This window comes from Neopsephotus bourkii, unplaced genomic scaffold (assembly GCF_033783945.1).
Source record: "Neopsephotus bourkii isolate Nb327-2 ecotype Australia unplaced genomic scaffold, CSIRO-AGI_Nbou_v1 NB_1820, whole genome shotgun sequence".
Lineage (NCBI taxonomy): Eukaryota > Metazoa > Chordata > Aves > Psittaciformes > Psittacidae > Neopsephotus > Neopsephotus bourkii.
Genome location: NW_026902293.1, coordinates 1,604,367 through 1,856,473, shown reverse-complemented (window position 1 = coordinate 1,856,473; position 252,107 = coordinate 1,604,367). Strand labels below are relative to the sequence as shown.

Genomic DNA, 252,107 nt, shown 5'->3' with positions numbered 1-252,107 from the left:
ATGTGGGAGTAAGTAGCACAGAAAAAATAAAATTAAGTAAGATAATCTTCCAGAAAATATTTCCTGAAACTTCATGAGACAGTCTGACATCACTTTCTTTGTTTTGACTTCATGTGTATAAAGGTCCTTGTCACCAACAAAGTTAATGTATTTCTACAGTACAGATCAATGATGGTGTTGCCTTTTTGTATATTGTTCTTTAAGTTCAGAACTAGCCAAATGAATGATGGTCACAACACGAATTATAAAGATGCTCAGATGGCTGGAGCACCTCTCCTGTGAAGACAGGCTGAGAGAGTTGGGGTTGTTCAGCCTGGAGAAGAGGAGGTTCAGTTGAGACCTTCTAGTAGCCTCCCAGTGCCTAAACAGGGACTACAGGAAATCTGGAGAGGAACTTTTGACAAGGGCGTTTAGTGACAGGACAAGAGGGAATGGTTGTAAACTGAAAGAGGGTAGATTTAGATTAGATATAAGGAAGATATTCTTTCCTGTGAGGGTGGTGAAACACTGCAACAGGTTCCCCAAAGGAGTTGCGGATGCCCCATCCCTGGCAGTGTTCAAGGCCAGGCTGGACAGGGCTTTGAGCAACTTGGTGTAATGGAAGGTCTCCCTGCTTATGGCAGAGGGTTGGAACCAGATGATCCTTAAAATCCCTTCCAACCCAAACCATTCTATAGTTCTATGATACTTTCCTCATGATGGGTTATTTGCAGTATTTGTTGGGGGGTTTTTTGTTAGTAATTTTGGTTTCCACAGACAGCTGCTAATTTACCACTTAACCACTTTGAATTTTGTCACAGCATACGTTGAACACACAGCATGCGTTGCTTCCTGAAACATTTAAAAATTGTTATAATGATCTCTTCCTGTCAGAAAATTGGTCACAAAAAGATAATAAACTTTTGAACCATAGTTAGAATTTTTTTAAACCAAAAGTGTTTGCTCATACTTCTCGCTTTTATGTGTGTCTGTCTGAAACGTTAACAAGAAGGTAAGATGCCATTTGGAATTAACATCAGGCTGTCTGTGTAAAGCAGACCCAGTATCTTTTTCCCCACCATGGTGCTGTGTTGGCTGTTGTTAAGCAGTACTATTCTGCTAGGCCTTGTATTGCAGCCATAATGAGAAAAAGGCCACCACTCCCTGCTGTCCATAGTAGTTACTATAATGAGAGTACTTCATGATTCTTCAGATCACCTTTGGCTCCTGTTTGCTAGCTAAAACCACTGCATGCTCTGAAAATACTAGATGTCAAAGTTCTAATGAAATAGAGAGGGTAGTATTGTATTATTTAGAGAAGATCTAAAAGTTAAAATAAAAGGCAAGAAACTGAACCATTTTTACCGAATTCTTTTTTATGGGAGACAGAATGTGTCAAACATCAGGAAGGGCGTGAATTTACAATATTGTGTTATCTTTACAGGGAATTTGTGGCAGATGAACTGGGATGAGTCCCATTGAGATGTGGCTGATCTTCATATATTCCAGACTGGACTTTGCTTTTCCTTTCAATAGTGTTTTCTCATGGTCAGTCTATGCTATGCTCAGAGTAGCTCGTCTTCAGTCAGTTACTTTTTAAGTAAGTGGGAACAGAAATGGAGACCCCAGTGAATGTTTGTTATTTCTCCTTTTGAGCTATTTGAATCCTACCAAGGTACCCAGAAACATTTCTGAGCTCCTATTTCAGTTGCTGTGATGGAGCTCCCAGCTCTTCAGATACTTCTTTAATGATCAGATTTCTCCTTACCATATAAAAACAACTCTCCTGACAGATCCACCAGAGCTTTTGAAGTGTCCTGTCCATTCAGAAATTGATAAATGTTCTTTTGCCCATCATGCAGGAGATTGATTTTCTTAGCTAGTGGCCACAGCAGTTGCAGGCTTGCTCAGTTAATATTTTTACCATAGATTTCCACATTCCAGACAGACTTTTTTGGTATCTTGATCTTGCTTTGTGAGAACAAGCTTGAGGGAAAGGCTGACTGCAGCTTGGCTCAGTCCCTGAAGGCTGCAATGAAAATATAAACCGAGCCCCACCACTAAAGCAAGCAAGCACCCAAACCCCAAACTAGTTTTGGAATTCTAATGCTAGACAATCTTGAGTCACATTTCTAGAAACAAAGCTTCCTGGCTCCTTCTCCTTGCAAAACCTGGCACGAGTGCAGAATCACAGCAGCTCTGATGTTTGCAGGACCAGCGTTGCCAACAGAGTGGAGCAGTGGTGGGCGTGCTCGTTTCAGAGAAGCAGCCTCAGGAGAAGACCTCAGCATCACTTGGGGCCTGTCTGGAGCGAACTGTAAGCCATTAGACTAGTGGAAGATACCTAGTAGTAGGCAGTGCTGTATTAGGCTTGCTCATCAGGTAGCAGCACATCAAGGGTTGCTATTTCCCCTTGAAAGCAAGCTAGCAGTCATTCTTGCTACCTAATTCCTCTTTCTGTCAGAAGTCTTGGTCAATGTTCTTTCCTGCAAGACTCCCTGCTCTCCATGGGGATACCCAGGATCGTTCAGGACAAGGCATAATCACACTAAGGCTTTGTCTTTGCAGGGGAGTGAAGCAAGCTCGAGCACCTGTGGATGCAGTGCCAAGATTTGCCTTTCAGTAGCGGCAGTTCATGGAGCTGCACTGCAGTGGGGCTGCCTTTGCAGAACAGTCAGAGGAAGGGGCAGCAGCCAGGCTGGCCAGCCACCCTCCTTCCCGTGCTTTGAGTGCCCTGAAACACGTTGTTCAGCTCAGGGCTGGCTCAGGTGTGGCCAAACAGACACAAGAAGTTACAGCTGAGGAGCTAATGGGGTTAAGTTCTGGATTTTGTGCACATCCCACCACCACCTTTAAGCTCCCCACTGGGAGCAAACCTTGTAAGTCAAGACTGCTGTTCTAGCAGGTAAGAGAGCTTTATATAAAAAGCCTCTGGTATTTTTCTGTCATACGTACAGTATCCACATGTACCATTTCCTGGAGACAATAAGCTTTCTGCATAGCAGCTGTAATAAATTAACCAAGAGACACTCTTACACTATGCAATTTATTCTACCCCTCTGGTGCAACAACTGGGTTGTGCATAGATCTGAAGATGTGCTGAGCACACCACTTTGAATTTGCTTTAGTTACTCCATGCCCAGTGTTTCATTTGCAAAGCTCTCCTCATGAGCCAGTGGATGTACAGGTGAACAAGCATTTAAAATTGAAAGATGGCTTTTGCTGCTGCCCACAGCAAGGTGAGTCAGAACTTGGCATGTGGGCAGCTAAGTACCCACAAGTGCCCAAAACCACACTTCAGGGAACAATGGGAGTATAGAGCTGACCTAAAAAGGCAGCTGGAAAATCTTATCCCTTGTAATGCATTAATCCATCTTTAGTTTCTTAACTTTCAGCATCTTCTGACCATTAATGACTACAGGACCTGATGTAGTCTGACTTTATTATTTACACAGCAGCATAGGTACGTGTATATGCGTGTATGCCTGCTGCCCTGTTTCTTTGGTACAAACAGGAGCAGGGAACCTACTTTGGCTGCTGTTGCAAGGCAAATAGCAGACCATTATTATTCAGTCCACCTGAGCTTTGCAAATGTCAAGACAATATCATTCATGCTTGCTTTATCATTATTATGCTTATTCCTTTTTTATTAGCTGGTGAACCAAGTAGATGTGCAGATTTCTAACAGATCACCTCTTCAAACTGTGCAGCAAAACAAAGAGAGCAAATAATGATTTCTGGAGCCCAAGCTCCTAACTGTACTGCTGATTTCTGTAAGTGTAGGAACATTTCATCAAGGAGGAATTCTCCCACATCTGAAGATCTGGGACCCATTTCCCATGTCTAAAATGGGAGACAGCATCCGTGTCAGCAGCATGCTCGCAATGAGGTGAATAAAGCCAGAAATACTCAGGCTCCAGAGCAGCGTTGCCACCTCAACAAATACTTGCAGTGTGGATATTCCTGAGCTCCAGAGTAAAGCGCAGAGGACTAGCAGGTTTGACAGTGAGGGAAATGGTACACTCTTATGTGAAGGTGCAATTCCACCTGTAGAGGGGGAACTGCCTGAAGAAGACTGAAATTTTTCTATCAGGGCTGTCCTTCAGAAGGAACTTTATTTCTTTGCAAGCTGTCCTGTTTTGACAGTCCCTCCACTTTTCCTGGCAGCGCGCCAGGCAAATGGCTGCAGCAGACAGGCAGTGGAACGAGAACACGTGAGCCTGTAGTATTGGCCCTTTTGGGACAGAATAAGGACCTGCTTCCATCAGATTTAATCAGATTCAATACTCAAGCTGGGAACAGCTACTACTTTGCAACTGGGGACAGAAAAAGACATTTGGCTGAGCACAGGCTGGCTGTGCAGGAAGAAGGGGGTGGTGATTCAACCCAGTGTAAATGTGCCACTGCTGGGGTGGGGCAGAGTCAATTTTAAGAGGTGCAGCAAGTGTTGGCAGCTGTGTGAAATAAATGAACAGATCAAATGAAGAAAACATGACTATCGCTGGTTTACTCACATGCCCATGACCCAGTTTCCCCTTCCTGGCATCCCATGATGCCCTGTGCATGTGCAGGGTTTACCTTGTATTTCATCAGAACAGCCAAAGGTTTATTTCTCCCAAGAATCCACTTGTTTCACAACAGTGCATCTGGAATGGAAACGTCTGATCCTGCACAGGGTGCTGGGCTGTTGTCTTTTTTTCTCCCTTTATATTACATACATTTCCCCCCGTTGTTTACTGAGCAATGCTGCCCCATCATGAGCACTTTTCAATAAAACATCACTGATTTCAGCTGCTGCGAGCACAGAGATGGGTTGATATTTAGCGAGGCAGGTTGCTTCAAGTTAGAAAAGCTGTCAAAATGCAAGATAGCTCAGTGTGGCTCTAATAGTGCAGTTATTACTCTTTTTAAGCTAAAAGGCAAACTTTTTTTATATGCCTAATCCCTGAGGATATTTGCCCAGGCCAGCCTGAAAGCAGCCTTACCTGCCTACCTCTTGGGGTCAGGTCTGCTCACGTCACATTTAAAGATGCCATCATGCATAACCTGGAAAAACCCAAATACTGTATCACCTCACTGGCATCTGATGGTAAGTGAAGGAAGGATCTTACTGCAGGGAAGTTTACAGCATGAAAAGGGAGGGTTTGGTAACATTTGGCCTGCATTTTTTCATTACCCCCTTCCTCCCCCCCGAGGCGTATTGGCTGGAAGTTTGCAGCCAGTATTTCCGATGCCATGCACAATAAGGGCACATGGAATTTAAAAGATTGCTGCCTTGGCACGAGTGGAAAACCACATTGCTGAAGAGCATCTCTGAACACTCACACCAAATACTGCATCCACATCCTGACAGCTTGCAGGAAGAGCTCAGCTCCATGCTGTGTGGCATCCAAGGCAACAGCAGTGCAAGCTGGCAGGTAGGGATCAAGTTATTCATGCAGCCTGATGTGGCCTGAAAAAGCCAGTATGAAAAAGTCATCTTCACAGCTTCTGCTTAAAAAGCAGATGCATGGGATGTGGAAAGTGCCAGGACATGGAGCGTGGCCCTGCCATGGACCATCTCTGGCAAGGTGGCAGTGATGATGCCTGGCTTCCTTCCTACTATGTCTGATCAGCTGTACCTCCTTGCTGGCTCTTCCTGCTCCTGCTACATGGTCTGATTTGTACACTTACACCTTGACACCTAGGCAGAGTCTTTGTATATTCATCCCTGGCAGTTACAAGATAAATAACAGCTAGATCATGAGCCCAAAAGCTTCTCTGCTTTCTTCCCCACACACCATCTGCCTTCAGAAGAGGCAGAGCATCTCCCTTGAGATCTGGCTTCCTGGATGAATCTGAACGGCACCTCTTCAGTACTTCCTTTGAATCGAGGTAGTACATAATGCAGAGCAAATTACTGCTTCTGATAACTCAGGTTGCAGAGAAATGTCAGGTAAAGTCTTCAAGGCAAACTGCAATGAAAGTGAGACTTTTATGTTCTTCCAAGATTTTTTGTTTTTCTCTAAGGCTGCCCTGGTTTTAATTCCCCTTCCTTTAGGAAATATGAGAGCTATGATCTCAAAAGATGTTGCACATGTGCACACAAGAAAAAGTACTCCAAAAGATAAAAGTGCAACCAAACACTTCCCTTCCTATTTTAATACTGCTTCAGGCAGGAATGGAAAGAGAGTCTATTATTTCTATGCACAGTCAGAAGCATACTGTGGCATAGGCTGCTGGCAAAAATGAACTATCTATGCAAGAAAAGCTAATTAAAGAAAGGTTTTATGAGATTCATATTCAAAACTATGTTGAAAAAGTTTCATTTTAAATTGAGGTTTCTCATGTCCTACTTGCATGCACTGCCAGCGTAATGGCATACCTGATTGGAGATACAATGCAGTGACTTCTCAGGCACCACTCAGGGAGGGGATGTGCCGTACTGGACCAGATGATTAGCCCACATCTCCATCTAAACTGAGGCAAGCATGCACTGGTGAGGACTGCAAATTCCTGCCAGACAGCTTGCCGTTGTGCAACTCCGCAGGGTTGGTGGGACAAATCCAGACCATGCAGCAATGCGGCTGTCCCAGGCAGAAGACACAAGGACATTTTAAACAGGCAGAAGCTGCAAGTAAGATCATGTAGGTGGCTGGGTAATGGGATGAACAGGAGCAGAACTGGTCCTTTCTGTTCCCTGCTCCCCAGCCCACATTTTGAAGTCTCACCATGGTGAGGAAAAGCAAATGGTGTGTCAGAGGTCCAGCTGAGCGCTGAGAACAAATCTGGAGGGCCACACTCTTTGGATTCCCAGATTTCCATGAACATTTGCCATTAACTTGGCTGTATTCTGTAGATGTCTGATTCTAGCAGTCCATACATGGAAATCAAAGACAGAAGCCACAACAAAGCCTCGCAGACATGCTCTGCAGGTAAGGTAAGTTAATTCTATATGATAGACAGTACACCACTTTAAAGGAATCCTGTCCCACTCTGGTGTTGTAGAAGCCATTATCACTGAAATCTCATGTCTTACCAGCCCAGAGTAACAGTTTGGTATAAGCTAATGCTCCCAAATGTAAAAAACTGATAACTAATTAGATACAGGAGAGTTGAATAATTATATCTTTAATGATCAGGTAGATCAGATAAAAGATCAGAAGCCCATCTGAAGGCTAAACCTGACTCATTATTACTTTCAAGTCACACATAGTTCATGACACTTAAAAGTAAATATAATCATGAGGTTATTTATTTGTAATTGCCAATGATGTCCTGCCTGCTCTCGTCGGGGCAAAGAGGGAGGAGCTGTAACCCCTGTGTGAGCACTAGTGCTTCTTATAGGAGCCAAACCAGCCCATTTATGCCTTTATACCATAACATGGAACCAAGCTTCAACCTTGTTTTTCGTTTACACAGAATACATTGCACTGTGTCTGCTGCTCACACAGAATCATAGAATGGTTAGGGTTGGAAAGGACCTTAAGATCATCAAGTTCCAACCCCCCTGCCATGGGCAGGGACACCTTGCTCTAAACCATATCACCCAAGGCCTCGTCCAACCTGACCTTGAACACTGCCAGGGATGGAGCATTCACGACCTCCCTGGGCAACCCATTCCAGTGCCTCACCACCCTAACAGGAAAGAATTTCCTCCTTATATCCAATCTAAACTTCCCCTGTTTATGTTTTAGCCCATTACCCCTTGTCCTATCACTACATGGATATGATATTTGGAGATGCTCATTAAGGGGTATAATTAAGGCATGTTATATGCTTTAAGTAATAGCAGAACTTAAGTACATGGCAATTATTTGCATTCCTTGGCAATGGTGAGTGCTGCAGGACATTCTGGTCCAGCTAAGGCAGGGTCTCCTTGTTTTGAGGTTTTTTTTTTTGGTTTGGGGTTCTTTTTTAGGTTTTAAAATGGGGACTAGGTGGTGTCACACACAAAAGTCAAAGAAATTCTAGGTCAGCACAACAGATCCTGGGGTGAAACTGTAAGCAGAAGACAGCACAGGGTACCTAACAAAGCACTGCCAGAGAACATGAATTAACATGGGATAATTTTCCTGCTTTTATCAGGACATTGTTAGGAAGTTAGGTCTCTGACAAAGCCACACACCACAAAGCTCCTCTCCCACTGCTGCACCAATGTGGTTGGCTGAAAGCAAAATCGGCACAAAAAGGTGACAGCATTTGAAACGTAGACTAAAACAGAATGGATGGCAAGCACAGCCCAAAGCAAAAACAAATCCCCAAAGGAAAACATAAAAACAAATATCAAAGACAAATGGGAATTTAAAGCAAACGAACAAACAAACACAAACAGAAAATGCCTTAAAGGGAGAATCTTGGAATAGTTACAAAATAATCAGACAAGAGAAAGAAGGATCAGTAGGGACAAATATGCAATAAGGAAGGGCTAAGCTGCGTAATGCTGCTCGCTCAATCTGCAGGTGCCTTCGGATGTTCCCTCTTACTCCCATCTATCTACAAGTTGTGAAATAGCTGGTTTGCTGAGAGTGGATAAGCTGAGGCTGGTCATGGTGCCTCTGGTATCACACTAGCCCAGGGAAGAGAAATGACATTCGTTTTACTCTAATGGTGGATCCACTGGCATGTCAGAAGAGTGCATGAAGTGAACTGATGGAATAAAGTAGAGCCAATGCTAGTGAAGAAATAGAGAACTACTAAGAGTGACTGCTGCCAAAGCCCCACTAGTGACGTATGTTAAAAGTTATGTCAGGCCAGTGCCTAGATGAGCTGTGGAATTTAACGAACTGATCAGATTCCGAATCTGGACTGCTATAGTCTTCATAGACACAGGAAATTAATTCACTTAAAACTACGGGATAGTTTGAAGATTTATTACAGCAGCCCACAATATCAGTAATGATCCATTAGCTTGATTCTAATATTTATAACAGTAATGTACTTAAGGTTATCCTTCCCTGATTTGGGACACTGTCAGTGATCTTGCCTTCCATAAACTGGTTTACTTGGTTAATGATGCAGGTCCTATGGTCATACGTAGCAATCACACAGAAGTGGGAAGCACTACGTATTTCTTGGGGGTGATCATGGCAGTATAGTTAACAAGAGCTCAATTAAAAACAAATTACTTGATTACTAGAAGACACAGTAAATATGAGCATCCCTTTGTCCTCTTTTATTTATTTATTTTATTTGTGTGTGTAGTCTCCCATGAATAAGAAATATTTCCATCTTGGAAAAAGCTACTGCTTAAGAACAGATACAAATCTTATGATACGGATGGCCTGATGTAGCTGAGGTTAAACCATAACAGTTTGAAATAAGACAGCTACCAATGGTGTGGGCTGCTGTTCCCTCCATTATGCTTTGTTAAGCTACAATAACAAACTATACCCTTCATACCTCTAGACAAACAAAATACTGTGATAAACAGAACCTTGAGTAAACTGTCACACAGCATCCCTACTTGCAGTTAAATTCATATACCCAAGAGGTATACGTACGTATTCTTTCTTTGAGCTCATGCTTATTATTTAGTTGTTTGGTGGTTGTTTTCTCCTAATCTTCCTTTCTTGGTCACCTGCCAAAAAGTAGCATTGTAGAGGGAGTGGAAGCATGGCTATGGGATGCCTGCCAGATCATCTGTCCCAAACCGTTGTCCATACTGGGCCAACTTTTGTCTTGTGTTTGGTAATAATTTCAGGTGTGCAAAAGTTAGCATCCTTTTGCTGATCACTAGGGTTAAGTGTTTTAAAAAAGACTCTAGAGCCATGGTAAAATGACCACAGTGTACTTTATTTAATGATTTTGGTACCTTGTGTTGCAATAAAATAAAAAAAATCTACAAAATCCAAATATATAAAATTTTCAAGTTTTCCTTTTAAGTTTTACAAGAAAAATCAAGTTGTAACCAAGGAAATTTGTTAGTATGAAGCACTACTTTCAACTTCATTTCATCACAAATTGCAACTTACTTAACAGACCAAAAGAACTATGGTACTGCAGTACATCAAATACTTCACACACTGTGTTCTTTACTATAGCACATGTAACCTCTGCCACGGGGGACAGTGGTCTCTAGCCAATAAAGACACTCTTCACAATCTGAACTCTAAAGGAATGTTTGTATACATGGATTCAGAATATATATATTTACACGAAGATTTCTTTCTTTTTTTTTAATAACTATTTTGATTCTTCATTTCAAATAAAATACCAAATACATTTTTACAATGTTTACAAGTCAAAGCACAAGTTCTGCAATGATTATCATTCACCTCAAGTCACTGTGCTTGTACTGGGGGGATATCTACACTGTTCCATAAACACAAATACGATCCTTCGTCACTTCATTTCTGCAAAGGTGACTAAGGAGTATAAGCACAGTAACAATTATTTTAGCACAATCAGTGTATAATGCAACAGTTTTCAACAGAGAACTGAGAAACTATTGGTCCATTCTGTTCAATTTGCTGTTTATCTGCCAACTGTTACGTTACTCTCTGCCACATAAATTGTGTACAAGAAAAGAGTCAAATAACACAACTTGAATAGGAAAGAGCACACATTTTTTAAGGCAAATTAATAAGCAGCTTATGGTGTTTTTTGTTAAACTATACTCCAACAGAACCTAAAAATAAAATGTATGTTCTGCAGCTGTCAATAAGTATATGTTGTTAAATTGATCTCCTCTATAAATTGATCAACATGGCTTTGAACCTGGTTATTCAAAATGGAAAAAACTCCCCCCAAATCCCCGAATATAGAAAGTGCATGACTTCATACGCGCCAAAACAAAACAAAAGGCAGCTGAGGTAGTTAGATGTAAAATGCATTTATGAAAAATAATTGAACAAACTAAACCCAGGACAGATACAGTAAAAGATCAACACATTTGGAATTAGCTTTGTATCATGCAACAACTTAAAGCAGGAAAGTTTATGTTTTCTGAGAAGAAAATGGGTTTGGTAATAATAACATAGCAATGAACACAGAATATACTGTTGGAATTTGAATTTCAAGTATTTGAGTCTATTTGCATGTGCATTTTTTTCAGGCTTTTTTGATAGTGTTAGGAAGTAATTTACTTTTTATCAGGCATCATATAAGACCTGGTTGACCTGTGGGACTGCAGTTCCTCGAAGGCAGAAATACACTGTGAGTGCCTGAAGATGGGCTACCATCTTGGGTGGGCTTTCTACACACCCATCCTCCACAAGGTCACCTGAGAGTCACTGGGCTAGGGATACTGTGCCTATGCCTCCCACGGACTGATCCAATAGATGTCCTGGAAGCCTGCCTAGGATGTGTCTGGTTCCAATGTGGGATGTGCCTATGTGGTGGGTATCTCCATGTGATGTTCCTGAAGATCCGGTGTGTACCCACCTAGCCTAGGCAGTCTTCAAACTGACGGTCAGCCTCCACCTTGGACCACAGAATCACAGCTCCTCTCCAGCCTTCCTGCTCATGCTCAACTGCATTGCATTTCAGCCATCACTGTGACCTTTCCTCATCTGGAGAGAGGGGCAGTGTTCCCCCTCTTGGAGACAGGACAGTCTCCAGGAAAGTACTGGCTTGAGTCCACTAAGGATGAGCAAGGATTTGGGCTCACATCATGATCCCAGAGCTCCAGCGAACAAAGGGAGACCCAGCTTTTCCTGCCATTCCTGCCTAGGAAGAGGGGCAGGTAGTTTACTGAAATTCACAACTTGAGTGTGCAGATGCAAGAAAAGACTTCAGGCTCTGGGAATGAATTTCAACACAAAAAAACCCTAACCCCCCAAAAAACCCTATTTGTAGGAAAAAGACAAATTGGAAATGTGTTGCTGACTTCAGTATCAATAACCTAATACAGCCCATTACTGAACATGCAATGTGCTCGCTTTTCTGGGTCCTACAGTTTGATCCCACCGCTGATGGTTACAACATGCGTACGTGGAATTTGGTATCATGAGATCTGCACTAGGCGCCTGGCTTGAAGAAATCACAGCAGGGAGCATAACAACCTCAAATCGTTTTGGTGAGGTTTGTTTTTGACTGGCCTGTGAAAACATAGGGTTTGAACTTTGAAGTGTGTGCATATGGTTTACCTGTAACTTACGAAACAGAAAAATGTATTAGTACCTTCTTTATTTATTAAACAAGGAAATCCTGAAACTAATCTTTTTCTTTTTCTTGTTTTATCTTTCTAAGCTTCCTTTATTTTGATTATTTTCAAAAGTGACGTGGGATTTTGACCAACTTCATCTCTGGCAGCCCAAAATGAGGAGTCACTGACGATGTTCACAGTGAACTGAACTTATGTACTGCAGTGGCAGAGCTGCTGGTAATTGCAATTACACCTGCACATCCTGCACATTGCATCCTTAATTTTTCCTCCTCTTGCCACAGAACTAAGTAGAAAACTAGGAAACTGGAGAGTGAGATTTCTTGACGTGGTAGGGTATTGCAGCTTTCCTCAAAATATTTGTCATGAGTTCCTGCTCAGTTGCTGAGATTTTTCGACGGGGGGAAAGAAGTGGAGCTGTGAGAATCTCAGTTTCCCATAGAGGTCAAGGCTTTGTAGATTTATGTAAACCTAGTCAGAAAAAGATATTCTGATTTTCAAGGGGAAAGAATTATTTTTCAGGCCTTATTTCGTAAAACACAAAGACACCAAAAGGCACACTTGAAATGGATGTAAAAATATTTTTCTTCATGTGAAACAGCATTAAAGGCAATCCTTTGTTCTTCCCTATGCATATCAGTTTGCAAAACTACAAACTGCATCTTAGAGTACTGCATTGCACCAAGTCATAAACTTATGTTCTTAGCACTAACCTTTTACAGCCTAGGCATCCAGCTTGATATTCCAGTGTTTTGGTATTGTGGGTATTTGACATACACAGGCATCATCTTCACTGTGTTGTAACTTTTATTTGCTGCCTATCCCTTTCACAGAGACATGCTACAAATAACAACCCCCAACTCACAAACATCTGCCCCAAGAAGCAGCAGTTCCTTTTCCCATCCACAGTTCAGTTGTGTCAGTGGCAGCCATTAGAGAAACTGGAAGAAGAGAGGATCTACCTCCACCTGCCTTATCCTACACTCATGCCATCGAGGTGCCTCCATCCTCTTCCTGTGTGACCCAGCACTAAAGAAGTTTGTCAAGATCCAAATCCTATATCCATTTTCAGGGGGTTCTGTGGTGAAGCATGACAGGGTGGTATTGTGGAGGGCTGGGGTATCAGGCTGCTGGGAAAAGCAGAAGGACTCTTTCTTGAGCTTAGGATAAAATTTCCCCTCCCTAACTTGCCCAGTTTTTCCCCTCCTGACATGGAGCCCAGTGACTTAGGCCTTACAGAGAGATGTGGATTTTTTTTGCTTTTATAGCTTAAAGGATACTTTTAAAATATAAAATCATAAAATATAATTAATATATTAATAATCTGTCTGAAAATTTAAACAAGTATTTTAATTTATCCTGGAATCCAGGCAGGTATCTGGGCCTCATCCAGTGACTAACAGAACTGGAAGACCTAGAAATGCTTTAGTATTATTTCCAGTGGACTGTTTTTTAATACAAAGCCTACATTTCCACAGACATTTTCATTGACTTAGCCTAATCAGTATTTTCTGCACAATAACTGACAGTTTCACTTGATAGCAAAGTTCAAGTGAGCTGTAAAGTAGTTATTAAAGAGATTCCTTAAAAGTAAATTTTACTTAGAGAGGCATTGTGAAATTTAAAGCCAAAATGCCTACTTGGTTACTCCTGAGGCTTGTTGGACTCCATTAAACTAGAAAGAAAGTAATCCATTTTCTACGGTGGACCTTCAGGGAAGCCCTTTATGATTATAAACTGACTGTAACCCAAGCAAATCCCAGTATAATAAATGCTTCTGTCCAGAGTGCTGGTGTAAGTATAACTTAATGACATATTCACCAGGCAGAATTTCTCAGTCCTTTAAGAATGTCTTTTAGTTTGATTTTTTTGCTTTGTTGTAGATCATTCAAGAAGGTTTTGCAAGCACAACTGATACCAAGTCTGCCTTCTAGGATCCTTTGCCTCACATAAAATTGCTTTGAAGGCTCACCAGTTTTACTAATAGCCTATAAGCACTTATGTACACATTTCCCCAAAACAGATCAAATTCACCAGTCAATCTGAAAACGAACTTTGAGTTCTGTATCTTAAGAGATGAACGGTGGAAGAATGCACAAATTAGCTTTATCTGAGTATATACATATGTATGCTGTAGTAACTGGAAAATATGTTCTTTTTAATTGCTGCTGGGTTTATAAATAGTTTTTGTAGGAATCTATTTGGAGTGTCGAATGTTAATTAACTGACATTCTTCTTGCACATCACAAATTTCAAGAGAACAATTACTGTGGAAGAACAATTAAAGTTGGGTTTATTTTTTCTTTTTCTTTTTCTTTTCCTTTTTATTTTTTATTTTTTAATAAAAGAAGATTACAGAGACCTGCACAAAGTTTTAAACCACAGCTGCACTCTGGAAAATTACTATAAAATCAGCATGGTTAGGAACCGTGTTTATTGCTTCCCAGTGGGTACCATTTCCAATGCACTCAGCTTACAGTGAGAAGATGTATCTCCCATTTGTTAATGCCGTGGGTCAAATCCAGAAGTCCAACTGTGTTTTGCATGGCTCTGCAGCATGAGAAATAAGAATTGTTAAGTTATGCATTTCATTAAAGAGTCAGGTAAGCAAGCATGGGAGGAAGAACAGAGCCAGCTTCCACTGTTGAAGCATCCTTATACATGGGAATGGTACCTGCAGGAAAATACAGTGATGCTCATTTGTTAGAATAAACATTAGCTTGTTAATAATGGACAACTCAAAGAATAGACAGGCAAATATCTGTTGCCACAAGTAAAACAAATTATACAGGGGACAGTCTCTGGCCTTGAGAATCAATGGGAATTGATTTGAAGGAACTGCAATCCTGTTAAAGAACTGCAGTGGGATGATAGGTCTTTGCTTGTTAATCCAACATCACCCCCAGTTACTGCCTGTTCTGTGATTCAGAAATGATCTCAGAAACAAAATATATTTACTTCTAGGTTGTTCTGAGCATATACCAGGACTTGGGAATGACGAAGTAAGATCAGTTGAGCAGCAAGACATGACAGCTATCTTTAAAAATGTTTCTGCTTTGCACTTGATAAAATTCTTTCAGTATTTGCATCTTTAACTTGCATTTCCTTCTCTAACTATAGAGGTTATCTGAATAGCCAAGTGTTAGACAAAGGAATTTGTCAGTTTTGTACTACGACATGAGAAAAAAAGTCTGTTAAATAACCTGAGCATTGTCTTCTCTCACTGAGGTTTGCATCTGAGACTCAAGCACAGGAGGGAAATGAAAGTAAGGAAAAAGATCAGTAAATTTTGCAAACTTGTTTGAGAGAATCTTTGAAGAAAGCAGATGTGCTATGATATGCTACACTTACAGATCATGCCTTAAGATATGGATGCCTCTATAGCGATTTCATCTGAAATCAGGATACTGTTCCTGCTTCTAAACAAGCAAGAATAGATGCTAACTTCTAATACAGTTGGAATTCCTTCAGCAGTAATTTCCATGATGAGTTGAGTGACAAAATACCTGAGCACGAACAAATACATAACAAATAGCTTACCTACTCTAAAGATTCACAGCTGTTCCCTAATTATAATATTCTACCACATCATATACTGATCTTCATCTTTGCTAGTTTTTTTCCTGCTCTGCACCTTTACAAGTGCACAGCTCCCCGTGTATGCACTTCTCAGCTGTGCATGAACTAGTTGATGCGAGGACTATTCTCACTAAAGGAACATGCACCTGCAAATCCGCTATCTGCCTTTGGACGTACTGCACGAGACACTGAGAGCATGAGAAAAGGCACAAGCACTTGAACGACACCAAGCCTACAGTATTCCATATACAGAAAAGCCCATCTTCTGAGCCTATTTTAAAATGTGTTTTTTTCTCACTTTTTTTTTCTTTCTTTTGTGAAAGCCATCTGAGTTTCATCCTCTGTAATGAAAATAATAAAAGAAGTTCTTTGACCTATAATCTACTATAAAGAGCTGATTTTTACATTTAACAATCACTGGCGTAACAGCCATACAAAATCCTTGTCTCCCAGGCCTTAGTTTGAGACACTTTTATCTTATTGCTAATAAACAACTCCTGTCAATAGCAACGAAGTTATATCTAAAAAGTATCTTTCACATCTCCCTGTGTTTTCCAGTTTGCAACATATATAGAATTTTCTCAGTCAACATCTTTCCTTGAGGAGCGAGTAATTGCACCATAAATAGTATTTTGGCATTAAGGTTTGTTGGTATGTTGTGTTTTTTTTCTGCTGTTAAAAGACTCCTCTCCTCCCTTTATCCACTGAAAGAGCAGGGGCAGCCTTTCCACTGTATTTCACAAACATCTCTTAATCTTGGCTGGAGGAATCATCCCTTTGCTTTTGTGTCTTTTTGATCTCTGGCCTTTGTGCTAGAGTTCCCAGTGGAGAAGCCTCCGCAATAAAATGTGTACAAATTATTCATTGAGGTACATACACATGTACCCTCTGCAGACAGACCAGAGGGGGCTCTGACAGCACCCTGCTTCAAAACTCTGTACCAGGAGGGGGTACAACCAAGCTGTAAGCTCTTGCCAAGTCCTATGTTGCTGAAACTGTGTTCCTCCGAGTACCAGAGTTAGGTTAAATATTAAACCACTCACTCATTCCTACTGATCGTTATAAACTGTAAGTGTACTAACCTACATCCTTCCTGCTTATAAAAGGACTTAAATGCTTTGCTTTGGTACAGGCAACATTATGTGTTTTTCCTTCTGCTTAATGTGTCAAAGTAGCTATAATCCACCTGTGTGTCAAAACCAATGAATAAAAGATTTTCTCCAGTCTACCACCCAACACCATTAGTGCTATTGCTAAATGTGTTTTGTTACAGTCATTTCTCCAGGATACACTCTTCCACAACCAGCACAGTAATCTCAGAAATTAAATTGTACTGCTGCTGGGTAGAACAACTCTTTGTTGATATAGATGACCAGAAGGAAATGTGGCCAGTTCCCCACTGATGATAATGAGAGCTGTCTCAATCCCAACAATCCTCTTTTAAATACAACTCCTTGTACGTACAAAACAAATCAAATGCATGAATGATTCATAACATGAATGATGAAAGCTCAGCTAGGATGAATTTGCTAATGTTGCATTTCTTCTCAATCACTCTTTCCACTGTGGGCACCATGCTGAACACCGCTAACAACAGCTTTCTGTTTTTCCCCCCTAACTGATTAATGTTTGCTCATAGGAGCTTGATTAGTGTATTACAATTCACAAATTTACAAGATTAAAAATGTCTGTTGAATTAATTAGCTGCAAATCAACCTAAGCAAAGTTTGACAAGTTCCAAGCTGTTCCAATAAAATAAAAAAGGAGGAATCAATAGCAGCCACAAGTACATGACAATATGCTGGCACTTTGTGACTATAAATAGTGGCAGCTGCCCTCTCTGATGACAAAGGAAGATTTTTCATTGTCCATATAGTGCTGTTTAAAGGCTAAGTCCTGCCCAAATCGGTACCACAATCTCACCGATAGCTGAAGTGTTCTCAGTGAAACATCTCCTGTGGGCCAGCTCGATAACCCAGAGGGAACTGGAGCTGGAAACAAGATGCCCACTTTGTCTTCCCTTTCAGCAAGGGCAAATGCCTGCAGTGATGGAGCTGGGACTAATCATAGCACTTGTGGACACTGGCCAGCAGGAAGGTTATGTGTGTCCCAAAATGGAAATACAGGGAACAACATCAGGAGTCATTAGTGTAGTCATTAGTGACTACTTTTGAACTTTCCTTCTGCAGCTACTGACCCAGTCTCTGTGACAATTTTAGACCTATCTGTTCATAACTCTGACACTGTTGAAAAGTTACTGTAGTTTTTCAAACACTATCTTTACTGCTGAATGGTCACTCAGATCAGGAACTCAGATCAGGAACTCAGAACTTCAATGCAGCAAATGCCTTCACTGGTTAGTGATTTTTAACTCGGCTTCATGAAATGTAAAATCAATCCTTATCAAATGTTGTCTAAAAACGAGTGTGGGACACACAGATAATAACGCAGAACACATACTGAAAATAGAACAGTAATTAAAATTTCAGAAAGTTACTGTGTATGCATGGTGCATTTAAATTGACAGCGGTATTGTTTTCAAATACACGCATTAGAAATTTATCTTCAGTGCATTATCCATGAAATAGCAAATCTTTCCTTCTGAGAGCATGTATCAGGCAACTGCTTATGTGCGGGATAACAAACACTCTTCAGTGTTTTTCAGTTGAAATTCAAGTAAACCAACCTAATCATTGCAGGTTATTTCCTTCATAAAGTACTGACATTGGTAACTGATAGTGAAACAAATACAACCAACACTATATGAAACAAAGGTTTAATTGATCCTTTTGCCATTTGCCTTTTTTTTTTTTCTCTGATCAACTGTGATAAATCCTTATTTATTTTGTACAAATCTTCTCCCCCCTCTATTCTTTTACCAATGCTTAGGATGATGAAATATAGCATTAGACATATTTCCTCCACAACTTTTTATTCAAGTGCTGGCATAATACACAGCAAAGCTGTCTCCAGTAATGACTGGAATGTGTTTTGCAATATTATTCTTTCCTTTGGGCAGTCAGCTCTTGATTACCCTTCATGATGATGCTCCTGATACTTTTTTTCTAGGCTTAGAATGTAAATGAACTGTAAGATCAAATCTTAATAGAATCTCAGGGCTCACTGTCATATGTATATGCACACAGACACATGTATATGTATATATATAAAAATGCATTTGATACTGTAAATTTATTCCCAAGTATGGGATATGGTCCTGCCATTTTTATTATGAGAAAAAAACCCACTTTCACAAAGAGTATTTTTTGTAGCATGCTCCAAACTGTGGGCATTGAACTTGCTTCTTGCATTCACCATAACCTCGTCAATTTGTACACAACTGCATCTCAAATGTACCATCCAGAGAAACCATGTTTGCTCCACATGCTTCAGCCTTTTTGTAAGCCAGCATAGTCTTTTTGCTCTTTACTCAGCCCAAACTGATCTTTGTTTGTCATAAGAACTGGGGTTTTAAGGGAGGTGCATCAAAGGCTCAAGGAACAATGGATAAGCTACACAGTGTAGCTCTGGTGCACAAAGTCTGCCTGAGCTTCAGTGAGAATCCAGGTGAACGTGGCCAGAATAGCACACAGTGCATTAATAGACCTGATTCAAGGCAGTGTATAGAGATTCAGAATTTGTCACAGTGCTAACCATGTTCATATAGCTTTTGGTCAGGTTGGAAGGTGAGCAGAGTGATTTTCCATCTGCCCCAGGTGTTTACTGTAGACATTACTTGGGCTGGATGCAGGCAATGGCACTGGATGTGTGCAGCAACTTTGGTCCTCAATACTAAGGGGACCGAATGCATCAAATTACTAGAAGCATATTTACATTGCACAGAATAACCTTTAGATTTTCCATAAAGAGGAAGAACAGCCTCAGAATAAGAGGGAGGGAGTATGCCCTTCTCCTCAGTAGTGTGCAGCCCTATAACCTTCCCCTGAGAGACAGCAGCTAGAGAGATGAATTACTGCTAGCTGAAGAGAGAACTGAGCCTGGCTCTCCCCTTTGCTTATCACAAATTTACCGCTGGAAAAGCAGTCATGAGTATTTCTGTGTAAAGGTCTACCTCATAGCACCTGAGAGGACCAATTCGTTCAGCTGTGATGGGCAGAATAACTGCTCAGGGGATTCTGGCAGGCTTAGGTAGGACATAGGAGATAAGCTACTCTGTGCTGTGAAGATCGTGTTCAGGAGCCAATTTTTCAGCGCTTGAACACCTAGCACAAAATGTTCAGGAGCTCCTGGTTAGCACATTTTGGAGGATCACAGGACAAGCTGAGGCCCCTGGTGTACCTGCACTGACCTCCACATGTGAACTGCAGCATGTGAGGTATCTGGTCCCTGTGTGTCGTGGCTTTTGTCCAGCCCATGCACATGGTATTCCTATCGCTGGGGTTTTTTGATACATGAAGTGGGGAAAGGGAGTGCTGGACTATGAGCAGGCCTTCCCCTGAGTGGACTCGTAGGACCCACACAGAGCCTATGTCTTGCTTTAGCACTGTATTACCTCTCTGAAAGCTCTTCGAGACATTCAACCAGCAGCTTATTTACCTCGAGGAAATCGCTTATCTGTGAAATTATGTTTTGTGGTACCTTTTACACACAAGGTGGCTGAGTGAACACACCTCTTTCGCACTAAAATGCTTTTGTGAGGTTTAGTTCAGGGCAAGGAAAACCCCAAGCCCTATGCTTTTTGAAAGAATGTGGACTTTCCTACAGAAAACACATCTTGTGCAGAAAAGCTGCTAGAATGCCTAGGGCTACAGCATGGCCAGAAGGAAGATCCAGCATCATTTCTTCCAGAGATACCTGAAATAAGAGGTTGGAATCTACAGATATAAAAAATGCATGTATCCATAGCAGTCATATTTTCCTTTCTATGAATGTGGCATCTGGTTATATTGACAAATCTGATACATTTTGAAGTTTATCCCAACCTTTCCTAGAAATTAGATTTTTGCTTTAATTTTTTGTCTGTTTTTATTTTACAGTACCTTGAATGTAGAAGTTAAGATTTGATCTATTAGTTGGCCACTTATCTCACAACTTCTTGTAAATCTCTATTGATGTATACAGGATCAATAACTCTGTAGTAAGCTTCTCCTACCTCTCTAGCCCATGCAAATCACTCCATGAATGTGCTGAAGAGGACTTTTCTCCCTGCATCTTGTTTATCTCTCCTCTTTGCTTCAGGATTCAGAGTAGGCACATGGCTTACTAATGGGTATATAAGATCCTCTGCATAAGAATTAAATGCTAAGCATTCAGAAAAAAAACATAAGTACAGGAACCAAGCTTATGTGTTGAGAATGAGTTCCTTTTAATGAATGCACTGGTCAGCAACTGATTTTTTGTATCACTGGAAATGTCTGGTTTCAGAGACATTTTTCAAAATCTCCTTAAAAGGATCACAAAATGACAATTTGGTCAAAATGGGCGTGCATATTCTTAAATGTTTGAACTAAAAAGTAAACAAGAAGAAATGTTAGCACTAAGTTTAGAGGATGTATTTATGGTTGAGCCAAGCGATGATATTCAGGCTCTCTGGTATGAAGCACATCTCCTGCTGACTTTAGTTAGGAGCTAGGAAATGAAAACTTTCACTAGCATGGTCTGAACCCATGTGGTTATTCACTCAAGGCCAGGAGCCTGATTTTCTCATATTCATACCAGTGTAACTGTGAAGAAATCCCACCAAAGACCTGTAGTGAGGTCCCTATAGTAAAACAAATGGTCTCGGGGGACCCCTCACATGATAAAAAAAGCTTTGTGAATGATCTGTGGATCAGTGACACTATTTCCCTAATCTTGTGTGTGCAAGGCTTTATAAGGTCACGTCCATCTCTCCTGTAATGAAATCTGCTCATACCAGATCTAAGGAATCATCTCAGGAGCAGATCACTCAGTAATTTGCAGCCAAGTGAAAATGATGATGGAATTTGTTTAAAAAAAAAAAAGAAAAGAAGAAAAATAATCACTATGTGGACTGCAGAAATCTGTTGTGAGGTTTTTTAATTCAGAGACTTAAAAGAATCTGTTCTCATTTTGCATTTTATCTGTTTTATTAGAATAAAGAGGAATGGATTCAATGCCATAATGGAAAGACATAGTTCTATAGACAATCAAGGGATGATTTCATAATATGGTGCCTCTGGTATATAATTGGCTGTTTGCCACTTACTTACTCCATTTGGCTTTCTGCTCAGAGTATGGGCTTCATGAGAGCTAGTCTAATTGCTACAATTAATAAAATTAAATGGCTTATTGTGTATTTAGACAATTCTTCCCACATCCTGCATTGTTATGCTACAGAATCAGTAATTACAGTGTTGGGCTTGTAAATTCATGGACACGTGTTGTGATTATTCTTATCATGCACCTCTTGCAGGGACTCAACCTAAATAAGCTTGTTTAGATGGATGAACAAATGCAATTTACTCTGCTTCCCAGCATGCACAGGAGAAAGAGAGGCAGCAGTAGGACCCCAGCAACCTGCTGAAGTCTTTTCCTTGGCATTGGGCAGGCAGTGCAGGGGGTGCAGAGTAAATCATAGCACCTCAGCCACTCCTGACTGCATGACTTCAGGGGTAGAGCAGAGAAAGGGCAGTGGCTTTGGAAGCTGAACTGCTGGCAGAGCCAACTAAAACTCAGTACGCCACCACTTTTAAGGCTATTAAGGAGTTGTATGATCAAATCACAAACACTTCAAAATCATTTAATTTGAGTTCTGAAGAAAACTACAGGCTAGTTGTGAATATTTGATGGGCAATAGAAGGTAAATGAATATATTGTGTGATTGGCAGTCTCTTTCCAAATAAAGCAGCACTCATACTTTCAGTACCACTCATGAATGGCTCTTTTGGGGAGATGATGATACATTAGCTAGACTACCATATGCTTTAAATCAATTTGGGTTTAATAGTTATACACCACATCTTAATAATTGCAGTTCCAGTAAAATTTTAATTTACCCCCTTTGCTTAAAAGTTTACAAAATCAGGCAGCTGAGGCCTAGCATTTAATTTTGGAAGGAAAATCTTCTCCAATGTTATAGAAATTTATCAATAGAAAATTTGTTGATTTGCCAATGAAGATACTGTTTATATGCCATCAAGCCCATATAACTCAAGCACAGAAACATTGTTCTAGCACAAGAAGCATATTTAAATTGAGATAAACAAAAGTGGAAATGATTTTTCTCATTATTAAATATGCAGGAAAGAAAGTATTGCACATATTTTCAAAGAATTCATATACATTTTTAAAATTATCCTATTACAGAACAAATAACTTGTTTTAAAATAAAACAAAAGGTTTATCTTACATTTTCTTCTATGTTTTCTGAATGAACATGGATATTCATTACCTCTCCTTTATCTAATTAGAGTAGTGAATATTAGTTAAATTGTCTTTTCTGTAGCATACAAATCCAGAACTCTCAAAATTTTAGGCCCAAGTCTTTAACTAGATAAATTACCATTAAATCTGCTGGCAATTTTTTTTTGATTCATTAGAACAACGCTTTTAAAATTCTTACTTCTAACAAATAAATGTGATTGCTTTTCCTTACCAGAATATCCTTATGAACTCTTTTATTCTTGTGTATTGTGGAATGAAATTTAAAAGACCTGATTTTTTCATTTTTTTACAAGTGTTTTTTTTTTTTGCTATTGCTGTTTTTATTGAACTGTATTGATTTTAAAACTGTCTGTGGTAAAAAGAATAGTGCATATTAACTGTCCATAAGGCCATCATGGAATTTCAACGTGGACTATGTTGAATCGTGACAATATCTATAAAAAACTATTACAGCTTTTAATGTGACTATTCACAGCAATGCAAATTGAGAAACTGTCCATGCAGTCATCCAAGCGTTAGGATTTCAATGGCCAATGTTCTCAGTGCAAGTATCACTGACGTTATGAATGCAACAGAGCAAGATCTTGGAGAGCAAATTTTGACTCAGTGTAAAATGACTTCTGTTTTCCTCAAACAGCTGGATTGAATTCTGAAGACAAAGTGCGCATATGTAGTGCCACATACGGCACTGTGCACTCAGACCCTGCAGTAGTTTGCTTGACAGAAACACTTTTACAAACATTATTAAAAAGGAAATAAAAAAATAAAAGCTGCAACAAACATATCAAACCATTTCCAAAAGAAACCCTCGCATCTTGGATTACAAAATTTACCATGTGCCTTGTTTGTAAACGAAAAGAGCAATTTCCTTGTGTGAGCTAGCATTTGATTCTGGAGTGAAGGCTCTGCTGAATTTGGTGGGACAAAGGACTTGATCCCAAAATCTTTTTTTTTTAGCACTTCTTGCAGTGTTGTATTTTCTGACAAAATATGAGTGGTTTTCTCTGAATGATCAGCTCTATCTCCATGGAGGGAAGGGCAATCACGTTGTACAAAGCTTCAGGTCTGGACTATCAAAGAATTGCTTTATTTAAAAAATTATTATAGAGGCAGCTGGCCACTGCTTAATTTGAAAATACCTAAGAAACCCTTGAAGCACGGGTGTTTTCTGATCTGTGTAAAGTTCCCTCTGCCTTGCAGATTCCTGCACTTTCACAGATGTTTTGTTTTGAGGATCTTGCCCGAGCAAAGAACAACAGGTATTGAACATTTCACTAATTAAAAAAGTCAACATTAAAAATGGTTAGTTGAACACATACAAAGAAACATAGGCTGTGTAACCTCGGCCATTTTGTAGTACAAATATTAATTATAGGAAAGACTGAAATTTACCCAGCAGCATATACAGCAGTGACTATACTGGATCTATCTGACAGTGAAGATTACAATACCAATCATCAGGTCTTCTCCATCCTGACAATGCCATTTACAACAGTAACTCTTCAGTTCTGCTTCGCTCTTCTAAAACGGATGGAAATAGTTATAGCAAACTGTTTCTTATGGAATCACTTGGTGTCTTTACAAGCCACTTACAGTTGAAGCAGGATCCACGGTGTATAGAGTATTCTAAAAGTACCCATGTAGGCTTTCATATGGCATTACACTGCAAAACAAACCCATAATGTGTGAAAACCAGTTTTATATCAACCTGCAGAAGCCAGTTGATAAAATTCATGGACCAATTCTTAAAATCTAAGCTATAAAGAGAATGAAATGTATTAAAAGATTTGAGGTTTATAAAAAGTAACCTGTTGATATCATATTTTTACTTTACAAAAATACTGAAATAATTAATGAGTTTTTCACTCTGCACCAGCTTTAAAAAAAATACTATCAAATTTTGACTTGCACCTTTAATGCATTTGAAAGCACCATCGGGGATACTTTTAACATAAAGGAAGATACCACTGACTAGATTTAGGGAGGTATTTAAAACCCAAAAGCTTGCAGCAAAAGCACTCTATACAAGAGATTCAACCTAATTTTTAGACATCTGGACACAAGTCTTGAACAGGCAGAAGAGGTCTTCCACATAACTTGCTTAGATTATACTTCACTGAATATACTTACTAAGAGGTGGCTGAAAGCCTTTAAAAGACATCACTTTCACCTTGGGTGAGAAAATCAGAGCTGTCTCTACAAGTTGAGAACTTGACTGGTCTTTCCTGCTTCTTGTTCTGGTAGGGCTTGTGCCACTTGTTACCTGTCCCTCAGGCAATAGCAACTTTGCAGTTATACAATGTTTGGCACTAGAAGGGTATGGCATGTCACAGTCTCTTGTCACCCCTGCATACATTCACACACTGAATCATGCATTCTCAGTCCTGAAACAGAGAAGTTTCAGTGTGTTCATCTGTTTGTTGCTTCTTCTGATATATCTGAATGGGGTCCTCCAAAAAGTTTAGAATATGAAAACTATACTTCCCTGTTCTTTTACATATATATATATTACTTTTGTGTTTTTTTTTTTGCAAATTGAACACTGAATCATGATTATCATTTAATTTACGTCACTACGTGCTAGAGCTCATTATTTCTGCTGAAAACCAGAAGTGAGCTGCATAGGATTTCTGTTGGAAATAACATCAAGAACTTGAATTGTGTTTAAAAAGACTTTGAAATTCCACAGAAAACAAATAGTTCTGGTAGTATTAATGTTTATGACCTATTAATCAGAATTTAGTTTACTTTCCATTGACAGCCTTACAAATATGACAATGTATTTTTTAATTGAGAACTATTTGCATATCTATTCTAACCTGAATGGTTGATTTATGGGAGGGTTGAAGACTACTACGTTCCTGTTTTTTTCCCTAGAAAGCAGTTTTCATAACAGCAACACTGTGTGCTACACTTCTGTTATTTTTGAAAAAGGTTTTGTTTGTTTTTGCTGTTGATTATGCAAATGTCAATCATTCATTTCTAAAATAAAATGCACTACTGACTAAAGTTGAAAGCTCTGGTCAGAGCCTTCCTACCGGGCTGATTATAAGTACTGTGCAGTCAGAGTTTCACAGCAGCATGGAGTTGTGGGTGAGTTTCCCCAGCTGAAGTAACTGATCTGTATGTGTGGGTCAGGTTTGGGTTTTTTTGAGGCTTTCAGGTGATGCTGCTGTATCAATGTCCTGCAGACAGACTGCACACAGTGGATCAAATGATAATCATGATGATAGCCAGACTAAGAACACTACAGCTTGCTGCTCTACTTGTAGTACGCAGTTTAGTTATTCCTACGGCCCTACAGTCAACCCTTATTTTGGACTGTAACATCGTAGCTTCTTCAAGCTGTGTTTTTGTTTGCTTACAATGTGGTTTCATATTCCAAGCGCTCCTGGATAAGGGCATCATCTTTATATTGTAGCCGTGGAGGAGCAGGGGAACATTCAAATGCTAAGATTGCCTTCCTCAGGCTCCTGTCCAACACGTGTCTCTCCCACGCTGGGTACCTGTTCCTGAACAGATCGATTTTAATGACAGACTCCTCAATCCTTGGTGGCCGGGATGAAGGCGTGGAAGGTGCGGTAGGTCTCACCTGAAACACAGGCACACACCCATCCCTCTCTGCGAATTTCTGATCCCGCTCACTCGTGACACTCCGGTTGTTGGAGATGGACCGCAGAGTGTTTGTGGCCACTTCTGAGGGTAGGGTGAAGGCAGTGGCAGGGTCCTCACAAGCACAGCTTGGTGACTGCCCAAACCTTGGTCCATTGGGGTGAAAGAAGGCATAGTACATTAGCATAAAAACAATGCCTGTTAAAAAGCTGCTGAACACTACACACAGTGCTGGTATGGCAAATGCATCAGAGATTGGTGGGGCCTTGTACAGATACCAGAGAGCACTCAAGGCGGTGTTTTCTAAAAGGATCACAAAATAGTAAATGAAAAGCCTACAGCGTGTCCTTCCTTCCTTGACATTGAACCAGCTGAATATATAGATTATCCCAACAACCATGTCGAAAACTATCTCCTCCCATTTAGTGATGCAAAACTCTGTCTCGCAGTGGACGATCCAGAAGGTCATGATGCACCAGTGCAGCACAATGAAGATCCCAAAGTACAGCTGGAAAACCGAAGCAAACAGAGCAAAAGTAATGACCCTTGCTGCAATTGTGAAGAAATGCCAGCAAAACTGTATTATAACAGCCATATAACTGATGGGTTTCTTGTCATCACGGGAGTCACGGAGGGCCTTTTGGTAAGAAGCCAAAGCCCAAGCCAGGGATACAAGAGATGCTGCAGCAGTAAGACCTAGGAAGAAACAGGAGATGTAGTTAAGACATAATTAGTATATCAGCACTTGGTTGAAACCAGTGAGATCCTTGCTGCTTTAAATGTGTACTCTACTACAGACATCATACAACCTCTTCCTCCTCCTTTAGCTCAGCCAGCATGAACAAATGGACCTTTACTGCTGAGACTTCATTGCCCTGCAATGTTGGATGATCACAAACAAGAGTTTGTGGCTATTGAGCTACACTCTGAAATGCTTCCCTTGCAGTTTCATGTTTTAAACAAATTAATTCACAACTTTGAGCAAGTTGGAAAAGGTTTCTGCCAGCTGTGTGATTTAACAGGATCTACTGTGGTTATTGTCTTAAAGAAAGAATATGAATTTTCTGATTCATTTGGACAAGTCATTTAAAAAGCCTAATTAACTGTCTTACTCTTGCTGATAGAAAAAATATTGCCCATTTTGATATTTCCACCACATTTACACAGAATTTTAATAAGTTGAAAATGTCAAAACTTTGTTTCTAGAGTTGGAAACAAAATTAATTTTAGAAATGTTGGTATTTTTTACTGAGTTAAAATTCTGAGTACAGATGCTTCTGTTATGTTCGTATAACCATTCTATTTCCCATATATCATGAAATTGCCTAGTTATAAGGCCCTGAGCTATAGTATTTCTGGAAAACCTGACAAATACTTTTTACAAAAAGAATTCAATAAAAAATTATTTCTCATGAGATTTTCAAATGTTATTTTTGTGAAAATAATTCATATTCACTTGAAATCACAAAAAACACAAAACTTTTTTTAAATAAAACCCTTTACATGCTTATTTTGAATGTGTATTATTCTTTTTTCCTCAAGGGAGTTTGATTATTGCTGGTACATAAACTTAAGAAAAAAGTTGTTTTGCAACTGAATGTGATTTTTAAACTAACCTCTTACTTCCATCACTATCAGAAAGATACCTTCCGTTCCCATTTAAGAAGTGATACAGTTCAGCATTATTATTCATATGCTTAACACTTACACAGCATTCCGTTAGAAATGAATGATAATTTTTCTTTACTAGAAGATTAATTTTTCTTTACTTACAATTCATATGAAGCTGCTTTGGATAGAAATGGGAATACAACTGAAATGCAAAACCCCAGCCTTTCGAGTGTATTTATTACTTAAATACTTTTACAATAAATATGTTGTATGCAGAAGGAAAATATATCAAACATTTTATACTTAAAACTAGTTTATTACCAAAGCAAATCTTATATACAGTTAATGAATGAATTCAGAAGTCTCCCCATCCCAGACTAAGAAATTATTCACAGACCATGTAAAGATAACAATGCTCCAGCTTACTCTAAGTAGTTCCTTAACTTTTAAGTACTTATTAAAGTAAATCAAACTGAAATAAAGAATGCTTTTTATTTTCGTCTGATTCTGTCTGCTGTTAAAAGCTGTTTATTCATTTCAGCAACCTCTGGTTTTGATGCATAGACAGTATTTTTTCTCCCTGCTCAATAGTTTTCTTTAGAACTCAGTTATCAAGGGTAGATTACTTAAATATTATAAATAAATATTATAAATTGTTAATAGAGAGTGGTAAATTTAAGCCTAAATACATGTTGCTATTCACTTAACAAAAAAAAAAAAAAAAGAGAAGTTTATTTAAAACAGAAAAAAGTAGGTTATGGAAATAATACCTGATGTTGAAGGAAATAAAATAGGTTTAAGCAATCTGCCTGGCTTAACACGCTAAGATTTTGCTCAATAAGTAGGACAGAGGGATTCATTGCTTTCATGAGGGACTGTGTTCGCTAGTGTTTCTCCCTCAGTCAGTGCCAGGGTGCTAATTATGTTGTGAGCTCCCATAAATCCATGAATTGAAACCCACTTTATTTTAAAAATAAAAATAGTAATAAAAAATCAGCAGAAAAATAGTACAAACTTAAAATTCCAGGGAGATCTTTTAATAAAATGTCATAGTTTTTCTTCCTACACAGACTCCTGGATGCCAGATCACCAACATTACTTCTGGAATGCTCCTTTATGGAGAGAATAAACTATCAGCAATAAAGGCAGGAAGGAAACAAGGCATACATTGTTATTTTCATTTCTGACATGTATATTTGCTTTTCACATTTGGCTGCCTTTCAGTGACCATTATCTCTGGAGACAACACTAATGTCTGAAAATGGAAGTTCTCATTTTCCTGTAGGAATGTTTTAAGTATTGAACAAACACAGTTAATTTCCTTTATGAAATGAAAAGTTTGGAAAGGTACATGAATAGGATAAAGGATAAGAGAATCTTTTAATAAAAATGAGCCACTCTGAAGAACAGCTCAAAAATAGCATTATCTGCACAGGAAAGAATAACGTGAGAGAGAAATCCACATATTTTCTTTTCAAATCTAACAGTAATGACCTCATACACTTCCCCAGAGGTTTGTAGAGACACAATCGGTTTTGCATTAGGAGGTGTAAAATCATTCATTAATGCACACAGAAAGTTCCAAATAAAATGTTAAAATTCATAAGAATTTCCAGTCTTCTAATGGTAATTAATTCAGAGTCATTGTCTGGGACAGGAAAAAAGCAAGTACAACAGCAACATAATTCTGTTATTTAAATAGTCATTAATAGAGAAACATCCTTTGCTTTTACAGAACAACTCAGGGATATTGGCATACAAGAGAGAAAAGGAGACAAGAGAATGTATAAAAGGAGAGAACTGCCAGTTATTTTGTGTCTACTCTTGTGCTATTGGCAATGATGTTAGGGATATAGAATTAAGATAAGGCTAAACGCTTCATAGGCACCATCCATTTTTCTTTATTGATTAGACCCAGCACTAAAGAATTATTGAAAGTATAATTCCTAATGAGAACAATAATGTAAAGTTGATGCAATTGGCAGCTTGCTAATAAATGTCACTATATAAATGACTGGGAATGGTTAGAGATAAGGTGAATTATTGTAGCACTGAATGGATAATTCATTAATCAGAACACACTGATGCATTTACTCAGTATGTGCTCATATAAACCTCTTTATCCCTATTTAAGAAGAACTAAAATAAATTTCTATTACTATCAATCCAAATCTTTAAAGGCGGTAACACAGCACCAGGAAAGGAGGATGTCCTGTAGACCTAACGGAAAATAAATTACTTGTAACAAAGCAGAAGGTTTAATTTCATAAATTGGGAAGTCTTATTTACCATTCAGAAATGAACAGGGAAGATGGGACTGTGATCTGTTCACGAAGAACAAGAACCAGATTTCCTGCTTGTTCAGCTGCAGCCTCCACACTCTCTCCTGGTGCTGCAGCAGCTTTCTGGTCTGTATTTGAAAGTCTTGCATATCAGGGGCTTGTATTTAGGATCTTGATCTAGGAAATTAGGATTAACTAGCATTCTCAGCTAATACATACTCAAGAAACTGTATGTTCATCTGTTACAGACTGTTAAAAGTCCAGGAGAGCAGAAATTCTGTAAAATGGCCTTAGCAAACAGGAAAGCATGCTCCTGTTTCTTTCTTTTCTAAAGCTGAACCTTCCATTTATTTTTTTTTCTGCAGTGAAAATGATTTAGTCTCTGCAGCTCTGTCCTTAAGAGGAAAGAAATACAGGCTTTGCACAGGAAAATATCATTTCTTATATTGCAACAGACAAATAATGCTTTTGTTTGTTTCTAAAATGGACACCTGAAAAGCTCTTAAATAGGAATTAGTGGGGAGTATACCTACTCACTTCTAGCCTTTGTAGCATAGCTCACCGACAACAGTCTCAATAATGAGACTAGCTAATAATGCACTGTATCAGGACAACTTCCTCTCAGAAATGAATTAGAATATATTTTGAGAGAAAAAGACAATGATCAAAAAGATCTTTTTGCCCTTGATCAATTGCTGTTTTATTCTCTTAATGGTTTCAGTACTTAATTATATTATTTGTATAAAAGAGTGACAACTTTGTATCTACAGACAAGTTTCAGATGCCCTCAAGGAAGTGCACATCCTCTCTGAAAACAAAGAACAGAATAGCCTTGATTAAATTACAGTTTTAACTTCTTTCCTTGGAAACGATCCATTTATCTATATATAAAAGATGTTCTTGCATTTTATAGAGGTTCTCCCAATTTATTTAACTTTGAGGAAAGCAATTCAATGTGTAAGCAGCACATGTGATTTACTAGTTTGCATTTTTCTCCCACTTCCACAATATAATCTTTAGACTGAGATGTAACTAAAAAAAATATGGGTCTCATTGTCACACTAATTTTATCTTACTCCTGATTTGTACTTGAGAGACTAAAGACATATTCAGGTCCATAAACTACTTCTTTTCTAATCACATAGAGTAAGCACAATACATCTCAGATCAGCTGGGAATCCCAGATGCTTTTCTGAACCAAGGATCTCTAACATTTATAGTTACCTTCAAGGTCTTAATCCTGTAGGAAACAGTATATCATGACTGTGCCTCTCCAGCTTCAGAAAATGTCTTGCTCTATTTACACAGCTTTGCCATGCTGCTCTGCAAGTATAGCCACAAACCTGACATTCATATGGAGGCCTTCCATGCAACTTGACAACAGACTGTGAGTTTCTTGACTAATTTTTTGTTATCATATGCTAGTATGGCACTGTATGACACGGTATACATACTGTGCTTCAACACATGGTTTAGTACATAGGATGCTTTACGTGCTTCAGGAGCAGCTTTGATCATACCAGGGACTACGTTTCCAGGTTCTCAGTATGCATTTTGTGTGCATGGATGTCATTCTCTGACCAATATTGTGAGATGAAAGCTAAAGATGAAGCTTACTTTTTTATGTTTTCCTGTTATCTGAAGGGATAACAATATAAACTCTTGCCCTCACCTGGGTTATTTCTCCATAAACATGGTGCAAAGAGAATTCTATTACTTTCCCACATCAGCAAGCTTGTCTTTTATTAGCGGTCCTAAATCACAGTCAGAGATTTACTTTTTGAAATTGAAACAAGCTGCTTAAGGTCAGAAAGGGATTTTTCTTAGGTGCCACTAGATCATGCCTAGACAGAAATGACACCTTCCTGAAATATGCCACTTGTGTAGTTTTAGACTTGGGCTGGTTTAGGTTTAGACTCTTCACTGCCCACAAACTTGAGAGTGCCAGTGTCCAAGGATGAGTTTCTGGTAGTTCCTGTTTCCAGTGTTTGCCACAGGCTGCATTCACAACTAGGGATATTCAAGGCAAATATAGATGGTTTCATCAGCGCATCTACCAACATTTGGCTTAACTTTCTCTCACCGTGTACTGGGCTGGGGTAATACAGCCTAACAGATGACAGGAACTCTTCCTTGTTGAAAAGTAAGTCAGATTTATGCCTGATATTACTCCCCCTATGTGTTACATAATGCTTAGAGAACTTGTTAGCGTATATAGGAATAATTTCTCCCATGATTCCTTTTAGCTGCTTTCTATAGACAATTCTGGTGAGACGACTTCCAGCTGTTTCTTTCATTTGGCTCTATGTAACAGCTTAACATTGCCCTGGAAGTCTAGAAATATTATATGTATTGAATATTACTGTCAACTTTACTTATTTTACCTACTCCCAATTTTTTTTCCAGCAGAGGCTTGGATTCTGTGCAGAGGACCAAAGTCAACAGACAAAAGGATGGCTTATTACACATTATTATGCAGATTCTTAGGGTGTGTACCAGACACCTGCCTAATGGTTTACCTTGTGCTGCACTCAAGGTCATATTCACCTCAACAAACCTAACTGCTATATGCACTGCTGAGATGCTTCTGCTGAGCAGCAATCCTGTTCATAGCTTTAAACAGATCTACAGCTGAATGATGGTCATGATTTTATTTCGAGAACAGTTTACCTTTGCATCTCCCCTAAATCCAAACTGATTTTGTTGTTAGTATCTCAGGAGTTCTTTTGGAAAATATGAATAAAATCTATTAAAGTCAACTTAGCATGCAGGAACCGCAGGAACCACAAGAACCATGAAAGTTGTATCTCTGCTGTCTTTCAAGAGACCACAGACAGTAATTCAGGCCTCTCTTTCTTCACAGACAGCTCATGATGAAAGGGTTTTGGGGCACAATGATCAAAAGCTCTGCTACCTTCTCATCAATCTGTGAAAGTAATTGACTAAGATACTTGAACTGAAGTCCCACTGCCAAAATATACTACCTAGGGCCATTTACTAGTGGACTGAGCATCTTGGGTGATCTCTTCTCCCTCACAAGTATATTTTCCTAATATTTGTTAGTTTCTTGTGCTAACAAATATGTATTATAACTTCCAATTCAGGAGTCCTTATTAGCTACTAATCAAGTCCAGTCCTTCATAGGTAGTGACAACCACCAGGTACTCACATATATCATGCAGTTTGTACACTGCCAGGCTTGGCAAGACAGCATGAGATCATTTTGCCTGTTAGGAAGCTAAACATAGACTTCTGTACTTTCACAGCTAGACTTCTTGTCTGTTAGGTAATTTGGTATCTTTATATTCCAGTGAAGTACGTGCAGCATAAACATACCCACTGACTCCAGGCTCATTTCCATGATGTCTACATTTCTTCTTAGGCAAAAAGTGCTTTTGACATCTTGAGGTTGCTGCAAGTAGAATCAAGGGATTATGCAGAGACTGCAGCAAGCCCAAGCAGAACAAAAACCCTGGCATTAGCTCTTGAGGGAAAAACAACATTGTGATAACATAAGGCTAAGCTAACTATAGGGCGCCATTTACGGGTGAAGGCTCCACCTGCGCTGCGTGGATCAATGCACCAGACATACGGACACCTTCCATAAAGTCAACAGCAGAAGCAGCAGCACTTCTCCCTGATACCCAGCAGAAGAAAAAGATGTAGTTTACTAGACAATAAAAAATCCCATTAAAACCTAAATTTTGAGGAAATGTCTTTCTATTGATCCACATTTCTGTGATTTTACCTTTATTTTTCTGTTAAGCTTTTATATGCTTTCACTTATGCAACCTCTGGACAAACTTTCTCTTGGTATATTCCACTGATTCAGAGAAGCCAGCCACATAGATTTTTCATTTCATGGCTACTAACAAAATCAACTGGAATTCTTTTATTGGAAATACTTTGGAAAAATGTTCATCAAGCAAAAAAAAAAAAAAAACAAAACAAAACTAAAGATATAAACAGTAAATGTCATTTACATGATTTCAGTCTTTTATGGAACAAAATATATGCTTATTTTGGAATACACAAATACTTTTTTTTTAGGATATTGTCCTTAGTCCACAGCAGTGTATGAGCATGAATAGGTTAAAGATGAGTATTAGATCTGGGTTTTTGGCAAAGTCACTATGGTGACCTATCCCAAGGTGTGTAAGCTGTCATTTCCAGCTCACAGGGCAGTGATTACCAGACCCTAGTGTCTAGCTGCTGCAGGTGTGGACTGAACCCATACATCAACAGATGGCAAGAAGCAGAACTTCAGCACAACTCTCAAAGCAATGATACAACCACCAGAACTAAAACAGTACACGATTTGGAAATTAATCCATTGAAGTGAAAATATGGTGGTGCTAGAAGCTGTATTGGTTTCCTTATCAATTCTGCATGAAACTGGTTTCTGATGCACTGGGTGTTAGTGCCCAGGTGCTGGCTGGCCTCCACAAGGAGAGGCCAGGGACTGCCTTTTGCTGAACACACCTGATTCCAGCCAGCTCCAAACTGAACCACTGCAGGACACAGCTGAGCCCATCAGCTAAGATGGTGCTATCTCTGGTAGAACATATTTAAGAAAGGGCAAAATACCTAATAGCCAGAGGAAGGGAGAAAGAAGAAAAGGAGAGGACAGCAGCATAAGCATCAGGGTGAGAGCAGAAGGAGGGGGACGAGGTGCTCCAGATGCCTGTGGGAGAGGACACAGGTGGAGCAGGTATTTCCCTGCAGCCTGTAAAGGACCATTATGCAAAAGATATTTACCCTGCAGCCCATGGGTATTTCTTGAAGGAAACTGCAACCTGTGTACTGCCCACATTGGAACAGGTTTATCTTGAAAGAACACCCTGTACGAGTGACCCCATGCTAGAGCAGAGGGAAAGTGAGATGAGGAAGGAACAGGAGAAACTGCCATGAACTGACTGAAGAAGTGAGCTGGTGAAAGATGTATGTTTTAACTATTAACCAAGGTTTCTGATGTATTTCCACCAGCATCCCACAAGCAAAACAGCTTGAAATGACTATACTGGCTTCAATATGGTGGAACATATCAGACATAGTATCTGGCAGATCAAAACTATCTCTTCTAAGTATTTTTTCAAGGCATACCAAAGATTAGAAAATACACATAACGGTAGTATCAGACTAGCTCTAGACATGTCTGTTGATGATTTGGAAGAGGAAGGACTACATCATTATTTCAAATACACCAGAGATTTATTTTGTCTTAGATAATTGCACTAGTCCTGGCCAGCATTCAACATTGGCTAGAAGCCAAGATGTGTTTTAGCATGTGAAATATCCTAAATACCTTATATTATGTCTTATTACAAATGAATACCATGGGACCAGGCCACTGGCAACAAAACACTGACTCCATACAGAAAGATAGCATGACGTCATTGCTCCCCTTAAGTCTCCTTAAGCCATAAGTGTAGAATTGGCTTTTGGTGGTTCATAGGCTTGTATTGGCTTTATGAAAGCGGATAAATTTCAGCCTCATTAAACAACTGATATTTCTCCCACTTGCCCATTAAAGTCAATCTGAAGTTAGTATCTTGTTTGACACAATTTGTCTAAGAAATATTTTATATATATAGCATTTTTCTGTTTTAAGCATTTCAAGCTTCTCTAAGCTTTTCAGCTCTGAAAAGGTGCTGAGGATAATGCCTGATACGGTGCTCTGGGACAAAAGGCAATTAGTATCACTCTGAAAAGGAAATCGATTTAGCATTTGTGCAATCCCTTTTCACAGAGGGAAAACTGAAGCTGTCAGCTTTGTCTAGTACATGATGCTATTTAAGTTTCCTTCGTATCAAACTGAAATAGTGTAGTTCTCATTCTTTGTTATGTTTCTTTCATTTTTAAAAACTTCAAATAATTTTTCACAACGATTCATTAAATAGACTTCTTTTTCTGTTAGTAGAAAAGCAATTACTAACCTCTTCTTCTCCCTCCCAAAAGAAATTCCATATTTTCACATACTCTGCAGATAATGTAAATCAAAGTAAAGTCTGAAAAAAAAAAATCTGGGGAGGTTGGAGATTAATTCTTGTTCTAGCTCAAGCCCAGCTTTTTATCATTTCAGAGCTCATATTTGTATCTTTGTCTTCAGTATTAGTTGAAAAGGCATCAGTTATCAGTACAGAAATTCTACAGCTGTATCTCTACCTATCTCTGAAATAGCTAGAACATGTTCACATGATATACATAGGTAAATGCTATGTATCTGTGTACATCTTGTATGCACAGTATATTTGGATTTATATACTATACACAGAGGGATAAAGTGGAACAATTTGAAGACTCCAAGCAAAAATAATGACTCAACATTTCTTCTGTGAAACTTTTTCCGTATTTATCTCTGGTTTGTGCCAAAAAATGGCTCCTTGTTGCAAGATTAGATTAGTCTAATTTCAATTTCTGGTGTTTTTCTAGAAGATTGAAAAAGCTTTCCTGGCTCCCACCTTTAAAGAATTTTTATATGTACAAGTAACAAGACTGATTGAATAATTTCTTCAACTTTTTTCCAATATTCTGGCCTGATCAGTTCCTTAAAGACTTATATCCCAATGGTTGATCAATGGCCTCTGAGACAATTTTTTCTTCACTGTGAGGGTGGTGAGACATTGGAATAGGTTGCCAAGAGAAGCTGTGGCTGCCCCATCCCTGGCAGTGCTCAAGGCCAGGTTGGATGGGGATTTGAGTAACCTGGTCTAGTGGAAGGTGTCTCTGCCCATGGCAGGGGAGTTGTAAGGACCCCTTCTTTAAGGTCCCTTCCAAACCAAACCATTCTGTGATTCTATGTCCTACTCACCGTTATCTACTCTCACATCTCTGTGCAAAGTGTGGGAAAACTTAACCAGACACTGGAAACCTAGCCAGCAGTTATTAAGTATCATCATTCATAAGGCTATCAAACAAGATGAGAGCAAGGACAGGTATTGGGTAGGTGCTGGTAAGCATTTCCTCACTCATTCTTTCCCAATTTTCATATTCGTCTAGAAGACAGATTTTTCACTTAATGTGAGCTCCACTCACTCCTACTTCAAGATCTCATCTGATTTCAAGTCCCATGAACTTTAAATAAATAAATAAATAAATAAACACATTATTCATTATAGGGCATTCTAACTTGTAAGCTTGTCAACAAAAGGTAATGGCTCTGGGTAACATGTCTTGATGTTCAGTATAGAAAGGGTTGCAGAATTCTATACCTAGCTTCTAATTCTTTGTTACCCAAGTAAAGAGTTGACCTTTCTATTATTTTATACTGAATTAATGTCAGGATAATCTATGCTTATTTTTAGCTCTGTGCATTTCTGTCTTTTATCATTTTTTGATTACTTCTTTATGCATCTGCACGAGTCTGCTCTATGGTAATTTTTAAGAATGATTAGCTGAGTTTAGCAGAATTTGAAACAGAAATAGATGCCTCAAAGATATTAAGTTCTGTGAAGTTTAGGGAAAATGGCACTAGAGAAGAGCCCAAAGAAGTGCTCCCACTGAAAGAAAAGCAGACTTCAGGCATATTTTTATGCCTGAATTTTATGGTGAACAGTACAGTGTGGCAATCCAGAGGATGTTAGGAAGAACTGGAGATATTTTGAAGGTAATGGTTAAGGGCAAGGTAGGAGTAAGAGATACTGTGTGAGAAGGCTTTGATGACATTATTGTTTATTTCTGCAGTATACATATGCATGCACATATGTATAGGCATATGCATAGAAAGAAGCCAGTTGAAAACGAGGCTTCATTATTTTTTCTGCTTAAAGAACCTATGAAATTATATTAATAGGCACACTGATTTTCTGGAATTCACCTCCATCTCCAATATTTGGTTAAAAATGAATGTTCCAGCACCTATAGACATGTGCAACAAGGTCACCCGAGCTGGAGATGACATAGAGCTCAGACTGGAAACAGGACACAAAGAGGGTCCCTTAACTCAAACTCAAGACTCAAATTATGTTTTAGAGATTGCTGAGCATCTACCTCACAGATCAGATAAATGGGTATCAGTTTTATACCAGAGTGACTTTAAATCAGATTCTCTGCAGACACAAAGGGAGAAGTGGCAGTCAGCTGCATACCTAATATTTATTTATCGGTTGTTGATATGGTGTAACAGCACATTAGCAAGGCAGTTCTTCTGACACAGAAGATGATCAAGAAGTTATCAATTCCTATGGCTGGCACATTTTTACAAACAGAGTAACAGCAATAAAGCATTCAATATACAGTAGTAGCCTAACTAAATAATTTGATACAAAAATCCAATCTTTTCTCAACAACAGCACCAGTAGCAACAACTGATAAAAGCCCAGAAGAGTAGCTCTAAACCTATTGGTCAATACACTACACTAACAAAATGTCTCCACTCTGATCCACCTTAACCATCCTGATTGAAGAGGAAATAGAATAGAGCATGTGCCAGTGACTGGGGTGGAGTGAGGATATGCTCTTTCTCTTCAAACTTGCTAGTTTTTGGATGTGCAACAGTGAATAACTCTTCATAAAAAGCTTGTCTCTGCTACTACTACATTTAGATAACTTGGCCCTCTCAGTCAATTAAAAACAGTTATTCCCTAGAAAAGTTCTCTGAGCCATGTCACAAATGGCCATGTCACACTGCCAAGCAAAGAATCAAACCCAATGACATGACAAACAAGCACATTTCAAGATTTGAAAGGTAACAGGGAAATACGCTTCAGAGTTCACATTCACAGTTGTAGGAAAAAAAAAAAAAAAAAGCCACGATCAAAAAATGTGACCAGCAGGTCGAAGGAGGTGATCCTGCCCCTCTACTCTGCTCTCGTGAGACCACACTTGGAGTATTGTGTGCAGTTCTGGTGTCCTCAACATAAAAAGGACATGGAACTGTTGGAACAAGTCCAGAGGAGGGCCACGAGGATGATCAGGGGAGTGGAGCACCTCCTGTATGAAGACAGGCTGGGAAATTGGGGGCTGTTCAGTCTAGAGAAGAGAAGGCTGCGTGGAGATCTCATAGCAGCCTTCCAGTATCTAAAGGGGGCCTATAGGGATGTTGGGGAGGGACTCTTCACTAGGGACTATAGTGATAGGACAAGGGGTAACAGGTTCAAACTTAAACAGGGGGAGATTAGATTGGATGTAAGGAAGAAGTTCTTTACTGTGATGGTGATGAGGTACTGGAATGGGTTGCCCAGGGAAGCTGTGAATGCTCCACCCCTGGCAGTGTTCAAGGCCAGGTTGGACAGAGCCTTGGATGATATGGTTTAGTGTGAGGTGTCCCTGCCCATGGCAGGGGGGTTGGAACTTGATGATCTTAAGGTCCCTTCCAACCCTAACCATTCTATGATTCTACTTTAGTAAATGGTCTTTCACACAGAGATGAAGTAAACAGGCAGTTCTTTTAGAGCAAATGCAAAATAACTTTCCCCAAACACTCAGGAATTGGTGGGAAAAAATATGTCACATTAATCAGAAATCGTTTTGCTACTCATCTAGATTGTCTCTACAAATTTCAATGTTAGGATAGCAAAAAAAGCCAGTTTGAGATATTAATATTAAATTTGAACTCTAAGCACTTTATGGCCCAGTTATACTCTGATGAATTTAACATTTTTCTGCTACTATTACTGAGTGTTTTGGAAAAGGATATGGACATTGATACTAGCTTAGGAATAATGCAACACTCTTGCAATAACTTATTATACTTAAATTATTAATACTATGATTTTCTTTTAATCTTCACCTGATTTGGGAGGCAGGAGACAGAGAGACTTTGTTTTGTTTAGGATTAGAACAATATATGAGTACAAACTTCTTTGGCGATTTTCGTTACTCTGTTTTTGAAAAGCAAAGTCTATTAAGGTGCAAGAGTGAATCAAATTTATGCCTTCTCAGATACTTGGCGTTTCTCCTCTCACAAAATAACTGCCATAAGTGATAGCTTAAACACCTCATTCATTTTGGTTCTGCATCTTTTCCTTCCAGTGTTTCTGCCCCTAAAAATCATCATCCCAAATATTCCCTATGACACCTCCCTTTCTTCCTGGCCAACTCATCTGCAAGGTTTTCAAACTACTCTGTTCCCTATGCTCCTCATATTTATTGCTTTTCCACAGGTTTCTCAGTTCCTGTATCTGTTTTCTGTAAAGGTGCTCCCACTCTGTCTCCTTCCCTCCCATGCCCAACTCACCCAACATCTCCACAGTCCTCATGGCTGTCCCAGCACTGGGACAAGGTGCCTAAGTTCTGAGTTCAGATACAAGCCCTGGATGACAGGGGCATTGAAATCAAAGCTGTCTGGCTCAGGAATGTGTTGTGGTCCATCATAAAACATAGACAGCTACCATCTTGTGCTCACTTCTCTCAGCAGCAGGCTGTCCCAGCAGTTTCACTGCTCTGTTTTCCAGCCTCTATGTAGTCACAGACAGGTTGTAACTATTTGTTGTTCTTCAAGCCTTCCCCCACAGGTCAGCTCTTCTGCTTTCCTTAAACATCCAGTTTTTCAGCTATGAATTCCATAGGAAGCTAATTTTCTTTTTAGTTTTAAAGGAAGTGTTAGTTTATTGACTGCTTCATGTTTTAATATGACATGACATCCTTAAGACAAAAATCTGTTTGCGGGACTAATACCAATTGAGCAAGGGTATTCACTGATACTTACTTTTTCCAGAGCAGCCCTTATTACCTAGGGCATTTCAGTTCATCTTATTCTGTTCTGACTAGTGCTCCTACTTGCTGAATTATATCATCAAAATAACCCCTGCCCTGTGCCTCCATTCATTCCTATTACCTCTCTTTCTCATAATGAGGTGAGAAAAAACTGAATACAATAGTCAAGTAATCAAGCAAAATTTCCACAGAATGTATTTGTAATTATTTTCTGTCACTTTGTATTTCTGCCTGCATTAAGATAATTTATGCTATTCACAGCGTATCTAGCTCAATAAATTAATAATTTAACATTAAAATAGATAAAGTTATAGGCATGATCTCAATACATCTTTTCTCTGTGCAGCTGCAAGAGTTCCTAAACTGCGTATAGGAAGTGCAAGTGATGTTTGTGCAAAAGACATGCCTGCCAATATTCAGTTAGTAAAACAAATTATTTCTGTCCCCACGATAAGATTCCCTCTCCTTTATCCACGCTGAAAAGGTGACAGAATTACCACTTATAGCTCTATTGTATTCCTCTAAGCCCTTCAAGCTGAGCAACATATTAGATCCTAGAATACGCATATTCCTGTGAATGGGACATTTCAACAATGCTTTGCAGGTATACCCCCTTTTCACAAAATATTTTAGTATTCTCTATAGTCATTACATTATTCTTAAAATAGCTCATCAGTTGACATCCATGTTCATGATGGATGAACCAGGGGAAAATGAATGATTTGCCTGAAATATCAATGTGCAAAGCCTTCTCAAGAGGAAGAACACAGAAGTTTGAAAGCAGAATCTATTACCCTAGCCACAAAGAGCATGCCTTCAGTGGCACCTCAGTATCACTTTTCAGCAGACTCCATGGCCAAACTCTCAAACAACAGATTAGCTGTCTGCATTGATACTGTGCTTATCAGTGGACTCGAACATCATTGTCATGAGCCAGTATTACAATCTGTGTCTGAGCTGCAAAAGCTAGTTTTATCAGCATAGAGATGGAACTTTGGAAACTTGTTTCCTGAGCAATCAGATTACCAAAAAGATAAACAACTTGCATATTTTGGAAGCCAGTAAAGGCCCATTCAATCTACCAACGGTAGCTGGACTTTGAAAACAGATCAAAGCAACAAGGAGAAAATGTTTTCAAATTAGCCTCCAGCAGTACTGGGCAGTGACAGGGATTTCATTCTTACAAGCACATGGCTAGAACAATTACAATTCATATCAAAGCTATATGAATAAAACTATCTTATCAGCTTAACAGCTTTCTACATCCTAGATCAAGAAGGGCTTAGTTTATTTTCTTACACCTGCAGGTAAAGTCCTGTGCCTGTGCTCAGTGTTTAACCACTCTTTTGAGCACAGTGAGAATGCCTGCCACAAACATTGACATACCTTTGGGTGAGTATGTGAGACATTTTCTTGGAGTTTTTCCAGCTTTAGATGCCATTCACAAGATTATCACAGAGGTGGTAGATTTGCTCAAGGCTCCACATTTGTGCAAACTTCTAATGGCTTTTATGTCAATTCACCTGCAGTAACTGTTAGATGATCTAATTCTTCTTAGATTAGTTTTACAGAAGCATAAAATTTCAATAGTTTTCCTCATCTGAAAGAGTCTTGAAGACCAGGTATTTCTGAGCATAAATTCTATGGATCATTAGCAGAATTTGGCTCATTAAATCCTTATGGGCCTTTTGGAAATGTCTTCTCTGATATACTTAGCACAATTATTCAATCAAACACTGTGACTTGAATTTATTTTCTGGCCAATGGCACATTCTAGCACAGTCACATCTGGTACTTCTGTACTTGTTGCCATAGGGTATATATTCTGCTGTTTAAATAGCAGTTTAATAGCAGCACTGGCTAAATAAGGATATTGGCTTAAATCCATATTCTCTGAAATATTAAAGATGAATGGAGGCAAAGATTTGTTACTTGTCTTTAAAAAATTCTTTTGCATAAAAACGAAAAACGAAAATCAAGCAGCAATTTTATTGGTGTATTTGTAAGTACAATATTAACAAATTTCCCTAACTTTATAAAAACTACTGCATACAAAGTATCACCAACCTGAACAGAATTATTAGTGCATCGTAAGAATGTCCTCAAAATAGAAGTTGATAATATGAGCATTTATACTCACACAACGTATGCCAGGCTATCATACAATTATTACTCTGCATGGTGTATAATTACAGAAACTGAAGAATATTCTGGGCTTGCAGTTTCTCTGTTGTTGGACTGTTTGGCAAAGTTGACTGGCAGCTTCTCTGTTAATTTTAACTAGCAGAGAATCATGTCGTGCAGTCACTTTGAGTGACAGCTGAAGAAAACTGACTAATAACTGAGCACCCCACAGTGCATTTTAAAAATTCAAACTCCGTTCAGAACAAGGAATTGAAGTAGCCAGTTTGTGTAATAAATGACTTTATAAGGCATGCATGATAAAGAACTGAGTTAAAATGGGATGCCCACCCAGGTAGGCCAGGCATCCACAGCACAGCACAGGATGCATTTAACATCCCAAAAAGCAAACACTGCATAACTTGGCTAAAATGCCAGTTCATTAAATAAATTGTTAATATAATTATTTTGCTCATCTTTGGTTTCCCGGGATGAAATTAACCAAATAACCCCTTTGCACCTTTGAAGACAAACACTTAAATAATCACACCTATTTGCCATAAGAAATGTAGGTCCTCAGCCCTCAAAGCAGCTGGAGGGTGGAATGAGGGAGTTTGCCAATATGTCCACCTGGTATAAACTGAAGCAGCTTGAAGGTGGCTGTCATTTACCTTTGCTGACAACAGTTTTAAAGGATTATTGATTCAGCTGATGAGCTTTGGAGGAGTGTAGCCACGTTGCCTTTCCCATGGTCATGCTCTTTGCACAGGGGGGAACAGCTACTCACCTTCCAGAGCATCAGGGGATCGCCGCACACTGGAAAGCTCTCCTGAAGTCCCTGGTTGTGAATTAAGGGCTGCTGTGTAGTGGGAGTAATTGCCTGTGTTTGTGAACTAGGTCAGCCAGCCAAGCAATGCAAGGCTTTTCCTTCCGTTACAAAGTGTGAAAGTCCCAGAAAACCACCTAAGCTAAATGTTTGAGAGAGAAGAAGGTACGGGAGGGAGGAAAGAAAGAGGAGCAAAGGTTTAACTTTGTAATCAACTAGAAGACACCTGTGATTCTTTCTTATGAGGAAAAATAAGGCTCTCCAGAACTCCTTTCACTACAGGCACATAGTCAGATGGGAGGAAAAGGGTACTGCAAAGGAACAAAAAGAGCTGTTTCTTCATACAGTTCTCTTTCTTGCGTTGACTGTACTTGCCAGCATTTCACCTTAAGGGTAAAACTTTTGTTTACTGAATGGTGACCCATGGTAGAATAAGGTGCAAAGGCAACACATAACACAGTAGGATTTCAGTCATCTTAAATCCAGCACAATAAAGATTCTAGTTGAAATTTGTAGAAAGTCTTGTTTCCAGTTTCCAAAGTAACTTAAGCTTGGATCTTTGGTAGTATTTAGGTACTTACCCCCCAGTGTTAGTGAGAATCAGACATTAAAGCTTCAGATGAAATTCTATGGGCCACAGTCTCCACATTTAACAATAACAGTGACATTAAATTTACTATAAGACCCCTCCTACAGCTCAAAATAAACCCTTACATTGAATCCTCAGTGCCAGTTCCAATTCAGCTACAGTTTCTGCAGTGTAACCCGAGGGCTCATTGACCTGGTCTCTTGCTGAGAGAAATTCACTGCCTATCTGGGAAAATTACTTTCCCCAAGACTTGGACTATATTTTCAATGGTAGTTTTCTTCTGCTAACTTTCAAGTGTTCAGCCTTGTGCTGGTGTTTTCAGGGGCAAAGAGGCTCTATCTTGCTAAGATAGTTGTAAATTCTTTTCTGTCTTTGGCCAGTCATGCACCCATGAACTTGCTTCCCCTCTGTGTTGAAAATCCTACCTATACAACAACAGAAATTAATAAAAAATCCAAGATAAGGTAAAAGCACCATTAGAATGACCTTTCAGGAGGCAAAACACATTTAGAAGCCAATATATTTCTAGAGCAAGAGTCCTTTGATAAATTGCAGCCCATGGTTTTCACTACACCCTGCAAAGTGAATGGGTGTAAGGACCCTTTCCAACTACTGAAGACCTAAGCACAGTCACACAAGAATTTACTTTTCTTGCCATCAAGTGAACAAGTGTTGCACATTAACTAGCCACAGGTGAAGACAGAACTACCTACCATGAAATCCAGGCCAATGCAAAGAAGAACTCTGTGTATTCACTGTGTTCAAAGTACAGTGTAGGTATCACTCTGGCATATCCTCCCAGGGTCACTTTGCCAAAACAGTCACCCTTTGCACAGTCCCCCTCTGACCAGATATATTACTAGCAAAGGGTATAGAAAAAAACAAGTAGACATGGCCAACTTTTCTTGTGGATTAACTGAATACAGAGGAACAGAAGAATCAGTGACGCAGCAAACTGCCAGCTGAAACATCGATCAGCAAACAGAGAAAACATTAAAAAATCCTAGAACTGAAACCATTATTGCTCCCTTCTTGTTTGTCTTCTGCAACCCAAAGGAACACCGTGCAATAACTTGCTTTAAAACAGAATAATTATTGTTACTTAGAAAAATTTCAAAAGATGTCAAACATACTTGAGGAGTTTTCAAGGTTAATTGTCAAATCCTACATGACACCATGCCAGGTCCTCTGCGGTAAATACAGGCTTTTGATCAGCAGACTGTCAACTGTATTTATTTATAAGTCAGTATTCCTAGAAACACATCTAAAGGCTATACTTAGAGGTTGTGCCACAATACTGCAGTGCTGCAGAAACTGGTCACATACAGAGGTAAACAGTTTTGAAAGGTTAACCCTCCTCAGATGTGATGTGCTCTGACATCCTGTGGATGCCAACTGGCTGCAGACAACACCAGAGAGGAAGAGTTGTGGGGATGTCAGGCAAGGAGACAGCTGCTTATTTGGATGAAAATTTATAGCTTAACATGCAAGGATGGAAAATCTGCAGGGTATTGTAGGAAGGTCAATGATATGGATGTTAAGACTGGGAACACGCTCACAATTGACTTAATCCTGAGTGAGTTGTATGCCTAAAATAATGAATATTTATTCTAAGTAATCAGTTATTTATATTAGACAGGATGTAAATGTACTTGTTATAAATATGTTTTAAACACAAAATTAGTTAAAAAAATAAAAGTCATCCAGACAAGTATGCAAAAATTCTCACAAAGATTGTCAAGATCTAGTTTAGTGCAGACTTAAAATAAACATCTCACACTCATCTGTCCTGAGACGATTTCCTAAGCAAAGATGAGCTGAGTGTCAGTAAATCCAGTTTGTGATGCACTCCTCTTGCAGCAATAGAGCTCACGCTAGCAAACAACCCTCTCATTTAAAGTCTCCTCAATATTTATGATTGAAACTCAAACATCCTTGTAATCTGTCTCTAGTCTCATTTTATAAATTAAAACCTGAGACATACATATACTCCTTTAAGAAATGTAGCTTATTTAAGCAGTTGCTTTGGTACGCTGGTCGCTGATCAACCATCTCTTCATCTCAATCTGTTCAGGTAGACAGGTTACATATTTTAAAAAACTAAATGCAATCTGACTCAAGTCTTTGTGCCTGGTATAAGATATGTAAGTAAAACTTAATGGACAGGGATGTACAGACAGCTGGACCTTGATTTCTATGAAAGGGCAACTGTCCAAACCAAGTTTGGGAGAAGTTACAAGATGAATCCATTTTCCCAGGTCTCAGGTCTTTCCTTTTCTACAAGGCTTTATTTTCTCTTGCTAAGAAGAACAGAGAATTCCAGGGTCAAGAATATTTTACAGAAAGCATCAATTTTTTTTCCCTTAAGTCCATTAATAAATCTTCAAATGCATGCAGTACCCTGGTATTTCAGAAAGCGTATTCCATGGAAACAAAAAAGATAATAATAAAATTAATGACCCTTTTCCCCACCAGCAGATATGGTACAACTGATAATATCAGTCACATCTACTCCAAGGTGAAAATATATGGCTTTGTTAATCTCCATTGAATGAAAGAGAAAAAGCTGTATGGCAGTGTTTATATATCCTTATTCATGCTAGATAGCACTGTCCTATTCTCATAGTAGCAACACTACTCAGAATCATTTTAAGAGTACCAGAAGCTCTTCTTAATGACACTTAATGTACTGAAGAATATGCAGTATTCTTTTTCACATAAAAGTGTTGTGGTGGTTATAAAGGTATAGTTCAGACAGGCAAATAACACCTCCATGGCATCTTAACTCTGCAGAACCAGGCTGTTCATCTTGCTTGTTATACTGAAATGTAATAGCAATAGTATCTCATCATTAAAGATACTAATTAAAAAATACTCAAGTTCAAATTCACATGATTTTTGTTCTTGCGGGGCATTTTTGTAAACAGTCTAAAAAAAATTTCAAAAAGAAGCCTTGAAATAAAATATTGCCCTTAAGGTTTACTAGAAGAGAAAGTAAACTCAAAAGAAAGATGTTCTGCCTTGTGCAGGCCAAAATGGAAGAAACAGCTAATAGCAAACAGGCAGATGCAGGCTTAACAGTGAATCCAAGACATCTCTCGTGTCCTCCTTTCAGTCCAGCCTGTGTGGTGTGCAGTCCTATGCTGCAGGATATGACAGGCTGTGCAGCTCTGCAGCACCATTTCAATGTCCCTCCCACCTTCATCTAATCCTTCTGGCAGGCTGTGCTAGGTCACCCAGCCTTACACAAGCATGACTGACTCCATGACGGTGTTGAGGGAGCAAGCTCAGAGATAATGGTCCTGACAGGACCATTGTTAAGGTTAGGATAAGTTTCAGATGGCTGATGTATTTACTGCAGGAGTCCATATCATCCTGTAGGCAGCACAATTAGGGTGATGGAAACAATGCCTTGCTGTTGAGAGGTGATAAGCATCAATGACTCCTGCAAGAGTGGATGTTTGCTTGTTTAATTGATGGAAGTATTAGAAACCACATAATATCTAGGTGGCTGATTCAGTAACACAGACACCATATTGTAATAATTTCCAACTTTATTAGAGTCTTTTTAAAATACCTGATTATCCACAATGAACAGGGACGATGACTCATTATTTTTATCAATGACAAAGCTAAAGAAAAACCTCATACATATATACTGATAAAAAAAGATTAAGAAGATACAAGTTGCCACACTGGCTCATACAAAGGTGGATGGAGTCTCCTATCTCCAGCAATGGCCCTGGATCAGTCACTTAGGGAAAAGCACACAGACAGGACAGCCATACTTTCCTCTTTTCACAAATGTGGATTTACGTTTTACCTTCTGTTATGTTGTGTTTTTTTTAACCTCCAATTACCTATATTTACCTTCAATTCCCTTTCTCTTCTACATCCGCTTCAGGCTTCTCTTTGAACTTGTGTAACATTTATCACCCAGAACAGTCTCTAGCAAGCAGCTCCACACCATATATATACCCTCTATAAAAAGCCACATCTGTTTATTCATTCTGAGCTTACCATCTGCTAAATTCTCTTCTTAGTCATTAAACCTTGTAACAAAAGAAACTGCAAATCACTGGTCACTCATAGCACTGACAGGTTCTTATTTGATACACATAATATTAGCTTTCAATTTACAGAAAAGGCTGAAAACATGGTTCACATGTATTCAGCATCTTCAATGTAATAACACATGTACTTTTATTCTCCATAGAAAAGGAGCTCCCACTATGACAAAGAAGAGACTGTAGAGCTGAATCAGGTACCTTAGGACTGACTCATCTCTGGTGGAGGGTGGAAAAAATCCTGTTAGGTTTTTACTTCTGCATAGTGGCCTGTTCCAGCCAGAAAGATGAGGGAAAAAATGATACAGCTTTTCAGTAAATTCCCAAAAGATGAGACCAAAACAAAATGTCTGCATGTATAACACTTTTTTCTATGTATTTACTAATCTTCATTTTTATATACTGTATTCACCAGTGAAATAGTTAGCAGGGGTCTCAGTTCAGTAACAACTACTAAACACCTGGCAGCACATGGACACAAAAGAGATATTCCACAATGCTCAACATCATTTATTCACACTTTCCACAAACACATGTGCACACCACTTTCTTGACCTGGAGTTGCTTTAATTTACTTAATAACTATAGAGATTGGCAACTTTAGAAATAACTAAACTGAAATTCTGGAAATGTGAGCCTCAAACAAGAGCAAGTTACCTTCCAGCTCATCTGAACTGAGCTTCTGGCAGCAGCAGCAGAAGCTTTAATGTGAGATTTTTCTTACTTTATTCTCAGTTTCTGAGTCTGTACACTTCTCACAGCATACACTAATACATCAGACGCATCCTGTTGATGAGGGAAGATACTGGAAGAGAATCAGGTCTATTTCAGTCATAGACTCTCGTGTATTTCTTGCAGACACAAGAAATAAAATGATAAAATTGAAGCCTGCCACATACCAGTTGCACAATATTGCGCAGTAACATTGTTTATGAGCCAATGAAGTTTGAGGCATCAGACCTGCTGATGTAATTCATAAAAAGAATCAAAGAAATTAAGAAAACAGTTTAACCCCCCCACATAATTTGAACATGTACCTTTGCTACAGGCTCACATGGAAGGCAAAAATAAGCTACTAAGCCTGCTTACCTGAAATTCTTTATTACTAGATTAACTAGGTGACCCTGTTTTAGCACAGAAGTTGGACTAGGTGACCTCCAGTAGTCACTTCCAACCTCAATCGTTCTGTGATTCTGTGATCTTCTCCCACTCCCTCCAGGAAATAAGAACAGAGAACTGAACTCTGTTTATAAGAGGAGCAATTACGTTGAATTGGCTGAAGAATACCGTGAAGTCAACAGAACGTGTACAAGACCAGCTGCCCTTAAAAATCCCTAAATGCTGCTTGTTTGGACAATTGTCCTAGAATCAATTTTGTCAATTAGGCAATTTTTTTAAGTGTTTGCCCTAGAGCTGTTACAGTATTATACACTGAGCAAGCAGTTCCAGTTGGCTTTGAAAGAGTATGGGTGTTACGTACTGTGGCATCAGGGCCCATGCAATCAAATTTTATTTTCCTGTAGTGGTTCCATGCACATATTTCTATGGGTTGTGTAGGAAATTTACCCATGGGTTCACGGAGGGGCTCTGTATGTATATGTCATAGGGACTGAAACTGTCACTTTTTTTTGGCAATGATTGCCAGCTTGTGCCTTTCTTTCACTGTTCACTGCTTCGCAGAACCTCACCACAAGTTACTTCTGCAATAAGAGCAACATACACTGAAAATATGTACAGACTATATATATATATTCAGTATGTTGTACTATTGAAGCACATAGTAATGAACACTAAAAAAACTTTACCTACATAAGCCTTGTCCATAACTCAGGAAAAAACAGAAGTCCCAACCTGGAAGAATCTATGCTATTAATTTCCATTTTATAGCATCTGAATGGTATTGTATTTGAATGGAATACAGTGCTCACCTTAGTTACAGCAGCAACTTGCTCAACACATCAATTTTATTCTTATAAAGAAATAAACTTCTCCAGCAGAGGAAATGGCATGTTTCTGATCTACTTGCACTGCCTGCATGACGTCCTAGATGATGTAGTAGAAGTTTTCTCTGTCTTTATCGTGAGCAAGTGTAGCAATCAGAGCTTTTATATTCAGACAGGTTTAGATTCTTTATCAGAAAACTCCTGATATATTTCAATATAACTTCACTTAAGGTATATTGCAGAAAGGTTATTTTTCTTCTGCTGCTTTGTTTGCCAGTAGTTGATGGCTAGGACAGCTGGGTCATAAATATATCTTTCAGGCAGTGACAAGACATGTTTATATCAAAAACATATGTAGGGCTCATTGCTTTCTTATGAAGAAATATTAGTTATTGCTTTATTAAGATGCATAGCACAAAGATGTTTCTGCCCCATGGTCTGGGTATTTCCATTCATTCAATTTCACAATCAGTCTACTTATCCTCCCCCAACAATAAATGCCCTGACAATTAAGAAATTAAATAAAATCTTTAGCACTCCACCTAGCTCCCTCTATAAATACCTTATGCCAAAGGTGAGCTTCACAGAGTTTGTACTAATACAGGCCTTAATAGATCATGTAGGAGACAGCTGAGAGCTCAAAAAGTTCATCATGAACAGTATCTGGCCCAATGCACCTACTCATGTCAATGGAGTTGCAGTGCCTCAGCAATCCCAGCTGCACCAGTAAGAAATGGGTTGCACCAAATGACTCAACTTAGAAGTGGTAACAGCTGTTGTTCTGGCATATTACTTGAAAGGGAGAACATGTAAGTCTTGTTTCCTGAATTATTTTGGTAACCGTGCCTGCTGTGGGGTGTGCAAGAAGGTGAAAGGCTGAGCTCTGCAATGACAGCAAGAGATTGCACTTAAATGACCACCTAAAAGTGAAAGAAATTGCTGTGGTTATAGGTGGCCAGAGCAGGAGGAGGCCAGTATATACACCTGTGGTACAAATCATGTCATCCTGGTTTACTACCAGTATGATCCCTTGCTATCCCTGACAGCTTTTCTCCAGTTACCACCTTTCAGTCTGGATTGATTCATATATCACTCCTACAGAACACCACACAACTGGGAGTACGCCACATCTACTCGTAACTCATATTAAACAGACCTCATGACAGAATAGCAATTACAGCTAATCATTAGGTCCTGCCAGGGAACAAAACCAGACAATGTAAGGACTGTGTCACCTGCCCTGTTAGGACCTGCAATGTCTCTTTCATAATAATAGTTCACAGATTCTAACAGATCTAGAAGAATCAAGAGTTTGTAACTTGTTCCTTCTGCTGCCAGGAACACATGAACAGGTCAGGCAACTTCTTTTCCACATTCAGGTTCCGATCAGAGAATGCTCCATCCTTGCCCCTGTTCAAGGCCAAGCTGGACAGAGCCTTGGGTGTCATGGTTTAGTGTGAGGTGCCCCTGCCCATGGCAGTGGGGTTGGAACTAGATGATCTTAAGGTCCTTTCCAACCCTAACTATTCTATGATTCTATGATTCTATGAAAAACAAAAGCCAAAATCATCCTGGCAACTCCTCTCAAAAAACCTCCATAAAAGAAGTGGAGGAAGAGCAATTCAGAGAGCAGTGAAGACTTTCACCATGAAGTGCTGAGAGTTTTTGTGCAAAACTGCAAAGTTTAATCCATTCCCTTTTAAGAGAAGCACTGACACTCTCTAACAACCATGGTTACATGGCCTTCACAATCTGGTAGGTGAAAGCCATTCTAGAATATGCATTGGTATAATCAAAAGTTGACTCAGTGACTGGTGTCCTTCCTGTACTGTTTTTAAGGCTGCATAGATCTGAGATATCTAATCTACAAAATAACTAAATGAGGAAAACCTAGCTAATGGCCACTTTGAGCAGCCTATTAAGTCAGTTTGTCTGTGAGTAGCAAAAGAAACCATTCTTGACGTTGTGAATGGCCAATGTGTATGATATTTCCTCTGACTATTCATCTGCAAGTCTATGAGGAACAATAAAAGACAGTAATGAGTTGTAGAAATGTTCAAGAGAACATTGTATGGCCTACTGCTTAAGGAACAGTGGTAGAAAAACTGATCCCATTCACCATTATAATCATTCACCAAGAATATGACTTTGATAAACAGATAAACCTCGTAGTGCTGCTTCATGACCAGTGAATTTGAGATTTTCTGAATTACCCAGACTGCAGAACAAAAACCAGAGAAAACTCTGCCGCTGTTTGCCCAAAACACAACACATGGCTTGGTGGTAAAAGTGTTATAGTGTATCTATCTTGATGGTAAACATTATTCACTGGAAATACTAAATGGAAAGGTGAGCTGATATTCATCCCAGTGCTACCCTTCTAAAAGTGACAAAGATGTATTATTTGACACCCCACCTTCCCCCCTCCCCCTCCAAACTATAGTGGTCAGTTGTATTTGTATTCTCTGTTCTGGATTAATATAGTATTTAGTCCTGGCAAACTTTAACAGCTAAATGGCTCCTTAGATAGGAAGACTTAAATGCAAAGAGCAATTAAGCATCCAATAACTTTAACAGTCCTCATGAATGGTTGTTGAATTTCTAATTCAAATGTTTCTTTATTCACAACCCCCCAAGTGTTCTTTGACTACCAGGTAAGCATTTAGAAGTAATACAGTATTTGTACCATGTGGATGACCTCTGGTACAGTTGCTTAATTAAACAGTGGGGTTTACAGAGGCACAGCCTAAGGCACAAAACTCTGATTTAGATCCTGGCTATCAGACAGCCATCAGGGTCTGGAAAAGAGTATGCTTAAACCAACAGCTCATTTTTATTAGTTGGCAGGCATATCTGCAGTGAGGTATATTCAGTGAGAGACCCTAGAGTCTGAAAACTCATTTTTGCCTTTTAGTGAGCAGAATTAGAAAGAATTCACCTAAGAGTCTTCTGTCAGATTTATGCATGGGTCCTGTTTACATTTTTATGTTGGTACAGTTTCTGAAATAAGTGTCAGCTGTGCATTTTATAATGGCAAAGTTTTATGTAGTATCTATCAGTGCAGCTCTATGTAGCTGAAGTCTTTTGATAATATTATAAGGATATCCATACTGGCCAAAATTTGAAAGATTCAACAGGGGACCTCTATAGCTAAAAACCCCAAACATACTACAGCCTGAGCTAAAAAGTGCAGATTTGCTTGGTAGCACATGTAAGAAACACTGTAAGAAATAGGTGCAAGAAGACCTACTACATACTCTCTAATGGGATGCACAACATATTATTGATTCAAGTCTTAACCAAAACCAGTTAATATCTTAGACTGCTATATTTCTATTGCAAAGGCTGTCAGGACCTGTGGTCCTTATATAAGAATACTTAATTTTTCCAATTATAAGAAATGTAAATATTAATAATACTATTTATGTTTTCCAGTGTAAGCTGACATCATAGTTATAAAGATATTCATGGAAATCATCAGTTCACAGCCTACTTAGAGATTACATCTTTCTCTTACTTTCCTCTGAGGATTTTGTAAGCTACAGAGGACCAAACTAGGTCAAATCTAGAAGCAGGTTAAAAGTGCTAAGAAAAATAAGATATTCTAGTTTAATGTCTCAGCGCTGAAGTTTAGGTCTCCCTTCTATCTAAGTATTTCAAGTGAGTTGTAATATGAGTCTATAAAGAGACTTGAAAAGGGCTTTTCCTAACTTCTGAAAATTTAGTTGAAATGTAAGCATATTTCTCCATATATATTAAAAGGTTCTGCTAACATTATGAGGTTATTACATTACCCAGTGTGACTTCAAACAAATGACTTCAGGCTCCCCTAGGAAACTCAGGTACAACTACAATTGATTTATGGAAGTAGTTAGGTGTACAGTGGACACACAGCTTTAACTTGGCTCATAAACGCAATGAATACTTGATTAGCAACTGTGGCAGTCAAGCATTTTCCTGCTTGCCAGAAACAAAAGACAGGACAATATTGTCTTCTCTCCTCTTGCTCACATCCTTGTCTATTTTTCTGCAGGCCACTGCAATACTGGGCAATACGCCAAATGGCTGGTGTAAGACTTTGAGCCTTCATCTAGCTTTAGAAGGCCCCTTTAATAGCAAGTCTTTATATTATTATCATGTCAGGTACATGGGTATTGCACTTGAGCTCAGTCAATAAGGCCATAAAGATCAGCCAGTTTACCATGCTTGTGCGTGTGCACTGACTAGTTCTTCCTTCCGTTCTTCTGTACTTTGCCCACTGTTTGTTAGTGATGCCATTGCATAGGAAAGCCTTTTCTTAGCTTTGGAAAGGTTAGAATAGAAGCTGCCTTGATTTTCTCATACCCTGGTGATGTAAACACAGGTAGCGCACTACCTATGGGATGTATGGATGTGAAACAGTTCAAATGCATCTGTTTAGAATGGATCAGATAAGCATGTCATGAACTGATTCATTGCTGCTGTTGCAGCTGTTAAGAGGACTTATACAAACCAAGTGGAATGCTTGGAATTGCTAAGCGAAAGTTACATCATTCAAAGATAGTGTTCAGTCTCTCTAGTGCATTTTTAAAACGACTGTCAGACTCATTTCTAAGAGCTTCTTTGATAGTGATGATAATACTGTGATTAACCAGGTTCTTTACAGACAGACTTGGCAGTTTGCAGTCACATAAGGGTCACCACATATATTAAGAGTTTCTGATAAAAGCTTGAGTGAGGAATTTATTTATGCCAACCAGTTACTCACCTAAGGCTATCATTTACATTTGTTCTAAGGTAACAGCCATCTGCACATCTAAATACATTTCAGATGTAGATTTCTTGATATTCTTCATATCTTATTTTATGGTAACTTTTATCAGGCTACAGCATTAGAAAGGTTACTGGTAGCCTCCTGATGTCAAAAAAGTCTTATCTTTCCTTCCTGTCTTGCACTCTTCTTAAAAATGCCCTCTTTAAGAATGAACCAGGAGCTTATTAATACTCCCAAATATTCAAGGGTACAAAGGCCTTTTGAAGATAAGGTAAGGATTTCAAAAAGACAATTTCATGCTCACATTTAACGTAGGATGAACAAGAGGAGTGGACAGAAAGAGACACTTTAGGTCTAAATTTGAAGCTCAGTGAACATGGATTTTTGGTGAATCTAAAGGAAAGTGAGACAGCTATCTAAGGAAAAAAAAAAAATCAACCCAACATAGCCCATATAACCATCCATTCTATTAGCCTCATGATTTAGAAACACATTAAGCAGCTATGAAGAAACAGAGGGAAAGACTGGTGATCATTTTAGCCTTATAACTAAAATTTGCTTATGCACACAAGCATCATTAGTACAGACTTTCTCTGAAGACATCTTTTAAATAAAGCAGCTCCAATTCTGAAGCTCTAGGGATTCCAGTAGGGCTAGAGAAAATCATGCTCCAGTGACTCAGTAAATCTGGATCCGAGGTGCTTTGTACAAGACTATATGGTCCAAAGTGCTTAGGCATCTCTCAGGATACATCTCTAATTCTTCTAAGGTTTCTGTCACCTTTCTTTAGCATCATTCTTTGAGTAACAGAATAGTCCAGCTCTGGGCCACTTTCAATTTTTCTTGCATCTCACTAGGATTCCATCTAATGGTATTTGAGTGAAACAGAAATATAAAATTTGAGATCGCAGAATTATTCTAGGTGCTGTAGACATTGCTGACCCACGAATTAGGAACCCTGGGTTTTACACTTTGTGCTTGGATGGAAATGGGATATTCACTTTATTTAGCCGAAATCATCTTCCCTAAAATGGAGGTAATAAGAAGCAGCTATGCATAGTTACTGTGAATGGAAAGTAAATACAGAAAGAGTTCATTCCTTAAATGATGCAGGGAAAGATACTACCATGGATTATGACTACAGGTGTCTGGGTGACCCATATCTTATGGTAGAGCACTAAAGTCTTAACTGGCTAGAGAAACTCCTAAAAGGCTGGGGATGGTGAGCTCTGCAGCAGCAGTAGTAACATTGTCTTCACTGAGAGAAGGATAGCATGTGGCAGCATTTACTACACCAAGCACAGTGACTTGCCTGGATGGAGAAACTCATAAGGGCTATGATTTAAGTAGGGTTTATTCTCCCTCTGTACCTGAAACAGTAAACAATATTTCAATATGAAGAAGCTGCTGGACAATCATTTCAATTAGCCACTACCTCAGCTGACAGACAAAAATGTCTGCAAAGCTCATGCTATTTCCTAAAATGTTGGGTGCTGCCGTGTAGATCTAAGATGAAAATTGGTTAGGCTAGGGAGGGCACCATCCTATCAAGGAAGGAAAACAGGTCTGTTAGTAACTGTTTAGGAAACATAGCTCACACTATATCGATAACTTCACCTACAGTCACCCAAACACTGTGATGCTGTGTGTTGCAGTGCAATCCCCAATACCAAGGTAGGTGGCTTCCTCTAGCCTAGGTGAAGCACAAAACGAGGCAAGTTAGATGGCTAAGGAGCAGTGCCTAACAGTCTGTATGCTGGCTGAACCAGTTGGAAATGCTAAAGAGCTGAGTTACAAAACCTCCTGCACTTAGCAACTTTGAAGAAACAGGTACTTGCAACCAGATGAGGCTGAGATGGGTTCATGCAGTCAGAACAGCAGAGCAACAAGGGCAACATGGCTGGCTTGGAGGTTTTTTCTTCTTGTGAACTGACCTTTTGGATCAAGAAGCCTACGCTGTGCCTTACAGCTTAACAAATAATTTTCATCTTCAAAGTGCTGTGCAAAATAACTAATCCTTGATGAGCCTCTCTATGTTCAGTTGCTCAGTCAGTACTGAGATGAGTGCAGCATGCAGGTTTTGGTAAGGAAATTTACTGTCTTAATTTTATCTGAGGTGCAAGCAAGGTAGGGAAGAGATCAGGAAGTGAGCACAAGGTGTTGCAGTGACTCAGAGCCTGAGACATTTTGGAGGTACTACACTTAACTCTCTGCATTACTCTATTTCCTAGCCAATTCAGAACACTCAAAATGGAAGTAAAGTAAAAAAGGGAACACAGTAAAATGTTTGGATTCAGATTTTAAATGCCTAAGCTCAGGGAAACTAAATCATTACCCATTAAGACTAAAATAAAGACAGGCCCCTGTTCAGACCAGACCTAAGGTTAGTCTTCAAACAACAAAAAAATATATACTTTTAGTTAAACTGCTGATTGGCTCTACCAGTCAAAGCTTGCTTTTTTTGTTAATTAATAGCTCACACTGTAAATTAGGTATGAGTTTTGCCTTGAAAACCATTTTTTCTTCTGTGAAAAGACTAGAGGAAAAACATGCAATACAAACAAGGATCTGACATTTATCTCAGCACCTCCTTTACCCTCTCTAGGTATCAGAAGCATAAAACAAGCCCCTGCCCTCACCTTGTAAAGAGCTGTTGCTGAAGACTGAATACCTTCTTTTTCTTCTTCATAATGACAGTAAAGTTGGCCAATCTATTTCTACAACATAAGTATTTGGTTTTATTCATTCTGGCATATTCAAATACTCTCACTGAGCTTTTACATTTGACCTACTCTAAGTAAACCTCCAATTTACTAATAGGTTTCTGATTAAACACGGCTTCTTGGATGGAGAGTGGAAATTTCTCCTCCAGAAAAACAGGGATGAGGTCTTCCAGCCACCTCTACTCTTCTCCATTGGGCTCCCAGAATCCTACTCCATCCTGTTCACACATTCCTTGTGCCAGGAGCAGCACTTGTGCAGTTTTGTGGATGGTGGTTTGGCAAGATGATCCTGTTGAAAACTTACATTCTGTTTGCGCATAGGGTTAGTTTCACCGGGATCTGTGTGGCCTCAGGAATTCTACCACTAGACAATGGAAAGGTAGTAAAAGTCTGCCAAGAAGAGTGCAGGAGAACCGAGCATTTAATCAGTAATGTGACTATAAATCAGCATAAGTGCCTTGTGATACTGGCCCTAAAAATGAATTTTAGGTCACAATTGCTTTTGCTTTCCTCCTTTGAGCAAATACTAATATGCTCTGAAAAAAAAAATTGTGTTGCTCTCTCTGCATCTCAGTGAATCTGAAAAGCTGAAGCACTTCTGGGGTTTCAGCTATTTCATTTCAGTGATCACAGGCCACTGTTGTCTGAAAGACGTACACAGGTTTCTTTGGCAGGGCTAAAGTTTGTGAACAGCTATCTTGAAAAATGCCATTTGTACAAGAAAAAAAATAAATCTTTCCTTCCATAACATATGTTTAAAACATCAGCATTCAAACACTTCAGGCAAAGAGCCTGTTTAAGGATTTTGCTGAACTATAGTCTAAAGGAGAAATATAGGTTTGAAGCATCAATACAGTCATCTACAAAGAACTGACCAATAACACATGGAGTGCTAAAGATGATTTTTAAATTATTTTTTTCTTTAATTGGTTTATAATATTTTCAAACTTGTGTTTTTAATGGCTGAAGGTCTGTTCCCATACCCTTTCCTCAATAGCAACACTGGCTTAATAAGTTCTTGTTTTCTCTATCCCCTTTTTCCCTCATATGCCTTAAACTTCACCCTGTCATCAGAAACATCTGTAGTATTAAGGAAACCTTTGAGAAAATCAAGAGTTTAAAAACTCTGATCATTTAAGTTATCCAGTTTAGATAAGCAGCTGCGCCAGCACAAGCACAAGTGGTCAGCCTCAGAAGGGGACATAAATAAATATGTTGCTTTGAAACCTACCTTGTGTATACAGGCTGAATTTGAATAACCAGTTTATGAGACCAGAATAGACATTAAAAGTCATGCATGCCTTTCTACTACATAGGTGTGCAAATGATGTACACCTCATCACCTACTAGGTGGCCAGAGCAGGAGGCCATACGCCTGTGGTACAAATCATGTCATCCTGGTTTACTATCAGTATGATCCCTTGCTATCCCTGACAGCTTTTCTCCACTTATCACCTTTCAGTCTGGATTGATTCATACATGCTAAAACTTTTTAGCATTGTTCTTTGCTAAAAAGTTGATGGAAGAACAGTATTGCTGGAAAAAGCAAGCTGGCAGCCTCTCTGCCACATCCCTGATCCATGCCCCTGGTAGGCAACACACCTCCCTTGAGACCGGGTCAGGCTGACAGACGAGTGCTCCTGTCCCTTTCAAAGCAGAATCCCCTACTACTACGACCCACCGCTTTTTCCTGGCAGCACCAGTATAGATCTTCTTTACTAGTGCATCAGTCGGTTGTTTCTGGCGCAAGTGTATTTCCTCATGAGCCCCCTGAAGGACAGCAAAGCGGTTCTGCGTGGGGTCAACAGGTTTAGGAGGAAGTCCCTTGCTTTTGTCCTTTTCCTCCTTTTTTTTTTGTTGGGTTTTTTTGTCACCAATTCCCAGCTTTGAGGGTTAACAACCTCATTCTTTCCTCCATGAGCTACAGGGGAAGCTTGAGGACTCTGCACAGTTTGGGCAGGGAGCAAGCATTCCTGCTTCCTCTCAGCTACCCTGACATCTTGTAGCCTATCAGACTCAGGTTATGTCACCCTGGGTCCTTTGGAAGAATTTTTTTCAGAAGCAAATCGACTATATACGGAGTAGAGTGAAGGAATTTCACAATGTAATTCAGAGCATCAAATCTTGTAAAAATTGACCAAAGAGGTGGAAAATACTAGTTTTCTCTAAGCATAGGTGAAAAACCTAATACAGTTAAAAAATCAGAATATGTATGCTTGGTTACTTTACATTCCAAAATAATTATGTGAAAGTGAATTGACAAAAAACCGGGGGGAATAAAAAGGCAATTTAAGCTGCATGATGACCAAAAAGGATTAGGTTGGCTGTGGTTTTTGTAGGGGTTGCTATTTTCTTCCTTTAGAGGAAGGATTGAGATCAGCTGTGAGTCATGTCATTATCTACAATTCTTTTAACAGCAGCATGGAGAAAAGCTGCCAAAGCATTTAAAATTAATTCTATCAGGCTAAGAGGAGTATGTCAAACTGACTTTTTTGCCTGCAAATCACAAAATTATCTGTAGTTAAAATTAGTTTCCAACCATCCTGGAGAGGGACGAGATGAGCTCCTAAAACTACTGTATGCTGTGATGAGTCTGCAATGTAGGCTGAGCCTATCAGCAGTACTTGCAAAGTCATCTGCTGTTGGTAGAGCTGCATATATGGTGCGTATGTGATAACTGCTGCAGCACAATGGGATGATAACTGTAACTGTAAATTATGAATAGCAGATTATTATCATGAAGCAAAGAAAATAATCTAGACACCGAATTATGTTCTCTTTTTCTCTTCAAAAACCAGCATAGTACAGGCTATTTAACTTTTGCATATAGTAAAGTTAATTTTTTTACTTATTACTACTAGCTGGATATGTCAATAAAATTTCCCTTAGCGAATTTGGTTTCAGTCAAATCTATCTTCTGATTACTGTCTTTCAGCACAGGGACCATTACAGTCAATTACATTGTTATCTGACTCAAACACGTGGACAGCTCAGCCAGTGACTTTAATTACTTTCTCATCAAAGCCATGTTGGACCATCTCTGAAATTTCTTCTCTGCCTCCTAGGACATTGTAAAGGACAAATGATTTTTACATCCTGTTCATCAAACATGACAGAAAATCTTTTAGTTTAGTTATCCCAAGTCAAGTTCTACGAAAAATGGTATGTATGCCTGGATTGGCAAAGGGCTCTTATCCTTTGAGATCTGACAGGCATTGTATGCCCTTAGCTTCATAGATGATTTTCAGAAAAGCCAAAAATACACATCTTCACTCACAGTCTCAAATCAATGTCTTATCAAAATCCTTTACTTAAATTAGTTCTTTCAGAATACAAAGTGTTTTCAAGTGGTCTCTACTGGAATGGAGATTCATGATACCCTGTGCTTACATGCTCGTTAATTGTGCTCTGCTTTAGCCTTGCCAGAACTACTGGATGGGGCACATATGTTTTTTTCAGATTGAGTAGGACTTTGGCCCTATCTGTAACTGCCAAGACACTGATCTGCAGGGTTAATTTCTAGATTGCTACAGAAATTTGAAGCATTATGACAACAAAAAAAGCTCAAACTGTTGATTATTTTGAATGCGCAATTAATAATACTTAAGTACTTCTTATTGTTACCAAAGTCCATAAGCACACAGATAAAGAGATAAACAGAAAGCAATTACTGGATGTTCATAGCATCAACAGAGTGATGTTGCATTATTTTTGTAGAAAGCAGGGCAGATACATCCCATGAAACGCATCTCAGATATAATCAAAAGAATTTCCCCATGGGGACCTAATTATAACTTTTTTTTTTAAGAATACTTATTTCAACAGAAGAAGGTGTATGGCAAATGTCAGATTTCTTTCTGATAGCTGACAGTCCATGCATTTAAGGGGGGCATTTCATCCAATGTTTGAATAAAAATAATCATAGCCTCAGACAGAATAAAATTCTATGAAATTATAGTCTAAATACTGCTGCCTTTAGAACAGACAAAACTGCAGCTGCTCATTTCATGAAGAACAGATTTAAACACATGCAATCAGGGTGAGAACTGCTCTGAGATGTGATAGCTCTCTAATTGCAGAAGAGACAATTACACCTATAGGGTTTCTAGAGTCAATGAATCACTGAAGTTGGAGGGACCTGAGTCACCTTGTCATATTCCTGTTCAAAGCAGGATTAACACTGAATACAAGCCAGGCTGTTTAGGGCTTTTGAGAACCTCCGGGGAGGGGGGGTTGGGGGTGGGGGGTGGGTTCACAACCTCTCTGGACAACCTGTTCCATGATTAATTCTCTTTTTGGTTATTTTTTTTCCCCTCTTCTACACAGTCAGAACATCTCCTGTTGTGCAACACAGAGAAAAACCTGCCAAGAAGAGGGAACAATTTTTCCTACACATTTTTCCTAAGTCTCTCTCCTACTGGCCACTGTCAGAAATAAAGTGTGGGTATAGCAGAAACTTTAGTTCCATCAAGTGCAGTGACTCATGTTCCTATGACAGAACCTCCACCACTTTTCTGTATAGACCATTGAATAGTAATTACTAGTTCCTTTTTTTTTAACACTGATGTATAGAAACATGCAGCAAAAAAAAAAAAAAAAGGGTCTGATCTACAAAGCGATTACAAAAGTTAAGGCATTAAATGTCTTACATGTGGTAATTTGGAAAGTTGAATTTGATTTTCTTGACAAAACACATGGGAAACATAACAACAGAACCTGGTGATTTACAGAGCAGGGCTCGGGAATAGAAAAAAGCATTGAGAAGGTGCCAAACATACATTTGTTAGCAAATGTGCCACTATGAACTGGAAATTAATCATCTCCCACTGCTCCAGTACTTTTGCTCTTACATAAATGTTCAAGAAGAAGAAACTGTGAACGGCACGATGGAGGTGGGGATGCATGATTACAACCACCCCCACTCTGGGAGGCACCCAGGGCTTGCTGAAAGAAACAACAAGTTTAGACCTGTAGGAGTGCAGCTTGGAGATGATGCCAAAGCTGTTGAAACTAGTGACTTGACTGGTTTGATAACAGATGAGCTGGAAGCGTGTGTATGAACCATAAGGGGTTTGGGTAATGAAAAGAGCACTATCACATAACATGAAGATTGGTTCAATGGGACTTAAACAGAATCGTTATCAGGGATTAAAGTGGGCTGGTATTGAGTTTATGATCTGAGCACATGCTCTCGATTTCTTCACACAGAGTTCACATAGACTAGCAGAGTGACCTCAAATGTTCCATTTAAATACGTCAAATGTATTTTGGAGTTTATGTTGCATATAGAGGCATATGGGGCACTGTGATTTCTCTACTAAGGCTTAAAAAGAAAGTGCTGCACTACCTTTTGTCCACTGTTCCTTCATAACCTCCACCTTCATCTGCTTTTTACTTAGGATTTCTAGCCTTTGCTGTAAAACATGCCACTTTAAAGAAAACTATTCACTTTAGGATAACTTAGTAGGGAGCAACTATACCTTTTATTATAACAATTCACTTTTATCCTTACAGCATCACAGTTACATTATTATTTTGAATTTATTTAGAAAAAAGTGGATTGCAGGCCATTCTTGGAACTGGGATCCTTATCTGCTCTGTCAACCCATACACTGGCAGTCTTCACTTGGCACTTTCAAAAGACAGAGATCTAAAGTAAATGTTAAGCAAAAAAAGTCAGTGGAACATTTACTCAAATTAAAAGAATACCCAAATGCACTCCTAAATCACTGTTTCTTATAAACACAAAATAGTAAATACACTTCAGAAGTGTAAGTAAGCACAGCTGTTTTTTTATTTTAATTCCTTAACTTTTACATTTTAATTCGGTTTCTGAAACAAATAGTGGTGGTGGGTTTTGTTTGTTTTGGCTTTTATTGAGGTGGTGCATGGAAGCACTTACGTTTATGCAGGTACAAAACACCTGTAATCATTAGGTACTGCAACTAGGATATGGGAACCACGCTCAGACTTCACAGTCATGCTGTCGGCTTCCTTTTTTACTCTGAACAAATATTTAAAAGCCCTAATAGCCTTTTCCTCAAAACTTCATCTGTTTACATACCATTTTCACTTGAGAAGAGATTACAACCTAACAAATGAAGGCAGAGTATAACATGAAACAAGAGAGTAAGAAAATGCAAATCCTACTCTGTTTACTGTAACTGCATGCACTAAATAGGCAAGGGACAAATTATTTGCTACTAATATGTCATTTTTCCCCTGAATATGCAATATTTTGTCAAGGAAGCTGCTGAAACTTTTACACAGTCACAGAGAAGCAAGCTTTATATGAATTTGTGTGTGGATGTCAAGTTTTAACATCTAGTGTATGCCATTAGTGCATTTAGTGGTGACACTCAAAGTGGTTTAAGCAGTCACCACCCTCCCTGCTCTGAACTGGTTCCCACCTCCACACCACCTCCACTGATGTCATGGCACATGTGAAAGCATGGCTCTGCAGCAAACTGGATCACAGGTGCCACCCAGCCAAAAGCAAAACTATTTCTGCCCAGGTTACTGTTCTGCAGAATCAGTTCTGCACAAACACAGAGTCAGTTTTTTTACAGGAAATTGTGGAGTGACTGCTCTTGGAGCACATTGCTGGGCACATGAAGAAACAGTGACTGGAAAGAGCCAGCATAGTTTGACCAAGGGTAAATCATACCTGACCAACTTGACTGCATCCTATGCAAAAATGGTGAAGACGTTGGACAAAGAACACCAATGGGTATAATTTACTTTGACTCTAGCAAGGCTTTCAGCTCTGTCTTTGACAGTATTATTGTATTTGAGTTGCAGTGTTATAGTCTCAAGGGGTGGAAAACTGGGTGGGCAAAGGACTTGGTTGGATAGTTGGGCTCAGAGGGTGGTTGTTAAAAGGTTGTACACTGTACTCTGCACCACAGGAGCCTGTCCTGGGACATTTTACATCTTTATCAATAACCTGGAGGATGCAACATTGCATACGCATCAGATAAAGGGGGAACAGTCAATATACTCAAAGGCAGGACTGTCATCCAGAGGGACCTTGACAGGCTGGAGGAATCGGCCAACAGGATGCCTATGAAATTCAGTAAAAGCAGCATAGTCCTACCTGTGGAAAGGAAGAATGGCTGGCACCAGTGCAGGCTGGGGATAGACTGGTGGGACACCAGCTCTAACAAAGAGACCCTGGAGGCCATGGCAGACAGCAATTGTCACATGAGGCTCATGTGCCCTGGTAGAATGGCATCCTGATCGGTATCATTAGCAGCACAGACTGTATATTGAGGTAAGTGATGATCCCATTTTGTGCAGCACTCACTAGGCCACATGTATACTGCATCTAATTTTGGGCCCTCAATACAAGAAATGTATCAACCAACTGGAATGGGTTCAGCAGAAGGTCACTGAGATGGTTAGGGGCTGGAGCACTTGCCTAGTGAGGAGATACTGCAGGACCAGGGCTCTTTCAGCCTGGAGAACCTATGGGGAGATTATCAACAATATGGAGCCAGACTCTTTACAAAGGTGCAAGGTGGGAGGATCAAGGCAATGGGCTTAAGTTGAAACAATGAACTGGAATAACAAAACCCCTTTTTCCCCATGAGGACAGTGAGGCAGCAGCACAGGCTGCCCAGAGCAGTTGTATGGTCCCCATCTTCACAAATATTCAAGATCTGACTGGATAAAGCCCTGGGCAGTCTTGTGACTACACTGCTGCTCCTGCCTTGAGCACAGGTCCCTTCCAACCCTGGTGATGATGTTATTCACACCAGAGTCAGGGAGAGCTTGAACTGGTTCTGCTATAGACCAAGCATATATGAAAGTGTGTGTTTTATCCCCAAGATCAAGCAGTTGGAACATGTGTCAGTAAATGAAACACAATGCTTTCAGCCCTTAAAAACACATGAAAAAGGAACACAGTGGTATCACAATCCATACATTGACAACTACCGGACAAGCAATAAAAAGAACTTCATTAAAGGAATTGGTATTTATCCTCTTGTCTCTATACAGTCTATATTTTTGTGTATTTACATCTGAAAGTATGCAAAGATACCGCTGCTTGAGAGGTTTACCCCAAGCAAAAATTGCTCTGTACAGTGCTTGCTACTGTATTGCATATACTTTTTAGCTGTCTCAAAAGTGAAGAGAGTTAAATCTTTAAGCTGTTAGAGGGCTAGAAATGGTTAAAAGGGTGTGGAGAGGTTCCGATTAAGCAGCACTGATATCAGAAATCAGATAGTCAATGGAACTTGTTTCTCCAGACACACTGGTGCCAAGTGATTGCAGTACTCCACATGCATAAGACTATTTTGGATCTATTAGGAAATAATTGTCCTGTTGTATTTGTGTGCGCTGCACTTCAAAAGATGGATAAAATGATGTATTTAAGAGAAAAATTAGCGTCAGTAATTTACAATTCTAACAGACCCTCCCATAACGCTTGAGGCATGTATTACTGATGGTCCTTTCACACTATTTTGTAAGGCAGGCATCTGTGATCCTTACCTTTTCAGATGAAGAAACAGATGCACTGAGATTGAATGGCTTGCCCTGGATCACATGTTAAATCTGTGATGGAATCACAAAGAAAACCCACATACTAGCGCAGCATGTCCTGCGCCTTTCTAAGCTTATCTTTCACCATCTTTTACTGCTAAATTAGAAGGTTACTGGGTCAGCGAAGCTATTCTCTTATGCGTCTGTAAACCACCAAATACAATCTACCTTAGGATCAGTTACTCCTCAACATGCTATCTGTGTACAAACATGGGTATCAGTGTTCATCCTCATAAGACGGTATTTGACATTGGAATGGAGCCACTGCGTGTGTGCACCTGACTCTGCTCTCCTCATAATTTAACTTTGCACCAGAAGAGAAAGGGAACTCGAGGAAGTGAGAGCAAGATAAAAAAAATAAAATTAAAAAAAACAGGGAAATAAAAGGAACACTATAGAGAATGCAGGACAATGAAAGCACAATGGAAATGGAAAGGAATATGGAAAGAGAAAAAAACAGAGGCAAGAGTATAGGAAGGGAGAGAGAGGAGAGACATAGGAAGCAGAAGTAGAAGGTGGCCAAGAAAGAAGATAAGGAAAGCAGAAAAGCTAAGTAAAAAGGAAAGCATATCAAGAGGAAAGATACAGCTGAGAGACATCACGCAGGAATACTAGAACCTGGTATCTGATTTTGCATATTAATTAAATAAAGTTACAAAACTAACTAAACTACATTTGTTTTAATGTCTAATTCCATGGATTATGATGGAATAAAAATACAAAATGGTTTTAAAGTTATGGCCACAATTTCCAAGTTGTATTAGAATAATTAAAATATGAAAAGCAAAGCTTAATAAGAACAGTCATAGCAGGCCCTACCAAGTCCAGCTTGACAAACTTGTGTTTGGTCTATCAAAATGTGGAACATTTATCACATGGATTTTCTGCATCTTCTTAAGCAAATCCTTGACAAAATTCACTCAAATTACTGTATTGTACAACAGAATGGAAAGTATATCATGGAGCAGTTTCATGATACTTTTTTGCTAGGCTTTTGCAAAATGCCTTTGAAATTCCCCCCAGGATAGATACAGCAACTTTTACCATGTGCACCACCATAGGAAGAGATATTGCATTTTTTATTTAATTAACTTAAACTGTCATAACTTATTTTTATGATGCTGTAACTCATTGGGAGTTTAAAACATTTATAATTTGATTTTTTTTCAACTTGATAGAGCAATTGGAACATTAATAACCATAAAGAAAGAAATCTGAGATTTGCTTGTCTACATTCTTTCTAAGCCTAAGCAAATGAACTTAGAGAATGTATTTTCGAGTGAAACATAACATCATGTATAGATACTTCTGTATCCAGCTGCAAGTAAAGTATTTTCATTAAAAGAAATCTACTTCAAATCTACTTGGCAGAATTTTGGAAATAGATTGAGAGAAACAGATACCATTACACGGTGGTATTAAAAAACACCAGCTCAAAATCTGTCAAATTGAAGAGATTAGTCAATCAAGAAAACAAATGTGAAAGTTTAATTTAATGGAGAAAGATACCTTTTATGTAATTATCCTTTTCCTGGTTTTCCTTTCAGCTGCAGATATACTTTGCTCATTTTCTCTCTGTCATTTTTGGAGAAGGCATTTCAGCCTGTCTTCCCATGAAAGTCTCGTACATCCTTTCACTAAAGTAACAGGAGTGAAAAATCACATCTTTATCCATGTTCAGATAGTGGGTGAGCACTATGTGCCTTTGCTGAAGGATTTCTTACACATATACTCCATTTCTATGTTTTCCCATTTAGAAGTATTGACTACTTTCTTACTTCTGGGTGAAGTATTGTTTTTCTTCTTGCAAGAGCAAGGACACTGCCATTGATCCTCATTAAGCTTTAATTTAAAGAGGACAATATAATGGAAACATTATGTGCACACTTGTCCGCTCTCAGCTCCATGATTCATCATAATCACAGAAAGTTTAATACGTGTTTTCAACTGAGAATGCTCCTTCTGGGCAAATGACAAATGCTGGTTTGGTTTGGTTTTTTTTGAGCTTTGTCCTATAGAACACAGTAGACAGAGATTAAACAAAAATGGGGGTAAGGGAAAATCCTCTGTACATCGATCTCCTAAAAACCTTGTAGTCACTGCTTTTCAAAGGTGACCCAACATAAGCCTGCACTGGGGGTCAGATGCTACCAAAAAGACAGGAATTTCATCCAGTTGATCCTTGTGCCTGCTGGGTGAAGGGAAGTGTGGGACAAGGAGAATTTGTTATTCTTGGAAAGTAACAAACAATGACCAAAGTCATAGAAACCCTGGGAAATCCAGTAGCTAGACATTGCTCCAAGGCTGACTTCCAGCTTGATGCAATACATTTTTCCTCAGCTTAAAGTACATAGAGGAGAAATAAGAGAAGCTACTGTACGTGACTGGCACAAAATGCTTCTGCATCGCATGCTAAACTCACCCAGCTACTGCAAAGGCCAGGAGCAACTCGATCTGTTTCTGTCTTCAGAAACAGTCTTCAACTGAGAGTTATTGTCTGTATTTAGAAGGCACTTTAGAAAAGTGAATTATTCTTTTACTCCACATCTCAGTGCCTGCTTTCCAAGTCCCCTGGGAATAGATTTGATTTTGACTGGGGCCATTCAGTAATACTAAATGTGAAACACAGTATTATGAATCCTAGTCCCCCAAATGAAGGATTATAATTGATGTTTTAACTACACTACTAAAACATCTCAGCCAGGTTCAGATCAGATCCTTCCAGCCTGCTCAACAGTGGGGGCCAGTCCCAGGGCTCTGGCAGATACCAGACACTGAGCTCCCTGACAGCTAGGTCAGAGCTGCTGACAGCAACCCCACATCACCATCACAAGGGGGACAGAAGCAAGGTCAAGCTCCTTATCGGTGATGGTGATGTCACAACAGTTGTTAGGAAATGCTTGTGGCACTCCCTGTGTGATGGCTGTCTTGTGAGAAGTCTGCGGCAGGGCAAAATGAAGGGGATTAAAAACACAGTTGCAGTCATTTCTTATGTTGGTCCTAGGACTGTTTTCTCTCTGATTAATCCTCTCCTACCCTCACCTAGGCTTCAGTCATAGTAATTTTTAATCTGCTTATAGTTTCAAGGGGACCACATGTTGATACCAGGAAAAAGAGGGAGGATACATTCTAGATGTTATCTCACAGGGTTCAAGAAGGGCAAGTAAGGAAGAGAAAATGGTTTCAGAGATCAGCGCATGAATATTTCAAGGTTTGAATTAAATTTGACAAAGGTACACTACCTATTTTAAAACCAAATTAGAATTTTCAAACGCAGACTCTGGCCTCAACTTACTTTAAAAACATACCCATCGAGACCAGTTCAGTTTAAGACAAATACAAAATAAATGAATAAATTGCTGTTTCTTGGGGCCTGCTTTGGTTAGTCTTGGTCCAATTTTTCAGAAGGTACCATACTATGTATGTTATTTTCAGTTATGGAAGTGTTTAAGCATTATTTCATAGCAAGGGTACACAGAAGTAAAGAAATGCAGTTTAAAAATTACGTATGTCCACAGCCTGCACCATTTTCACATTATAAAGGTGGGAAAGGAGTGGATGGCATTTTGATTACAGCTGTGTATGTCAGCAGGAAACTGAGGGTGCATGTCTGGTGAATTAAAGATTAGATGAAATGGATTTATTTAATGGATTTATTGTGTCCAGTTCTGGGCCCCTCAGTTTAAGAAGGACAGGGACCTGCTGGAGAGAGTCCAGCGCAGGGCAACTAAGATGATTAAGGGAGTGGAGCATCTCCCTTATGAGGAAAGACTGAGGGAGCTGGGTCTCTATAGTTTGGAGAAGAGGAGATTGAGGGGTGACCTTATTAGTGTATATAAATATATAAAGGGGGAGTGTCACGAGGATGGAGCCAGGCTCTTCTCAGTGGCAAACAATGAAAGGACAAGGGGAAATGGGTACAAATTGGAGCACAAGAGGTTCCACTTAAACCTGAGAAGAAACTTCTTCTCAGTGAGGGTGACGGAACACTGGAACAGGCTGCCCAGGGGGGTTGTGGAATCTCCTTCTTTGGAGACATTCAAGACCCGCCTGGACACGTTCCTGTGTAACCTTATCTAGGTGTTCCTGCTCCGGCAGGGGGATTGGACTAGATGATCTTTTGAGGTCCCTTCCAATCTCTGACATACTGTGATACTGTGATACTGTGTAATCACTAGTACAATTAATCATATGTGTATATATATATATATAGGTCTATAAGTTATTTCTAGATTGATTTTTTTCAGTAGATATATACACACAGTTTTGCAAGCATGCACTCAAACCCAACATACCTGATGTTCACAGGACAAAATGCTCACAGTAATTAATAGCCCAAGTGTAAAACCTACTTACTGCTGCCTGGCTGATGATACCACTGAACCTCCCCTTATCAAATGTCTTGGGCTTAGGTGACAGGCAGAAGCCTGCCGACCTGGCTGGTAGCAAGCAGGCACGGTCACACACAGGCAGGCTCTTTCCCTGCGAGAATGACCTGACTGGCTTCTGCTGTTCCCCACCATGTGCCACATCAAGCCCACCACCAAGGAAGCAGGTGAGGAGGGTTTTTGCTGTCCCCCCTTCCTTCTCCCGGGCTCACACTCCCCCTCCTGGCTTGTGCCACCACTGCACCCTTGTCACCTTCCCCCTGTTTAATCCTGTCCCAGCTATTAATGTTGCTTCAGTGTCACTGTTCCCCACAAAAACTTGGGTTCAGCTTCCCAGAGCTTCATCACAGTGCCTGCTTGTATCAGTATGGACCTGCCTGTTGCTGGTTTTCCACATTTCCCCTGTAGCAGGCAGCTATTTAATACAGGTGTCATCAGAGCAAGGTGACAGTTTACAGCATGGGGGTCTTAAGAGATGTCACATCCTGGACTCCCCTCTTGTGTGGTGCTTCTCTGGGTATCAGGGTGATGAGATGAGCTGTCACCTTACCTATGAGCACCTGCTGGCAAATTCCCCCAGTTAGCAGTGTGGCCAGCTCCTCTGGTTTTATCATTATATGTATTTTAAAGTGCCCACTTTTAGTGTCAAACTGTATTTCAATTTTATGTTGTGAAATTTCCTGTTTTCAGAACAGTTCCTGCTCAGAGGAGGTAAGGTGCAGGCATTGCTGACAGCGCACACTGCTGCCCTAGTAAAATGAGCATCAGCTCCCACTGTTTCCAGGGAGACAGAAGGGCCTGAGAGAAGATCTATTTGGGGCTTACAGAAATAACTGTAGAGAAGATGGGACTGGATGAGGTAACGGAGCAAGAAAATGGGCAGTGAGAATGGTGGTGGATATAAAGTCATAAGAATGAGAAGAAAAAATCTTGATGCAGTGCATGAAAATGTCTAGACTGGTGAATAAAATGGGCTAGGAGATACTGTCTGCCCCTGAAGGCAACTTCACTTCCATCCCTGTAGTTATAATTTTTCTGCTCCACCTCTATCTCTGCAAAATCAGAGACCCTGGGTCTATGCGAATGCCCCAAGTAGCATAGCCATTGCCTGGCACAGTACTGATGCCAGCTACCACACCCTGGTCCTGTTGCATGTACTTGGTTATATACAGATATAGCTACACCTATGGAGAATGTGAGAAATGACAGAAGAAGAGGGAAATACCGGCCACAAAATAAAATGGAGGACAACAGAACTCAGGACCAGAAAAACTATTATTTGGACAGCTTTCCTGTAGAGTCTAATTGGTGTGTGATGCAGTAAGGTAGCAAAGCAGATCTCCACCTAAGCAAATGAAAACAAAGCAGCTTTACAGCAATGGACAGGAAAGCCACTTAAATGAGTAGGGGTTGATTTATTGTTCAAGTTTGTACCTGAAATGACCATAGACAAATTTGAAGTCAGCTTCACGCTAAAAATGAAATTACAAGATAGGCAAAATCAATGACATTAAAATTTCCTCAGGATTTGTAAGTCAATCTCATGATTTCTTTTAGAAGTAACAGCCTTCCTTTAACACCTTGCTTTGGCCCTGGTGAAAGCAGTAAGAAGGATCAGATTGTTCCTCTCAGTAGTCTGCTACTATCAGTGTGCAGTGTGTGACTGTAGCATATTCCGAAACCATCATTCATTGATGAGTGGCATGGTTATCAGATCACTAAACCAGAATTGACATGCTACAAAGCATTTTAAGTTCATGAAAAATTTCTTCATGCTTTCCGTGCACGTGTCCATGTTCCTGCCTACCTCTACTTTTCTCCCTTTTTTTCCCTGAGGTTATGGATGAGATCAGAAGTGAAGGCTAAATAACTTTTTTATCCTATATTGTAAATCCAGCGTTACAGTGCCAATTAGAGGTGCAGGTGACTGTGGAAGAGGCAGTAACAATCCATTCCATTCTCACATCAGTAAAAGGGGCAATACTGGCTCTGGCTGGGATTCAGTTAACTTTCTTCATATAAGCCTGTATGGTGCTGTGTTCTGGATTTGTGGCTGAAACAGTGTTGATAACACCTTGATTCTTTGGTTATTGTTGAGTAGTGCTTGCACCAAGCACCAAGGCTTTCTCTTTTCTCTGTTCTGCTGCACCTCTCCTCTCAGTGAGTAGGCTGGGGGCAAGCAAGTGGCTGGAAGGGGACTCATCTGAGATAGCTTACTTGAGCTGACCAAAGGGATATTCCGTACCATATAAAGTGATGCCAAGCAACATGTTACATGGTATGGTATATGGTAGAGGAAGACGCAAGCTGTGGATTTTGGCTTCCAAGGTGGCCATTGCTCAGAGACTGGCTTGTGTTGATCTGCATGTGGAAACTGGTGAGTGAAACTTTCCAACATATATATTGTTTTATATATATATGTGTATCTACATATCTTTCTTCCAATCATTAAGCTGCCTTTATGTCAACTGTCAGGAGTTTTCCTGCTTTTACTCTTCCTAGTGTGTCCCCTGTCCTCCTGGAGGAGGGAGAAGGAGTAAGCAAGCAGTTGTGTGGTTGTTTGGCTGCTGGCCACGGTCAACCCACTACACTGGGATTTTATCCCAGCCTTGTAATACTTCAACTGAAATGGAAGGAATGCTATGCACATCTTTCTGACATGCATAGACACATCAAATATCTATTTAAAATATTATTTTGTTAATAGAAAGGGAAAAAATACGAATGCAATTTAATGGCCCGCTTGGTTGCTAATTTTAATGTACCTTTAACCAAAATTACCTTCAACTATATCCCAATATTTAAAACAACCACACATCGCAGAAAAGCTACATTTCCTAACCAACCTTTTACCTTTATGATAATGTCACTAAGGAATATAACCAACTTATTTTGATGTCCACATAGAAAAATCTTGCAGTGACCCATCTGAAACAGTTTTTTTCAACAGAGATTAAAAACCTTGGATATCTAAAGGCAGAGATAAATTTTTGCTCCAGTTGCTACTTGCTATAAAGACTCAGGAATAAACCAGCAAAAATTAATGTTCTTCCTTAAGAGAAAATTTTACTTCTCAGAATAAGTGTATTTATTGGACTGGACATAGTGTCTTTGTCCTCTAATAATCTTTGTGAAATTAAGTTTGTACACACTATACTTTTTGTTCAATATTAAAATATTGCCAAGAAAGACTGTGGAGTCTTCATATTTGAAGACACTAAAACCCTGACTGGACATGGTGGAGGGCAACAGGTTCTAGGTGATGGCCCTGCTTTGAGTAAGGGGTAATACTAGATGATCCCTAGAGGTCTCTTCCACCCTTACCATGTCTGTGATTTTGTAATTTGCTGTTTGTTTCTTCTCTTAACTATTTTGGGAAGAAATTTTGAACTTCTGTTTTTGGTTCAGTTTTGCATCCAGCTATCCAAACCACACAAACCTACAAACATAGCTTTACAAATCCTGTAACAGATTCACGCATGCTTCTGTGTAGCTGAATTTGACATTCCTCTGCCCAGTTCTCTTTTCTCCTCTCCTGGATGGTGCACAGTAACACAATTCTGCAATACCAATCAACTCTATCCACCAAACACCAGAAAAGGCAAAATCCCCTTCTTGGCTTGACTTACGTTCAGTCATTCTTTCCATTCTCCAGGAGGTGTTTTAACTGTGTCTGCATGACTGGTATCAGTAGGGATCTTCTATGACCTTGTAAATGGTACATCCAGCAGTTCAGTGTAGGTGGCTTGTACAGCGAATGAAATGAAGCTCCTTTTGGCCAACAGTGCTCCAGCCTCCTGTTAGCATTCACATGTATTTTTCTGTTCTCTTTATTAAGATGGTGTCTGATCCCAATAGAGCGGGATCATCTGCAGCTGAATAGCCGTACCATTTGATGTTGTACTAAGCAGATCTTTCTGTGTGCATAGTCTGTCTTCTTCTGATCAGCCTCCAGCTCTTCAGAACTTTCATCTTGGAAGGCTCACTACTGTATTGTGCAAGGCCTTCAGAAATATCCTTAGGGTTTTTTCTCTCCTAAGTTCTCTTCTGTCATTTGCTTCACTGTCACCATAACAGTTTAAACCTAATGTTTAGTGTTTCTGCCCCATTCATCTCCTATTTTCCAGCCATGACTAAATCTTGCTGTTGGTTTCTGTTGATAGATATCCTGGCTTTCAAAAACAAATCATTTCGTGATGTGTTACCCATTTATTTAGCAATTGCATTTTCAGGCTTTCTCCTCATGGATGCATTTCTGCCCCTCCAAATGGATGATTCCTGTTTCAGACTCAGTTTTTCTCATCCCTTAGCATGACCTGCAACTTCTCAATGTTTTTTTGCATATCACAATCAAATATGGTCATCCTGCTGGTTTTGTCTTTTCTAAGCTTGCTCCAGTCACCTGGCATTTCATCCCTCACACCATCAGTGATGAAGCCCTGTTCTACCCATGTTTATTGTACAGAAATAGCTCCCAGGTTGCCTTCTTTATACCACCAGCATCATCCTGTACAGTTTTAATAGGTAGCATAGTGAAAGGGGACAGAGGGCACCAGCTATATACTGGTTGTGAAGTGACCAGAGTGGTGCATCCCTGCCCACTGTTTTAAGTAGATGACATGTCATGGGGCATTGCCTGATTGTTCTCCCATCCTCTATGCACGGCAGCAGGGTTCACTCAAAGCAGGTACAGAGGAGTGCCTCCTGTTAGGCTTGTAGCTGCCTTAAACCATTATACGCACACAAATAGCACAAAGGGAAATGAGGATCACAAAGAGAAGGATGGATGCTGCTACAAAGCCATGCTGCTAGCTAGGTGAATATTGAAAAACTAGCTTCACATTTTGACCCAGCTGTAATGTAGCAACAAACAGTTTCTGGTTCACAGGTGTCTGGATGGGGATGATGTCTTAAGTTTTGCTTTCAAAAGCAAAAGTGTTTGTGTCACCAAGGTATGGTGAAGGGAAATCTAAGGCTATTGAAGTTGAATAAATAAATGTAAATATGGGAGAACTGACCTTGTGTCAGTTCTCATACCACAGGGGCAGGTACTCCAGAGCACTTGATCTTGCACTGAGCTCTTCAGCTCTCATGGTGTTGAGTCTCTTAAGTTGCTCTTCACTTTTTTTTCCTTTATCTGGATCCTATTAAGCTGCGGTCAAGAGATCTGCAGTGCTAGCCAGCTCTATCCACCAGAAAAGAGAGCAACAGTAATATGGCTTGGAGCCTTTTTCAGGAAGGCCAGTGTAATTATTACTTATACTAACTGCAAACCCAAAATACTCTGCTCCCTACCTCAATGAACTTACTATCTTATTGAGGACAAGACCTGTCACATTACACCTCATAACTGTCATCACAATTATCTCATGTACTGTCTTCCATTTCTCTCTGCCTCTGCTTTTTCAAAAACACAGCTTCTCATTGTCCACCAGCCCACATCTTCTTGGTGATTTTTTGTAGTCTCTGGTCTTTTTCACCCACAGCAAGAATTTCATACCTGAATTCAGAACAAAACTATCCTCTCTTTCATTCTCAAATCTCAATTCCACATGACAGGCAAGGCAGATGACAACCTATGAAACTGTTTATTATATTCAGTGGTAGCAAACAGACTGTTTATCTGCCCTGTCCATTTTTTTATGTTTCTACTTTGTCCTCTGTATGTTTTAACTCTGTATGGGTTACTGCTCTCAGTACATGTAGGAATGGCACACAGCACAATCTGACAAGCTTGACAAGTATTACCTCAATGCAAAACACTAATTAGAGAGGACTAAAGAAACCCTTACGACAATTTCTATATATTCCAATATGTACCCTCCTTGTTTAAATGCTCTTCAGATTCCTGGTACCTTCCTATAAAGACTGTTATAGTCTGTTATGTCTGATTCCAATTTCTCATCTTTATGTTCTCAAAGTCACACTTTGAATTTCAGCTTCAAAAGACAAGATATCATGAAAGAGACACTGCTGAAATTGTAGCTGTAGTAGACCATTTGCGAGAAGAAAACAGGATGCTTTCATGTATTAACTTATTTGACACAAATGCTCTGCTCTGTACTGAATTCATGCAGTTTGAATCAGACCTGGAAACTAAAATTTTGATTTAACAGCATAAAGTATTCCAAATTTCCTGGAAAAGTCTGAACAATAATGATCTTTTAGCTGAACACTGCTTGAGTCTGGAAAGCAATCAGTATTTGAGTTCGGAGTTTGTTACGCAACCAAGAGCAAGAGCAGGCATCTTGAATTTTAAAGTGAACAATTTGCATTGTACTGTAACCACTTTGTTGCTGAATAGTGTAGCGTTCCTGCATACCATTGCTCTCTTCAGCACTGGGAGCTTGATTTCTCATTGCTTTGCACTTCTTGAAGTGGTTTGTGGCTGTGTTAAGTGGGTATTTTAAAAATACCATTTTGCTTTAATCATATTTCGCACCTGCTTTGTGCAGGGTGAAGAGAACAGTCCTTTTATGTCACTCTAGCTGCCCATTACATGACACCATGATCTCTTAATTTACTAAGTATGTCATATTTGGAAGCAAAAAACCATACCTATTTCAGGAACCAGTGGTTTGATGCGTTAAATAGGCATTTTTAAAGTAGTTAACTTGCTTGACTCTTGCACCCCCATCTCCTTGTCCTCATGTTAACATCATAAAGGGAATATAAAGAACTTTAAATAGGCTAGATGGCACCTCTGGGTGTGAGGGGATACCCTGACAGCATGCTCCTAGACCATTTACTCTCAGATTGTTACATGGAAGCTGGAAGTCCCTGTATTCAAAAATGTAAATATGGCAGATATCAGCTGGTTCCTGAGATCGTTATTAGGGAAGACAGAAAATACAGGAGATAGATACTGAATCTCAGTCCACAAAATCATTAACTCAATGAATGCATTTTCATTTCTGCAGTATTATCTGGACCATTAGATGACAGGGCGAGATTAAAAGAAGGAAAAAAAAATGATGACTTTAATCAGAGCTTTGTGAAGTGTGTTAATTATCTACAGGGGACAAGATGCTACAATGAAAGGCTGTGGTTTAAACTCCCTTTTCTGAGACTCTGGAGCCTGCATTTGTTCTGAGTGAGCAGCATGTTGGGTAGGGACTCTGGGGTAAACCTAGAGTGGATGTGTTTTGTGATCAGTGGACTGTGTAATGAAATACTGATGCAATATATTTTCCTTTTTCTGCAGGGGAGTCCTTCTGGGGTTGGATGTAGCTACATTTGATATTATAAAGAACTTAAAACTGGCAATAAATGTGTGCATATCTTTCCTAAAAAAAAACTCCAACAAAACACCAGGTATGAATTTTGATGAATTTTATGTGTGGAGTTGGTTGGTTTTTTTCAAAGCAATATAACAAATCTGCCTTGCTATGCTTTCTTCTAGCAGTCTGGAACTGTATTATATGCACATCATGTCTTAGCAGCCCCAGCAAGAAAGCTAAAGAAGCCAGTGGGGATGAGCACAGAAGCCCGAACACTGCAAGACTATATGACTACTCCTTTGCTATAACCTCCTGCTCACTGTTCTCCGTATCCAGTTGCTTTCAGCTTCCTTTTCATACTGTGTGTTTCTGGACTATATTTGCTATCACAGATGTGAAAGACAAGGTTTGACCTGGATTCCCATTTGGTTTTTCTAGCGTCAAAACTCATATGCCCAGCAGTATCTATTCAGCCCTCAGCCATTCCAACAAAAGTCACCAGAGTGCTTCCAAGTCTCTCCTGCCTAATGCTCCCCAGCATCTCTTTCAAGTAGGAGCTTAAAACTCTAGAGTCTATGCTTTGACCTGCTAGAGTCATCCTCTCCTTCCTTCATGCTCTTCTGAGCAAACAGCCACAGCTGTACTCAGCAGCTGTACAACTCAGTGCCGCGGATGTCAGCGAGGACCTGGGCCGCCATCCCGCAGGATGTTCCATCAAAGCACTGTTCCCTCTAAGGGAAGCTCCTTAAAAAGGCGTTTGCAGAATGCTTACAGCTGTGTAACCTGGAGCTGGGATTGCCCTGGTCAGGAATGATGCGCTGCACTGGCCCTCACTAGATGGCGCTGCGATGCTGCTGTGGGGGAGCTCCTCTCGCTTCGAGTTTGTCTGAATGAAGCCTAAGCGAGCTATGAAGGATTTTCCGTACACTTTTGACAGTGAAAGACAAATGGGATCTGCCAGCTGAACAGTCCTGCTCCCTCTCTCTAATAATAATAAATAAGTGAATAAAGCACTGTAGAAGGATTTTTCCAAGCTGTTCCTTCTATCAGGCATGCACTGACTGGTGGTTTCTCTCACCTACACGTCTGTGTGGCAAATCACCCTTCACAGCTCACTTGCCTTAATTTGGAACTGTACAGTGGAGTTATAACAATGATTTTTAGGAGACCCTCGTTCTCACAAATAGTCTGCACCTTTCAAAATTCCTCAAAATCGATGTGACCTGTCATAAGGACCTTGTTCTAGGAAACTTCCCTGCTAGAGTGAGCATGCACATGCAGCAGCTGACAAACAACAGCTGTAATGGGGAGAAGCTGGAATTTCTTGATTCCACACACAACCAAACCAGCTGGACACAAACTGCTCGTTACAGATCGTGTCAGAGAAGCTGCATGGAAGACAGGCTGGAAATAGATGAAATTCCATTTAGTTGCAGAGGAATCACCTTTGCCTGAAATGGGGCAGGGGGATGTTAAGTAAACAGCAGTGCCAAGAGGCAGGATCAGCCTTTTTACATTACCCTTTTCAAAAGCAAAGAAATAAACATGCTGTATTAGTAAGGCTCTGAGCCTGGATATCTGAAGGTAGCATTAAGCCCTCGGATGAATTATAAATTAATACACTGTTTAAGCATTAGAAAAATGTATGGGATTAATTGGAAATGTGACCTGGGATATTGGTCTAGAAGTAGTCCGCAGCTTAATGAAGCTCCTGGAAAAACCTCTGTTGTGATAACCAAGAAGCACTCTCTGTGTATGAACAAGTAAACAGTTCAATAGTAGAGGTGGATCATATTCTGAGTAAGATTTCATTTCTATTGACCTATTTGGCAAAGACTATGAAAAGACATTTTTAAATCCATCCTGCATAGGAAATTTAATTGCTATTATGGTAATTTTTGAGGGTGTTCCACCTAATTATGTGTCTTCTCTTGAAGGAATATAAAACACTGATCCCAAGAAAACTTCTCCTATTAGGATGATGAGCTAGCATTTACACACACAACTTTGTGAGCTTGTATTGGTATCATGTCTGTGATTTAAACCTGACTTTGTAAGGAGTCTGATCAGGGTAGACACATAATCTGAGCAACATAGGAGGGACAAAAAGCCTTTGGAAGGCATATAGTCAGTTCTCATGAGTATTGAGAGGGAGTTTCTGGAAAGAGTGGCTGCAGTTGTGACAGGGAAACAGCGCTGTGTTTCCTCACTACCTTACAGAATTTAGCAGACCTTGGGAAGGCCTTGCTGTTTCCTGAACTCTTCTTATTTATGAGAACTGTCACAATAGTTAAGATGAGTTTTTAAATAAGCTCACATTATGTAATCCCCTCAACAACTGGCCAAAGAAAGCAATCCTGGGCAACATTTACAAGTGTTCTTCTCTACAGCTTTTGTATACTTGTCATCCTAATCAATACCTGAGTAACTGAAATCCTCCAGGATCAAAGCTGTGACCTTCTGACTGCCCCCTTTCCTGATCTACTAACACCTGTAGAGGAGGATAGCAACATCTAGAGTTAGATGATTGGTTTTGTTGTCCTAAGTGCTAACTAGTCTACCTCAGCTATGTCAGCCAAATCTCCCCTCCTTACAACTCCATAGCATCTTTTTGTTTTCTGCTTCTGAAATCTAGGTATCATTTTGCACATTAAAAATAATAAATCTGCTGGTGTTTCTGCATGCAAGATGAAATTTAAACATACACTTTAGGCCCAATAGCTATTTTTATAATTTTGAGAAAAATCCAGTCTCATTTCTTCTCTGGTCCTGCTTCTCCTGGGAGTGAAATCCTTCCCCAGTGTCAGCAATGACAAACTTCAGGTGAACTGAATGACTCCAGGATTTTCCCCTGTTTTTTTTTTATACTATTCCCAGTACAATTAGGAATAGCATAAGATTCTTCCAGAATCTAAGATGCAATTAGATTATTTTAAAAGTCTGAAACTAATATTTACAGTAATTGTTTTTTTAATTTTAATGTAAAACTAAAGAAAGGTTTGAATTCTGTAGTTCATTTACAAATCATCACACAACTGTTATAAAATGAAGGTTTCCTGCAAGCATATTTTTTCAGATGTTCAAATCTTTGTAATTTACAGGAGAAAAATATCCTCAGTTCCAGAACTTGAAACTTAAAACTTCTGTTTTGCAATAGAAGCCAGATCCCTGACTCCACCTGGATCCTCAGCGAAATCAGCAGGTCTGTATGCTGTAGGAATCTACCCAAATCCCATTTCCAGACTTAGTATACACTCATGATGAAAGAACAAAAAGGTGGTGTTAGACACCGGTGGCTTGGATGGGCTAAAGGAATGTAGCAGTAATAAACAATCTGGCATATACTTTAAAATTCTGTGATTTCTGTCTTTTTTTTTTTTCTTCTTTTTTTTTTTTTAACTAGAAATTAAGTAGTTGCTTTAAAAAAAAAACACCAAATTTATGTGGCTTTTTTAATGCATTTAAGTGCATGTAAGGTGATAACCTTGGGAATGATTTTCATGCATTAGGAACGAACTGAAAATAAAGCATGTTACTACTAAAAAAAACCCTGATGGTGCCTCACATCTAGTACTAAAGGAACACGTCATACTGTGACATGCTCTGTATATTAAACATTTTAATGGATTCCCATTTTGCAATAGGACCGCTCTAAATGTATCATAACATGGGGCTGATTTAAATGATTTGTTTTCTATACTTTTTACCTTAGAATTTTGCAGTTTGCACTTGATCAGTTATTTTTACTAAGCTATTTATTAATTCTTAAATGTTGACAATTTTCCACACAATCTGGGGAATTAAGCAGATTGCTAGTGATCAGAACTTTTTCCAAGAACAGTCTTTGGGGTGCCTTTTTCTCTCCTTTGTCTTTAATTTATTTTTGGTAGTTGAAACATCCTATCTTTTGATTAAACAGCTGGAAGTTACTGAAGTGAGGGAAGTCAGGTCTCTCCTTTCAGAATTACTTAATGAAGGGCTTTTCCATTATTTGTGTCACTTGCATAATCTCTCACAGTAACAATATCTATCTGTAACATAAAAGATTCAGCAAACAAAACTAGCTATACACAATCCAGGCTCCCTGGAACCATGCACCTTCAATTTACTGATTATTTCTATCCAATATACTTCAGAAACAGCTTCACAGCTCAGGCCTCCTTGGCTCTATTAGCCTTCTTTTTATTTGATTTGAAATCACTCTAAAGGTAAGAAATCATGCTAGCTGCTAGATACTATCTGTTAATTGCTCTTGCAGATAACGAGCACCCTAAGGGGCAAAAAAGGTTAGGAGGCCTATAGAGACACATCAGAAATGCATAATTTATCCTTCTTCCAGCAATTAACTTTGCAATATTTCTGTGTGCACAGTCTATCTTCCTCTGTTCAGCCTCCAGCTTTTCATTTTTGGATAGTTCACCATTAAACAAACTAGTGAAAGCTCCAGAACTTTCCTCAGGAGGGTTCTGTCATATGCCTCAATTATTTGATGGAGAATTTCCATTTCCCTTCTCTTTGTTCCTTTCCTCTCTTCCCCACTTGCAGTCCAAAATACTTGCCGAATGGTGAAAAGTGTTTAAAAGAATTAACTTTGCATCTTGTACAGCTCGATTGCAAAGCAGGAATTATTAGTACAAATGAGCAATGCCTGTAGGACCTTTGATATAATTGTTGTTCTGTTTATGCTGACAAGGTATAATGTTTGCATTTTGCTACTCAATCACTATTAAGATCTTTGAGCCAGTGAAGATATTTCAGTATACAAGAGGCATTTATAATTATTAGAACAGGGACTGTAAAATGTAGTGCAAGATCTGCACGTCATGTCTCCCTGTGAGAACCAGAACAGACTCTGCAAGTGGGCCAGATATTTCATAGTCTATCCCTAGAAAACCAGTGTCCTTATGCATGCCCCTTTGATAGTGTTTGCAGTACAGGTACTTGCAATCAAGCAGTTTTAGTTGGCCTTGCCAGGTTTAGCTGTACTTGCCTCCTTTGCCCCAGCAGTTCTCTAAAGCAGCTGAAAGGTGCTGGTCATGCCTGTGTTTGTCTACTCAAACAATCTCACTGGTGAAAGCTCATGCATCTTCTGAGTCACCGAATTTAGATTGTGTCTGCCAGTCCGAATTAGACAAACCAGTTGTCTGGGGATATTCCCAGTGTATAATACTGGAGCATTTCCTGTACAAGGCTGCAAGGCCTTGTGGCAAGTGGAAAAATCTGTTCCTCAGAGAGCAGCACTCCATCATTTTTGAGGGCAGCTGAGATACTGTAACTCACCTGTAGATGTGAGGAAGAAATGAAGGTGGTAAAATGAGGGCAGAACAGGTGGCTGAGAGGTGGCAGATGCACCATTCCTGGAGACATTCAAGGCCAGGCTGGATGTGGTTCTGGGCAACATGATCTAGTTGAAGATGTCCCTGCTCATTGCAAGGGGGTTGGACTAGATGATCTTGGAATGTCCCTTCCAACTCAAACTGTTTTATGATTCTATGACCTGTAGCAGTATCCAATCATAGAATCGTAAAATAATTAGGGTTGGAAAGGACCTAAATACCATCTAGTTCCAACCCCCCTGACATGGGCAGGGACACCTCACACTAAACCATGTCATCCAAGGTTCTGTCCAGCCTGGACTTGAACACCGCCAGGGATGGAGCATTCACAGCTTCCCTGGGCAACCCATTCCAGTGCCTCATCACCCTTACAGTAAAGAACTTCTTCCTTCTATCCAATCTAAACTTCCCCTGTTTAAGTTTGAACCCATTACCCCTTGTCCTATCACTACAGTCCCTAATGAAGAGTCCCTCCTCAGCATCCCTATATGCCCCCTTCAGATACTGGAAGGCTGCTATGAGGTCTCCATGCAGCCTTCTCTTCTCCAGGCTGAACAGCCCCACCTTTCTCAGCCTATCTTCATATGGGAGGTGCTCCAGACCCCTGATCACCCTCGTGGCCCCCCTCTGGACTTGTTCCAACAGTTCCATGTCATTTTTATGTTGAGGACACCAGAACTGCACACAATAATCCAAGTGAGGTCTCAGGAGAGCAGAGTAGAGGGGCAGGATCACCTCCTTTGACCTGCTGGTCATGCTCCTGTTGATGCAGCCCAGGATACGGTGGGCCTTCTGGGCTGCGAGCACACACTGAAGCTGGCTTATGTTCATTTTCTCATCGACCAACACCCCCAAGTCCTTCTTCACAGGGCTGCTCTGAATCCCTTCTCTGCCCAGCCTGTAGCTGTGCCTGGCATTGCTCCGACCCAGGTGTAGGACCTTGCACTTGTCATGGTTAAACTTCATGAGGCTGGCATCAGCCCACCTCACAAGCGTGTCAAGGTCCCTCTGGATGGAATTCCTTCCCTCCAGCGTATCAACCGAACCAAACAGCTTGGTGTCATCGGCAAACTTGCTGAGGGTGCACTCAACCCCACTGTCCATGTCAGCAACAAAGATGTTGAACAAGACCGGTCCCAACACTGATCCGTGAGGGACACCACTCATTACTGGTCTCCAGCTGGACATTGAGCCATTGACCACAACTATTTGCATGCGGCCACCCAGCCAGTTCTTTATCCACCGAGTGGTCCATTCATCAAACTGATGTCTCTCCAATTTAGAGAAAAGGATGTCTTGTGGGACAGTGTTGAACTCTTTGCACAAGTGCAGGTAGGTGATGTCAACTGCTCAGTGTCTCTCATTGCTGCAGCTTTGACACACAACTGCTATGAGTTCAACCATGAGCTTGTAAGTGCAGAACACTGTTTTCACTCTAAGCTAATTTTTCACTTAGTCCTGGGTAATAGTACATGAAAACTTTTTGTGGTGGGGGAATTAAAAATTTCTCCGATTCTAAAGCAATTCAAACTCCTGACTTGTGCATGGAGCCATGCAAAAGCTCTCCCTGCAAGTTTTTCGAGCACCTACCTTGCAGTGAAAGTTGTAGAAAAAGTGAATGTGTCTGTCTCCCTTGATTTTAGCCATCTTAAAATGAGACATTGAAACTAATTACCTGGACCCCATTTCTAGTCCATGGAGAAAAGTGAGCATATGTATAGGGTAAGTCATCTCACCATATATGTATGGGGTATGTATATGTATATGCATATGTATAGCGTAAATCATGCTCCTCAAGGAAGAAAGAATGTCCTTCAGGTGTCTCTCTCTCTCTTAATTGGCTATGAAAGTAGCCTAAACAAGACATTAACTTTTAAACAGAATTAAATAGTGATAGTAATTCCAACCTTAACACATAGTTTTCTTATCAGCAGCTTGACAATTCAGCAACATATTCAAATACATGCCCAACTTTCCACAGCGGGATAGCTCTAATCACATGGGCTGGCTTAAATATCTTGTTACATCAGAACCTGATGGTTTCTTGAACAGAACACTTAACACTCTGCATGGCTGCCTCTGTTAGACTTCAGGATGCTTGTTCATGACACTGTTTCTTTTTAGCCTTCTTAAGCCGAAGCACTGGTATTTCAGAGGGAAAACTGAGAAAAAGCTGCTCTAATTTCTTGGTATTTTTGAAAGCAATACATTTACTGCTGCACTCTGCTGCGAGTCTGACTAAGAAATTTAATTATTTCTTCTTTCCTTTGCCTAAACTTTTAAAATTTATTTATTCTCTGTTGTTATTTACTGAGACTGTATTATCTTACTCTGTTAAGTGTTCTGGGACACAGATGGTATGAAATGCTCCACACATAATAAAGACTCATTGTTCAGGCAGCTCCCATGGTAGTTGATGGTAGAGATTACAGTACTGGGCCATAAATTGTATCAGTATTGTGCAAGCAGGATATTGTTGATATTTGATGTTCCCTATTAAAAAGCAAGAAACAAAAACCAAAAAACCTGTCATTTTTTTGGGCATCTTCCAATGATTTCTTCACATGAGTATCTAGGGAGCATATACAGACAGTTGTCATCACTATGTTTGGTGTAATGCTGATTTCAGGCAAACTCTACAACTGGCTGAGGAATATCTAGTTTGAAACAGTTCGTCTCTCTCGTTGACTTACCTATACAAGTTCTTGCATAAAACTCCCACTGCTGACAAGAACTGGGTATTCAGAGAAGACCTATAAGAGGGTGTGGATCAAAAGCCCACTGAAACCAATGGAAAACCAAGCCCCCATCCAAGCAGACAGCTGAAAGCAGAGCATTGCTAAAACATTGGAGAAAGCGTGGATTCTGGCAGAAAATGAAACAAGCCAAAACAAGTGCCAGCTCATTTATTACACAAGTCAGAAGAAGAACCTGAGCCAGAGGATCAATGATGTTTGAGAGCATTGGCATATTCCACCAGAATCCATCTAAAATAATTGCTCACAGTAACCCTGTGACAGTGGATAATGTCTGAGAAGCATAACTCAAAACCACTGAGTTAAACTGAACCTGAACCTGGGCCAAAACCAGAATGAACCGTTGTTTAACACACACTGAAACTGAATCTCAACCACTAGTGTGAAATCTTTGTAGAATTCCCTTGTGGCCTCCCCAGCATCAGATGCCCATGCTGGGAGCCCAGTATACCACAGCTTGCTCAAATTGCCCCAGCGCAGTGGGGGAGCAGCCACTCCTGTAAGACAGAGACTGCCTGGCATGCTCATCGAGGCTCGCAGGAGTATTGCCATGGACACACACAGTAGGAGAGACTACCTGCAGGTCCTGTTACAAGTTGCATTTGGGGGGTAAGCTGGAGGTGACCTGTGTGGATGCTACTCCCATGGGCAGGAGTGGTGAAGGCTATGCTTCTGCAGGCTGCTGTGGGTACTACTCACAGTACCCGTGCTACAATTTTTCTAGAATGCTACCTTGTCTGGATGAAAAAATATGGGCCATATGCTTTTTTTTTTCAACATAATGTTGCAGAAGGACTCAGCCCCACGATGCCTCACAATGACTTTGATAGAAGCCACTGGTATAAGAATTAAAACGAAAGCTGAAGCTTGGTGGGTCAGTTAATGTGCTTGGCCTCTGCTGGCCAGTACCTTTCTCTTTTTGTCTGTTTCTTTCCCTCTCGGAACAGCACATTTCTGTTATTTCAGATCTAGCTTTTCAGTATCCTTAGGTTATGGTACTTCATGGTGCAAGGAGGTGTAATTTTAGCATATTTCTGTTTTTATGCCATGCTTCTTGATCTGCTTCCTTACGTCATTTTGTTCTTTTTCTCTTAAGCAGAAAGGCAGCAGAAACCAGGCAATGAAAAAAATGAATACTGCTCCCTGACAACAAAATCTAGAGCCAACTGTTGCAGTCAGTTTTAATTTGCATTCCCTGGTGAAACCCTGAAGCTTACTGGGACATGGAAACTTGCAGGCTAGAGCAATTTATAATCATGCACAAAGCTAGTGCTTTTTTAACTTCTGTTCTGTTGCAGTTGTTCAAAGGAGTTGCAGACTTCTGCCAAACCTGTACAGCTGTTAGGACATCCATGTACAGGGTGAATTCTAGTATTGAGTGAGGAGAGGTAGGCAGGTTTCTTGTGCCCACCTGGAGAACAACACAGATCTAGTGCCTATTTGCCTAGAAATTGATAAACTCAGTCCTGAGTCCCTTCATACATAAATGCATAGAATCACAGAATAGTTTGGGTTGGAAGAGAGGTTAAGGAGCTCATCTAGTTACAGCCTCCCTGCCACTGGCAGGGACACCTTCCACTACACCAGATTGCTCAAAGCCCCATCCAACCTTGCACTGAGCAGGGATGGGGCAGCCACAACTTCTCTGGGCAAGCTGTTCCAGTGTCTCACCACCCTCACAGAGAAAAGCTTAAATCCACACCCCTTTGTCCTATCACTCGCTATCATGCCCTTGTAAAAAGTCCCTCTCCAGATTTCTTGCAGTCCCCTTTAGGTATTGGAAGGCTGTTCCAATGCCTCTCCAGAGCCTTCTCTTCTCCAGGCTGAAGAACCCCAGTTATCTCTGGACAGTTTGCCTATTCTTGCCTCAACCTGGGTGCAGTCAGACAATATATTGCTAATTTTTGTTGATTATTGTTTTGTGTTTTGTAGTTTAGTCTTGTTTTACTTGTTTCCTTGTGTTTCATTGCAGGAGAAATAGTTTCATGATCTAACTACATCCCTTCTCATCCAACACCTGACATTCCTTTAACTATTGGGAGAGGCCATGATGAAAACACACCATGAGTTGTACCATTACAGCCTTTGTAATGGCTTTAGAGGACCGAATATATTTTAATGATTGTATACAAAGTCACTTAGCAGCTAAAGCATCTGTTTTTGACAACAGAAATACTGGTTGAAAGCGTCACCTCCCGTTTCTTCAAAATTTATGACATTGTCTTTAAAACCATCATCTTCTGCAAAAGACAGAGAGGGGAAAGTGTCTTTGGGAGGGCAAATGGAAGGGAGGACAGGAAGAAGGAGGAAATAGGATTTATCACTGTGGATTAATATGCCAGAGAATGACTGGGCAGCAGTAGTGCTTAACTAGAACCAGCATCAAATAGACACTGTGGAAAACTAATAAACATTTTAGCACTCACGGGTGAGGTGCTAATGAATTTGTGTGCATGTTTTTGTGCCCATATGGGAGAAGCAGTCAAAACATAAATATTAGTTAATTAATACTATCCTTAAGGAAAGATTTTTGTCCCCGTTAGCCATTTTATCAGGCAGCAAAAATGTAGACCCACTTATAAGTAAGTTCCCAGTCTGATGAGCATGAGATACTTCAACAGAAGAGCAAAAATGACAGAAAACCTCATTGAGTTTCAGACAATCCTATTTTTTAAAAAGAAATACATATATTCAAAATCTAGTAATGATTTTAGGGTGCTTATTAATGGAGTCAAGAAAATATTAGAAGTTGCAAAATACCTTCTGACTGGACTTTTATTAGCCACAAGACTAGAAGATATTAATGATTTCACAGGATATCCTAAAGAGACTCACAAATCTTTTCATGACTTTCAACAGTATATAATTACATTTTTTAACAGGTGAAGCTGTCGTTTGTGTCAAGACGTTCAGACAATTCCTCTGTAGCCATAACATATTTACAAACACATAACTGCAAACTTTTTTTTCAGTTAGTAATGCATATCCATTTGAAAAGCATATTGCCCATTCATATGCTGAACTACGCACCCCTTTTCCTAACTTTAGATACCCATTTTTTTCAAGTGTTTGTCAAAGTAACAAGTTTGCTGGTGTGTTACAGGAAGAAACAAAAATAGCATCCCAAAGGCTTGATCTCAAAGTCTGGTGTTCTCTTCATTATATTCCAGTTTCCTCAGACTTCAGATCTTTACCTTATCTCCTTCAAGACTTCGCAGTGGAGACATTCGGCAAAGTTTTCTATACAGCTCTTGGGACTAGGATTTTGGTGTCTGAGAACCATCGTTCCATAGTCATGACATCAGGGCTATTTTATTTCATAGCAGGTATAGCCCATATGTAGAAAAAATGTGTGAAAGTCTCTTAAATGGAATTGTCTCTTAGGTGAGCACTTTGTTCTACAAATTGCTCATGTTAAGATATTTGTCTAACAATCTTCTACAATAACTTTCAATTTTACTTTTAACTTCTGCATATGCAGTGATCTGTCTCTTCTGTTTTAAGGCTGCATAAAGAACTCTCTAGTTAGCACCAAATCTGGAAGTCAGTTCACAGTGTGTACAGATATCAAGACTGTCAAAACAAGAGATATTTAAAGTGTCTGATCTTCCTAATTTGTTCTGCAGAGCCAGTTTAAACATTTCTGAATGTATAATCTCAAAGACTTGGTCTTCGTGACTGTTCCCTATTGTTGAAATGTCAAGTAGGAGTCAACACACCATAATGCAGAAGAGTTCCCCAAGTGTAGTAGCAAGCGATCATAAGACAAGTCAGCTTCACTGCATTTGCAGGCCAGCTGTTTCATTTATATTGCTGTTAAGTGCAAACCACTTCACTTAAAATATCAGAAATTCTACTATGAACAGTTCAGGAATATCCTGCCATGAAGTAAAGGGTTTCTTCTACCTCAGGAAAACAGAACTCTGAAAAATATAAGCATGTAAATACCTCCAGAATAGCTGGATTGGAAGCATTTGCTGTTAGAATTCAGATGCTGCTGCTGCTGCTTATTATTATTATTAAGGTTCTTCAATCCTTGGTCACCTTTACTGGTTGCTTGGCCTCAGTGGTACTTTACTACAAAGGCTAATAGTTTAAAAAGAGCACTTTCTCGATACACAATTTTGACTTTGTCACTATTCAATTTACTAGTCCTTTAGCTTTCATGTTAGGTGCGGTTATGGCTCATGTGCTTTCCCAGAGATCACTTGCAGCTCTGTACATTTTATCCAGTTGATCTTTTCAGAAGAGCTTTTTTACAAAGCTCTGTTTGTTCTCATTGCCTCACTTGCATCTTAGCTTCAGAAACAAACACAGAACCCTATCTACAGGGAGACAGATTTTTCTTCCTCTTACATTTAAGCTCTTTCATACTGGGAAGCCTTTCATACAGAGATGAACTGGGACCCCTTTTTAGATTGCTCTGGGTCTTGGCCCATGTTCTTGTTCAAGCCTCAGCTAAAAGTGAATTTTTACAGGTGCTTGAAGTCATTGAGTATTGAAATTTAGAAGTGAAATGCTGACACCACCTTCCCCATTACAGCATTTAACTGCTTCTGTCATGCTGCAATCAGCCTCTTATTGTAAGCGTCTGTGTTGTGAGCCTCTCTGATCTAAACATTTGTTAGCTTAAAATGTCAATTCAATTGCAATCCATTATGCTCTGCTCAGAAACCCCATCTGGCTCCAAAGGTTGCTGCCACATGATGTGCTGCTGCTGCGAAGCCAAAGGCTCTGATTCTGCCCTCGCTTGTACCACTCTGCATCTCTAGGAATGGCACTGAAGTCACTGAAAGTAAACCACTGCAGAGCAGGTGTGGGGAATGTGTCAGCAGGTGAATGGCTGCATCATGTGCTTTTTCCAACTTGTTTTCCCAGTTTTGCTGCCACCACCAGTATCTAGGAAGTAAAATTCAAAGTCTGAAAAACAACCTCATCAAAGCTGGAAAACACCTTTGGGTTTTTTCTCCAGGAGACGATTATAACCCCATTTCTTTCCCACTGAATCACCATTCAAGACACTTTTAGGCTTTTCTGAGACAGCTCTTTAAAACAAAACTGACTCCATAAGGGTAGAAAGTAAACCCACACTTTTAAAATGAAATGCCAAGAGAAAGATGTAAAATATTCATCACCTAGAAGAACTGCTTTCTACTGCAAACCATTTTAGTGTCTATTGTGCTTGCAAAATACCTGATTAAAAACCTCTAGATGCGAGTCCTCCTCCTGTGGCGTGACTATGAGATCTGGCTGTACTGGGACTCCTACTGGAGAAAAGACACAGGAACCATTTTCAGTTTACTGTTGCCTTGGACTTGAGTTTCATGGTTTCTGCCTTTTGCTGAGTAAAACCAACAAAGAGCCCAGTTACCTAGGAAAGCAATTATGTTTTGTGTTACAGATAAGAAATAAGGATGAAAAGCTGCTACAAGCACCCAAAGAGTAAATGCTACTGTATCACTTAGGGTCAGGATCAAGATCACCAGAAACAAATTTTTTGTGGCTTTGGGACATCTTATTTATTAAGCTTCATTACCAAGAGTGACTAACCTAGGAGTTCAAAATTAACTCTGAATGCCTTTCTGTGCCATAAGAGACCTGGGAAGGATGCAATTTAACTAGATAGTGCACAGCTCTTTCTTACCTATCCATCTTTCCAGTGATAATGAAGCACTCAAGACATTTTTCCACAGAGCAGGAAGGAGAGTATGAGAGCACTGAAGGCACTCATTAAAACCTGAAAACAGCCTGAAGTTGCATAAGCCATCTGAGGGCTTCGATGCAGGGGTGGCAGCAGATGGCTGAAGGACGGGTACACCCCGTCATTTGCTTGCCCCTGTGATGGGGACGACAGCACAGCTCACGAAGCAGCCTCCCAGCTACCACAGATTTTAGCACATCATAAAACAGTAAGTTGAGATGGGGGTCGGTTTACTTAATTTCACAGACTGAAAACTGCATCAAATCAAAAGGGGTTTTGTGAGTCATTTGGTTGTCCCCACCGCTGGGGACACAGCAGCAGCCTTGTTCAGAGCAATACGGCAGCTGGCAGCAGGGGCTTGCTGATGATGAACTTCTGCTATACGTGGGTCCCAAAAGCCCTGTGACTCCAGGATGCTCCTGATCAGTCCCATGGCCACTCTCTGACCCTGCCATAGAGTTGCTGGGTCCTGTCGGTGACGTTGGATGGGTGCTCCAGGAGGGTTCCTCTGCCAGAGCTCCTGTAAAAGCCTATGACAGTTCTAGATGGCTGCTGGAGGGTGACAGGAAGGACTGTTTGTGGCAGTGCCAGGAAAGCCACCTGAGAGAAGACTCAGTTCACAATTTTTGACTCAATTATCTGAGAATGGAAGAATTTCTCTGCTCCTTGAAATGTCCACAGGGTTGGAAAGAGCATGGACATGCAGTGTCTATTAAATGTAACAGACTGAGATCAATAGTGATTCAGTAGCCTCATATCATGAGATTATTCCTGCACAGGCTATGTAACTCACGAGAGCACACTGGCCACCATGCACACACAGTATGCTAAATGCCCCAGTCAAAACTAAAACTAGAAACTCTCTCTGCAGCTGTAACACAAAGCCATTAATGATTCGTTTTCAAAACATATTCATTAGACATGGAGAACACAATATAGTTTACCACTTTAGTAACTGACACACTACAAGAATAAACACCCACAGGAAAAAAAAAAAAAGAGAGAGAACTGAAATTTATTTCAGTATGGTTTAGTTAGGGAAACCAAAACCTAACAAAATACATTTAATAGGTGTGTATACCCATTAGGTTTGGTAGAACATCAAGCCTAACACAAAAGAAAGCTATTTAATACCTTTTTGTAGAACAATAGACCTGTAAACCTCAGTCCAGTGAATAGTCTTTATTCATGAAAGCAATTCCACTCACTCCAGTGAGAAGGTGCCCATAGGGATGGCCCTCCTGTGCCAGACTGGACTTTTCAGTCAAGTCTCACTGTAGCACTGGCTATTCATTGATACTTGCAAAACTCTAAGCACAAAGCAAGAATGCAATGGAGGGTTTTTTATATTTACAGTTAGATATTTATCTAGTGCACACAACACAGAAAAATGTTAATATTTATAAAATCATTTATGGATACTGATCATAGGTGATTTCATCACCTGTAAGTATATCCGATATACAACTAAACTTGAACTTCCTGAAGGACACATTTTAAAACATATAGTCCCATCCTGAACTTCAACCTTCAACTAAAATTGCTCTCAACAGAAAGGATTACTTTTCTGGCAAATCTTGGCAAAAAAAGTAATTTTGCAGATACGCCAAAAGGTGCAAGATGAGTAAGAAAAAGGATATATCATGCACCATCAAAGGAAACGGCTGAAAAAACCTCAGATTTATGAAATTGGAGTGAAGCTGGATGTGTATATTGGCTCCCTGACTGAAGCTTTAATGGCTACTGCATGATAAACTCACATTAATTCTTACCTTTGAAGTACTGTGCAGTCTTTGGGTAAGACACAATCACGACTGAAATTTCTCATTGCTATATTAAACACAAGAAAGCTTTTTCTGTGCCAAGCATGCATCACTTTTTTCCCACCCGTGAACAAAAGTACCAATCATAGAAAACACAGTAACCCAAAATGAAACTAGGGATTGTTCTCTGGCAAACGTGCTTTTAGCACAACAAAAAGGAAACAGAAGGATATGGTACTAACTTGCTGACATTTCCCAACAGCTAGATTTCAGCATGTAGGCAATATATCACGCTCACAGAAACTAAATGCACTGCTTTGTGTCTTGAGCTCTCTGTACCACTATGTATATATTAGCAGCTTTGTAGGCCACTATTAAATTTAAAGACCTGTAGATAACCTGACTTTTTTTTTCCATTTCCCTCAACAGGAAGGAATTTCTCTTCAGAATACCTTTAGGCTCATAATGATCTTAAAGCCTGGACCCACCAGAGAGGAGCTGCTGATGGGCTGGAGGGCAGGTCTGCCCTGCAGAGGTATCTCAGCACTCTGAGAGGAGCTGGAAAAAGGTTTATAAAGGCAGAGGAAAACTCTTGCATGTCCATGTCTTTTTGGGGCCTCAGTATAGGAAAGGCTTTGACAAATGAGGAGAGGTGCTATGCTGAACCTTGTTCTCACTAACAAAGTGAGAACAAGGTCAGCAAGTTTGCTGATGACACCAAGATGTGTAGTGCAGTTGAAATGCTGGAGGGAAAGAATGCCATCCAAAGGGACCTTGTCAGCTTTGAGAAGCGAGCCAGTGCAAACCTCATAAAGTTCAACAAGTCCCAGTGCAAGGTCCTGCACCCGACTCAGGGCAATCCCAAGCACAAATACAGGCTGGGCAGAGAACAGATTTAGAGCAGCCCCTAAGAGAAGGACTTGGGGGTGTTGGTTGATGAAAAGCTCAACATAACCCACCAGCATGCGCTCGCAGCCCAGAAAGCCAGCTGTATCTTGGGCTGTATCAAAAGGAGTGTGACCAGCAGGTTGAGGGAGGTGATCTTCCCCGTCTGCTCCACTCCTGTGGTACCCTACCTGCAGTGCTGCGTTCAGCACTGGAGTCCACAACATTGAAAGGATGTGGACCTCTTGGAGCAACTCCAGAGGAAGCCACAAAGATGATCAGAGATCTGGAGTGCTGCCGCTGTAAAGACAGTCTGAGAGAGTTTAGGTTGAGAGAAAAGAAGGCTCTGGGGAGACCTTAGAGCAGCTTCCAGTACCTAAAGGGGGCCTACAAGAAATTTGGAGAGGGACTTTTTACAAGGGCCTGTAGGGATAGGACAAGGGGAATGGCTTTAAACTGACAGAGGGTAGAGTCAGATTAGATATATGGAAGAAGTTATTTCCTGTGAGAGTGGTGAGACACTGGCACAGGTTGCCCAGAGAAATTGTGGCTGTCCCACCCCTGGCACTGGACGGGGCTTTGAGCAACCTGGTCTAGTGGAAAGTGTCCCTGCCTATGGCAGGTTGGAACTGGATGAACTTTAAGGTCCCTTCCAACCCAAACCATTCTGTGATTCTGTGAAACTGGAGTGAGGCCCGTGGAGGGTCACTTTTCTGGTTAGGGGCTGGAGCACATGGTGTATGACCTGGGTTTGTGTAGCCTGGACAAAAGGCTTGGTAGACAGAGGGGGGTGATAAGGAAGGCGAGACATCTAGTTGCCATTTTCTTTTACCTAAAAGGTTAATTACAGAGAAAACTCATATAAACATAAAGCTGCACAGTGAAAGGACAAGAGGCAACAGTTACCAACAGCAGCAAGGGAATTTCTGATCTGCTGTAAGAAAATAAATTTTCACCAGGGTTGTGAGTTCACCTAGAGAGGCTGTGGGATGCACAGAAGTACAAAAAACTCAAAGAGATACAGCCCTGAGGAACCTGCCCTATTTTTGAACATGGCTGTGCTTCAAGGAGGGTTTGGACTAGATCATCTACAGCTAGATCACTCTACAACTTAACTTGCTCTTTAACTCTTTGACAACTTAAGAAATGTTATCTAATTTGTAGGAGGTGGAAATGTCACCCACAGGTAAGATTATCAGCTTGGCACTAGAACAAACTGCATCAAAAAGCCCTGAGAAACCAATCTTGAATTCATATGCAAACTGAAGTTTACATATTACTTACAATTCTTTCCTTTCAGACCACCATAATATTTTAAGGTGTTATAAAATGTGTGTAAATATATGTAAATATATGACAAGATTTTTCAAAATTTAGTTAAGTAGGTACCCACCTAATATATTTAGTACTGATTTACTGAGGCCTTTCAATAGGATTTTGAAGCTTAACTTGAGACATCTGTATCTGAAAATGTAGCTAGGATATCTAATGTGTTCCAAAGAGAGCAGAAAGAGTGGCAGTAAAATATACAGTAAATCTTCCTAATACTGTTTTTAACAACTTTTTTCTATTAAAATGACATACGTTGATTTCATGCTGGTATGTTATGACAGCTTACTGCCATTAATTCAGAATGGTCTCCATAGTATATTAATCTTTCTTGTGTTTTAATGAATGCTAAAAAATGGGTTATGGGTGGACAAGCTCCACAAATGTTGGTTTTTTTTCACCACATCACAAACTCATATTGATATGTCTATATAGTGCTGTGTGATCCTGTGGTCTTTGTATGAGTGGCTAATAGGATAAAGATAACAGCACAAACTCAGTAAAAAAGTCACCAAAGTCACCAAAACATATTATTTAGGAAAAAATGTTGGAGGCAGTTCCACTCTTGTTCCTGATGTTTCTAGACTTACTAGGGTTTTTACTGCACTTAACCAGAAGGAAGAAAAGTGCTCACTAATATCTTCTCTGGTTGACTTTCAGAGATTGAGGTTCTGCAACCTGCATTTATTACAGATGTGCTAAGAAACACCACCATCATTCTGCCAACTCCTTATGTTCCTAACAGTACCTGAAAGGGAGCTGGTATTCAGAAAAGATGGAAATATTAGTAAAAGTGGTATGTGTGGATGCAATGACAGACTGATAATTCAGAAAAGGATCCCCGATAAAACAGATTCTGTTTGCATACAAAATTACTTTGGGGAAATATAGTGGGTAGTTTTTAAGAGTCTGCTGTAGAATTCCAGAGTTAAATTTGGATATGGATAGAGATGTTCAAACTGTTATTGCAGGGAGAAATTCTGCAGAGAATTGTCTCATTAGGCAGGCTCCCGTTTTGCAGATATAGACTGGAGAACAAATGCCACTGAAGGCAGCCCAGATATTCTGGAGTGTGACAACTGACAGCTTTCCTGACAAAGCAGATAGACTTTTTTCTAAACTTAGTCACAGAAAGTATCGAGGTTTTATAGGACAGCTAATTGTGAAAAAAGAATAACCCACATAATTGCTGGGTTAATTTAGATAAAATGCAGGGATAAACAAAAATAGATCTGTTAGTAAGTCTGTCTATCAGAGTTTTAAGGAAGTGAGTGAAGGCAGCAGAAGTTAATTGATCAGTGACTTCTCTGTGGAGGAGACTTGAATTTTCTTTAAGGCAAACAGAAGAATTTCTGGAGCACTGCAAAGCAAAAAACTTCTGGGAAAAGCATCAAATGTAGCAAACCCTCCTCAAAAATGATGCCTACATGAAATGGAAAAAAGATGATGAGCAATAAAAGATGTGCACTATAGGTCAATTTTCATAAGAGATCTTGAAACAAGGGCTCAAAGACAGAGCCAGCTGATAGGAAACAAGAACAGAAACGAAGTCTGCATTACCATAGATGGAAGCAAAGCTCAAAAGCTCCTTGTTTTCACCCAGTGCATGTAGAAAACTTCTATTTCAGGATTCAAAAAAAGCTGGTGTATGAAATCCTGCTGCTGGTGACTGCTGGTGAGACGCACCTTGAGTCTCTCTTAATTCGGAACTGGTGGCATGTAACTGGAAATGGCGCAATCTGGTGCATTTCACAAGCACCTAGCTAAAACAGGCCTACAGTGCAGGCTTCAATACAATTCAAAGCTTTAAAGCAGCTTTTAAAGTGAAAAATAACTGAAAATGAAGGTAAACAGATAACAGCAAAAAGAGTAGATCATAACAACGCCACAGAGTATAGGTTAACTTGCTATCTTTTATAATCCCTTTCTCAACACATAAAATGTGATAGTTCTGATTTATCAAAACTTTGGCAGAATGGAGATTACCATGCTAATGGGAAAGTGCTGGTAAGGCTTGGGAAGGTGGGAATTAGTGAAAGATGGCTGAAGCAGGTAAAGGAGCAAGTGAAAGGAAGACGCTGCAGGGTTAAGTTGAAATGCCATTGGAAAACTCTTGGTCTGGAATATGATTACTATTACCTTTTTCAGTACTGATTACCTTTGGAACCAATCTTGCCTGAATATTTCTCTTAATGACCTTGGTTTTGAAAAGTGATATACTAATAAGGTTTTGAAAGACATCATTATCAATTGGAATCAAATGGAAAAATCAGGAATACCTTGCAGGCTCGATAAGATGAAATGAGATTAAATTTCATTACGTGCATTCAGTTCCTAATAATTATTTTTTTAATGTAATTGAAGCTTCATCAGAGTGACACGGCACCAGAAGAGCCTGTGTGTTTTAAAGGATCACGAAAAAACTAGGATTAACCAGCGCAATGCCTGAGTCAATTGGGAATTACAATCATACCTAGCGAGATATTGCCATGAGTAATACGAAAGCTCTGGAGAAATGTAATCTGGAGTACTCTGTGCAGTCTTCGTCATCCATATTCATCAAAGATGAATTCAGACTGGAACTGATGAAGGAAAAGTCTATGAAGATAATCAGGAGAACGCAGAACCTCTCATGAGATGAGAGAATGAGCTGCAGGAAGAATGATTTGTAGTTTCCCATCAAAGTATCCCCTATTCCCTAGTCCCATCTGCCTATCACTGCAGTCCCACTGGGCAGGGGAGAGCAGTGCAAAGCCTTCTCTGGAAGGATACACATTTGGATTGGCTGGTGCCTGGTGTCTAACAAAAAGAATAACAGTTGAAGTCTGCCTGCTTTTCTTTTTAGTGGAGGCTCTCATTTGTGTTGTTTTTTCCCTCTGACTCAGTTGCTTTTTTCACAGCATTTAAAGAAATACAATCATGTTTGAGATGTTGGCTGTTCCTTCATATTGGATTGAAATAAATAGTGCAGTGGATCAGAAGTTCTTAAAAGTGAGGACTGAAGGACAGAAATGGACTAAATAATCACACAAACTTAATTTCCTTAGGGAACAAGTGTAAAAACAGGGACGGCACAAGAATAAATAGGGACAGACTGCTGATGAAATTAAAAAGGCAGGGCAGCAGCAGCAGGTCTCTATCAGTCATAGAATTAAACTTCCAACTGGTATATTAGATACAAAGGGTATAACTAGTTTTAAGATTGTAATTAGGTTATGAAATGGATTATATGACATGACTGCCTTCAGGAAGTCCTCTCCTGTCCTGTCAGAAACAAGGGTGTGCTAATATGATGGCTCTATCTTAATAAGTGCAAGGTAACATTTTACGGTTTGCAGATACAGATCAGTTTAAAAGTAATTTGCAGGAGACACATTTACTCCACTGTATATCATATTTGTTCACCCTTGTCACTGAAAATTTGTTTTGCCAAGTTCCAGGTAGAATCTGTGACTATTGCTTGCTTTGGTTTTCTTTCTCTCTGGAAAGGCTGGACACTGGACTGCAGTGGTGCAGAACCTTGACAACACAGAGAAAAGAAGTGGCAGCTTGCCCAGAACTCGAGTGCTGCGCCTTATTTCCGTACAAATATACACCAAACTGTGTAAGATTTTACATCAGAATTCCTTTTTTTCTTTTTTTAATTTTTATTTAAAGACCACTGCAAATGTAGGCAGCACTTTGCAGAGCAATCCAAAATTGCTGTGAATGCACCAAAAAAAGAAAAGCCATGTAAAAGCATAGCGTTGTCCTCACAAAGAACTGTAAAGACTTAAATGAATTTCAGTTTATTGCACTGATATGAAAAGAGCTTGAATTCCTGATGCCTGATGATTTTTTAATGAAGTAGCTAACACATAATTTTCTCTGCCAGATAGTTAGGACTTATCAGCCATGTCATAAACTGATAGCAAGTCTCTGAACTTCTTGTTCAGATCAGGCAATTTGCTTGGAGAAGAAGGACTGGAGTGTGATGCATGGTGGCACTGAACTATTGTATGCTGGCAGTGTATGAGCAGTGTAGGAGTTTCCAGCTGAGCTGGTAGAAAATGGGAAAATGGTTGGCCAGGGAGATTTCGGTAAATGCACTTTTGGCAGAATCCAGCATCCCTGTGTTATGTGATGACTTCAATGAGACTTAATGAATTTATAAATTGTTCTGAAGTTCTCGTTTGGCTGCTGCACTACTGTCAGTCTACACTGAGAACTGCAGCTTTATATGGTAGAAACTTTGCTTAGACTTTGATTAAACTTTGATAAAGACTTTGATTAATAGTACTGTATGGAGAAGTCAGAACAAGCCACCCCAGGGGCTGATGAAGAAAAAAAAGTCAAGTGCTGACTAGCCAGCATAATATGCAGTAAACACGAATGAGAAGTTAATCTATAATTGAAACAATGTATTAATTAATACAGAATAAGTAATGAAATCTGTGGTAAATCCAGCGAATAATCTTGTCAATCTGCTCCTCTAGGAGCAGCTAGAACACCATGCCCTTGAATAACACAACAGTAACTGTATGCTACCAGATAGGAGTCTCTCTCCAATCAGATCATCAGCAGGTGGTTTTGCTTGCTGGTTTTTACTAATTTCAAGATGAGAAATCTTTCTAAAATCAAATGGCAAAGTGGGAAAATCAAAGGAAGCAAAAGGAGAGTGCCAAGGGTGTTACTGCCAGTCTGCAGGTGGCATTCCAAAGTGAGGTGAGACAGAAAGGGACAGCCCTGACCTTCCTTATCCACTCTGATGCCATGTCTCCCCCGCCTCCCCAGGGCTGGCACTGCCAGTTGTGTGACACCCCGCTGCCCTGGGGAGTACAGCTGGCTCCTGCTGAGCCTCAACCAAGTTAGCAATGGGGAGAATCAGTGTCTGAGGGAGCCAGTGTATGGCCATGGGAATGCCAGTGACATGACAGAAGCATGCAGTTTGGGTGAGGTGCTGGCAGGACTTTCCATGAATAAGTCAAAGATTTTCAGGTGAAGGCAACAACTAAGCAGGCTTCAAGTGACTCTGGAATAACCCCACTGAGTCAACGTGCCAGTCCAGGTCTGTCTATCCCTTTGGCAGTGTACTGTGGAAGTGTTTGGTTTTTATAGCAAAGACTGTGAAACTACAGTTTATTCACTAATTGGCTTAAGGGTAGAGGCATTTTTAAGGGAATTGCTTGCAGCTTTCTGAATTTATTGGGGTAATCCAATAATCCAAACAGTTTCAACTATGTTATTTCAGTTCCTCGTGACTTGGAGGCAGATCCAGTGCAGGACCCAGTTGCCCAACCCTCAGAGCAGAACTGAAAGCATAGGACAAAGGGCCCCCAGGTCACAAGGAACTTCAAGCAGTTGGCATATGTGGTCTGGCACCGAGATCAGTTAGCCCACCCTGGCCTCCAAGCTATTGCTGTTAAGACTGTTTCTAGTCTTAGACTAGACTGTTAAGTCTGAACTAGCTCACTTGCAGCCTGTTCAGGCACTTTTGTCCACATATATGCCCAGGTGGATGCAGGATGAGCATCAGTTTCAGCAGATTTTCTGCCATTGCTTCCCACACATGCCTCATTGCCTCATATAGTTCCCATCTAGGATTGGTGCAGCTCGTGACTCCCACCAAAGCTGCTTATGATGTGACTTTCCTAGAGAGTAACTAAGGAGAGGAGAAACAAACAAAAAAAAAAAAGCCAAAAAAAGAAGAAAGTAATGCAGTTTGGAGGTGCTGCTGGCTCAGCAGAGAGGCTGCTGTGGAAGTGCTGTGCTCAGAGCATATGAAGAGCAAGGAAGGGAAACAGACTCCCATGAGGAGAAGACTGAGGACCTACTTATTTTCAAGGCACATCTATCTTCTGGAGTGTAGACATGTCTTCAAACTCAAAGAAACTACCAGAGTGGAAAAGGTGGAGGTAATGGGGGCTAGCACAGTTCCAGCTTAGTCCAGCATCATACTGAAGTTGCTTGTCTTTTTGAGGAACTAGCACTGAGAAATCATCAGTTTCCCCCATATGCCATTTTATTCCTTACAAACTAAGAGGGACCCGATTGCTGGTTGTGAGCAGAATAAGAAAGATCATTGCCTCTAATGGTGCCAGTTTTGACAAAATCTTAAAGACTAACCATATTTTCAGATAACAATTTAGATACTGTTTTATCAGTACCCAGATTTCTCTGGGTGCCAATGCAGATGGGAGATGACACTCCATAATGACTGTTTATGGCCTCCTGCATAAGCAATGTTTTGTTGCAGCAGTCGTGGTACAGTGGTACACAACCCTTGTCAGAAGTTTATATTGCAGGTTTTTAACTCGTGCCTGGGTAGCCCAGCAAGGGCTAAAGGATCCTTGTGGTGCATCCTCTGGGCATTTGAAGTCACTCTCACTGCAGTGTATGGAAGACTAAAAGTGAAGGGTTTTAAAGTGGCCCTCAGTGCAGTGTATAGAAGACCGAGAGGGATTTGCACACTTTGTGCAATATTTTGCTTGATCTTCATAAGAACGTATGTTCATGCCAGTAAATATTTCTTACCTTGATTAGCAGGGCTTAAGGTCTGAAATAATAAATAATCCAGACCTCACCAACACCCATTACAAAACAGGGAATCTTCAGTCACATTGACATCATTCTCCTGTTTGGGAATGATGCTATTTTGGTGCATTTGGAATGGAAGACATACAGCTTCATATGTAAAATATTTAACAGTTTCTCCTGTGGTCATGAATGCCTTGATATTAGAAATACCCTGCTTATAGACCAAGACATTTCCAGTACCGTTCATTTCCCATGCCAAATTTGTGGTTTGTGATGGAATTATACTTTTAAGAACATGGACTAGTGATGGCATTTCTCAGTTGTCATGATAACTTTGTCCTGTTGGACAGAGAAATAAAAGAACAGTAATAAAATCCAAGTAGTGTTCTCTAAACAAAGAAAATCAATCAAATGCTGTTTATTGATCCATGTTAGAAATCTCTATAACAGGCTCAGTGAGTGGACAGCTAGGTGAAGCATATACCTGATGGCCAGGCTTTTTAAAACACCCAGTTCTAGCATGATGCCACTGAAAGAAATTATACTCTCCTTATGCAACCTCACAGCAAATCTACCAACCTATAGTGCGATGCATTATCCTCACCATTTCTTCAAAAAAGGAGTGAGAACAGAAAAAGGATTTTCACAGCTGGCAATGTACTAAAACATATTAGCTGTCATCAGGAGAATATAATGGTACTACTGTTTAAGAAAATGTTACAAGCTTGTTTAATTTTCTTTTTTTTTTTTTTTTTTCAAATGGAGCCTTTTCTCCTTGAATGATGGAATAAAATGGGGGAAGAGAAGACAAGTAAATATTTTCAGCCTTCTCAGCTGAAATCCATAATTACAGCTTATTTCTTTCTGGTTTCTGATACATAGATTTCACAGAGCTGATTGCAGGCTTCAGGAACTATTTGTGCCTTTTAAACTGAAGCATTTCAGGTTTTCTCTAATTAACCACTTGCAGAGTACATCACAGGCTTAGTGCCTACTCACCAGCCACATTTCTCATAAACAGATCTGTTACCGCACTAAAATGAGGGCAAGAGGCCTTCTGCGTTAATAGTTTATGAAGATAGCTAAATTACAGCTGACCATACAGTATTCTGGCTATGATCTTCTCTTAAGCCTCTCTCTGGACTCTCTTTTTCTGGAGGGACAAAGTCTCTTGAAGTGATGACACCTTCTCCTGGATGATAATAGTTTAGACTGGTTGGTGTGGGACAGCATCATTTTGAAAAATAGCTGTAGGAAGTGCTTAGGCAACCGTCCTTATACAAAGCCCCAGCTAATTAAAATAGAAACTTTGGCTTTTCCCCTTAAGGTGATAGAGTTTTACAGCTAAAGAAACAAGACCAAAAAATGCAGGAAGCAGAGCAGCTTTTACCAGGCACCAGTTCAAAGGGGAGGAAAATGAAAAGCCTGTGATATATCCTCATGAAACTGCCCTGGAAGAAGGTCTTCACACAGTTACCCACTTTTTTCCTACTCCTTTTTCACCTGCTCAGTGTTGCTGCATGTTACTCATAAGATTCTAACTTCTTGGAGCAGGGTGCTGTCACCATTTTATCTTATACAGTGGCAAGCACAAATTGTTTCTTAAAAACAAATGGTAAAAATGCTGTGTTTCCTTCCTGCTTCTTTCCCTCCACTCCTCCTCCCCTCCTCTCTTCATTCCTCTGCACCTCATGATATTTTTGTCACTTTCTGGATCCCAAGTTCTCATTCACCTCATTCTCTTGCTAATAATTTCTGCCCAGGTGCAGCCATAAGGCAAAACAATGGTGCAAAAGGAAAGCTGTCAGGTAGACAAAAGTAGCATCAAAAAAGCAGTAGAGAAGGAGAAATTCTGTATCACTGATTGACAAAACCCTATGGCAGGCCATATGCATGCATTTACCATTCTAAAGAAGTAATCATGCTTGCTGAAAGTGTTAGTCTTAGAAGGAAACTCCGACTTTGAAGGAATGAGTATTGTAATGCTCAGGTGATGACTTGTGTTATTTCAGCTAAACATGGCAGAGAACTGATGGACAGGTATTTCATAGACACTGGCATTTTCTTCACAGACTAGCTGTTTTCCTCTGTGCCGTTTTATGTTTTGCATAATACCATATGAACCTCATTACTGCAGTTTGGAAGGTTTTGCACAGCACAGGGAGAAGAGGAATAGTTTGATTGATGCAATTTTCACATTAGCCCAGTGGATAATCAGAAGAGCTCTTCTATTATAAGCACATGCAGAAAACAAACCATTATAAATCCTACCTACAACCCAGGGCCAACAGAAAAAACCCCTAAAACTCCAACAATACAGGCTTCTTGACAGAGTCATTGTTAACAGCTTAATAGCGGCTAGAAGGCAAGATCTGGTCTTATGTCAGGAGTACAAGGCACACAGCAGTTTGAAAGAAGTATAAATATGTAGTTACAGAAATTACATCTTCCTGATGATAAAAAACGAATGGAATAAATGACTGCCTACCTTGGAGAGCTTGGAGTGTACGAGTCTGTACAACAATACAGAGTTGCAGGACCAGCTGTGGTGCACTTTCCAGAAACGTGGCTAGCAAATGCAGCATACTCACATCTGCATACTCATACACCATTTTCCAATAAAACCGCCATCTGTCATTCTCTCCACTCTGTCGACTCCGGATGCCCAAGTATATTGTGTGGAAATACCTAGAAATAAAAGAGAGACATTATAGAAATGCAGAATGATACCTTACAGGTAACACTTCTGCTTGAAAATTACCAACATTTTTTCGATGTACTTAAAAATAATGAACATTTATTTAAAAGAATTATTTTATTACAAATAATAGCTGATGATGAGAGTAAACTACACTGAAGACAGCTTCCTTCATAAAAACACTTAAAAAACTTAGCATTGTCTTATTAAATAGTATTAAAGAACTCAGTTTTCTGAACTGAAATATAAAGGGCATGTGTTGATCATGTGGCCTCCCTCAGGTTTTTCAAATAATGGGTGGAAAAGGCTGATTCTGCAGTGGTGTCTTCAAAGAACTCTGAGCAGCTCTATGTGGACTTGGAAGACCACCTGCACTGCAAGTCAGGGGTGGTCTTACCCTGAGAGCTCTACTATGGCTGAGCTCATTGTCCTGTTTTTCCACCTAACGCATTGAATATCATGTTTCAGATACTGCCAAATATATAGTGCTTTTTCTCATAGTTTATTTTAGGAGGAGAGGAGATGTAGCTGTGAGTTCCTATTTTAGGAGGAGCGGAGATGTGATTGTGGGTTCCCTTGGTGATTAGAAGTGACTCACTACGATAGCTCCCATGTAGCAGCAGCAGGGAGAAGAAGCAGAAGCCAGGAGCCCAACAGGCTGCTGCTTGCTGGCAGTAGTAACCAGCAGATGAGAGAAGTAATGGTCAGAAGACACGTGTCAGCTCTGATGGCCTGTGCAAGACTGGGGGGGAAACAAACAGCGTTCAGCAAATTAAAGATTTCAGTGGGTGCAGGAGCAATGGGTGGTTTTAGAAAACAACGGATGTCTTCTGATGGCCAGGCTACCCATCTGCTGTGATTCTTTTCATCACCTTTGAAGAGCTTGTGGTGGTGTCCGATGACATGCTTGTGCTACAGCACGACTGCTCTGAGTGGCCTTTGATCTGCTCTGTTATTCTGATCTGCTGTCTGTTATTCTGTGTCAGGAAGTTTAGGCTCCCACCAGGCTCCTACAATTTAAGTTCAAAACTACTTAAGGCTGGCTGAAAAAACGGCTCACATAATGAAAAATTCTGAAGATTAAGATATTGTCTTGTATCAGGGTGTCCTGCATCCTAACATGATGCCCTGTTGGGGTACTAACTAATGTGAATCTCTTTTTCTTGATGTCCTTCAGATCCTAGCCCTGAAAGTATTTCTTTATGATCTTTTTGACATGATATCAATCACCTTTTTTTTCCTTAGAATTTTCCTTAGAAATTGTATTTTCTAATAAGAATATTTGTAGCAAATTTTAACCACTAGCAATATATAGTCATAGAATGGGAAGGGTTAGAAAGGACCTTAAGATTACTTAGTTCCACCCCCTCTGCCATTGAACTGGTTAAGATAAAATGTTTCAGTATTTATCCTCCTTTTCACAATTTCTTGTCTTAAAATGCTCTTTATAACTGGTGGAGCATGGTGAATTGTGTAATCTCTTTTTATATAGGCTGCATGCAACCTTTCGTCCCTCTTTTGTTTAGGTGCAACTCTGCAGGTATCTTCTGCTTCTGAGAACATATTTGAACTCTGAATGGCAAACAGCTCAAGACTCACTTGTCCCCTTGAAGAATGACTGTTGTGCTTTTACCCACAGAACCCTCGTACCCAATGCACATGCCACCACAGAGCAATGGCTTTACTCAGGAATATGCATCAAAAAAACCCCCAGGGAGTAGCAAAAAGAAACAGCTGAGAGGCCATATCTGAGCCTGCAGCATTTCTCTTGACAATGCACATCATAGCAATATAAAAGGAAAACACATTAAATTCACATTTAAATTAAAATCACACCAGGTGGCTTTGAATTTTATGAAAGTCCCATGTGGGAGTGAAGCAGCAATGAAGCACTTGGAGGCGAGATCACAGAGGTAACAGTAAACAAGACACCAGCCCTACCTCTCATGCAAAACACGGAACAGGTCTAGATGGGTCAGAATATGATGGGATAACAGGGGCTTTCCAGTGTCCTCAGGGTTACTGAAGTGAAATGGCCTGCTGCCCAGATATGAAAGAAGTCACTGAGCTGGAAAGGCAACTTTTGCAGTGCAGTTCTGCTAATGGGGTCCGTTGGACCCTCAGGTTCTTAGTCACAATCAGTTTAATTGTTCCTAGACCTCTCATTAGAGTTCTGCAGCACAACAGGGATAGGTAGGACTTGGATTCCCTTCTGCAGTTTGGGGTTGGGGTGGGGTTTGTTTGGCCTGCCTCACATGTCCTCTCAAAGAGCATACCTGGGAATACTGCACATAGCGCAGGCACAGAAGCATCTTCAGCATCCTCCTTTTGCGATATCACTAACTCCTGATATAAATACCCAAAGTAGATTTGGCTGCCTAGGGTTGCGCCAGGAGGCTCTAGCTCTGCCAGTGGGGCCATCTGCAACTTCAGTTCTACAGCATTTGTGCAAAAAATACTTTTCCTATTGCTGTGCCAGGCAAGGTCCCCTGGGGTTCTTTACCTGCTCTGCAGAGTGGTTGTGCATGGCAAATGTGTTGTGATTAATGAACCCATATGGAAATATTTCCTCTCCCATTGCACTTTATTGTGAAACACTGGCAGTGAGTTATTGGGGACAAGGGAATCATTGCTCTTTGCCTACTCAGCTCTCTGCAATTTAGACACAAGAGGCAGAGGAGGAAGATACTTTCTCTTTTAATGCACTGGGGACCAAATTTCAGGGTAGAGTGGTATTTCTTTCTGTCCTATCAATTTTGGCCAAATTAATTGCAGGTTGAAATGAGCATTTACACACATAATTAACGTCACTGATTTATAGGCACAATCAGCTGATTAGACAGCTAAACATTCTCATTTACATCCACAATTAATTGCACCAGCAATTGATGTTAGGTGTGCAAATTAGCAGTTATTAAAAATAGAAAGATGGTCTCGTAAAAAGCTTCATATATCAAAGACACCTTTTTCCCAGTAAAATAGAATAAGTAAAAAAAAAAAAGGAGAAAGTGCTTTTCTTAAAAGGAGAAAGTGCTTTTCTTGTTGTGGTTTCCAAATATAGCTTAACACTGCAGTAATGACACATTCCCTTTTATATATATATGCATTATGTAATTGCATCTTAGACACCCTCACTGGAGTGCTATTGTTAGCATATGCTATACAGACACATTCAGAGGTAGTTCCTGCCCTGAAGAGATTTTATATTTTGGACTTCTGGCATCACTTGGGTGGAAACTTACATTTTTTTGTGACTCTAGGTTGTGAGTCTTGTGTACAGATATTCCAGAAAGGTATAGAAGAAATAATAACAGCTCTGCATTGGAAAATATCTTAGGTTCACTGTAAGGCAAACTGATGCCAATGAAGCTGAAATACCAGATATGTATGTTATTGTTTTGGTTGTGACTGCATCCAGAGGCCTAACCTACAGTCTCCTAGAGGTACTTCAAAAATATACAGAAACTGACTATCCATTTCCCCAAAAAGCATTTAATTGGGATCAAAAGAAATGAGAAGGAGTGAAGAAGTTAGAGCATCAGAAGAAAGGAAAAAAAAAAGAGTATGGTAACACTACTGCCATCTAGTAATGCCACTACTTCATCTAATAAATCAAGACAGTCCATTAAAGTTTCTAATTTCACTAGAAAATAAAAAAAAAAAAAAAAATCCACCCCCCAAAAAATCCGTAATTCCATAGCTCTTCTGTTTGTGGAGAAAATCTTACAAGTAACTGAGTTTCCTAAAGATTTTAAAGTTACATCTGTGAAATGCACTTTGAAAAAGCAATATAAAATCTTATTATTGTAAAATTGTTCCTATTATTTTTTTCTAAAGACAGACCATTGCTTGGGTTGTCAATGCTGATACAAACAAGCTTACTACTCAGAATGACAACAATGGAGTAGGAAGCAATTATATTGCTGATAATCAGATGGCAACATAGATATCATGATTTGAGGCTTAAGGTCTTTTCTGCCCTCTGGAGGAAGTGGAGAATGCTTCAGCATGTAATTATTTTAATTTATTTCAGTACACTATATAGCACAGTATACAGACAACTGAGAATGCATAACCCCAAAGGATATGGATCTGAGGCAAGATGACAAGTGACATTCTTTTTCTGTTATACTAATGAGAGAAGGCAGTAAAGTAAGAAACAAACAGAAAAGCAAGCTAGTCCTTGCACTGCCCACAAGTGCTGAAGAAGCCAGTCAAATACAAGCAAAAAGTTACCTGTATTTGTAGCTCTGGAAAAAAAGTATTTCTGGTTCTCAGGGAAGAGACACTAATTCTGATGAGACAGTGGCTCCCCAGGGTTTCCAAAATGAAGAATTCTCATTTTGCTTCAGGTTTACATACAAACTTGAGGATGGTCAGCACAGACTGATACCTACATTTGAAACACTTCTAGTGACACTTCAGTTGCATGATTAAAGCACGCCCAATTGTGCATTTAATTAAGATGTGCTAGTGTAATTATATGATAATACCAAATATTTATAGGACTGCTTTCCAAGTTTAAAATGCTTTACAAACATTAATTGATTAACTGGGATGAATGTAAATGATCTCAGATTCCCCAGGAACTGGCAGCTGACCAACCTAATACCTGCCTGCAGGAGCAAGGTATAGTATAGCTTTTACTTAGCAGACTCAAATCCAGGTGAGATTTCATAAACTCATGGTGGGATAAGTTTTCATTTTCTTGTGTGCAGAAAAATCTCACTCTTTTCTCCCTTACCCTTAGAAATGTGATATTCTGTCCTAAATCTGTGGATAAAAAACTCCTCCCTGGCTCCTAAATACAACCTGACTATCCACTCTTTTATAAAAGGCCTTTGGTGAATACACTGGTATCACTGAAACTGAAAAGGCTTTTGGCACTGACTTAACAGAGCTTGGGATTTTATCCCGTTCACTTTATAGTAGCTGGGTGTCACTTATGCTCATTACTTCTCTCTATGAAATGCTTTGCAGACATTATTCTTTTTAGTACAGACAGCTGGGGCTAATGGTAAGTGGAACAGAAACCAAATCCTGATTACTGGTGGACATGTTGTTCCCATGTGAGTGAGACTGGACTGTTCTTGCTGCATACAGTTTGGCTCAGTCAACATCTTTCAGGCTTCTGAGCCCCTCTGGGCTTCAATCCCAAAGTCTGCCATTTGCCCCTACTTCTTTTCTTCCAGCCCTGTAGTTTATTTCAAATCTTTAGCTACAAGTTGAGATTGTGGAGATTAGGAAGAGTTATGTTCAACTGCTTTTCGTTTAGACAGTGTGCCCAAATATGTGCATATGCAAGCTCAGGGCCATATGCAAGTCCAGTCTAACTATGGCTTAAGCACTTCTTGCTACAGATTTTCACCTTAATGAAATCATTCATCTGATGGTAATATACACAGCTCTAGGAAAAAAATCTTCAGTTTAGGAGTGTCAAAGACCACATTGCTACCATGTGCTTTGTCTAAAAAGTCTGTAGAATGATACATATGAATGAGAAACCATTTTCATTCTTTGTAAAAATGAAAATGTTCTGATTTCATGCCTCATGTAGTCCATATTTATTACAATTGCCTAAATCACACAGAATCACAGAATCCTAGAATGGTTTGGGTTGGAAGCGACCTTAAAGATCATCCAGTTCCAACCCCCCTGCCATGTGTAAGGACACCTCCAACTAGATCTGACTGCTCAAAGCCTCATCCAGCCTGACCTTGAACACTGCCAGGGATGGGACATGCAAAACTTCTCTGGGCAACCTGTGCCAGGGCCTCACCACTTTCATAGGAAATAACTTCTTCCTTTAATCTATATCTCCCTTCTTTCAGTTTAAAGCCATTCCCCTTGTCCCATCACTACACACCCTTGTAAAAGTCAGTAGAGGTCATTTGCCTATGTCACATAATCTACTGATACATTTGCAAGAAGAACAAAAGTCATTAATGGCTAGTTGTAGCAGTCCTAGACATTTATTCTGATGTCTAATTTACCGCTGTATCAAACAGTACATTAAACAATTTAGTAATACCATAAACAGTTGCTCTTTCTGCGTCTGAGGTGTGAAGAATAAAAATCACTACTGCAGAGCTAAAAACCAGTAGAATAAACAGCAATTCAGATAAGTGGTATTTTCTTCTGTTGCTTAGCTACCAGAGAAAACTTAAACTGTATTTGTATCTCAACAGTATTTGCTGTGTTAAATAACAACAGATTGTTCTATTTTGCTTCTTGTGTGTCTTGCTATTAGGTGTGCTGGAATACTCAAAAAACTCGAAGTTTCTTTAGCAGGAATACTTCTTTCCTCTCAGTACCTGCTATAGTTTACTCTTTCTGTTCTGAAGAAATGCACAAATCCCTTCAGTTTTAATGCCTTTTCCTAGGAAGGAACAAGCAGCCAACTTTTAATTTTCTAATCAAATTATTTTTTGATGAGAGTATTGAGGTTTAATGTGCAAAAGGAAACTGAAATGCATTCTGTAGCACAGCAGTGACCAAAGCTTGTCCAACCAAGCATGGTTCTCGCAATTTACCAGCAGCCAAAAGTCTGGGCTTAATTTACTTTAAATTATGAGTGCAGCTTCCTCATCTGTGTCACTGAGATGAGATCTATGTGACTACAGATCCCACCGGGGAATATTTCATCATAAAAGATGTTAGAAGACTTATTTCCAGAATATACCTCCATTACAAGGCAAAAAGCAAACCCCGACTTCTTGTATTTAGTTTTCCCTTGCACTATTTAAAATATCAAAGAAATATCTTCTGTACTTCCTTTAATACAAAGTAAGGCACTTTCTGAGCATAAACAAAATAATTATATCTGTTTCATTATACCTATAAAGCATTCCCCAGCATCTTCCATGACTGGGCGATCCTTCCCAAATGGCCATAAGTTGCATTACAGAGCATTATATGGTCACCTAAATTTTTAAGGCTTCTGAATTTAGCTACTATCTGGATTTCCCTGATGTAACCAGTCATCCCCAGGACTTTCCTTCCTTTCCTAACATGGCCAAACCACAGACCTCCAGTATGTCAACCACTGGTGTAGGGAGAAGGTAGGACCAGGTCGGACTAGGTATAGGTTTAATGAAGAGAAAATACAGTGATCTAGAGAAATCCTTGCTTCCCCCTGCTCTCCTAACCAGCCCCTCTCACCTGCAGGTTATGGCTGCTTGGCCCCACTGCTCAGGCTACAGTGGGATTCAACCCTGTGTGAGGCAAAGGCCCCCTCCAGGAAACAAATCTCTCTTGCCATGTGCTGCCACGTCACACAGAAGTACCCCTGTAAGTTTCCCATTTAGTTCAATCATTTCCCTTGTGCTATTTTCAAAACTGGGGTATTCCCAGTATGCGTTTGCCTCTCAGAGCTCCCTCTCAGCCCGGTGGCATCCTGATCAGCCTGTGACTCCCCATACTTCCAGGCTGCCCCTGTCATGTCTGTGGTACTCATCCTCATGTCAGCTTTCTCCTCTGTAGTGTTAGTGCCCCGGGGCAGACAGAGCTTGGTGACTGTGGATCCATCGGGCGGGCAGCTGATGGTATCATGGCAGTGACAGGGATGGCTTAACCTTGTCATGGGTCATACAGTCATTGGATGCTGCTCCTCAGGATGCTGTCCCAGTACTTATCATGAGTAAACATTAGTGCATTTTTTGTCTGTCACCTTTGGGCTAGAATTAAAAAGGAGAATGAAGAAGTGACATGAAAGAAATATATATATTCATAGTGTGCTGCAGCTGTCTGTAGCTTTGTATCTCAGAGTATCTTCACCAGGCATTGCCAGTGGTGCTGCATGACAGCTGCCTTTCCTGTTTCAATCAGGGAACAAGGCCATTTAGACATGTTCAGCAGAAGAACCAAAAAGTTTTATTATACTCTCATTTCCTGTATGGCACTGCACACCTATGTGCTCTTTAACCGCAGCCACTGCTTCATCAAAAGTTGATGAAATTGCTTTGGGCCTCAGAGACCCCTTGGTTTCCACCTGTGGGAAGCACTGGAGTTTCTTAGGTATCATCAAGACTGCAGCCCTGGAAATGATGTCCACATGAGACCAGATCTCTGAGGGCAAGCAGCTTCCCAAGAGGGCAGAGATCTGCTCTGTGTCCTCTGAGAAGCTGAAGGCTTTCCCATTGTATTGGAAAGGTACATATGGGCTTCCTGAAGCAACACTTAGCTGAAACTGTTAGGTAAACATAGCGTTATTGATAAATGCCAGGGCACTCCAAAAAGCTGAATTAAAATCCTGACTCACAGTCTGCTATGTGGCTGTCTTCTTTCAGTTTCCTTCCTGCAGCCTTACACACTTTTGAGCATGCCAAAGTGGAAGGCTGTCTCTGTCCTGTGGAACAAGAGTTGAGATCCCCAAGCCAATAGTGAATTACACTGAATTTCTTTCTCTTCTTCTCCTCCCTTCCTCCCCATGTCATGTTTTCATTTGCTTCTGTCCGAGGGTTAGTCTTCCCAGAGCACCCTGGGAACTGAATCCTCTGCATCTCAGTCTGAAGATATCAAGAAGAATCAGGGAGCAAAAAAGTACAGAATCCCCCATGGAGCTTCAGGCATTCCCTGGAAAGCCAATTACTCATGGCCAAGTCATGCAGCTGTTACAGGAATATAATTATTCTCATGGGCACCCTCACTTCACCTGCCCTTGGGGCCATAGCAGGAGATGAATTGTTTCCCTGTTCCTTCCTAGGAACAGCTATGACAGAATTATGATGATAGGCCTTGGAAATGGTCTCCCTTGTGACACTGGTAAGAAAGATACACCTACCTACTGACCACCTATTTGACTAAACTTGAAGTAAGCACCACCTGCAAAGAAGTGGGCACAGCTGGAGAACAGTGCCTCTGGCTTCTTCTCAGCTTGGGTACCAGCTATATTTCCCAGTGCTCTGGAGAAGCAAATGGGCAGCATCCCATCCCCTCATAAGGATAAAACCCGGATTAGGCATCAAGAGCCCTTTGCCTATCTTACCACATATTAGTTTCCACAGGAGCAAAGTGTACAACAGCACATTGAAAACTAGCGTCTTGTGGCTGGAGACCTTGCAGTTTGGAGATAGGCTCTTCTCCTGGGTACCAGTGATTATTATTCACACTGCACACAGGGAGATGCTCAGGCCTTTCTGGGGGAGCTGAGAATCTCCCAGCATCCGTCAGACCATTTCCAGAGGGACATGTGCTATTTATTGAGCTGAACAGTCCACAAGGGAGGGTTCAACATGGAACACTAGAGCAGCTAGCAGCATAAATAACCTTGAGCATTCCTGTACCAGCTCATGGCTACCTTTGTTTGGGAACCCTTCATAGATGAGCTCTCAAACTCGTGGTAAAACTCACCATCTGGAAGAGGGAATACCTTCACACCGTTATTCACATTGCTTTCTCTGATGTCTTTGATAAATTAAGTATATTAACCTGCCTGCAGAATAAGCAGCTTGCCAGTGTCAGCTTCCACAGAACAAGAACAGGCAATTGTGATTTCCATGGTCCAGGAAAGTAAAAAAATTGCATTTTAAACCAGAGAAGATGGCTGCACAAGAAAAGCAACAGTAGTACAAATACTAGAGAATGAGTGTAGCTAGGGTAGAGGCTATGTTTTATCCCCACAGACAAAATATAATGTGTTTCCCTCCATATGCACATCTTTCTTTAATGCCACCAGAGTGTGCCAGGATGAATCTGGGTTGTGTCACTCTGGGGGTTTAGCACGTAATCTCACACTGTGAAACAGCAGGAGCAAGCTGCCTCTACTAACCAGTAAAAATGAACTATTGCCAACCTTCTCCTTCCTTCCTCCAAAAAATCTTCCAAATTGCTTATAAGAGCTTTTATAGGACCTGCCTGCTCTTTCTGGCTCAGAGAAAACACACATCTGAGAATTCTGTTTGGAAATATCTATGCTGTAAATAACGTTTTATTCATCCTATTTATATAGCAGTCTATGCTTCAGCTTTTTCTTTTGAAGTACTCAGGAAAAGCTATTAGCGAATCCTCTGATATAAAACTCCTAATAAGCTGAATGCTCATTGTTTGGATGGAGCAATCTACAAGCACTCAGGAAGCTATGTGGGATTAGTCACTCATTAAGATATGGACAGACAGCGCTCGTGTGATCTTTATGTGTATTCAAATGGCTGTGAGTGTTATTTACCAGGAATTCAGGCTAACTTCCTGTTGGTGCTTATAAGTGGTCCTGACTAATGGAGAATGTGATTTAAATGTTGCCTACTTAAAGAATTTTATGTAAGATCCAATTCAAAACCAAATTTTCTAGCTAATGGTATTAGGAAGACTGAACAGTGTCTCACAAAGAAATGGTCCTGTATAACAAGCTGAACATGGCACCATGCACTGTAGCTGCGTGCTTTGCAAATGTAGTATTCAGAAATCTTTGGAATAAAATTTCTGGCTTGGGTTTTGCCTCGGGGAAAGGCAAATGACAACATTTTAATTTCAACCCTTCGTCAATTCCCATAGGCTAAATCCAAGGGCCATCAGTGAGAAAAAGATGCTGAGGAATCTAGTGAGAATTCTGCCAACCTACAAACCTCCCAGTTTGCCACTTATCAATGTATTATAGAAAAAGATGAAGGAATATAAGAGGTGACATGATGGCAGCAACACACAAACCAATGGAGAAAATAACATGAGCTACCAAGACAGCAATTAGGCTTAAGACTTGAAAGCAAACTGTGGTCATTACAGATCTACATTTTTAGTCTAACTGAAATTCTCAATTACAATATAAGCACCATCTTAAAATATAACTCAAAACCCAAGAAGCACTGAAGGATAGTAAAACACCTATGAGAAAAATGCTTCAAGGAATAGCTTGTATCAAGGGACATGAATTTATAACAAAGCTTTAGACTGATTGTGAATTCAACAGCCATTTTTTTTTTGTGGAGTTATTCAGAAAATAAGGCAGAGATAACACAGCCATGCCACAAGAATGAAGAAAAAGATTCCCTGGACAAACAGGAAAAAAGAGACCTGACCACATCAGTGTCTTTTATACTGTATTTCAAGGACAATCAAAGGGTAAATGAACACAGAGACCATTGAAGAGATAGCACAAAATAGTCACCGATGTCAGAGCCTTATACACGTATTACATGTTACCTATTAGCTCAGAAAAGATTCATTTATATGCACCAGCAGCAACTATCAGAAGTCTATTTAAGGAAAAAAAATGACTTTAGAAAACTCTGTATGATCCATATGAGTTAGCCTACATAGGCAGCTGCCTCCATTTAATTGAAAATATGAATTTTAAATGGTTGATTTAAGTAGTTAAAATCTTGACTTATAACTGGCTTGCTTTGGTTTAGGATTGATTAAGAGATGATTTAAGGTAAACTGCAATAAGCCAGTAGCTCTGAATTAGTCTTTACACAGAGACTTGAAAAAAATTAGCTAAGGTTTGGCCTCTGAAAATCTTTTAATATTATTAGTTGGGCGCAAGATCAGTAAAGTTTTGCACACATAACACAATCATATTTGCATATAGATACATATTTATAAGTTTCCCATTCTCCTGCAGTTTAGGCATCTTATTCCAAAAGAGAAGGATATAACACCTGAGAGAAGGCTTGTAAAACTTTGGAGAACAGACTGTTGAAATCACAGAACAGTTTGGATTAGAGCACCTTAAAGATCACATGGTTCCAATCCCCTTGCCATGGACATGGACACCTTCTACTAGACCAGGTTGCTCAAAGTTCAACCTGGCCTTGAACTCTTCCAGGGATGGGGCAGCCACAACTTGTCTGGACAAACTCTGCTGGTGTCTCACTGCTCTCATAGTGGAGAAATGCCACAAATATAACTAAACAAATACAAAATCTGTGTACATGAAGTTCCAAACTGTCGTATGTATACGTACAAACCAAGAACAACACTTTAAGTATCAAGTCTGAGTTCACTGCTGCCCTGAAAATCAGTATAATTAAGAGCCTGATGTAGCACAGGAGTGCTATTAAGAGGGTGAAACTGGACAGGAGTTTGCCAGGAGTCACAGGGCCATCTGCTCCTCACCAGGGTGAGAAGGGAAGTGAGAGCTGGAAGGCTCATTTGGGACTTGTGGAGAGAATACTTGCTCCCCACACGACATCCAGCACTATCCCTTTGCATCTGGGCAGGAAATATTTCCCTTTGCTGGTTTTCCTAAACGCACTGCAAGTTAAAAGAGCTTCAAAGGGTATTTCCAAACACTACTTTCACTATGGTATGTCCACTGACACTGGCAAACTTTGGGTTACCTGCTTCACCCTTCCATTACAATCTTAATCACAGAATCGTAGAATGGCTGAGGCTGCAAGGGGCCTCTAGTCCAACCCACCTGGTCCAGCAGGGACATCATTTAAAGCCAGTTGCTCAGGACCAGGTCCAGACAGGTTTTGAGTATCTCCAAGGACAGAGACTCCACAATCTCCCTGAGCAACCTGTGCCGGTGCTTGGTTACTGTTACAGTCAAAGAGCATTTCCTGATGTTCACAGGGAACCTCTAGTGTTTTGGTTTGTGTCCATTGCCTCTAGTCCTGTCACTGAGCATCACTGAAAAGAGTCTGACTCTGCCCCCTTTGCACCCTCCTTTCAGGTTTATAAGATCATCGATGAGCCATCTAGCAATTCTAGCATCTGTATAATGAGCAGATAGCTCTTTAACTACCCATTCCTGCCACTGAAAATCCCCCAGACACATGGCAGGTGCCAGAGCTGGAATTCCTTGTTCAAACTGACACCCCATCTACAAAATGCCACCTGCTACAAGTCTGATTCTTGTCCTAGACTTTACAAATTATGACTTCTCCAAGGAATATATCATACATGTTTTCCTAGCTCATTGCACAGTGAATAAAAATGGTCTAAAAATCCAAAGTGTAACTGAAGCTAAACATTATTATTAAGCTAATTATACCACTGTTAATAATAACTATAAGGCTGTTCAGAATTATTTGCTTAAAATGAAAGTCATTTATATTAATTCAGACAGCAAATTGCATGAAATTCCTTTAACCTTTGGAAACCATTAAGAAATTCAGTATTTTTGGTTAATTGTGGTGACAATTTATGGGACCTGCATGACTTTCATGTTAGCTAAGTAAAATACTAGAGTCTCCATGACATTCACTTCCTCTGTCGATACCAATCACCCAAGTGCAGAACTGGGTTTCCTGTGTATGTGGCAGCTCTGACTTTAAGTGAGTATGTAAGCTGAAGGTGGACAGGGAGGTAAGTAAGCCTGATAAAGAAGGTAATAAAAACTATGAACTGCTCTTCTCAGCTTTTGAAGACACAATTAAGAACTTGCTTTATCTGCTGTTATATCTGAGACCAGAAGCTAAAAAAAACTTGGGGAAGAAAAAAATGTTTGTGGGTTTGTTTTGTTTGTTTTTTTGTTTGTTTGTTTGTTTTGTTTTTTTTCTGTGGAGAATGTAATAACGAGAAGCTTTCCCTTTCTAGACCTACCAGGTTCCTTCTAGCAGCAATCTGCCTGCTGCTGGTTCCCAGGCCATATATATGCCCTTGTTTTCCAGAGGAAATTAAAAAAGAGAGAATATAACTCAGAGGATTGCTTCTGTACACAGAAATGTGCACATAAAGGGGGAGTAAAGAAAACATAAAGGTATACACTGAACATGTCATCCTGCATGAAGCAAAGAAAATGAGGGACTAGTGATAGGTTAAGTCCATAGAAGACTATGCAGATGGCTTTCCTGCACACATGGCTATGTGTCTTATGTGTCCCTTGCCACTTGCACCATATTCCCGGAATTTTCAGCCTTCCATGCTCTGCTGGGAAATAAATTGTTTAGGTCTAGTTGGGATTACTAAAGCTAGCTCTACCAAAGACCCATGTATTAGTGTTCAAAGATGCATATAATTTCTTACAGCTAGAGGCAGCCATTTAGCTTTGGCAGAAGTTATTTTATTTGTTCAGGCTGAAAGGTCACTATAATTCTGCCGGCTTTACTTTCTGTATTTCAAATGTCACCCCAAACAGGTAGCTAAGGTTACGCATTTGCTTCCTACATGTCTTTTTACCATTTTCCATGGCGGAGAAGGTCTTTTATGTCTTAGGAATCCTAATTAAGTTTGAGAACTGGTCTTTGAAAAAAAAAAACACACCAAAACCACTCGAAGGAAGTGAAGCACCTTTTAAAGATGATTGTCTCGGTTCCAAGGGTGTTCAATTTCGTTGTTTTTCTAAGGACTTTGACATGTTTGCTTCTGGCAGCATTTCTTCACTCTCTCAAAGCATCTCTTCATGCAAGAAGACAATTATAATGATCTGAAAGACTTCCTGCTATTGTCCTCCATTTCTGTGCTTACATTTACTTGTGTCTGCAATTTGCACCTACAGAGGTGCACAACAAATTTGACCCCGTGCTTTGAATGCCATTTCAAAACTAACAATTAAAGCCATGGCTATATGAAAGCTTACATGGATCTAACTGTTGATGCTCACCCTCCACAAATCCTGGCTGTGCAAACCCACTTCCTCCTTTATGGCACCTCCTGAACATGGTTTGAATCTGTGCTGAGTTGTTTCAACGCGTCACACAGGTCAAGAACTATCTGTTTTTCTCATTTGAGTTTTGGTTACTTTTCTGTCATCTTAGCATGCTGAAATGGCTCCCTGAGGATAACAGAGCACCGGAACCACAGGCAGAGGTGAAAGACCATTAAGCCATGGGCAGACGAAGGTAGGACATCATCCAGCACTTTGAGAGAGTCCAACTGCCATGGCAGGGCAGCTTCATTTATTGGAAAGACCTTGGTGGCTTCAAGGATGCAGTTTTGCCTTGCCATATTTCCCCAGGGAATATTTCGATTCTTTTTCTAATTAGAAACCCCCTACCTTTCACTGACATTTGAAATGTAGGTATCTAAATGCATTTCAACTGGCATGCTGGTCTAATACAGCTAACTGTACTCGAGAGAATCCTGTCTGCTTATTAACTAACTTATACCAGGAATGTAACAATAATAAAGATCTCTCCGTGCGTTAATTCAATGCACTGCAATTTATTTATTTATTTATTTATATATTTATTTATTTATATATTTATTTATTTATTACTTATTTATTTATTAACGGAAGAGTTAAAGCTCTTGTTTTGTGTTAGAAATTACTTTAAAGGAAGAGAAAAACATTCTGGTATGAAGCTATATTTCTGAATTATTTTCTTCATCCATTCTGTTTTTCCATCTTGTCCTTGTCAAGATGGACATGAAAGAAAAAAGACCAAAAGAATCTCTACAGAAGATTACTTATTTTCCTTGTAAAATACATTAATGGTAAATCCTGTCTCTAAGGACCTTTGATTCTTTCTTCCTTATTGTTCAAGGTCTAAACCAGACTGCAGGCTGACATGATATACTTGCAAAGCACTGAAAGCCTAGGTCAAGAAAAAGACCATCACTCTTTTAATTTGCTTTCAAAATTAAGTTTGGAAAAAGTCTGCAGAAAACCCTTTCCTGTGCCAAGGGTTTCCTTTTGTACTATCTAGTTAGGTATTTTTACAAATGAGGTTTTATATTATTATTTCCTTCCTGACTGCATAGTTTGAACATGCATGTCAATGTGACCTTACAACTTCCTAGGGGAAAATCAGCTGCAGAGAGATGGTACACAAGTAAAGAGACACTGACAAAAAAATCAGTAGGTTTTCTGCAAAATACGTTTACTGTTTCTTGGTAGTCTATGCCCTCAACTTCCACCTTTGGTTTAGTAGCATATGCTGTGATCTTCTTATCTTTCACTGAGTGGTCCAACCAAATTTCAGTATTTGGAAAGTGCGCTCCATTCACTAAAGTGTATCTGACAAAACTTAGCTCCAGATTACTTTGAGTTAAATGCACATTATAGCTACATCTTCACAGAACACTGAAATATCCCACTTCCCAGAAGGCATTGGCAGAAGCCCAACTCTTGCTGAAATCCCCAGGACTGAGACCTCTAGCTTCCTTTAAATATTGGGTCAGGTCACTAAAATGGGGCAGGCCGAGGATTTATATACAGGCATATATATATATGGATGGACACATGTCCCATATATAAACACTCACACGCCATACCATACTATCATACATCTGCTGGACACTCTATAGGAGTCTGCGTGCTTGTGACCTTTTTTTTCCATGAAGCAGACTGAGATTAAACAAAACTGTTCGAGGGTAATGAAGGCAAAGAACTGAGGCAGGTCTACTAGAAGTTCTCCCAGCTAAATCCATGAAAATGGTAAATCCAGGAATTTGAGCCAAAGGCAAAGAATAAGCCCCAGGATTCTTCTCATGCCATCCCACCCTGTGGGATGCAGTTCCCCCTATGGTCTCCAACCTTGTGCTTTACTTCCCTAGGCTGGAGTCCATGATACCTTCTTCATGCTACAATATGCTCCCAGTCTGCTACACATCGTTCCCCCACAGGGGTGAATCTGGCATTTAGCATTAAATTGCCATAGCTAAGCTTAAACTTTGTCTAAAAGAAAAGCGGATTAGCAAGAAGTGAGTGTGGCCTTTGCCATTCAAAATGAAAAGCAAACAAATATGCAAATAAACAGAAAACCAACAAATCAACCAGAAAAAAAACAAACATCCAGAATGAGTCAGTCTGAATTCCTTCACTTAGCTGGCTTTCAACATTGGTTTTTTTTTCACACTTTGGACTTGGACAAGTGTGACAAGCTGACCTGGAAGCTGATGAAACAAATTTCAGCACTCTGGGAATCTGGCCTGTGTTTGCAACGGGTGGACCTTCACTAGGCACAGGGAGTGCCAGAAGTCATAAAGACAACTGATCCTCTTGAGACGTCCAAATTAATTTTAATGAACTGAGGAATATGACTAAGCTCCTGTTAAGCTTTTCACATTTGAAACTGCGTTTTCAAGGCAAAGCTGTGGGGTTTCATCCATCTCTATTTCTTGCCTTGATTTGAACTGTATCCTGGTGACAAAGGGAAACACTTCAAGCAGGAGGGAAATGCTCTAAATAATTAGCATCAGGAGTAAGGAAAATTCAGTCCTAATTCTCATTCCATATATCTCTCACAAGCTTGCAGAATCCCTCAAGTGGAGATACGCTAACAATGTTCTCAGTACAAAAGATAAGACAGAGATCCACAAAAAACAACTGTGCTCATAGAGTTGAGTGCAACTGAATTTAAGCACCTACAGTCAAGAAACTGATGAAAATCTTCACTACTCCTCTAGGGAACAACTAACTGGTGGCATCTTCAGTTTCGTCCATGAGGAACATTGGAATTGCAGCAACACCCAGAGCTGTTACCTCTTCTTCCTTCTTGTTGTGCATGTTCTAAACCAGACTGCAGGCTGTCATAATATGCCTGTGGAACACTGAAACCCTAGGCCAAGAAAATGACCATCACTCTTTCAATTTGCTTTCAAAATGAAGTTTGAAATAGTCCGCAGAAAACACTTTCTTGGCCCAGCTGAACAGCTCATTATCTCATCCCTGCTCCTGTCCATATGGGATACATAAAAATTTACATGCCCACCAATCCCATATAGACAAAGTCCTGGTTCTAACCTCAGTCACTCCTGCACACAAAATGCCCCTTGGTCCCCCATCCGATTTTTCTGGCCCAAACACACCTAGTGATCAAAAGCAGAGTGTGCTCTTACTGCAAACCTTTCCTGTGGCCTTCTGGCTGAGTAACTCCTAAGAGAGGTGAGACTGGGGCTTAAGTCGCCACAGGCTGCAAGAACCTGCAGAAAGCCCATGAGTTCTCTGCACAGTGCTCTACCCCTCACTGTAGAGGGGTAATAGGTTGGCCCTATTACAACTTCTGTGCTTTTAAGTATGTACTTCTGCAGGTTGAAGGAGGTGATGCAGGTCGAAGGAGGCGATGCAGGATGAAGGAGGTGATCCTGCCCCTCTTCCTCGGCTCTCCTGAGACCTCACTTGGAGTATTGTGCGCAGTTCTGGTGTCCTCAACATAACAAGGACATGGAACTGTTGGAACAAGTCCAGATCAGGGCCAGAAGAATGATCAGGGCACTGGAGCACCTCCCGTATGAAGATACACTGAGAAAGTTGGGGCTGCTCAGCCTGGAGAAGTCTGTGTGGAGACCTCATAGCAGCCTTTCAGTATCTGAAAGGGGTCTACAAGGATGCTGGGGAGGGACTCTTCATTAGGGACTGTAGTGACAGGACAAGGGGTAATCATAGAATCATATAATGGGTCCAAACTTTTCCAAACAGGGAAAATTTAGATTGGATATATGGAGGAAGTTCTTTATGGTGAGGGTGGTGAGGCACTGGAACAGGTTGCCCAGGGCAGTCATGGATTCTCCATCCCTGACAGTGTTCAAGGCTAGGTTGGACAGAGTCTTGGGGGACATGGTTTAGCGTGAGGTGTCCCTGCCCAGGGCAGAGGGTTGGAACTAGATGATCTTAAGGGCCTTTCCAACCCTAACTATTCTATGATTCTAAGACAGTTACCAAGAACCAGCAGCTAATTTTTAGCATCCAGCAGGCAACCAAAAGCAGATGAGATTTCAGATACCTCCTCAGTATTTCCTCCTAAGTATTCTCCTGTGTTGAAGGTAACACTAGATAGGCCATTAACTCTAATGGAAAACAGTATCTTTTTCTCCTTACACATCTTTCATCCTCTTTATATGGGAATGGTACTGTTCAGTAACATTGTAGGTATATTTGGAGGGTAATTAAATTAGGATGTGCAAAATACTAGCTCCCTGGATGGCAGGTGCTATATAAGTGAAAGAAATTATATTTAAAATGTCATGTTAAGGGATTTTTTTTTTCTTCAGAAGATTACCTCACAGAAATCCTCAATGTGTTTTAAAGTTGAAAATTCATTAACAAGTTGTCAACACCAGCCCCTCCTCTCAAAACCCTCTCTTTACCTTCCCACTCTTTCCCCAAAACACTAGCTACCTCGAAGCGTCTAGAATGGCAAAGGAAAACCTGTCATTTTTAGAAGAGGAAAATAATCAAAGTAAGCAACAGGAAAGATTTATTTCTTTTTAGGCTAAAAATGCTTTCCTGTCTCACACATAGTTACCTTGTACATAAACACACATACAAACACCCTCGTAGAATGCTTATGTATATGCTTAATAGCTAAATTTATGCACACAAGTAAAATTATGTCTTAAATGGAACAAAATGTTGTTTCAGTAGCAAAGAAATGACTGGGGACCTTGTTCTTCCATTTTAAACTCTTTTTAAGCCTCATTTTCTACATGGTCAATTAGTGAGCCATCAGAGCACTGGCAGCTCTTCTAAAATGCCTAGCTGTAAGTAAAGACCCCACCAAGTCGATTTTGACCAGGAAAATAATTGCTTCATGGTAGATACTGGTTATAAATTAAAAATGCATGATTCCTCTTACATTTTGGGAAATAATAGCCACAGAATGGACAATTTCTGTGTCCATTCAGAAAAAGTCATGCCAATCTCAGGCACTTCCTAATGAAAACTGCTACCCTCCATCTGTATCACATCATACACTATTTTCTCTCGTCTCATCTTGTACATTACAGTGCCCAATGGTTATTAAAAGCATCCTGGCCAGCCATTATTTTAAATTAGCATCCCCCATAAGATGCAATATCCTCCTGAATTCCCCCAAGAACAATTGCAGCTGTAATCTGCACTTAATATTGAATTTTCACCAGAGAAATTCATTAGCTATGAAGGGTATAAGACTTCCTTTATGCATGCTTTCATTTCATTCATCCAAAACCATCACAGTCCTTGGCTGCAGCAAACAAATTTGGCCTCTTCCCAATAATCAATAGTTAATGTACATACTGAAAAAAAAGTCCTATGTATTCAAAAAGGGTAAGTTACAGTTGGATGCAGAGACTGTATCCTCCTTTGGCAGCAGCTTATACGTTAAAAGAAACTATTTGTTATATACATATACACATACTCATTACACTTACAGCCTTGGCAAAATTTGGGAATATGACACAGAACTGACATAAAAGTACATCAAATGGTGTACATCAAATACACCATCTTTGAGTCCCAAATACAAAAGAGCCTGAAAATTAGTCTTTCGAAGCTTATACTGAGAAGCAGACAACGGTAGATTGACTTGAGCAGTGTAGTATACACAATCTAAATAATTTCTCACTGCATGTGTTAAGTGTAATGAAAACTTGAAAAATGACTTTTCCCTTTACAGCTTTTTCCCGTAAGGAATGTAGCTGCATACAGTATAATTCATAGAATCATAGAATTGTTTAAGGTGGAAAAGACCTTTAAGATCATCAAGTCCAACTCTTAACCTAACACAGACAAGTCCACCACTAAATCATGTCTCTAAGTGCCACATCTACATGTCCTTTAAATACCTCCATGGTCTAAAGGAGGGCCACGAGGATGATCAGGGGACTGGAGCACCTCCCGTATGAAGATAGGCTGAGAAAGTTGGGGCTGTTCAGCCTGGAGAAGAGAAGGCTGCGTGGAGACCTCATAGCAGCCTTCCAGTATCTGAAGGGGGCCTACAGGGATGCTGGGAAAGGACTCTTCACTAGGGACTGTAGTGATAAGACAAAGGGTACTGGGTTTAAACTTAGGGGAAGTAGAGAGAGATAAGGTCTCCCCTGAGCCTTCTCTACTCCAGAGTAAACAACCACAGTTCTCTCAGCTGTTTCTCATAAGACTTGTGTTCTTCATCATCTTTGTTGCCTTTCTCTGGACCTGCTCCAGCAACTCAACGTCTTTCTTGTAGTGGGGGGCCCAAAACTGAATGCAGTATTTGAGGTGTGGCCTCACCAGTGATGAGTACAGGGAGAGCTATACAGGGAGAAACTCTCAATCCCTCTATTTTTAAAATACAAAAATCCTGTCATTGTATACCTTTCTGTGCATTAACAGAACCACTGAAAGCAATTATCACTGCAATCTAGGACTCTTGATAGTTAAATTACAACATCTGCAATAGATGGGGATAGGATGCTTCAACGCTTGACATTATGCATTCTGGAATGAATAGACATAGAAAATATGTTAAATTCCCCTGTATATTAAAAAGTGTAATTTAAAACTGATTCATTAATTTGGATAGGTAAATCCCCACACTCTTCCAGGAATGCAGTACTTTTCTTGCTTTTTAATTACTGTATTAAAGCCTTTCTTAAAATCACATGCAGCGAAAGCACAGGAACAGACAGAAAAAGGCTTTTCTAAAATGCAATCACTCGTGAAAATTAAAAGACTTCAACTACATAACTTGTAATATAGAGTAGATTTGTCAGGGGGTTGAAGAATCTACGTCATCACCATCTTTCTTTTTTCTCTTTAGCATGTGTTTCTCCAGGCCATATAAACCAGACCCAAACTGGGGCTATACCTACAGTTGAGGTATATTAATGCACTGTATGGCTGATGAATTTCAGAGATAAGGTAGTCTTTAAACTGAAATCATCAGGAGCTACAGAAACATTTCCTTTAAATAATTTTTGCTCAAGTGCTTTTATTTGAAAAATTTGGATGCAAGCATCTATATGCAAAGTAATAGGCCAAAAATCTCACTGTCCCACTTTACTATACAAAGATACTAGCAGTTCCACCCATATCAATGCAATTACATCAGTATTTGACCTACACTTGCATAAAAGCAGGGTGAAAGAACTACATCGTATATCCAAAACTTCTCTCCTATTTTACAGTTATCTTTATACTCCTGGATCATTTCTCATGAGTACAAACTTGCCTTCTCCTCTTCTTCATGCTTTCTGTATCACCACGTCCTAAGATGACATTACTAAGCCCAAATTAAACAAAAGTTTCATTTTGGCAATTATTAACTTCCAGGATCTTTATATCTCAATGGGGAATCAATCTGTGACCTTTTAATGTATGTATTCCTAGTTTGTAACCACTATTAATATCCTTTATTTTCATTCAAATATGATTACAATTATGACTTCCTCATAATGCATCTGATTAGTCTTCCAGTCCACATAAATGTCTATTGCTGTCAGTAGTTAGATGGATATAAAGGATCTACATGAATCATTCAAAAGACCAACTTCCATTTTATAGTTTTCAGTTCATAACTGAAATATTTCAGCGATAAAGACAGTAGATTAAGGGCTTTACTGGAATAGCGCTCCCTTACACTCCTCAACCTCCTCCAAGAAATACAGAGTCAGATGGAAAATTCAGGTAACAGTAATAAAAATATTGTTTGAACTAGCGTACCTCTATTTTGTTCTGTTATAACCCTGGAGTTTACACATTTCACCTGCAAGCAAAAAAATACAGTAAAGGGATGTGTTTGGCAGCTGCCTTTCCTATTTAAAATGTCAAGTTCATATTTTCAACTACTGCCTTCAATTCTAAGGCAGTATCATAGAATCACAGAATCACAGAACAGTCTGGGTTGGAAGAGACCTCAAAGATCATCAAATTCCAGCCCCGCTGTCATGGGCAGGGACACCTCCCACTAGACCAGATTGCTCAAAGCCCTGTCTAACCTGGCCTTGAACACTGCCAGGGATGGGGCACAGTAGTTAAACTATTCTGGCTCGTGAGTTAGAAAAATCACATCAGGGTCAATCTTCCATGTTTGATTTACAGGAAGAGCATGAGAAATCTTGCAGGTTTTTCACTTGTCTAAGTTGTGCTTTTCTGTGTGTTCAGATCTTAGTGGCACCAGCAATTAGCTTTACAATTCAGATGCATAAATTTATTCACCAAGATCTTCAGTTCTTTCTAGTCTATACTTTTAGGTACTCTTCCTCAGGATTAAAAAAAAAAAAGAAAAAAAAACGAACAAGTATTTTTACAGATGTTTGGATAATTTTATTAGATTGCTGGTGTTTTATTTTTTATCAGAAGATTCATTTGCCCTGTGTGTTCCAGATAGATAGAAAACTTGTGTAAGAAGAATTATAACTGAACAAAATGTTATTAAAATACTGTTTGTTCTGGAATAAGGAATATGGGTATTTCATTTCACTGATGTGCATTTCAGTTTCTTGTTTCATTTCTTTGTATGATACAAATATTTAAACTGCCAGAGTGTCCAGCTGTTGCATACAGAGTATACACCAAGGACAGTCATGCTGTCATGCTGGTTAGACTATTTTGCCTGCCTTGACCAGCATCCAATGACAAACTCTTCCTTCTTCAAAGTAAAGCCCACACATGCAGACAAGTCAGTTTTCTTGACTTCTGCTGAATCTTGAAGGTTGAAGTACTTTGCAAATAAACTTAAGAAGCTTCTGTGGCAGCTAATGAGGACATAATTTGCTAAAACAGTGAAGAACTCACACACTTGAGTGAGCTGGTACAATTTTCTCTTCCAAAACACATTATTTTGTACAAGTCTGATGAATTGCAACTGCCACAAATCTTCCGATTAAGTGCTATATTTACCCAGCCAAACTGAACCTCATTACTGTGCCCTGTCTCAGTGTGCTAGGGTTTTAGTCTTCATGTCATTGGGCTTTTACTCAGAGTAAAAACAAGCAGACCCAGGCAGTAGGCTTCTGTAGAGCATTTGTGATCATCTTGACACATACTGGAGTGCAATAGACTCAAGATTGTATTTTTTTCCTGCTCCCTCTGGGACAACACAAGTGGGAGACAAAGACTGAAGATCACCTCTTCAATTGAGTTATTCAGAAGGCCTTTGTGAGGAAGGTTTTCAGGAGAAGAATATCAAACCCATATTGTGTGCATCTTTAATTTTTCATATTTCTGGAACAAAAAGGCCCAGCTCTGCTGGGCTTTCTATGACAGATTGTCTCTACAAATACATAAGTTCCATTTTTCTTACATTTGATGTTGATCTTAGCTAAGTTAAAAAAGAAGACAGAGTTTCACTGTATTATTTCTTTGGGATTAATCTAATACTCAGTTATTCTCAGATCTTGCCACATCTCATTTCAGTTTTAGGTTATTAATGCACATGTGCATCATCAGTCTTTGTACAATGCTCTGGAGAAAGCTGGTAATTAACCTACTTCCATACTGACCGTAAGCTACCTATAGCTCATCTTTGCTCCCCTCAGTCAGTTTATAGCCTATAACATCGCTTTATTTTGTGCCTGCCTACCTTGATTACTTTATTTAAATATCTCTGACAAAACCATATCCAGATCATAGTGGTATAGCTGAATTTGTCCTCTTGGTGCAGTAGCGCTGTGACAGCACAGCCAGTTCCTAAGAAACCTTGAAAGATTAAATCAGATAATATAAAAGATAAATGAAGTTTCACACAGGTATGTGAAGAGCTTCTTTTGTCTCCTCATCAGCACACCCTCTGCAAGTGTTCCTTGTTGTTTATCCCTCCGATAGCGCTTACCCTCACCGTTACCCAGAGAAACTGCCATTATTTCTCTTCTGACTCCAACCTGATGCCAAAGGAGTCCTGCACTGTTCTCCCGTGCAGCATCCCCCAGCTGCTGCCTTGTGCTTCACACTCTGCCAGAGGCTGGGAAAAGGAGCAGGAACAGAACTGCAAAACGAGGTGCCTTTTACTGGAACAGATGATCTAGGCTGTCTTTTTATAATAGGCAAAGTCATCTGTTGCTTGAAATGATCTCCTGCCCTAGACAGCCTCCTACTATGATGAATGCCAGACATGACATCCTGTTAGAGGTTTTTGGCAAACTCTTTTCAAAATTCTAGATAAAGAACTGGCTGACAAAACACTTTCTTCTATTTTAATGGCAGATTTAAATTCTATGAGATTAGTAAAATCAGATTTTTTTCTTCATGGAAGCCAGACTGATTTGCATCTATTTTATCAACATTAGTTGAATGTTTTATTTGCTCTACCTTGCTTTTTTCAACTAATGCTCCTGATCCTAATTTGAGGTCAGTGCTTTATGTTCCTCAAGTCAGTCGTAATATATTTGTTTATTTATTTGTTTGTTTGTTTTTAATAGAAGTATAGTATTTGTTACACTCCAAGGCTGTAGGTAGCTAATTGACTCTAGCATGAAGAGACGTTTTTATCAGCAGCTCAGCTACTTCCTTCTCAAACATCCCTGTAAATCCTGCATGAGCACTGGCTAGGTCCACTACCCAATTTCAGTTTATTCTACTGCTCCATTTTTGAACACCTCATCTCCCATTACTCCCAGTTCTCACTTGCAAAAACAAATGTTATGGTAAGAGTACACGCATCATCTGCTATGACAGGCACTAATGCAAAGTCATAATGAAGATGCTTTTAAATTACACTTCAGACCTGCCTTCCTCTGACTCAGGGCTTTGACTGCAGCCCGTAGTGCTGTGGGGATGCAGGATATCTGTGTTATACTCTCTTCATGTGACACTGTAATTCTGGGAGATTTTCACCTTACATACAGGAATGCTAGGAAGGAAAGCATTGTGGCGGCTGGTATAGCAGACACAGGCTGGCTTTTTCTCTGGTCTCTTCTGGTCTATAACGTCTATTACATGGTTGGCTGTGTTTGCAGGAACCAGGCTCAATGATCCATGAACTGTCATCCACTCCTGTGGGGAATAACTGGGGATAGCAGGTACAAAATCTCTGCTATTTTAGAGAATTTGGGATTCTTGTTCCCTGTTTCCCCTGTGTGCTACAAGAGTTGCTGTGAATTCTTTAGCTTATCCCAAGCTTTCAGAGGTGTTAAAAGGTTTGCTGGGCTTGCAGACCTGTCTGGAACTCAGAGATATTAAAAAATAGCAACAGAATGGCTAGATGAGAGAACAAAGGGCTGCAAGCCAGAATCTGTCCTTTGCCAGATGGTCTTCTTAATAATACTTTGCATAAATGTAGCATTAGGAATTTGTACTTTGGCCTCTGAAGTGGATACATATCATTAATACTGGTCTACAAATGGGGAAGCTGAGGATTAAAAATGTATATTCGGTCTCCACAACATCGCTGAACACATATGTGAGTAATGCCAAGAATTTTTATACATAAGTTATGCAGAACAGGTCTTAGTGGCTACACTGCATTCACGGAGGTCCTTGGAGTAAACTGTAATGCTCAAAGAAAGCACAATATGTCTCAGCAGCCACATCATAAACATGAGCTAAAGGAGGTTTCTGACTTTAGACATAGAAATCTGAACAGCTGTTTTGGGGTATTAGAGTTCACTTCATGGATAAAGGGTGCTGTAACTCAATCAAGAGTTACAGCCAAGCAGTGTGGTAAAGTTCAGCATTGACACACAAACAGTGAGATGTTTCTAAGACAACGATTAATGGCTTTAAACTGAAAGAGGGTAGATTTAGATCAGATATTATGAAGAAATACTTAATTATGAGAGTAGTGAGATACTGGAACAGGCTGCCCAGAGAAGCTGTGGCTGCCCCATCCCTCAAAGTGTTCAAGGCCAGGTTGGACAGGGCTTTGAGCAACCTGGTCTAGTGGAAGGTGTACCTGCCTGTGGCAGGGAGGCTGTAACTAGATGATGTTTAAGCTCTCTTCCAACCCAAACCATTCCATGATTCTATGTGATTCTATGTGCTTCACCCAGAGCACCTCAACAGGTCAGTAGATTTTTGTGAACATGCTTAGCTCGCACATTTCATGGCCAGATATAAGCTGGTTTCTGCCCATGCTGCATGCAGGAATCAGCTTATTTTGCCTGTACTCCAAGGCAGAAACAAGATGCCATGGGCATATGACCTTGGTCTTGGAATTCAGTTAACAACCTCATCTTTCTTTAAATCTTGTCATGTAGTCTAAGCAAGGCACCAATATGGATGTATGATTTTCTTCCTTTCTAGTTACGCATTTTCATCTGCCCTAAAACACAGAGAGTAATAATATTTTCAGTCTTTTTCTCCTACAGTAACCACTCAGTAGACTTCAGAGTTTCATTATTCTCATTTGGTAGTGAATATAATTTGGAAAGCATGGAGAGCTATGCCTTTAAAGCATTACTCAGTAAGACATCTTGCCAAGAACACTGCAAAATGTCTAAACCCAAACTCTTCTTCACTTTAACTCCTTTATGTTCAATGTCATTTGTCCCTCGGCATTCAAGTCCAATTTGATACAAAGGATACTTTAATAAGGATTTAGGGCACTGTTTCTGAACCAAAGGGTCACAAACACAGAAAGACAGTGAAAAGAAATCAGGGTGACACAAAGTACTGTAAATTTTATTATACTATAAAACAGAGAGAATGCTTTTTTCCAATTCTACACACATATGCCAGCCATTCAAGGTCAAATAATCCGTTAACCTCTTGAAACAGACACACGAACATAAGCTTACATATCCTTCTTGTTACTATGGATATATTCTTTGCACTCACATTTGCAGTTAGTGGAAAGAAATCATAAAAAATTGATTGAGACCTTGCAAAGCTGAAAAGCCTAGGAACACTGTTCCAGTTTAAGTAGAGAAAAGCCTGGAACTACTTAATCTGCAAGCAGCTGCTGAAGATGGTGAGTTAATAGGAAAGACTTTTCTTCTTTATAAAAAATAAACAGGCTTAAATAATATTACATAGCAATATTGATCACTTTTATGCTTTGGAAAAAAAGTAGCATAAAAATAGTGAATCTTTAAGTACCATAGATATAAAAGTCTCAGTAAGTACAGTTTAACTGTAATATACTACTATGTCACCCTATTTATCCTAATGGGTATCTCATAAGTACTTTACTGAGTACAGTGAGAAAAAAAAATTATGGTGTAAACCAAAGTAAGCAGAAATGATTCTCATATGGTATGTACAGCCAGTTGACCCCACTTCAGCTCTGAAGTGCCTACACATCTGGAAATGCTGCTTAAATTCTGCTGCTTCAGGAAGCCAGCTGAAAATCATGATATAATGTTTTGTATATATCACCTGTACTTCCAGTAAGCCAGTCATAAATCAGCTAAGTACCAGTGAAGTACTGGGACATATTTTCATAATCCAAACATAAGAAGCATAGACAGGAGGTTACTAGGGAAGAGAAAGCACCTGCTACAATATTAGAAACAGAGGTATTAAGAAACAAGGTAAATTTGAACCCTGGAAGTGTTCAAAGTCAGGCTGGATGAAGCTTTGAGCAATCTGTTCTAGTGAAAGGTGTTCCTGCCCATGACAGGGGGTTGGAACTGGATAAACTTTAAGGTCCTTTCCAACCCAAACCATTCTATGAGTCGGTGATTCTATGAAACTTTCTATTGTATATATAAAGTAAATAACTTTCACTGAATCATGAGAGAAAATGGCCTGGGCGTGCAGTGACAGAGTCGCTTTGTTTAACACAAACTACTTAAGGATTACACACAGAAAAATATGGTATCATACAGAGTTTGGCATCTGTTTTTGCAGCTGTCACAGTAGCCCTGCAAGGGAGCATTCAGAGCTGCAAAAGAGGCCAAAGGGGACTATATTCCACACAATCATCACCAGGAAAACAGGCTGCCAAGTGGGTATTTGAGTCAAATTTATAAACCAACTTGCTTTAGAGCAGTGCTTCTATTTTTAACATGCAGGAATGAGCCAAGAAACACTGAAATAATGCATTACAGATTACAGAAAGATACGGCATTGCCCTAAGTTTCTCCCTAGTGCTCTTAAATATTTGAGCTTAGAGCCTATCTTCAGCCCTGGGGTAAGTAAGTGCAGCTTCAGTTAGAAAAGAAATACAATGGAAATGGCATACAATAATTCCAGTAAGTTCTTTTTTTACAAGTATCATTTCCCCTCAGAGACTTAGTAATTTATAAATTGTTTTGGCAGGCAGTAATGATTAAATGAGCCAGGCCTTCACTTAAATAAAACGAGCCATGTCTTTTAGTCCAATGTTTCACATTTTGCATTATGCAAATGTCGCACGAGAGCACTAAGATGATGTTCCTGTCTGCCCGAGACAAGGCAACACCTGACTCGAGTTTTCCAGATACCTATTGGATAAATTTAAAAATTCTAGACTGTAGAAACCCAAGTCCTGCTTTTCTGAGGATTCCTTCATTCAATATTTAATATTTTTTTAAATCTCAAACCTCTAGATTTACATACGCATCACTTTTTTGGCTTCTGATTTAGAAATTCTAAATAGCATCCATATAGTTATATACAGAGCTGTTAGTACCACTGATTGGGATCAATCTCTATTTAATGCGTTTCTCAATATTTTAAACTGTTTACACAAACTTATACTGTGGATTTTCATTGTGGTTTTTAATAAGATCAAAATTGTGTCTGTTAGACAGTATAAATTAAAATAAACCTAACATAGAGAACTACCTTATAACAGTGAATAAACATATGTAAATTTATCAAATTACACTTTTTTTTTTTGGCCTAAAGTTCTGATCGCCCCTGACCTCATTTATGGTTTTATCCAAAGTTTACTGAAATTTGTGTGTGCAAAGCTGCAGCGTTGGTGGAAGATCTTCATATTAAAACCATGCAGAAATTAGCTGTCTCCCTGTTCCATCAGCCTGTGTTACCACAGCTTCTGGAACACCAGGTTCAGCAAATCTTTCATTTCCCGTAATAGAGAATGTTTTAACAGTGCAACAGGACAGCTTTCACCACGGACACAAACATGTGTGATCTCTTCACACTGACAATTCATGCTCAAAACAGCTATTTGGAACAGCTAGAGAGCTGCTTTCCTCCGTCTGACCCTCACTGTGGTCCCTCATGCATGCCAGGTTAAAATCCAGGGTTTGAACCCTCTCCTGGCTGCTGTTTAAATTCCCAGCTGAGACCCTTGTATCTTGACTCTTATTTTTTCAGCATACTACAATTCCAAGGTCATATAAAGGTCTTCCAAGCACATCATCAAGGCAAGAGAGCTTGTTTTCGTCTTTATACTCTGAGAATAGGCTTGCCTACAGCAATCTTATTTCAAGTATCCTCACTCCCAGGTCAGTACAGCCTATTTTTGTTGTGAGTTTTCCCTGCTTCCATGCCACACATATTTACCCTTGGACAATACCTAGTTCTCAACCTCACCAGTATTCATCTGTTACTTCACAAGTTGTCAAATGACTACTCAGGTGCCAAAAAACCCAACCAAGTCTCTCTGGAGTCTTCATTTGAGTGTTAGCAGGGAGCTGAAAATTACCAGTAATGTTCCTGTCTGCAGATACAAAAAAATAGTGAGAACTGACGCTTTAATGATTGCTAAGAAAGGCTGGGTAGCAAGTTTACTAGTTGCTCTCCATTCCACCTTCACTGCTAGATGTGTAAGCACTGAACCTACATTCCTGCAATTTCTCTCTTGAGGGTAGGAGTCTGAGCTAAGAATGCCACTTTGGGCAGCAAATGCCCATGCCAAGTAAGTTGGTGAGGCCCAGTGATCTGCTTGGGAAACTAGAATATTCCTCACATTGCTGACAGCATTGTGGGAAGTTTTACACGCAGCTAATGCTCTGCACTAGTCCACAAAGCTTATTCTTAGACATTTCAGCTCAGTCATCTTCTTCAGCACCTGCTGTTTGTACTTCTTACCTCCCTTAGTAACTTGTAACTCCTCTATAGTCTTTTTTAAAGATGATGATCTCTGCTCAGGCACTCATTTTTAGGTCCCTGTTCTCAGTCTTTGAGAACTTACTGCCTCTTTGATGCTGACTTAGCAGCTATATTCCATACAATCATAAACAGTGCTTGCTCTGCTGAATGCTTTTAAACCAATTGTGTGTGCTTTTCACTTTCAAATCATCTTCCCACTCACACTTGGTGTACACAACAGCTTCCCTGTCAGGCCAACAGCTGGTTCACAATCCACAGACAGTGCATCTCAGCATTCTCCGAAATAGGCTGACTTTCTGTGACCACCTGATAAAACCGCTGCCAAAACCAAGATGATAAATACTTCAAATGTCAACTTCACTAATCTGCTGAGGGATCTAACACTCACACCCTTCTGATATTTGCATCGTCTGCTGTTTGCCACCACACCACCAGTCAAGGTCCACTCATGTTATGCTCAAAGTGCAGTTGTGTGCAACCATGCTCATCAGATATTGTGTGACCCAAATACTCTGTGCTGTCACCACAGAGAATCATCACTCTGCTGCACATTCACCATGAAGGTTTTTCATTTTGAGGACCAACACAACTCCAACTTCCAGTTGTAGCTTTCTTCTCTTCCTTTCTCCTTCCGCTTTGTCTCAAATCCCACGAATTAATCTTTATGGTCAGTTTAGCTAATGCCGTAACTTAGTGGCACTGCAGCATATTGCCAGCAGAGAGAATGGGTCCCCATCTGCTACTGTGTTGAAAGCCTATCATTCAGCTAACAGATTTTGATAGATTGCATTACCTCTAGTCCCTCCTAAATTGCTGCTGGCCATGGCCAATGTGTAGCCAGCACCCACAGCTGGGCTTTTAGGACAATCTGTGTTGGCTATGTGGCCAGGTGCACATTATGATTAACTGCACAGGGGATGATTTGCTGGCCAGGGAGACTCTAAACACACTGAACATTGCCAAGATTGTCATGGTTTGGTTTGGCCAGTTGTGCACATGCTAAAAATAAAACAACAGCAGTAGACACTGGGGAAAGCACTTAACTTCAGCCAGAAATCTGTAGTGACAAGTATTAAAATCTCACACCAAAAAAATTTAATCTAGGACATCATAGGTCCAGCTGAACTCTGAGCGCAAGAGCACTTCCCATTTCCCAGCTATGGCTATGAACTTTGGCTGCATGTCAGCCCAAGGCTGAGGACGTGGATGGGGCTGGGACAGTCACCCTGTGTCCTGGCAAGTCTGTATGACTGGGGGTTAAGGCTGCAGGGCACAGCACTGAACACATCCCTCCTGCGGTTTAGGCACTCTGTAACATAAAACTGAGTGTGGGAAGCAACGAAATCAGGAGAATTTGTATCTTCTGTATAAATGGTTTTCCTTTTATGAACTTTGACATCTTTTAATTATGGTGAGACGTTTTCAATAGCAGAGGAGATACTTGGGATACTAAAGGGATGCTAGAGAGGTACTAGGTTTGGTAGAACATGGGTGACTTTAGAGATAAGATGAGCAACAGCCCTCAAAATATGAGGCATTTGAGAGGCATTGGAGTAAGTGCCTACAGCAGTTTATGAACAGATTCAGAGATGATGGTTCACAGTTCACCTATTAAAACTGTAAAGAGTTTTGAGAGAAAGATTAATTTCACAGAACATCTTGGAAATGTACTGTTCAGCTGTAATATTCTGCTAAAAGTTAAATGTATTTGTATTGTCTAATGCAAATATGTCAGAGAAAAAATGCCTATACTGGAATGAGTAATCACTGCACAGTGCTTAGTAGCGCAACTCTCCCTTTAATTGTCTATTCCCTACTGCTGACTGTTTCAGTGATTCAAGGATAAATATCAAAGAATAAATAAAGTAGATGCAAAAGAATTCTTGATACAAAATGATTAGGCTGCACTTTATAGATCTTTATAGAAGATCTATATATTCTTTATAGAAATCTCAGATAATTCAATTGTTATATAACCAAGAGTCTCATGGCAATTCGGGAACTGCTGTAAGATGAAGACTGATCTCTCTCCCCTCTGCCTAGCCTCACCCTAGCTTAATCATATTCTATTTCTGACTAAGTTACAGCACTTCACTGGCAACATATCGGGCACTGATAGTACCTTGAAGACAAAGGAAAACTTCCTCTCTGAATCACTGCAAAACTGAGTCATGCATAGTAATGCCCATCTTTAAAATAATTAAAATCACTTGTGATTTACACATGCATTTCAAAAAAAAAAATCATTACAGAGTCTAAAGAAAACAAAATCTGCCGTCTTTCTCTTTGCACGGCTTGCAGGAAGGCAATGGGATATTAGGTACATGCACATCTTAGTGTGATGACTTCTATCCACATACCATGTACTGTCTGAGCACACTGAGCACAAAGGGATAGCAACAGCAACAGAGGTGAACAGCAAGCTCACCTGTTCTCACCATCCCTCCAGGCTTGTTTCTTTTCCATTTTTCCCTCAGGAGCATCCAGAATGTGCCCTTGTGCTCTCTTCTGCCTCCAGATAGTGGCCTCTGCTGAGAGCCACTGGAACCAGCTTTTTCCCTGCTACACTGCATGCCTGTGAATGAGGTGGAATTTGCAGCAGTTTACTAGCACTCGTACACACAAATGGGTGGCAGCAGGACTCCTGCTTATTATGACATGCCTCGTACCATTTCTATTTGCACCTTCATATCTTTAACAGACCCTATTTCCATCACACGTTAAACCTAGTGATATCATAATTTAAAAGTAAAACTCAGAATTTACCATTCCATTAAACCCATTGATTAGTCATTAACCTTGCTACAGACGTATATTTTACAACCCGAAGACATCATTCTCCACCTAGAATGATCTCCTGAATAACAGAAGCTAAAAAGAATATCACCCACCAATTAGCCAAGAGTGTACAGACCCTGAACTCACACTGAACTCAGGTCTCATATGACATTTATAAACAGCAGCTGTCATAGTGCCTCATTATTAACATGTGATTAACATGAGGAACACAGCTCATCCAGAATGAGGCAACACGATGGCAGTGCAAGTGGCACAAGAACCTGATAGGCATGTATCATCCATGAAACCATATCCTGAAAATACACATCCCGAAACTACACATTCTGAAACTACACATCCCGAAACTACACATCCCAAATAATAGCCTTAAGAGTTGGTTTAGCACAGCAAAGGCATCAAAGGTAGCATACCCAGACCTGTACATATATGACCTGAGAGATACAGGCCATACCAAGGGAGCTTTAAAAGGAGCCCGCCCAGGTTTGGTAGGGGCAGAAGATGGACAGCAAAAGCCTTCTCTTAGTTTTTGAAAAACAGATACTTTGTTACCAGTGCTCTAATTATACTCTTAAATTGACTTAAGTCCAAATGAAACCCTGAGCCCTTCTGTCATTAAAGAGCACTTCTATTCCTATACTCTTTAGGTAAGCAGCTAATCTGAAATGGTTGGAAGATAAATTAATTGCATTAAGTTTAATGACATTTCATTTAGAAGTCTAGGAGACTACATGAGACCAGTTAAACAGATGATAGTGTAAGCATTTTTTTCACTCACTGATTTATTAGATTCAATGCAATTCAAGCAGCTTGCCTATTTGAAAAGCTGCACGGCATAGACCATGAGCATGTGCTGCCACAAAACAAGGCTTCCTCCCTCCTGCAAGGCCTGCCACAGGCACCATGGGGTGAGGTCTGATCATTGCTGAGGCTACTAAGAGTGGATTGCCTCATACCTAGCTGAGACCAATTACACAAGTATAACAAACTCAGTGATGATACTTCCCTTTTTAACAATACTAATTTAAAATTTTAAGTTCTTCATTGTTTTTCATTTCCTGCCTTCTAGAGCAGTAAATAGAATGTAAGTAGCTACTGCCCATTTTAAATTGAATTTGTAAGTTTAAAAATACTGCTTTTGCATAGAGGTTTTCTTAAATGTGTCATGAAAAAAATGCAAACATTCTATAATTTTAGTTCTAAAAGCTTTCAGAAACTCAAGTCTTGTTTCACAATTTCAAATTTTTCAAGATTTATTTTATTGAAAGTCTTTCTTTTCATTTTCTCAAGCTTGCTTCAGGACATGAAATAGACTGACAATGTAAACAGGACCTACTGTGACCTAAATCAAAAGCCGAGTTATGCAGTTAGGGCAGTACTTATTAATGGGTTTTATGTTACACATTAAAAAATAAGATACAATATAAGTTAAGGATATAAATATTTCCTGGAGCAAAACCTCAGACATATATGTCTACCTCCCAGCTGAATGCCCTACCCACCAATCTATGGAATCACAATCTGCATGTCTCTGAATATTTAGTTTGTCTATGATAAGGACTCATTTTTAGTAATTTCAATTACTACAGCATTTTCAAATAGGGCAATCTACCAGGATAAAAGGCGGCACAAGTTTCAGGCAGTCCTGTACCCTATACCACAACATTTCTCATGTTAAAATGAATTTCTCTGGCTCCTGCATAGCAGAGTCAAAATAGCACATCAGATATGGTCTCAGTTGCCACAATAAAACCTTCCCATCCTGATCTGAGTTTTCCTCTCAGGGGTGTTGCACACTGACTGCTGCAATGATTCCCCTGCCTAATCTTACCTTCTCACACAGAGTAGGACTTTCTGGCTTACAGCTCATGAGCTGCAGCCAGCTGTTTGGCAGAAGGGTTGGCTTTTCTGGTTTTCCTCTTTAGCACCTCTCTAGAGTGGGATGTGCCATTCACTTCCCCACAGACTCCCCACCACTGCTATAGTCAAACACTCAGCAAAGGGTATCAGGGCACAGGTAAGAAAAACAAAGTCCATGATCCAGGTCACCTCACAGCCAATAGCCACAGCAGGAACTGGAGAGCAGAGGCGGATGGAGGAGCAGGCAGGTGCTGAGGCTGCAGCATACTCACAGCTAGGAAAAGAGATGCCCCTTTGTCATGAACAAGGAAAGGAGAATACAGCCAAGAGCAATTACTTTAGGATAGTAACCAGTTTGTGTAATGCTAGGGCACTGTGAGGCTATTAAGTGCTCAGACGACAACAAGTCTCCATTACAAGTTTTCAGCCAGTTAACTCCTATCATCACCAACCTGTCCAAATTAAACGTGCTTCTGATGCTTCTAAAGCAAGAAGGAAAAAGTGTATCACAAGCAAAGTCCAGATCCTACTCTCAGGGAGTGGGACCAGAATCCAGGCAAAAAGTGCAGAACAGAGTATATTATTGGTAAACGAGGTTAGAGTAACATTGATTTTTTAAAACACTACCCTGTAAATTAGTCTACTTAGACAAAAAAGAAAGTATCATAAGGCAGATTATCCCGAGTGTTGATAAGGCTCCCTCTAATGTGCAGGGGAAAAACAGGCTTTCCTCACATCACTTTTGTTGTTTCCAGTTTTGCTTCTGCTACTTACTCTTTTTAAAAAGTAATTTTACATTATGTTAAGAGACCCAACCTTCCCTAGCATCTTTGACAGCCTTTTAGGTTTCATAGTTGCATTCTGTAAGCCTAAAAAATATTCAGGTTACTTTACTGGAACAAAAACGTTTGCGTTTCCTTGGGACTTTTCCTGCTTTCTGGTTTGGAGCATGAAGTGTGCAAACCACGTGTAACAGCCAAAAGGGACCTAATAAAAGTGCAGGATCATTCAGAAAGCTAATACAGACACAGAACATAACCTCCTTTCCACCATCAAAGTGCTGAAGGCATCTTCCTGTAAGCAATGTTCATGGGAACATCTTCAAATATAAAACTGCATGCCAGGTCCGTATTAACAGGCGTCTCTGATTTCTGCTGCTGAGTGGAGGTTTGAGCATCCTATAAGGGAAAAGAAATATCAACTGTATTACTGATTTGAATTAAATGAGTTGCAATCAGACTATGCACTCTCATGTCATACTGATGCAGTTTCTGTGCAGTAGGAGAAATCCACAGCATGCCTGGCTTGGTGTCTGCTGAAGTATTAGGTAGGGGGATATTGTCCCAGTTGCAGATGAACAAGTAGGGGGAAAAAACGCAGAAATAAGCTTAGGGTGGAAAAAGTGACTGTCTCAATAAGAAAGAGAGGCTGTTGGTGTCCATAAGCACTATATGCAAACCAAGTTAAGGAACACAGAAATCAGGCTAAAATCTGCTCCTCACAGAAGTTCAAACAGGAGAGATGATCCAAAAAAAGAAGCAGAGCCAGGATAAGCAATCTTAGGCAGCGTTGAGATCTATCTTAAGGCCTGCAGAAGGCAAGACAAGGAGTTAAGAGGAGGAAGGAAGAGGCAGTCAGTGATGTTCAGAAGCAGGTCAAAGCAGGTTCCCAGGAAACCCACAGCTTACTGGAGTGTCTCTTATAGCAACAACAGTGCTTTGGGCACAGGCTCTCCAGAGAGATCAGAAGTCAATAACCTGGAGAATGATTGCCCTCAGCTAGCAATAGCTAATTACAGAGACCATTCAAGGCAGACATTGACATACGTGTCGAAGTTCTTTTTTTCACTAAGTTGCCTTTGACAAATAACAGTTTTCCCAGACCCTCCCTATGACATTTGAAATCCCAAGAAAGAATGTACACAAAAAAATCTCAAAACCCTACTGCTCCCAAAAGAACCAAGGTATAACTATCTCAGTTAAATCTACTGTTTTGTCATTTTCATATTGTCCTATACCTTATTGCATAATCCATTTGTGAGTCAGTACAATTCTGAATAGCCACCAATGAGAAACTGAGTAAACATCTGATTTAATGGGTTCTATAAAAATGTGCTATAAGCATTGTCCAGTACTATTTGTTACCCTTATGTGGGGATTAGTTTTATCACATCCTAGCATCCGCAGCAAATTTCTGTGCATGATCTTTTAGTAAAATAGCCTAGACAGCAATAACCAGTGTGGGACATATTTCCTAGAGCTCTGAATTGGTGGCAAGGAACATTTATAAGCAATACTTAAATTACAACATGCAAGGGAGAGACCAAAACAAAGCCTTATCCTCTTCAGCAAAATGCTAAATGAAGCCTTTCACTAAAGCATTGATCTTCCCATGCTTTTTCCTGACTTAGTGCTTTTTTTTTTTTTTCCCCAGAGCTCTTGTGTCAACTTGCATTCAAAAGTTTGACCTGAGTAAAGCTGGCCTCAGTGTGGTAATAACAGGCAGCTTGGGTTAACAATGGGTTCCTATACCTTTCAAACTGTTTTTCATCTTTCCCTTTTCAATGACTTTGGAAGGAAGAATAGAAGACAAAAGTCTGTCTTAATTGCTGATACCATTTTGTGATCAAGTATTGTCTATTTACAGGGCATTTTTAATGCTGCATAATTCTGCCCTAAACTGACCCAATTTTGTGTTATATGTATAACAAGTGACAAAACAAGAGGAAACAGCCTCAAGCTGTGCCAGGGGAGGTTTAGATTGGATATTAGGAAAAAAAATCTTCACCAAAAGTGTCAGCTATTGGAACAGGCTGCCTAGGGAAGTGGTGGAGTCATCATCCCTGGAAGTGTTCAAAAACTGCGTAGATGAGGCCCTTAGTGATATGGTTTAGCAGTGGGCTTGGCAGTCCTGGGGTAAAGAGTGGACTTCATCTTAAAGGTCTTTTCCGATCTAGATGATTCTATGATCTTGATGGCACTTGGTGTGCAGGTATTATTTAGAACACTGCACTCTGGGGAGAAGCCAACAGTGTGACAGTTCCTGAACGTATTGCACCACATAACACTAAGCATGTGCTTTATTGACAGAAGATCTACCTACAACTCAGATTTAAAGAAAACCATCATCTGTGTGGGGACTTACTGCTTTTCACTGCATGGCTATGCTGGACCTTCATTTTCCACACTCCTACTCTATTACTTAGTCATGGATAACACTGCTGTTTGAGCAACATTAGATAACCTATATATTAATAGTTACAACTACCTATGGAATGGAGGCAGGCTTCGAATTGAGTCTCAGATTTGCATTTGCTGTGTCATAGTGGGCAAGACTGCTGTCATGGCTGTGGCTTCTCATACAGAAAAATGTGAGGATAAATACTACACTTTTATGAGGGCTGGAGGAGAGCAAGGGCTTCACTAATTGAAATAAATTAAAAACTGACAAGCTGCCAAATCAACTGTGAATCCAAGAAATCTACCCCATGCGTGCTTCTGAAAGACACCTTAAGCATTTTTTGGGTGCTTACTTCTATCAGTCCTTGTCATATGTGGATGCAGAAAACCTTAAATTTCAGAAACCCTCCATCTCCTTTTAAGATTTCATGACCAGCTGGAGGCACCTGGAATGAAATGTCCTGTGTTGCCTGGAAAGAAGAGCCTGTGACTGTGCTTCCCACAGGTTCAAATGACTGAGGGGAGAAGTGTAACCATTTCTATGCTCCACAGGAAAAATTAGCCCCAAAATGTGCAAGGCCCATTGTAAGAATTGGAACCAAAGTATTCCACAGCAGAAATGAGAAAAAAGAGAGAGAAAAGTGTTTCCTATGTGTCCATCTTAAAGATTATTATTATTTGCTTCTTACTGCATGGAGGAAACATGGCAATTCAGGACAAGAAATGCTCTGAGGTGATTCTACGTGATTTTCCCAGGTACACTGGTACAACACAAATTATCCTAATTCCCTACATTTTATGGGATATAATTTTCCTAATCTGCAAATTTAGCAACCATAAACAATCATGCCAATATATTTTATACTCAAAATTAAAAAACTCGTTTCTACTCTACAACAACTATTTCCTGATCATATTTCTATGGTTAAGAATTATTAAGTTAGGATTTTCCCTACATTTTTCTCCCTGTCAGAAACAATTTTTATTCTGTTGTTTCGGTTTGGTCATTTGAACATAAGTTAAAGGCCAGAAAAATTTCATTTTAAGACGTTAGCTTGTCCAGAAGGAGCCCTGTGTCTAACCAGAGCACTATTGCCTCATCACAGATAGAAGGCAGATACACATATTGAAATAACATTGTGGGGGGATGCACTTGGAAAAAAACAGTGCAATGCTAAAATACTAAATGAAAGAACTACTGCAGTCCTGAAGCATTTTGCAGATGCGAGTCAGCTCCCTGACAAGTCCTTTTGTAAGTGATTCAATGGAAATATTTAAAGAACATTGTGTCACCTTAATTAGAGGGGTTACCATATGTACTATATATCTATTGATTGTAGTAAAACTCTATCTTTCAGCCTTGATCTAGTGTTGTACAATAAATTTGAGTAATATGTGTGGGGTTTTAATTTTATTTTAACATCTACTGATGCTGACAGAAAGGGGGATCCACTTCACCACTTTTTCCAAACTGTAGTAAGAAAATTGTGCTAAAAGATCTTGTATATGACAGACAAAAAGTGCAAAGAGAAAAACATTCAAGGGGCCTGGTATCAGTTCAAATGGACAGCAGAGTTCACAGACCCCAGGTCTCTGACACCCAAGCCCAGACTTGTAGTATTTGATCTCTTCTGCCCCATTTATTCACACCAGTTTTTATTGTCTGATGATTAACTGAGTTACAGAATCCACATCAACAGCTGGGGCTCACAAATTGGATATATCTTTTTAATAAGAAATGTTTAAAGTCTTTATTTTAATTGTCAATGGTCATACATCTTGCACAAGCTTGCTTTCTTTTCAGAACATGAACATACAGTGCTTTCATTTATTAAGTTACTGATCATTCATTTAAGGCTAGGGAAGGTAATAATGGCACTCATGATAACAAAAATCAGTAGAGCTACAGCTACAGCTCCTAACAACTTTAAGTCATTCATTAGCTAGAAACACGTAATGCCAGCCAAGGAAATACATTGGCTTTCTACACTTCTCCTGTAGTTGTACCCATCACTTGCTACTTATGGGTCAGAAGAGAGGATTCTGTGGACTCTGTAAATGAATGCTTTCCTAACCCTATCACACATAATGGAATGATTTTGCTGAATAGACAGAGGGAGAAAGACAATCAGTGTGTTTCCATACAGCCACAGAGACTTCTCTGTTTCCTTTACATTCTGCCTTTTGGATCAAATTCCTTTTCCAAACTCCTAGACAGGTTTTCCAAAGGCCTCCAGGAAGAACAGAGTAAGTCAGTTTAATAAATTGAGATCACATCTTGACCTATAAAAGGATGGTCAAAACATTCAGGCCATATATAGTTTACAACTGTAATATCAGAAAGTGAAGAATGAGAGTGTAAAAGGACAAGCCCTCCACAAGGGGAAAAGCTTTTGGAAACTAGAATTGTTGCTTGAAACATGATAAAATTGAAACTTTGAGTTTGAACCCTTTCAGAAGGGCAGTGAGACTAAGGAGAATTTGGCAATCTCTATAGGGTATTCCTGGATAGGAGGACACTCAAGTACTGTAAGAGCTAATAAGGTCAAATGCATTGGCCAGCGACCTCACCGCTTTCCATCTTGCCTTGAGAAAACCAAAATACACAATGTGGTAGCACAAGAATGCATCAAGAGTCAAGATAGGAGAGGAAAAGACATGGCATTTTGAGGTCCTCTTCCAAATTTCTGAGTGAAGTAGCAGTGTAAGCCATATCCCATTCCATTTTTATACATTCAGCTCTTTTGATCAAGAAGCAGAAACTTGGAAAATTTCCAGACACCTTACCAGGGAATAACTGCCTAATTGCTAAAATATATATACTTTAGTTTAAATTGATTTGACTTTTTCTCACTTGCACCAAGAATTTTGAGCTCTGATTTTTTTGCAGAACAAGTTGGAAACTATGGACTTCAATAGATACAGTAAAAAAAAAAAGTGAGGTACTAGTAATCCTGATAATCTTAATATGTTTCTCAAAAGACTATGGAAGAAAGCTGGATTTGATTTCTTGCCAAAGAACAGAAGAAAAGTTCTTTAAACTAAATCTTACTGGATCAAAGATGACATCTCACCACTGAGAAACAAATCCTTTACAGTTTAGTAAGTAGCAAAGCCTACATAACTCCACCAGAGCACCATACATTAACACACATCTGACAACTTTGCCAACAAGAGCTCTTACTACTTTATCATAGAGGAATTTTGGGCTTAGCCTCCCAGACAGACATATAAATATTTTCTGAGAAGGAAAAAAACCCTAAAATTTCTATGCAGAGTGCATACATACTTTGTTTCCCCATACCTCTCTACCCACAGTGTAGAAAGATCTGAACAGAGTCAGGTATTTCATTCTGAGACTGAACACACAAACTCAACTTACACATCCAAGGCTCAGGCCGTCTGTATTAATTTAAGCTTGATGTTCATAGTGGCTGAGTTCCCTCAGCTGCCTCTAGAGTCAAAGGGCCCAGCACTCATAAATAAATAAGCCAGCAAATGAGATTACCATGGCTGGTCAGTCAGATTTACTACAAGAAATGATAGAGGATATTTTCCTAGTGTAGCTGTCCACAAGGAGCAGCTTATGTCCTAATCTGGGACTCATTTAGGGAGTCATTAAAGGAGGAAGATTTAACTTGAAGAATGCTCTTGCCCTAGATACCTACAAACACATTTATCTCGGAGCCCAGATGCCCCTGTTAATTGGCACTGACTTTGTAAGGGCCCGTAAGAATATTCATAAAATCGAGAACGTATTTCTAAATGATTCATGTTGCCAATCCTCAATTATCCATTTGCAGCACCATTACCATATTAAGTATGTGACGATATATGCACTCTTCATTATGTTCAATGTCATCTTTTATTCTATTTATAGGCCAAAATCTGAATCTTAAACAGACATATCAATTTCTGGGAAGCTTTGTCATAATTTTAGTCACTGAAATCTTGATCAGAGTTTGGGTTAAAGAAAAACCAAAACCAAACCAGTTTCACTGGAAAAGCATCCTACAGGCAAGAAAACAGAAATTCTGCTGTAAGTTGATAAAGCAGATTTACATTTCTTTGAGCTGCCAGCATGAAGCTGCATCTAGCATCCAAAACCTAGATTCAAGAGACCTTGTAGTATCAGAAATTCTTAGGCAGGATTTCATCAGAGGCACCACCCTAATACATAAAAATTTAATGTATGGACCATTTCACAATTCCTCCCACATGTGCTAGTGCACATGGTTTATGCAATGTGTCTCACTTACTTCAGAATCACCGAGCTGAAATTGCTGAGCCATATGTGGCTTGAAAATAACTCCACCGTGACTCCAGTTTGGGAGATATAGGCTCCAATTAATAAATTGTATTCCTGGCAGGATGGCTGCTGGGTAACATTTTTTGCTATGGCATAAGATTGCAGCCTAGCCGTGTCCTACAGGCAGCCTTTGGAGACTGATCTGACACTCCTGGGACACTTACAAGAAGCAGTATAGACTGCTTCTCAACATCCCTGCATCTGCCTTCTGTCCCAGCAGTTGGCTCAGATAGCACTCAAACCTCTGAAGAGCCAGGAAAACTTCTACTGAAAATTACACTCAGTGTGAACAGACTAACTTCAGCAGTGGAACTATTCAGGTCATGAAGAGGGGGGTGAGAATTAGAAAAAGTTGCATGGAAAGTCAAGTAACCACCAAAGGGAAATAAAGTAAAGCGATCCCTGCTGAGAGACAAAAGTGATGATGGAGTATGCCTGTACCTCTTGAGTTTGTGAATATTTTAGTGTATGTGATACAAACAAATCATATTGTTGTATGGCTGGGAGTTACTGTGTCAACATATAAAGAACATTTGAGACCTAAATGCAGCTTTCCTTTGTATAATCCAAAAGTTAATGTCTTCAGCTAGTCTGAACAGCTAATTTTCTGAAAACCATGATTACGACTTCTCAGAACTCATTTTCAGTATCATACAGATAGATTAGTTGCATGAGTATTGCAGTAATTGAAACCCTGACCATTTTTTGGTAGATACTCCTCAGATGCAAATCCAAAAAGCAGCTAAAAGGTCAGGCTCAGGAGACCTTGAAAGGCCACAGAGGATCAAGGCTAAGTCAAAACTACTTAACTCTATGAGAAAAATGGTAGATTTAGGCAAAACAGTATATATTTAAACTTTGCCTTTTTAACCAGTTTCTTCCTGCTTGTTATAATCTAATGGGGAAAAATCCTTTATTTTGAAGAAGCTGTTCTCCATGACTGTATTTTCACAGAAATCATAGTTTTGAGAAAAATCTATAACCAAAAGATTCTTCAATAATACAACTGCTAAGCAGGCGAACCCATTATCTATTGACCCAGCTAAACAACATAGTGACTCATGTGTTTTCACTCTGTTAGAAGCTTCAGTCAGAACAATAATCCAAAAAGAGGTATTCATAGGAGAAAATCAAAGACACTGCATGGTCATCTCATTATAGTCAGCTCTGTATCATCGCTGCACAGTGTGAGAGCATGGCTGGGCAATCAGGCTGAAGAAATAGAAGGTCTAGAATCATTTACTTTTTTCACTTCAGAGAACTTGTGGTTACAACTGTACTAGCGAATAATGCGGTCTGAGACCCTACCTGTAAGTTAACTACCCACTGGGAATGCGCTAGTGACCAGTCATGCCCATGCCTCTCTGATCTGCTATGGAAGTGATAGTTGTCCTATGCCAAAGCTTTGCAGGGATAAGGCTACTAGTAAGGGCAATCACATGCTGGTTCTTTGACCTTGCTTCATTATGAGTACCTACACAGTCAGTGTAACCTGGTATCCAGATCCTGATGTTTGCAGACATGACACTGACATCTTCAGCTGTCATGAACCTGATGTCCAGTTTCCAATACTCATAGGGCTGGGTCCTTGGACACCTAAGTTTCTCCACTGATCAACTGAAAAGCCATTTAAACTTGCTTCTGCAGACCTCCCTTGTGTTCTGAGACACACAGAACCAGGCAGTCTTGGAAAGGGGTCCTGGTTCAGGTGAGAAAACATGTATTTCAACAGCAGCCACTCCCCTTACATCCTGTGGGCATGCCCTGAGGGTACCAAAACCACTTCACACCCTTCATTAGGTATGTCACAGTGGGGAGAAGGGGCAGGAATCTTGCCACCCAAAGCACAGCAGGGAGTACAGGTACATAAATGCAAAATGAAAGAGGAAACATGAAACTGAATTAGTTTTTATGACAGAGCATGGGCTACTTAAATACTTGATCTGAACTAGATGCTCAGTTCCAGCAGTTACTGATGCTCAAGGACAAGATGTGAAGACAGAGATGTGACATTCCTCTTGTCCTGCCAGCCATCCTCACAACCTCAGGTACTGCGATTCCTCCCTCTCTTGTACATATCTCTCTCATTTAATTTCTGACTAATTTACAGGACTTCTCACTCAGCTAACCATTTTCTGAAAACCTCTCCTTGAAATATCTCCTGTGCCTGGTATGAGGAGCCTGTGCACAGGATGAAAATCCCATAGTATGCAATGAATGAATGAAACACACGCTATGAAAATATGAAATGGGTGGCACTCAGACTATCCCCATATCTAGTACAGACGCAAAAACCATCATAAAGTAAAACTGTAATCAGGGCAGCTTAATTTAGTTATGAATTCAGATTTACTCTGAGACCTGCAGTCAGCAATTTCCAATTTGACAAAATATTCATGCACAGATATTCCTACCACTAACCTAGTTTTAGCATAAATGGTATTTAATGAAAAACGAGTGATGAGCACTAAATATTGATAACAGAAACTGGAAGAGAAGGAGGAATACAAAATTAGATTTATCATAAAGGAAAACTGAATAACCTATTCTGACAATTTATTTTTTTTCCTTGTATTTTATACACCTGTGTTGTGGGTTACAGTAAAAGAGCATAAGAAATACCAGAAGCTTTGGAACTTTGCATGTAGAAAGCCTTGAGGGTCACTGCTATCCTCCCGGACCTCTGCAGAATTTTGATAATTTGATGCAATCTGGAAGCACTTCGGTGCCAAAGAACAGTGGCTGCCTTCCATCACCCGAGTCTACTAATCTGGTTTACAGGTTCAGTGACTTAGCCCTTCCTTAAGATTAATGCTATTCTTGCACTTATTCTTCTAGAGGGAAGTCTTTTCCTTAACTGTGATTACAACTGAGTGAATAATTGTAGTGAACAATTTAGCCCCATGTTTACCTTGCAAAATATCTGCAAGCAGACAGTAATTCCCTTCAATTTAGAATTCAAATGTATTCAATGCATTTTTTTTTCTTCTGTGGGTTAATCATTAAATTATTTGCTGTATTTGATGTCTCAACTGGGCGGTTTCACTTGGCAAACAGGTCACACAATCTTGTTTCAGTCTGTATTTTGGTGCAAGATCTTCACCTGTGTTAAACCAAAGTCCTGCCTCTATTTGGGCATATGGCTTTTCAATAATACTTCTGAAGGGTTACATGGGTAAAACTTTGTTCTTTGGAAGCTGCAGAAGGGGCAAGAAAAGAAGGCAAGGCTGACATGCTTCCTGAAAAGCTGGAACAAGTATTAGGTGAAATACTTACAAAGTGGTCTTGAAAGAGAAGACTTAAAAGGTCGCATTTAGAAACCTTAGTCCAAATTTCTGTCAGGACTCCAGCACAGATGCCTTCTAACATGGCAACACTAAGGCTCCCTAGGCACTTTCAGGTCAAAGACCTCCCTTGGAGGCAAGAGATCTGCACTGGAGCACACATAAGTCCCAAATGCCTCTGGGTCTGGCTACATGACTCAAGTACAGTCATCTACAGCATTCAAGCTACCTCAAGCAAATCTACCCTGCACTTTGTTCCCCCCTTTTTTTTTTCTCTCTTTTTGTGATTTTTGTTGTATTTTTTTCTTAGGTTGGCAGGCTTCCAGCAGGATGAATGTTCCCGCTCTGTTCTCTAACACCTCCCTCTCTGCACTGCTCTCCTGGGGAGAAAGGCATAAGGGAGAAACAGCACCAGGAGACTGTGATTTGCCTCTATGTCCCTGTGGTGCTGCCCCCCAGGGTAATGAATCTGGCTAGGAGAAAGGGCTAATTAGCTGGTGCGTGTATACTGAGACCGTGCTGCTTGCAAACTGTGAGCAGGCATCTGCCTGGTGGTGTGCTAAGTGATCAGAGACCTCACAGACAGGGATCTGAAGGTGAAAATGCATCAGCTACTGGAAACTTCTACATGGTGGGTGAGAACAGCAGAAAGGCCACAGCAAATCCCAACAGTGAAGGATCCCATCCAGTGAACCATTACCACGTAGGACAAATTATCACTGCATTGGCCTTCAATGATGTTTAGTCCTGAACAAATCAGACTCGAACCTTGGAAGAAACTTTTGTCAGACTAGCTGTTACAAAGTCATTAATACTTTAGCTGGCAAAAAAAGAGGCCAAGAATCAGGTAAGAGGAATGTACATTCCTCTACATACTAAGGAACTTTCCTCTGTCAGGCTGTGATAGTGCCCTTGGTATAAATATGTATTTGGCAGTTGTCTTAGAAAAGTTGAATACTATTCAGCATTGCTCCATTTGGGCATTTCTGTGCCTGGAACTGCAGGAAGAGAGCTCATGCTGAGTAAGATAAGAACTTACACACTGAAGGGCAGGACATCATATATGCTTAAGAGGAACCAAAGAACCCTTAGGACACATTTCTAGGAACTCACAGGACACACTCCTATCCTCATGGATTTTATTTTTCATCTTCTGCCAGATAGAAATGGGTCACTCGCTTTGTCAGAGGAAGTGATTTTAAATAGTTGCTTAGCATTGTACTATCGGATAAGCATTCAACACTGTAGTAGACTGCTTTCACATTTTGGGCTACACAGTCTTCCATCATCTCTTATTTATCCTCTACAATTGCTGTCCTTTTGGTCCTTCTCAGGATGAAAGTGCCTCCATCCTACTGCCACGTAATATAAAATTTCTTGTTTATTTCCTCCAGTTACTTTTTATTTGCAATACCGTATGGTTCTCCACATCCTTCTTTCTCCCAGTTCTGTCATGCTTTAAAAAAAAAGGAGTAGAGTCCTAGGAGTCCATTACTCCTGAGTTTGACATAAATCTCTGTGTCACACAAATGCTTGTGAAAGCAGTATCAGGAAGATTCAAGGTGGCAATGCAAACTGTTGCATTTTCACAAGCTTTATTCACAAGCAATATCAAGAAGATATTACTTGTTTGCTAACTGTTAGCAATGACAGGGCTTGCTAATAGTCCTGTGACATTCAATTTCTTGACAAAGTCTACACATAAATGTATTTATTTTTACCTTTCCTTTCACTTTTATTTTTAGATTTTTGAAATCTTCATTAAATCAAACACTAGGTATATTAAACAGAAGCCTTGGCTAAATGCAAAACTAAACAACAAGTAATATCACTTTTAGAAACAGTGGAAAGCTGGCTCCAAACTGCCAAGAAAGTATTCGTTATGATTCCATTTAAAAATGGAACTATCAAAAATTTATCTATTTTGTGGAATTATGTTGACTGACAAGTTACTTTTCAATGGAAGAAAATGAAGATGAAATTTTGATAGTACTTGACTCACGCTTTTTAAGCTATTAAGCTTTAATAATAATTAAGTGCCTACAGCTGACATAATTTTAAACTTTTATATAGGTTGTTGCATTAGTGAAAAAAAGAAAGCCATTAGCACTTATATTGGAGATAATCAATGAGAAGAGAAAGGAATGTCAGTCTCATGAGAAACTGAAATTTGGGGTTTCTTTCCATTTCATATTAGCACAAATCTGCCACCAACCTACGCTCCAAATGTTGGAATTATGCACAGATCTGAAATGTCTGTTTCCTACCAACTCTGATTTCTACTACTGCGTCAGTCAAAGCATTCCACTGACTAGCCACTGCTCCCTCCACAAGAAAACGCCTTAAAGAAATAAGTAGAAGTCTTTCACAAGCAACTTGAGATGGCACAAGTGGACCTCAAAGGCAAGTCTACCACTAAGTCCAGCCCCTTTTTGGGAACTCCCTGCAGCTGAACCTGCATCAGCAGGGTGTCATCTCCAGCACATGAGATACAGGCAGAGGTGTCTAACAAATAGGACTCACTGATGGCAAAAGAGGGATTTTTCTTGTTTTCTATTGAGTCTCATTTTGGTCAAAATGGGACTAAATGCAAATGTTTCAAAGTTTCCAGAGAACCAGAATCCCCCTGATCCTTGCAGCTGCTTGGTGAAAGTGACTTTTTCATCAGACTCGCTGCTACTGTCATCAGGGAAAGGCTCCTCTTTTGAGCTCTGCTTTGGTTTTGTGGAAGATTTCATCAAACACAGCACCTTCTGAATCAGAGAATTCTTCCCCAGGAATAAGTGCTTCAGGATGAAACTCTACCAGACATTTCCTGCACTCAATGACTGCAGTATCATATGAGTAGGAAGAAGCTTTATTCAGCAATTGTGACCCAAACTCAGTATTTGCACTCAAAGGCAAATTGAACCGAGACATCTGTTCTTTCTGCTTTTATAATTGTGGTGTCCTGTTGTTTCTTTCACTAGAGATTTTTAATCTCATCTAGCCACTTTTTAATCAAGACTACTTTTACAGCATAATTATGTACTATATTTGATAGTTAATCTGGTCCTGAAATACTACCTTTTCTGGAAAGATGCAGGATGTTTCACATATAATGCATAAGGAGATGAAAGTCAGCTTAAAATGGGAGTTTGCAAAGATCAAGTATTTCCTACAATCATCTTGCTCTAGCATCTGCTGTGAGCCTCACTACTAGCGAAATTTCCTTTGTTATCAATACTCTTTGGCAAGTTAGGTACGTATGACAGTGCCTTTAAGAAGGATGTTTTCAGATATATCCTTTTGCTTATGGCTATTTTAAGTTGAAATCTCTTGTTTAGTAAGGTGCAGCCACTTAGCAGAAGTTGTTACATTGTTATGGGATCCTTCAAAACACCTCAGAGTCTCTTAAACCCAGCAAGCTGTCATTGATTGTCACCTAATCCAAACCTCAAATTTAACTCTTACACATAATCCGAGATTTTCAATTTATAAAATATGTGCTCTCATGGACTTAATGTAGTAAGGTGGAACGAATATGATCAGAAAGGAGTAAATTTGTACTGCATGAAGAACTTTGCTCTTTGGGGTGATTGCACTGCCTGGGCCTACCCAGCAAAGAGCCACATCTCAGTAGTGCCCTTATGTATAACAAAGGCTAATGTCATGCTTGGAAGTATCTAATTACCCACAGGCTGAGAGCTGGTACCTGGTTTAGATTAAGTTTGTTAAATTAAGAGTGTTAGGAAAGTCCTATGAATGCAAGTAGACACAAGATGATCTGCAAAGATGGCCAGTAAACAGATTAAGAGAAATGTTGTCCTCTGTATGGTTCCTATTTTGGAAGACAAAATCAGGCTTGTCAGAGTCTGTTAACTGAATTATCCTAATACTATATGGCACTTCTATTTAAGCCAGCAGCACATTAGCATGGGAAACATCTTTAGATGAAAATAAAACAAGAATGATACTTATCACTCATTTTGCTTCTTTTTATCTCATTTGGTAATCTAGTGCCATCCGACTCGACTTTATGTCAAGATCAGAAAACACCTGTACCTAAGCAGTTTATGATATAGAATATGCATGTGTATCTGGAAAACAAACATGCACTTGGTTTTATCTGTTAACCTTCCATCACAAATAAATAAGATGAACAGTACCTAGAGTGCAAAATGAGGATGATGATAGACAATATTGTGTGCACTTAAACTGGACTATATCCAAAGAGCCCTTATGTGGAATAAAAAACCTATGACCAATCCACTTTAGTAGTGCTTTCTGCAGGGAATCACTTACTAAGAGTTACAATCTCCTCACTGAAAGCACTGAAGATTATTTTCATTGCAGAGTTCCTGCATAAATACAGCAATTGAGAGAAGCACAGCACAAGTTTGCCTCTTGCAGTATGATGGAGGTTTTAAAACTATCTACAAGTACATAGAATGATGGTTCCCCCTTAAGAATAATCAGTTTCTCGTGCGTTTATTCTTTTTATGATCTTAGGATTCTGCAGAGAGATATAGTTTTAACGATAAGAAGCCTGTCCATTTTGAGTGGTGATTTAGAAGAAGAAGTAAAATTAATGCTGCATGTATTCCAGAGCCTTTTCTAAGCTACTAAATTACACACAGTTCTATCAGGGAGATGGTGTTAGCAGTTTTATCTTTAAAAAAAACCCTCACTTATAATGCCTTGTTTCTGAAAGCACAACAAAGAGAAGCAGATAGAAGAAAAAAGAAAATGTCAACCTAGACTCATTGAAATAAGACAACACTAAAGATCTGATTAAACTGAATTCACGTTCTGCTATAATTCTTTAGGCATACATGACCATAACATGCATGAACCATAGTCTGCAAGCGCAAACCATCATATTATCACTAACAGCAGATATATTCTTGTTGAGGAGTCCTTTATTTTAACAGCTGGCTCATTTCAGTAGGGCCTTGACAGGAGGATGTAGAGATAAAAAATATAACAGTACTGTATGCAAAAGGTATGATTCCCTGAGATGAGTTTATTGAGTCCTTAGGGTCACTGTGAACTATGTACAAAAACCTCAAATTGCTACATTCCATAATTTGCTCAGGTGTTTGCCTCTTTCCATGAAAAATGAGTAGATTTTTACCTTTCTCAAAACAGGATGGGATGAACTAAATGTGCTTTCCTCAGCTAGCTATAAAACCACAAAACATGCTTTTTCGTTATAGAATCAGTGTGTTATACTTGCTACACCATTTTGTTAAAATTGTGGAAGTATCAGGCTGATGTCTAGGTTATTTAGCATAAGCAATCACAGTGTATCCATTACGCTAAATGAATAATAATATCTTCTGGGCTATGAAATGACAGAAATTCATAGTTTCATACACTTTTAAAAGGTTTTTGCTGATACAGCAATTTAAAGTTCCACGGTTGAATACACATTCAACTTTCAGTGAACACTAAAAGAGAAGAGAAAACATGTAGATGTCTTGTCTCCTCCTTTCCCTTCAGGAGAAAATTAAATTAGAATAGCAGTCAAAATAATTTCCTGTCAAAATAAACATGTAAGTATGGTCACCTGCACACTATTTCTTTGTACAATAATTAAAATGTCTTCTACCTAAGACTAGAGAAATACTGCCCTTTTGATCTAGGATGTATTGCTTCACAAAAGGGCCAAGCTGCTCCTTCCACAAAGGATGAGCGTGATTGCACCTTTTCGTCTCACTGGAGAAACTTTTGTGAATACAAAATAAAACCAGACCATTTAATGAAATGATAGATGTTGTCATATTTTATGATCCCTGATTTTGCACACCTCTGACAGGTCCCCCAGTGGCACCAGCAGGCTTCTACTCCCATCAACCATTTGAGATTGGACTGCTCAGTCATATTTAGAAAAAAAATCAAGTTTCTGGGGCATTTAAGGAGCTGAATGGGAACTCTCTGAATGGACCAGCTGTTGCCAATATGTAAAATGAAATTCAGAAACCACCATTAGGGTTCATTTGGAGTAGCCTTTGATAGCAGCTACTCTGTACTTAATGAGCGTTGGCTTCTTTTAAAACATTAATCAAAACCCAGTAAGCCACCCTAGGTATGAAAATAATGTCAATTACCAGCTTTATCAAGTCATACTTACCAAAAGTAGGTCTTTGTAGGTACATACCTCATCTTACTGTCCACAACATAAATAAGAATGGCTATGCATAAAGAATTAATAAATGCTGGTCTTATATTTATTGATTTAAAAAAAAAATAAAAATTAGTCACAGCTTGAGTTTGCAATATTATCACCTAAAGGGCAATTAAACCATTTATACGCAATTTTAATTCTGCTTACAGAAGCTGAGTAGCACAGCTGGAGCCCTGTCTCTGTAATTCTACCACATGATGGCTATATTGTATTACATAAAGAAAAGGAAAAAAAACCCCACACCAACCAAAAACCACACTGTCTATCTGAGGCTATCACAGAACAGTAACTGATTCTTCCAAGAAAGCACTTAGTCTTTTAAAACCAATGACATGGCATCCCTAAAATAAATTAATTTGATCAACATCATCAGTAGAGATATTTAGAACTCAGAATTTCCATACTGTTGGTAAAGTCAATATTTAAGAATAGTTTCATTTCAAATTGGAAAGACAGATGTTTCTGGGTAGGAATACATTCTCAGAATGCATATCGGAAGGGAGGAAGAATTAGACATGGTAGCCAGATTTCTCAAATGAAGGTACAAATAGAGACCCCAGATATGAAATGCTGTAAACAATAAAGCCTGCACATGAAGCATTCATCCTGGTCAAAAAATATACAGAAATCACAGTTTTAACAGGATAACACCACGTGTCCTTCTGCAGCCAGCTTAAAGCTCACCCAGGGCTCTGAAGCTGGCCTAAGTTACATATCATGTAGTCCTGGTTTATTCAGCAAATAGCCTTCTCTGTCCTACCTCCTCACTCCCAGTATCAGATGGGTTTTTTTGCTGGAAAAGCTCTTGACCAAAGCTCAGATTTGACAAGTCTGCAGAGAATAGGTGACTTGGCTATTCAGTGAACTTTTTACATTATCCTTCTCTGACTGTCAATTTGTTTTATATAGTAAATCAAAAGGTTAGGGATCAAATGAAATTGCACAGAGAATTACTTCAAGGCTCACAGCAAAATAATCAGTACTTTATACAAAAAGTCAAAAAAGCAGAAAAACCTTTTTAAGTGTCTAGACAAATTATTATTTTAACCAGTAATCAGAAGTGAATTCCACCACCATAAAAAGAGGTTGAAATCTTTAAGAGGCACAAAGTTCAGTCTTGGACTACACAACCTGCCAAATCTTACATTAATGAATGGTCAGGAACAAACAGGCATGTCAAATATTTTACACCAGAGCCATTAAGTGTCTTGAAAATACAGCGGTAAAATCTTTGAGTTAACACCCACCATTAAAAGGAAAAAGCATGGAAATAGGAGTGAGATGTTCTAAAAGTTAAAGTTTTTGTACAGCTTCTCCATAATGTCATGCCAAGGCCAAACTTCAAAGAAGATACAGGAGCTCCCTGTCAAAGGTTAGATTAATCAGCCCCCAAAACGAAAGATATTACACAGATTAGTAGTAGTTTGATATTCTTCTTCTGATTGAAAAACCTCTGTATTACAATTTTTTAAGTGCTAAAGGTCATTGTGCATTGTAAATTATAATTAATTTGAACCTCCCTTAGAAATGAAAAATATTGATATATGGAACTAAGATAAAAAGAGATTACATGTATGTGCTTATAGGTTGGAATCTCACTGTTAGAACAAACAGTATGAAGTCAAAATATTTTTCTGGTTTTTTGTGGAAGGACAAATTCTATTCAGATAACTCTGGACAAAAAAGGTAAATGTTTTTAACAGCATATAGCGATTTACAGATAAAAGAAATGTCTATCACTGACATCCAAAGGACCTGAGACCAGGAAAGGCCAAGCTTGTGCTCAGCCTATGAAGGATCACCATATTTAATTGACTTATCCAGATCCTTAAAAAAAAGAAAGCATAAATGTCATGCTTAATGGGGAAAACCATAACACTCCCCCATGTCCCAAACACACACAACTACTACTACATCTTCTTCAACCCCTCCTAAATAGAATCATAGAATAGTTAGAGTTGGAAAGGACCTTAAGATCATCAAGTTCCAACTCCCCTGCCATGGACAGGGACACCTAACACTAAACCATGCCACCCAAGGCTTCGTCCAACCTGGCTTTGAACATTGCCAGGGATGGAGCATTCACAACTTCCCTGGGCAACCCATTCCAGTGCCTCTCTACCCTCACAGGAAATAATTTCTTCCTTACATCCAATCTAAACTTCCCCCATTTAAGTTTGAACCCGTTACTCCTTGTTCTGCCACTACAGTCCCTAATGAATAGTCCATCCCAGCATCCCTATAGGCCCTCTTCAGACACTGGAAGGCTGCTGTGAGATCTCCATGAAGCCTTCTCTTCTGCAGGCTGAACAGCCCCACCTTTCTCAGCCTGTCTTCATATGGGAGGTGCTCCAGTCCCCTGATCATCCTCGTGGCTCTCCTCTGGATTTTTTCCAACAGTTCCATTCCCTTTTTATGTTGAGGACACCAGAACTGCACACAGTACTCCAGGTGAGGTCTCACGAGAGCAGAGTAGAGGGGCAGGATCACCTCCTTCGACCTGCTGGTCATGTTTCTTTTGATGCAGCCCAGGATACAGTTGGCTTTCTGGGCTGCAAGCTCACACTGAAGCCGGTTCATGTTCATTTTCTCATCAACCAACACTTCCCAGTCCTTCTCCGCAGGGCTGCTCTGAATCTCTTCTCTGTCCAACCTGTAGCTGTGAGCCCCCTACATGTGTAAACTGTTCATACTTTTAAGCTAGTATTTCTCTATACCTTAGGTTATCAGTTATTTAGGAATAATATTCAAAACAAAACCATTGGCTTGTGGAGGTGGTGTGATACATCAAAATGTGTCAGATACAGATCTGTTGCTCTCTGTCCCTGAACATCATGACAAACTAGTGGAGGTGAAATATAGAAATATACCTGGATCCACCAATGCAATTTGCTCTCAAGCTGTATTGCTCAGCCAGAACAGTACATTTAAACCAGGGCAGAAGGAATAAGTAGGCTGCTGCACCTTCTGGATGAAGGAGTTCATGTAGAGTCTGAGAAAAGGTTGTACATGTGACTCCTCCCTCCAGCAATAAGGTTCATTATACAAAATTTCTCCTTGGCAAGGGTAACATGAAATTTTGCCATTCGCAATATTCATACCGCAGGAGACTCATGCCATTTTCATTCAACCATCTGGCCACAGAACATTGTTTTTCAGGGTATTATCCAGTCTGCTCAAATTTAGATATTGCATTACCTCAGTTTTACGTGTTTGGCAAGGAAAGGCAGTTGAGTTTGCCCAGCTTCTCTACAAGTCAATGGAGAGATTTGGGTACCTTTTAAAACTTGCAAAAGTATATCCAGTCTTCCCATCTTAACTATTTATCCTTTTTTTCCCACCAATATACACAATTTGGGCATTTCCAGACAATATCAATCCAGTCTGGTTAAATGAGAGGTTCAGCTTTTCCACTGAGATCATAGAAAGCTAAAGGAAAATTTTTGATGTCTCCATTAACTTAATGCACAGAGTAGTGGCACTTCACAGAACTGCATTGGCAATAAAAACGTGTTAAAGTAGTGGAAGATCTGGATGCCAGGCTATCTTCAGAGCTGAGGTCATGTCTCAGGAGGGTGGCCTAGTGAATACTGTACTGAGAATTCTTCAGACACCATGTCACTATGTCCAGCACAGTGAAAGGAAACAAGCTCTGCAAGAACTGAAGTCCAGCTTATTAGTTAAAACATTCAGCTGTGAGAAGACTTACTTATTTTCACACTTCCCCTTAAACCACATACTTGTCATATTGCTTTTCACCAGGGGCAGAAACTTAGATACCATCCCTTTCTTCCCCAGTATTGCCCTCATATAAAGTGAAGCCAGACAAAGACATCACATAGTCTAGTATTTGGAATTTTTTGGTTCAGGTACCTTCCTGTCTTATCTTAGATTGCAGTATACCTTTTGGCACTTAATTCTCCAGAAAGAAAGGCTCTTCTGTGCATACAGACTGATGAACTGTTAGTGCCTAGGGAACACTCAGACTACATATGAGGCATCTAATGAATTTCAGTGCCTGATGAATTTAATAGCCTTACTAAGTAAGCAAGCTGAGTCAGTGTCAAGGATTCTGCATTCCAGTTCCGTTGTAGGCAGAATTTAGGCAGACTGGATCACAGCCTCACTTTTTCATGCCTTAAAACAAGAAGCAGCAATGCATACTCCAGTCCATAAACGTAACAGTGACAAGTTTCACCAGAAGTCAAGTTTCTGACTCCGTATGTGTATAAGTCTGCTTAAATGAACAGTAGTAAGCTGAGATATGATGTTGAATCACAGAATCAGCTAGGTTGGAAAAGCCCTTTAAGATTATCAAGTCCAACCTTTCCCCCAGGACTGCCAAGTCCACCACTAAACTATGTCACTAAGGGCCTCATCTATGTAAACTCTATATAAAATAAGTTGACAAGGTTTTAAGAGTTAAGAGACTCTAGAGTTACCAAACATGAATAACTTGTTCCCACCCAGCTAGTATTGATACAGAGCATGTTTGCCATGCTTAGAAGCTTGTATATCAAAAGGATACAAATGAATGAAAAATTCTCACTATAAAGGCCAGATACTGGTTATCGTACTGCCTGAGCCAGATCTCATGAGCAGCTAAGCTTTTATAGTGTAGAAGGACAAGGGAATATAGCAGATCTATATGTGAAGATCTATCATTCTTTCAAAACTCCATGATATTATGCCTTGCTCACACTCATTAAACTAAATGATGCTTTCCTTTACAAAACACACCGTATTTACTCTGTTCCCCTTGTCGCAAAACAGAAGACTTACAAACACAAAATCAAGTGCTCAAGTGACAACTCTGCTAATTTAAACATCTTTGCTACACAAGCCACTGAATATCTGAGCTTGAATTTCTTTCAGTCTATGAACTCACCCCAAGGAAATAAAGACAACAAGTTGCATACAAGTGGTACGCACTTTTAAGAGACTGGAAAAGCAGTTTGCAGTATAATTCTCATTCTCACCTGCAATATTGTACATAGAGCTTGTTACTCCTTTCTAAAAGAATATTGCTGAACTAATGGACATGTTGAAGGAAACAAAATGATAGCTCTTTTCAGAAAAGAAGAAAACTTCTGTTCATGAGTATAATTGGAAAATACCAGTGCTGTCAGCTCAGTAAAACTAATCGGCAAGATACTAGTATGGAGTATGTAACTGATGTTTTGCTTTGCCTACAAAAGAAAGGGCTACATTCACAAGACTGAGAAACAGGTAAGGACCTATATAATCTCAGTTCATTCCTCAATTTTCATTGATACAAACAAAAGAATTCAGATCTTACACTCTTCTTTCCCTCTCAGTGCATATCAGGTTGAGTGAGGGAACAATTTCCAAGAAGAGAAACTCAGATAAGCTCCTCCCAGGACATTGTACAGACTGGTGTTCCATTCTAAATGCAAAAGATATGGGCTGAAAACCTCCCAAAAGAAGGATTTAAGTCCAGGCCTTCCAGACTTTGGTAACTATTGCTCTCAGTTACTGTGCAATAAAGAGCCACTGTTTTGCAAAAGTTTTTAAATTAAGTAAAATAGTTTTTGAATGATCCATTTTTCATTACTTTTAAATTCATATTAATAAAAGTGGAGTAGAATACAAATATGAAAAATAGGTAGAAGAAAAAGTACAGTGTGAAAATAGAAATAGTAAACACAAAGTTAAAAGGTACTCACTGAAACAGAAAAAAACAATACCACTGAATATTCAAAACAGTTACTGTAAATGCTTTTTTGACATGCTATGCAATTAAGTTCAGAATTAATTTCCTTCCTGAATTCTTGAGGTCAGGAATATAAGAAACAAAGTAAGTAAAACATTTATATAGATAACACAGGCTAATCAATTATGGTACAATTTTTGGCACCAGCACTGATTTCCAGATTTAAGTCAAACAGCGATCAATCAGAAGGAAACTGGAAATAGCCTTCACCTTCTTCAATGGTTTCTCACATCCTTTTTCTGAAAAAAAACCCAACCTAACAAACAAACAAAAAAAAAACCCACCAAAAAAAAAGAAACCCCAAAACCCCCTGGATAGTGTCTGCGAATAATTAGACTGTCTCAACATGGGGTGTGATGAAAAATTACCATGTCTATGAGCCCATGAAATTTTGTTGTCAGATACCATAAACACAACTTCTAGCCCTTTTTAAGCGACATATTCATTCAAGTCTAAATTTTGTGTCAATAGCTTCTCTGTACAAGCAGCCAAACTACAGTCAGAGCCCTTTATTTTGGAGGAAAGGTCTTTGCTTCATGACCATTAGTTTAAAAAACAAAAGACACACAGCAAAACAAAACAAGCAAACAAAGAAAAGAAAGAAAAAGGTATGACTATTAGGAAGAGTGCATAGCTTTCAGGAGTATCTCATGGGAAAGTGGTTTTTAAGATGCATGCTGGAAAGATTATCCTGGGAAAATTGAAACATTTATTCATGATAGAAGGAGCCCTTCTTTTTTATTCCAGCCATCAAATACCTGAAATAGATTTGCAGTGAGCACATCACAAAATAGATGACACTGCAGTCAAATTTGCTTTTATCATTTAAGTATATGATCTTGTTTGGCAATGTTATAGCTCTGAAGTGAATTCAGATGTAAGGCACAACTTTGCCTTGCTACGTATCTCAGCCTATTCTGCTTCCACTCTGAAGCCTGACTGCCATCATGTCATTTTGTTTTTCATTGCAATCCCTAAGAGGAGACAATAAAGCTTTTCTCTTTACAAAGAGATTATCATCAATAAATTTAAATGCTGAAATGCCACTGATTGTAAGAATACAAAATATTTTTCTAAGTAAGAGATTCAGAGAGCATTATTTTTTTAAACAGAATATTACGTTACTTTCCATAAAATCTATTTGAACCAAATATAAATGAATGTAAGAGAAACCAGATTATGGCAAGTCTAGACAAAGGCTGGATACAACAAAAAAACCCAGAAGCACATTTAATACTACAGAGCTATTCTCCCAATCTTGAAATTGTATAAATTTTAGCATTTTCTTCACAAATCATTTCAAAGGTAGCCCATTAGATACACACTGTACTGCATGATCTTTTACACACCCAAGTGGAAAAAGACTGTATGAATATACTGTTTGACCATCAATGGGATGGAATATTTGGAAGTTGTACGCATTCAAATCCCAGCTGGCACTCTCTTTTTTCTGTCTGAATCTTCTATTAGCATGATCTTACAGAAGCTAGACCAAATCAAGGAACATTATGATAAGACTATGAAACAGTCAGACATTCCGGTAATCGGAGGCAAGTTTTTCTCATAATGGAGGAATCTAAGCCATAAATAAGAGATAATGGGATGATTGCCTTAGCACACCACTTTTTCTTCTGGGAAGAGAAAGTAAATAATACTGTAAGCTACAGTTGCTGTACAGTTACTCCATAACTCTGTTTGCTGGAGTTGCTTAGTGTGTATCTTGGAAAGAAAAACTATGACAACTGAAATCGGAACCTAAAAAAAGCCTTAATCATGAGCTTGACTTTAAAACAAATACCTTAAATTGGACTTAAATTGCTTTTTAAAAACACTGCATTGGTAAAAATTAAAAAATCTTCATAATCAATTCTGAATTGAAAGAACAGGAAAAAAAATAACCCAAAAAACGACCTTCCTCTCCTGGAGGAAAAACTCTGCAAAACCAATGTGGATCAGGAAATGTTCTGGTGTTCTTAAGTTTTCATTTTCTTGCTAAATATTTGGCCCCAAATTCAAGAGTGGCTATAAAAGTATGACATATTGTACTGAACTCAGTGGATCATCGCAGTGTGACAGGGTGAGAGTCCCAGGAAAGGATAACACTGCCTCTATATAGGATCCACATAGCTGGGCGGGAAAACCAGAAACCCTGCACCAGCCTCTTGTGGTGGGTCAGCACAGATTTTAAGCAAGGGCTAGCATACTATAGCAGTCATATAAATTAAACCCCAGTTTTAATCACCTGGATGTTCATAGTCATGAAATGACCTTCTTGCAGGTCTTCCTGGATTGGCACTACTGACTGGGAAAGAGCCATGGAGCATCTCGGTACAGAGAGCCATGGGCACAAAGAGGTGACAAGAGAAAGAGGTTCTGCTGTGTGAGCCTCACACTCAGTCTCCCCTAATGGCAACAATCATCGCTGGACACAGAGTACACTTTCACAGATTACAGTAGCCTCAGAGCAAAGAGAATTATAAGCACCTCCTCCCACTCCCAAGCAGCCTGGGTCTCTGAGCAGTCTATAGGGGTCTTTTGAGAAAGGACTGCAAAGAGTATCTATCTCACAGAGGATTTGAATAGTAAACAAGCAATATTATTCTGCCTGGCCCTGCAGACTACCAAGAAAATTGTTGCAATACTCCGAGTTGTCCTACATACATTGCTACTCGTGTGCTAAATATCTATTTAACCTGAAGTTCAGGTTGCTGAAATAATTAATACAATCCTACATTAAACACAAATATGACAGTCTTAGTAAAACAAACAAACTAACCTAAAACTTCAGGACAGAAAATGATCAGGGATGTTACTGCATATAAAATACAATTAATACTTCAGGGCTGTTATTGAGTTGTTTTTTTTTTAAACACAGAAGTACCAAAAGAGCAATTCCTGTGCTCCCCCTTACAGTCACTAATGATGCATTTCAGAGTTAGGCAATGTCAGAAGAAAGTCTGCCTGGGCAAAATTAATCCTGTCCCTTTGGGTATACACATTATGATACAGTCTTGCAATTACACATGCATACACTGTTTTTCCCCTGAAGACCACTGCTGTATTCAGTTCACAGGAAGGAAGAGCACTCTGCTAAGTATCAGCTGGACAAGCTTCTGTTTCTCGTTCGTTTCCTCTCCCAGGGTCGATATGTGGTCCTGTGCCACCATATTTACTGCCTCCTGCCCAACCTTAATAGAATCAGCATCCTCCTGGGCCCTCCAGCAGTGCTCATTACTGTGACACTTCTACAGTTCACATATATTAACTGATATATTTTCTGAACACTTCTCTGAGATATTATTATAACTACTTCTATTTGTCATGTGAAAATTCAGGTATGAAGATTCCACTCACTTTCAACGGGCATAAACCATGAGTTAATCAATTCAGCTAAGCACCTAGAAAAAGAAGAACACATGCAAAGAATGCCCATTTGGAGAGGTCTTGCTTAAAAGGTTTATGTGGTATTGTTACATAAAACTTGTGGCAAGTAGGGAATCCAGGTTCACAAAGGAAAATTTAACTGCCTTGAGCCTGAAACTTTCTGAGCTGCCTTGTGCCATTCAGAAACTTTTGACTTTCACAGCAGATTAAAAGGCATATTACAGAAAAACAAGCTCCATTACTGCATGATCAGATTCACTCCCTCTCCTTCACTTGCGCTAAGAAACTTGGATTATGCTGACAATGTGCTCCTCCAGCATCACTATTTGACTCCTTTTCTTTTGCCCCTCTTCTACCTTTCTTACTCCTGATTCTTCACTGTCCCTTTGATCCACACCACAGGTCCAGGCTTCAAGCTTTCCCAGTCTCTCCTCCTAAAACAACTTATCCTGAATTCAGTTTTTTTTTTCCTGATATCATGTACTTTTCCTTCTTTTACCTCAACCCCTTGTTTTTCCACTTGACTCTCTGCATTGTCTATGTCAGGTCATTCTCTGTGGCTTTGTACAGTTAGTCCTTTCCCTCATTTGCCAAACCCATCTGTCTGTTTGAATCTGGTTTTCACAGTCAAAATCTTCCCAAATCCTTTTTGACTTTCACAGGTTTACTCATAATCTCTCCCCCTACCACCACTTTTGATGGGAGGATAATTTTATTCCAAACACACTCAAAATTCTGTTAAAATTTTGGAAAGACATCTTATCTGTTGACACTTAAGTTCCAGGAATACGCAGTTCCTGTTGGTCACTGTAGAGTCTGGCACTGGCAGAAAAAAAATAACCTTAATAAAAATTTAACAGAACTTTCACATCATTTTAGTGAAATTTGGTAGTTTTACTTAGTAACACCCACACGGTAAAGGAGAATTTCTTTCAGCATCATTCTTTTAGGTGCAGTGCCCCTTTGCACAAATACATCTGGAGGAGCTGGGGACAGTTTTGTGTCTGAATGTCTTGTAGTTTGGTGAAACACAGTGTTGACCTGTGCGCTTCTTCAGTCAGGGACATTTGGTCAATTTTCTTCTATAAATCTCATCTGTTCATGATTTTCAAAGTGTGAATAGTAATGAAGTTGCATTTATGATGCTTAATTTGATTTTTAATTTGGCCCCTGTAGGTCAGTGCCTAGGAGAATTGCTGTTGCAGATAGGCACCATCATGTGAAGAAATCTGCATTCAGGCCAGCTGTGTTTATGTATCATTCACACTGGTACCATACAATGGAGAAAATCACAAATTTGACTCTAATTGCGGCAGCTGTGTTCAGTGAAGTGTCCAAATTAGAAGCGACCTATAAAAGACTGCACTACTTGTAAAAAGAATGTGCTCTGGGGAATTTTCTACACAATGGAATATTTTGGGAGCAAGCTTTCAAAACAAATAGGAGATTATATATGAATAAAATCCATGAATGATGCATCTAACCATGAATGAACTTTCTGAACGTATCATTGTGCCCTTCGATAGAAAATATTTCTCAAAAGTCTCAAAACATTTGAGTTTCAAGCCCCAGTAAAACTGGCTGAAGGAGGACCTGACAAAAAAAAAAAAAAAAAACAACAAAAAAACCCACATTTTTAAAAGACAAGGGTAAGAATATTCTGCAAACATTGAAGCTAAAGCTCTGCATACTCTGAAAGCAAAAATGTAAATTCTGTGGCATAGATTGTCAAACCAAAAAGCATTACCTCATCAGGAGATCTGAATCCAGGAATTCCAGCCAATTTGCTAGTCTACCTGGTGGTTTTGTCAGCTGAATGCTGGATTTATTTACAAATTACATTTAACTCTTCTGTTGTGCCACACAGACCTCACTGACAGAAGTGTTTATTGAATATGCTGTTCTGGAATCAATGAAACTTGCCTTGTAAAATATAAAACAGGGAAATTAATGTATGTTTTAGGCATACTTTAAAACTTGTCAGTTATTTTTTTATTCAAAACACTGTTTCCCAGAAGTTTCACTGTTTTACAGGTATTCCAGAAAGTAGATTTGTGGAGGCTTTAGCATTCGGCATTTTTTCTATTTCAGGATAGCCTGCACCACAATAATAACCTGGCACTTGCTTCACTGACTGCCTAAAATACTGATAGAAGAAAATAAATTTAAAATGACAGAAGTCTCTCTCAACTTCCAGAACAAAAATAAAAAAAGTTTCTAAATTTTTGAGTGAATCAGACTCTGACAAGATTTGGATATGAATGACTTGGGCCTGGGTTAAAGGAGATTTGTTGCAGAAAGATTTAAATAGAACATTCAATTGGTTGTGGCTTAGTAGTGCAGCATTGTGGGCACTTTTTTTCTAACTAACTCCCCAAAACACAACTGAATTCTCTATCCCCTAAACATAAGTCCCACCCTTAAGCAGGGCATTAAGGTTAGCTGTATATAAATCAACCTGCAGTGTAAAGCAAGCTGTGCAATACTCACACCCCCCCCCCCCACCCCCGACTTAGAAAACATTGTCTAGATGAAATAGGGTACTTTTGTGCTTAATAAAAGGGTAAAGACTTCCTAGAAATGCAGTTTGGTCAAAATGAAATGGTTCTACAAAAAGTGCTTTGTGTGGTTTCACCTGAGACCCATCTCAGTCTCTTCCAATGGATGATGGAACTAAAAGACAAGAATTGGGGATGTTCTAGAAGAAAAATCAGATCTCAGTGATACTGGAAATTGCAAGGAATAACCTGGATTTAATACTATTAAATTCAATATATACAAGCATGCTTGCTTAACAAGTATTGAGTATACCAATAAATGAGTAATAGCATGCTAGTCAGCAGTTAAACCAGGATCAACAGCATGATGATATCATACATACGCATCTAGAAGTAAACCTTCTGATATGTTTACTTACTGCTGGCACAGCTAGAATACCATGCCTGCTGTTTCCCAAATCATAGTAAGACAATGATAGGCAGATTAGGGAGAGTCCACAGGACAGCAGCAGGAATGGTCAGATCAGATGTTTGAAAACAACATTATGAGGGAAAAATGGAAGACATATATTGGTTCAACATGGATACGGAAAAGAAGGGACATGTAAATAGTAATGCACATATGATGACAATTGTTAACAAAGATAGGGAGAGCATTTTACTAAATTATCTAAGTCTGATGCAATATTAATATATAAAGCGCACAAATAAGAATTGTATTGTGGGCATTCACACACTATGGTGGTTAGGACTTTCAGCATATTGTTTTTTCCCTAAACTCATTAATGATTCAACCACATAAATTTGAGACTCTGAAATACTATTGTGCACCATATGCACAGAACATAAAGTTATATAAACAGGCCCTTAGAAGGTTTTCTAAGGTTAGGATTAACCCCCAGCATTCACAGGAAGATGTGTGTGCCTGAAAGACATAGGTGCTGAATGAGTAGAGAGGCCCATGAACAAGCACTATATTTAGACACAGCTTGGGCTGATGAAGAAGAAAACCTGTATTTCTGTTATGTTTCAGCTTGTAATGAAGCATCACCACCTCCACCAGGAAGGGCCCTCTTTCTGGGACAGGTCTCCATCACGTCACTATGCATATTACTGCAAACTGCATGACTCCAACCCTGAAAGCAAAGGTGGCATGATTCAAAGAAAACTGGCACATGTTTCTGTAACCTTTCTGTTCAAGCCTGAACAGGCTTCAGTCATGTATCTTATGGTAAGGTAATCTCTGCCCCATAGTGGAGGGCAAGATAATTTTTCAGCTTCTGATGAAGATCTTGAAGTATATCTTCCAGCTGCATCTTCAGAGAACAATCCATGGCTGCAGTCCCCCTCATGAGGAAGGCTAGCTGAGTCACAATCCACTGGTGACTTCTTGCAATAAAGACTTTCATAAATAGGGCACCCCACAGAGAATAAAAGGATAATAGGATCTCCTGTGCTTGAATAAGAAGCTGGAGCTTTTATTCACATTTTAACTTGCTTCCTTACAAGATCCTGATTATGTCTGGAGTGTGGTCTTATCTCACTCAGGACAAATAGGCCATGAGAACAAAATTCATTTTCACTGTGGTTCTCTGTTAGCAGCAAAGATGTCTTGCTTTTTTCTGTACCTTGTCTCAATGGGAAAACAGCTTGTGCAACAAGTGCTAAAAACACAAGCAGTTTAAATCTAAAAGCACTTCCTTGCACTGAATAATGGTCAAAACAATGGATTTGTGAGAAATATATGTTAAAGTTGCCTTCTCTGGAACTGTTGCAAAATGTGTATGATATGTTCACTTGTTTGAAGAGAGGCTGCATTTTGCTGAAATATGGACGTGATTTCAGCTTCCTCATGTCTGAACAAAAGGCAGAGATATATTTTTTTTTCCATTTGCAGTGCTGTCATTAGAGTATCAATTTTAGGAAAAATAAAACAAGAATAGAAATAAAAGCCTGTGATTTATAGAGAATCTGGTAGGCATACTTTTAACTTGCCACTTTTTGAATCTTCAGCTACATGGGTTGTTCTTTTCAACCACAACTAGCTAGTTTGCTTATTTAATTATGTATATAATTATAAAGCATTGTTGTGTATTCAGCCTCTATTACATTCACTGTGTTTAGTACACTGTAGTTGTTTTTCATGCTGCAACATTACTTCAGAACTCCCTGGAATGAAATGTAATCTTGGATGCTTTTTCACTGCTGTGTAATCACACACTATTCAATCATTTCAGACTGCTATCTACTTCTCACTCCCTTCAGCAACTCTAATGGACGACCCTTGTCCCAGGTTCATTCATTCCAACTTCATGAGGTATTGCACCCAATAATACATGTTTCCATCTGACTAGCAGTAAGTAATATGGAAGCAATACAGACATTTGCATCAATTCAGCTCACTCACAGCAGTGCAGTTGATCCAACACAATTCTATCTACACAGTGCTCATTTATGTGAGTTCAATTTGCAGTCTGTATTTGATTTCTCCTTACAAAATTTGTTGTGAAGATTGCTGACACTTCCTTTTTTACCAGATTGTCAGAAAATTACAGGTAAAAGACAATGTAAATATAAAATCCACATACATGTACACAAGTATAATAATTTTTTTGACAGGTTTTGTTTCCTTTCGAGATGAACCAAAATTTAGAAGTGGAAGAAAAAGAATTGTCTTTGAATTCACATAACAGTGAGTCAACATCTACTTGTTTCAATTCTAGTATGGCTACTGAGACTTATGGGAAAACCTAAGGGCAGGATTTTCTCTCATGGTAGATCTTGACAGACCTAAAATAGACTTTTTCTTATATAGCTCAAATCTTTGGAACCATATGTTAACTCAAATATGTAAAGTGCACATGAGTCTATCACAACAAATCAACGAGTAACAGATACAGGGAGAAGACAAATACAGTGTGGAGATAAGAAAAAAATGTTTGCATCATTTAAATATTTACATTATGTTTGAAAAATATATCATATGCACCTCAGTTTACATGGTCTTATAGTTTTAAGATAGCTTTAAAGCACAGGAGGCTGACATGGATGAAGGTATCAGGAAACTGAACAAAACCAGAGATAAAATCTTTTCATTGAATGTCTGGAGCTATTAATTGGAGAATATTGCTACTCAACTATATCTAGCCTAGCAAATACTTGGTTTTTTTTTTTTTTCATTCCTCCCTTTTGGAAGCAGGCAGAGAGAGAGAGAAAAAAAAGGCTGACGATGAAGATGAATGGGGCTATCACCAGAAGCCTGAGAGAGTTCTGAAAAGGAAAAATCACAACATCTGCAGTTTGTGGGTTGTTCATGAAAGTAGCTGAGCTGAACAGCATTTCCCAAAGCTTGGGAGAAAAGATTAACATTTATGTAAGAGCAAAGATGTGCTATGAAGCTGACTTCCTTTTCACCATTTGCTTTGATGACCCCTAAGCAAGCAGCTACATAATGTTGTGTTTTGAATAAATTACTTCTGTTTTGCTTTAATTTACCCACAGGTGTGAAAACTAGGACCAAGATAGTTGAAGTGGAGCATCGAAGTGAAAGAGGCATACACCAGAAGTGAAGTCCTTAAAAAGTCACATAAAAAAAAGGATTCATTCTTTTTTTACCCACAGTGACTGAAGCACTTCTGAAGTATAGTTAAAATAACCTTCTAAAGGCTGTAAGCAGCAACAGGAATAACAAAAAAAAATCATTCTCCCTGCATTTCCCATTGCCATTTAACTCACAGGTAAGGATGGATGGCTTCTATTAGCATCACAGGAGAAATCCATCGACAGTTGATAACACCTAGTCCACTGTGCAAAGGCCTCAATCACACATCATTGTTCAGTACCCCCTCCACTCAACAGCCAATATAGAAATGTAGTATTCAGAAACCTGTATTAAGCATTAAGGTTTCACATGCAGTGCATAATGCAAGGCAAAACATCTCAGTGCAGTGATTCAAACCCCCAACAAATTTAAACAATGAAGTGCCCAGAGCTTTCTCACCAGAAATGCTTAGCACAGAGATGTATCTGACAGCCCATTTCTCTCCTAAGCTAAAGCAGCTGACGCAGTGCTACAAACATCTCAGGTCATCAAAGATGGAAAGCCTCATTCTTTGCCTAAGAACGGCCCCACCCCTCCCCCTCACTCTGAAAACCAAGCCAAGAAACCCTTCCTTTGTCAAATAAGGCAGTTCTTTAAATTATATTTTAAAACATCTCTCTTTTATACTCAGCTGAGACCAGTCTGTAAGGTAACATTCTTGTGATTAGAATCACACTCAGACATGGGAGACATCCACTTTTCTTCCTTTAGCATAAGGCGTTTCAAAGCTAAGAGTGTGCTGCAACCACCAAGTTAAAAAAGGTTGAAAATCACCTTCTTCTGACTGAGACTGAGACTACTGAATGAATACAGAGATTCCACAGAGCTGAAGTCAAAGACCCCAAGGCTCCCTCCTCCCATCATGGTTCCTGCTTGAAACACATGAATGGTATATAAAAGACAGGTAACATCATTACTTTCTCTGATGGGTCTATTTAAAAGAGTGCCTACACTGTGTCCTTATGTGAAAGGCCTGAATCCATTATTAATTAATTCAACAGTTATCCTAGTGTATTAATAGCATGTGGTAGAAGCACTGCAGATGCATTACCATGCTGCATCCTTTAGCTGCTCTTTAAAACCTCTTGAAAAGTGCTTTTGTCATAATCAGAGTCATTAAAATGCTCTTATTAGTAGAAGACCTAATGATGATGTTTCTTCTCTGCAACTGGAAAACCATTAGAGACTGGGTTCTCTGAACACAACAATTTTGAATGGCGCCAGTACTAAAACTAATGTTAAGTCTGTCAATGCTCAGTGTGAAAAGAAACAACTTTAGAGCCAAATCTTCCTATAATTCCTATCAGTGCCTTGAAGTGACGTAGACTATAATGGTACCCTCAGTTGTCTTATATCTGTAGGGGGATGTCATAGACTGAGCAAAGGAGTGCAAACTTGGGCAGGGGTAAACTCCTGGGAATTACTGCTGCAGTTCCTCTTCCCCATTTCCAGTCACGCTTGCTATGGATTGCCACTGAAGACAAGCACTGGAATCAAGTAATCTTGCTCACCTGCTAAATTGAACTTGCAGGCACAAAAGGCACAAATTGAATATTCCTTGCTCTATCCATGGCAAGATTCTTAAAAAAAAACAAAACACAAAAAAACCAAGAAAAGACTTAGCACATATACTTCTGAAACACAAAAAATGTAATAATCAAGTCCTTTAGGAGACACTCGATCATCTTTTACCACCCATGTAAATCATACTTCAATACTAAATAGCCAAACTCCCCAAAAGGCAAATATTTTCAGACCTCTCGCAATCAGATTTGTGTTTACTGACATCTGCTGGTTGTTCTGACTCATATATTCATCTGCCAGTGGAATTAGGTGGGTCAGTTCTGCACTGCTATAACTGCAGTGACTCCAACAGCATTAGCCACGTAAGGGGAAACTGGCCATTCTTGTCCCTATGTACAGTACAGGAAATCTAATTTACAAGTGCTACTTCTAAAAGTTATCTTTCTAAAAGTATGATTCATTAATAAGCTACTTATTAAAACACCTCTCAAGTAAAAGGACACACAGCAGAATTCAGCAGCCAAATTCAGCCCTCCCTAAGGCTTTTCTCCTTTGTGAAATCCAAGCAGAATCCAGAGAGAGTCCTCCTTTAACCAGGCAACAGATACTTTACAAGGAAACACACTGCTTATAGAATACAACTAATAAAGTGATCTACTGGTCCACAAAAGTTGCTTAGACAATGTTTCTCTCATAGTATATTTTGCCAACTTAAACAGAAACGCATCGTTTGGTATAATGAACTATTTAGGAAATAATACTTTCCCCCCAGCTCGTAAGTTACAAAAAAATTTAGGCAAGCAAAGAATAACCAACATAGACTGAAAAACAACAGATGACACATTTATTCAATGTGATAGATGTTGCAGGAATTTTTCCAACTGAAATCTCAATGGCTTTGTCACCTCACCTGAAAGACAACAATTTTACGGAAGTTTTGTTGCACATCCTTCTATTGTGCCTCAGTGGTGGTTAAATGTAGTCTGGGAAACACCATCACCTCTTGACTCTGGAATACTGTCTGAAAGGAGAGGAAGTCTAGGTTGGCCCTTCAAGTAAACATAGCCAGTCAATATGAATGGCAAAATTTGATTTACTCACCTTTAAAGAATTTAAGAATTTTCAGAGATTTTCTTTGTAATTACAAATTCTGCTAGGACTTAATCATTCAAGAGAACTATTCAGAAGCTTAGTTTGTTTAATACTAAATTAGCTAAAGCATTCACAAGAATGTTTCACAGGAATTCACAGGAAAGAGTTTCTCTTTAAGATGATTTCAGAAGAGCCAATGGATGACTCAGTATATGACATTTTTCTACCAAAACTTACTGTTCTCCTAAAATCAGCCAATACTTTCTGATGCCATCAAAAGTAGAACAAATAGCAAGGCTCAGAATAAAGTGGCATTCTCCCATTAGTAATAAGGAGACAATTTTGTTTCCCTGAAATTTCAGTTTTTACTTTCTCTTTTGCTCACTGAAATCTTCCAAAACTGGTAGAATAGACATTAAAATATTTACTTCCATCACTGTCCTTAAGTAGGTACCTTTTAAAATATAAACACAGAGTACTGGGTGGGTATCTATTTTAAATAAATCATGCTTTCATTAGATTCATTTCTCAGTGGAAGAAATTTAGATACCTGGATTATTTAGGTCAAATTTCTTAAATTTTAGAGAGGAAGACCTACTGATCTCTTGCAGATGAACAGTTGAAATAGAATACTCATTGCTGAAGAGCAATGCAAAAGAAATATGCATCAAACCGCAGGCAAAACATGGTATTTCAGGCAAAGTTTCACTGGAACCCAGGAGAGATGAAGAAGATCTGAATAGACACTCAAGAGTTGGACAGTTCACTATCAAAAGCAGCTCAACTTCAGCTCATACATTCATAGTCTAGAGATGAATCAGAAAATGTCAAATTAATATTCCAATAAGCTAAGAAGTGTATATATAGGCTTATCTATATTCTGTACCACATGCCAAGAAAGGGTTTCCAAAATTCTGTGATCACTCTTCTCTGAATCTATACAAAAAACCTTTTACAGTGTCAGACAATACTGAATGCCAGAAAGTTCTCACAGTGTTGCATCACAAATAATATTCCTTTTGTTCTTTTCTGTTAAGTGCTACCTGAGATGGCAAGGGCAAATGAGGAAGCTTAGTAATATGAGAGATAAATGTTCCCTTTAAATATGGAAATGCATTCTTCAGCTCCCAAAATAAATTCTCAGATGAACACATATCATCCTGTGAAGTTTAATTAACTACAGTTTCTATTTTACTTTTTTTAAGCAGCCTTTTTGGAAGAGTGTGCAGAAGCTTCTTTAGTTGGCTACTGAAATGTTCAAGGTCTAATTTTCCCTCTGTGAGAAAGATATGCCAGTTTCTGAAAACGTCACTGTTTACAATCCTTTAGCATGAAACTATGAGCAAATTATAAACAAACATATTTTCATGAATAAAATTTCATGACCGCATAACCCTGTTAATAGAACTAATTTAACCAGAGTATCAAGCATCTTGTATTTTGGCCTGATTTTTGTTTCTAAGTAACCTTAATTCTGTCATCTAATCTTTTAGCCATATTACTAAAACAGAATTTTTGTCCAGAATATAATTAAAGTTTTCTGTTTAAGGACAAAATGCTGAAATAAAATGTCCATTGTTAGAACAACAAACATTAATTGTTATTCTTCTTTATTGTTGGGAGAGAGACAGACACCACTGGCTTCATTGCAGTAATTTTGGGGAGATCCTTATGATTTCAGTATGCGAGGGAGGCACAAAACAGAACAATAAAGCATGGCACGTAGATTGCAAGCAGCAAATCATTCGTATTTTAACTTGAGAAGCGTGATTTTCGCACTATGAACAATGCATGATTATAAAAATATTAAAGGAGATGAATATGAAGGAACCCCACTTAATAATTTCTTGTTTTCCTGTTTCTACAAGCTGTCCTAATGACTTCCTCAAAAACAAGATGATACAGCAGATAGGCTGCATATCTTGAAGTTCACCAACACCTTGAAGATCTGTTAGCTAAGAATCAAAAGTGTTCTAAAATCAAAGGCCGTTGCTAGTAACCCAGTCCTCCAAATTCCTATCTAAAGAGCATCAACACTATCTGAAAACTCAGTCAACACAGATCCTGAGTTTCAACCAGGAATTAGCAAACAGCTACAGCAGATCAAGAAATATATAGGTAATATACTGTTTAAAGAAACACCAGCTAAGACCAAAAATCACAAGGCAAAATGAAAATGTAGTGCTGTAGATGGATATGTAAGCTAATCCTAAATCAACCTAGTGGGATATCAGAAGTAGGGTAACAATGTTAACCTGGCATACTACGTTGGCTAAAATGCCCGAGAGGAGGGCTACTGTGACTAATACAGCCTCTTTTCTAAATAGTCACTGAAGAAATAACTATTCTCAAGACCCAGACTGTCTTTGCATGACTGTATAGACTGCATTGCATTTTTTTTGTGTATTGTGTATGAAGTGTATTTGTTAAGCAATTTGTGAAGAAGGAACAGTTATTACAGGGGCAATATATATTTTAAGACATATCATTGGAAATAAAGGTAGTAAAATTAACTCTTTTTAAGCCAATGCCTATTTTAGCCTTCTTCAAAGATGAAGATATACAGAACCTTTCAGATAATATTGAGAAGAAAAAGGGAATTATGCCTGTCTCTTACAGAAGCAGGATACTTACTTTCCCATTACAGCAAGAATCTTTCTCCATGTCTGATTCTGAACAGCTCAAAATCCAGTAAGACCAAAAATCCAATTAGTAACACCCTATCACAGATTTCTTGGGATAGGTTGCCTTCTAGAATTGCTAGACTAACTATATGTAAAATTAAAGATTATTTTCTTGCTCACCAATTACAGTAACACTCCTGTTGTTGACTGTTATTCATTAATAAACATAACTTTGCTCTACAGCCTTTTATTGGTAAATCTCAAAGCACTTTTCAGTACTGGTATTTAGTTAACTCTTTATTCTGGGAGACAGTGAAGCACAGGAGAGTGATTTCTGTTTTTCTCTGGCAAGATACAAAAGGGACAAAGAAAGAAAGAGGAGTAATTAAGCAAGTGTGGTATTACAAACACTATCCAAGTAGCAAGGTCATTAACTTCAATGTCCAAATCATACTGTTTTCATTCATCCCTAACAGAAATATTAGACCTCCTGAAGGAGCAATGAATGCCCTGTCAAATTTCTACTTAAAAACATGCAGGGTCTTTTAGAAGAGACCTGCTTTATTTGGACAATAATGGGAATGACAAATGTCTAATCTTTTATCAGTAAACGGATTCACAACTGAGCAATAATAATCTAAGAAGAATTTGTTAGCACGGTTTGTTTTCAGCCAGCCATACAGAACTGTATTGGAAACCTAGAGTATTTCATCATCTGAATGATGAACAGAATGAACAGAATGAACTCTAGCATGTGTCCCATACTCAGAATCCTGTAATGTTTCAAAAGGTGTCTCTTGCCCATGTTTATTGTTTCTCAGTGATCACAGATGACGAATATCATAGCCAGAGAGACAGCTTTTATTGTTAGTCCTGTAAATAAAGCCTGGAGTTTGAAAAGTAAGCTGTGCTCCTTGTGATCACTTATCAGCAAGATTTTGACATTCACAACTTCATAAAATAACTTTGCTGATGACACAAGACAGACCACTGTTCTTGTTATTCTGCAAGGCATCATCACAATTGGCATCACTGAAAGGGTAAAAGGTTTCCAAAAGAATGACTCTTCTTACTAAAAGGAAGGATCTCCAATTTAATTCTGATTACATACACAGAGCAGACTCATGAAGAAAAGATCCTTTTAAAAAGCACAAAAAAGCCACCATCACCAGTCTGAGCCCCTTTTAAACAATATAGACATTTTTAATCTTGTTCTTATTGTAAATAGTACCCCCAACTCCTATTAGAGTTTTTCTGACATTATTAAAGACAGTTCCCACCCCAAGGAGTGTACAGTCTAATGCAGAACAAAGAATCCCATGAAAAAAAGCTCTTGTTTTAACTAAAATTAACAAAATATGTTTCTCATATCTGTTTTAGGTGTATAATAAGAGCCAACTTAAACCAAAATTTTCTTCAGAATATTTGAAGATGGAAAAACTGAAAAGATTTTTTTTTTAATGCAAGGGAGCTACAGTACATTATTATAGCAAAATATTTACATTTATTATTTGACACTGACTGATTGCCATTGGAACAGGTAACCAAAAACCTGAAATAACATATAATCTACATGCAAGTAGCTGACAAAAATTTGTGCATGTCCTCCAGTTATCTATACCCAGACATACATGAGACTGCTAAAAATATAATAGCAGGATTATTGTTAGAAACATAATTTTTAAAGGCTGGTAACACATTGGATTGCCTTCACAAGACAGAACTGCACGTGGGTTTGTAAAACTAGAGAGTTCTTTCCGTCAAATAGATGTTAAACCCTTTTTGAAAGTACTTATCTAATCTGAAGGCTATTGTATTTTATATTTTTTTCAGGTTCAGATATCATGGTGGATCACTGAATTTATTCGCAAACACAACACTAAAAATGCAATGCAGTGACATGGCTAATATCTGAATTTCTTTTAAATACATTCTGAGATTAGATTGCTACTATTTTCAACTTCAAGAAGCAAGGGGACACTCTGCTCTTGGATGTGTAGTTGCTACTCCTTTTATACCTTTTTAGGTATAAAAAATGAATCAGTAGGAGCTACATGAGTAAAGAAATGAAGTATACCTATGTGGAACCTCTCCACCTCCAAAATTGCTCATGATAAGAACACACAGAGCTAACCTTTCAGAGAGGACAAGGTGAAGCTACAACGAGAGGAGACTTTAGCAAAAAAGAAATCCATGAGGAATACCAAGCATCAATATAAATTCTCCTGGAAAAAAATAACATTTTCTCCAGTGCCTAATGGAAGCTGAACTTCTTTATAAACTCTGCCTCTTCCATGACTGCAGAGTTCTGCTAAATGTCTTAACCAAGGTAAGTGGAGGTAAGCACTTACTCTGCAGCATGTCTGTCTATTGAAAGGTACTGTGGAGCTGCTTCAGAGTGAATTCAGTGACTGAACAAAATATTTGGGATCAACTAAAAGTAACACATTTCTGTGCAAAACAGTAGGAGCAAACCTGCCAAGTCTTGTGCAATCTGCATTCAGCATGAGACAGTTTTATTTCTTCAGCCTCATGTTTTTCCACTATGGTACCAGCCATCAATGGAGCCTGTGCCTCAGTCTGGCACGCTGAATCTGCCTCCCTAATTTGAGCCTACATAGTACTAATACTTAATTCTCCCCTGGCTCATCAAAAGACCCTATATGCCAGACACAACTCTTCAGTGAATTTCATGCTCCATAACCTATGTCTTCCAAGTCTGCAAGCCCCTAGCAGATGCGTCCTGCCGTACTCAGGGGAAGAGGTGCCCCGATGTGCTGAAGTGCTGCAGAGTGTGAACTGACAGGGCTTTGTTTAAAGAAACCCACAAGAATATTTTCCTCTGTTACAGCCTAACATTATGATCCCTTTCTATCAAGTGACCTTGCAAACCTGAACCACGCACAAGTGCAGCAAGGTGCACATTTCCAAATACATGAGATCATGCATGCAGAATGAGAGATAGAGATATCTGCTGAAATTCAGAAATCCATTTAAATAGAAAAATCAAAATCATGTAACCATAGAATAATATCAATAGGAAAGGCCTAATGGAGGTCATCTGGATCTATAATGAGTCGCCTTTGAAGTTATATCAGGTTGTTCAAGGCCTCATCCAGTCGTGTTCTGAACATCTGTAAAAATGGAGATCCCACAGTTCTCTGTGTAACCTGCCCTCAAGTTTGACTGCCCCTAAGGTGAAGCCATTCTTATGCCTGGCTGTGATTTGTGTCCATTCTTCCTCATTCTTGCACTGCACAGCTCTGAGTCTGTCCTCTACCATGGGGTAGCCAAAGTCAGAAATTCTTCTCTTCTCTCCTCTCTCTCATACACCTTATGCTCCATCACCCAAGTATACATTGGACCTATAAAACAAAAAGGTTATAACTGCTGGCTCTATTTCTAATGCTGATTCTGTTGGCCTTTATGATATACCTAAATATAGAGCACCATATAAGCAAAGGCGTTTCACCAGTGTCAACTGGTGTAAGACTGTACTTTTCTCATAGTACACGTATATTGCACTATGAGCACTTGTACTCATATTGGCACTACATTCATTCCTGGGAGATGATTTTCGGTAAGGTCTCTGAATTATTTCCTACTGACCTGCAGAACAACTTGCCCCTCCTTCCTACACACCCTCATTGTCAAAGGAAGACAACAGAAAATGACCAGTAAAAAAGTGGAAACAGCTGGTGTCCAATTCACAGGGTAGTTACGCTAAAAGGCAACAAACTGTCCTACCTCCACTTTCAGCCTATACTTTCTGATGTGCTTATTAACCCAAATCAGAAAACAAGACATATAAGATTGAGTTTAGGAATTTTACATATGAACATAACTTGCCCATCAATAGTCCCAGACTTTATTTTGAACAGAAGTGAACACCACACAAAAAGGAAAAGGAAGGCTCCAAGATTAAACTGAAAGGCTGTGCAGATGAATCTTACTTTGCAGTTCCTCTCTCTGTAAATGGTCAGGGATAAGATCTGACTTATTAGAACAGATTGTCAGACTTTACTCAGAATTTCCTAATTTGGTCAAAGCAGTTAATTTAGAACCCCCCAATGACTAAAATATAATCTACAGCTTTCATTTTACAAGCTATTACACAGACTGAATGCTATAATAATTTTTCTTTGTAATATAGGCTGCTGGAAAAAAATTATTTTTGTTAATTGTTCACAACTTGAGACGTGGGTACTAAAAGATATTGTAAACATTATTGATAAAACCCCACTAAATCAGCCCCATGTCACATCATGTGTGCTCAATACATCTGCATGGTGCAGAGGGTCTCACATCAGCTATAACACAATGTACATCACAACTTCATACTAACAGAGAGGGTACACATAGTGTCCTAGGTATTTAAACCTGGTATAGAATGACTACTTCACTAACACAGTGAACTGTATCTGATGGAGGGGGTGGCAGGGATAGGAAAGGAATAAGAGCTACTTTTTCTGGACCCACTTTCCAGCTCACGCTCTCAAAAGAAGTATGTGTTGCTGCTCCAAATAATAAACTATTCAGTGCCAAAAGAGGGGCATCACCACCACCACTAGCCACATGGGCAGAAATAAGCAAAACTGTAGCTCCAACAGACTGAATTTGCATTCTCTCTGCAGGCTAGAGAGAGGAGCAGGATGTAAGTCACATGCCAACAGATTTAATATAATTTGGTTTATTCTAATGGGTAAGCTAGCACAGGTAATTTTGAGATCAATTTTCTTCCCAACACAATTTTGGAACAGACCTGCAGTAATTCTGTTTCAGTAACTGGCATTGCACTTGAGGAGAATGGCTGTTATTTAGTGAGGGTTCAGACTTTTATCTTGTCACACATTCCACAGTCCACTCGACTGGGTCATGAGTGCAAGAGAAAGTGTCTGACAGAAAACCTACAGGGTACTAAGGCTTTGCCCCAAAGAAACAATGGAGAAAATATATTCCACAAGGGTCAAGAGAGAAGAGAAAAAAGGTAAGGAAACAATCACATATATAAACTGAATGGTTAAAGTTTTTTTTCCTCCTGTAAATGTAAAATGACAGTTTGGGTGAATGGCTCTTACATGATGCTGTCACCCTTCACTCTGCAACTCCAGCTGAATAACATCTAACGGAAAGCTCTTTTCACCTCACCTTCAGGGATTAGATTCTTGGAGCATACTTAGGTAACTTCTAACAGACAAAAGTTAAAGGCATTGAAATCTGTAATGCAAGGAATATTCTGACAAACACCCCCTGGTTCATTCCTGTATACTGCTAATGCACTGCAGTGTATAGAAGTAGTAACTATAAGCTTGTGAAACCCCATTATATCAAAATGCAGTAAATCACTGCCCCTTCATACTACTGAGAAAAAGTGGAAATGAAATGCATGATATCTGATGCACTGTCATTCACAGTGCTATCTATGTACAGCCCATCCCTAACATATAACCACTATTAAGCATCTTCACCAGCACAGTTTTCAGGACTGGGCTTCTGTGCAGCAACCTCTTTGGCAAAGGATTGTATCACAGGCACAGTTTTACATAGAATAACCTTAGCTATTATCTCTTGCTTGAAGTTCTATTAATTTAAAAAGTAATTTTGCTTCCATCTTGCCTAGCACCGCATCTAAAAATCCCTCTACAAATCATACCTGCTCAATGCACGCTAGGTCAACTTCTTGTTATGCATCACGATCACATCAGATGTACGGGTTATTCTATGCTATTCAGAAAGACATTCGAAAGGCAGAGGAAAACAACACAGCACTGCACAGAGATACCAAACTAAAGCTAAATGATCTAATCCTGACCTATACACTTTAATTGCACAGCTTCTGCTAATACCTGGGCTACCCTCATCACACACTACACAGTAATTCTTGACATGAAGAGCTCATGTCCTGAAGAAACAACAAATGCATAAATGGAAAATGGGAAAAGAAGAAGAACAAAATACTAGTATTCCTCAAGCACATGAAGCCTGCCATGAGCATATCATCAAGTGCTAGAACATCAGGATTAGTAACCGGAATGAAATGACTAGGATAACAACAGGTACAAGTTTTGCTAGGCTCATGCAGTTTGTCAGGGTTCATTATTACTTTATATATTGCTTGCTAGGGAAAGGACATTGATGAAGACTGCAGTGGTAGTGCAAGTATTAAAAAGTAACTTAAACTAGTTACTACTAAGGAATATCATCACATGGTTTTAAAAAGTTGTCTCTCTCTGTCCTAGCTATAATTATACTGCAAACATTCGGCATATAGTTATTTCCATGATAGTTCGGTTCTTCAGTAAAAATAATACTTTTTAACACCACCCTAGTACAATGAAAAGCAGAAGTTTCAGATGGATGTTCAGACAATTCTCCAAAAGGTCAGATAAGTCAAGGACAGCATCTTAAGGAGGAGGATTGTTAGATTCAATGTCAGGAATGCAAATGTTTTAGTTACCTGAAGTTAAGCAGTAGCTCAGCAAGATTTAAATGATCTCAAAGTGTCTAAATGCTGCAATTAAAGTTTCTAAAGCAATAACAAACATTCAAGTCCCTCTGTTAATGTAACCTTGGCATTTGCATTGAGTAAAGATACTACATAGCAAAACCAGATCTGTGTAGATGCCAGGAGCCACTCTCTAACATCAAAAATAAGTTTTGCTTTGTTTGCTTCTTTGCTTCTGCAGAAGTACTTATGTGTGTTTTGTAGCTATTCTGGTACTAGGATTGCTACTCCATAACAAAATTGATGGATTATGCTGAAATTTAGGACATTTGTGGTGGCTGGTGAAAAAGCTTTTCAGAGGTCTTGCTTAGAATGTTACTGCCCTTGAATTACGGAAACCTTGTAAATGGAAGTTCTGTGAAAGGCTAGGTGTACAGGAATGCACCGAGTGCATGATAAAGGTCTTTTTCCAGCTTGCAGAGTGAGACTGTAACGGTAATTTATCACTCACATTAATATGGCAGATTAGCATTCTATGTGGCATACATTTCTCAAATCCAGCGAGTTACTGTAAATTATCAAGACATCTATTCAGGTAAGTCTGCTAATGCACATGGGCACAACTATGAGTGATAAGAAGAAGATGACTCTGCTGTGAGCAGGATGCCAGACTGGGGAGAGAGGACACAGCAGAGACAGAAGCATGACCTTGCCAAACTGAGCAGGTCTCCCTGCTAGCCCCATTCCCCAAAAGCTAGGGGAAGAGGGAAGGTCACAGCGCAGGATTACCCTGGCTCTGACAACTATCATTGCTGGTGAGGGCTGTGGCAATTTTTTTGGGCAAGGCAAGGCTCCTTGCCAGCAAAAGATGAGCAGGGAAGGGTGTTTGGGCTCAGCTCTGCTCAGTTTCATGCAGTAAGTGGAAATGGGAAGGGAAGATACTCAGAAGAAGATAGAGTGTGGAAAGCTCTTGGCGATTATCATCTTCCAAACAGATATCCAGTGCCCACAAGAATTCTTTGTCTTTGCTTACATGGATATTATTGCACTATGTTAGGCAGACTACACAGATAAGGGCTCAAAGTATACCTCTAAATATTATAAACCTATTTACATCATGTATGTACATTATGTACATAATAGCAGTTATTGATCAAAAAATTTACTATGACTTAGTTTTTTATGCTTCCAAGTAAAATTTTTATTGTTTTTTTTTTTCTGAGCTGTTATACTAAAAAATAATAGGTCTTTCTTTTTTGGGTTGGTGACCTAAAACATTGGGTGAGTACAGAAAATCCAGTATAAATCTCAGATGAGTGTTGAGGGGAGGACTGAACTGCTCAGAAGAAAAGAGTTTACTGTGAATGGCACAAAGCATTTTAGCCTGGATTAGCAAAGAGTTTTACCTAGTCCTAGTCTGCAGGTTCTGGGAAATGACCCACTAGAAAAAAAATCTGCCTGGCTCTACATCTTGGACCAGTTTGTATTCCATAAAACCTAGTGGTACTTATGTCCAACAAGAAGATTTGAACTTGTCTACTGGATTTACATCACAGTCACTTATTAAAGCCTTATCTTGTAATCTGATCCGAGCTAATGATATGCAGGCTCTCTGAATCCTCCTGCTGTGTTAGTGCTACACATGAGCAGGGAGGCTTTTCTCTGCATTAAATTGCATGACCAGGGCACCCAACATTTTTGATCATACTTCAGGAGGGGGTTTCAGACTGGGATAACCACTGCTGACTCCCTGTAACCTTGGGCAAATTGCCTCGCCCTTGCATGGCTCATTTTAATCTTCAGTTAAACATGAATAATAACACTGGAGAGAACTTTTATGTCTTTGGATGAAAGACTTAATATAGTACAAACATTTTATCTAATATCAGAATACAGCTTTCACAGTAACATCTTATATGGAGTGGAAAATGATGATCTTATATAATCTGTTGTATATGGGCACTGACAGCTTATCCTTGAGGGTCTGGCAAGAAATAACTATGAGAAGGTAATGGCTGTGAAGAATATTTTTCTCTAGCTGTGGCACATCCCCTAGGACACAAAGGCCTCAGCAATTAGTTTTGTTCCTCTTTTGAGAAAAATACATTAAGCAGTATGAGGGAAATCCTCTCATCACCTGGGGGAAATGCATCCAAATCCCAACTGCTGTTCTCTGTGGGCAGAATTTTTTTCTCATTCCAGTCCCTAAATGGCCATATCAGACCCTTCAAGGTAAGAATAATAAATGATACAATAAATATGCACTATTTTGGGGTAAATTTCCTCACAGGCCCTGGGAGTTAATTCTGGACGTATTTTGACCACAACCCAAGCAAGAGCTCAAGCTCATATTTAGGAAGTGGATCACTGCAAATCTACTCAAACTTAGGAACTACATCAGTGCAAGTCTACTCCCATTCACACACGCAGGGCAAACTCCTGGATGTTGGGGGTGTAGAAGCTTTGCTTCCTCCTCACATCTCTGGATATCATGTGGCTGTGCAGAAACCATGCTGGAAGGGCTTTTACATGATATGTCACAAAAGCAGAAGGAATTTATAGCACATGAGCTTTTTACATTCATTTAAAAGTACATACGTTAGCAGAGCACCAACCTACCAGCAACCTCCTTCATTGAACACATATTTGGGGCCAAGAAATGCTCCATACCCTAGACCACCAGCTAGACTTAACCAGGCATTAAGTTAGACTCAATCAGCACAGAGTGTCTTGAAGGGAGTTCAGGCTGGAAACCCCAGCTGAGTTGTGGTTCCACATTTATGCAAATGATTTACCCTCCTAGAAAAAAAAAAAGCAAGTCACAGGTGGGTACCAAGCAAATATTTGCAGGCTGGGGGCTTTAATGAGTTGTTTGCAGTCTTCCAAGTCTTCTCTTTAGAAAAACCAGGTTATAACACAAGATAGCAGAATATTCTCTGGGAATCTGAAGTATGAAAAGCAGACCTGAAGACAACAAAAGTATAAAGAATGTACAAGAAAGTCCAAACACCTGTAACCTAATCACACTGCAAGCATTTTGAGGTTGTGGTCCTCTAGTGTATTTCTACATACACTGATGTGTCTTGATAAAAAAAAAGAAAAGGAAGTATATAAAATAAAAATAACCTTTCTGAAAGTATTTTTCTCTAATTTTATAATCAGAAATTCTGCTAGAAGAATGGAAAGCCAGTTCAGAGATGTGTTAATTTAGAAAATGGCAAGAGAATCATAGAAAGCTCATTCTATTTTTATCTGCATTTTAGTAGTGCAATTTTGGTAATATTTTGGTTATCCACTTTTTACCACGAGCCGCCAAGTCAATAAACTGTGAGGGTCACACATGGGAGAGCTGATAAACGAACACCTAGAAAGATTTAAATTTAATGTCAGCTTCTCCATTAAAGAAATATTCAAAGTATGGGAACACAGAAACACTGAAGGCTAAATCAGAAGTATAGTGACACAGCTGGTGCTCCACAAATAAATAACCTAAGGAAATTTATATCTACTTAAATGTAGAAGAGATAGTAAATAAATATTATTACCTGTAAATAAATCTCTTGCAAATGCTTTTGTAAAACAAACAAATCTTTCCAACCCTGTAAATACAGGCATTTATTTGCATGCTGCTGAAGCCAAAAATTTTGAATAATTTTGGCCATTAGAGTGTACTTACTCTGCATGTATTTGTCGTTTCCTTTAAATAGAAAGCTAATACTCCATTCTCCCTCAAAGGCTTATTAGAAGATAAAATGCCAAAGGATAAAACAAACACAAATTAAATGGTGGTAGGAATCCCAAGAGAAGAGTAATTCAGTTTACAATTTGGGGGGTTTTAATTGCTGGTAAATTGCACTTCCAAAATCACGTTCGGAGGATGAAATGGTTTCTGCTCTGCTTTGTAAACTGTTCTCACATTTTTCAGGCATGAAGCCAACTGACTATAATGACATACAGAACTATGGAACTCATAGGATCTGCACTGACCATACATACATTCATTATTCAAAGCATGCAGTATATTTGTCAAGACAAAAAAAAAAAAAACCTTGATTCTGAAAAAAATTTTCATTAAAAAAAAATTATTGCTTGCATAGGTCCAGCCCCAACTGAAACTACTGGAAAGTATGTAGTTAGCGAATGGCAACTTTCCAAGACACGACCCTGTTTCCTCATTTAAGTCATAACTGATGCCTTACATTTTAGAACAGGACTTCACTGCTTGCAAGTTCCAAATACCAAGAGTGGATCATTGGTGTTTTAGTAAAAAATAAGCAAACCACAGCATGTAATGGCTACAAGAGTTGGAAGGAAGAAAGGTGAAGCTATTTCAATGCTCATGTGACAAGCCATTAAATAATAATAGTGAAAGGGAAATAAATAATTTGTAATACAAAAAAGACTATTATTCTTGAAACATCTGTGCATCTATGTACTGAAGTACTTTAGTTTTAGGCTGGAATGCACTGAATATTAACAGACATCAAGAAAAATAAATCATAGAATCATAGAACCATTGAGGTTGGAAAAAAACTTTAAGATCAAGTCCACCACTCAACCATGTCCCTAAGCACCACATCTTCATGTCTCTTAAATATCTCCAGGAGCCATGATCCTACTACACTTAATGTTCTTAGGTCTTGAGTGCCTAACTTTAATCCTTAGAGAGATAAATGTTATAAATGAGGATTATTCATAAAAGATCCATCCCCTGACTGAAAAGTAATCCACACCAAGCTGGATCTTAGAACGTTTTGTCTTCAGTATTTTATTTATTTTTATTTTTTTTGTTACTATTAACAGAATCAAACTATTGTTAGAGAGTAGGGCTCAATCACATGAATGCTTACAAATAGCATGAGTCATCCTGCTAATGGCAGTAGAGTTAAATAAATGAAAGTCACAGGTGCTACACTGAAAACAGAGATGGAGACAAGGTCAAAATGTGTTGCCTCTGGGACTGGTCAAAGGTCTGCTCCCACAGCTTCTCAGAGATCAGGCGACAGAAGTGAGGAGCGTTTTTAAGTTAACCTATTTTCTCTCTTGGCATAGTTATTCAGCTCCTAAGACCTGCTAATTATAATTGGTTTATACCTGATTGTTCAACCAGTCTACACACTGACTGATTCTGGGATTCGGGGATTCTGCCAATGCCAGCCGTCAAGAACAAGCAATGCAGCCTCCACCCCAAGAACAGTTGTTGTTGGAGTGTGTTTTGGTTTTACTTTTTTTAGATTGTTTTATCTAAATTCAAGGAATTGGGGAAAAAAGATTAATATTGCAGTGAATTAAATTCATTGCCCTTTAACCATATAAGGATTCTTTTTATGCCAAAGCAGTATTTGCTATATTACTGGCATTATGAAGGGATGGCAATGTTTATGCTAATTTACAGTGCACAGAAGAAAAGGTCTTTTGATCAGAGCTTTATATTTTCACCCCTTTGACTGACTGTCAGCTACACTAATTATCATAGAACCATTGATCATCCTTTGCTGCTAACTAGGAAATGTTGACATGTTTTCTCTGGCATTATTTAGCATGCAAATTCAAGAAGAAATTGTGATAGACCTAATAGGCAGAATTTTCATGTCCACCTCATTTAAGGGACAGTCGTTAGCAATTTAAGAATAAAATGAAGTTCAACTGGGCAAAGTTTCTAGAAACAACATATAAAGAAATTGAGCTGCAGATAGTATAAAAATGTTTCCTATTTTTTGTACTCATATTCTCTCTACCTCTTTCTTGCTGAAATCTATTCCCTACCCAAACCCAGCTCCTGAAGTAAAAGATTAAGAATTATATTTTCAAAGAAAGTTATTAAAAACATTGCATAAATTAAAAGCATTCAAGTTTATTCTCATAAACTGCAAGTTCGTCATAACTTTTTCAAACAGCATCTGTTAATACTCTTCCAAACTCCACTCTGCTTTAATAAACATTGTATTTTATTTTTAAAAGTAATTTTTTATCCTTTATGTGACAATCCAACATATCAGACAAAAAGAAAAAAAAAAAAAGACATGAAACACCTCAGAGAAGGAACTAGAAACAACACTTATCCACAGTTTAAATAGGTGGACTGTAGACTGTGGAGTTGCACTTACTACACTAGTGATAAACTTATCATACCTTTTAATCAGTACATGAAAAGTTCGTGTAATGGCACAGAATCAACACAATAAAGCCCTATTTACTTCCTTGGCAGCTTCCTTATTAAGATCAATACCAAAGAAATTACTTACATTGACCCGTTAATTATTTAAAATCCACTTCAGATTCCCAAGGTTGCTACTATTTTAGCAGAAACTCCCTAAACACGTGAAATGCAAGAGGTGTTGTGAGCAGAATGTGAAGAGATGAGGAAACCTGATGTGTGTTTCCAGCACTGGCATTCCATGAGGGGGTTTACAAGCCCATTTGTGCTTCCTGCATTGAAAATATTCTTTCTGATTGACAGTGAATTAATAATTAGGATCCAGAAAGCCATAACTTATGGAGTCATACCAAAGAAGCTGTAAAAAAAATCATGAAGTCAAGATGGAGGTTCTTAACCTTATGTCTGTATGGCTAAACCACAGAACCAGGTGCAAGCAGCAGAAAGAGGCACAGTTAACCCACACAGGGCAACACAATTCAAACTTATAAATGTGCCTTTGAACAACAGTAATTCGTTATTAAAATGTCCTCTAATAGCCATGAAAATCCTGCCTCATAAGTTAACTTATCACCATTACAGCACTGTATAACTAAGCACTGCATAACTCAGAGCAGGACTTCACAAATTCCTCTGACTATGTTAGGCCCATAATGCTTCTTCAGCACTATGAAACCACAGTAGTGTCATTAAAGAACCCAAGAAGCATCAGCACAGAGGTTCACTGTCATTTATTAGAAAAGTAAACACTGCTGACAATATAATACAATAGACTTTTTTTAAATGTAAAGCCACAAAAATAGGGGATTTTCTGCACCTCTATCTGCTGTCCCAGATTCAAAAACTAGAAGCGGGCTAACTGAAGAAGATTGTATTGCAGCCTTTATGACCATGAGCACGAAAGGTTTTATACCCTTTGTAATACAACTATACAATAGAATATTCTGGGGATGGGCCTAGAGGCATTTCCCTCCCTCAGTTTTCCTTGCATTGGGTGGACCAGTAGGATAAACCAGCCCAAAAGTTACCCCATCTAGAAGTTCCTTTGAATTATACAAATCCTGAAATAACACAAAACAATCACGAGCTCTTCTGTCTCAGACCTTTATATCGTTATTAACAGAAGGAGCTGGATCATGCCTGAGACACCTCTGCATAGCAGTAGTAGTTAGAGAAACCAGATGCATTTTTCCAACTTACCTTTGGGACAGGACAGTCATTGTTCAACAGCCACAAAGAGGACGCAACCATCTTTGCTGCATGGCTGTGGTTCGTAAAGGGGTATGTACATGATGAATTAAAGGAGAAAAAAGCATAGTGAGAATAAGTAAAACAATCTAAATACAGTCCAGGTGTTTTTCCCAGTATCTCCTGTCCAAGCCAAAATTATTGGTTTGAATCCATGGTCATAAGTAGAAGACACAAGTGACATAAGTTCAGCCTGTGGACAACCTCTCAACTATACATGGGCTTTATTTTAAACAACAAACTCACAGGTTAAGAAAGACATTTACTCTTCATGGAAATACACCTGAATTATTGGTCTAATGGGGTACAAATGCATCTTTGGGGATGAATGCTTCTCTGATGCACCCTACCGCCTCTGCTTCCACTCAAAGTTGCAAAAGTTTGTGAGCCACAATTGCACTCCTGTTTGGTTAGCAGCCTCAGCTGCCTTTACCCCTCTATGTCAATTCAGACAGAAGATAAATGGTAAGTTTCTGTTGCATATTGTAATCTGCTTTTAACAATATTCATGGAAAAAAATCATATTACCAGCATGTTTTATCAAATGATATTCTTCCCTCACACAAAAGCACTTTTTCTGATATCTTTGAAAATGGCATTAAAGACGATTCTTTTTGATTACTGTCAACACTGAAATGTCTCATGTGGTTCTGTAACTATGCTAGGTTTGAAATCTCGATTTTTTTTTTAATTCCTCCTACTCCCTTCAAGCCATTTTATTTAAAAACATTAGAGGTTTCTTTAAAAACAAGGGAAAAAAAATACAAGTGTTTTTTATTCTTCTCATATTTTAGAATACCCTCATTTTCTTTGGCCAAAAGCCCCACAAAATCATGGTATTACCCTGAGACCACTATCACTTTTATTCCATATTGAATATGAAGAGGGTTGTTTCTTTCTTTTTAACAATTTAAGTGTTTAAAAAAACCCTGGTGCCATCAGGCAGGTATAACAAAGTTTGTTGTGCCTTTACTGCTAGGTATCTAGTCCTTTGAAATAAAAAAAAATAAAAGAAGGACTTTAAAAAGCAGTTTGAGAGATCAACAAATGTAGCAGACTTTGAATAACAATACATATGCTACTTCCTAGAAACCAAATTCTATCTTCTTGTAGTTATAAGAGTTGGCTTGGTACTGCATGCAAGTCTGAATGTAAAAATACAGAAGAAAATAGCTTAAAATTTCTTATCGCTGTGAAGCTGGTATTTTCCTGGTATTTATTAAGTTAAATCTCTACAAACCAATATGGTTCAGCCAAGGAAACTGAGGGCCAGAGAATGCGATAAGAAACAAGGGCAAGAAAAAGTCAACACGTAGATTAAACCTGCAAAATTGACACATTCTTAATCAACATTTTATTCAACCACTTTACTCAGAATTTTAAAAGATGATTTTGATAGAATTAATTGCAGGAGTGAAAACGTGTTACTGTCATAGCACAGAGGTGCTCTTAATGAGGAGCAGCACCCTATAGTGCTTCTCTGTGTGCACAGATGCACTAAAGTCAGCTCCTGTGCCACTCAGTTTACCATCTAACCTGGTAATTGAAGCACAGGGAAGAGGATATTGTCCCTACATTAGTAATAAAAGCAGAGGGGATGTCTGGAGGTTTTATAGGGGCAGATGTGGAAATTTATTCCCATCTAAATTTTTTAATACCACTCAGTTCTTTAACCAAAAAATCACTTTTAGTCTTGTTCACACTGTAGAGTCAGCCTGGCTACAGCAGGAAAACTTAAGCCCAACTTAGTATGGGCCTGGCTGGGCTGGAGTTAACCTTCCCCACAGGAGCCCTCATAATGCTGTGCTTTGTATATGAAGCTAGAACACTGCTGGTAACACACCAGTGTTTTGAGTACTGCTGAGAAGTGCCTGCACAGCATCCGGGCTGTCTCTTCAACTCCAGGTAGTTGGCGGGAGGTGGGCAAGAAGTTGACAGGGGACATAGCCAGGACAGTTGAAACCAACTGACCGATTGGTCCATACCACATGGCGCTGTGCTCAGCAATAACAGCTAAGAGAACAGAGGAGGAAGAAAGACGCTCATTATTAAGGTGTTTGCCTTCTGAAGTCCACTACACGTATTGAGACCCTACTTCCCAGGAACTGGCTGGACATCACATGTTGATGGAAAGTTGAGAATAAACCTTTTGCTTTGTTTCCATGCATGACTCTACTTTTCTTCATTAAATTGCTGTTATCTCACCCCACAAGTCTTTAGTCTTATTTCTCCCCTGTCCTGCTGAGGAGGAACAGTGAGACAGCAGCTTGATGGGCACCTGCCATCCAGTCAAGGTCAACCCACCACAATAACACATAAATACTGATAATGTGTAATGTTTTGCTAATGTATATCAATAGAATTGTGACACTTTCCTTCCTTTATCATTAGTTTGTTTATGCTAGTATAGATAAAAGAATGGCAAGTTTGCTGCAGGATATTTATTTTGCAGAGTTTTCCAAAGAGAAATTCCTTTGAAGATGGTCTGGCGACCCAGCTACTTTTAGTAGCCTGTACATACTCCATAAGGTAAAACTTCTAATTGCAGAATGACCAAAGTTGATTTGGAACTCACTGAGTGACAGCAGCTACAATGGGGCTCCATTTAATTTCACCAGTCAGCTTTTATTATCAACAGACATTTTAAGGGCAAGGGTATTATTCGAAACAGTTAAAACCTACCCCTGTTGAATTGTCAATGGGAACATATAGTGCTTAAGAAGTGAAAACAGTATTACATTTTGTCATCAAGCTACGATGGTATTTGGCCAAATATCTTTGTTCTTATTCGAATACTGTATTAACTAATGTAATACTATTGATTAAATTTTTCACTTAGGAACATTGTACAAAACCAGATTTCAGATCCATAAATAACAGATTTTTTTTTTTTTCAGCAGTTTGTGACAAATAACACAGTCCTTATAGCTGACCTTGTTCTGTAGGGAGTTGACATAACTCTTCAGGTCCCATTCACTGCAACTGACATAACTTTTTCCCATCTGTAAGTACTCTAACAGCTAAAATGTGCAATTTACTTTTATATTCTTTATGCCTTTATACTTTTTCTAATATCAAGATGTTGGAATAGGCTACTTAATCCCTCCAGGATCCTCCAGAGAAACCTTGGTGTTACCCCTGAAGATGCTGTATTTTATGCCATACAGTTTACTCATGCAGAAGGAAAGACATAATGAACTTGCAGTGTTCACTGTGGCAGCAACTAACGCTGTGAGTTACCCATTCTTTCCTTTCCTAATTCTGACTTTCTACATGCCATAAAACTTGATCTCACTCCCTACTGTTAAGGAGAAATCCAGAACACATTTCACCTGCCTGTTCTGCCTGGACACTGTAGAAAATGACTGGGCTGCAGCCTTACAGCTCCAAAGACCATGCCTATCCTGTTTGACAGAAGAAGTAAAGGCAAAGTTATGGCACACTGTATAATCCATCTGCCTTTCAGTAGCACAATTGCACTATGGCTTGCAGGCAGCTTAAGCCTCCCAGTCCTCTGCTAGCATATATACAATAAATCCTCTGTCTCAGCCACGAGTTTCAAGCAGATACAAGTCCATGGACTTATTGCTGCTTTGTATTTGTATTGGTCTAACTGCGAGTATCAGACCATTGTCAGAATAGGTGGCTGTAAAACTTTGTAACTACCATTCAATTTTTCCAACAAAAAAGATATCAAAAGTTAAGATGATGAATGCTCTGAGCTGTGACCCACACACACTTATTTTTTACATAAGATGCTGCATCACCTTCAACACTAATAAATAATAAACAATAGTAAACCATAATAATATTATTAAGCTGGACACATGTGAATTCTGAACACAGTTTATATTTGTGAGTACTTTTCAAGGTCAACTTTTCCCACCCTTCCTAATGTCTGGGACAACATCATTATTTATGTGTTTCACACCATCACTGAGAAGTACCCACCAAAACCAACACTCTCTCAAGATGGTCCCTCTATGAATATGCAGTGTAAGAGTCTCTGCTCAAGGAATTTCAAGCTATATCAATAAAATCAAGTGTACATTGAGATAGAAGGGGAGAACCAGTACTCAGATTTGAGTAAAGTCTTAGCAGTCTGATGTTTACACTTTCCCAAAGAGAAACCACCTCTGGAAAAATAACGCCTAACTACCACACAGCCTGAGATTGAATCACAAAATGTAATTGCATTGTCTTTTATATGTAAGTAGACACTCTGAGTCTTTGTCTCTTGCCTTGCTTTTCCATACTGTTCCTGTTTGGAAATCAACATTCCTATGTTAAAAACATAAGCATGTCCACATTCCTTTTCTCAGCATGAAAGCAGCTTAAGGGGTTCTCTCTACCTGCAGCTCATTTCTTGCCCTTATACTAAAGTTTGTCATCTGCTGAGTTGTGCCAGTATGGCTGTTTATGGGCTATTCCATAAACCAGGTCACAAAACTCAGCCAGAGTAAAAACAACCTTCTTCCAACCCCTGCAATGAGGATGCAATTCAGGAGAAATGTTTAAAGTTGCAAATAAACTTTCTGAATAAACTCAAGTGCTGAGAAAATTTATAGGATGTGCTATTATATATACTATCATTATCCTACGTATTGATAATACTCTGAATCTCCAAAGATGACTCAAAGTCACATTTCCAGTATTTAACCTTCCTGATTTTCAGGATAATCTAGATGACAGGTATGGTATGGTTGCCAGTGTATTGCTTACAGATCCTGTATGTGTTAATGAAATTGTTGTTTCACTGAATACTTCTGGGTAGATAGAATTGACCAAGGTTGTGTCATATCTGTCTCTACCCAGGAATAAGGTCCCTTGCTAAGAAGACTTATTTAAGCGGAAACACTTCAGAATAATGAGATACTTCAGAAAATCCCCCTTGGAGATTTCTCTGAAGGAAACAGACTAGGAGGGGTGGAATTTCCTCAAAAGCAAAACAAAGAGCAGATGTATTGAGGGATTTCAGAGGCCTCAAAGCACAAACACCTTGAAAGGAACTGAGATTTTCAATGTCACAGGAAAAGAAAAAAAGCCAGCTGTGCTGCCTTTACACAAATGTCTACTGGAATTACCAGATCACAAACGAGGTAAATTGGCAACACAGAGGAATAAGGGGGCATCCTATGTCTCAAAAAGGAATAGCAAGGGGACAAGTCACATATCCCAGGCATGACTCTCAGTAATACTAATCATACTCAAAAAGAGGTGAAGAAAAATTAAGGAAAACACATGAGAATATTTGCTCAAATCTATACACTCCTTTTATCAGTTAGAGAGGATTCCCTTTCTCCCCACCCAACAGTTTTATTTCTGGTCAGTTCAGCTTTCATATGTCCTTTGACGAAATGATCTATGAACATAAAAATGACCACATCACCAGGACTTGAGGGGATGTTTCGAGTGCTCTTCTGTAGGGGTTTTGTCTTTTATCTGGAGCATGTTTCTAAAGCAAACCTCCCAGCTGTTCCCATTTACTTTAAGGAGACACACTTATCTACTGATCATAAAGAGGTCTGAGGGCATGCAACCAGATTTGTTTGTGAACAAAAAACCTGAAAGGCATGCCACAGAGTGCACCTAGCCCACTTGAATTGTTGGTGAGAAGGAGAAACACAGAAATGCTGGCAGCATGGACATGATGACTTCAGCAATGTTTCGCTCCAGAGATTGGCTCCTCTTGCACTGCCATGCTATCTACTGCAAGCACATTCTTACAGATATCCACAGCTAGATATCCTAGGACTGATCACAGATGCTTTCATTTCAGCACATGGAGACTGTGCTGGTCTATGGGACAGGGAGACTATGCTGAAGAATGTGTCTGAGGAACTTTCCAAGACTCCAGAAAACTTAAAAGCCTCCAGTGCAGTGGGGCAGCAATGTGGCATGTGGCAGTTGACAGCAAACGCATGCAATTTTTTCTAATTTTTGAAGCTAATGTCCCTTAGTTTCCAAAATACTCATTTCAAAAATTCCACTTCTGTGCTTACATCTCACTAGATTGAAATAACTCTCTACTATTTTATATTTAATCACAATCTCCAGAATAATGTAATTCCTATTCAAATACACATATTCTGAAGATTATCAGAGACTGACATCAGAGAGAATTTGGTAAAAATACCCAAGGGAACTCTCCCATGGACTAAGAAGAAAGGATGAGAGAGACAATCCATCAACATAAATTTAAGCTGTATAAATATTTTTATCTTGCAAGCTAACTCACCAAGAATTAAGTGTTCTTCTGCACCAATTGTGACAATACATTTTATTCAGAGTTTTGTTGGGTTACCTTTCCTCATTTAAAAATCTTCTTTCAGAGCCAACAGCTAACTTGGTAAAGGAAATTTGATTAGTCTTAAGTAAGCTACTCGTTATTTCACTACAATGCACTGCTAATGGGAATAACATAAAGGATAATGGAATTAAGAACTTGGTAACAGCTCAAAAACATCCCATTACATCAGACTAATTTCAGTGTGTTTCTGTAGTAATCGGTTCTGCACCACTCCAGTGTGCTTATGCAATCAGAGCAAAGAGCTGTTACCAAGGAAACCAATCAACCCAAGACCCCTTGTGTGTGAAAAATGCAGATATTTAACACCAAAAATCCCATACAAAATAATTTCAAATAGCAACCCAGACAGGACCTGCCTCTGACATTTATAAGTTCATGCAAATCTGGCAATTGCTGTTCTGACCTTTTGGTTAAATCGTTTTTCAGCTATGGACTGAATAAGAAAATTTCAGTTAGAAAAAACCCAAAACACAACAGAATAAAACAAAAAAATAAGAAGTGTATTGGTCCAACACAGAGAAAAAAATCTATTATTATTATTACAACAAAAATGCAAACAACAGAACTGTACCCCACAATTACTTGTCCATTGTTTTTATTAAGTGTACAGCTAAAAAAACCCAGGTCTGCTCTCAGTGTTGGCCAGTGGAATGATAAACCTATTGCACTGAATGAACTGATACAAACCCTTGCTCATCAGGATTTGAGTTCTTAAAATTACCAGCTAATTTTGCTAACAGATGTGGCTAACTCCAGATGCTTGGAAACGGCAAACCTTGGTCTTTACACACATAGATGAAATTTAAATCAACTATTTTTATTTTCTTCTGTAGTCCTTTAAAGATTGTTTTGGGAGATATTGTCTGCAACTGTAAAGGCTAAAATTCAAAGCAAGTTTGCTAAGCTGTACAGCTCACATAACTGGAACTTTAAGAAAAGGTTTTTGCTAAGAGAGAGAAACTGCTGCCCATAGACACTGAGAGTTCTTAAATGACAATTAAGTCCTCCAGATGTAATTTATGAAAGCACAGGAATATTGCTTAAAGTATATGTATAGATGGTACACAGCTGCTTTTAGTTGAAGTCCATGTGCTTTGTGGCACATAACCTTGAAAATGAGTCTTTATTTTAATATGCCCAGTAAAATTTACTGTCTCTAACAATCACCAATACTATCTTGTTGTAGGACTCCACCTGTAAAGGACACACTGTAAATGACAGAAAGATTAAATTGGAAATTAATTCCTTACTGAACAAGAGACGGCCTAAAATGGAAAGATTTTGAACATACGGAGCTAACAAATACTGATCAGGCTTAACAGAAATTTGCATGCTTCAGGGGACTTATCTCTAAATCATTTGTGTTACTAAATATGCACACACTGCTTTACCGAAATCAAACCTTCCAGTTAACTTCATTCGTGCTAACAAAACTCACAAAAGATACAGCGAGCCCACTCCACTGGCAGAAAGCAAAGTCTGACTTAGGAGGCAGTTACACAAAGCCCCAGATCACCTCAGTTTTTCAACGCAGGAGTAAAGTATGTTTTATGCAGGTATCTGTCACGTTCAAGAGAGAGACATCACATTAGAAACCAATCCATCTTTCTTGGACTGCTTAAACAGTTTAACTTGAGCCAATGTTGTATTTGATGTTTTGTTACTGTTCAATTCAGTGCATGCCAATACAAAAAGAGCGCTTGTCTTAAGGTTTTCTTAAGCTATGTTGACCCCAACTGCTCATTTTCTATTGTCTTTAACTCAGAGAGCTTAAGTGGTTATCTAGCAGAAAAAATAAGTAAAACCCACTTAGAGGGCATAGTTGCTTCTATCTCCTCCTCTTTCACCATAAGTTTTATTTCATTCTGTTCTAGCACATATCACAGACCAAACCCTGAAACGGATCAACCCGAAGTATTCTACTGTTTGGTCTTACGGGTTTCTGCAAGATCTCAGGGCTGCAGCCCGTCTCTCCCCCTGGTCATGCTTCAGCAAAACGTTTGGGTTTTGCTTTCCCTCACATGAAGCAGATCTCATCTTCTGAAAGGAGTTCAGAACAGATCATAAGCATGCCACCTTGACTGGTTTTGCACCAGGTGAATGAATTTCTAAAATTAGGAATCCAACTATGAGAAAGAGAAGAGGAAAATTGGGATCTGGGACCAAATGTATTGCCATAAAATACATCAAATATTTCACTCCTTGTAATAGTCATTTGTTTTGCTAAAGAGATACATCATCATTAACTTTATTTTTTTTAATCAGGAAAGACTACTGCATGGAGTTGAAAGCTAAGTGTCTTTATTTATGTGGAAGCTAACATGGGAAAAGTGTTGGCCCTTTTAAGTTAGCCTGGGTTGGAATCAAATATAGTGTTTTCTGGTCCCTACATCATCCCAGTTTTATCTGAAATTCACAGTGCAGTCTGCAGGATACTCTTAAGATGCCCAGGCTAAATGTGAATGAAGTAGTTTGGGTACCATGCTAAGTAGAGGTAATGGCACAGATCACAGCTTGGCCAAATTCACCATGCTCTGGAGTAAATTGTGTCATTTTGCAGATATGAGCACTTTCTGTGGTTATTTTGTTGTTTGTGGGGTTTTTTGTTTGTTTGTCTGTTAGGTTTTTTATTGCATCCAAGCTAATTAAGCTCAGGAACCTCAACACTGCAATAGAGTAGCTGCATGTATCTGTAGTTAATAAAGCTGTTCATGCTACCTCAGCTAGAACAAAGTGCAGTACACACCCTTGTAGTTTAATCAGTCCTTCCATGCTAGCACAAACTGTAGTAACATAAATTTAGTTCAGGAACATAAGCGGATGAGTCCTGGCAGCATCGCAAGTAGCAAGTCTAGTAATTCATCTTTATCACATTTTACGCTTATGCTCTTTCTTAAATCTTTTTTTCAATGAAAAAACAAAAGCAGCATTACTGTAGAAGGCATCTTCACACAGAAGTGAATCAGCAAAAATTATTTCCTCATCTGCGTGCTGCTACAAGTCCGTGTGTTTAAAGAAAGTACTCTTATAGGCATCAGGCAATTTTCATAGATTCACAGAATGATTTCGGTTGGAAGGGACCTTAAAGACCATCTAATTTCAACCCCCTGCCATGGGCAGGGATACCTTCCACTAGACCAAGCTGCTCAAAGCCCCATCCAACATGGTCCTGAACATTCCCTGGTATAGGGCATCTCATCCATCTCCCTGCAATGCAAACAGGAACAGATTCCGGGAACCCAAGTCACACCACACAATGCATTATTGCATGGAGAAAGATAACTACTTAAGTGTGAAGATATTATCAAAAAAGTGCCTCCCCCTGACAGCAGGAATGTAATCACAGCTGACCTGCATTCAGTGAAGGTGTTAATGGAAGCCATAAAACCAAGTATTTTTTTGAGCTCACTATGTTAATAACACACACATTTTGGTCCATTAGGAAAAGTGCATTAGTTTCCAGCATTCTGCAAAGGCAATCCTAAATGGTGAAAATTCATCCTTTTTCACAGCCAGAAACTTAATCAAAATATTTTATCGCAATACTTGCAAAATAAAAGCAAGTATTGCTTTTTATATTAATGACCATTAACTCATGAAATTGTAGTTCATTAAACTGTGGTTTATTAAAAGTAGAAGATGAAGACTGGCTAAGGAGTAAGTTCCAAATAAAATGACTAAGGATCAGTACATTCATTTTTCTGTGACCGACTGGATTATTAAGTGCACTGAAATCATTAACTGACATGAAAATTAAGTTCTAAGGCTTTTGAAAGAGGCTTTGACAAATGTTCCTACTTTCAATAAAAGCTCAAGTTGAAACACTAGGTAAGACAATACGTATTAAGAAAGTTTACAGAATATATACATTTGATATAATGGGAGACTAATTCACTAGCAAAAGACTGGCAGTATTACTTAAAATTTAAGATCTCTGTGTGTGAGTAAACACAGCACTGATTAAAAGTCAGTGACCACTGCTGAACTGGCAATGACTCATTTAGAGATGAATTCAGATAAGTACATGTTTACAAGGCCTGCTGAATTACAGACCAAAAAGGGACTAAATAATCATAAAACTGTTATCACAGGACCATAGGGCAAGACTTGCTTTTGTATGAAATAGCAGTAATTGCTGCTGTATGTGCTAGCCTTCTATTGAAGAGTGAGAATGTTTAAATAACTGTGTTTGAGGTAGGATTGCTACTGGTTGATCAAATTTCTAGCAATAATATTCATTGGCATTTTTTTACATATAAAAACCTCACGGAAAGTCAACTGAAATTAATGACAGATAATGAAGGTCCTGTGTACCTGAAGGAGGAATTTTAATAGACACCTATTCCTCACAAGAACGGCTATAGTAGCACACAGAGAGAACAGGACACATTATCAGGACAACAAATATTTTTGTTGGGATTTGAAAGAGGTTGCATGAAATAGCTTAAATAATAAAAAATATTTATGTAAGCTTTTACATTAATCTATGTGGAATCATCAACCAGATCTGCTTGCTAATAGCCTTTTCGGATTTAAGTGTTCATTCAGGAATTTACATTTTGTTGTTACCAGGCTCTAGGAAAGCTTTCTTCAGCATTAGCCTAATTTTTACACTGCATTGCTTCAAAATGTTAAGTCAGACTCATAAAAAAAAGTAACAGGTTTAGGGCATTTTGTCCATATAGATTTTTCCACTGTCATATCAAGGTATGTAATCTGTATGCAGTTTACGTAAACCAAACACCCCGTCTTAATTGGCAAAGCGAAGGCAAATCTTTACAACCTTTAAAAATGATGAACCGCATTTTCAAGAGACCAAGACCCAGTTTGCCTTATGTTGATTCTGCCTCAGCAAGTCAATTGTAGGTGCACTTTTGGAATGAAGTCCTAGAGATTCATTTTTTTATAATACGCACAGAATTTCTAATGTGGACCCTAATTTATACAACTATTTTAGTCAACACTGAAATAAAAAATACTGAACTAAATATATATACATCCATATGTATGAATGTATGCGTATAAGCACACATATATACACACGGAGATATATCTATTTGAAAATATATGAAAAGACCTGAGAAGCCAGGTGGAAATAAAAGATGCATCTGAATTCCCTGAAGCTTGTTTTGACTTCAGAAAATGTAAAAACTTGTTCCTAGTGAGGGCTTTTCTAAATTAAAAATGCATTCACAGTATTTAACTCACTGTTGCCACTTCTGATTCAAGTCTTTGTTTTGACCAGGAAGCAAAGAGCTAAAGTATTGCTGGAGTCAGCAAAAGACTGAAGAAACAGCAATCAAATGACTCAGCATTCGATAGCAGATGACTGCTAAAACATTTCATATCTGAATCAGAAGACAAGTTATAATCTATGTAGATGAGAAATAGGAATATTCCTCTTGCAGTGGACAAAACTCTTCCTTTTGACACAGCACAATGGGCAACTAGCTAGTAAGAAGGTGTGAAGAAATCACAGTGAGACATATGCAATGATGCTAAGACTTTCTTTTACAAGTACTTTGTTTTCATCATTTACCATGAGCAATCACAGCCTGAGGTCAGAGGTCTGTCTAGCCCCAATACTTTTTTCATCTCTGGGTTCTTTGCAACAGTGCTAATAATTCCTTCACTGCTAATTGCTATGTGGACACCTGTGCACTTGGAACTCTATTAAGAATATTGGGCTCATTTCATAAGCAGTTGCAAATTCATCATACAGTAATGATTCTGGCTACTGTTAACCTGGGTGGCTTCAACCAAAATAAAGCAAAACCCTTGACCTCCTTCCATTATGTGGGGCCACTAAATTAAACTTCGTGTCATCCGTGGAGTTACGCAGCAGCTGCTGGGACAACATCCAAGGTATAAAAGTCTTGGAACTTGTATCAGAAAACAGCAAGAAACAGCCTTCTACCCTCGTAACTTGCATTCTGACTCTGGCACATTCAGTGCTGATAAAGGAGAATTTCCTAAGAATTTCCTTCCTTTAAAAGGGGCAATTTCTTGAGGCTATGGGGGGGGGCGGGGGGAGATGGTGGGACTGCAGGGGGAGGGGAGAGAAACAAAGACCAAATAAGTAGTACTTCTGCATTTCTTTTAATATGTTGTAACTACTCCCAACTACATGGCACACAACTGCTCAATAAGGGGAAAGAGACAGAAGGGTAAATTTTCATTGTGATACAGGGATTTAATTATATGTCTCCCATAAATGTTAATGGGAATCACGTGATTCCATCCTTGCACAGTGCAATTAAAATTCATCCAAGAGTATCAATCATTTCTCAGACCAGAAAAGGTAGTTTAACACAGCTAAATGCTGAGGTTAAATAAAGGTGTGCAGAGCAGAGAGAAGCATTGAATGTGAAGGCTGGTTTGGGAACATGCCCAGGAGAATATGAAAACCTCAAATTCCATCAATCTCTGAAGGGCTGAGGTAAGGACAAAAAAGAAAGAGAAGAGACAACAGATTGTTTACAAATAAGAAATCCTGGTGCAAACAGTCTCTGCAGATACAAATTCAATTTGGTTTAAGACTTTTATGGCTAGGAGAATATTTAAGGTAAAAATAACAAGGGATCCGAAGCCTGCAGTACTAGACTTCCTCTGTCTTACCCAATGTAAATGTTGTGGGTGAAAAAATAGCTGGCACTGTGAATGCCAACAGGCAACTGATAATTGGGTGTATGTGTGGGGGGAATGAGTGTCCAAAACTGAACTTCAGAAGCTTACTACTAGGTAGCTGCAACTGGCATGAGCTAGGAGAAAATTTCAGCAACACCTTTAGCTAAACAGAAGTGGCATGTCCTGAATCCTCCTATTAACAAGGAGACATGAGGCAGAGTCACCAATTAGGAGGCCGATCATGCGTTGTACTTCTGCACAGACTGTTTATACTGGGAAATTGTGATTTTGCATTCTGGCGAAAACTGCTGTTGTCAGAAAGAGGTGCTGCTGAACTCAGAAAGAAGGGTGCCTGGAAAGGAGAAGGTGAAAATCTTGGCTGGAAGAGACATCATGGAAGTCAGGGAAGATTCTAGAGATCAGCTTCAAGGAGACAGATGCTGGGGAACATTCACAGTTCCAGCTATTTTTTCATATGATCATGGACCTTGTCTGTGGGTGCTTGAGATGGGTAACTGCAGGCAGCAACACAGTATGAACCAATGCGACTTTCTGCCCAGCCTTCCCAGGGCAGCAGTGACCCCTCTGTGGGGAAGTCTAGACCTAGGCAGTGTAATGCTGTGGGGAGAGCAACCAGGGAGTGTGCAAGCTACTCAGGTAGGGGGAAAGCTCTGCTCTTGTTGACTCTTAAGCCCCAATATGCACAGTCACTACAAGCTGCTATTTATTCTGTCTCATCCATGAGAGCAGACTACTGCACTTTTTGATTCCCATGTTAATAAGATTGCAGTTTGCTTCAGCTATACTGCCCCCTCTAGTATCCAGGCTAAAAGAAAACTTTTATTACATGTTAATGGAAATTCTATTTGCTTTCAAGTGATAAGTGCCTGTGGTTTCTGGTAAAATAGATCTTGAATTTTATTCCAGCTTATGACCCTAAAGTCCAGGACCCTGCTGTGCAATGCACGGAATAAACAAATCATTGGAACCACACCACTGTGAAATCAAAGCGAGTGAATACTTTGAGAAGGAGAGACACTTTTTTCTTAGGTTTCCAGTGAAAAGTGAAGCTATACAAGAAAATATTTGTTATTACTTACCTCAAAGGGATAAGGCTAAAATTGTTACTCTCTGTGACTTAGATAAAGACCTTAGAGACAGCAGGTGTTATAAAAGTATAAAGTACTATATTAGAATTAATCATAAAGTATAAGTGCCTTAGAAGTGAACCCTAGCAAAACCAGCTTAGACACTGAATGGATAAACTCTGAAATAAGCTTAGTACTACTTTTACTGTGATTCTGTTAAAATACGCAAGAACACATGCCTATTTTCATTGTCATCTTAAAATCTAGAACTAGGTGGTAAGCAAAAAAGCCATAAAAATGCAAGGTTTCAGAAATTATATTTATGCCACACCTACACACAATCAAAACTTAGAATCATAGAATAGGCTTGGAAAGGACCTTAAGATCATCAAGTTCCAGCCCCCCTGCCATGGGCAGGGACACCTCACTCTTAACCATGTCACAGAACACTTTGCCCAACCGGGCCTTGAACACCACCAGGGATGGAGCATTCACAGCTTCCCTGGGCAACCCATTCCAGTGCCTCACCACCCTAACAGTAAAGAACTTCTTCCTTCTATCCAATCTAAACTTCCCCTGTTTAAGTTTGAACTCATTACCCCTTGTCCTGTCACTACAGTCCCTAATGAAAAGTCCCCCCCCAGCATCCTTATAGGCCCCCTTCAGATACTGGAAGGCTGCTATGAGGTCTCCACGCAGCCTTCTCTTCTCCAGGCTGAACAGCCCCAACTTTCTCAGCCTATGTTCATGTGGGAGGTGCTCCAGTCCCCTGATCATCCTCGTGGCCCTCCTCTGGACTTGTTCCAACAGTTCCATGTCCTTTTTATGTTGAGGACACCAGAACTGCACACAATACTCCAGGTGAGGTCTCACAAGAGCAGATCAGAGGGGCAGGATCACCTCCTTCGACCTGCTGGTCATGCTCCTTTTGATGCAAAAAAACTTGCTAAATAAAAGCTGGGCAACAGAAGGTAGGAAAATGGAGAAGGCACACAGGATAATTAAGAGGCTAGGGATCTCTCTGGAACTTGACTTGATACCAAATAAACCTCTTCTCCATACTTGTGCTGGAACCATATGATTTCATACTACTGAGTGAATGCTTCAGTGGGTCAAAAGTACATAGGATCTTCCCACCACTTCTAGAATCAGTCTTCCTTTTCCTAGCATCATGAGCATTTATCTATATGAAATAAGAGAGCTCCAGTCAGGAATAAAATGGAGACAGACATATTCTAAGGGAGTCCCAGATTCATGCCTATACTCTGCTCATTTCTCTCTTTGATTGATGAAATGCACACAAATCCTTTCTGTGTCCAACTCAAGCCAGACTGTTGAACACAGATGTACAAAATGAATCTTGATCAACTATGCTACTACTACTAGCCTTTCTTGTTCTTGAGCAAGAATTTCATTCCTGACTTCATAAAAAATCCCACTAACTAGATAACAATGATTCTGGGCTTCATATATTCATAAAATAAGACTACATTTCTGGTATATTTAAATGTTTAATTAGGGTGTTCAGAAATTATGCTGACAGGCCTTATGTAGGGCTTTCCCCCACCCTATTTTTGTCACCTTTGAATAGTACCTGAACAGGTTGGATAGGACTTTGAGCAACCTGGTCTATTGGAAGGAGTCCCTTCCCAATGGCAGTGGGGTTGCAAGTAGGTGGTCTTTAAAGATCCCTTCAAACCCAAACCATTCTATGATTTTTAAAGTTACCCCAAATCTACCCTTCTTGAAAGTAACTGGCTGGTTTCAACCGCTGACAGAGCTCTGCAAATACAGGTAATAAGAAATGTATTTTGACCCCTATTTAGGCCAAATGTTATGTATTCTCTGAGTATAAAGAAGAAAATATTTTTAGAAGCGCTAAGCAAGCAAAAAAAGTGGAGTATTTACTGATACAGAGATTGCATATTTTTTGTGAAGGTCATGAGATAAAATTGGAATCCATTTAAAATAGCTTGTGCTTTGATTAGCCATTTTCCAGCCCTGCCTTCCTTCAAACAGATTCATTAATATACCCCTAGAACTATCATTATCCCAATATTCAGAAGGCTTCTAATTCAAAATTAAATGCATTCAGCATCGCTGTTACTTCAGCTGAAAAGGGAGTGCAGGAGTACATACATAGTTTTCTCATAAATATTTTGCTGTAGTAGCTGCCTGAAATAAGATGTTTTCCTTGTCCTTCTTACCAGAATACTGTGATTATTTCACAGTAGAACTATGAGGACCTTCTGAGAAGTTCAAATACCTCAACAAATGTTCACCTCACTTGCTGTAGCTCCTATTCCGTTTCCTTACTGCAAAATACCATTACCATGAAGGAGAGGGACCACTTTTTGGACAAGGCAATCTCTTCCACTCAGCTGCTCCCTCCTCCTTCTGTACAGGAAGTCTTTCCTAATGTTCACCCCAATTTAAGGATTTCTTGTCTCTCTATATGCCACTGAGAACAAGTAGTTACTTTGTCCTAAAATAGCCATTTGGAAGACAGTTATTGGTCTTCTCTTTCCTGTATCTTTACAGTACCCCTGAATACTGTTGTGAGCTAAACATTGAAACAAAATCATAAACACGGCAATAGCAGCATGTTTAATAAGTGACAATACAGGTAAATTCTATTGCATTGGGATCAATAACTGCATGATTACAAGGCACAGTTCTGCATTATATCGACCTTCAGAATGTTTCATGTGCCCTTACACTGCCTTGAAAATATCCAGGCATTGGAAGCTTTTCATTTAAAAGCTTTAATACTAACACACAAAGCCAGTGAGGTTTTCCAAAGGCCCTGAACTCTAGTCTCACAGTAGTTGAAATTAGTATTTTCACTGAGTGGATTGGGAACCTACTGCAAAGATGAATCTTCTTGGGAGATCTCAGCCTGAACTATAATCCTTTGAACTACAGACTATTAATTAAACAAATCATAATTTGCTCTTTCAGTTTAGCTTTAATCAGGAAAGATTTCTGAATGTGGACATCACCTTACTGTAAAGCTGCAGTATTACTAATTAAAATCAGTGAAATGACCTCAAATTTACAAGAGGGTAAATGCCACCAGAATCTGGTCTCTTGAATTCCATTGTTTTACTCATTCTAAATCTTGGACAATAAATCCAGAAATACAGTAAATCACAGCATATTCCAAACACATAAAAGCCTTCAACTTGCCAACTGAAACTCTAAATGAACATGCAAAATTGGTTTTAACTCATTACTCATTATTTTAAACACTGGTAACCTATTTTGAGAGGTATGAATGTCATCTTTAAAAGATTGCTAGAAAGACTTCTGTGAAGAATGATAATGTGTAATATGTGAAAGAATCCAAAAGAAGCATTAACCTGTGGGGTTTCTTTTGTCTGCTGTATATCTGTTCTTTTCATCACTTCTCATGAGACCCACAATAAAGAGCAGAAAATAGTGTCACATTATTCTCTCTGAGATTTTAGGAAAATTTGAGATACTTAAAGGGTCAGCAGTGAGATTATCATTGTCAAGAAAGGGTTTTCTCAAGGTATCCCCCACAGAACAGAGAATTAACACAGGAGATTAGTCACTCGGTGCTGCGATATTAGCATGTGATACACCGCACCATAGCACGCTACTGTTTCAGTGTTGCCAGCTCATGCAAATCACACAATAATTGGTATTTTCCCTAAGGCTGGTATAATGAGATTACACAAAAATAATACATCTTTAAAAACTAATACAATTCTGAGCCATATGCTTAGGAAAAACCTTGAACTAATTGTTCTCCTTGATCTTAAAAAGCCAACAAAGAGAAGGAAACAAATTCTAATATTCAGTAGAGTTAAAATTTCACCATTTTTTAAGCCAGTGGAGATAGACAACCTAAAGATCAAGTTGTCAATACTGCATGAATGTCAGCACAGTTAATGCTCCCGTTTCCAAGCCACAACTGTTGTACCTATTTTCTACTTATCTCTTCATCACGTATTAGAATTATAGAACCAATTAGGTTGGAAAAGACCTTTAAGATCATCAAGTCCAACCTTTTTTATGTGGATTAGTTCTGGATTAGCAGTTTTGTTAATCTTAGGTACAGAATGCAAATTCGATATAGAGTCATAGAATCATAGAATAGTTAGGGTTGGAAAGGACCTTAAGATCATCAAGTTCCAACCCCCCTGCCATGGGCCTTTGAGGGGGAAAAACCCCTTATGATTTAATTGGAGTTATTTAATTTTACTATTAACTGGACACTGTCTGACGTTGCCTAACCAGTAAAGGACAACAGGATTGTGTATCCTCCCCCTACAGTGGAATGCCATCATGGAAACCCAGTGAAAGGGCCATGTCAGCAAAGGACTGACAGTGTGAGAAGGGGCCTGAAGGGATTCATTGTGTGAGGGCTCTGAAAGAAGCATCATCAACTCAAATATCCAATGAAGAATTACACTGCATGAGCTAGGGCACAGCAGTGCTGACAGCAGACAGCTACTACGGAAAGTGTTCTGTGGTTTGAGTCCATCAGATATTGGATGCTATCAGCAGTTTTGCTACTGTGCTGTGCATTTACCATACAGGCTTCTTTACTTTTCCAAAAACTGTTGAAGTTACACAATGGAATGCATAACTGTAAGTGTATATCACTGTGTTCCTCCTCCGTACAATTACACTGCACCTACAACAAGCAGAGCAAGAGATGCTCTTAATTTCCTAGAACCTTTTAACATGACTGCTCACTTAATTTAAAAACAAAGCAGCAGCAAGTAACTTACTCTCACTATTCATGCCATGACTGCAGATTAATCAACTAATGCATTGTGCCTTAAAGTCTTTTGGAAACAAAAGCTAGTAAAGCATGGGTTTGCCTATATTACACAGATACCCTCATATATATTTCTAGAAACTAATAACAGGCCAGTACAATGCAGAACGCGAATTTTTAACTATAGCAAATATGGATAGTAAGATATAGAAATTGATATAAAACTGATTTGGCCCTAAGTAACCAGGGAATTGACTTCTCCAAATGATTTAGTTTCAGCTGGAAGCAGCTAAAAGGCATAAGCTGAAAGCACACACTTCCATAAACCATGCCCTCAGGACTTTCTTCCTATGTGGTCCTGGCCTTCTCTCTGTCAGGTCAACAGACCTAGTTCTACCAAATTTAGGGCATATTACAGGCTACAGCATTTACTCTCTAAGCTGAGCTGATCGGGGTGAGAGTTTAGAAATGATTGCTTATAGGCTTTGATCCTGGTTGTCTTTATATACATGCATTGTGGTAGACTGGTATATTCCCATCAGCCTGTGTTTAACATACAATATTTAAGTATTTCAAGTTTGTCAGCAACATAGATTAAAACCCAAGAGGAATGTGAGAAAAGAATATTCCACTGGTTTTCTCTTTTTTTTATAGGTAGATTGTAAGACCTGGGGGCATAGAGACTTTTCATTGGACTTTTTCCAATGCTAGCCAAGTAGCAGACAGAAGAAGGCATTCAGCACCCAAAGTGCTTAAACCAATAATAAATCTGTCATTTTAAGAATTTTCATGGCATCCATACTGCTTCCTTAAGTATGTTCAGCGAGACGCCTTGCAAAAATCGATCCTACTGATTAATGCTAGACATTTAGTTCATTCATCTTTCATACTTTTTTTTTTCTACTGATAGTCAGTAGAATCTGGTCAGGCTTCTGCCCTACTTGATATATGAGAAGGCTTCATCTGCCTCAGAAATAATGTTTAAAGGGAAGAAAAAACCACCAAACCTGTATACGTAATGCTTTTGAATAATACTTGGCACCAGTGATAAAATATCTCAAAATCACTGCTTGTTGGGTTTTTTTATTATAAATTTGGAATTGAGTTTCCATCAGGAAACGTATCTGGTTAAGTGGATGAATTATTGTATTTAGGTCCTTTTAGTTAATAATTCATTGCTTCTGAGCAAATGCAGTAATTTTCAAACTATTATAATGAGACTTTAACTACCTTTTACTAAGAAGCAGTTAAACATTATGCAAACAAATATTATCCCATGCTATTGGAAATTGTTTCTCTTCTAAGTCTTTCTCCAGTCACATGCTACCCTTAGACATGACTTACATGCTTTTGGCAGATCTACAGCAGAGTCTATACATTTGACTTCACAGAGAGTACCTTCCTAAGACAGCCCTCTTACAGCTGCAGAAGAGCCCAATATTCCTTAACCTGAGAAATCAGCTAGATTTTAAACCTTACAAGTAAAAACATTTTTAGATAAATTAATTTAATTAATTATATTAACATACCACTGTACTAATATATTATGTATATTGTAAAGCACACACAAAAATATAAATTGAAACGGATGAGATAAAGATAAAATAAACACCATTTTTAAAATATTGTTTTATTAATGGTGCAAGATGTATTTTCTTCCTACACCCAAATGGATTGTCTTGTGTATGCACCCTAATTTGGAGACCACTGAGCTAGAGTACCAAACTACTAACACACAGGGTAAATACACACACAGTACCCAAGTTTTGGGCTCTTGTATCAAGTGATCCACTTGTGTGCACCTAGCTCTCTTTCTATTCATACACCCAGGTTTATTTTCAGAGACACTAGGCGTATATACTCAGGTTTCATCACAAAATAGCATCAGGGTGTGGTCCAAGGGTCTGCACCTAAACACTTTTGTGTTTTTTAAACCTCCTGGGTTCATCAGTTAGGTGTCTTCACCTTATACTAGCCTCATTTTTCAGCATGCCATAATGAGTTTTACATCTGCAAGGGACATATCTCTGGAGATGTTGCTGGGTGATAAATACAGGAACTCAGAACAGCTTATTTGGAAAACAGAAAAAGCACTGACACAAAAGCCAGGTTCTATCTCTTCCCTAACTTCAGTGCTCTCCCTGAGGCTCCTGTCTGGCCCTTCTGAGTCTGGCCATTTTAGTTCATCTTCCTCCTGCATGAAGCAGGAATGGAGAGTCATGATCGCCTTCAAAATTAGCTAGCTCCCTATTTTACCTCTTAAATGCCACCAGAAGGGCTATCTAAGGCCACTGCCATGTTCCTCTGTGTGCCAGTTGTGTCAGGAAGAAATTAACTCTTTAAAACCATGTACACTTCAGTAGTCAAACTGGCTAAGAGGCATGAAAGTCATAGGATCTTCACAGTTCATTAACGACACAGTTCATTAACGACTGTCTCTTGGTTGTGACTGGGAGTATGAACACTGGAACCTCAAAGGCTCCAATTCAATCTTCTATAGGAGATACAAAAGTTATGGCTTTCTGCTAAGTCCTTTAAGCTGATTCACATTTTACTTTAGGTATCCTCACAAAATATCAGCTAATTTTTCAAATGAGTACATTACAGTCTTACAACTGGAATAAAGATTAGTCAGAAGTTGCTATTTCCAAGTATTAAAAAAGATTATGAACTCGTAACAACTCAGATACTATGTATTTGCTCAAAATCCACCTCATTAGAGATGCTATGTAAAACTCCTCCTGGAATGTTTCATAAAGAACATATTATGAAATGTTTTATAATCAAAGATTGTAATCAAGCAGTTTTAATCAAAGTGAAAATACTGGAGAACTTTCTCCAATGACACAGTGTTCTGATGCTAGGATTTTACAGGTTACATCACACAGCTCATACATTCATTTGCTCACCACTTTTGGGTGTCTCTCTACCTCACTGCCAGGCCCCAGGACCTCATTTTGCGCCAGGGGGAGCTGCGCAACTGTAAGAATTAGTCAGCGAAAAAAAACCCTCTTGATTTCACCAAGCTCAAACCCCAACAGGCAATGCATAATCTTGGCAGCAATGTAACTATCAAATGTTTTCCTGAAACTGAGGACAGTGGGTTTTTTGAGAACAAGACATTAGTGTTTCTTGTAGATAATCCATATCTCTAGATGCAAAGAATCAGTGTTCAGATTCTCTTGCATCCTCTTGCTTGCTTAACAGCACCCCTTCTAGACAGACAGAAGGTAGGCAGATCAGCAGACTAACCCTACCAGCAGTTCCCTTCACAGGCTCCATGCGAAAAGCTGTGGACTGGACTGTCCCTTCTGCTGTGTTTCACATAAAGTCCCTCAGCATACTGTCTTAGATGTATTCATGCAGTTTTCACAAGTGAATCTGCTGTTCTCTGGACTCAATTAAGAAAGTGAAGTGAGACATCTTCACTACATCTCATCTTGGACTTTGACGTGCTTTAGATGCTCAAGCTAATTGTTACTGATACTGACAAATTTTCAAGCCTTATTCATACCTACCTACACATGTCTTCATGTCTCCAAAAGAAATCAAGTAAATTCCTTGAGATAACGTCAGATGTGCTCTGAAAATAAAAACAAATTGGTCTCCCCAATTTTATTTATCTTGGATCAAAAAAACAAAGGCCCTAGTGCCTAGAAGCTCTCATACTCTTGCACCCATCAGTGCTCTCTGATCTGCAGCCTGATCGCATTCCACTTCAGTATTAACTGTTTTCTGAGAAGATACAAACTTTTGATATGGCTTTCTTCGATTATTCTAGATATAGCTAACAGATACCCCCACCCTCTCCACCAAATAAACAAAAAATAAAAACACCCCAAAACCCAAAAAAAAACAAAAACCCAAACAAAGCTCAAAACATCCAGGTTTTAAAATCCTCCACACATACCTGAATCAACTAGTCTTTAAAGGGACTATAAATTAAGTAAATACTCTCTTTAAAGAGTTAACAGCTCTGTTTCAAGGACTAGAATTTAAATTTCCAGTGGGAAAATATTTGGCTAATGGGACAATGTCTACTATACAGAAGACAAAGAGCAGAGTCTTCAATGAAGATTCTATTTAGGTATCCAAGCCCCTGAAACCAACTTTACAGATGACCACTTGTATGGTTTTTATTTGTGCCTGGTTCATAAAGTAATGAGCTTTTAATGCAGCAGCATTTAGTTTAGCCTTCAAAGAGTGCTCAAGAAGGAAGAGCGCAGTTATTTACCAGCCTGCAAGTTCTTCCAAATCACAGATATCTAAAAGATAAAAGCTCAAATTCACCCCACAATGCATGAAGAGCCATCTGTAAAGCTGCCAACATAATTGCTCACAGAGCTCCCCAAAGAGCCAGATGCCACCACTTGAACACGTTCCCGACTTAGTCATCTGAGTACTGAAGACAGGAGGGAATAGCAGGAAGTTGAAGGGTCAATGGTATGCCATTTATATTCTGAAAAGATGAAATGGATTTTTGGAGAAAATTAAACTGAAAGGACGTCATGCCAAACAGAATGTGCTTTAGCAGCAGAATTTAATACTGGAAATAAATGTGTGTGTCATTCTGGAGTTTTTAGAATATGAAAGGCATGAAAATTGTGCTCTGATAATAATACAGAATGAAAATGTGGTAAAATTTCCTCATAATTAAGATGTAGTGAAGACACTCATGCAACTTGTTTTTTATTCTCTGCACTTTTCCAATCAGGGTTTTGTTTCCAGAGCTTATTCTTGCAGTAAAATTAAAGCAGACATTTAAAATCTCATTTTCTTATGCACCTGTTTCTCTGTTTTACTAGCAGTAGCTGCTATAATTTCTGTAAGAGCATGAAGGCTGATATTTGGTCTTAAAAGCTCTTGCAATGGACACAGTATAAGAGAAGTGGATAAATAGAAGGCCAAATATTCTAAGTACAATTAAATCATGCATTTGATACTGTCTCAACTCTGTAGCTTCTTTGTATTATGGGACCAAAACAGAGCACCAAGTCCCGGAATCTTAAGGAGTCCACAAATTAGTAACCACAAAAATTATAATAAAATACCAATCACAAAAAACAGTTGACCAAGATAAATAAGTTAGTTTCTGTGTTAATGGAGGAAGCAGCACTTCTGAGAGACAGCAGCTCAGTCCTTACCCCTCTTCCCTGATATTCACCCTGTCTTCTCCCAGTGGGGCACCTGCCCTTCTGTTCTTTGCTTGGCAGCACTTTGATCTCATATGGCATAAAACTGGCTTCTCTTTATATGTTGTTCTTTATAATCAGCTGAAGAAAGACAAAATATCTCCCACTCCACCCCCTTAGCTGAGACAGAGTCAACAAGTCCAAAATGTCAAAGGAGCTCCAGAAAGCATGGGACAGATGAAGATGATGGCTCAGGGAACCCTTTATGGGTGTGGATTAGGCTTGTCACTCTTCATCTCTTTCACCTCAGCTTTGGTCCTGCCAGGTCCCTTCATAGCTCATTGAGGTGACCCGTGGCCCAGGCTAAAGTGAGACAGTACCCACAGGTTTTGCACAGGAATCTTCACCGTTCAGAGACCTGTGCATCTCCACTTCTCTCTTCCTTGTCATTTGCTTCTCCATTGCTGCACAGATATCAAGTCACATTTCACCTTCGCTCTATCCTGACTGCCAGTACTGTAATCATTCTTAACTCACATTTTTTGATCATGTAAGGATACTGATTAATTTGCTTTTCCTTATACTAGGTCAGAACTCCCCTCACATCTCCATCCCATCAATTCCCTTTCAGCTTGTAATCAGTATTGGGATGGATTCATGGTAGTCTGTGATTTTTGAAAAAATAAGAAACATTGACTGGACTTCTCTTTCCTCCTTACCATTTGGGTAATGCTTTAATTCTGTTCTGTTCTTGTAACACCAGAAATACATGGGATCTCTGCTGTGACGTTCAAAAAGGTATCATACATAGTACCTGTGGCAACACCAACTGCACGATCATGTGCCCTTAATTTTTAAGGCTGCTCAACTATTTCCCTTTCTTTGACAGAGCATGTTTTATTAATGAAGAACAATTTCTAGCCAAAGAAATAGAGCTGCTTCTTGACTGAACAAAATTCTAAGAAAAAAATCAAGTCTGAGCTACTAGTCACAATTACAGTCTTTTCTAGCCTTACAGCATTGCTCATTTCAACTTTCTATCAAGTTATTGAGGGTTTGCCAGTACAAAGGTCACTCAAGAAACTGAATCTGAGTTAATTTTTAAAGTGGATTAGTCAAAAGATATTAAACCTCTGTATAGACACTTTCACTCAAAATTACAGCACACTTAATTATATCATTTGCTCTGGAAATTAAGTTAAATTGAATCAAGACACTTTTAATTCTGATTCAGAGTATCCACAGGAGAGTTTAATGCCATTTAATTAATCCACTGTGGGTTCACACTTCTATTTAATTTGGATTACCTTTTCGGAGCGTTTCAGTGTACAATAGCTCTGATGCTGGACTTGGGCCAGAATTTTCAGAAGATGAGAATTTTTCATTTAGAAAACAGAACCTGGGCCAGTGACAGAATTAAAATTCATGATAGAAAGCTATCCTCATTTGATTTCTTTCTGTCATTTGTGAAGTGTTAAGCCTGATGAGTTAAAACAAAAGTAGTCAGCTGATAAATATTTTCATTGAAATATTGTACTTAAAACTTAGAGTTAAATTCAACTGAAATTAGCTCATTTATTATTGGAATCAGTAGTAATACATACTATGAACAAGCTAGGTAAGATTTAATTTGGTTTTCCTTGCCATTCTCGTCTGTTCACTTCATTTGGCATATTTCTTGTCTAGTCATTTTTCACTAAACCATTGGAGGTTCAGGCTCTCCTCCTGCTTCCACAAAGGTCCTGCAAAGCAGAGCTCAACCATAAGAACACTGTGATGCCATTACGGTTTGAAACAAGTGGTCCTGCTGACTGAAAGCAAGTGACCTGAAAAATTTTCATGATGGACTTATTCGGAGAGTCTCATGAACATGCAGGTCCCACAGAGCTCTCCAGCAAGCCACTAGCAGAGGTGATCTTCCAAACAGATATGCACCCTTTTAAGGCAGGTGCAGATATACATGTATGCACAAATGTGCATATTGTTCCTCCTCATATACATTGGATGGTATTAATAAGGTTCATACCGAGACTTGTCAATTTCCATTTCGTCACCTGAAATGAGACACAGTTATTTAACAATTCTTGCCTTAGCCATTATTGCTGGGACACTACTGCTAGGCCTCAAGCTACCACCAGACGGAAAACCATACCACTAATGAACTAGTCCAAGTACAAAAGGACACCATTTGTATTGATGCCTGAAACAGAAAACCATTGCACCAAAAATAGCACCAGAAAGGTGCCTGCAAAAATAGTGGGAAAGGACAGATAGGGACATGGCTAATATTATCATTTGTAAATGTCTGCATAATTATGCTCATGCCAATCAGATAGTATGCAGAAGGAAAAGTCTGTATGTGTTTGCAGGAATTTATAGAACCACAGAATGGTTTGGGTTGGAAGGGGCCTTAAAGATCAGCTAGTTCCACCCCCCTTGCCATAGGACAACTTCTACTAGACCATGTTGCTCAAAGCCCATCTAACCTGGCCTTGATCCATATGATAGACATATGTTTATTAATAAGATGCTAGAAAACTGCTTTTCTGCAATACTTTGTTGTGAGGATTTTTTTCTGGATAGAATTATCCCTTAAAAAAAAGAAGAAATATTATTTATGTCACTGTCTAGAACAGAAATGTTATTGCCTACCGTCAGAATTCAAATGTCCCTTAAAGAGAAATTTTGCAGTGACAGCAGTAAAGTTGAAGTAATGCAATAAAGCACTGGCAGAAGATATTTAAAGGATGCAGAAATATATAAAAAAAGACTATTTTAATCAAAGGCTATTAGGAAATTCTATTCTGTTTAGTAGAATAGCTTTGAAAAGAATTAATTTTCCTGCAAATAGTACCAGTAAAGATTTTTTCATATTTTCCAAGTACTGCAATAAAAATTGCTTCAAAATGGAAATGTAATCATTAGCATCACTTCTTAGCAGCAAAAACCCCAACAACTCCATGAACAGTCTCAGCAAATTTAGCAGTTAGCGATTTTAGACAAACACGCTTTGGTCAAATTTTTTTTGCCATACTGGTATTTACTGACAGCTGTCAGCAAGAAAACTGGTTCTTATTTTCAGTTAACTTATAATTATGCTCTCTTTGACTTCAGCAAATGAAGGAAAAGTTGTTTTAGGAAAATCTGTCACATCTGCTCTTCTAACACCGGCAACACAAATGAACAATTCATTTATTTTTTACCAACTAATGCTGTCACTTGTCTGCAGTTCTGAAAGCAAACCAGGAAAAAAAGTATTTACTTTTCCCTTATGAATGAAGTAGTGTGCATACAAAAAGGCATATCTGTCATCTGGATTCACTATACCTCCTCTTAAGGAATTACATAGGGAGGACTGCAGCATGGATCATATCTTAACCATTCACCATTCAACTCTGCCTACCTTCAGTATCTTCAACCATGGGCTATGTTACAGGTCACTGTCTGTTCATTGCTCTTAACTTACTCCAGGCACTCATCACAAATCTCTTAACTGTAATTTGGTAGTGCTGCTGTAGGCATGATGGTTTCAGGATAAAAGGGGAGAGGAAACATCTTTTATTATTCCTGCTGATACAGCCGGGAAAAGCAGCCAATCGTTAGGATATGCTGTCCCTTCACCATACCTCACATAATTCCCATGCAGAAGGACTCTCTGCCTAAAAAAACAGACATGTCTCCCATCAGGGCTGAGACAGCCTACTTGATTGTATTAATTTCCTGAAAATACCCTCATTATTACCTGCTATTATTTTCTAATTCAGTCATATTAGCCATCATTGCCAAGATAAGAATTTTATAAGCACTTCAGATATGGACTCTGCCTGAGAAAGTTTACAGGTTAAAGATCCAGCCCCGCTCAGCAGGCCTTCAAATAGGGGTACTTAGTGTAATTATCCACAGAAACATATTTTAAGGCAAGATTTGGAAGGTCAGTGAAACAAATACATAAGGGGAGGGGGCTGGAAATTACAGAGAGGGACTGAATTTCAAATAAAGTGGGAGCCAACAATGCATTTTTTTGTCGTAAGTAAGCCTATATATACCTGAGTAAAAAATGCCTGGATTTTGTTTGTGTATCAAGCTTCATTTTGTACTGGTAAATATCTACCCAGATGAGCAACAATACAGAAAGAAATCTCAAACATTTTAGCATGGATTAGCTTCATAATTAATTTTCAGGCAGTAAGAAATAGTGATCACAACTCACCATTTGTCTATAAGAACTCAATTATCTCATACCTTGTTTGCGAAGTCATTAAAAACCCTATTAGAATCATAGAATCAGAATAGTCAGGGTTGGAAAGGACCTTAAGATCATCAAGTTCCAACACCCCTGCCATGGGCAGGGACACCTCGCTCTAAACCATATTACCCAAGGCCTTGTCCAACCTAGCCTTGAACACTGCCAGGGATGAAGCATTCACAACCTCCCTGGACAACCTATTCCAGTGCCTCACCACCCTAACAGGAAAGAATTTCCTCCTTATATCCAATCTAAACTTCCCCTGTTTAAGTTTTAACCCATTACCCCTTGTCCTACCACTACAGTCCCTATTCTATAAAAATCTCCAACTGTTTAAGAAAGAAACAGAAACATGAGTTAAATACATTTTTACTTAACAAAGCACAGATAGTGCCCACATCTGACTGCAGACTGACAGCTTTCATCTATGACCACCTAATATTAGTATTCATCTATTTAAAATACTAAATTATCTATTAAATTAAAAAAAAACCTCATGAGATTCTAGACAGGAAAGCCCTCCGTAGACACTGTAGTTTATATTTATGAAGCATACCAATTAATTGGTAGCATCATCTGTATTCATTCTTATATATAAGGCATTTATCTTTGTACTGCTTAACAGACTAATGAGATATGTCAATTCTTTTGACTTTACAGAAAGAGAACAATGGCTTTTGCAAAATGGCTTGAATAGCTCATTTATTGCTGAAAGTTGTGAAGTCTGCTAAAAAAAAACAAACCGTCTCCACCTCCTACAAAACCAAAAAGGACAGCTATCTGTGGTGCAGAATAGTTATTCTATCCTCAACACAAATTATGTGATAAATTCCATAGGCAAACAGATATGAACACCAGTGGTAGGTCAATGTTGTAAGGGAGGCATTTCTGAACAGGAAAGGTAGCACTCCCACCTGAAATATGGTAGCAGTGAACAAGAAAATATAGGGGCAGACAGGGGGAATATCAAAGGATGCAAGAAAGGGACAGCAATAATAGCCCAGGCTAGAAAGACAGAAGTAAGGAGGACAGGAGGGAAAGCCACTTGGGGAGATATTTACAGTGCCTGGCTTCTTTCCAGGCTCCCTAGGTTCCTCCTACAGGCAGCAGAGGAGACAGGCTCTTCCAGGACAATAATTCAAAGCACCAAGCAGCTATAACCAGTCTTCTGCTGTCAACTCCCCTCCTGAGGGAGACTCCTTGCTTTAAGCTGAATGCAAGATTACGTTTCCTAGGATAAATCCAGTCTTTGTGAATTCCCATACCATAGATTTTTAAAAATGTCTATCTAACTCACTTTTTAAAGGCTCTGGTAAAAAATTTCACTTGAGTGGCAATATAGTTTGGCCAATGCTGAGTACTAGTAAGTACCCTATCATAAACCCTGCCATGAACAGAGAGAAAATAGACAATCACAGGCTGATGGAAGCAGGTCCTAAATCTGCACAAAGCCAAGTGATACTGTGTGGGTATGCTAGCGTGGGACTTGAAAACAGCACCACACCTAAGCTAGTAATTTCCGAGATTTTGATCCCGGAAACATTGATTGGCAACCTTGGAGATTGTCTCTCTCAGGGCATGCTCACCATACATGTGTGGAACACTTCTTTTTAGATCCGAGGCAGAGCTAGGGTTGACACAAACAACTTGACCAGCTACATTAATGCTGAGATGTTTCCACATGTCAGAAGCAGTCCCTTTTACATCTTACATAAATACATAGTCTAAAATAGGTTGCCCATAGAGTTTGAACATTCCCAGGCTGAGATAATGGCTAAACTGAATTTCAGATGGAATTCTGGGTGTAGATGCTCTATTTTCATTGTACATGCTTGTGTCTGTCCCCAATCCCCCCTTATTTATCTTTTTTTTTTTTTAGTATCTTTTCAGTATCCCAGCTCTTCCTCCAGCAAATCAAGAATTATCTAATGACATTTCCAGTCCTCTACAGAAGCATTATAACTAGCAATAATTCTTTCTTGTTTGGGAGATTATGAGATAATATATTGTAAGAATAATGAACTAATAATTGTAGTACTACTGTACTGCCTAATAACTTTCCAGTTATATATAACTGTTATGTATAAAATGCAGCTCAGTAGTCTCCAATCCAAAAAGGTGCAACTAGACAGCATAAGACAGTTTCTGACAATATCACATTAGCTGTTTATCCAAGCAAATGCCATCTCAGATTTTTCAGATAAAGTAGATCATTTTTTTTCCTATGAGAATCCACTGCTGTATGTTTTCTTGGAAAATACTTTTCCTTTCAATTTTGGTTTCTTTTTCTGTTTAAATTTTCTGCCACTTCAAACTATCAGCACATGTTTTCCTAAAAATAAAGAACTGAAAGAACATTCTTGGACATCTTATTGCCCTCCAATGTCTGTACACACTATTGTCTTTCCTGCTTTCCCAGACAATCCATAACCAGGGAGAATATAGCTCTATTAACCTTGCTATATCAGCCAGAATGCCAAAAGCTGTGTTATAAATCTTCATCTTAATCATTTATGATTAAATATTCAGATGAGATTATGCGCAACCTAATTCTACACATCCATCTCTCCTTCCCTAATTAACGACAGACAGCAACAGAGGGGAAGAACACCACCTTTCAGAAGTAACTAGGCAAAACCAAGCTTTTGTAGACAACTTTCATTTTTAAGCACATTTTCATTTCTAAGCACACTTATGAAACAAATATGATTAATGAAGTTACATATTCTGAATTATAAATCTGTTGCTTTACCACAGACTGCTAAATATTGCCAGTGTTAATCCAAGTGCCCCAAAACTTTTATTTTTATGAAGCACCACTGGTTTCACTTCTTCCCCATCTGTCAGAGATTTTGACATGCATACAGTGAAAGGTACATACAAGGCAACCTTCTAGGGCTCAGTGGATAAAATCCACCCTTGCTCAGAAAAGCAATCTAAAATTCATGAACCACTAAAGATGCCCTTAGTTTTTACTTAGAACTGCTTCAGCTTTAAGCACCAAATTTGAGCTACTTAGACCCTAATTTTGAGAGAGGCTGAGAAAGTCTACCTCATATTGAAACTGAAGTCATTGATATACATCACCATTTTCAGAAAAAACAAACTCAAAAGCTACTAAAGGCATCACTTAAACTGAGGCAGACAACTTACCTGTAAATCACAGCGTCTAAACGAAAGAGACTTCACAGGAAAAAAACATGAACTCTGTCCTTCTGTCAACCTCAAACTGACTTCTCAGTACATTTTCTAGAACTGTGCAAATAATAAGATTCTCTGGTTCAATGATAATTAAAATAAAAAAGAAATCAAGTTTAGCTCAATTAAAATCTGATCTTGTGGAAAGAGAGAGGCAGGAAAAGAAAAATGTAATTACATAGTTTTACATCAACCTGGAATAAGTATGAGCCAGTTCATAAACAAAAGCATCAAATTTCAAAATCACAAGCCACAGTTTTAGCATGAAACTGCTTTCCCAAACACATAGACATTTTCACAAAATTACCGGAATAAAGTATCTTAAAGTTGCCCCTTTTCAGCCAAAACTACTTGCTAAATGCAACCTAAATCTGCTATTATTTCCCCAAATGACATTTTTCAAACTTACTTGGGGAGGAAGCAAACGGGGGAGGGGAAAATTGCCTGGCTCCATCCTCTGCTGCTTTTTCTAATTGCATTTAAATGATCCGTGCAACTGGTCTCCTACAACTTCCCCAAGGGGTAATATTTCACAGTCTAGCTAATCTCACTATTGACATGTGTCCTGGTTTTCAGCAAAAAATTCACTCGCCTAAAGCACACCCGGAATCATTTTTGCTGACTTGTAAAAAATTTTTACCTTAGTTTTAACATCAAGAAGCATGCAAATACAGGATTATCAGCAGAACATACAACTCTGGATGCCTTAGCTGTGCAAACTAATCTACTCTCCAAAACGCCTCATGTCTACTCATGAATCTAAATCTGCAGCTGAAATTGAACAATTTTCTGGTCCAACAATATTTTGTTGTATCTGAATGAATGGTAGTTACCTTTTCTTTAAAAAAAAAAAAGAAAAAAAAAAAAAGGAAGAAGCAATGTAAGCCAAACACGATTTTCCCATATTACACATGCTTAATACTTTATTTTTTTAACCATTTATTTCTCTGGTTCACTCAGGTGACTTCATTTGCTTGTGCTTAATAAACTGCGGCCCTGATTCTTCAGCTGCTTATATATATATATATATATATATATATATGCGTGTATATATACAAAAGTATATATATACACATATACTTAACACAGGTGGTGTGGTGTCTACAGGACCAGAGCTTATATACATTTCCTCACTATGAGGGCTGCTGAAGCACTACTTACCAAACAAAAATCCCTACTCTTTAGGGGAAAAAAGTGCCACTGTTCACATTGATTAATTCCTTCTGCAACTATTACTAGCAAACTTCCAACACAACTTATTGGCCTGGCTCAAACTCCCTCCCCCCTACCCAATATCAGTAATATACTACTTACTTTGTGAATTACTGAACTAGTGTCAGTAGGCTGATTAAAGGAGTCAGACATGCTATTAAATGTGTGGGGACTTCATGTGGATCCTAAAGCAGGGGTTCCTCTGCAGACTGTCATGCAGGACAACCTGCCCAGTTACCTCTTGTACTTTAAACTGGTTTAATATTAAGTACTACTTAACTGGTTAGAGCTGTGGTATGCTGCACAAGAGAGAATACACTCCAGATTCAGTCCAAAACATCAATTTATCTTTTTCCTTCAGGATAACTCAATTTCTGAAGCACCTAGATTTATGTAACACCAGGGAAAAGGGATACCTCCATGCCTGAGGTTAGAAAAACTCTAGTATGAACCAACAAACACTACTGAACATAGCCTAAAGCAAGCTCTTCGACAGTGCTTGACATATACCTGTGTCAGTACAGTTTTGGACAAGGAATGTGTAACATGGCTCAGTGAAGCAATACTGTTCGGTTTCTCAATTAGTCTCATTCTCTGGCTGTTGCGCTCATTCTGCAGCAGCAGGTGAAAATGTTTGAAAGCACAAAAATTAAAATAAAGCCATTTCCACAGTAACATGATGTCATTTCTGCATTTTCGCTTAAGAATACTACAAACTACCACACACACAAAACCCACCACCACCTGACTTTGCAGAAACTGACAAAAGTCCTTTACTGTTACCCTGAATACTCCAAGCAGGTAATCTTGCAAAGTACACAGCACATGGTCAAGTAAATTACTTCAAGCAAAAGCTTGGAGTAATTTACCTCTGCAGTTGGATCTAATTGATATAAAGTCAGTCACAACCTTTAGCTATAACAGTTCCCTTTGTCACTACACTGACACCTAACTGAACACCTGACTGCTCATGGCTGCTGAGTAGCCAGTAAACTCTCATCAAGATTACATATCTAAACTGAGGATTATACCTCTTGAAAAAGCTTGGTCCCACACATATATCATAGCAAAGTTTAAGCAAAATTTCCTGGCATGCTGCAACATATGTAAAGCTCTAATTTAACTGCGGTCTCGGGGTATGCCACAGATATACACAAGCTTGAATCCTATTTGAGAAGATATTTAGTGGAAACTTAAATCATTGACTCTGAAGTTTTTTAAACCATCTGATTTCATAGCATGTGACAATACATCTCTGTGGAGCAAAATCAAAATGTAGAAAGCCTGAATTTGTTTTGACTGCATTTCTACCAGCAGTTTTTTTATCTGTTCAGATCATGCCTGGAGAATAAACAAAATCCCAATAAGCTCCAACCAGGCTGTGAAATGCAAACTTCTATCTGATATAAAATTCAGAATTTTGAAAACAAAAGGAGCGATAGGTTGGAAATTCTGGCAAAATATCAATGCACTGATTTAAACAAAAGCCTCCGAGATGGGAGGAGGAGAAGGAAGAGGCTAAGAGGAATACAAGGACTTAGTGCACCATGAGCCAGAGCTCGTGGTGCACTAGGTGAAGCCATACTGTTGCCACACAATGCCCTTCTCACTATTCAGGTGCATGGGCTCTACTTACATTCACTAGCAAGTTAATTCCTATTCTACTACAAGGCCCCTTCGTACTCCCCTTCTCGTCCAGCCTTGCTGAAAAATTCTAGCGTGCACCAAAAATGTTCCCATGCCAGACAGACTACACACATAACATTGTCTTCATCTATAAAATTCAATCCAGTTCTGGGAAAGTTCCCAGGTCAGTCTGGAAGTACCGATCTTCAGTAAATCTTGTTCCACTTTATTCTACTCCCCTCTTTAACTGTATGACTTTAGAAAACTGTTCAAAGGATACTTATAGCTTCACTTAACTCACAGATCTCTATTTGCTGAGTAATTTTATTTCTCAGCTTCCTAAATATGCAGTGGTTCTCCAGTCCTATGGTACTATCTCTGTCTTAACAGATTCAAAATATAGATGTAATTCACCATTCTTTTAGTATTCTGTAATGAAAATTATTAATTTCCTTTGATTTTACAAAGATAAACTAATTTACTGTAGTTTTCTCTGCAGCTGTAGTTATTTCTATTTTAATACCATCATGTACATTATCTATCTTCCCTTTGCCACCCTGCTAACATAATAATCTTTACTGAAAAATGAGGGAAAGCACCGAGCCATGTCTAGATTATCTTTAATATCCACCCTCAAAATAGCAGCTCTCTTTCTTCCTTTTTCTGTCCCTACTGCATAGCTGAAGAGCATTTTGCTATTTGTAATTTCTTCCGTAAATCCCAGCTCACCTTGGCTTTGGAAATTTCCACTTTATCTGCAAACCTCTTGACCTCTGAGTCTTAGTACTCATCAGACAACTGGGAAGGAAAGGGTGCAAGGGGGGAAGTTGCCTCTTGCATATTCCTAATGGTGTTGCACACATACACTTTATTTTAGAGCCACAGCCTGTAGTCTTTTCTTCTTTTTGATGTTCAGATACGGGGCAGTGTTAGCATCATTAATTTCAAAGAAATTTAGGGTTTATTTGTATACTTATATCTGCAAATTTCTGCTACCAGTCATTTCTCTCCATTATGAAATTTCGCTCTTTTTGGGGGAAAAAAACAAACAAAAAAAAACCCCACACTTAGCAACTTCTTTATTTCCTCAAGAAACATAAAAGGAGGATATCTGTGACCACTCTGTTGAACACTAGTTGGTGTTATCAGCCTTCCATAGTGTCCTCATTGCTTACTAGGAAATTTTAAAGATTCCAAAACCAAAACATTGTAACACACCGTACTGATACATTAGCTACTGGAGGAAGACTGTCAGCCACCACATGAAAACATCTATGATGATTACTAATAGGCTGTATTCTCAAATACCTATTTACGTTGTTAAAATCTTCCACGATGATACACTTCCACGGATTTCTGGAACGCCCTTCCCCTCTCACAACAGGACTCCAGCAAGCCATTACAGAAGCATAGTGCTAGGCCAGGTAAACTTCATTTTCAGACATTTTTTAACATATTATAATCCACTCTTTAAAGTTGTTATATCATTTATACTCAGTAGTATACCAGCAGGCCTCTACTTGGAGTTCTCTTTCCGCAGTAGCATACAATATTCAAGCCGTTTCCCAGTCATAAACTCACCTGATAGAAGTTCTGCACGGAGGCTCCTACTTCTTCCCTTTTCTGGCACAGGTTTTTGACAGATCTGCATCCATGTTTCAGCTTTTCCTTAGGGACAACACTCAGACACTGAACAGATCAAGCCCAATCCTAGCAGCAATGTGTTACTGACACTGCTTTCTCAACTGCTTAAGAGTTTTCTTTGCCAAACAAATTACTACATTTCTATATCTACAGTTCTATCTTCATTTTCCCCATTTTACTCCTCTTCCACTAATTTTAAATATATGTATATATAAAAGGTATAAGGATATATGATTTTCCCCCAATCGATACATATATATAAAGTGTATAAGGGATATATGAATTTCCCCAAGTCATCCCTCTAATTTCTCAAAGTCCATCTTCCAGATATGTCAGCACTGACTTGAGGCTAGTTTCTCAGTTAGACAAAAGTGCACCTTTAGACATCTCTTTCATCCAGCTGCGTAGTAATGGGTGGTGCTTCAAAACACATTCCTTGTAGTGTTATGAGTTATGAGCTGATCACCATTGCTCTATTATGCGTGCACTCTCTTATCTCATGGGAACATAGAAATTTCCAAACATTTTAAAGACACATCTACCACTGACCTAATATTCCTTGCTTCTACATGCATGCTACATGATCAGGAGGCTGTTTTAAAATTAAAATCTCTGGTAGTCCTGCTGAAAGACCAGGTTAACCCAGAAGTTAAATAATAAGGCCAGCATTAACTTCACCCAAAACAGAGGAAAATTTATTCTGCATTTGTGATGTACCAAGCACAGATCAGCCCAAATACAGCAGAGCCACTCCATAAAAATGGATGTAGTAAAACAGAAGTCCTACCACTGAGGTTTTTCTTACTACTATAAGGGCAAGAACATCAGAGTGAGAAGGAATTTATCTATTTTTAAGAATAATTATTTAAGAGAGAAAGAAACACAAACCTTCTCAGAACCACCAGTAGCTAGCATCCTGTGGTGCAAGGTGTAGGTCTACAAGTGGCAAAGGAAGATTTAAAAAGTAAATCATAGACTCCTAGAATGGTTAGGATTGGAAAGGACCTTAACATCATTTAGCTCAAAGCCCCTGCCATGGGCAGGGACACCTCACACTAAACCATGTCACCCAAGGCTCTGTTCAACGTGGCCTTGCCAGGAATGGAGCATTTACCATTTCCTTGTGCAGCCCATTCAGTGCCTCACCACACTCAAGCTAAAGAACTTCTTCCTTGTATCTATCTTCCTTATATCTAACCTAAACTTCCCCTGTTTAAATTTGAGCCCATTACCCCTTTTCCTATCACTACAGTCCCTTATGAAGAGTCCCTCCCCAGCATCCCTATAGGCCCCCTTGAGATATTGGAAGGCTGCTATGAGGTCTCCGCACAGCCTTCTCTTTTCCAGGCTGAACAGCCCCAACTCTCTCACCCTATCTTCATACAGGAGGCCCTCCTCTGGACTTGTTCCAACAGTTCCATGTCCTTTTTATGTTGAGGACGCCAGAACTGCACACAATACTCCAAGTGAGGTCTCACAAGAGCAGAGTAGAGGGTCAGGATCACCTCCTTTGACCTGCTGGTCATGCTCCTTTTGATGCACCCCAGGGTACGGTTGGCTTTCTGGGCTGTGAGCACACACTGAAGCCAGCTCATGTTCATTTTCTCATCGACCAGCACCCCCAAGTCCTTCTCCACAGGACTACTCTGAATCTCTTCTCTGTGCAGCCCCTAGCTGTTCCTGGGATTGCACCGACCCAGGTGTAGGACCTTGCACTTGTCATGGTTAAACTTCATGAGGTTGGCATCAGCCTACCTCACAAGCGTGTCAAGGTCCCTCTGGATGGCATTCCTTCCCTCCAGCGTATCAACCAAACCACACAGCTTGGTTTTGTTGGTGAACTTGCTGAGGGCACCCTCAATTCTACTGTCCATGATGCAGACAAAGATGCTAACCAGGATCAGTCCTAACACTGACCCCTGAGGACACCATTCATTACTGGTCTCCAGTTGGACATTGAGCCATTGACCACAACTCTTTGCATGCGGCCATCCAGCCAGTTCTTTATCCACTGAGTGGTCCCTCCATCAAATCTGTGTCTCTCCAGTTTAGAGACAAGGATGCTGTGAGGGACAGTGTCAAACACTTTGCACAGGTCCAAGGTCAACTGCGTGGCCCTCATCCGTCAGTTCTGTAGCCCCATCACAGAAGCCCACCAAATTGTTCAGGCAGGATTTGCTCTTAGTGAAGCCATGCTGGCTGCCACCAACCACCTCATTTTCTATGTGCTTTAGCACGATTTCCAGGAGAACCTGTTCCACGATCCTGCCAGGCACAGAGGTGAGACTGACTGGTCTGTAGTTTCCCAGGTCTTTCATTTTCCCCTTCTTGAAAATGGGGGTTATATTTTCCTTCTTCCAGTCATTGGGAACTTCACCTGACCGCCATGAGTTTTCAAATATGATGGACAGTGAGGTAAAACTTCCAGAAAGCACACTGTCCTCAGCAGACTGGCTCAGATAGCTCGGGATGGGTAGGCACAGCCTTTCACCCACTAGGTAAAGCAGAGGTAGCTAGTATACTGAAGCTGTGCTTCAAAATAATAGTTCAATGAGTTAAAAAAATGAGACATGATTGTGAGATGCCAGTTAAAAAAGAACAGAGAAAATATTCACATGCTCTAAAGCTAGTCCTGGCCAACAATTTGGATTCAGAACACAAGCAGGCAAACTCTGATTTAGCATGTAATTAAAAAATCCTCTCTGAATTATGCAACTTTCATTCACTTCTTCAGTAGATATGAGAACCCTGCAATCACTTGCCAAGTTTGATCCCAACATGCCATGGGGCAAATAGAGACCCTAAACTGTCACATTCTATTTAAATCATATGTAGGCTAAAGTGAGTGTGATCACTCGGTATATTAAATTACTACTAGTGTGTTGATATTTCCTCATGAACAATCTATGGCTGTGAATTATTTATTGAGGAGGAAGTGGCTTTTGAAGTGAACATTACTTCTCTCTGAGCTAATGCCTGAATATCATAAAAATAGTTGCCAAGAGAAAAAGGAAATTAAAAAAGATATTTCCATGACTGACAGCTCCCAGATTTTACCTGACTCCTTCATGTATTTCTTCTAAAAGTGTTCACCTAAAAAAGAATAAGACGTCGGACAGTCTGTGTCAGGAAATTGCTTGTAACAAATCATAGATACATACACATCCAGCAATGGCAATCAATAGGTTTCCTAGACTATTCCCATGGCTTTGTGCTTCCTTACCTCTAGAACCCAATACTGCTCACAGAAATACAGCTTCAAGGGAGCCACAGAGCAGCCTTCCTTTGGCATCAAAAGTGGTGCATCACAAAATTAAAGAGCTTTGGGATGTAGCAGAGATAAAAGGACACTTAACTGAGCATGGACTGACAGTAGGAACAGGCAGAAGGACCCAATTCTAGTGATCTTTCAAGCTCTCAGACACATTTCTCAAGCTCATGCCCCCTAAACAGGAGTCTTCACAGGTTTCTGAGGATGGGGAAGTGAAAACACAGATGAAGCAGCGGCAGACTGCCACATAATAAGAAAAATCCAGTGTAACACATTCTGCGCTATGATCAAATTAGAATTTATTTCGTTTAAGAGGTATTCTCACAATAAAATGCACTCTTGAGTGACAGTTGCAGTATTTAAACAAAAAACAATTACTTCAAATGAATGTAAGTAATCCTTCTGTATTCTTTTCTCTTTTCCCACAACCTTTAAGGTTGCTATTCATGAAGAATTCTCCAAAGAATTGTCATGCCATTAGAAGGCATATTTCGACCATATTACTATTATTTGCAAATAGTTTATACACACTAAACATGGATCAGATCTTTCTATAAATTGTCTGTGAACAGATATCAAATGCTGATTTTATCCTTATTTCAAGGTTATTCTTCAGTTTTCAGGGTGCTGAAGTTAATTCCTTTAATAACCAATCATTTGTGCCTACTAATTAGAAATATCCAAAACAATTTGCTATTTAAATCATGTCATTGCTCCTGATCCTTGACTGGATGAGTAATGAAATTAAGTAAGACCCATATGAATTGTGAATATTACTACTGAATATGTAATTAAGGTTTTGATTAATATTCTGGTACTCAGGCTTAAAATACACCTTCCATAAGTATTTGCACTGATAAAGCTCAAGCTCAAAAAAATCAGCACAAATCATTAACACAGCCAAACTGAATTCATAAGTGAACTTCAAAAGCATACTTGTAAGGGGTTTTTATGATGATGGTTATGAACAGTGTCCTTTTAAGTTGGACTCCTATATAAGTGCTAGCTGTCAAAAAAAGCTACTGTCCATCTTTCCTTTTAGGTGCTGATATATATATATATATAGGAATATATATATATAGGTTTTGCTGAGATATTGAAAACATCCTGTGTTAATACAAGTTGATAATTTAAATGCCAATTTTTTCAAAACTCAAAGAATCATCTGATGGAAATGGAAAATCATTTAAGACATAGCATTATATTAACAAAATGGAAATATTATACTTTTTTTTGTAATGCACCTCTATTTCTTACTTAGAGTATCCATTAGGAACATTCTTTTTGTCATTACTAAAATACACTTAATTCAGCTGACAGTCAACATTCCTGAAAATGTTCTTCCCATCCAATACTTTCTGCACTTAGAGAAAGCAAATCAGAGAATGTGATACTTAATAAATAGGAACATATGGATGTATCATTTCAATTTTTGTTATGGAAATCTCTCATTTGTAAAACACCACAAATAAGATTGATAATTTATTAATATGAATTCTGCAGCAGTACGATATAGCACAAGTCTGGTACATGTCCTATTAAAAGATGTTAGCCCTGTAGAAAAGCTCTGGCTAGGAGCACAGAAGGGGTTGACTCCCTTGTCAGAATCCAGACCCTGTTTAATAAAGAGGTGGCCAATGTAGGAACAGTTCTACTCAAGGAGAAGGACTGAGTCCAAGTCTGGAATTGATTTTGAGATGAGCTAGCAAAGGTACCTGCTCAAAAACACTACTCTATTTGAACACACTTTTAAACCACAGGTACTAGCAGCTCTTCATCACTTGTATTACAGAAGCATCCTAAAACTTGCACACAATATCAGCCTCCTGCTGTGCTAGGAAGTTTTCAAAGGAACAGAACTAAATCCTTCTTCCAAACAGCTTACCACCTTACAAACACAAGTGAAGCTGGAAGATGCTAACGCATTTCACTGGAAGAGTAAGAGGGACACAAAGATTAAAGACTTCCTCAGGGCTGTCTGAGGCAAATCCCATGTGAAGAAACACCCACTGCCCAAATCACAGGTTGATCATGACACCAGCATTCTCCCTCTATTCTTTTACACTGTATAACCGCTGAAACTCACAAAACAAGCATAAGTTCCCAGGTTATCGGTCTACCTGGCAGCATCTGAGTAACAAGTTGTGAATGCCCCAGCCGTGGTGGTGTTCAAGGCCAGGTTGGACAAAGCCTTGAGTGACGTGGTTTAGTGTGAGGTGTCCCTGCCCATGGCAGGGGGGTTGGAACAGGATGATTTTAAGGTCCTTTCCAACCCTAACTATTCTATGATTCTATGATTCTATTACAAATCCAACCTGGGAAGGTAACAATGGAAAACATTCATTTCAACTACAGCCTTCTCAGCTCCTGGGCTTTTATGCTCTGCTTATCCAAACGTACAAACAGGCTCTACAAGGGGCTTAGACAGCCTCTTCAGAGACAAATTTATGGATTGATGGTGGGGTGGCTTGTTTTGAACCCTTTGCTAGTTTTCTTAGCAGCTCTCTTGATTTAATCCAGCCATGCAGAGAACACACCCACTAATTAATTAATTTCCTAAACCAATTGGATTATTAATGGAGTAGCTCTGCCACAGAGGTGGCACTAACAGAATGAAGACAGGTTATAGAAGAACATACATCTCGAAAGTTTTACTTTTTAGGTAGAGGAAAAAAAGATGAATGGGACACTTAAAAGACCAAATGCGGCCCTTAGTTCAGTGAGGCAATTTCCATACTCTGTTATCATGAGTTCTTAATTAACCTGTGTGGTAAAAAATGGTTGTTGATTGTAAATGCAATCCCTCCTTTTGACACATGCATTAATGCACTATTGTAAAAGTTCAAAGCCATTATTATTGAGTTGTCTCAGCCACATTAATTATCCTCTGTGCTGTAGTTGGCTTCACTTGGGTAAATCTTCTTTAATTGCCCAGTCTTTACTTACAGAACATCTTCATTTAATATACTATGAACTCTGTTTACATTCATGCTTTTTCCAATAATTCTGTACTGAATGTAGTTTTCACCATTACTCCTGGAAATGTGCTGCACTCACCATATTCATCTGCTGTCACCCAAAGTGGCTTTGAAGCTGAAATGTCCAGTGCTGTTAAGCTTTGGGCTAAAGTTGATTCTAGCACCTTCACTACGTTTAAAAGAATTCCTAACCTTTGTTACCCAGGCCATTTATTTTTTCCAGAGCACATGGGATTCTTAAAGCAGCAAATGTGGGTAAGTGAAGGAAACAGGGTGAAGGACAGAACTTTTTAAGCTGTATAGCATAAACCCTTGAGGAAAGAAATTCTTAAAATATTAAAATCTTGCTCTAATATCACAATTATGTCCGTTGTGGAGAGATGTTCATGTTTTCAACATGTTTAACCTAAAATATGTTTTGACAGGTGTATTGAAATGATAATTTTGAATTGTTCCCACCTAGATCATTTTCCAACTGAGTATCTCAAAGTATACTACAAAAATTAAATTTTGGAATGTCCATAAAAAATTAGACTTCTAACACATACTGAATAACTAAAGGATGACATTTTCAGAAGTATGGGAGTTGGAACTAGATGGTCTTAAGGTCCCTTGCAACCTTAACTATTCTGTGATTCTATGCACTGCTTTTGACTGTCCAAATTGAGTCATCTTAAATCTCCTTCCCCTTTTAAGGAAAGAACAGTTAAAAAAAAAGAAAAAAGTAGTAATCTCCACTCCAATGAAAGTAAGGGAGATGTAGTTCTTCACTTCCGAAACTCAGACAGGTAAAAAAGGCAATCAAAATTATGCATGCTGATACCTTGGGTTTCACTTGCTGTGGAGCTTGTGGTGAGTTGGGACACAAGAAGTTGGGACATGAAGATGAGGTTTTATTTCAGCCACAGAATTGTTCTGCTTACATTGATAAAAATCAAACACAAAAATGTTACAGGCCATCATCTTAGAGCAATTTTAAAATTTTTGTTTAATTCACTCTTCCAACAGAGAGCAGAGGAAAAGGGGAAACAGCTACAGAGTGACACATCAAAAATATCTTTCCTCTTTCCCTTTTTCTGAGGTTGACTACGTATGACAGCAAAAGGCTGATGAAAAAAATGAATAAACCAATCCTTCAGCTGAGTCAGGACATCTACAGCTACTCTGATAAGCTAACCAGGTAGATCTGTAACTAGCTATGATAACTATGCAGATGTATAACTATAGATCTATAACTATAAGCTATGTAGATCTGTATTATGGTGTTGTTTGTGGTTATACTACACATGCAGAATGAGTGTAAATAAAGATACTGGTGGTGTACTTTTAGGATAAGAGAAAGCAGGTTAAAAGGCAGGAAACAAAAATTAATTAAACAGTAAAAGACAGGTTAATCTGTATCTGGTCCCATTTCAAGGCCCTACGTCCTAGGTCTTCCTGTCTGGCGTCACAAACACGACATTTCTATCAGCATGATGACAACAGCTCCAGCAGGAAGGACAGTAAATGTCCCCAACCTAAGCCTCCGTTCAGAAAGCTCTCAGGGAGATGGGATCTGAGCCCTCACAGCTGGAAAGGACAGTGGACTCAGATCTAAAATCTGAGCAAATACTCTAATCACAAGGGACATTTCTCTAGTACTAAAACAAGGCAGAGTCACTAACATTTGTCAGTGATCTCATCACTAAGATGCCCATCATTGCTCATAAAGCAGGTTAAAACAATGCTTGCCTACTGGATCCACCCAGGGATTTTGGGGCCACTCCAGCCTAACTTCTTGTTTGGAATATGCTTAAATGAGATATAGGAAATCAGAAAGTATGTGCTGGAGAGGTTCTGGGCACAGCCAAAATGCAAAATGCAAAATCCTTCAGGACACTCTGAAGTCGAACATTATGGTCTGTTATATTTAAGATCCTCAAGAAACTTCCTAACAAGACCGCTCAGCACAATTTTCTAGGTCATATTTTCAGGTCTATATGCCTGAAGAACATCTAAGTTCTGCTTTGTGGAGCTAAGTCTTGTTTTAAACCTGGCTCAGAAAGATTTCTGTATAAAGTGAGCATATAAAGATTAGGGTTGAAGAAAAATTAGAAAAGACACAACTCCACCTGTACCCCTCTAAGATAAAAAAGACCACACATTTACAATGATAAACCTTATTGTTTTACAGTAGCCACTATTATACCATTAAAGCATCAGCACAGTGGATTTTTGTGATTTTTTTATGCAGGGATAGATCCCTCTATAGAGATCTGAAGCCTACTGCTGGGTATTACAAAGTACTTTCCCAGGACCTGATGAAACTAAGCTACTGATCTATGTACCACATATGGAAAAGCACCATGCAAAGAAGTTGGCAGGATCCTAGAATAGATCAGATGCTTACATAAAAACATCCCATAAAAGTGAGCAGTGTCAAAAACCATGGCACTGCTAACCTTCATTCTTAAAGGGGGAAATCAATCTGATATATAGCAGCTGATAGGGACAAGGAAAACTGTCCTTCCATCTGTACGTTAATTCACTTTTTATTCACCGTAAACAATCTGCATCTTTCTCTAAAGCAGCTGGTACCAGTCCTTGGTACATTAGTCTTGCCAAAGTCACACCTTCCAATTTTAGAAGTTACTTTTGTTGACACATCATTGGCTGCCAAACTTGCATTGAAAACACCCCACAAAACAATCTTGCTCCATTTGCTGCAACTCGTGATATCAAATCATTTGTAACTGAGCGTTAACCACCCCCACTGATTATACCTGCCAATCAAGGAGATTTATATGGCTCACCATACAAATTCTACACCATGAACATAGTAAACAGCGCAAGCATGTTGTCAAAAGAAAAGTAATGGAAATAATAAGATAGTATAAGAATTATTTTCTCTTGGGAAAAAAAAAAATAAATTATTACCCATTTTAGCCATTCAGGGAAGGAAACAGAATGAGAGCGAGAGTGATAAGAAACCACTTCAGCAACCAGAGCCCACAGGGAGATGATAATTCTGGTTATGGTTGTCAGAAAATTCAGGCTAAATCTCTTGGAAAAATATATACCCAAGACCTATTATTTTTTAATTCTAAAATTTATGAAAAGATAGTTAAGAGTACTCTCTTCCCTGTAAACCAATGTCAACCTGACACCTTACATTTGTATTTATCCCTGTTCAGATGACTGCTCACTGCAGAGTTTATCTAACATTTTCTCTGTGTATCTAGCATTTTCACTGTGAGTTTGCCCAGTCATACAACTCTTCTGTTTTCCTGCCTCTCTCTCCAGTCTCTCAAGCAGTCACTTAGAGAATTATTCAAATAATTTTGGTCAGTGGCTGAAGGGAAATAAATGGGATTTAGGTACATAACGTACAAGGATTAACAGGTATTTCTGTGTCTTTTCAGAACCTCCTTCTTTTCATATGCCCATTCAGTTCTCCCTCATGCTCTCTTCCATATCAGCCTCCTTTCATTTCAAAACCAAGCAAATCAAAACAGTTCTCTTTATAGCCTGTTTGCCACTTCCACTCCTATATGTCTACTTGACACAAAGTATACAACTGACAGCTGTGCTAAAATAGACAAAAATGGCACAACTCTGTAAATATACTTTGGCAACCACAGATTTCCACTATACCTTGAAATACAATCAAAGAGCTATTGATTTTACCTGTGTCTGATAAATTCCCCCAAACAACCTATTTATTGAAACTGTAAGTCACTGTTGTCATTCATCTGCTGTATATTAAAATATACTTAATTGGAAAAGAGAGGTGGAAGAACGAGATAACACTGTTATAAGTATTGATTTCATCTTAGTTTTAATAGAACTTTTGTATCTTTGTAGCCAATTCAGTCCTTATGGACAAACATTAAGGCTAAGCTGACAAGGAGAATACTCTTCAAAACACCATAAACTATGATGTAAATAACATGGAGATATGGAGCAGGATAACTGAAGCTATAGATCGTGCTGTGATGCTATGCTTTCTTGCTTTCCCACAGGAGATGCAGACATGCAAATTGACCTTCCAGCACTAAACACTTTCACCAATGTAACACAGAAATTTTAGCAAAAAAAAAAAGCTCATACGGTTGCCAGAACTTTTTGCAAGTTGACAACATTTAGAAGCAAATCAGAAAGTGAAACATTTCTTTGAATTTATGGCATGTATGTAGTCATTCCTGCATTGCATAGGAGAACTCTAGAGTAATATCTAAAGATGGTGACATGAAGTCCTCTAAAACACAAGCCTTAAAATCATACAGATTTTCTACTGTTTTGGAAAAATCCAAATATAAATCCTTCCTATATATAGTTTCTAGAAAGCATTCTGTGTATAAAGTATTAGTTCTCCTACTAAACCAACTGAGCAACCAGAAATTTTAGTGCTTAAGCAGTCCTTTGAAAATCTGAAAACTTACGTAACTGATAAATATTCTTTATAGAAAGAGCCCTTGTTAATTATTAAAGTACAGTATCTTTCTTCTAAAACATATCAGCATCTTTTACATGTAGCTTAGGTTATTAGAATAAACTGAATAGCAAATCTGATTTGTATGCAGACTTGCAAGACATTTTTAACACAGTAAAGCTTCATTTTTGTGTTTCAAAAAAAAACTTTGAAAGGCACAGCCTTCACCTGCATATCACTGTCTTCAGGAGAAGGAAAAAGAAAAAAAAAAAGGAAAAAGAAAAAAATAATATTCATTCTGCTGAATGTATTATCAAAATTAAAATGTAGCCAGGACACCTACAGGGTAGGCTGCCCCTTCTAATCCTGCTTTCTGAGGGGAAGAGAAAAAAAAGATAACTCTAATTCCTATCTTTGAGAGCCCATCACCTTTCCTGAGTCCTGAAGACACAGCAAGCAAAACAGTTAGCCAGTAGGACTTTAATGCAGGCACTGCAGTAACTCAATAAAACAAACATGGTATTGCTGAGTGGTAGCATTTCGCTACACTAAGAGACAGATGGGGAGGATATGCAATAATCTTGTCTAGGAAACGGCTATGATTCATAAATTTGGACTCAATGTGACAAATTATCTGACAGATTTCAAAACAGTTAGAAAGCTGATGTCAGATTGAGATATCACATCTCTCTGTGAAGTCCAATGGCAGCTGGAATTATTGACCACCTAAGTACACTGAACTCCTACGCTACTGCTGAACAAAAGTGTCAAAACCACTATGTAGAGCAAAAGTGTGAAAACAAATGACACTGTTTAAGGAGGGAGTTGATCTGATTTAAACCCTGATGATGTTTTTCTTAATTTGAACTACCTGACTCACAATTCCAGTTTAGGGGCCCAGTCATGCTCACTAGTGTATCTATTAAGATGTACATATCTCTCTATATATATCTATAGATCTATCAGTATTGACCTTAGGAAGGTGTAAGGACTTCTCATACACAGTACAAACACCATTTCCTTTTCTTTTGTTGGTTTTTTTTTTGAAATTGTAAGAGCATCAGCTAATTGCAAAGGTGAATCTTCCGAGTGATGAGCACTGGCTGATGGTCCAGCTTTGTGAAAAGTACGTCCCCAGGGCACCAGAGGGACTGCAACTCATACTGCTTCCAGAATCCAGCATCACCTCTACAACACTCCTCCAACTCTTCGGGTTTTTTCCGAATAAGAACAAGGGAGGAGAAGGAAGATAATGATTTCTTAATAGTACACATAAACAGATATAGATAAATCATAGCATCACTTCTCAGGAAAACAAACCCACTTTGGAACAGATAGCTGCCCTGGACAAGTGACACCTGGAAGGGCCAGTAATTAACCTAGCGCCTCCTCTACCTTCTCCAGGTGTATTCCCACACAGCTAGTAAATCTCAGACAAAACCCCTCACTCTGTTCAATTTAATCATCTCAGTATCATCTGAGATACCCAGAAATAATTTTAAAGAGCAATTTCCAGTCCTTGCAAATGCTTCACCCTTCCTTTGGCCTTGTTAATTACAGAAACTTGACTGGTCTCTTTCAGACACTCAAATGCAGCTTTTCAGACAAAATGACAGCTAAGCACCTCCAAGGGAACCTCCAAGCACCCTGAGTACCAAGACAGCCTGCTCACGCCATTTCTCTACAAGGTACAACAGTTGTCTCAGGGAGCTACTTCTGGCTTTCCAGACACCGCAAGATGGGCATCATCAAGTCCTCCAATCTCCTCTCACCTGCCCAACTTTCCACAACCCATTTTCCCCAAGGGCTAGCTCTCAGGACTTCTTCACTCAGCTTCAGGAGCATGGCTCTCGCATTCTGCCAGCTCAAAGTAATCTTATCCAAAAAAAAAGGCTGTCAAGAACATAAACCACATCCACAGATGCCAAGTGAACACTATTATGTCTTACATCCAGTCATCAAGTCCTGCTATCCCCTGCAAAATCTGAAAGCCAGGGCTAAGCCTGGGAAACCAAATGAATCAAAGGGATGCCCAAAAGCATGGTCACATATTTTGATGTCAGGCTCAAAGGGCAATAGTTCATCTGAATTCTACTGGCCCATATAGCTCTACATAATCCTTCCAGACTATAAATTAAAGCATCCTTTGTCCTTTTATTAATGTCAACGGAATGCAAAGACACCATGCACTGTATCTTCCTTCCGCTCCCCAGAGTCTGCTAATAATAAGCCATATATCTTACATCACCTATTTGGGAGAACGGTGTCCACAGTGTGGTTTCCATGCCCAAGCAGAACACACTGGAAGTATGGAAAAGGATATGTATCTGAAACTCTCCCTGAAGGCAGGTGATCATATTTTAATATGAAATGAGCTGCCAACAAAGCCCTAGTAGCTGCACTCAGCTGTGGCAAGCAACTCCTTGGAGACTTCACTGGAATTTTAACTGAGGGATAGTGTTATCATGAAGTCTGTGAACATCCGAGCCCCTGGAAAAAAAATATATATATTTATATGCTTATTCTCCAGAATGGAAGAATTCAGTCTTTTAAAATTTGTGGGAGTTAAAAAAAAAAAAGTTAGGTCAATTTCAAAAGAAAAAAAGTTACATTTTTATTCAGAACTGATTGGCAGCTTAGCTGCTCCTGCAGCTCCCCTTCTTTACACTTCAGGCAAAAATTGTTTTAGCAATGTTAGATTGCCTATTTCCAGCATTGTTCCATGCCACATTAAAGACCTCATTCATTTCCCATTAGCACATTTTAGTTAAAATTAACACATAATCAATTTCAATGATCTGGCTTTCAATATACAGCTGCATCAAAGAAGGAGTTAGTCTCCAAACACATGCAACTGGGAAACACTTCAGGTCATTCTTCAGCCTAAATGCTCAGGAGCTGTTTGCTCAGGCCAGTGCCAATGTTACAGTGTGGAGCAGAAGTTTTGGGCTATTAAGTGTCCAAAGAGACACAGTATTTTCCAGAAAATTTAGAGATCAAGTTAGTTTTGACACATACAGAGTTTCTAGGAGTTCATTTTGACCTTTCCTTTTCGGTGCTGATTATTAGATGACTCCAAAGGCTCTCCCTTATGAGGAATATACCTAAGGAATTAAAATACGAAGTGACTCAAATTATGAAGTACTGGTATGCAAGACTGCATACAACTGACCATGTAGTTTTTGTTGGTGGAAAATTGCAAATAAAAACTATTAAGTTACTGGCTACTAAAGTTATCTAGAGAATTAATAGGAAGTGACTTTAATCAATTATGAGGTACTGATATGCGAGACTGCAGACAACCGACCATATAATCTGTAGTATGCTGGTGGAAAACTGCAAATAAAAACTACTCAGTTACTGACAAACAATTCCATTGGCTCTGCTTCACTGGAAAAAAAACCCTAAACTATAAAACATATATAACGTCTTAACATGCCTTGTCAATCTAATATTCTGGTAGTCTTACACTACTGCACATAAAAGATGAAGAAAAGCTACATATGATCAAAAGAGGCTCAGATAGCTTTAAATATAGAGGACTAAGGGCTCCTGCAAGGAGAAATATTACGTTAAAAGAGACTCTGCTTCCTCAAAAAGCAAGCAGCTGGAGAGCTTTAAATCCCAAGCACCCCATCTGACAGAAGTATCATATCACACCCTGCTCCACCCAAAGCCCTGCTCTTTGTGTTTGCCAATACAGTCACGACGCCAGACTTTGCAAAACTCTGTTCTGTGTCACCCAGCATGATACATGCTGTCTTCTATATGGATGAGTAATGAGTATCAGCAATGAATTTCTATGTACAATTTGAGCCACTGTACCTACTTTTCTGTCTCTGCAGGACGGGGACTAAACATTACATTAAAAACATCTCTTTCAGAAAGTCCTAAATTTAACTTGTGCTCAGTTGAGGGCGTAGAGCATAGAGGAGCATGCAAGCATTCAAGATCCAGACCAAAGCACCACTTCTAGTTCAAAATCCTGCTTTCCTATTAAGTCACATCATAGTTAATATTGAGCACACCCATAACTTTAAGTTAGTTTTCCAAGTTTAGAAAACTGTTATTGCTATAATAACCAACAAATCTAGAAAGTGAAAGATACTTAGTTATAGCATCCCAGGATCTTCAGTCTATTATCTAGTAGCACTTGGATTACTTGATGTTTAAAGTCCACAAGCAGAACTGAGCTGTATCAGAGAATGCACTAACTGAGCAAAAGCCAGGCCCTGTCCAAAATGGTGGGACAGAGATCAAAAACACCAGTTAGAAGTAGAGAGTAACAACAAATTAAACTCTCATGAACTAACTGGAGGGGGAGAAGGGAGGGAGGGAAAAGTTTCCAAAACAGAAGCATGAGAGAATTCCTTTCCATACATCAGACAAGAAAACCTGAAGTATTTTCAGATGTCACCTTAGTGCACTGTCCTGCCGTACAACCTTCTTCAACATAGCATCTATGCCACTATCTTATGTGGATAATTTAACTCGTTATATATTGTGCATTCTGAACTCTGCACTTTTCAGGCAGCACTAAATGTATTTGCAGGGCATTCAACCTATGAATCTTTCCTGGAAATATGCTTAAAATACAGGAAAACATTACTTTTGTAAACTGTGACGTCACCTCCCTTTTCAGTAAGTGCCTTCCACAGCCTACTCCAGCACATCCTTTCCATAGCACACATTACATCACTTGTGGATGCTTCTGAGAGCAGCTACTCAAAAGTTCATGTAGAAGACATTTCTTTACTACACCACACCGACAAAACGCACACGCATAGCAAGGAGCACATATACAGGCAGCTGTGTACATCGGAACACAGCAACGGCTCTTCATTAACAGTTTCTGGAAGGAAACTCTTCCCTGTCAGTGAAGTTCCCCGCTGGCGGCAACTCTGTCCTGGCCACAGACCGGGAGACGCACAAGGTTTTCCCCTTTTCCCCCGCCTGCTCCCTTTCTTTACTTCTCCCTCACGCCGGTTTCCCAGGAAGTTTCGGGCCCCCCCCGGGGAGGCGGTCGCCCGCGCGGCGTAGTGCGTTCGGGGACGCGGCGGGGCCCCCCTCGACGGGGCGGAACACTCCGCGCCCGCGGCCACCACCGGCCCCGGGGGGACCCGGAAAACCCCAAGTCCCGTCCCGGCGAGCGCTGTCCCGAGAAGGGATCCCGAGGGGACTGGCGGCCACAGCTCGCAGTCCCTCCTTCGGCCGCGCTCCCCTTCCCCGCGGCGAGGCGCCCAGGCCCCCGGGCCGGCTCCTCACCTCCAGACCTGCCCGAGCTGCAGGATGTGGACGAGCGACTGCAGGAGCCAGATGCAGAAGGCGCAGGACGCCGACCTGCCGCTGCCGGCTCGGGGACCGGCGGCTCCGCTGCCGGCGGCGTTGCTGCTGCTGTTGGTACTGCTGTTGGTGGCGTTGCTCTTGCTGGCGGTGGACGCCTGCCGCTGCGGCGTGCAGGGCCGGGCGGCGTCGATGTCCGCGGCCGCCGAGCTGCTGCTCACCAGCAGCTTGCTCTCGGCGGCAGGGCAGTGCCCGGGGGCGGTGGCGGCGCTGTCCTCGGTGCTGAAGTCGTGAGCGAACCAGCGGAAGCTGAAGACCTGCACGGAGAGGGACCCCAGCAGCACGAAGAAGAGGGTGAGCCCGAACCACCAGCGCTGGCCCCGCAGGTAGTAGTCGACCGCCAGCCAGATGTCAGTGCCCACGTCCGCGAAGTACACGGCCAGAGCGGCCAGGATCCAGAGGCAGTCCCACAGCGAGTAGCGCCGCTGCTCCCTGCCCAGCCGCAGGCACAAGGAGGACGAGCCCCCGCCCGAGCCCCGGGAGCCCCCGCCGCCACCCCCACCGCCGTCTCCACCTCTGCCGCCGCAGCAGCAGCAGCAGCAGCAGCGGGAGCCGCCGCCCGAGCCGTCCCCGCCGCTGCCGCTGCAGCACCCGCCCCCGGGCGCCTCGTCGTCGTCGCTGCCGCCTCCCGGCCCGGCGCCGGAGGGCAGCCCCGGGGCCAGCGCCTGCACGGAACCCGAGTGCTCGGAGTTCTGCAGCGGCGTGAACGCCACCTCGCCGCCCTTCTTCATCTTCCGCCGCCCGTCCGACTTCGCGGCCATGATGCTTCCCTCAGCCCCGCCGGAGAGCAAGCGGGAGCAGTGAGCGCTCCTTTATCCCGCGCCTCCCCCTGCTCCTCCTCCTTCGCCTCCTGCCTCCCGCCCTCTGCCGCGGACCCGCCGCTCTCCGCGTTCCCTGTCCACGCTTCGCGCCGGGCTGCGCGCCCGCGGGCGGCTCCTTCGCGGCGGCCGCTCCCGCAGCGCCGCCTGCCTGCGGGGAGCTGCGCTCAGCCCTCCCGCCCCGCCGCCGCCTCCGCGGGGGCCGGCGGTGCCGGAGCCGCCGCCGCGCTCTGCCCGAACCGAGAGCAGGCAGGGCAGCGCTGCCCGGAGCAGCGCATCTCGCCTCCCTCCGCCTCCCCGCCCGCCTCCGCCCGCACCCACCGCCGCCACCACCCAGCTGACTGACGCCGGGAAAGAGGATGACCTCATCCCTCTTCCCTCGCTGCCGCCGCCCCCCGCCCGGCACCGGCACCGGCACTAGCGCAGGGGCGTGGAAGGGGGCGCTCGGCCCCAGGGCGGGAAGGGCCCCGTGCGGCCCGGTGGCGGTGGGGGGAGGCGATGGCTTGGCGGCCCGGCCTAGGGCGGTGGGCGCGACGGCGACAGGGCAGCGGCGGCTCCGCGGGGTGAGGGAGCGGGTCGGCGGGGAGAGGCGGGGTGCGGCCGGCGCCGCCCGGGGTCGGCACCCCGGGAGGGGCGCGGCGCTGCCGCCACGCCGGTGTCCTCGACGCGGTTCGGGGTGAGTCTGCCCGGACCGGACCGCAGTGGAGAGGCGGGACGAGAGGAGATGCGGACGGGGCGGCGAGGAGGGCGGTGGTCCCCTTTCACGGCCACCCGCCCTCGAGCTTCTCGCTGAGAGAGGAGAGCCGCCGCAGCCCCCCCGCGCTGACAGGACCGGTACCGGTGGTGATGCTTAGCCGTAACGCCCCGCCCGGAGGCAGGACTCGCTCAGGGCGGGCGGCCGTTGCCGCGCTGTCCCGCAGAAAACGCTGCCGTAGTTCCCTCAACTTTGTGAAACGCGACTGCGAGGTGGAATTCAGGAGTTGCGCCGTGACTCACTGTTTTAAGAGGCGTTTGGGGGAAAGTGAGGAGACACCCGGAGAAATCGCGGTTTAGGCATAAAATTCACTAGACGAACTCACGACGCCTTTCACCGCCCCCCGCCCGTTTCTCCGCAGCTCCGGCTGCTCCCGGATCGCGGCCGCCCCTCTGAGCTCATCCTGATATTTCAGCAGCGGAGGTGGCCCCGCCTGCAGCTTCCAACTTCGGCGGCGAGCGGCAGTGGCTGGAGGATGCCGTCCAGGGAGGAGCGGTCCCAAAGAGGATCCCCGAGCACGCCCCGCTGCCCTCGGAGCCAGGGGTACGGTGGCTACCCGGGCCCTGAAGGCCACCAGCCTCCTACCCACGGGAGTTATCCGGGTCACGATGCCCAATGTCGGGCACAGGGGTCGGCATGCGGATGGGGGGCCCTTTACCCTTTGGCCCCTCTCTGTACCCCTGCGTTTCCAAACAAACGGGATGAGTAGCCGTTTCACCCCTTTCAGGGGTTTTTGGGAATGCTGGTTTTTTTCACCTCTGGAATATAAGCATGTCCTTCCCCCCCCCAAAAAAAAAAAAAAAAAAAGAGAGCAGTGAGATAGTTCACGTTGCTCGAGTATCTTCATAAGAATGACAGTGAGATTATGATAGGGCAGTTTTACGTTATGTACCTAAATATAGCTCCTTCACGTCAACTTCATTAATGAAAGAGAAGAAGTCATATAGACAGCTGAAAAATCTGCCTTCTAACTCCTCAATGTACAGGGGAAGTATAAAGTTGCATTTTGGAAATTACCTTTTGCTGATACATACCCCAGACTTCAAGACTTCAGTGTGCATTACTGTATTATTCAGAGTGCTGAGCACACCAGACTCAAACTTTGGAAGATGAAGAGTGGACATAAAACTAATTTGGTTTGTTATTTTGCCTGTTAGTACACATTACAAGAGTCTTTAATTACATCATCACATAATGGTTCTTAAATAATACGATTTGCTCCGCAATCTCTGTTACAGTGGTATAGCTGTACTTTTATTTCTGTTCCTTTTGTAACCCCATATTAATTTCATTCTCATTACAATCCCTATGATCTTTATTGCCTTAGACTTTTGATACAAATTGCTTCTTTCTCAAGGTATCTTTTAATAATTCAGTCAGCACCTCTATATAATACAATATATATTAAGATTACCTTGTCAGCAGAGAAAGTGCTTAATAATGAAGCTAATTTAGCTGCAAGTTGGTGGGTTTATATATACCAACAGCTTCCCAGTGTTACTCTATTTATAGTTCCATCCCTAATAAAATGGTTTAGTGTGCACCTTAAGTTACTTTAATTGAGTCTGTTTGCCATATACAGGTCTAAAAGATACTACAAATAGTTATAGTGTGATGCATGAGTGGGGGTGAGGGAGCAGCTGTGCTCCTAGAGCTGAAATGCTAACCTGAACTGTTTGAGCTGGGTGTGGGTTAAGAGAGTAACTCAAAGATGTCAGGTTCCAGGTGAGAATAAAGTGGAGGAGATCAAGGTCCAACATACTAAAAGGGCAGAAGGTACCTCTGAGCAATGTAGTGGGTATTTAAGAACATTAATGGTGTCACTCGAGCTGTACATTGCCTTCAGAGGTCATGGTAGCCTGCTTAAGGCCACTCACTGCTAGCCAGCTTGGAGGAGGTAACTTCTGGGGCCAAGTGTCCCCACACCGTTTCCTCCCTGCCCCAGGGGTGGGACAGATTTCCTGGTGCATTTACCCTCAGCTACTTCACTCAGGGGCAGAATTTGACCACAGGGATTGATCCATTGCCCAGGAAGACTCCAGTTCACCAGGCTTTAGAGCAGACCTGTAAATACACTGGGCACTTTTAGGATGAAGCTGGACAAATATGCTGGGTCATCTAGTCTAAGTCGTGCTTTGCTAAAAAAGGTTGGGCTAAGTGATCCTCGAGGTCCCTTCCAACTGGCATTCAATGATCTGAAAGGTGTTCAGTTTACCATTTTTGTTGTGAGGGGGAGAGTTTTACACTTTCTTTACTATATTCTTCTGTTTTGTCTCATTCTCTCCTTGCCTTGCCTCTCCTCTCCTCTCCTCTTTCTCCTTTCTCCTTTCTCATTTTTTTTTTATTTTGCTTGATTGCTTTGGTTTTCTCTTCTTGGAGTCAGTTACTGTTGCATTTGTGAGGGCAATAATATCCTTTCACACTGGTTATCATGTTAACAATAGCTGGCTGTTAAATGAAGGCAGTTCACTAGATGAACATTCAAACTTAAAGTTGCATGGGATTTCCAGGGCAATGTGTTCTGTTTTGTTTTCTCACTTAAAAGATAACAAATGGAAAGGATCCCAAATAATATGTAAGTGCTGAAGAAATTGCTTCCAAGAACCAAATTTCCTCTTTGTTAGACTGGCATAGCTTCTGTGGAGCTGTATTGGGGCCAGAAGATTTTGGATACACACAGTATACAAACCACCCTGCATTCAACAAGCCAGTGTTGCTACTAGACCTCAGAAATTAGTAATTACAAAATATAATTGAAGGGCAAAAATGTGATCACAGACATCAATACATAGTTTATAAACCAAGTACAAACACATTCATTTCTCATGTGAAGCTAATTTTTCTCTGAAGGAATTTTTATTCTTGGCTTCCTTTTTCTGTGCCTTTCGTTAAAGAAAACATTTCTATGAGTATCAGAAATACTGCTTTTGCTTTGTTCTGAATTGCAGTTCCTGCTTCCCATTTCCCCCTTACAATATCATATCACCTTTGTCTACTTTAAGAATAACTTTTTTTGTGTGTGTGTGCTTTTCTGTTTTTTCATTGTAGATGGCTATCAACTCACACCTGAATGTCCAGGAAACATACTTCTGGGTTCTAAACCTTTTATTTTTAAAGTATTTTTTATTTCTTCAGGTTCCTGGCAATGATGCTTTTCCCAGTCTTTAGCTAAATTGTATAGAGTGCTCTATCAAAATACACTCAAGCTCTTGCTTGTAGTTCTCTCATTTTGCCATTAGAATATCATTATATGCTACGGGCCTAATGATTTTTTTTGCACGCATTTGTTGCAAATGATTCCCAAATCTATTCTCTTTTATTTGGCAACACTTTTGACTATTGCAGTTTAGTGCTTGATGTTTCTTTATTTTCTTCTAGCTCAGAGTACCAGAAGCGTTAGAATGAGCTCACTGTACCTGGATTTGACACCCTATGGCAGTATTCTGGCAGAAAAGCCTGTCTCTCTCACCATAGTCAGTCCTTGGTGAACAGCTCTGCATGATGAATGAGCTGTGCAGAGCCCTGCTGTCCTGGCAGGGCTGGCAATGGGCCAGTCTCCTGCTAAGCAGAGCTCCTGAGCAGCCCCCTTAGAAATAATTGAAGTCCTGAGCCATAAGGAATTCTTTCGTGATTTCTTCCAGAAGACCTGGTGAATCTGCTAGTTGATCTGCTTCCTTTTCTCCTTCCTCCCTTCCTCCCTTCCTTCCTTCCTCCCTCCCTCCCTCCCTCCTTCCTTCCCTTCCCTTTTCTTTTCTTTTTTCTTTTTTCTTCTTTTCTTTTCCTTTTTCTTTTTTCTTTTGTCTTTTTTTTCTTTTCCTTTTTTCTCTCTTTTCTCTTTTTTCTTTTTTCTTTTCTTTTCTTTTCTTTTCTTTTCTTTTCTTTTCTTTTCTTTTCTTTTCTTTTCTTTTCTTTTCTTTTCTTTTCTTTTCTTTTCTTTTCCTTTCCTCTTCTCTTCTTTTTCTTTTTTCTTTTCTAACTGCCTTCTGATGCACATTGCATTTCTCTCCCAAAGGCTTCCAAAGCCTTTTCCTGCGGTGTGCTTCTCTCTGTCTTGATGTGAAGATATAAAGATGGGGTTACCTGATGGAGAATCTGATGAACATCTCTTTTCTCATTCACCCCAGTGTAGTCTCACTGTTATGACTTCCATGCATCTAATTTTAACTAGTTTTCTATGTTAAAGCTGTGCCCTAAGGTGCACATGCACATGCAATCAATTTCTTTAGAAGCAGCAAGTAAGAATTATTCTACAAAATGTTCACAAGTTTTAGATGTTTTCATACCTCCATATGTTATCCCACTTTTACCAGACAGACAGGAGCAGCCTCGTGTTCACAAGCCCTGGTCATCACTGGGGACTTCAACCACCGTGATATCTGCTGGAGGTGTAACACTTCAGGCATAAACAACCCAAGAGGTTCCTTGAATGTGTTGATAGTAAGTGCCTTCTCCAAGAGATAGAGGAGCCAGTGAGGATGGGGGCTATGCTGGCCCTTGTTCTAACCAGCAAGGAGGGGCTGACGGGGAATGTAAAAATCAAGCGCAGCCTTGGCTGCAGTGCCCGTGGCATGGTGGAGTTCTAGATACTTAGGGGAATGAGAGCAAGCTCACTACTCTGGTCCTTCAGGAAGACAGACTTTGGCCTCTTCACGATAATGCCCTGGAGGGAAGAGAGGCCCAAGAAAGCTGATTAATGTTCAAGGATCACCTCCTCCAATCTGAGGAGTGTTGCATCCCATCAAAGAGGAAGTCTGTCAAAAATACTAGAAGGCCTGAGTGAATAAACAAGGAGCGTCTGGACAAACTCTTAACACCAAAAGGAAGCCTACAGAGGGTGGAAGCAAGGACAGATAGGCTGGGAGGAATACAGAGAAATTGTCCAACAGCCAGGGATCAGGTTAGGAAATCTAAAGCCCTGAAAGAGTTAAATCTGTCCAAGGATGTCAAAAACAACAAGAAAAGCTTCTATAGTCATGTCAGTAATAAAAGAAAGATTGAGGAAAATCTGGGCCTTCTCCTGAAGGAAACATGAGATATGGTCACCCAGGACATGGGGAAGGCTGAGGTACTCAATCACTTTTTTGCCTTGGTCTTCACCAGCAAGAGCTCCAGCCACACTGCCCAAGTCACAGAAGGCAAAGGCAGGGACTGATAGAACGAAGAACTGGCTGCTGAAGGAGAAGATCAAGTTTGAGACCATCTAAGAAGCCAGAAGGTACACAAGTCCAGGGGACCTGATAAGATGCATCTGCGGGGCCTGAGGGAACTGGCAGGTGAAGTATCTAAACCATTATATTTGAGAAGTCTTGACAGTCCGGTGAAGATCCAACTGACTGGAAAGGGGGAAACATAACCCCCATTTTTAAAAAGGGAGAAAAGGAAGATCTGGGGAACAACAGGCTAGTCATGGCAAGATTGTGGAGCAGATCCTCCTGGAAACTATGCTAAGGCACATAAGAAATAAGGAGCTGATTGGTGACAACCAACTTCACTAAGGGCAAATCATGCCTGACAAGGGGTAATGGCTTTAACTGAAAAAGTGTAGGTCTAAATTAGATATTAGGAAGATATTCTGTACTGTAAACAGGGTATCCAGAAAAGCTGTGGCTGCCCCATCAGCCACAGCTGATGTGGCTGTGTTCAAGGCCAGGTTGGATGGGGTTTGAGCAACCTGGTCTAGTGGAAGGTGTCTCTGTCCATGGCAGGGGGTTGGAACTAGATGATCTCTAAGCTCCATTCCAACTCAAAGCATACTATGATTACATATTGAAGTTGATGAAGAAAAAAGATATGAGTTAACTAATACTGGACCCTTAATGGACACTTTCAGACTCTGCTATGTCTAAGAGTTTATGTTATGGTCTTCAGGGTCTATGTTTTAGCATCCAGCTCCAGGCTTTCTCTGCTGTGCAACATTAAATATTCTTGCATAATAATAATCATAATCATCACCACCATCATCATCATCCTCCTCTAGCCACTGTCCTCTCACACAGATCTTCAAGGACAGCCTGCAGCAGTGAGAGGCAGCAGAAGGCAAACCCTTCTGTCCACTACAGAGGCCTTGCCTCTTCCAACTGATTATCTCACTACTCCTTCCAAGACTCCCATGGGTGCCAAATGCCTGGGTTTTTTGTTGACCCAGGCAGTCTCTTTTCCATCCTACATCTCTGTTCTATGTAGAGGCATCAGTGGTATCAGTATCTGCCCAGGCTCTTCATAGGCAGGGCATGGTGCTGGGAGGAAAAAAGCAAGGCAGCACCCTTGCTGTGCAGCAACAGCAGAGTGCACACAAGGTCGCATCTCTGCAGTGTCTCTGTCTTTGGCCAGTAATTTTGTCCAAAAATTGTCCCACTTGCAAGGGACAGAGATTAAGTGAATTCCACACCAAACACAGCAGACATCACTGTACAGCATGTGGAAGAAGCAAGTCTGGAATTTGGCACTGATCATAAGCTAAATATGCTAACTGGCGTGTTATCCAAGCAAGATCTGAGAAGGTGGTTCTTAGGATATTTCAGGTTTTCCTGTCAAAGTGTAATCCCTTTGTAATATGTGCTTCAAGCACCCATCTTAAACAGGGGAAGTTCAGGCTGGATATAAGGAAGAAGTTCTTTAATGTGAGGGTGGTGAGGCACTGGAATGGGTTACCGACAGAAATGGTAAATGCTCCATCCCTGGCGGTGTTCAAGGCCAGGTTGGACAGAGCCTTGTGTGATGTGGTTTAGTGTGAGGTGTCCCTGCACATGGCAGGGGGGTTGAAACTAGATGATCTTAAGGTCCTTTCCAACTCAAACCATTCTATGATTGTATGATTCTATGGTGCTCTTGAAATTAAGCCCTCTGCTGTGGTGGTTCTTTAGTGAAACAGTCAAGGTATTTTCATGGCTCTGGATCCAGAGAAGTGAACTGAAAACCTGATTTGTACACCATATAGGTACAGAAAATAATTTTCAAATATGGAAGGGAACTGCAGAAGGAAGGTATTCACTGATAATAATGAAAAACAGATTAGGA

The 252,107-nt window shown here is 39.6% G+C and overlaps 1 protein-coding gene and 1 long non-coding RNA gene across 2 annotated transcripts; both read right to left on the bottom strand.

Annotated features, from left to right (window-relative positions):
• Nucleotides 1-9,732: 9,732 nt before the first annotated feature.
• LOC133206784 (uncharacterized) lies at nucleotides 9,733-16,484 on the bottom strand. The gene is made up of 2 exons (XR_009723880.1): nucleotides 11,735-16,484; nucleotides 9,733-11,700 (listed from the first exon to the last, which is right to left on the bottom strand). It is a non-coding gene; the product is annotated as an uncharacterized LOC133206784 (long non-coding RNA).
• A 7,588-nt stretch (nucleotides 16,485-24,072) lies between these two features.
• XKR4 (XK related 4) lies at nucleotides 24,073-244,451 on the bottom strand. Its single transcript, XM_061343036.1, has 3 exons — nucleotides 243,441-244,451; nucleotides 105,121-105,320; nucleotides 24,073-27,316 (listed from the first exon to the last, which is right to left on the bottom strand). Exons 1-3 carry the CDS (start codon nucleotides 244,277-244,279, stop codon nucleotides 26,370-26,372), a joined length of 1,986 nt encoding a protein of 661 aa, XP_061199020.1. The 5' UTR covers nucleotides 244,280-244,451; the 3' UTR covers nucleotides 24,073-26,369.
• Nucleotides 244,452-252,107: the final 7,656 nt, after the last annotated feature.

Coding starts and splice junctions, on each gene's coding strand:
- XKR4 (XM_061343036.1), bottom strand. CDS start 244,279: ATGGCCGCGAAGTCGGACGGGCGGCGGAAGATGAAGAAGGGCGGCGAG. Junction 105,321..243,440: donor CAGCTCGGGCAGGTCTGGAG/GTGAGGAGCCGG, acceptor TTTTATTTCTAG/GTATTTCCACACAATATACT. Junction 27,317..105,120: donor TACACTCCAAGCTCTCCAAG/GTAGGCAGTCAT, acceptor GTTTCTTCCTAG/GTCTTACTGCTGCAGCATCT.